This window comes from Ranitomeya imitator, chromosome 5, assembly GCF_032444005.1.
Source record: "Ranitomeya imitator isolate aRanImi1 chromosome 5, aRanImi1.pri, whole genome shotgun sequence".
Classification (NCBI taxonomy): Eukaryota; Metazoa; Chordata; class Amphibia; order Anura; family Dendrobatidae; genus Ranitomeya; species Ranitomeya imitator.
This window is the reverse complement of record NC_091286.1, coordinates 343,147,328-343,435,685: the sequence shown is the minus strand read 5'-3', so window position 1 is coordinate 343,435,685 and position 288,358 is coordinate 343,147,328. Positions and strand designations below refer to the sequence as shown.

The window sequence follows — 288,358 nt, the reverse complement described above, 5'->3', positions numbered from 1 at the left end:
TGTGGGCGGTGTCCACTCAGGGGCTCTCCTGATACTCCTCCTACTGCCGTACATCCAAACAGTAGATTTCCCCCACATATTGGATATCGGCGTAATTCAGGAGAAATTGCACAACCATTTTTAGGGTCCACGGTTCCCTGTTTCCCTTGTGAAAATAAAAAAATTTGGAGATAAAAGAACATTTTTGTGGAAATAATGTGATTTATATTTTTCACGGCTCAATGTTCTAGATTTCTATGAACCAACTGGGGGTTCAAGGTGGTCACCATACATCTAGATAAGTTCCTTGAGGGGTCTAGTTTCCAAATGTGTTCACTTGTGGGGAGTTTCTACTGTTTAGGCACATCTGGGGCTCTCCAAACGCAACATGGCATCCTCTCTTGAGTCCAGCAAATTTTGCGTTCAAAAAGTCAAACAGTGCTCCTTCCCATCCGAGCACTGCCGTGCATCCAAACGGTAGATTTCCTCCATATATGGGCTATTGCCGTGCTCAAAAGAAATTGCTCAATAATTTCTGTGGTCCGTTTTCTACTGTTACCTTTGTGAAAATAAATAAAAATTGAGGGGGATGTAAAGTTTAATTTTTGTGAAAAAGTTAAATGTTTATTTTTTTTTCCACATTGCTTCAGTTCCTGTGAAGCACCTAAAAGGTTAATACATTTCTTGAATGTGGCTTTTGGTTTTTAGCCCCATGAGGAGTGTAGTTTTTAGAATGGAGTCACTTTGGGGTATTTTCTGTCATATAGGCCCCGCAAACTCACTTCAAATGTGATGTGGTCCACAAAAAATTGTTTTGTAAATTTTGTTGGAAAAATGAGAAATTGTTCATCAACTTTTAACCCTTCAAAACTTCTTAAAAGGAAAAAAAAGGTTTTAAAAACTGTACTGATGTAAAGTAGACATGTGTGCAATGTTATTTATTAACTATTTTGTGGGACATAACTCTCTGCTTTAAGGGCATAAACATTTAAAGTTTGAAAATTGTGAAATTTTCTAATTTTTTTCAAAAATAAATGCAAATCATATTAAACAAATTTATGTTGAAGTACAATATGTCATGAAAAAAACAGTTGTAGAATCAGTGGGATCCATTGAAGCATTCCAGAGCTATTACCACATAAAGTAACACTCGTCAGAATTGTAAAATTTGGCCTCCTCATGAAGGTGATAAGGGGCTTGGGGTGAAGGGGTTAATTGCGCAAAATAAATAAATGAATTATCAGTTCACTGAGAAGTCAATCAGCTAGTTTAAAAGAATTCTATACTCATAGTAACATCTTTGTAAACATTGTCTTTCTATATTGTATTAATATTTCAGAAATTTCTAGGAAAACTACATTTTCTATTATTTTCTGACATGTAGACATTGTTAGTTTCTATAGTGTGTACATAGCAGACAGAGTTTGCCTAGTAATTACAAGCTAATGGCTAAATAGTACAAAGCAGACTTGAAAAACAAAGAGAAGGGCAGTTAGCACATTCTTGTCAGCTGTATAATGGGCTTGCTTATTTAATAATGACCTGTACAAGGAGGAGATTCCCATCATAACAAACAACAACCTGACATAAATGTAATGTAAATGGCTTGCAATGATTATGTAAAGAAGGAAGGGAACTCACATACTTATTGTGGAGAATTGAAAGGTTGTCATTGTTGCAGGGTCAGTGTATGAGTATCACAGTAATCTAAAGACTGGTTATGGCCACTGCATTGTTAGATTGGCACACAATTTTAGTGACAGTCTGCAACTGATAAAGAGCATCACAGCAGGTTTGTAATGTAGCACACCCTATTGTATTTATAGTAAATGGGTAAAGGTGAAAAGAAGTCAAAAGATAGTCAGATCCAAAATTCTGGCATACAAATTGTACACGTTTGGATCCATATATTCTGTCTTTATGCTAATGATTTCTTCCAGGCTCCGGGGTGTGCGGTGCCTGGAAGAAATCCAATGAGAGGGGAGAGACATGGAATATGAGGGCGGAGAGACATGGAATATGAGGGTGCAGAGACAAGGAATATGAGGGCGGAGAGACACTGAATATGAGAAGAGACATGGAATATGAAGGGGAAGACACACTGAATATGAGAAGAGACATGGAATATGAGGGGGGAGAGACGAGGAATATGAGGGCGGAGAGACACTGAATATGAGAAGAGACATGGAATATGAGGGGGGAGAAACATGGAATATGAGGGGGGAGAGACATGGAATATGGGGGGAAGAGAGACATGGTATGTGAGGGAGGGGAGACATGAAATGTGAGGGGGGACATGGAATATGAGGGGAAGGAACATGGAATATGAGGGGAGAGATATGGAATATGATGGGGGAGAGACATTGAATATGAAGGGAAAAGACATGGAATATGAGGGGGAAGAGACATAGAATGTGATGGAGGGAGAGATACATGAAATATGAGGGGAAGAGACATGGAATATGTGGGGGGAGAAACATGGAATATGAGGGGGGAGAGACATGGTGTGTGAGGGAGGGGAGACATGGAATGTGAAGGGGGGACATGGAATATGGGGGAAGAGACATGGAATATGAGGGGAGATGTGGAATATGAGGGGGGAGAGACATTGAATATGAGGGGAAAAGAGACATGGAATACAAGGAGGGAGAGACATAGAATGTGATGGAGGGAGAGAGACATGGAATATGAGGGGCGAGATACATGGAACGTGATCAGGAAGAGACATGGAATGTGATGGAGGAGAGACATTGAATGTGATGGGGAGAGATATGGAATATGAGGAGGGTGAGACATGAAATTTGACTGGGGAGACATGGAATATAAGGGAGAAAAGACATGGAATATGAGGGAGAAGAAATATGGAATGTGATGGGGAAAGACATGGAATGTGATGGGAGAGAGACATGGAATATGAGGAAGAAACATGGAATGTGATATGGAGAAAGACATGAAATATGATGTTGGCGAGATATGGCATATGAGGGGAAGAGACTAGTGATGAGCGAGTGTACTCCTTGCTCGGGTTTTCCCAAGCACGCTCGGGTGACCTCCGAGTACTTATGACTGCTCGGAGATTTAGTTTTCATCACGGCAGCTGAATGATTTACAGCTACTAGCCAGGCTGAGTACATGTGGGGTTTGCCTGGTTGCTAGGGAATCCCCACATGTAAGCAAGCAGGCTAATAGCTATAAATCATTCAGCTGCCGAGATGAAAACTAAATCTCCGAGCGATCATAAATACTCGGAGGTCACCTGAGCGTGCTCGGGAAAACCCGAACAACGAGTACAATCGCTCAGCACTAGAAGAGACATGAAATATGATGGGTGGGGACATACTCTCATATTCCATGTTTCTCCCTACAGCAATTTCCAAGTCTCTGCCTCCATCATATTCCATGTCTCCGCCTTCATATCTTTGCCTCTGCACAAAGGCACCATACCTGGCCCTTCACCACCCCAGCCCTGATGTCCACACCACCGCAGCCTTGATACACTGCCGCAGCGCTCATACTTCGCAATGGATGAAGTTATCGCCACATTCGTGTCGTTGTTGTTTTTTCACGCTTTCGTCCACGCTGATCCACCGTCCATGCTGCTCAACTATCCACGTCGTCCACTGCTGCCTCCGGTCTTCATTTAGGTACATGTTGCCTCCCATCAGTGTCACAAGGCCCTGTGACGTCTAGTGGTTTTCCCACCCCTGCGCCCTGCAATTGCGATATTCCGCACTTCTATGGGCATTGGCTTCAGGTTTTTTCTGTGAGGATTTGCCAGTTTCTGAGCTATTGTAAAATGTACAAAAGATATCACTCTTGTAATGTAAGAAGTGAAATCTTTGGCATTGTACTATAAGGGTAAGTTCACACAGGGCGTTTTTGCTGTGTTTTGTTTCTGCAGCAAAAGCTGGATCATCTTCGCATGAAAAAAGTTGCGCAAAAAACGCAGGTTTTGGTGCGTTTTTGGTGCGTTTTTTGCCTTGTTTTTGCTGCGTTCTTGGTGCAATTTTTCATGCGTTTTTTTTCCTCTTTGTGCATGCCAACAAAGCTGACTGCACACAGAGAAAAAAAAAACATCTTCCTGTAGATAGAATGAATAGATAAAATAGATATATTGACAGAATAGATAGAATGAATAGCTAGATTGATAGAATAGATCGATTGATAGAATAGATTGATATAATACATACATTACCTGCAGTTTCCTCTTCCCTGGAATTTTCTCATGGTCCAGAGGTTACCTCAGGTCAGTGTGTGAGGGAGCACAGGCTCGGTGACGTCACTGCTCGTTACTTAGCCTGCGCCCACTCCGTCTCATTCATTCCCCAGTAGCTTACAGCCAGGAGCGGTCGCATTAGCAGCGCTCCCGGCTATAAGCTTTATCTCCCCCAGATACTGCGTGGGACACTCGTTATATTTGACTACGACGGACCAGGGAGTATACTTTTGTTTTTTTATTTTATTTTTATTACAGAAGATCGAGGGCTTCGCTTTGGAATGGCAGAACAATAAAAAGATTGCAAAACTGTGTGGTGTTTTATTTCATTAAAATACTTTTTTCTTACTGTGTGTGCTTATTTAACCCTTTCATTACTATAGGATTAGTAATGGATAGGTGTCTTATTGACACCTCTCCATTACTAAGCTGGCTTAATGTCACCTTACAATAGCAAGGTGACATTAACCCCTCATTACCCAGCTTGCCACCTCTACAGGGCAATTGGGAAGAGCTGGTTAAAGTGCCAGAATTGGTGCATCTAATAGTTTACAGTCTAAGTAAACTATATAAGTAAGTAAACAATAGTTTAGTCTAAGAGTTTACACCTCCGATCACAGCTGAGCACTCCCGCTGTCTTCTGACAGCGGGGAGCCGCAGCTCTCTGTCCGGCAGGGATGATTTCCCCGCCAATCAGAAGCGATGTTTGCGGCGCTGTCATGCATATGACAAGTGAATGGGGTTCGGGTCCGCTCTGCTGGATGACAGGCTGCATTGATGCATCATGCAGCCTGCCATCTAGATGTAGCAGAGCTGAGTGTGACATCACATCCGGCTGTCCTTGACTTTTCTGCAGCAAATAAGCCGCAAGAAAAGTCAACCTTGAGTATTTGCAGCGTTTTTTCACCATCCCCATTCAAGTCAATGAGTGGAAAACGCTGAAAAAACGCTGAAAGAAGTGACATGCCCTATGTCAAAAAAATGCTGCAAAGCACAAAATACTGATCACACAAAAAAACAATGTGTGCATGAGATTTCTGAAATCTCATAGGCTTTGCTGGTACTGTAAAAAGCAGCTGAAAATTAGAATAAAAAAAACACAGCAAAAATGCCCTGTGTGCACTTACCCAAACTGTATTTCTCAACTGTGCATCATGAATCATGGTATGTGTTTAGTGGCCCACGAAGGCTCTTTCTCTGGAGGCTCATGAAAACCTGAAGATAGCTCTGCCAAATCTGAAAGTGAAAAATAAACAATATGATTTTCTGGATTTTTATTTAAGATTCTATCTCTCACAGTTGAAGGGTAAGTTCACACAGGGCTTTTTTGCTGCTTTTTTTTCTGCAGCACAACCTGATCTTCTTGGCAGGAAAGAAGCTACATCAAAAACGCAGGTTTAGGTACGTTTTTGTTGCGATTTTGTTGCGTATTTGGTGTGTTTTTTGCTGCTTTTTTCGGTGTGCTTTTTTTTCTCTTTGTCCATGCTAATGTCCTTGGATTTTCAGCAGCAAAAACGCAGCAAATAATGATACCTGCGTTTTTGCTGAATTTTTTTCAACACCCATTCTAGTCAATTGGTGAAAAAACGCAGCAAAAACGCTGAAAGAAGTGACATGCTCTATGTCCAAAAAACGCAGCAAAGCACAAAATACTGATCACACAAAAAAACAATGTGTGTGCATGAGATTTCTGAAATCTCATAGGCTTTGCTGGTACTGTAAAAAGCAGCTGAAAATTAGCATTAAAAAACACAGCAAAAACGCCCTGTGTGAACTTACCCAAAGTGTACCTGGTGTTCCTTTCATCATAGGCTTTGTTGACCTCTCTCCAAATGTAACATTCATTATGATTTAAAGGGACACTGTCACCTGAATTTGGAGGGAACAATCTTCAGCCATGGAGGCGGGGTTTTGGGGTTTTTGATTCACCCTTTCCTTACCCACTGGCTGCAATATTGGATTGAAGTTCATTCTCTGTCCTCCGTAGTAATCTTGCCTTGCGCAGGCGTGTACTATGGAGGACGGAGAATGAACTTCAATCCAATATTGCAGCCAGCATGCAGCCAGCGGGTAAGGAAAGGGTGAATCAAAAACCCCAAAACCCCGCCTCCATGGCTGAAGATTGTTCCCTCCAAATTCAGGTGACAGTGTCCCTTTAAAAAGAGAAGACACAGTAATTGGACAATAAATGGCTTCACCCAACCTCTAACCATGAGTGGAGAAAAAGTTTTAGTGTTGTCATTCATATTCTCTGATAAAAGGCCAAGAAAGCAAAAATTCGTCTGGGGTATGTAAACTTTTGAGCACAACTGTATATGTCCCTTAGGGCTCTTTTCCACTTGCGAGAAAAACGGACGAGTGCAATCCGATATAAAATCAGATTGCACTCGGACCAATGTTATTCAATGGGTGACATCTCATCTGCTGCGTATTGCTGCGATTCTCGGACGAGACTCGCCAATGTAAGTCAATAGGTGCGAGAAAAAAAATCACACGGCACTCGGACCATGCGAGTGCTGTCCGATTTTTATGCACCCGTGTCCTTTGAAAAGCCGGTAATTCAGTGCGGTGTACAGTAAAATCACACTGACAGGTTAGAATAGAATAGATATACATACGTAGAATAGGTGTATATATACATATACTAGATTGTGGCCCGATTCTAATGCATCGGGTATTCTAGAATATGCATGTCCCCGTAATATATGGACAATGATGATTCCAGAATTCGCGGCAGACTGTGCCCGTCGCTGATTGGTCGAGGCAACCTTTATGACATCATCGTCGCCATGGCAACCATTATGACATCTACGTCGATACTGTGCCCGTCGCTGAATTAGAAACGTGGGATTTCTACGTCCTTTATGACATCATTGTCGCTGTGCCCGTCTCTGATTGGTCGAGGCCGCCAGGCATCTAATGCATCGGGTATTCTAGAATGTGCAAGTCCCCGTAGTATATGGACAATGATGATTCCAGAATTCGCGGCAGACTGTGCCCGTCGCTGATTGGTCGAGGCAACCTTTATGACATCATCGTCGCCATGGCAACCATTATGACATCTACGTCGATACTGTGCCCGTTGCTGATTGTTCGAGGCCTGGCGGCCTCGACCAATCAGACGCGGGATGTCTACGTTGTGAAGAGCAGAACAAAAATGATTACCTCAATGAACAAAAATAAAAAAAAAAAGAATTTGTGATAAACATTGACCTGTCCATTCAAGGACATTTTAGCTATAGTATGAAATCCTGTTTTTCTTGTCTGTGGAATTGCCTTTGTACTGTTTGTTGTGAAACTGCCGCCCACGAAACTGTTTTCTTTTCTTTTCTTTCTTTCCTGTTTTGTCTCTTTGTTTAAACATGCAAAACTTGTATAACCACTAAACCTACTGAAACAACTATATAAAGAAGGGATAGCACCTTGAAGGCAGGCGTGCTTCAGAGACTTCCCAGTGATACACTATACAAGACGTGTCTTGTGTATTATTTCTGGTGATTCCCCACTTCCAAGGGCTGCTCCGACTGAGTGTGATCCCGACAACGTCCTTTATGACATCATCGTCGCTGTGCCGGTCGCTGATCGGCCTCGACCAATCAGAGAGGCGGGATTTCCAGGACAGACAGACAGAAAGACAGACAGACAGACAGACGGAAAAACCATTAGGCAATTATATATATAGATATTTGTCAGTGAGACACCCATATATATATTTATATTTAATGCAGCGCTATATAGCAGAAAAGCCGGTAATTCAATTGCCGGCTTTTGCTATCTCCTTCCCAAACCCGACATGATATGAGACATGGTTTACATACAATAATCCATTTCATATCCCTTATTTTATTACATATTCCTGACTACTAATGTAAGCCGTGTCTTTGTGTGAAATTTGGGGGCTCAAGCTGTTAAAATAAAGTGTTAAATCACGGAAAAAAATTGGCACTGGGTACCACATGCACCGTGCCGGAGACAGCGCTAAAGTTTAGCGCTGTCCCCGGCATCGTGCTGAAGCCCCATTCATATCTTCCCTGCAGCAGCGTTTGCTGTAGAGAAGATATGAATATTAGTGTGTAAAATGCAGATCCAGGTCATCTCCCTATGGGAGGTGGAGCCGCATATTCATGATTGTAATCGGCGGCCCCACGTGACCGCATACAGGAGAAGGTGCGGCCAGGAGAGGAAGCAGCGCCGGCGAGGGAGCGAGCCGGGTGAGTATGTTCAGAACAGCGGGGGGGGGGGGGGTTGACGTCACCGCTGTGCTCACAGCCAGTACAGAGAAGCACAGCGCCGGGGACAGACAGCGGAAGGTAAGTGTGAAGCGTTTGTTTTTTTTACTTTTAGGACGGTAACCAGGGTAAACATCGGGTTACTAAGCGCGGCCCTGCGCTTAGTAACCCGATGTTTACCCTGGTTACCGGCATCATTGGTCGCTGGAGAGCGGTCTGTGTGACAGCTCTCCAGTGACCAAACAGCGACGTTGCAGCGATCTGGATCGTTGTCTGGATCGCTGCAGCGTCGTTTAGTGTGAAGGTACCTTTACTTTTTTTTGTTTTCAATTTCACATCATTTGGAACTTTATTCTCGCTTTCCAGTACACTACATGGCAAAACCAATGGTGTTGTTCAAAAGTACAACTCGTGCCACAAAAAAAAGAAGCCCTCACATGGCCATATTGACTGAAAAATAAAAAAAATATGGCTGTGCGCCGCCATACACTCCAGCTGAAGGCGCGTCCCTGTAGGTAGCCACATACATAATAGACAGACTATATAAATACAGTAATATCAGTAATATATACTGTATCTATACACTGTGTGTACCAGATAGCAGGGTGGTGCAGACCTCTGCAGTCAGGACTCATACATGGCCACAGTTCAGACAGGAAAGTGACCAGTCGGTCGTGTGCACTGAACTGTTTCCCATCCCCAGGGGAGAAACACAGAACTGACGAATCTCTCCCAGCGCCATTTGGGAGAACATTCTTCTCCCCCAGCAGCAGATAACTCCTCTCTTATCTTCCTCAGACACCAAGGAGAGGTGACAAAACGAGAGACACGAGCCTGAGCCCTCATACTTTCCCGCCCAATGTCCCCCGCAGAAGCTCAGTAACTGCCTCACTTAGGACTGAGGCGCTGCCGTACCTGGGCATACCTGCATGCCTGTGTAAGCCGTGTACCGGGCTGTGCAGCCATGTTCTGACATTCCTCAATGTGCCAAATGTGACCTCTGCTCCTCTGTGTAGTGTTATTTACATTGGAACGTCTCCATGTTTATAGACAACAGAAAGGTTATCTGAGAGGGCGAGTGTTCTCCTGTACAGCCATATCTCCATGCATAGTCCCATGTATGTGCCAATGCATATACAGCAAACACTGGACAGAAACATAGTAACTAACAATAATATAACAGTGGACAGAAATAATATGTGCATAGATAATAACAGATAACAGATCAATCTGTAGATAGATAATAGATAAATCTGTAGTTAGGCTAGGTTCACATTGCGTTAGTGCAATCCGTTTAGCGGATACGCTAACGGATTGCGCTAACGCAATGTCCAAAAAGGGATTGCGTTCGGCAATCCCGCTAGTGCAGATGCCCGATCTGCGCTAGCGAGGAACGGACCCTGAACGCTGCAAGCAGCATTCAAGGTCCGTCCGAAACTAACGGCACATCGCAGACGCATGCCAAAAATGGCATACGTTTGCGATGCGTTAGGGATCCGTTAGCACATTGCAGTCAATGGGTGCGCTAACGGATCCGTTACATAGCGTTAATTGCGACAATTGCGCCATGTAACGGAGTCCGTTAGCGGACACCCATTAACGCAATGTGAACCTAGCCTAAAAGCGATAGCTCTGCGTGATAGATTGAAACATATCTATATTATAAACAGATAATACAGATGATGACTCTACTCACACCTACTGTATTCTCACCCATCCCTTGAAGACAGGGTTGGATTAAGGGTAGCCGGGGCCCCGGGCTGTTCAGACACTGTGGGCCCCCCGGTCATGTGACGGGGTCATGCGACGGGGTCATCATATACCTGAACCAGATTCAGGGCCGGCTCCAGGTTTTCGAGGGCCCCGGGCGAAAGAGTCTCAGTGGGCCCCCCCCTTTAACACATACCCCGATTTATGATGCACAGATACGGCAGAGAAATGTATAGTACAATGCCAGATTTCACTTCTTACATGAGTGACAGCTATTGTAGATTCTGCAGTGTATATATACAAGAGGAAAGGTGCTGTGCAGTGTATATATACAGGAGAGGTGCTTTTCTGTTTTGAGTTTTTCTATGAAACAAAGACTTTTCTACATAAACAACGTTGTTTGGTTTTGCGGCCCCAACAGATCTGTGCTACAAAGTAACAGGCGGCTCGGGCATTAATGAGGGACCTGATGCTGAATCCTTTCCACAAACCCTAATGACCCAATTAGTGCCCTGTCATTAGAAGCTCATTTAACGCCTCCCTGTCCCGAGCAGTCATGTACAGTATGGGGGGATCCTGCAGCCCACCCCCTGACTGCTCCATACCATACACTGCCCTCAGTCGCCCTCACTATTATCCTGTGCATTTCTCTGTCATCGTTACCCCATGTTACACTTGTCACCCCCCACTACAGAGTAGCAGGGCAGCCAATGTCATAGGTCACCCCCTCCCGGACCCTAATGGCAGCAGGAAATGTCTGCTCCTCTATTGGGTTGGAACCTGATTTAATTAAGGAATAATGTGGATTTGTTGCCGGTGGCTGCAGTGGAAGGGTTAAGTGATGCCATGTCCTTGGTGGGAGCGGTGGCAGCTGCTGGGACCTGGACAGACACAACCAATGTTGCTGTGACTGCACAGTGTGACCTGGAGGAGAGAAGCTGAGACTCCAGAGCAGAAATCACCCACATGCCAGCACTGGGCAGAGTCCCTCCAGTCACCAGCCTGGGGCCACGGGGCCCCAACGTACAGCCCACAGCTCAGTTTTATCCATGGCAGCAGCTCCCCTTCCTCCTGGCATCTGGTTAACCCCATTTATGCGGGTCGGATTGTTATCTTTAAGGTTCAGCAATAACCTTCATACAGATCGGAAGGGGTTAAGCTTCTTCCTACCCCACTGGTGCAGGTTTGGTGCAGCATGCATGTATTCTGGGAGAGCTGGGTGGCTGCAGGTTGCAGGCTGCACCCCACCAGCTGCTCCTCCAGAGATCACCCACATTTTTAGGCAGCGGAGAAAGACCGCAGCAGACTGAGCCACAATTGCAACCACTGCTGAATACCATAACACTCACTCAGGCACTAGTAGGACGGAGCTCCTCGGAATCTGCCTGATAAACTTCAGCACTGTCTGCAGCCACCCAGGGGGGAGAGCAGAGAATGTGCTCTCTCCGCCCACAATGTCACACTGGCTGCCTTCTGTTAACCCCTATGTGTGCCTGCCTGGCTGCACTGACTGAGTGAGAAGATGCTTGTGTCAGAGCTGGCACATAGGGGTTAACAGAACGCAGTCAGTGTGACTTTGTGGGGGGAGAGAGCATGTTATCTCCTGCTCTGCTCTCCCAGCTGTATCTATGACAGCATGAGTGGGCCCCCCCCTCTCCCCAGGGCCCCGGCATTTGCCCGCTGTGCCGGGTGCTGACGCCGGCCCTGACCAGATTATTCCAGAAAAATAGTTGCTGTGTGAAACTATAACCTGTCAAACATTGATCTAGTCAATTTACCCTTCAGTAAGGAAGAAAAAAAACACAATATGCATGCTAGCGTCCCATAAGCAAAGCGGCACAGAAGATAAGCGTCGTGATACCGCAGTTATTTCATGGCAGTTAGTCAGGGCAGGAGTCAGGTAACCCACACTCTGCTCTCCCTTCTATCCATGTGCTTTATTCCTATCCTCCTATGTTCCCTTGTAATCCACATTCACCGCCCAATCCCCCCTCCATCACGACTCATATACATCAGCTCCTCTCTCCTTCCCTCTCCCATGTATAGCTCCCATGCACTTCTCACCTTCCTGAAAAACCTCAGTCCATCTTACCCAAACAGACTGCATAAAAAAACTTCATACAATCCCAAAAGCTACTTGCTTTTTATCTTCCTACTCCTGCTGATATCAGGAGACATCTCCCCAAACCCCGGTCCACCATCCACCAACCTCAACCCCTACCCTACCTCACATCGAAACATTAATAATCTTACTAATATTAATTGCACTCCTTCATCTCCTCCTTCTTTCAATTGTGCCCTTTGGAATCCACGGTCTGTATGTAACAAGCTTCCTTTCCTACACAATTACTTTCTAAAAAACTCTCTGAATCTGCTGGCCCTCACGGAAACCTGGATTCAGGATTCTGACACTGTCTCTCCTGCTGCCATAACCCATGGTGGCTTACAATTCTCCCATTCCCTGAGACCAACAAACAGACCTGGTGGTGGAGTTGGCATACTCCTGTCCCCACAATGCACTTTCCAGGTCATCCCCTCAGTTCCATCACTATCATTCCCTTCTTTTGAGGTCCACACAATCAGGCTCTTTCGTCCCCTCTCCCTCAGAGTAGCGGTCATATACTGGCCCCCAGGCTCACCCACCCGCTTCCTGGACCATTTCTCTGCCTGGCTGCCGCACTTCATGTCCTCAGAACTACCAACCCTTATCCTGGGAGACTTCAACATCCCCATTAACAGGCCCACTTCCACATATGCATCCCAGCTTCTGTCACTAACCACTTCTCTCGGCCTCTCACAGCTCTCAACCTCTGAAACACACAAAGACGGTAACACCCTGGACCTGGTTTTTGCCCGGCTCTGCTCAACCTCCTACCTAGATAACTCACCGCTTCCCCTCTCTGACCACAACATTCTCTCCTTCACACTCACATATCCTCGCTCACCCCAGCACCCTCCTACACACCATTCAGTCAGAAATCTACAAGCCATTACCCTCTTACACTTTCAGACTCCCTACGCTCATCATTGTCCCCAATCTCTTCCTTTTCCTGTCCTGATCTGGCTGTACATCACTTCAATGACACTCTTAGAAGCACCCTTGACCAAGTAGCTCCCCTCACCCTCAGAACCTCCAAACACAGAGTGAAACAGCCCTGGCTCACATCGCAAACCCGATTTCTCCAGCGATGCTCTAGGTGTGCTGAACGCTTATGGAGGAAAACACGCACACCAGAAGACTTCATACACTTCAAATTTATGTTAAGGACCTATAACTTTGCCCTTCACTTCGCTAAACAGACCTACTTTACCACTCTGATATCCTCACTATCCAACAACCCCAAGAAACTTTTTGACACCTTTCACTCCCTCCTCAGGCCAAAAGCACAAGCCCCTATCACAGATATTTGTGCTGGTGACCTGGCCTCCCACTTTATAGAGAAAATAGACAATATCCGTCAGGAAATCCGCTCCCAACAACTAAGTTCAGTGACTCCCATCCCTCCCCTCATTGCCCCTGGCTCACTCTCCACATTCGATCCCATCACAGAAGAAGAAGTCTCCAAGCTCCTCTCCTCTTCTCGTCCGACTACATGCACTACCGACCCCATTCCCTCACATCTCCTCCAGTCTCTCTCTCCAGTTGTCACAAGTCACCTAACTACAATCTTTAATCTCTCAATCTCCTCTGGCATTTTCCCCTCCTCCTTCAAACACTCTATCATTACTCCATTACTAAAGAAACCCACCCTCGACCCATCCTGCACAAACAACTACAGACCGGTCTCCAATCTCCCCTTCATCTCTAAACTCTTGGAGCGCCTGATATACTCCCGCCTTACCCGTTACCTCTCCACTCACTCCCTTCACAGTCCGGTTTCCGCCCCCTACATTCAACAGAAACTGCACTCATCAAAGTGACCAATGACCTTCTGACAGCAAAACGTAATGGTGACCACTCTCTGCTCATTCTTCTCGATCTCTCTGCAGCTTTCGACACTGTTGACCACCCTCTCCTTCTCTCTAGGCTCCAGTCACTAGGCATTAAGGACACTGCTCTCTCCTGGTTCTCCTCCTACCTTTCTGACCGCTCCTTCAGTGTTCTGTTCTCTGGCTCCACTTCATCTCCTCTTCCTCTCACTGTTGGGGTACTTCAGGGCTCAGTCCTTGGCCCCCTTCTGTTCTCTCTCTACACGGCCCCAATTGGACAGACAATCAGCAGATTTGGCTTTCAGTACCATCTTTATGCCGACGACACACAACTATATACGTCATCCCCTGACCTTACCCCCGCTGTACTACAGAACGCCACTGACTGTCTGTCCGCAGTCTCCAACATCATGTCCGCTCTCTATCTGAAACTCAACCTCTCCAAAACTGAACTTCTTCTGCTCCCACCATCTACTAACCTCCCTAAATCTGACATTTCCCTCTCCGTGGGTGGCACCATAATAACACCCCGGCAGCAGGCGCGCTGTCTGGGTGTTATGTTTGACTCCGATCTCTCCTTCACCTCCCATATACAATCTCTTGCCCGCTCGTGCCGCTTACACCTAAAGAACATCTCCAGAATCCACCCTTTTCTCACCATGGAGACAGCTTAAACCCGCACTGTCGCCCTGATCCACTCCCGCCTGGACTACTGTAACGCTCTATTAATTGGCCTCCCCCTCACTCGACTTTCCCCTCTCCAGTCCATCCTTAATGCAGCAGCCAGGGTCGTCCATCTGGCTAATCGTTACTCGGACGCGTCCGCTCTTCGCCAGTCGTTACACTGGCTACCCATTCATTACAGGATACAATTCAAAGTACTTGTTCTCACCCACAAAGCTCTCCACAGTGCGGCACCCCCTTACATCTCATCCCTCATTTCTGTCTATCAGCCTAACAGACCACTGCGCTCTGCAAATGACTTTCGATTAACCTCTGCACTAATCCGTACCTCCCACTCCCGACTCCAAGACTTTTCCCGTGCTGCGCCAATCCTCTGGAATGCTCTACCCCAAGATATTAGGACCATCCATAATTTGCATAGTTTTAGGCGCTCGCTCAAAACACATTTGTTCAGAGCGGCCTATCACGTTCACTAATCAAAGTTATGTTATGTTTGTGTGTGTGTAGCCCATTCACTATCCCCAACCCCTGAAGATGGCTGGACCATGATTGTAAATACATCATTGTAAATACACACCTGTACTTTGCATCTCCCCCACCTCATTGTAGATTGTAAGCTCTCACGAGCAGGGTCGTCTTATTTTGCTTTAATTATTGTATTGTTAACGTTGTTACTTATGACTTTTGTGTTTGAAACTGTTAAACTGTAAAGCGCTGCGGAATATGTTGGCGCTATATAAATAAAGATTATTATTATTATTATTATCACAAGTGCCAGTATTCACAGGAGGTCTGTACTTAGTATGCAGTGTCTGTGTAGAGGTAATACAGTGATCACTGGTGACATTATACACAGGACCTCTGTATACAGTATACAGTGTATAGTGTCAGTGTATAGGTAACACTGACTCACCAGTGACCTCTCTAGGTGAAGTCCTTCATCTTTCATCCAGTACAGACCGCTATCACTTCATCCAGCCAGGACTCGTATCTGCAGGAAATAACAGTTATCTCGAGCTCTGCTTGCAGAACACATTACTCAATTTTTCCCAACTTCTACATTACACCACATGAAGAAAAATAGGCAACATAGTGTCACTATACACAGTAACAGGACCGCCCCCCCATTTAAAACAGAGTCCTCAAAAAATAAAATAAATACATCACTGCAATAATAATATCCCTTAATTAGCCCCTATAATAATAATAATATCCCCCTTCCTGGCCCCGTGTATCTCATTCCAGGCTCCAGCCACATGTTCTCCCATCCTGCCCTCATGAGTATCCATTCTGCCCCATATGATCTTCCCATCCTGCCCCATCAGTCTCCATCGTATCCATCCTGCCTGTTGTGAATTCTGTTGTTAAGCTCCCTCCTGTGGTCATGAATGGTACTTCGGCTGGTTCTGTCCATGGGCTCCCTCTGGTGGCTGTGAGTGGAGCTGCTGCTTCTGAGGTTCCTTCCACAGGTGACGAGGTTAATTCGTTAGCTGGCTGCTCTATTTAACTCCACCTAGATCATTGCTACATGCCACCTGTCAATGTTCCAGTATTGGTCTAGTTCGCTCCTGGATCGTTCTTGTGACCTGTCTTCTCAGCAGAAGCTAAGTTCCTGCTTGTTTTTCTCTGTTTGCTATTTTTTCTGTCCAGCTTGCTATTTTGATTTTTGTCTTGCTTGCTGGAAGCTCTGGGACGCAGAGGGAGCGCCTGCGCACCGTGAGTCGGTGCGGAGGGTCTTTTTGCGACCTCTGCGTGGTCTTTTTGTAGTTTTTGTGCTGACCGCAAAATTACCTTTCCTATCCTCTGTCTGTTCAGTAAGTCGGGCCTTACTTTGCTAAATCTATTTCATCTCTGTGTTTGTAATTTTCATCTTTACTCACAGTCATTATATGTGGGGGGCTGCCTGTTCCTTTGGGGAATTTCTCTGAGGCAAGGTAGGCTTTATTTTTCTATCTTTAGGGCTAGCTAGTTCCTTAGGCTGTGACGAGGCACCTAGGGAGCGTCAGGAGCGCTCCACGGCTATTTCTAGTGTGTGTGATAGGATTAGGGATTGCGGTCAGCAGAGTTCCCACGTCTCAGAGTTTGTCCTGTATTATTAGTAACTATCAGGTCATTCCGTGTGCTCTTAACCACCAGGTCCATTATTGTCCTCACCACCAGGTCATAACTGTTATGAACAGGTAATTTAGAACCACAATGTACATTGAAGTTCAGAGCACACAAAGTGACCTGACATTTACCAAAAACATAGGACGAGCTCTGAGACGTGGAAACTCTGCTGACCGCAATCCCTAATCCTATCACACCACACTAGAGGTAGCCGTAGATTGCGCCTAACGCTCCCTATGCAACTCGGCACAGCCTGAGAAACTAACTAGCCCTGAAGATAGAAAAATAAGCCTACCTTGCCTCAGAGAAATTCCCCAAAGGAAAAGGCAGCCCCCCACATATAATGACTGTGAGTAAAGATGAAATACAAACACAGAGATGAAATAGATTTAGCAAAGTGAGGCCCGACTTACTGAATAGACCGAGGATAGGAAAGGTAGCTTTGCGGTCAACACAAAAACCTACAAACAACCACGCAGAGCGGCAAAAAGACCCTCCGTACCGACTAACGGTACGGAGGTGCTCCCTCTGCGTCTCAGAGCTTCCAGCAAGCAAGAAAAACCAATATAGCAAGCTGGACAGAAAAAATAGCAAACAAAAATAACACAAGCAGAACTTAGCTTATGCAGGAGAGACAGGCCACAGGAACGATCCAGGAGGAAGCAAGACCAATACTAGAACATAGACTGGAGGGCAGGATCAAAGCACCAGGTGGAGTTAAATGGAGCAGCACCTAACGACTTAACCTCATCACCTGAGGAAGGAAACTCAGAAGCCGCAGTACCACTCTCATCCACCAAAGGAAGCTCATAGACAGAACCAGCCGCAGTACCACTCACGACCACAGGAGGGAGCTTGGCCACAGAATTCACAACAGTACCCCCCCCCCCCCTTGAGGAGGGGTCACCGAACCCTCACCAGAGCCCCCAGGCCGACCAGGATGAGCCACATGAAAGGCACGAACCAGATCGGCAGCATGGACATCAGAGGCAAAGACCCAGGAATTATCTTCCTGACCATAACCTTTCCACTTAACCAGATACTGGAGTTTCCGTCTCGAAACACGAGAATCCAAAATTTTCTCCACAATATACTCCAATTCCCCTTCAACCAAAACCGGAGCAGGAGGATCAATAGATGGAACCACAGGTGCCACGTATCTCCGCAACAATGACCTATGGAACACGTTATGGATGGAAAAAGAAGCTGGAAGAGTCAAACGAAAAGATTAAGAACCTCAGAAATCCTATATGGACCAATGAAACGAGGATTAAATTTAGGAGAGGAAACCTTCATAGGAATATAACGAGATGAAAACCAAACCAAATACCCAACACGAAGTCGGGGACCCACACAGCGCCTGCGGTTAGCGAAACGTTGAGCCTTCTCCTGGGACAAAGTCAGATTGTCCACCACATGAGTCCAAATCTGCTGCAACGTATCCACCACAGTATCCACACCAGGACAGTCCGAAGACTCAACCTGCCCTGAAGAGAAACGAGGGTGGAACCCAGAATTGCAGAAAAACGGCGAAACCAAAGTAGCCGAGCTGGCCCGATTATTAAGGGCGAACTCAGCCAAAGGCAAAAAGGACACCCAATCATCCTGATCAGCAGAAACAAAACATCTCAGATATGTTTCCAAGGTCTGATTGGTTCGTTCAGTCTGGCCATTTGTCTGAGGATGGAAAGCTGAGGAAAAAGACAAATCAATGCCCATCCTAGCACAAAAGGTTCGCCAAAACCTCGAAACAAACTGGGAACCTCTGTCAGAAACGATGTTCTCTGGAATGCCATGTAAACGAACCACATGCTGGAAAAACAATGGCATCAAATCAGAGGAGGAAGGCAATTTAGACAAGGGCACCAAATGGACCATCTTAGAGAAGCGATCACAAACCACCCAAATGACCGACATTCTTTGAGAGACGGGGAGATTCGAAATAAAATCCATAGAGATATGTGTCCAAGGCCTCTTCGGGACCGGCAAGGGCAAAAGCAACCCACTGGCACGAGAACAGCAGGGCTTAGCCCGAGCACAAATCCCACAGGACTGCACAAAAGAACGCACATCCCGCGACAGAGACGGCCACCAAAAGGATCTAGCCACCAAATCTCTGGTACCAAAGATTCCAGAATGACCAGCCAACACCGAACAATGAACCTCAGAGATAACTTTATTCGTCCACCTATCAGGGACAAACAGTTTCTCCGCTGGGCAACGGTCAGGTCTATTAGCCTGAAATTTTTGCAGCACCCACCGCAAATCAGGGGAGATGGCAGACAAAATTACCCCCTCTTTGAGAATACCCGCCGGCTCATGCAAACCCGGAGAATCGGGCACAAAACTCCTAGACAGGGCATCCGCCTTCACATTTTTAGAGCCCGGAAGGTACGAAACCACAAAGTCAAAACGGGAGAAAAACAGCGACCAACGAGCCTGTCTAGGATTCAACCGTTTGGCAGACTCGAGATAAGTCAAGTTTTTGTGATCAGTCAAGACCATCACGCGATGCTTAGCTCCTTCAAGCCAATGACGCCACTCCTCGAATGCCCACTTCATGGCTAGCAACTCTCGATTGCCAACATCATAATTTCGCTCAGCAGGCGAAAATTTTCTGGAAAAGAAGGCGCATGGTTTCATCACCGAGCAATCAGAACTTCTCTGTGACAAAACAGCCCCTGCTCCAATTTCAGAAGCATCAACCTCGACCTGGAACGGAAGCGAAACATCTGGTTGGCACAACACAGGGGCAGAAGAAAAACGACGCTTCAACTCCTGAAAAGCTTCCACAGCAACAGAAGACCAATTTACCACATCAGCACCCTTCTTGGTAAAATCAGTCAACGGTTTAGCAGTACTAGAAAAATTATTGATAAAGCGACGATAAAAATTAGCAAAGCCCAGTAACTTCTGCAGACTCTTCAGGGATGTTGGCTGAGTCCAATCATAAATGGCCTGAACTTTAACAGGGTCCATCTCGATAGTAGAAGGAGAAAAAATGAACCCCAAAAATGAAACCTTCTGAACACCAAAGAGACACTTTGACCCCTTCACAAACAAAGAATTAGCACGCAGGACCTGGAACACCATTCTGACCTGCTTCACATGAGACTCCCAATCATCCGAGAAGACCAAAATATCATCCAAGTATACAATCAGGAATTTATCCAGGTACTCTCGGAAGATGTCATGCATAAAGGACTGAAACACTGATGGAGCATTAGAAAGCCCGAATGGCATAACCAGGTACTCAAAATGGCCTTCGGGCGTATTAAATGCTGTTTTCCATTCATCGCCCCGTTTAATACGCACAAGATTATACGCACCACGAAGATCTATCTTGGTGAACCAACTAGCCCCCTTAATCCGAGCAAACAAATCAGACAGCAGCGGCAAGGGGTACTGAAATTTGACCGTAATTTTTTTTAGAAGGCGGTAATCAATACAAGGTCTCAGCGAACCATCCTTCTTGGCCACAAAAAAGAACCCCGCTCCCAATGGCGACGATGACGGGCGAATATGACCCTTCTCCAAAGACTCCTTCACGTAACTCCGCATAGCGGCGTGCTCAGGTACAGATAAATTAAACAGTCGACCCTTAGGAAACTTACTACCAGGAATCAAATCGATAGCACAATCACAATCCCTATGGGGAGGTAGGGCATTGGACTTGGGCTCATCGAATACATCCCGGTAATCAGACAAGAACTCTGGGACCTCAGAAGGGGTGGATGATGAGATAGACAGAAATGGAACAACACCATGTACCCCCTGACAACCCCAGCTGGACACAGACATTGATTTCCAATCTAATACTGGGTTATGGACTTGTAGCCATGGCAACCCCAACACGACCACATCATGCAGATTATGCAACACCAGAAAGCGCATATCCTCCTGGTGCGCAGGAGCCATGCACATAGTCAGCTGGGTCCAATACTGAGGCTTATTCTTGGCCAAAGGCGTAGCATCAATTCCTCTCAATGGAATAAGACACTGCAAGGGCTCCAAGACAAACCCACAGCGCCTAGCAAACTCCAAGTCCATCAAATTCAGGGCAGCGCCTGAATCCACAAATGCCATGACAGAATAGGAAGACAAAGAGCAGATCAAAGTAACGGACAAAAGAAATTTCGACTGTATCGTACTAATGGTGGCGGACCTAGCGAACCGCTTAGTGCGCTTAGGACAATCGGAGATAGCATGAGTGGAATCACCACAGTAGAAACACAGCCCATTCTGACGTCTGTGTTCTTGCCTTTCAGCTCTGGTCAAAGTCCTATCGCACTGCATAGGCTCAGGTTTATGCTCAGATAATACCGCCAAATGGTGCACAGATTTACGCTCACGCAAGCGTCGACCGATCTGAATGGCCAAAGACATAGACTCATTCAGACCAGCAGGCATAGGAAATCCCACCATAACATCCTTAAGGGCTTCAGAGAGACCCTTTCTGAAAATAGCTGCCAGCGCACATTCATTCCATTGAGTGAGCACGGACCACTTTCGAAACTTCTGACAATAAATCTCTATCTCATCCTGACCCTGACACAGAGCCAGCAAATTTTTCTCTGCCTGATCCACTGAATTAGGTTCGTCGTACAGCAATCCGAGCGCCAGAAAAATCGCATCAATATTACATAATGCAGGATCTCCTGGCGCAAGGGAAAATGCCCAGTCTTGAGGGTCTCCACGTAATAAAGAAATAATGATCTTAACTTGTTGAACTGGGTCACCAGAGGAGCGGGGTTTCAAAGCCAGAAATAGTTTACAATTATTTTTAAAATTCAAAAATTTAGCTCTATCTCCAGAAAATAACTCAGGAATAGGAATTTTAGGTTCTAACATAGGATTCTGAACCACTAAATCTTGAATGTTCTGTACTCTTATAGTGAGATTATCCATCAAAGAGGACAGACCCTGAATGTCCATGTCCACACCTGTGTTCTGAATCACCCTGATGTAAAGGGGAAAATATAGACAGAACGCAGTGCAAAGGAAAAAAAATGGTCTCAGAACTTCTCTTTTCCCTCTATTGAGAAGCATGGGCCTCCAGTACTGTTATGAACAGTGTAATGTATAAGAATTAGATCTGTCTCTTTAAGAAAGCGAGGGCGGGAGTTGAGAGGAGTTTCAGTTTCAGTTCTGACCTGAGGAGGAAATCTTATGCTGCTGTATGTTGTGTGCTGGAGGAAGAAGAGGAGAATAAAATACAGTTAAAGCTTACTCTCTCTTAAATTCCTTACACCGTGTGGACATTACAACTGGCGACGAGGATCGGATAGGATCACCTGCTTCTGTGAGTACTGACCCCTGCTTTACTGCTTCACACGCCAGCGCCACTGAGAGACTCCATCATGGCTGAATACTTGCACATGTTCCCACAGTTTGATATGACTGATGTCACTAATCTCTCTCATAACTGGAGAAAATGGTTAAATCGATTTGAGAATTTCCTGGAAGCAATAGATATAAAAGAGGAGAACAGAAAAAAAGCCGTGTTCCTGCATTGTGCGGGCACAGGAGTCTATGACATATACAGCACATTACCAGCAGCGGAGACAGACATGTACAGCAAATGCTCCAAAGCTCTCACTGACTACTTCAACCCTAAACAAAACATCAGATATGAAAGATACAAGTTCAGGATTGCTAAGCAGCTTCCAGAAGAATCCATAGACACCTATGTCACCCGGCTAAAAGAACTAGCACATGGGTGTGCATTTACTGACGTAGATGATGAAATCCTAACTCAAGTAATTGTCACCTGCTCGTCTAATACCATAAGGCGTAAAGCTCTGCAGCAGGATCTCTCTCTGCATGATTTACTCAAGATGGCCCGTGCTATAGAGATAGCAGATCATCAGGCAAGTGCAATGGAGAGTGGGGATAATTTACATGTGCATAATCTCAAACATAACAGTGCACAAGGCAAGCAAGCCCCGAAACAGAAGAAATGTTATAGATGTGGACAAGATTTCCCTCACCACATGAACAAATGTCCAGCTATAGGACAAACTTGCAGTAAATGTGGAAAAGGGAACCATTTTGCAGTTGTCTGCAAATCAGCGCCCAACAAGTCTCCTCTGCCAATGACAAAGCCTGCAAATATAAAAATGGTAAATCAGGATATAGAAGAAATGTCTGTGGCTGAGAACTATGTGTTCACGACGTCTGCCACTGGCTCAGTGCAGTCTCCATGTATTACACTCACCATCTGCAACACGGATATCACCTTTACAATAGATACAGGAGCTTCAGTGGATATCATAGACAGCAATACTTATGAACAGTTGAAAACAAAGCCAGTCTTACAGCAAGTGCATACTAAAATCTTCCCATATGGATCTAAAACACCTCTAGTTACAATGGGACAATTTGATGCTGAACTTAGCTATAAAGAAAATAGGCAGAAAACCACTTTTCACACATTACAAGGATCAGGAGGCTGTCTTCTCAGCTATCACACTGCCTTGAAGCTAGGACTCATCCAGATTGTTCATACCATAACCGACCCTGCGGACCTGGATGTACAAGCCATGGTGAATAGTTTTCCCTCCCTATTTAGTGGATTAGGAAAATTAAAGGACTCTCAAGTGCATCTTCATGTGGATGACAGTGTCCGTCCAGTAGCCCAGGCTCACAGACGTATTCCATTTCACCTGAGAAAGAAGGTAGAAAAGGAACTCCAATTACTCATGGATGATGATGTCATTGAAACTGTTTCTGGTCCCACTCCGTGGGTCTCTCCACTTGTGGTAGTTCCAAAACCAAAGACTCCAGAGCAGGTAAGACTGTGTGTTGACATGCGCCTGCCCAACACTGCTATTCAAAGGGAAAGACACATCTCACCCACAATTGATGACATTATTAATTTATTAAATGGAGCAACTGTTTTTTCAAAGCTCGACCTCAATAAGGGCTATCATCAATTAGAATTGAGTCCAGAATCCAGATACTTAACAACATTTTCCACCCATGTGGGTCTCAGAAGATACAAAAGATTGACGTTTGGGGTCTGCTCAGCAGCAGAAATTTTTCAAGATACGATAAGGAGTGTCATTCAACATATTCCAAATGCCTTTAATTACAGTGATGACATACTGGTTTTTGGGAAAACTCAAGCTGAACATAATCGTGCTCTATATGCTATCTTTGAATGTCTGCTCTCTGCTGGACTCACTTTAAACAAAGAAAAATGCGAATTTGATAAAAATTCATTGGAGTTCTATGGTCACATTTTCTCGGCGGAAGGAGTACGACCTGATCCCAAGAAAGTGGAATCCATCAGAGCAGCTTCAATTCCACAGGATGCCAGTGAAGTGCGCTCTTTTCTTGGAATGGCAAGTTACTGTGCTAGATATATTCCAAATTTTTCGACAATCAGCACTCCATTAAGGGAACTTACGAAACAAAATTGCGTTTTTCAATGGTCCCAAGACTGTCAGGCCTCTTTTGAAACAATCAAAAAGGAACTCTGCTCAACAACCACCATGGCCTATTTTGATCCAGCTCTTCGAACCGAACTGATTGTGGATGCTAGTCCCGTGGGACTGGGTGCAATTTTAGCACAATACAAGGATGACAATCAAAGTCCCCACATCATTTCTTATGCAAGTAAAAGCTTAACAAGCACTGAAAGAAAGTATTCACAACCTGAAAAAGAAAGCTTGGCAGTCGTCTGGGGATGTGAACACTTTCACTTATTTCTCTATGGCGCTCCCTTCACCATTGTCACAGATCATCAAGCTCTCCTTACAATTTTTGGAAATCCCCGAGCTAAAATGCCAGCACGGATTGAACGATGGGGTCTACGTCTACAGGACTATAATTACAAAATTGTTCACAAACCTGGAAAATACAGCAATCCGGCTGATTATCTCTCAAGACATCCCACGAATGATGATTTACCTGTGCATTCCTCCATTGAAGAATACATCCACTTTGTTGCAGCTCACACCATGCCAAAAGCACTTTCTGTTGATCAGTTTGTGAATACGACAACAAGTGACAAGACACTCTGTGCCTTAATACAAATTATTCAAAATAGAAGGTGGCATGAAATTCAAAAGAAAAAATATCCTGAAGATGGGATTGATCTGAAAGAGTTAAAACTATTTTCAAATGTACGTGAGGAATTATCAGTCACTGAAGATCAACTCATCCTTCGTGGTACCAAACTGGTTGTACCTAAGGCCTTGCGCAACCTAGTCATACAGATAGCACACGAAGGTCATCTAGGAATTGTTGGCACAAAAAAGTTACTCAGAGAAAAAGTGTGGTTCCCAAATATGGATAAATTGGTGGAAGAGAAGATTGGACATTGCTCCACTTGTCAATTAATTACTCCATCATCAACTCTAGAGCCATTACAAATGTCTCCGTTACCCACTGCTGTATGGGAGGAAGTGGCAGTCGACATATATGGACCATTACCAAATGGCCAATACATTCTAGTAACAATTGATGAATATTCTAGATACCCTGTCATTTCATTCATCTCTTCAACGTCTGCTAATAGTGTCATACCAGAACTGGACGACATATTCTCTGCATATGGCATTCCAAGAGTGGTCAAAACAGATAATGGACCTCCATTCAATGGACATGTGTTTGCACAGTTTTCTGAATACTTGGGGTTCGGCCACAGAAAAATCACACCTTGCTGGCCGCAAGCTAATGGAATCGTAGAACGTTTCATGCGCACTATGGGGAAACGAATCAAGGCAGCTAGCCTGGAGCACACCCCACTGAAACAGTCACTATACAAATTCCTGCGCAATTACCGCAACACGCCACATTCCACCACTAATGCTGCGCCATCTCATCTAATGTTCAGCAGAACTCTTCGTACACGGATCCCTGATGTGACCAGTCATCCCTTACCAAATGACTCTTCAGTGCGATCAACGGATTTCTTTAACAAGCAAGCCATGAAACATTATGCAGACAGAAGGCGACGGGCACAGCCATGTGCCATCAAAAGAGGTGATATGGTTGTTGTGCGTCAAAAAACAACCAACAAAACCTCAGCTGTATATAGTCCTGCAAAATATAATGTTACTGAGAGAAAAGGCAGTATGGTCACGGCTGAGCGAGACGGACACTCCATCACTCGAAATTCCTCACATTTTAAAATCATACCGCAGAACAATGGTAATGAACTCCCACCAGTGGAAGATTTGATACCCGACGGTGGAGAGGACCAACAAGAGGTGACTGATCCGTCAGCACTGGACACCCCCAATGAACGCAGACATTACCCTACACGGGAAAGAAGGGCTCCATCGAGACTTATTGAAGAGATATAGTTTAAAAAAAAAGGGGAATAAGACAATACAGACATATGGTTTTTCTTGGACATTTTCGTGTTGTTACATTGTCAATATTTGTTTTAGGTTGTTAATATATGTATATAAAAAAAAAAAAAAAAAAAGGGGATGATGTAATGTATAAGAATTAGATCTGTCTCTTTAAGAAAGCGAGGGCGGGAGTTGAGAGGAGTTTCAGTTTCAGTTCTGTCCTGAGGAGGAAATCTTATGCTGCTGTATGTTGTGTGCTGGAGGAAGAAGAGGAGAATAAAATACAGTTAAAGCTTACTCTCTCTTAAATTCCTTACACCGTGTGGACATTACAAACAGGTAATTTAGAACCACAATGGACATTGAAGTTCAGAGCACACAAAGTGACCTGACATTTACCAAAAACATAGGACGAGCTCTGAGATGTGGAAACTCTGCTGACCGCAATCCCTAATCCTATCACACCACACTAGAGGTAGCCGTGGATTGCGCCTAACGCTCCCTATGCAACTCGGCACAGCCTGAGAAACTAACTAGCCCTGAAGATAGAAAAATAAGCCTACCTTGCCTCAGAGAAATTCCCCAAAGGAAAAGGCAGCCCCCCCACATATAATGACTGTGAGTAAAGATGAAATACAAACACAGAGATGAAATAGATTTAGCAAAGTGAGGCCCGACTTACTGAATAGACCGAGGATAGGAAAGGTAGCTTTGCGGTCAACACAAAAACCTACAAACAACCACGCAGAGGGGCAAAAAGACCCTCCGCACCGACTAACGGTACGGAGGTGCTCCCTCTGCATCTCAGAGCTTCCAGCAAGCAAGAAAAACCAATATAGCAAGCTGGACAGAAAAAATAGCAAACAAAAATAACACAAGCAGAACTTAGCTTATGCAGGAGAGACAGGCCACAGGAACGATCCAGGAGGAAGCAAGACCAATACTAGAACATAGACTAGAGGCCAGGATCAAAGCACCAGGTGGAGTTAAATAGAGCAGCACCTAACGACTTAACCTCATCACCTGAGGAAGGAAACTCAGAAGCCGCAGTACCACTCTCATCCACCAAAGGAAGCTCATAGACAGAACCAGCCGCAGTACCACTCACGACCACAGGAGGGAGCTTAGCCACAGAATTCACAACACATAACACCTGCCCCATGATCCTGCACGATCTGTATCCAATCCTGCCCCATGTCTTTCATTCTGCCCCGTGTCTCCAATCATGCCCCGTATCTACATTCTGCCCATGTCTCCAATCCTGCCCCATCTGTCTACAGTCCTGCCCCCAGTGTGTCCAGCATCTCTGCCCCCAGTGTCCAGCATCTCTGCCCCCAATGTGTCCAGCATCTCTGCCCCCAATGTGTCCAGCATCTCTGCCCTCTGTGTCCAGCATCTCTGCCCCCAGTGTCCAGCATCTCTGACCCCCAGTGTCCAGCATCTCTTCCCCCAGTGTCCAGCATCTCTGCCCCCAATGTGTCCAGCATCTCTGCCCCCAGTGTGTCCAGCATCTCTGCTCCCAATGTCCAGCATCTCTGCCCCCAATGTGTCCAGCATCCTGCCCTCAGTGTGTCCAGCATCCTGCCCCCAGTGTGTCCAGCATATTGCCCCCAGTGTGTCCAGCATATTGCCCCCAGTGTGTCCAGCATATTGCCCCAAGTGTGTCCAGCAATCTGCCCAGTGTCTCCAGCATATTGCCCCCAGTGTGTCCAGCCTTCTGCCCCAGTGTGTCCAGCATATTGCCCGCAGTTTGTCCAGCATCCTGCCCCCAGTGAGTCCAGCATCCTGCCCCCAGTGTGTGCAGCATCCTGCCCCCAGTGTGTCCAGCAGTCAGCCCCCAGTGTGTTCAGCAGTCTGCCCCCAGTGTGTCCAGCATATTGCCCCCAGTGTGTCCAGCATATTTCCCTCAGTGTGCCCAGCATCCTGCCCCCAGTGAGTCCAGCATATTGCCCCCGGTGTGTCCAGCATTCTGGCCCGGGCCCCCCGGATTGCCGTTTGCAATAAAAAAAAACAAAAAAAGAGCTCTCCTCATCTGTCCGCGCTCCTTCGGCGAAGCTCCCTCCGGCAGCACGCACTCTCCAGCAACTTGACAATGACATCAGACGCCGGCGAAGTGCGCGCTGCGGCTGATGTCAGCTGCCAGCCTCCAATTGGCTGGCGGCTGTTAACTATTGACGTGCGGGCGTGTGCCCGCACGTCAATAGCATTAAACTGCCGCATCGCCGGTAGGGGCCCGGTGAGCAGATGAGACGGGCCCGATGTTGGCCTCCTCTGCCCACCAGGCCCATACGCCAGTCAGGGCAGTAATGCCCTCATGGCGGCGGTCAATCTGAGCGGTTGCCCAGGGCCCCCCACACCCACACCACTGGTCCCTGGGCTTCCGCCCAGATTGACCTCATTATAATCCGCCACTGCTTGTAGTTTGTGAGCCCTCATAGGCAGGGTCCTTCTTATGTACCAGTCGTGACTTGTACTGATTAAGATTATTGTACTTTATTGTACAAGAGTCATAGATGCTCATGAGGAGAACATAATTTTACCTCTATACAAGTCACTAGTTCGACCACACTTAGAATACTGTGTACAGTTCTGGTCTCCGGTGTATAAGAAAGACATAGCTGAACTAGAGCGGGTGCAGAGAAGAGCGACCAAGGTTATTAGAGGACTGGGGGGTCTGCAATACCAAGATAGGTTATTACACTTGGGGCTATTTAGTTTGGAAAAACGAAGACTAAGGAGTGATCTTATGTTAATGTATAAATATATGAGTGGACAGTACAAAGACCTTTCTGATGATCTTTTTAATCATAGACCTGAAACAGGGACAAGGGGGCATCCTCTACGTTTGGAGGAAAAAAGGTTTAAGCATAATAACAGACGCGGATTCTTTACTGTAAGAGCATTGAGACTATGGAACCCTCTGCCGTATGATGTAATGAGTGATTCATTACTTAAATTTAAGAGGGGACTGGATACATTTCTGGAAAAGTATAATGTTACAGGGTATATACACTAGATGCCTTGATAGGGCGTTGATCCAGGGAACTAGTCTGATTGCCGTGTGTGGAGTTTTTGCCTTCCTCTGGATCAACATGTTAGGGCATGTTAGGTTAGGCTATGGGTTGAACTAGATGGACTTATAGTCTTCGTTCAACCTTAATAACTCTGTACTTGTCTTTTATTATGTATACCCCTCCTCACATGTAAAGTGCTATGGAATAAATGGCATTATAATAATAAATCAATCTGTATGCAGATGTATAGAAAATAGCTAGATCTGTGTATATAGAGGGATAGATACCTTGGGGTAACTAGAGTCTTGCCGGCCCTGGGATAAATTATGAACTTGCCCACACACACACACGCACACACGCACACACACACACACACAACCCCTTCCTTCTGTATGATTCCAACATAGTATTGATATTCCACTATGTGACCCGTGGCCCCATACATTAACAACATCCTCCATGTGGCCCCCTTAGTGTAATCTATCTCTCATACCTATCTAGCTATCATATCTACAATCTATTATCTACCATATAATTGTCTAAAGGTACCGTCACATTTAGCGACGCTGCAGCGATCTAGACAACGATCCCGATCGCTGCAGCGTCGCTGTGTGGTCGCTGGAGAGCTGTCACACAGACAGCTCTCCAGCGACCAACGATGCCGGTCCCCGGGTAACCAGGGTAAACATCGGGTTACTAAGCGCAGGGCCGCCCTTAGTAACCCGATGTTTACCCTGGTTACCAGCGTAAACGTAAAAAAAAAAAACACTTCATACTTACGTTCCGTTCCGTGTCTGTCCCCCGGCGCTGTGCTTCTCTGCACTGACTGTGAGCGCCAGCCAGAAAGCACAGCGGTGACGTCACCGCTGGGCTCTGCTTACCGGCTGGCCGGCGCTCACAGTGAGGAGAAGCACAGCGCCGGAGGACAGACACCGGAATGTAAGTATGTAGTGTTTGTTTTCTTTACGTTTACACTCTGCGCTTAGTAACCCGATGTTTACCCTGGATAACAGTGAAGACATCGCTGAATCGGTGTCACACACGCCGATTCAGCGATGTCTGCGGGAATCCAGCGATGAAATAAAGTTCTGGACTTTCTGATCCGACCAACGATGGCACAGCAGGATCCTGATCGCTGCTGCCTGTCAAACTGAACGATATCGCTAGCCAGGACGCTGCAACGTCACGGATCGCTAGCGATATTGTTCATTGTGAAGGTACCTTAAGGGGTACTTCCGTCTTTCTGTCTGTCCTTCTGTCACGGTTATTCGTTCGCTGATTGGTCTTGGCAGCTGCCTGTCATGGCTGCCGCGACCAATCAGCGACGCGTACAGTCCGGAAGAAAATGGCCGTTCCTTACTACCCGCACTCACTGCCCGGCGCCCGCATACACCCCTCCAGTCTGCCCTCACACAGGGTTAATGGCAGCAGTAACAGACCGCGTTATGCCGCGGTGTAATGCAGTCCATTACTGCTGCTATTAACCCTGTGTGACCAAGTTTTTTACTATTGACGCAGCCTATGCAGCGCCAATAGTAAAAACATCGAATTTTAAAAATAATAAAAAATGATTATATACTCACCTACGCCGCCTTTCCCGCTCCTCGCGATGCAACCGGCACGTTCCGGTCGCACGGATGGTCTGGCAGAAGGACCTGCCATGACGTCACGGTCATTTGACCGTGACGTCATCACAATTCCTGCGCGGAAAGGACCTGCCGTGATGTTACGTCATGTGACCGCTACACGGTCATGTGACCGCGATGTCATGACAGGTCCTGCACCACAAGGTGAAACGGTCATGTGACCGCGACGTCAGCACACCATGGGACCGGAAGATGCCGCCTGCACCGCACACAGGCGACAGTGCTACAACGTGCCTGCGGAAGGTGAGTATATGTTTATTTTTTATTTTTTTTAACCTGTGTCAGACGTGGCTGGGCAATATACTACATACCTGGGCAATATACTACATGGACTGTGCAATATGCTACGTGGCTCTGTGCTGTATACTATGTGTATACTACGTTATATACAATGTAACTGGGCAATATACTACGTGGCTGGGCAATCTACTACGTGGCTGGGCAATATACTACGTGGACATACTGTACATATTCTAGAATACCCGATGCGTTAGAATCGGGCATCCATCTAGTCCAGGGGTCCCCAACTCCAGGCCTCGAGGGCCGCCAACAGTGCAGGTTTTCAGGATTTCTTTAGTATTGCATCGGTGGTAATGTGATCATCTGCACAGGTGATGATTCTAACCCCTGTGCAATACTAAGGAAGTCCTGAAAACCTGCACTGTTGGCGGCCCTCGAGGCCTGGAGTTGGGGACCACTGATCTAGTCTATCTATAATCTGATAGGTGAAAAGACAGACAGATATATAATTAGACAGATAGATATGAGATAGATAGAACGATAGATGATGGATAGATAAATACTAGATAGATAGATAATACAAAATCTGGCACTCTTTCAGAAATGAAGAATATATTTATTTAGTGAATCAATCCCATTAAAGTGTAACATTTCATTCATAGACATCAACCTTCATCAGACAAATTCCTGGAGAAGATATGTACCAGGAAAAGGCAGCGCAGATAGGTAGATAGATAGAAAGATAGATAGATAGATAGATAGATAGATAGATAGATAGATAGATAATAGATTGACATGGGATAGATAGATAGATAGATAGATAGATAGATAGATAGATAGATAGATAGATAGATAGATAGACATGAGCTATACATATATATATAGATAGATATGAGATAGATAATAGATAGATATGAGATAGATAGATAGAGGTGCCCCAAATACTCCGCAGTGAGGGACACTCACTTCAAGAGGCTGTCTGATCTCCTCCCAGATTTCACCTCCAAGGAGGAGGAAGAGAAACTGCCGATAATACTGGGGGAAGAGGAAAGTGCAGTGGCCGTAGCAGCGGAATATGTCAGTGCCTGCCACAGACTAAGAGGAGCCTGATATGTCATGGACTCCCGTACCCCAACACTGGACATATCCCTATCCCCCGACTAAAGAGCCCGATATGTCATGGACTCCTATACCCCACCCTGGAAACATCCCCTATCCTCTAAAAGGAATTTGATATTCCCTGGACCTCTATATGCCCCCCCTCCCCCACCCCCGTATTTTTACCATATGCTTTGGCAATGCTAACATGTACTTAGTCCTGCCAATAAAGCTCATTTGAATTTGAATTTGAATTTGATAGATAGATAGATAGATAGATAGATAGATATGAGAGATAGATAGTTATGAGATAGACAGATAGATAAATAGATATAAGATAGATTGATAGATAGCTACATATGTATAGATAGACAGATATGAGATATATAATAAATAGATATGAGATAGATGGATAGATAGATAGATAGATAGATAGATAGATAGATATGAGAGATAGATAGATAGTTATGAGATAGATAAATAGATATAAGATAGATAGATAGCTACATATATATAGATAGACAGATATGAGATAGATATGAGAGATGGATAGATAGATAGATAGATAGATAGATAGATAGATAGATAGATAGATAGATAGATAGATAGATAGATATGAGAGATAGATAGATACTGTAGTTATGAGATAGACAGATAGATAAATAAATAGATATAAGATATATAGCTACATATATATAGATAGACAGATATGAGATAGATAGTTATGAGATAGATAGATAGATACATAGATAGATATGAGCTATGCATATATAGATAGATATGAGATAGACAGACAGATAGATAGATAGATAGATAGATAGATATGAGAGATAGATAGTTATGAGATAGACAGATAGATAGATAAATAGATATAAGATAGATAGCTACATATATATAGATAGACAGATATGAGATATAGTTATGAGATAGATAGATAGATAGATAGATAGATAGATAGATAATAGATAGATATGAGATAGATAGATAGATAGATAGATATGAGATATAGATAGATAGTTATGAGATAGACAGATAGATAAATAGATATAAGATAGATAGCTACATATTTATAGATAGACAGATATGAGATAGATAGTTATGAGATAGATAGATAGATAGATAGATAGATAGATAGATAGATAGATAGATAGATAGTTATGAGATAGACAGATAGATAGATAAATAGATATGTCCCCATCGGATACAGGGAATTCTCTGTCTCCGCCCTGAAAAACAAAAACATCAAACAGGGCCGGAGCTCAGGAGGAATATTAGTATGGTACAAAGAAGAGCTCCATGAACATATCAGAGCAGTGAAGAGAGGAGACAGCCATATCTGGATAAGAATAAGCCGCTCCATCCTCACATCCGTGGCCGACATCTACCTCTGTGCAGTGTACGTAGCTCCTCCAGAGTCTCCATACTTCAACCCAGACAGCTTTGAGACCCTAAAGACTGAAGCTGCCCATTTCCAGACTCTTGGGAACGTTCTCATCTACGGAGACCTCAACGCAAGAACGGGAAGAGAAAGAGACTACCTGACCACTGATGGAAACATCTATATACTTGGAGCAGATACCGACTGTGACAACCCAGTGCACACCGACAGGAACAGCTATGATTGCACAGTTAATAAAAGTGGCAGAACGCTGTTGAACCTATGCCGAAGCCTTGGACTTCGTATCCTCAATGGCCGCACCAAGGGAGACTCACTGGGAAGACATACCCTAAACTCCCATGTGGGCAGCAGTGTGATAGACTATGCCATCACAGATATGGACCCTACAAATATTGGCGCCCTTATAGTCACCCCACAAACACATCTGTCAGACCATAACCAACTGCTCCTATACATCAAATCCACAAAGAAATCACCCTCACAAACCCCGCAAAAGACTGGCCTCTTTAGCCTGCCACCATCCTTCAAATGGTCCAAGATGTCGGCCCCAAAATACAAAGATGCCATCAACAGACCAGAGATCAAGGAGAAGCTCCAATGTTTCCATAATAACGTGTATGAACTCAACCCAGAAGGAGTACACCTAGCGGTAAGAGACCTTAACGACATTCTATATGCCATGGCAGAAATGTCTGACCTGAAAAGAATCATCAACAAGAGACCGAGTAAACAAAATCCCAACAACTGGTTTGACAAAGAATGCAAGACCATACGGAAGGCCCTAAGAATGGCCTCAAATAAAAAACACAAAGACCCCAATAACCCAACTCTGAGAGAAGCCTACCACACCGTACAACGAAATTACAAAGCCATCCTCAGAAAGAAAAAGCAAAACGACATCTCTACCAAACTCCTCCAACTCCAAGATGCCCTTGAAGACAACAAATTTTGGGAACTGTGGAATCACCTTGGATCCAACCAGAAAAGCAACAGCCTCCACATCCAGAGCGGCAACATCTGGCTCCAGTACTTCAAGGACCTCTACAATGACATCCCAAGTGAAGACCTGAACCTGGCACAAAAAGAGCTTGTGAAAAAACTGAAAGATATGGAGGAAAAGTTCAAAGATTTCCAAAATCCTCTGGATACACCAATCACACTGACAGAAATAACAGAAAGGATCACACAGATAAAAGGTAAAAAAGCCAGTGGTCCAGATGGGATCCTCCCAGAAATGCTGAAATACAGCCCTCCAGACATCCAGGCTGCGATAACAAAACTATTTAATATTGTACTGCAGGCCGGCTGCTTCCCCAAAAACTGGAACCAAGGCCTCATAACCCCTATACACAAAAATGGGGACAAGTACGACCCAGCAAACTACCGAGGGATATGTGTCAGCAGCAACCTGGGTAAACTCTTCAACTGCATCCTGAACAAGAGGATCCTCACCTTCCTCACCGAGCACAACGTCCTCAGCAAGAGCCAAGCAGGGTTCATGCCAAACCACCGCACCACTGACCACATCTACACTCTGCACAGCCTCATCAAGAGCCACGTCCACAATACAAAGAACGGGAAGATATACGCTTGTTTTGTGGACTTCAAGAAGGCCTTCGACTCAGTGTGGCACCCAGGACTATTCCTAAAATTGCTGGGCAGCGGAATAGGAGGCAAAACATATGATGTCATCCGAAGCTCCTACACAGAGAACAGTTGCAGTGTGAAGGTCAACGGAAGGAGGACAGCCTATTTCCAACAAAGTCGAGGAGTGAGACAGGGCTGCAGCCTCAGTCCAACGCTCTTTAACATCTACATCAACGAGCTGGCAGTGGCCCTAGAGTCCTCCTCAGCACCAGGACTCACCCTCCATGACACCCAGGTGAAATTTCTGCTGTATGCAGATGACCTCGTGCTGTTATCACCAACTGAGAAAGGCCTCCAAGATCATCTGAAAATCCTAGAGACCTTCAGCAGCACATGGGCACTGCCAATCAACGAGAAAAAAACTAATATCATGGTGTTCCAGAAAAGAAAGCAGAAACCCACTGGCAATCCTACCTTTATGATAGACAACCGTCCACTTACTGAAACCAACAGGTACACCTACCTGGGCCTAGAACTCAGCCAGTCAGGGAGCTTCAAGCAAGCCATAGAGTCACTAAAAGACAAGGCATCCAAAGCCTTCTATGCCATCAGAAGGCGTCTGTACCACCTCAAGGCACCAGTAACCGTATGGCTAAAAAATTTTGACTCCATCATTGCCCCAATTCTTCTATACGGTAGTGAGGTCTGGGGCCCAGTCTCATACCCAAACTGGTCAAAGTGGGACGCTGGGCCGACAGAAATATTCCACCTAGAGTTCTGCAAGCATCTTCTCCAAGTCCATCGGAGCACATCAAATAGCGCCTGCCGAGCAGAGCTGGGCAGATTCCCACTACACATCGCAATAAAGAAGAAGGCGCTGTCATTCAAGGCTCATCTACAAAGTAGCAGTCCCAGCTCCTACCATCACAAAGCCTTCCTACACCAGGAAGCCTCAGGAAGCCTCCCAAGGAAAAGTACCCAAAGCCAGTCTGACCAAGCCATCAACCTCCATGGCCTGACAAAAGGTGAAATCCAGAAAATGGTACACAAAGTCAAAGAGGAATATCTCAGCATCTGGAGGAACGACATAAACAAATCCCAGAAACTGACAATATACCGGAATCTACAGAGGGAGTACAAACTGGCCCCATATCTAGAGAAACTAGAAAACCCCAAAGATCGACAGATCCTGAGCCGGTACAGACTGAGCGCCCACAGCCTACTCATCGAATCCGGGCGGCACCGACAGAACTACAAGCCTCGAGAGAACAGACTCTGCCAGCAGTGCCCCCAGGAGGCCGTGGAGGATGAGGCCCACTTCCTGCTGAGGTGCCCCAAATACTCCGCAGTGAGGGACACTCACTTCAAGAGGCTGTCTGATCTCCTCCCAGATTTCACCTCCAAGGAGGAGGAAGAGAAACTGCCGATAATACTGGGGGAAGAGGAAAGTGCAGTGGCCGTAGCAGCGGAATATGTCAGTGCCTGCCACAGACTAAGAGGAGCCTGATATGTCATGGACTCCCGTACCCCAACACTGGACATATCCCTATCCCCCGACTAAAGAGCCCGATATGTCATGGACTCCTATACCCCACCCTGGAAACATCCCCTATCCTCTAAAAGGAATTTGATATTCCCTGGACCTCTATATGCCCCCCCTCCCCCACCCCCGTATTTTTACCATATGCTTTGGCAATGCTAACATGTACTTAGTCCTGCCAATAAAGCTCATTTGAATTTGAATTTGAAATTTGATATAAGATAGATAGATAGCTACATATATATAGATAGACAGATATGAGATAGATAATAAATAGATATGAGATAGATGGATAGATAGATAGATAGATAGATAGATAGATAGATAGATAGATAGATAGATATGAGAGATAGATAGATAGTTATGAGATAGATAAATAGATATAAGATAGATAGCTACATATATATAGATAGACAGATATGAGATAGATATGAGATAGATAGATAGATATGAGAGATAGATAGATACTGTAGTTATGAGATAGACAGATAGATAAATAAATAGATATAAGATATATAGCTACATATATATAGATAGACAGATATGAGATAGATAGTTATGAGGTAGATAGATAGATACATAGATAGATATGAGCTATACATATATATAGATAGATATGAGATAGATAGATAGATATGAGATAGACAGATAGATAAATAGATATAAGATAGATAGATAGATAGCTACATATATATAGACAGATATGAGATAGATAGTTATGAGATAGATAGATAGATAGATAGATAGATAGATATGAGCTATACATATATAGATAGATATGAGATAGATGATAGATAGATAGTTATGAGATAGACAGATAGATAAATAGATATAAGATAGATAGCTACATATATATAGATAGACAGATATGAGATAGATAGTTATGAGATAGATAGACAGATATGAGATAGATATGAGATAGATAGATAGATATGAGAGATAGATAGATACTGTAGTTATGAGATAGACAGATAGATAAATAAATAGATATAAGATATATAGCTACATATATATAGATAGACAGATATGAGATAGATAGTTATGAGGTAGATAGATAGATACATAGATAGATATGAGCTATACATATATATAGATAGATATGAGATAGATAGATAGATATGAGATAGACAGATAGATAAATAGATATAAGATAGATAGATAGATAGCTACATATATATAGACAGATATGAGATAGATAGTTATGAGATAGATAGATAGATAGATAGATAGATAGATAGATAGATAGATAGATATGAGCTATACATATATAGATAGATATGAGATAGATGATAGATAGATAGTTATGAGATAGACAGATAGATAAATAGATATAAGATAGATAGCTACATATATATAGATAGACAGATATGAGATAGATAGTTATGAGATAGATAGATAGATAGATAGATAGATAGATAGATAGATAGTTATGAGATAGATAATTCACTGGGGAACACAATTTTTTAAGAGTTAGGTCAGACAACTGTTCTTAATTAATTTTTGGATGCTGAATGCAGAAATGATCTCAGTTTTTCTCTATCACGTCAAGTTTTTGAACTATAGGATTTTTGTCTTCTCAAAACTATGTAAACAACTGTACCTAAAAAGTGTTTTGTTTTTTTTAAATAGTACAAATATGAACAAAAAATGAAATATATAAGAAGTAGGCATGACAAAGTTGTGACTACTCTTACAAGTTGCCACGTAGCTCTATATGAGTCAAATTGTAATCAGATAACAAGTCTTATTACAGATATCAGTGCAATTGTGCTTCTCTGGCAGGTAAGTTGTGTAGGAAAAACTTGACGTGCTAGAAAAAAACTGACTACATTTTTGGAATCAGCATGCCAATTTTAGTATAAGTCAGCTCAAAAACCTAACTCAACAGAAATTTTTTTTCAAATTGTTCCCCTGTGAATAGTTAATAATAATAATAATCTTTATTTATATAGCGCCAACATATTCCGCAGCGCTTTACAGTTTAACAGTTTCAAACACAAAAGTCATAAGTAACAACGTTAACAATACAATAATTAAAGCAAAATAAGACAACCCTGCTCGTGAGAGCTTACAATCTACAATGAGGTGGGGGAGATACAAAGTACAGGTGTGTATTTACAATGATGTATTTGCAATCATGGTCCAGCCATCTTCAGGGGTTGGGGAATAGATGGGGATAGTGAATGGGCTACACACACACAAACATAACATAACATTAGATAGATAGATAGATAGATAGATAGATGATAGATAGATAGATAGATAGATAGTTATGAGATACATAATAGATATGAGATAGATACTAGATAGATAGATATGAGATACATAATAGATATGAGATAGATAGATAGATAGATAGATAGATAGATATGTAGATATGAGATAGATAGATAGATAGATAGATAGATGATAGATAGATAGTTATGAGATACATAATAGATATGAGATAGATACTAGATAGATAGATATGAGATACATAATAGATATGAGATAGATAGATAGATAGATAGATAGATAGATAGATAGATAGATAGATATGTAGATATGAGATAGATAGATAGATAGATAGATGATAGATAGATAGTTATGAGATACATAATAGATATGAGATAGATACTAGATAGATAGATATGAGATAGATAGATATGTAGATATGAGATAGATAGATAGATAGATAGATATGAGATAGATCTGTAGATAGATGGATCTGTAGATAGGTAGTATAGGAGATGGATAGGTGCAGAATAGAGGGTTGGATCATTATGACAAGGACACAGAATAGCCCAGAGCAGAGCCGAATGTCCTCTCAGTCACCTGTCAATCCTGTATACAGTGGGGTCACTGGGTGGACAAGTGATAAGTGTGCTGTGGATCTCATCATAGCTGTCCTGTCCGTGGACCTGTGGAGGTGTCATTAACATGTCTTTGTCACAACTGTCCCCTCACCATTTGGACTACTGCACGAGTCTATACATGTAGTGGTGATGGGGCTGGCTCTCCCCCCCCCCCCCACCACTGGACAGGCTACATTTCTAAGGTAAATAATGGGCAGTGTGAGACCAGGCCCAGGCTATAAAAGCAGACAGACTGTGCAGGAGAGCTGAGAACATTTTGAGGTGCACTACAGAGATGGAGCAGATCCTGAGAGAGGACTCTGGGACTGAAGACTGCAGGCTATCATCACTTAACTTGGGCTGTCTGAGCTGTAAATGTCTCTGGAGAAGACCTTACCCGGCTGGATATATAGGTGCTACTAAGGGGGCACACAGGAGGGCAGAGCACAGGTAATCGTCATACAAAACCATGATGTGCTGGGGGTAGACAGCATTGGATACTACTTTGTTGCTGGTGTCAGTGGGCAAATACTATTTAATATATTAATATTAAAAATACTATTAATCTTTATTTTATCTGACAATACATCTATGTGTCCCTGGAACTGGAGGCTGTACGCTTGATCATATCACTTCACTGGTTAGATCAGTGACTTGGACCATTGTTTACATACACCCTGAATAATGTAGTAATTATATAGTATAATAGTATCAGAATATGACATACAATAATTCAGAATTCTGATTATCTATCGTACATTGAAACAGTATTTTTACTTTGTTACTTTCACTGACTAACTGCTCATTTATGAGTAAGTTTAGTTTACTTTTCTATAACAGTCCAGGATAACTGATAAAGCAGGACCCATCAAGTCCTGTTCATTCTATTGTAGAGTAGTACATTGGTAATTTACCACTAGCACTATATACACTGATACATGCGCTTGTAGATAAAGCAGCATGGGTATTTCTCCAAACTCCATTTGACCTCGACTTATGGTAAATAAGAAGATAAAAAAATATATATATATATATATATATATATATATATATATACACATATATATATATATATATATATATATATATATACTGTATATATATATATATATATATATAGATATATATATCTATAGATATATATATATACATAGAGTAATATAAATGTTGAAATGTTAAAGTCCATTGGTTATGCTTCTTCTTGATATAGGCTGTATGTGTCTATATTACAATAAATTCATACAAGTAATAAATGTACTTGTAAATTGCAGACCCCGCATTGTATTCTGGAGACCATGGGCTCAAAGTAACTCCAGAAAATTTCTGCCACAAAGCTTGGTAAGTAGAAATACTGTCAGTGAAGCAATGAGCATTAATATGACAGTTCTGAGATAAGCCTTTTTCCATTCAGCAAACCATACTGTGTGCTGGACCACCTCTTGAGCGGTATCCATTAACGAGTATAAAACTTTCTGCAGTGTAACACATATTATTTGGGTATCTCTTTGGAGTGGAATATATTATTACATGGTGGTCATATTAATTAATGGCCATCAGAACCAGATCCTCTTGTACAGAGAAGCTGTTCTTTCTGAGTCATGGGGTAGGGGATGAGTCCTAGAGGCACACTGAGCAACACTTTCAAGATCTGGCTTTGTATTTACAGCCATTTAATCATAGTGCCCGTCACCGATCCTATTAACCTTTATGACCTTCTGCTTTATTGATTTGATTTTCATATGAGTCAATATATGAAATGATTCCCTGGTTCAGTTGTCAGTAATGCATATCTTGGCCTTTCTCACGCCAGGCTAAGAAGTGAACGAGAGGTGCTCTGATGTAAAAAGCAGATTGCACTGATGATTACATGTCCTCTTCTTTTTCTTAGCCATATGCCAACGATCTGTGTGAAAATCCTCAAGCTGGACAGAAGCCTGTAGACTACAGCCACCCTGTGAGGTAAGATGTGTTACTGTGGTTAGGTAATGTAAAAGCTGATACCCAGTTGTAAAAAGCAAACATGTTGAGAACAGGCTCACATTTTACATGTGGTCAGTACCTGGGACTTGGTCTATTCTTAAAGGGAACCTGTCACCTGAATTTGGCGGGACTGGTTTTGGGTCATATGGGTGGAGTTTTTGGGTGTTTGATTCACCCTTTCCTTACCCGCTGGCTGCATGCTGGCTGCAATATTGGATTGAAGTTCATTCTCTGTCTTCCATAGTACACGCCTGCACAAGGCAAGATTGCTTTGCGCAGGCGTGTACTATGGAGGTCAGAGAATGAACTTCAATCCAATGTTGCAGCCAGCATGCAGCCAGCGGGTAAGGAAAGGGTGAATCAAACACCCAAAAACTCCGCCCATATGACCCAAAACCAGTCCCGCCAAATTCAGGTGACAGAGTCCCTTTAACTAACAGAAGTCTTTCTGTGCTTCTAGAAAATCTGCTAATTGTATGGACATTGCTGATGCATGTGTCTCTAGTAACTACAGTTTCTTCTTGTGTAGAGCGCCAATTCGGCATAGGGACACTTTGGGCTTGTTTGCATGATGAGTATTTGTAGCATTTTTTCCTTGCATTTTTCATGCTCAAATAATGCAGTCCGAGCATAGAGAATGTCATTTCCAAAACATTATCCAAATGCCGCGTTTTCATTCTTTGTATTTTTAAACCATCATTGTGTTTTTCAAATCAGCAGCATGTCAATTCTTTCAGGGCCTTTGCAGTGTTTTTCATCCATTCAAATGAATACCTAAAAAAAAAGCAACGGAAAACACAACTAAAAACATGATGTGATGTATGCAATGTTTTTCCTGCCATATCAGGTGTTTTTCATGGGGAAAAAGCTGCAAAAATGGTCTGTGTGAACATACCCTGCTAGTCTACCCTGGGAATTTAAAGGACTCAAAAGAAGTTATCTAATGTGACTGTAGGTGCTAGATATGCAAACTGACTCTTGATAGAGGAAGGGGACTGGAACACTAGTGACACCTTTTGGAGGTAGCACTAGAGTTCCAGTCCTCTTCCTCTCTGTAGAGGCTATTTGTATATTTAAATTCCTAGAGGAGTATTTCCTTGCCTATAAGGGTACCGTCACATAGTGGCACTTTGGTCGCTAGGACGGCACGATCCATGATGTTCCAGCGATATCCTTACGATCTCGCTGTGTCTGACACGCTACTGCGATCAGGGACCCCGCTGAGAATCGTACGTCGTAGCAGATCGTTTGAAACTTTATTTCGTCGCTGGATCTCCCGCTGACATCGCTGAATCGGCGTGTGTGACGCCGATTCAGCGATGTCTTCACTGGTAACCAGGGTAAATATCGGGTTACTAAGCGCAGGGCCGCGCTTAGTAACCCGATATTTACCCTGGTTACCAGTGTAAATGTAAAAAAAACAAACACTACATACTTACATTCCTGGTGTCTGGTCATGTCCCTCGCCTTCAGCTTCCCGCACTGACTGGTGAGCGCAGTCACCGCTGTGCTTTCCGGCTGTCCGGCGCTCACTGTCAGTGCAGAGAAGCACAGCGCCGAGGGACGCGACAGGAATGTAAGCATGTAGTGTTTGTTTTTTTTACGTTTACGCTGGTAACCAGGGTAAACATCGAGTTACTAAGCGCGGCCCTGCACTTAGTGACCCGATGTTTACCCTGGTTACCGGAGACTTCGGGATCGTTGGTCGCTGGAGAGCTGTCTGTGTGACAGCTCTCCAGCAACCAAACAGCGACGCTGCAGCGATCGACATTGTTGTCATATCGCTGCAGCGTCGTTTTAGTGTCACGGTACCCTAAGTCTACGCAGACTTAGTTCTCTCTACAAGGAAAAATTGTACCTCTCAAGGGGCATTTACACTGCAAGGTAATCGTGAACGAACAATGGTAAAACACTTGTTTGACACTTATAATGCCATGCAAACAAGTTGCCTATCATCCAATGTGTAAGCAAAACGCTTGTTAATGAGAATAAATGATTTTATATGCAACTTATAAATCATTGCTTATGGTCGTACATCGTCCTGTGTAAACAGGACTTGTACTGTGGAAAACAATAGCCTTTGTCCATTAGCGATCAAATATAGATCGCTCAGCATGCATTATTTACTATGGACTGCATGTGAAAACAGGCATTCAAACAACAGTAAAAAATCACCAATCAGTGCCGCCTTCTGGTCTGTGTAAATGGACCCTCTGTCAGAGGCCTCTCACCCAGCCAAACTAGATCTCCTACTTGGTCAAGCATTCCAAATTAAGTGACTATAAATGGAGTTTCTGGTTTGGCTTCTTATCCTAAGTTATATGGCAAGGCTCGTTAACCCCTTCATGACATGCGCCATATATGTTCGCCGCTAGTTGGAAGCGGGTGCATGGAATGGGCTCAAGCAGCGAGCCCGCTCCATACCCAGCAGGCGATGACTGTCTATTACAGCCAGGACCTGCCGTTAACAATCGCGGGTGGAGCTGAGCTCCACCCGTGATTGCTAACTTGTTAAATGCTGCGGCCAACTCTGACAGCGGCATTTAACACACCGATGTGTCCGCACGTCATTACTTCCTCCCATTGGCTCGCCTATGACATGATTGTGGGTTGATGTTGGGTTATCATGACAGAGTGGGTCAGCCTGTGGCCGGGCTTCAAAGGAGACCATGATTTCTCTTATCTGCAGTGATGCTACTCAACTCATAACTCCAGTCTTAGCAAATAGGGGGCAAGACCCTTAGTATTCTTTGTACCCACTCATTAAACATATGTTATTCATGGGAAAACCCGATGATTAATTATTTACTTGTGATATGATAGGACCATATCGGTGGCAATGTTTAGTTAATGCTAACCTTCATACTGCTTTTTCATGTTACTGTTTTAACAATCTTCCTTATCTTGTAGATTATTTTGGCCCAGATCTAAACCACTAGATCTCATGTATGTGGAAGCAGATGACTTATTGAGAAATTTTCCAATCCAGGCCACCCTATCCTTTTATGATTCTGAATCAGACACAGACAATGATGAAGAACACAGTGAAGAGGAGCACGATTCTGGATTTGAATCCGAGTGATAACTCTATATACCGTACTTCATAATTACTGCTTCTTGTATGGTTTCTCCAGTTTAAAAACAACATTTAGTTAACCTAGACAGTTCTGGATCCTCACCTCTTGTCTGGAGTGGACAGCAATTACAAAAAGCAGCAATTGGTAACACACACAAAATACCTGTCACTGTATTTCATGGCACAGACTATATACGAGATTGCATAGATCTTATAGGGCTACTGGAGTTGGTGGAATTACCTTAAAAGGAACTTGTTAGTAACTTTACCTCCCTAAAAACATTTATATGACCGCATAGTCCTTTAAAGGTTAAATCATTCAATCTCTTTATGACCCTGAAAAGTCTCAAAGGCATTGGTGTATGGCGCTGCACTTACAGCTCCTCAGTCTCATGCTGCACCTGACGAACACCATCCTCCTCTAGATGATTAACAGGAATTCGGCAGTGTATCAGAGCCAAAGACTTGTCCATCAACCAGAGGGGGATGGCCCTGGACAGGGAATACAGTGTGAGGCTGAGGAGCTGTAAGTGCATCTTCATGCACAATGTCCTTCCAGACTCGTGTATACAGAACTACAAAACATGCTTTATCGCTGCTAGTGCTGTACTTTGTTATTCTGAAAGGATTAATTGATTTATCTTTTGAAGGGTCACAAAGCCATATTAATCTACCGTATGTAAAAAAATGGTTGTACAATCATTTTTTTAAAGTTTTGCATCCTGATATTAAAATTAGCATTTTATGAGTATGGTTATATTAATATCAAGATTATACCACAATTATGACATGGATTTTCAAAGTAAGTATACAAGTCTCATAAGTTAAAATAGTTACTCAATAATGTATACAACTTGTATTGTGAAATCTGGTGACAACTGGCAGGTAAAATCAGGACATTAAGCCCTTAACGCAATATGATGTATATCTGATCACTGCTGTTAATCATTTAGATGTTACTGTAAATCTCTTGACAGCAGTGTTTAATGGATCTCATACAGGTGCTCACTCACATGAGCTCAAATCGACCTTCTAACATGCGATCACTGGACACCGAAGCGGCACCATGGCATCCTGGGGCTTGCTGAAGGCCCAAGTCGCTGCCATCTTTCTACTCCGGTGAACCTGAGCCTGTGACTGAGATTCAAAGGAGACTGAGATTTTGACTGCAGTAATGTGTTATTGTTGTATATAGTATTGGACGATTGCAGATTAAAGTCCCCTAAATACGGTAAATATAAACATTGGGGTCTATCAAAATATAAAATTAATTAACCCAAACTGGAAATATAATACTGAGGAAAAAATCTAAATGTCTGAATCGAGATTTTTGGTCACTACACACCACTCCTCCGTAATAAAAATTCAATAAACACTGATCAAAACATCGCATATACCCAAATTAGTAACATCATTTCGCCACACAAAAAACAAGACCTCACACAGTTCAATGGACAAAAAGTAAAAATGTGATAGGTCTTGGAAAATGGTGACAAATCCATTTTTTTATTATGATTTTTTTTAATACACTTCAGAGGAACTTGCCTCCTTGAAAAACGCTATTTATTTCCAGATATTAATCTGCACGTAAACAATGCAACCTTGCTGCCTTATTGAATGTTCAGCTACCAGGAGAAAATGAATTTATTTCCTCCCGGTAGCCCACTGGTTTTCAGCCATTGGGGCATGCATGGAGGCTTTAGTCAAAGTTCACAGCACTTCTCACTATACTGTAAGCGGCAACTGTAATCTCTCCTTGGCACTTTGATTGACAGCTATCTCTCACAGAAATGCTACAGAGCAAACTGTCAATCCAAGAGTTGTAGTGAGTTTTACAGCCGCTGCTCGCATTAGGCTACTTTCACAATAGCGTCGGCGTCAGCCCGTCACAGTGCGTCGGGCCGACGTACCGACGCATCCTGTCTCAACGCTGCACAATGGTGGCAGCGGATGCATTATTACAACGCACCCGCTGCCCCATTGTGCGTTGCGGGGAGGAGGGGGCGGAGTTCCAGCCACGCATGCACGGTCAGAAATGGCGGACACGAGGCACCAAAAAACGTTACAAGCAACGTTGGCAATACGTCGCAATGCGTCGCTAATACAAGCCTATGGAGAAAAAACGCATCCTGCAGACAACTTTGCAGGATGCGTTTTTTCTGCAAAACGACGCATTGCAACGGAGGCCAAACGACGCTAGTGTGAAAGTAGCCTTACAGTGACTGTAGATGCTCCGTGCACTGCCCCTATGACTAATTGGCTCCAGAGAGGATATAAGGTCATTTTCTCCTGGTAGCTGCACTTTACCTAAGTCAACCAGGCAACACTGTCATGCTATTTACCTGCAAATTAACCCTATATCTGCAAGTAAATAGCGTTCTCTGAAGTGAAGAGAAAATTTGGTAGCACTGTAATTGTACTGCCCAGAAGAATCATGACTCAAACTCATTTTTACCAGTTTTTCTTCACAAATTTCACTGCACTTAGAACAATTTTCCCGTTTTCCAGTATATACAATGTTGAAATGAATTGTGTCAATCAAAACTATGACTCATCTGGCAAAAACGTCCCTCAAGTAGCAATGTCAATGGAAAAATAAAAGGCTCAAAGCAACTTATATTTTTGTATTCTAAAGTAATCTGTTTCATGTAGATGGTATCACAGTAGCAATAAAAGGCAGAGTGTAGCTGAATAGGCAGATGGAATACTGTGAGGGGTAGAAGATTTGCATGATGTAGCAGGGACCTGTGCACACATCCCTGATTCACACACATGTCCCTGCTACATCCTGCATAATTTCTATTCCTCACAGTATTGCATCTGATATGGTAGGGCTGGAAAAAAATGATAAGTGTCATATCTTGAACGTTATATATTGATCACCTCTAGAAAAACTGTTGTCTTTCATGCACCAATGTAATACAATTTTAAAGAATATATTTTCATTAATCGCAGCTTTACAAATTTTCTACTGCCTATCCTTTAGTGCAGGGGTCCCCAACTCCAGTCCTCAAGGCCCACCAACATGTCATGTTTTCAGGATTTCCTTAGTCTTGCCCAGGTAATAATTGCATCACCTGTGCAATGCAAAGGAAATCCTGAAAACATGACCTGTTGGTGGGCCTTGAGGACTGGAGTTGGGGACCCTTCCTTTAGTGCACCCAAACTTTACCAACAAGTTGCTTTACTTAAAGTGTTATTCCTATCTTCATAGAAGGGTATTACCAGTTAGTGCTTGAAAAACACATACTTTACTGTTTGGTAATATTTTCAGCCATTTTAGATTATTATATTTTTGTTTGCAGATCATTGTCTAGCAGGCTGACCAGAACTGCCCTATAGCAGCAGTGGCTAAATATGTGCAGTGCTTACAAGCTTATTTCTTTTAAGCTTGTAAGCGCTGGTTTGAAGCTGACCAGGATCTGTGGCACTGCTAGCTCCTAATCTTGGCCCGTTTTAGTGCATTGCTTACAGAGTCTTGGTCCAGGTTTCCTAAATAATGAAGTGAAAAGAAAAGTCTAAATATTTTAAGCATTACTGTTAACTAAAAAAGTCTATTGCAAAAATGCTTCTTTTTATAAGCATTTTCAAACTATACCGATATATGAAGATTGGAATAACACTTTAAAGGGAACCTGTCGCGTGAAAAAATACTATTATCCTGCAGATACAGGGTTAATCTGCAGGTTAATAGCGTTCTGAACGTGCTCACACTTAGAGCCCCACTGCGGAGAGGAAATTAACTTTATTCCTCCCGGCAGTGTTCATGTTTCAGTCACATGGATCGAGCCAGCTCAGGTTTAGGGAGCGGTGGCTGTTACCACAGCCCCGACAGTGACTGACAACCGGCTCTAATGCTGAGCTGCTGTCAGTTACTGCAGGGGGCACAGTTACAGCCGCCGCTCTCTATACACAGAACAGTGATTGAACCCGTGCCGGTGCCACCCCCATGACTGAGCGCTGAACGCTGCCAGGAGGAGTAAGGTTAATTTCTTCCGGGAAGCAAGGCTCTAAGTTCGGGCGCCGGGCAAGGTCAGACCACTATTAACCTGAAGATTAACCCTATATTTGCAGGTTAATAGTGTTTATTACGTGACAGGTTCCCTTTAAACTAAACAATCACAGCATTTATTATCTAAATCTATACTATCTTAGCATTTTACGTAAAATGTTATATTATGTAACAATATATGTATAAATATTTATTTGTATCAAATTTATATGAATGTATTTGTATAAGCAATAAAATGTGAAGTAAATATCTTATATTCATTTTCAAGTATTAATTTCTGGCTTACTTAAAGAGGACCTTTCACTAGTTTTAACATGTTAAACTGGCCACATCATGAAATTGTGGCTGCATTGCGGAATAAAACAGATTGTTATTTTTCTAATGTCTCATTTCTGTTGCGGATATATTTGCTTGCAAAGTAAGATTCTAATTTTTGCTAAGACCAAGGGGGCGTTAGGAGAAATTTTTCTCTGGGGGCATTTACTTTTTCTCCTGCATATAGTTAGCCAATCATAAGCAGAAGGCATCATGCAGGGAAAAAAAAGAATATGCCCTCGGAGTATGTCAGACCCAGCTTTCTCTGTGTGAGACCATTAATGACATACACCTCTGCTCTCACTGATCATACTGACAGCTTCTACTGTGACTACAAATGTAGGGGGATAGTAGACGAGAGTCTACTCTGCTCTACTCCCTCTCCCCACACTACTGTGAGATGAAAGCTGCAAGGGGTGTGTGCAGTGACATATAGTTCTGTTCTACTTTACACATTAGATGCCAGCAGTGAGGTCAGTAATGAGATCAGGACTGTATGTCATTACATAGCTCACACGAGAAAGTCTATTCTTACCTTATCTGGGGGGGGTTTAACGTCATGCAAGGTAAAAAGTAAAGGCCCCAGCGAAGAATCTTTGCTAATGATCCTTTGATCTTGGCATATATTAGAATATAGACTTTGCAAACTAATATCTCTGCAATAGAGATGTGAAATAAATTACAAAATACATCTTATTATTATTAATAATAATAATAATAATTTTTATTTATATAGCGCCAACATATTCCGCAGTACTTTACAATTAAGTGGGGACATGTACAGACAATAAATTCAATACAAGTTAAGACAATTTAAACAGTGACATTAGGAGTGAGGTCCCTGCTTGCAAGCTTACAATCTACAAGGAAATGGGGGGACACAGTAGGTGAAAAGTGCTTGTTATTTCAGGTCTGGCAATTATAATAAATAGGGATTTTCATATAAAGCTGCATGATCCGGTCATCAGCTCGTGTGTTTAAGTGCAATAGTCAAGTATCAAGTGCAGTTATCGTGTGTATGGAGGGTGTGGAGACAGATGAATAGTAGGGTGCAGATTCAGAGTAATATTTGGAAGGAGGGAACAGGACAAAGTTAGTTTACTGAGTTGTTGATGTGGTAGGCTTGTGTGAAGAGTTGGGTTTTTAAAGCGCGCTTGAATAGGTTGGGGCTAGGTATCAGCCTGATCGTCTGGGGAAGTGCATTCCAGAGAGCTGGCGCAGCACGAGAGATTAGTCTTAAGGTACCGTCACATTAAGCGACGCTGCAGCATAGTAACATAGTAACATAGTAACATAGTTAGTAAGGCCGAAAAAAGACATTTGTCCATCCAGTTCAGCCTATATTCCATCATAATAAATACCCAGATCTACGTCCTTCTACAGAACCTAATAATTGTATGATACAATATTGTTCTGCTCCAGGAAGACATCCAGGCCTCTCTTGAACCCCTCGACTGAGTTCGCCATCACCACCTCCTCAGGCAAGCAATTCCAGATTCTCACTGCCCTAACAGTAAAGAATCCTCTTCTATGTTGGTGGAAAAACCTTCTCTCCTCCAGACGCAAAGAATGCCCCCTTGTGCCCGTCACCTTCCTTGGTATAAACAGATCCTCAGCGAGATATTTGTATTGTCCCCTTATATACTTATACATGGTTATTAGATCGCCCCTCAGTCGTCTTTTTTCTAGACTAAATAATCCTAATTTCGCTAATCTATCTGGGTATTGTAGTTCTCCCATCCCCTTTATTAATTTTGTTGCCCTCCTTTGTACTCTCTCTAGTTCCATTATATCCTTCCTGAGCACCGGTGCCCAAAACTGGACACAGTACTCCATGTGCGGTCTAACTAGGGATTTGTACAGAGGCAGTATAATGCTCTCATCATGTGTATCCAGACCTCTTTTAATGCACCCCATGATCCTGTTTGCCTTGGCAGCTGCTGCCTGGCACTGGCTGCTCCAGGTAAGTTTATCATTAACTAGGATCCCCAAGTCCTTCTCCCTGTCAGATTTACCCAGTGGTTTCCCGTTCAGTGTGTAATGGTGATATTGATTCCCTCTTCCCATGTGTATAACCTTACATTTATCATTGTTAAACCTCATCTGCCACCTTTCAGCCCAAGTTTCCAACTTATCCAGATCCATCTGTAGCAGAATACTATCTTCTCTTGTATTAACTGCTTTACATAGTTTTGTATCATCTGCAAATATCGATATTTTACTGTGTAAACCTTCTACCAGATCATTAATGAATATGTTGAAGAGAACAGGTCCCAATACTGACAACAGTATTGGGCGCTGACACAGTGCAGGGAAGCGGACGCCGGGGGACGCGACAGACACCGGAATGTAAGTATGTAGTGTTTTTTTTTTTTACATTTACAATGGTAACCAGGGTAAACATCGGGTTACTAAGCGCGGCCCTGCGCTTAGTAACCCGATGTTTACCCTGGTTACAAGTGAAGACGTCGCTCAGCGATGTCAGTGGGTGATCCAGCGACGAAATAAAGTTCTGGCCTTCTAGCTCCGACCAGTGATGTCACAGCAGGATCCTGATCGCTGCTGCGTGTCAAACACAACGATATCGCTATCCAGGACGCTGCAACGTCACGGATCGCTATCGTTATCGTTCTAAAGTTGCTCAGTGTGAAGGTACCTTTAGGTCTTTTGTAGAACGGATGGCACGTGTAGGGCAATAGACAGAGATGAGAGAGGAGATATAAGGCGGTGCAGAACTATGGAGAGCTTTGTGGGTCAGCTCTGCAGCCACTATTCCATGATGGAGGCAATTTAGCATGCTAAAACTGGTGAAGGTCCTGTTTATCACTTCCTATTGGGAATTAAAATATATTGAATAGAATCTTAAATGAATTTGTTTAGTTGTAAAAAATAATCTGTGACTTGCCCATATTGTACAATACGAAAGAAACCTTTACTTACCTCTTATATCCCCTGCTGCACCACCAATCTCTTTTGCTAGAGCAGTGATGTGCTGCACATAGGGTCAGTCACATGATAGTACAGCACACCACTGCTGCAGCCATTTGAACTTTGTTGGTTGATTTGTTACTAATGGCTGTAATGGTGATATGATTTTCTATTTAACACTTTTATATTATTATTATTTATTTATATAGCACCATTGATTCCATGGTGCTGTACATGAGAAGGGGTTACATACAAGTTACAGATATCACTTACAGTAAACAAACTAACAATGACAGACTGATATAGAGGGGCGAGGACCCTGCCCTTGCGGGCTTACATTCTACAGGATTATATGATTACTTTAAATAATAAAATGTAGTAATATCACAAATACATTAGATAACCTGTTGAGTCATGTCCTTCATTATAAACAAGAGTTATGAAAAACACCATACAAGCTGAAAAATGGAAGCACATATATAATCCAAATCCTGTTGTAAAAATTCTTGCTGTATGACTAGGCATTACTATCTACACTGAACAATCACAAGGTACATAAGTCTTGAGGCTAAAAGAGCAGGCCGGAGCAAGCCGTCCCCTCCCCCCAGACGGCGTACGTGCAGGCCGTCATGACAGGGGTTTTGGAGAGGGAGGATAGAAGGGGTGGGAACATATTTAGGGGAGGGGGATAGTATGCATTAGGGGGGGTTTATAGGGCTAGGTAGGGGGTGGGGTTGGCCAGTTCCCGCTCTGGAGGCCAATAGTGAGGACCTACCATGTCGGCCGTTGAACAGGTGCTGCAGAGGCTGCGTGCGGCGGCCGCGAACCAGCCTCCTGGCTGGCTGGAAGCCCAGGTGACCGGCATTCTGGGCGGAGGCAGCGGGGATGTCCCGGCGGCGTCGGCAGGCGTGCGGCGCTCCCGGCGAGTCAGGCCACCGGAGCGTTTTTCCCCCGACGTGCCCCAGCCTCAGCGACGGCGTCGGAGCCCCTCCAGGGACCCTCCGGACCGAGCTCCTGCCAGCAAGTGTCCAAGCAGGGCCCGGTCCGGGAGGAATCCATCTGCCGCGTTGGGGCCTGCGGCGGTGGATAGGCCTTCTCCTCCATCGCTGTGGGGGGCGGGGCCTCCACGCGCCGGATCTTCTTCTACTTCCGCTGACGTCACAGCGGGGCGCCGCGGTAATGGCGCTGCCCGGCAGCCTGCTTCACCGGCTCGTCCCGGACAACGTGGGAGAGCTCCTGCGGCTGCAGCGGCAGGCAGCGCCGCCGGACTTGCGGTACTGCCGTGCCCAACCAGGGATCCCGGACCTTCCCCTACGCGGTCAGCGGATTATGTTAGGAGTCCCGGCAGAGGGCCGCCTGCCGCCGGACAACGTGGGAGAGCTCCTGCGGCTGCAGCGGCAGGCAGTGCCGCCGGACTTGCGGTACTGCCGTGCCCAACCAGGGACCCCGGACCTTCCCCTACGCGGTCAGCTGGATATGGAAGGAGTCCCGGCAGAGGGCCGGCTGCCGCCAGCTACAGCGGTGGGCCCCAGGTGCCTCCAGGCAGGGCCGCATTGGGACTATCGACAACAGGCCAGGACGGGGCATCATCACAGGCCGGGCCTCTGATTCCGGACGTGCCACATAGAAGATCGGCGGCGGACGTCAGCTGGATGAGCGGGACGACTGCGGCTGGGGGGACGCCAGCTCCCTTGCAGCTTGGTGAGGATAATTCTGTGTCTGTTTTGTCGCCAGTATTATCGTTTTCCCCGTTAGTTGGGGTTAGTCAAGGGGGTGGGGCCGTGGCCGCGGGGGAGCATCCGAGGGTTCGGCCGGAGTGTGGGAGTGACGGGGTAGGTGAGTTATTGGGTAGCGTTCGGGAGTTGCTGTCACGTTTGGGGGGCGCTAGGTCGGTGCCGTCATCGTTGGCGGCATGGGTGGGTGCATCGGAGTTAGGTCTTGGAGGGTCTTTAGGTGGCTTAGCGGCGCCAAGTAGGTCGTCGGAGCCCGTTTCCGTGTCAGTACAGACGGAGAAGGAGAAGGAGGGCGGTATTCGCTTAGATGATAATGCGCGGGGTGAGGTTTATGTTTGTTTCGAGGGGCCGCTGGGGGCTCATTTGAAAAAGGAAGTGAGGGAGAAGATTTGGAAGGATGAGTATGTGGAGATCTTCTCGCTCCTTCCTTTGGAGAAATTTAATTTAGACAAGAGCAAGAAGGAGGACAGTAAGAAGGAGGATGAGGAGAAGCACAGATGGCGTCTTATTCCTCAGACGTTCGTGAATTGGCTGCAAGCATTTGCGATTTTGGCAAGCGTGGTTGGCGAGAAGGCTCCTGAAAACTGTTCCGCATTGTTTTGTTACATGGACTCGATAGGCGAGGCGCATAGGGCATACGGGGGCCAAGCTTGGCTCCGGTATGACGAGCAGTTTAGACAGAGGAAGGCGGTCCGTCCTTCGATTCGCTGGGATCAGAAGGACATCGGTTTGTGGCTGCGGGTTATGGCGCCGACGAAATTCGGCCATTCCTTTCAAGGCGGGGCCGGGACCGCCGGCCACTCCGCATCGCAGGGAAGTTTTTCAGGGTCGGGGGGTCAGTCCGGACAATCGGGAGGTCAGAAGCACGGTTTGTGCTGGCAGTTTAATGACGGCCAGTGCAAATTCGGAGCTACTTGTAAATTTAAGCACGTGTGCTCGCACTGCAGCGGTTCTTCCCATGGAGCCGCCAAGTGCTTCAAGAAGAAAGGAAAGCCAGAGGGTAATTCAAAAGGGGGAGACGCCAGTGAAGCTGGACGCGATGGTCCCCTATCTAAGTAGGTTTCCGGATAGGGAAAAAGCGGAGTTGTTGTTGCTGGGTTTCAGGGATGGTTTTCGTATACCTGCTCCTACTTTCGGTATCCCTCGGGTTTTGAAGAACTTGAGATCGGCTGAGTTGCACGCGGCGGTGGTATCGGATAAGTTGCATAAGGAGGTTTCGTTGGGAAGAATGTCCGGTCCTTTTCCTGTTCCGCCGCTAGATGATTTGATAGTTTCACCATTGGGTGTGGTGCCGAAGAAGGAACCAAACAAGTTCAGGTTGATTCAGCATTTGTCTTACCCAAAAGGGAGGTCCGTGAACGACGGGATTCACCCGGAGCTTTGCTCCGTGATTTATACGTCTTTTGACGAGGCTGCACGCTGGGTGCGTAGTTGCGGGAGGGGTGCGCTGTTAGCTAAGACTGATATTGAGTCAGCTTTTCGTTTATTGCCCGTCCATCCGGACAGTGTGCGGCTGTTGGGTTGTTATTGGAACGGTGGATTTTACGTGGACAGATGTTTGCCGATGGGTTGCTCGTTGTCTTGTGCATACTTTGAGGCTTTTAGTTCTTTTCTCGAGTGGGTCGTTCGGGAGGTGTCAGGTCTGGATTCGGTCATTCACTATTTGGATGACTTTTTGTGCATCAGGCCGAGTCAGTCCGGAAGTTGTGACATGGTCTTGAGGACGGTGTTATGGGTAGCGGAACGTTTTGGTGTCCCCCTGGCGCCGGAAGAAAACGAGGGGCCTTGCACGAGTCTTTCGTTCCTGGGCATTATGATTGATTCCGTTAACTGGGAATTTCGGTTGCCTGAAGAGAAGATGGTTGGATTGAGAAATGAAGTGGCTCGGGCGCGTCGCTTAAAGAAGTTGCCGTTGCGGGAGGTTCAGTCCCTCCTCGGCAAATTGAATTTTGCCTGCAGGATCATCCCGATGGGGAGGGTTTTTTCAAGGAGGCTGGCCGGTGCCACGGCGGGGGTTAAGGCCCCGCATCACTTTGTTCGCTTGTCTAGCGAGCATAAGGCTGATTTGGAGGTGTGGGACAGTTTTTTGGCACGGTACAATGGCCGTTCATTGTTGATGGAGGACGTAGTCGGTAACGCTGATTTGGACTTGTTTACTGACGCTTCAGGCGGTGTTGGTTTTGGCGCCTTTTTTGGTGGCAGGTGGTGCGCCACTAGGTGGCCGGATGAGTGGTTCGCGTCCGGGTAGGTGAAGAACGTCACTTTGTTGGAAATCTTTCCTATCCTGGTTGCCGTCTACTTGTGGAAGGAAGATTTGCGCAATCGGAGGGTTCGTTTTAATTGTGACAATATGGCGGTTGTCTGTGTCATAAACGGTTTGACGGCCTCTTCTCCTCCGGTGATCAGGGTTCTCCGTCAGTTGGTGTTGTTCTGCATGTCAATCAATGTGTACATTACGGCGTCTCATGTACCTGGAGTGGAGAATTCTGTGGCTGACTCTTTGTCTCGATTTCAGTGGGAACGGTTTCGGTCTCTGGCCCCCAACGCGGAGGAGACGGGTCTGGACTGCCCGCAGGAGCTTTGGAATGTGGTATCCGGGCTGCAGGACCTTTGATTCGCGCGTCTTTGGCGCCCAGCACGTGGTCGGCATATCGGTCGGTATGGTGTGATTGGGAATCTTGGATGTCGTTCTGCGGGGCTACTAATGGGGGTGAGGATCAGCTGGGCGCTTTGTTGTTGTGGTTAAGACGCGGTGCGGAGGAAGGGTGGTCGGCTTCAAAGGTGGATAGAGTTCGGGCGGCTTTGGCTTTCGGTTTTCAGCTTCGAGGATTGCAGGATCTGACGAAGTTGTTTTTGGTACGGCAGGCGATAAAAGGTTTTCGTAGAAAGGCGGGGCGAGGTGATCTTCGGCGCCCAGTCTCCTTTGGTATGTTAGAGCAGGTGGGCATGCGTTTGAGGGATATTTGTTTATCTAATTTTGAGATAGCTCTCTTTTGTTTGGCCTTTTCCCTGGCGTTTTTTGGGGCCTTGAGGGTTGGGGAGTTGGTGTCTCCCACTACGTTTAGGCGAGGGGGGCTCTGGGCCAAGGATGTGGTGCTTATTGGGAGTCGTTTACATTTCTGGATACGTCGGTCTAAGACTGACCAGGCGGGAAAAGGAAAACGGGTGGAGTTGGGCTCGGTCAATGGTTCGCTCATGTGCCCGATTCGTTGTTTTCAGGCGTTTGCTAGCCTGCGGCCGGTTTTGGATGGGCCTTTGTTGTGCCACGAGGATGGTTCCTTTTTATCCAAATTTCAATTTATTGCCGTTTTTCGGAAAGCTTTGTCGGAGTTGGGGTTGGACGCTTCTCGTTTTGCGTCGCACTCATTTCGTATTGGGGCCGCGACTGAAGCCGCTCTGGGGGGTTTGGCCCCTGAAGTGGTTCAGAGGATAGGGAGATGGGAGTCTGGGCGTTACAAGAGCTATGTTAGACCATGAAGGCCTTGTGTTTGTTTTGATCGTACACCTGTATTTTGTCGTGTCATTGTTTTGGATTTTAAGTTGTTTGTATTTTTTAGGTCGAACCCCCATGTTGGTTTGGATCGTCGGCCACTCATTCGTCTATTGGGGCGCAAGGCGAGCGGATGTTCGGCGGGACGGATGTCAGCTCGGGTTTTCAAGGGACGTGGCCGTGATCAGGTGGATGAGTTTCAGGGGTTTGTGTTGGAGTGGCGTTATGCAGGAAGTGCATAAGGGTATTGGGTTGGACAGAACTCCTGACATTTTAGTTCTTCACGTGGGGGGCAACGATTTGGGGGTTCGCCATTGCCGGGAATTGATCCGGGATATAAAACACGATCTGCTGAGACTGTGGGTGTCCTTCCGGGATTTGTTAGTTGTGTGGTCTGATATCGTCCCGAGGAGGTGCTGGCGACACGCCAGATCTGTGGAAAGGATTGATAAAGCCAGAATTAAGGTTAATCGGGCTATATCTAGTTTTGTCGTTAGAAACGGGGGTCTGTTCATTCGTCATTTTGAATTGGAAAAAGGGGGAGATGAATTTCTCCTGGGAGATGGTGTTCATCTGAATGCGGTGGGCATCGATTTGTGGGCTCTCGGTTTGCAGAGCGGTATTGAAAGGGCCATAGCGGTCAAGTTTGGGGGGGCCTCGGGTACTTGAGGTGTTCAAGTACCTCTCGTTGTGGCGGTGGGAGGGGTCCTTGGAGTTGGTACTAAATTGGCCTGGGGGATCCGTCGGGATACGGATTCTTCAGTTGGTGTAAAGTTGGTTTCGGGTCTGGTGGTTTGGGGGGATCTTGGCAACGGTGGGCCGGATTCCCAGGTGTTAGGTGGACAATGGTAGCCCTTCGGGGTATTTTGGTGGTCCCGAGCCAGGTGGTTGCGGCTGGGAGTAAATTATGGTCTGGTTTTTATGTCCACTCTATATATTATGTTTTACCACCAGTTTGGAGCTTCAAGGACCTCCCCACGTTACTTTACCGTTAATGTTTGTATGTTTATAATAAAGGGCCACTGTGGCCAATTATTATCCAAGTTTTGAATCCTGTCTTTATTGGGGTTTATTTGGGTACTTGGGAGGGAGCCTGAAGATGGGAGGATCCGACGGAGCTATCGAACAATACCAATGTCATGAGATAATAGCCATTTTATTGCCTGCAACTTGTTTAAAGCCGAACTTTAGCTAGCCATAGGATAGGTTGGACAAAAGAGGTTCCTCCTTTATACCGCTCCTACCCTTATGATCCAAATTAGGTTTTGGCTTAGAAAAAACAGTTTTAAACTGTTCTTTGTGAATTTAGCCTCAGATGATTCTTCTTGGTCCATAGTAGGTATAATGGTTACGTCGCCTACCTCCCAATATTGGAATATACATTGTACATCCATTATTTCATCACATATTTTGTCATCAATGTCTACAAATGAATTAGTAATATGGTTGAGAATCATATATTTTTCCAAAGGGATTATTTAAGTATATAGCTATGTTTTTTATTAACAACATGAGCTGTGCATTCTGATTGTTTAACACTCGCAAAGTTTGAAGTGACAAATGACCATTTTAACCTTTGGTGTCATGCCCATCTGTTGGCATGTCAGTGTTTACATCTATTTGCTGATAGTCTCAGTTTACATCTATGTACTTGATTCTGTATGGGTGAGAAGCACTGTTCTGCAAAGTGGTCTTAACTTTACACCTATGTTAGGGTTACACTGAAGGTCAATTGCTTTTGCAGATTCTTCTTGAAAGTGTGCTGTTCCATTTTCACAAAGTGTTAATTCAGAGTCTGGGGTTAATAGTTGAATACTCTAGACACACACTGTTCTCAAAAGACATGACATGAATATTAAAATGATCCAGCTTGACGAGTCCACTGTATATGTAAAGTATGGAGAACCACCATACTAATTATACCATTAAGGGTGATAAAATGAAAACATTATTAAATGCTTTATTCTTAATTGTGATGTTCAAAAGCTTATAGAACGTTTTATAGCATGAAACAATATGGTGTTAATAGTTGTTGGTCTTTCGTCATTCAGATAATGATATTGTGCTGTACACAGGCTTGGACTGGCCCACAAGAGAACAGGAGAATCCCTCCGGTAGACCCCTGTGCAAGAGTGGGTCACCACCCTCTTATATGAGCAGTATACTGTATACTTGGCACTATATACTTGAATCACTAAAAACAGACAAAGGCAGCATCTTACTCATTTAACAATCTACCCGGTTCATTGTTACATATTATTTATTATGCTTTGCTTAAATAGCGCTGTCCCTAAAGGGGCTCACAATCTAAATTCCCTATCAGTATGCCTTTGGAGTGTGAGAGGAAACCGGAGAACCCAAAGGAAGCCTTTGCAAACTCCTTGCAGATGTTGTCCTTGGTGAGATTTGAACCCAGGACCCCAGCGCTGCAAGGCTGCAGTGCTAAACACTGAGCCACCGTGCTGCCCTATAATTTGTGATTGAGGATAATGTCACAATTGCATGTATCTGAAAAGTAGAACCCTGGAATTGGTTACTGGTGGGTCCTTGGGACCCCAATCTGAGGCTGGCTGAATATGTGGTATGGTGGTCTCTATAGTGTTGTGACTTTAAACTTAGCTCAGAGGAAGGAATAATAACGTGTATTAGACTTGCCTGTCACACTAGTATAGAGATAAATTACAGTGACTACTGTAATGACTACTTACTAAAGTCACAGCACAGGAATCGTTTGGTGATGTTACCAGGCTGTTTTATAGGTCAGACGGGTCTAATAATTATATGTGGCTGAAAAAGACTGTTTATTTCCTACTGCAGGATAGCAAATTTCCACACCCTGATACCACAGAGCTGGAACTTTAGATGGGACACAGTAGTGATTTGTAATGTTTTATTGTTTTTTTTTGCATACTTGTATTTGGTCATTATAATACCCTTAGAGCTGTGTTCCCTAACTCCGGTCCTCCAGAGCCACCAACATGTCATGTTTTCAGGATTTCCTTAGTATTGCACAGGTGATAATTACATCGCCTGGACAGGCAATAATTCCATCACCTGTGCAATACTAAGGAAATCCTGAAAACATGACCTGTTGGTGGCTCTGGAGGACCGGAGTTGGGGAACACTGCCTTAGAGAATGCATTCTATTTAAGTTATATTTGATGGCTAATCCCTGTACAGTCATCTGGAATTACAGCAGGGCCCTCTGGGTTGAGTTCATGAAGTCAGTGCTGGCTGGAGGAACAAAGATTCAACAGTGATCAGACTCGCCAAGTCAATAAATGGAGTGATAGGAACAGGGACAAAATGAAATGTGACAAACTCAAAGGAATAGCTGGGATCAGATACCGTGAGGGCAGACAAGTCAGGTACTAGAATAAGGGCTCAACACCAAGGATGGCCTAAGAGATTGGGGCTAAATTAAAGGGAATCTGTCATGCCCCTGGGATGTATATGACCTATTAATATGGGCATACAGGTAATAGAAATGTTATACTAGTCCTACCTGTATGCCTCACATTAGTGGTCTTGTTGAGAAATGTTATCATCTTTCCTTATGCTAATAATTTATTCCAGGCTCTGGGGTGTGCGGTGCTTGGGAGATATCCCTGCCTCCTGTCTTCATTGTAATACTACCCCCCGTCCCATGCACATCAGTTATGGCCCCCAGGATCCTGCGCCTGCATCATGCACTCCCTCAAAAATTCATACCTCTTCCTCCCTTCTATGGCCACTGCATTCAACGATCTTCTGCTAAACTTGCAGAGTAGCCCAAATATAAGCTGGTCTGCAGAAATTCACACAATATAGCTAGGTGGCATCACAACACTCAGAAATATCAATATACTTAGCTGGAAAAATCTGCTCAGTATATTGAATACATTTTGGTTAGATGCAGACGACCGTTTTCTGTCCAGCTGAGGAAATCGGTTCAATTTTTTTTTTTTGGTAGCGGCGATCCAGGGGAGTGGGCCCGGGGTAGTATGCTGCACACGGGGGCAGAATGCTGGGCATGCTGGGGCAGAGGAGATGCTGGACACAGGGGCAGAATGCTGGACAAAGGGGCAGAAAGCTGGGCAGAGAAGGTGCTGGACACAGGGGCAAAATGCTGGACAAAGGGGCAGAAAGCTGGGCAGAGGAGATGCTGGACACAGGGGCAGAATGCTGGACAAAGGGGCAGAAAGCTGGACACAGACAGGGGCATTATGCTGGACACAGGGGCATTATGCTGGACACAGGGGCAGAATGCTGGACAAAGGGGCAGTATTCTGGACACAGGGGCATTATGCTGGACAAAGGGGCAGAAAGATGGACACAGGGGCATTATGCTGGACACAGGGGCAGAATGCTGGAACAGGGGCATTATGCTGGACACAGGGGCAGAATGCTTGACAAAGGGGCAGTATTCTGGACACAGGGGCAGAATGCTGGACACAGGGGCATTATGCTGGACAAAGGGGCAGTATTCTGGACAAAGGGGCAGTATTCTGGACACAGGGGCATTATGCTGGACAAAGGGGCAAAAAGCTGGACACGGGCAGAATGCTGGACACAGGGGCAGAATGCTGGACACAGGGGCATTATGCTGGACACAGGGGCAGAATGCTGGACAAAGGGGCAGTATTCTGGACACGGGCAGAATGCTACACGGGCAGAATGCTGGACACAGGGGCATTATGCTGGACAAAGGGGCAGTATGCTGGACAAGGGGCAGAATGCTATACAGGGGCAGAATGCTGGACACGCTGGGGCAGAGATGCTGGACACAGGGGCATTATGCTGGACACAGGGGCATTATGCTGGACAAAGGGGCAGTATTCTGGACACAGGGGCAGAATGCTGGACACAGGGGCAGAATGCTGGACACGCTGGGGCAGAATGCTGGACACGCTGGGGCAGAATGCTGGACACGCTGGGGCAGAATGCTGGACACAGGGGCAGAATGCTGGACAAAGGGCCAGTATGCTGGACAAAGGGCCAGTATGCTGGACACAGGGGCAGTATGCTGGACACAGGGGCAGAATGCTGGACACGGGCAGTATGCTGGACAAAGGGGCAGTATGCTGGACACAGGGGCAGAATGCTGGACACAGGGGCAGAATGCTGGACACAGGGGCAGAATGCTGGACAAAGGGGCAGTATTCTGGACACAGGGGCATTATGCTGGACAAAGGGGCAGAAAGATGGACACAGGGGCATTATGCTGGACACAGGGGCAGAATGCTGGAACAGGGGCATTATGCTGGACACAGGGGCAGAATGCTTGACAAAGGGGCAGTATTCTGGACACAGGGGCAGAATGCTGGACACAGGGGCATTATGCTGGACAAAGGGGCAGTATTCTGGACAAAGGGGCAGTATTCTGGACACAGGGGCATTATGCTGGACAAAGGGGCAAAAAGCTGGACACGGGCAGAATGCTGGACACAGGGGCAGAATGCTGGACACAGGGGCATTATGCTGGACACAGGGGCAGAATGCTGGACAAAGGGGCAGTATTCTGGACACGGGCAGAATGCTACACGGGCAGAATGCTGGACACAGGGGCATTATGCTGGACAAAGGGGCAGTATGCTGGACAAGGGGCAGAATGCTATACAGGGGCAGAATGCTGGACACGCTGGGGCAGAGATGCTGGACACAGGGGCATTATGCTGGACACAGGGGCATTATGCTGGACAAAGGGGCAGTATTCTGGACACAGGGGCAGAATGCTGGACACAGGGGCAGAATGCTGGACACGCTGGGGCAGAATGCTGGACACGCTGGGGCAGAATGCTGGACACGCTGGGGCAGAATGCTGGACACAGGGGCAGAATGCTGGACAAAGGGCCAGTATGCTGGACAAAGGGCCAGTATGCTGGACACAGGGGCAGTATGCTGGACACAGGGGCAGAATGCTGGACACGGGCAGTATGCTGGACAAAGGGGCAGTATGCTGGACACAGGGGCAGAATGCTGGACACAGGGGCAGAATGCTGGACACAGGGGCAGAATGCTGGACAAAGGGGCAGTATTCTGGACACAGGGGCAGAATGCTACACGGGCAGAATGCTGGACACAGGGGCATTATGCTGGACAAAGGGGCAGTATGCTGGACACAGGGGCAGAATGCTATACAGGGGCAGAATGCTGGACACGCTGGGGCAGAGATGCTGGACACAGGAGCATTATGCTGGACACAGGGGCAGAATGCTGTACAAAGGGGCAGTATTCTGGACACAGGGGCATTATGCTGGACAAAGGGGCAGAAAGATGGACACAGGGGCATTATGCTGGAAGCAGGGGCAGAATGCTGGAACAGGGGCATTATGCTGGACACAGGGGCAGAATGCTGGACAAAGGGGCAGTATGCTGGACACAGGGGCAGAATGCTGGACACAGGGGCATTATGCTGGACAATGGGGCAGTATTATGGACACAGGGGCATTATGCTGGACAAAGGGGCAGAAAGCTGGACACAGGGGCAGAATGCTGGACACAGGGGCAGAATGCTGGACACAGGGGCATTATGCTGGATACAGGGGCAGAATGCTGGACAAAGGGGCAGTATTCTGGACACGGGCAGAATGCTGGACACAGGGGCATTTTGCTGGACAAAGGGGCAGTATGCTGGACACGGGCAGAATGCTATACAGGGGCAGAATGCTGGACACGCTGGGGCAGAGATGCTGGACACAGGGGCATTATGCTGGACACAGGGGCATTATGCTGGACAAAGGGGCAGAAAGATGGACACAGGGGCATTATGCTGGACACAGGGGCAGAATGCTGGAACAGGGGCATTATGCTGGACACAGGGGCAGAATGCTGGACAAAGGGGCAGTATGCTGGACACAGGGGCAGAATGCTGGACACAGGGGCATTATGCTGGACAATGGGGCAGTATTATGGACACAGGGGCATTATGCTGGACAAAGGGGCAGAAAGCTGGACACAGGGGCAGAATGCTGGACACAGGGGCAGAATGCTGGACACAGGGGCATTATGCTGGATACAGGGGCAGAATGCTGGACAAAGGGGCAGTATTCTGGACACGGGCAGAATGCTATACAGGGGCAGAATGCTGGACACGCTGGGGCAGAGATGCTGGACACAGGGGCATTATGCTGGACACAGGGGCATTATGCTGGACAAAGGGGCAGTATTCTGGACACAGGGGCAGAATGCTGGACACAGGGGCAGAATGCTGGACACGCTGGGGCAGAATGCTGGACACGCTGGGGCAGAATGCTGGACACAGGGGCAGAATGCTGGACAAAGGGCCAGTATGCTGGACAAAGGGGCAGTATGCTGGACACAGGGGCAGTATGCTCGACACAGGGGCAGAATGCTGGACACAGGGGCAGTATGCTGGACACAGGGGCAGAATGCTGGACACAGGGGCAGAATGCTGGACACAGGGGCAGAATGCTGGACAAAGGGGCAGTATTCTGGACACAGGGGCAGAATTCTACACGGGCAGAATGCTGGACACAGGGGCATTATGCTGGACAAAGGGGCAGTATGCTGGACACAGGGGCAGAATGCTATACAGGGGCAGAATGCTGGACACGCTGGGGCAGAGATGCTGGACACAGGGGCATTATGCTGGACACAGGGGTATTGTGCTGGACAAAGGGGCAGTATTCTGGACACAGGGGCAGAATGCTGGACACGCTGGGGTAGAATGCTGCACACGCTGGGGCAGAATGCTGGACACGCTGGGGCAGAATGCTGGACACGCTGGGGCAGAATGCTGAACATGCTGGGGCAGAATGCTGGACAAAGGGGCAGTATTCTGGACACAGGGGCAGAATGCTGGACACAGGGGCAGAATGCTGGACACGCTGGGGCAGAATGCTGGACACGCTGGGGCAGAATGCTGGACACGCTGGGGCAGAATGCTGGACACAGGGGCAGAATGCTGGACAAAGGGCCAGTATGCTGGACAAAGGGGCAGTATGCTGGACACAGGGGCAGTATGCTCGACACAGGGGCAGAATGCTGGACACAGGGGCAGTATGCTGGACACAGGGGCAGTATGCTGGACACAGGGGCAGAATGCTGGACACAGGGGCAGAATGCTGGACACAGGGGCAGAATGCTGGACAAAGGGGCAGTATTCTGGACACAGGGGCAGAATTCTACACGGGCAGAATGCTGGACACAGGGGCATTATGCTGGACAAAGGGGCAGTATGCTGGACACAGGGGCAGAATTCTACACGGGCAGAATGCTGGACACAGGGGCATTATGCTGGACAAAGGGGCATTATGCTGGACACAGGGGTATTGTGCTGGACAAAGGGGCAGTATTCTGGACACGGGCAGAATGCTGGACACACTGGGGTAGAATGCTGCACACGCTGGGGCAGAATGCTGGACACGCTGGGGCAGAATGCTGGACACGCTGGGGCAGAATGCTGAACATGCTGGGGCAGAATGCTGGACAAAGGGGCAGTATGCTGGACACAGGGGCAGTATGCTGGACACAGGGGCAGAATGCTGGACACAGGGGCAGAATGCTGGACACAGGGGCAGAATGCTGGACACAGGGGCAGTATGCTGGACAAAGGGGCAGCATGCTGGACAAAGGGGCAGTATGCTGGACACAGGGGCAGTATGCTGGACAAGGGGGCAAAGATGCTGGACACAGGGGCAGTATGCTGGACAAAGGGGCAGTATGCTGGACACAGGGGCAGAATGCTGGACACAGGGGCAGAATGCTGGACACAGGGGCAGAATGCTGGACACAGGGGCAGTATGCTGGACAAAGGGGCAGCATGCTGGACAAAGGGGCAGTATGCTGGACACAGGGGCAGTATGCTGGACAAAGGGGCAAAGATGCTGGACACAGGGGCAGAGATGCTGGACACAGGGGCAGAGAAGCTGGACACAGGGGCAGAGATGCTGAACACAGGGGCAGAGATGCTGGACACAGGGGCAGAGATGCTGGACACAGGGGCAGAGATGCTGGACACAGGGGCAGAGATGCTGGACAAAGGGGCAGAATGCTGGACATGGGCAGAATGGAGATACGGGGTATGATGAAAGACATGGGGGCATGACTGGAGACAGATGGGGAAGGATTAGAGACAGATGGGGCAGAATGGAGACAAGTGGCAGGATTGCAGACATGGGGCATGATTGGAGACACTGGGGGCAGAATTGGAGACAGATCTTGCAGGATCATGGGGCAGGATGGATATGATGGAGACAAATGGGTCAGGATGGGGAGATCATATGGGGCAGAATGGATACTCATGAGGGCAGGATGGGAGAACATATGGCTGACGCCAGGAATGAGACACACATTGGCCAGGATGGGGAATATTATTACCATAGTGACTAATTTAGGGATATTATTACTGCAGTGATGTATTTATTTTATTTTTTGAGGATACTGTTTTAAATGAGGGGGCGGTCCTGTTATTGTGTAGAGTGATACTATGTCGCCTCTTTTTCTTCATGTGGTGTAATGTAGAAGTTGGAAAAATTAAGTAATGTATTCTACAAGCAGAGCTCGAGATAACTGTGTTATTTCCTGCAGAAACGAGTCCTGGCTGGATGAAATGATGGCGGACTGTGCTGGATGAAAGATGAAGGACTTCACCTAGAGACGTCACTGGTGAGTCAGTGTGTTACCTATACACTGACACTATACACTGTATACAGAGCTCCTGTGTATAATTTCACTAGTGATCACTGTATTATCTGTACACAGACACTGCATACTAAGTACAGATCTCCTGTGTATAATGGCACTTATGGTGATAGTATGGTGCTTTTTTTTATTACTGATCAGAATTGTAGTATTCAGTCACTATATGGTGGTAATATGCGGTCTGGTCATGGTGTAGCGGTATTTGTTCTTTGTATGTGATATTATTCGATCACTGTGGTGGTAATATGTCATCTGGTCATGGTGTAGCGGTATTTGTTCTTTGTATGTGATATTATTTGATCACTGTGGTGGTAATATGTCATCTGGTCATAGTGCTGTGGTATTTGTTCTTTGTATGTGATATTATTGGTCATTTAAAAAATTGAAAAATAAATTAAAATATACCTAAATTGTATTGCATATTTTAACAAATACTTAATAGGTTACAGTAGAGTAGGGCCCGGCCAAAAGTGTCTACCGTGTTATGGTGGCGGCTTAAAAAAATCTTTTGGCCAAAACAAAAGCTGCCGGCTATATGTGTGATCTGGTGATGGGAACTGTTAATGTGCGATAGGTGAGAAGTATAGTTTTTCCAAGAGAGAGCGGTGGGATTGTGGACAGTTCGAGGGGTGGAGCGTGGAGGCGGGGCTGGGGTGGAGCCTGGGCGGAGTCTCAAGGGGGCCCCGAAAATTTTGCCAGTATGGGGCCCCAAAATTTCTAGTGGCAGCCCTGGCTGCAGCGTCGCTTAGTGTGACGGTACCCTTAGGTTAGTGAGTTGAGGTGATAGGCTTGTCTAAACTTATGTGATATTAAAGCATGCTTAAAAACATGGGGGCTAGGAATCAGTCAGATTGTTTGTGGTCAGGGCTTACACCAGGAATTTCAGGACCCCATACTAGCAAAATTTTCAGGCCCCCATCGAGACTCCACCGAGGCTCCACCCCAGCTCTGCTTCTCCCTATCGAACCTTCCACAGTTCCACTGCCCACTCTCAGAAAAACTGAACTTCTTCACCACATCCTCACCAATCACCTATTAACAGTTCCCATCAAACACCAGATCATATACACAGATATCAGCTTTTGCTTTGGCCCTAAAGATTTTGAAGCCATTCATTTTTTGACTGCCGTGCACTCTCCAGGAAGGCTCCCTGCACAGCACATGATACAGATAAAGAGGAGGGGCCCGAACCCAGGTATTATAAAATACCTGTGTTCGGGCCCCTCCTCTTTATTTCTTTTCACTGGGCCCCATACACCAGTAAGGGCAGTAATTCCCTGATGGCTGCCCTGTTTGAGGTAGTGCATTCCAGTAGACTGGAACAGCACGAGAGAAGTCTTGGAGACGTCTACCATCCTGAGACCATTCTAGTAATAATGTCCCCTGTTTTTCATCGACACATTTAAAAAATAAACAATTCTTTATTAGTGATGAGCGAATATACTCGTTACTCGAGATTTCTCGAGCATGCTTGGGGGTCCTCCGAGTATTTTTTTGTGCTCGGAGTTTTAGTTTTTAGTGCCGCATCTGAATGATTTAATCAGTTAGCCAGCATAAGTACATGTGGGGGTTGCCTGTTTGCTAGGGCATCCCCACATGTACTTATGCTGGCTAACAGATGTAAATCATTCAGCTGCGGCACTAAAAACTAAAACTCCAGCACAGAAAAATACTCGGAGGATCCCCGTGCTTGCTCGAGAAATCTCGAGTAACGAGTATATTCGCTCATCACTATTCTTTATACCTTCCCCCACTCTCACGATGCACTGCGTCCTCTTCAATAGCTGGCACAGGAGCCGGCAGGCTGATGACGATGTGTCTGAATGATGTATGACGTCACTGCTATGTGCTAACTGTGACAGGTACGCAGACATCAGCTGCTAGTTTCTGATTGGACGGCGACGTGTATTGCAGAGCAGAGAGCTGGAGACTCTCTGTGCTGCAATACATGTCTGCTAAATATGTGTTCTTGGAAGCACAGCCAGCTGAAATAGGCACTGGTGTGAACCATGTGTTTGCGGTCAGCTTGGATAGCAACGTAAACTTATAAGTAGAACAGCCACCTGTATAAATAGGTCCTTCAAGCACACAAGCAGCATTTATTCTCAGTGATATAGTGGAATGTAATTTATTGATATGAGATTTACTCTGCAAATTAAGTTGTCACATTGTGTGCACATGAGAAGGTATGCAATAAGAAACTCAGCAGAAATGAGTGGAGGAATTTGAGAGTTTGACCTAGTCAGTAGTGCCTCATTATTCCTAATGATTTTTGACATTCTTAAAACAATACTAGATGCATAGGCAGATTATAATGAGGGCAATCTGGGCTACCACCTGGTTGCCCAAGGCCAGATTGCCCTCATTATAATATTATTTGCACCACTATTTGGCAATAGAAAGATGGAAGTTAACTGCAGCCTGTCGCCTTCTCAATGACTCAGCAGGAGCGATGCCGTCATTGTGCGGCTGCGTCGTTTACCATATAGGCGCTGGCAAGAATAGGAAGGAAGCAGAGCTGCAGGGGTGCAGGGGATCGCCGGGAGAGGGGAGTTATTCTTTTTTTCAATCCAATACCTCCCAGGCTTTTGCAGGATCCATAAGAAAACCAGTGGAAGACAACACATGTCATAGGAAAGGGATCTCCTCAGCTGAGAACATACGCTTCTCGGGTTTGACATATAATTTGTTGTCTCGGAGTATATGTAAGACCTGCCTGACATGTACCTGGTGTGTCTCAAGGTCAGGTGAATAAATTAGTATGTCATCCAGTTAGATCACAACGAATCTGCCTACCAAGTGACTAAAGATGTCATTTATAAAGTGCTGAAAGATGGCAGGCGTGTTCATCAACCCAAAAGGCATCACCAGATTCACCTCATGGTCACTAATGCTGCGCCTGCAGCAGCTCATTCGCCAATGTTTTCAGCCTGGACGGTCGCATTTTGGCACTGTTCAGGTTGAAAACTATTTATTGCAGACATGGATTATAGCGTAGGACAAAATGTTGGGCAGGTGAGGAATATTGTTTTTTATTTTATTACAAGAGATGAGGGCTTCAATGGAATGGGCGGTTGGCGAGAAATACTGTGTTCGTTATTTTTAAATAAAAAATCACACTGACAGGTTAAACTAGAATAGATAAAATAAATGTATACACATAGAACGAGGGCTTCGCTTGGATTGGGAGTGTGATAAGGATGGAAAACCTGTGTGTTTAATTATTTAATTAAAAGACTTTATTCTTAATGTGTGTGTATTTGTTTAACCCTTTCATACTATTGGATTAATAATGTTTAGGTGTCTTATTGACACCTCTGCATTATTAACCGAGCTTAATGTCACCTTGCAATAGCAAGGTGACATTAACCCCTTATTACCCCATATGCCACCACTATACTGCAGTACGATGAGAGAAGCTAAGTGCCAGAATTGGCGCATCTTAAAGTGGTGTCAATATTCATGGCCCCTTTCTAGGCTATGAATATCAGCCTGCAGATGTCTGCATAGCCTTTCCGGCTATAAATTATAGTGGAACCTCACGTCATTTTTTGGGGGGAGTCCCCCTTTTAGAATAGCCAGTAAAGGCTAAATATACAGCTGCGGGCTGATATTCATAGCCTGGGAAGATCTAAGGGTATTAACCCCTTCCCAGGCTAAAAATATCGGCCCTGGCTGTCGGCTTTCCCTCTCTGGTGAAGAAAATTGCGCAGTAAAAAACTGGAAGAAAATAAAAGCGCAATAGGGTCTTATCTGGGTATAAGGAGATAAATTCTATTAAAATTTACTCACCAGATCGAGCCCTTACACAGGAGGTACATTCCGTGTGGTATCCTGATGAAGGAGCCTTGTTGCTCCGAAACGAGTTGAATAAAGCCGCTCTTTCATTGAATTACCTATTTTTGGATTTTCTATCTGTTAAGCGGCACAAAGAAGAATCTACCCTTTCGTCCCATTTTTTTTCACTGAAGAAAATTGCACGGGAGACCACACATTTTTTTCGCTTGTAGGATGGAACTTGTGGAGCCAATAAATAGGCTTCCACATTATTTATTCATGATTTTCTGGGTCGGGATCCATTATATGTCCATTATATGTCCATAAGTCGACGAGAAAATCTCGCCATTCAGATGCCATACGGATGTCACACGGATGCTTAGATGCGAGAAAATCACATCCTCGCACTGAACACAGATGACATACGGACCACTGTTCAGGGACCATTGATGAGATTCTCGTCTGTGAAAAACGGACCGATTTTTTATACGTTATGTGTGACTCCAGTCTTAGGATTATTATTTAAATGCTACACACTTAGGTGGTCAAGCCACATCTCTATTACTTTGGTCTCTACGCACATATTTATCTTTCCTCTTATCGTTATCTGTCCTTTTTTAAGTATTTTTAATTGTAACTTTTTTACTAAATATTTTTTTCAAAATTACCTGTGAAGACCAAATCTTTTCTTAGGACAGACAGATTTCCACATCGTTATTATTATGGGAATAAATGATCTTATGACATCAGGAGAAGAATTTGTTTATGTGCTGCCAGGGGACTCTGTTCATAATTTCTATAATAATAATAATAATAATAATTTTTATTTATATAGCGCCAACATATTCCGCAGCGCTTTACAAATTATAGAGGGGACTTGTACAGACAATAGACATTACAGCATAACAGAAATACAGTTCAAAACAGATACCAGGAGGAATGAGGGCCCTGCTCGCAAGCTTACAAACTATGGGGAAAAGGGGAGACACGAAAGGTGGATGGTAACAATTGCTTTAGTTATTCGGACCAGCTATAGTGTAAGGCTCAGGTGTTCATGTAAAGCTGCATGAACCAGTTAACTGCCTAAGTATGTAGCAGTACAGACACAGAGGGCTAATACTGCATAAAGTGTATGAGAACATGATGCGAGGAACCTTTTTTTTTTTTATTATAAATAGGCCACACAGGGATCGTTAGGTTAATGCATTGAGGCGGTAGACCAGTCTGAACAAATGAGTTTTTAGGGCACGCTTAAAACTGTGGGAATTGGGGATTAATCGTATTAACCTAGGTAGTGCATTCCAAAGAATCGGCGCAGCACGTGTAAAGTCTTGGAGACGGGAGTGGGAGGTTCTGATTATTGAGGATGCTAACCTGAGGTCATTAGCGGAGCGGAGGGCACGGGTAGGGTGGTAGACTGATACCAGGGAGGAGATGTAGGGTGGTGCTGAGCCATGGAGTGCTTTGTGGATGAGGGTAGTAGTTTTGTACTGGATTCTGGAGTGGATGGGTAACCAGTGTAATGACTGGTACAGGGTAGAGGCATCGGTGTAACGGTTGGTGAGGAATATGATCCTGGCTGCAGCATTCAGGACAGATTGGAGCGGGGAGAGTTTTGCAAGAGGGAGGCCGATTAGTAGAGAGTTACAATAGTCCAGACGAGAATGAATAAGTGAAACAGTCAGAGTTTTTGCAGAGTCGAAAGTAAGAAAAGGGCGAATTCTAGAAATGTTTTTGAGATGCAGATAAGAAGAGCGAGCCAGTGATCGGATGTAGGGGGTGAATGAAAGGTCAGAATCAAGGATGACCCCAAGGCAGCGGGCATGTTGCTTTGGAGTAATGGTGGAACCGCACACGGAGATGGCAATGTCAGGCAAAGGTAGGTTAGTAGAGGGAGAGAACACGAGGAGTTCAGTTTTTGACAGGTTTAGTTTCAGATAGAGGGAGGACATGATGTTAGAGACAGCGGTAAGACAATCACTGGTGTTTTCTAAAAAGGTCGGTGTGATATCAGGAGAAGAAGTGTATAATTGGGTGTCGTCAGCATAGAGATGGTACTGGAAACCAAATCTACTGATTGTTTGTCCAATAGGGGCAGTATACAACGAGAAGAGGAGGGGGCCTAGGACTGATCCTTGAGGAACCCCAACAGTAAGGGGAAGGTGAGAGGAGGAGGAACCAACAAAACATACAGTGAAGGATCGGTCAGAGAGATAGGAGGAGAACCAGGAGAGAACGGTGTCCTTGAGGCCGATGGAGCGGAGCATAGTGAGGAGGAGCTGATGATCCACCGTATCGAAAGCTGCGGAGAGATCCAAGAGAATTAGCATGGAGTAGTGACCATTAGATTTAGCTGTTAGTAGGTCATTAGAGACTTTAGTGAGGGCAGTTTCAGTAGAGTGTAAAGAGCGGAAGCCAGATTGAAGAGGGTCGAGAAGAGAGTTATCTGAGAGATAGCGGGTAAGACGGGAGTGGACCAGGCGTTCGAGGAGTTTAGAGATGAAGGGAAGATTAGAGACAGGTCTATAATTAGCGGCACAGTTTTGATCGAGGGATGGTTTTTTAAGTAATGGATGTATGATGGCATGCTTAAATGAGGAGGGAAAAATACCGGAAGTGAGGGAAAGGTTGAATATTTTTGTTAGGTGAGAGGTGACAGCCGGGGAAAGGGACTGGAGGAGATGTGATGGAATGGGGTCACTGGTGCAAGTGGTCGGGCGAGAAGATGCAAGGAGCCTGCTTACTTCTTCTTCTGTAACTGCTTCAAAGTCAGAGAGTGAACTAGATGCAGTGGGGGAGGGAGGACAGTGCATGGTATGAAGAGATTGGGAGATGATTTCCTGTCGAATGTGGTCAATTTTTTCTTTGAAGTAATTGGCCAGATCGTCAGCACGGAGATCCGTGGTTGGGGCCTGCTCTCTTGGGTTGAGTAGGGACTGGAACGTGTCAAAGAGACGTTTAGGGTTATTGGACAGAGAGGTGATGAGGGTGTTGAAGTAGGTTTGTTCTATTGCACTTTATTTTAATTATGGAAGAAATCTTATATATCTGCACAGTATATTGTATTTCCAGCAGGCTAGAGTGAAAACATTCTTACTCATTCACCTCCTTGACAACTTTACATCACTGACAGATCTGGCCAGGCCTTCGAATCATGTGACTGTTCTCCAAGAGACGGAAGAAGAAGAGGAGTAGACTGAAGCTACATATTGTAGCTAGAAGTACGAGGCGTAAGCTGGAAGGAAAAAGTCAGGAAGAATCATGAGCTTTATGCCAAGTCTCTCCCCTGGCAGCTGCATACTGCTGGCAATCCTGTTACTATTGTTTATACTGTGAGTAAAAAAATACGTGTCCATTGTACAGTTACTTATACTATAGTTTTTAATATAATATGGAAAACCTGAGAGTACTCAGTGGTTGATTCTTTTTAATGACTACCTGAAAAGCTAATGACAAATAAGTTTTCCTGACTAATTGCGTCTTTTCATCAGGGAAGAACACTAAATAGTCTAGAAAGCTTGGTGTTTGTCATTAGCCATTAAAAGGTATGAACCGCTGAGGACTCTCATTTTTTTCTATCTACTGGCTAACAGAGTACATATATATTTTTTACTATAACTAAACAGTTTAACACAGAGACTCCCAAATGTGTTTAGTTCAATAGCTATAAGATAAAACGTGGTGGAAATTTAAAAAGAATAAAAGTATATAATAAAACTCGATGGGTCAGGGTGAATATAGTCTATGGCTACATTCACAAGTCCATGTGACATCATAGTCTTGTCCGTTTTGTTCTAGGACAATACACTGACTTATAGAGATTCATTGTTCCATAAACACATCAATTTTAAAAAGAGATCCTTGTCTGCAGTCTGTGAGACTCAGAGCATGTCCTATTCTCACCCATTTTGCGGATCAGGCTCAACCATTAAATTCTATTGATAGCTATATGTAAAAACTGAAGAAACTATGATGACACCTGAGAAAAAAAATGGTCTGTTTCTCTTGGATGGTAAGGCCAGGTGCCCACAATCTGGAACTAGCAGCTCTTTGGACACAACGTATGCTCGCTGCTTCCAAAGCGCTGCCTTCTATTGAACGCAGGTGAATCCGCATATGTTCACTGAGCCATGTGGATTCACCACATCCAATGCATTCTATTGGTGAAATTTCTAGAAATCCCATCCACTATGCTGTCACAGCTGTCAAACCCGCAGCAGTTCCTGATCGTGGGCACATACCCTAAAACTTAAGGTACCGTTACACTAAATGACTTACCAACTATCACGACCAGCGATATGACCTGGCCGTGATCGTTGGTAAGTCGTTGTGTGGTCGCTGGGGAGCTGTCACACAGACAGCTCTCTCCAGCGACCAACGATCAGGGGAACGACTGCGGCATCGTTGAAACTGTCTTCAACGATGCCGAAGTCCCCGGGTAACCAGGGTAAACATCGGGTTACTAAGTGCAGGGCCGCGCTTAGTAACCCGATATTTACCCTGGTTACCATTGTAAAAGTTAAAAAAATAACACTACATACTCACATTCCGATGTCTGTCACGTCCCCCGCCATTAGCTTCCCGCACTGACTGTGTCAGCGCCGGCCGTAAAGCAGAGCACAGCGGTGACATCACCGCTGTGCTCTGCTTCACGGCCGGCGCGGACAGTCAGTGCAGGGAAGCTGACGGCGGGGGACGTGACAGACATCAGAATGTGAGTATGTACTGTTTTTTTTTTATTTTTTACAATGGTAACCAGGGTAAATATCGGGTTACTAAGCTCGGCCCTGCACTTAGTAACCCGATATTTACCCTGGTTACAAGTGAACGTGTGTGACGCCGATCCAGCGATGACAGCGGGTGATCAGCGACTAAAAAAAGGTCCTGATCATTCCCCAACGACCAACGATCTCCCAGCAGGGGCCTGATCGTTGGTCGCTGTCACACAACAAGATCGTTAGCGGGATCGTTGCTACATCACAAAAAGCGTGTTGTTGCAACGATATCGTTAACGAAATCGTTATGTGTGAAGGTACCTTTAGACGAATGTGTGAATACAGCCTTATTGTACTTATACACATGCTGTCTTGATGCAGTTTTTGAAGATAAAGTCAGGAAGAGACAGTATATATAAGAGATTTTGCTTTATTCTACTCATAATTAGCATACAAAAGAGAAAAAGGATTGGCACTAGTAACTATAGCAGACCATTGGCATACAGGAGTTAGTGAGGACATACCTTTAACTGTTTAAGTTCTGTGTCAGCCCTATCTCATTAACCACTGTTGCTCAACAGGTTAAAGTGAATTCCAAAATAAAAAAAAATCTGAAAATTGTGGCAGGCACCACGTAGTTTAAAATAGTCCTTTATTGTATAACCAGACAAGAGATACAGAGCCTGGATGAATTCTGATATATCAAAATATAAAATTAATTAACACGATTGCCTTAAAAAAAATCTAAACTTCAGAACTATGGTTTATCGGCTGCTGCAAGATTGCAGATGATGCCCGGAGAGAAAATGGAAGAAGGTGCAACTTCACTAAAATATAGTAAATCTTTACTGAAAATTATTTATAAAATCAATAAAAATATTTTTCTATTTTGAAGGAAAGGTGACAAAAACTGCCAGGAATTTGGAAGGGTTTAAAGTTACCAGCAATTTCAAAATTTTCCAACAAAATTTACAAAGCCAATTTTTTTAGGGACTGCATCATATTTGAAGTGAGTTTGAGGGGCTTATGTGACAGAAAACATCCAAAAGTGACATGATTTTAAAAATGGCATCCCTCAAACTGCTAAAAACCACATTCATGAAGTTTATTAACCTTTTAGGGGCTTCACCGGAATTTAAGCAATGTGTAAGTAAAAAATGAAAATGTTACTTTTTGCCACAAAAATATTGCTTTAGTCTCAAATTTTGCATATTGTGGAGAAAATGGATGGTACAATTTGTTGTGCAGTTTCTCCTGAGTACACTGATACTCCATATGTGGTGGAAAATTACTGTTTGAGCACACAGCAGGGCTTGGAAGGGAAGGAGGGCAAATTGAATTCTGGAGCGCAATTCTGGATGGGATATATTGCGGATGCCATGTGACATTTGAAGAGCCCCTAATATACCAAAACAGCAGAAACCCCTGTAAGTGACCTCATTTTGGAAACTACACTTCTTGAGGAATCCATGTAGGAGTGTACTGAGCATTTGGAACCCTCAGGCGATTCACGGAATTGTGTATCATAGGGCTGAGTCAAGTTTTCAATTTTCAAAAAGAGTAATAGGAGAAAATGGACCATACAATATATTATGCAATTTCTCCTGTGTGCGCCAATACCCCATATGTGGAGAAAAAACAACTTTTGAGGCACAGTACAAAGCTTAGAATGGAAGATATGCTATATTGGAGTTCAGACTTTGCTGGAATGGTTTGAGGGTGCCATGTCACATTGGCAGAACCCCTGAGGTACAAGAACAGCAGAACCAACATTTGTCACATAATTTCTGCTGAATGTGGAAATACCCCATATGTGGCTGTATATTACTGCAAAGCCACACGTCGAGACTCAGGGGAAAGGAGCGCTATTTGACTCTCAAAGAATAAATTATCATAGAATAGTTTGTGGACTCTATATACAAAGCCCATAAGTGCCAGAAGAGCAGAATCCCTGTTCAAGTGACACCATTTTGGACATTACACCCCTTTGGGAATTTGTCTACAGGTGTAGTGACTATTAAGACTATTCCAGAAATAAGCAACATTGAATGTTGCTAAGTGAAAATTGCCATTGTAGCGCCCATACAGTGCGGTGCCAGTATTTTGTAGTGCCCAGTACATTGTAGTGTACATACATTGTGCCCAGCTCGTGTATCTGGAGAAAAACACCCCATAAATTAATCTGGCTTTCATCGCTACAGAAATGCCAAACATGTGGATGCTATATGAGATTTGGGCACACTGGGACTCAGAAGGTAGGCGAGCATTTGAATTTGAGTGCACAGAATTAGCTGAATTTCTTTTGTGGGGCGAGCAGCCATAGCACTTTTTCAGATGCTACCAATAACATGGAAGCCTTCTATATTAACATTGATGGATGATGCACCTGGTTGGAGAATTCCTTTTTTGTGGATTGAGTTGAAGCTTTCATTAGGAACATTGTACATAACATTTTGGATCACATTTATCCTGCGCTCTACGCTGAGCACTTACATAGTTTTCCAGCTAAATCTCCGAATGACGTGATTCTAATGAAACCCAAGGGGATATATTGCAAGCTAGGGAGCACCACAACTGGGCAATCATCATATTTATAATGAACATATAAAGGGGTGCAACTCAATGCACAGCAAGAGAATCATGAAAAAACAACAAGAAAAGGAGCCGTGCAAATAGAGCGCACACCCAAGAAATTACAAGCTGAATAGCAAAAAATACAAAGACAATTTATTGGGGAAAAAGACAGGAGCACAAAAATAAAAACATATTAAAATACAACAACCACACTACTGGTCCCAGGATGCTCATATACAGACGGCCCAAATGTAAATGGTGTTAAATAACAACAGTAAAAATACACCACAATTGAGTTGTAACAACATAGAGATATATATTTATATATATATATGTATACACATACCCTTCCCAAAGCGGTATATGGGAAAGACCTATAATATGGGGAATAAAACCCCCCTAATAATTAAATAAGTAAGATATAGCTCAATATTTCAAATGGCCAAAATATAACAATAACCACATATACACGAGAACAGAGAGTCTGCGCGTCCCCAGACGACTTTATAATAAATAAAGTGCCCTAATATAGAAAAGGAGGCTAATATCACAAATAGGGCCCCAATAAGCAAGAAGATATACAAGAAAAAGGATAGCCTGGTGGGAAAATCAAACCATCCAGGCTTAGAGAAAATGCCCACAAGAATGGAGGTATGTGGCACAATAATAAATGAGACACAGGGGTTAAGAATAAATCACCCAAAATAGATCATCCAGTCTGTGGCGTAGGTCGTCAGCTGTCAGGAGTCAAAAGTAAGGGAGGGTGATCCCGGGATCCAGAAAGTGTGGGGGGAGCCCCACGCATATCCCCTGACGAAGCTGCGTTCAGCAGCGATACGCGTGGGGCTCCCCCCACACTTTCTGGATCCCGGGATCACCCTCCCTTACTTTTGACTCCTGACAGCTGACGACCTACGCCACAGACTGGATGATCTATTTTGGGTGATTTATTCTTAACCCCTGTGTCTCATTTATTATTGTGCCACATACCTCCATTCTTGTGGGCATTTTCTCTAAGCCTGGATGGTTTCATTTTCCCACCAGGCTATCCTTTCTCTTGTATATCTTCTTGCTTATTGGGGCCCTATTTGTGATATCAGCCTCCTTTTCTATATTAGGGCACTTTATTTATTATAAAGTCGTCTGGGGACGCTCAGACTCTCTGTGCTCGTGTATATGTGGTTATTGTTATATTTTGGCCATTTGAAATATTGAGCTATATCTTACTTATTTAATTATTAGGGGGTTTTTATTCCCCATATTATAGGTCTTTCCCATATACCGCTTTGGGAAGGGTATGTGTATACATGTATATATAAATATATATCTCTATGTTGTTACAACTCAATTGTGGCGTATTTTTACTGTTGTTATTTAACACCATTTACATTTGGGCCGTCTGTATATGAGCATCCTGGGACCAGTAAGGTGGTTGTTGTATTTTAATATGTTTTTATTTTTGTGCACCTGTCTTTTTCCCCAATAAATTGTCTTTGTATTTTTTGCTATTCAGCTTGTAATTTCTTGGGTGTGCGCTCTATTTGCACGGCTCCTTTTCTTGTTGTTTTTTCATGATTCTAATGAAACCCCTGAGAAATCCATTCCCTTTAATGAGGTAGCAGGGTTTCTCTGGACTCCATCTGCCCTCTGTTCAGCGCTGTCCTTTTCAGATGTTCACAAAAGTGTGGCCGATCACACTTTTTCACGCTTAGAAAGACGGACACAGCTGGATCATAGGCCAGACGGCGTCCACAGTGTATGTATCTGCCTCATTACAAGGAATCTTTCAAACCCCTGAGCCATACTGCGATCTTTGGGAGGAAGAATAAACAAACCAACACCTAGTCAAGAATAGGTTTTATTTATTTTTATGTTGTTCCCCGTGCAGTATAAGTGATTAGAGGTCTTTATTTTTCTGGTCAAGGCATACTATCACACACTACAAATTTTTGCATTGCCATATTTTGAAAACTATAATATTTCTATATTTCTGCCGACAGAGTCATGTTAGGGCTTGTTTTTGAGGGATGGCTTGACATTTTTATTAGTACAATTTTTGAGCAAAAAAACCCATTTTTTGATCGCTTTCTATTCCGACTTTTGGGTAGAATGAACAAAAAAACAATTCAGGAATTGTTTTTTGTTATGCTGTTCACCGTATGTAAAAGTGATAATGCAGCTTTATTCTTTGTGTCAGTACAATTACGGCGATAAAACATTTATATAATCTTTTTTATGTTTTGCCGCTTTTACACAATAAAAACTATTTTATAGAAAAAATAATTGTTTTTGCATCGCTATACTCTGAGAGCTATAGCTAAATTTTTTGACCGCTAATTGAACTTTATGGTGCCTTATTTTTTGAGGGACAAGATGTCATTTTTAGAGATACCATTTTTAAGCTTTTTGATCACATTTTATTCCACTTTTCTGTTCGGTGGTATGATGAAAAAATCATAGGTTTTTGTCACATTTCTTATTTATTTTTTTACAGTGTTCACTGAAGGGGCTAACTTGTGTGACGGTTTTATAGGTCGTGTCATTCTGGACATAGCTATACCAACTATGTGTACTTTGTTTTCTTTTTTTTCTTTTACACAAATGTTCCCTTGTTATTGGTATAATATTTTCATTTTTTTATTTTAATTATTTTGTGATTTTTTAAAAATATTTTTATAATTAATTTTTTTACTTTTTTAAAAACTTTTTTTTACTTAGTCCCTCCATGGGACTTTAACTTTTATTACTCTGCTCACTGGTATAATACATTACAATATCCCAGCATTTCAATGCCTTATACATTTCAGTATTACACTGACAGAAGCCTCTTAAGGTACCGTCACACTCAGCGACGCTGCAGCGATATAGACAACGAGCTGATCGCTGGAGCGTCGCTGTTTAGGTCGCTGTAGAGACATCAAACACAGCAGCTCCAGAACGATGCAGGAGCGATCCAGTGACGCAACGGCGACTCACTTATCGTTGTAGCTGGTTGTTAGCTCCATGTAAAACATTGCTGGCATCGTTGCTTTTTATGTCAAACACGATGATACATGCCGACCTGACGACCAAATAAAGTTCTGGACTTCTAGCTCCGACCAGCGACATCACAGCGGGATCCAGATGGCTGCTGCGTGTCAAACACAACGAGATCGCTATCCAGGACGCTGCAACATCAAAGATCGTTGTCGTTCTCGTTGTAAAGTTGCTGAGTGTGAAGGTACCTTTAGACCATACTCTGGGCATGGTCTAACCAGTCTACCATAGCTAGCAGATTCGGAGGTCATCATGACGACCTTGGGTTGGCAACGATCGGGCCCTCTCAATGAAGTTGCTGGGGCTCCGATCAGAAAGGAGAGGGAGACCTCTGCCTCTCCTAGCTTAGAAAATGTGGCAATTGATATTGATTACGGCATTTAGGGGGTTAAAGGGCCAGAACCGATGCGGGCACAACTCCTGGCAGTGATAGCTATCACCTAAGCCAAGCTCCCGGTGACGATAGTGCAGGCAGAGCTCCTGTACCGCCTATGATCTCTATGATGTACACATACATCACACGTCAAGAACTCCCATCCGAGGGGGGCGTGTCCTAGCTGGCCATGTGAGTGGAAGCAGGGAAGAGTGCTCCCGCTGCCAGAAGGACAAAAATCCTGCTTTAACCCCGATTTTCGGGTAAACTCACCTAAATCCGGCTGGCTGAAGGTCCGGAGAGTGCAGCGGTGCGGAGCGGCGGGTCCGGAGTTGGCAGCGATGACGCTGGCACCAGCGATGCAGGAGCCGGCCAAGATGGCGCCGATGCTAGGGAGGACGCCGAGAAGGAGAACGCCGCATGCCAGCGGCGCATGGAGGTAGCCGCAAAGCTGTAGCAGTATGCCAGAGTGGAGGCTGCTGAGGAGGCAGAACCAGGATCTGGAGCTGGAGCTGACCAGGAGGAGGAGGAAGCAAGCACGGCTGAGCAGCATGAGGTACAGAGGGGGAAGGAGAGAGGCAGCATGGCGGGGGCTAGTAGGGGACCTGAAGCCATATCACAGGGAGAGGAGCCGACTCTTAGAGATGTTATCACACTGATCTCTTCATTTCAGCAATCCCTGAACTCCTTGGCTCAGCAGATGCAGGAAGTTAAAGGGGACACGGCACAGATTAATGCGGCTCTGCAGAAAATGGACAAACGTATAGGAGTGGTGGAGGAGAGGGTGAGCACGGCAGAAGATCACATAGTGAAATAACAAAAAGCTGAAAAGAAGTTTGCCCAAGCAATAGCCGAGCTCGCTGCCAAAAATGAGGATCTGGAAAATAGATCCAGAAGGAATAGCATACGTATAGTGGGGCTGCCTGAAAAGACTGAGGGGAGAAATCCCACAGAATTTGTTGAAAACTGGCTGCTGGAGAAGATTGGGAGCACAGTGTTGACAAAAGTTTTTGCTGTTGAACGGGCTCATAGGGTCCCGCCGCAGCCCCCTGCCCCAAGAGCGCATCCCCGTACCATGCTTGCTAAAATACTGAACTACAGGGACAGAGACAATATCCTCAAAAAGGCTAGAGAGATGGAGGATCTGACGGCTGGAGGTCAAAAAAATCGCCATTTATCCGGATTATTCCGCTGCGGTTCAAAAGCAGCGGATGAAGTTTACTGGAGTCAAGCGGCGACTGAGGGAGCTGGGAGTGCAGTATTCAGTGATGTTTCCCGCCAAGCTGAGACTGGTGGCTTTTAATAAGACCCACTTTTTCCTGACACCGGAGGACGCTACCCAGTGGCTTGATACTCATGAGAAAAAACTTAACCAAAAAAGAAAAAGACACTGCATAAATGTGTGCACACCTATGTATCACAAAATGAGTAACAACTTTATTATAAGACAAAAAAGCATACAAAATATAAAAACATTAAAAACATATCCCATAAGGATCAGAAAACGAACACACCATTCTCCTGTTGTAAAAATACACCAAAGAACCACAGCCCAAATAGATGGAAAATGCTCATATATTCATATGTATAAATGTATAGATAAACATGAATACAATCATATAAATATATAAGGGCCGAACATTTATGACCTAGATAAATATAACCACACAGATCCCGATAACATATGGGCGTCCCCAAAGTTATCAAACCCTGAGCCAAACCCAACCATGTAAAATAATCACTATGTGCATGAAACCCAGTGACTAGAGCTAAATATCTATCACAAGGGAAACAAGGGGCCAAAAAAGTATAAAGGCTGAATCAGCAAGGGGGCACATCAAAGCAAGCCACTATGGATATGTGCACAAAACCCCAGCCACAAAATAAAAAGGCTGAGAACAAGGCTGGAAACTAGCACAGCCAGAAAATGCAATAAGAGCTATATAGCTGGCTCACAACAATAAAGAAAGAGCCACAAAGAAATAATTACACATCTGTGGCTGCCATGAAGAGGACCACAATGCTGGCGAATCTGTGGGCAGTAAAGGAGAAGGTGTGGGAGAATCCCACGCGTATCGCTGCGCTGGGCAGCTTCGTCAGGGAGAATGATTCTCCTGATGAATATGACCGCTATATATAGCAGTGTTAATGATCCCATACAATACCGGTGTGTAGCGATCCAGGTGTACAAACCGGAAGTAAAAAGAGGTAGAAGCGCAAGCGCAATAGACAGGGGAGGCCAGAGCGCAATGCGCATGATCCAATATGCGGTGAGATGAACGGCAGGATAAGAGGCCACTGCCTGAGTCTAGCACGCAGGCGCAGATGCCTACCAGGAAAGGAGGCAACTGCGCAGGCGTGAAGACAAACAGGCACAGAGAGTGCATTGTGCGGCCGCACAAAAAGAAAAGGAAAAGACAAAGGCATATATGGAGCGCTAGCTACAGCAGAGCAAGAATATATGAGAGTGAGGGACCACACAGGAATGGAGATAAAGACAAATAGTGCCAAACACCTATAAAAAAAAAAAATATAAACATATATTACGTCTCTATGTCCCACTAGTGCTGGTAAACTGTATATGATAATGTATAACAAATAATGTATAGTAATATGAATGTACCAACTATGGTGCCTGTAAATAATAAATAAACACAACAACAATAAAAATAATAATACCCATTGCACCCAAAAGAAAATATACAACCATACAAAAATATACACACAAAACAAACAAAAAAAAAAAAATATATATATATATATATAATAAATGAAAAAATGAAAAAATAAAAAATGAAGAATACATATGAAAACATATAACCAAATATATACACATGTAAATAAGAAGTTTAGAAGTCAAAAGTCCATGCATAATGATCCCAACTTATGGCAAGGCATAAGCCATCAAATTAAGTCCGTAGGGCCTGTAGTAGGGCAACACACAGGTACTGAGCCAAAGAAGAAATCCATAAGAGTGGTATTCCCATGCCTGATCAATGTCCAAATCCGAAGATTGTTCCATAATGATGACAGACCAAAAGAGGGGTGAATACCTTCAATACTAATAGATGTAAAAAAGTCAATAAGGGCTGTCCAAGGGATCCTAGATGATAACTTGAGAATGGCAGGACCTGCATATTAAGTGCCAGAAAAGCCATGGATAGCCTGATCGAATAACATAGATACCGGGATAGCCATGAACGACTGGACCGGACCGAGTTAACCCAAAAAGCCAGTATAGAGAAGTTCTTCATTCAGACCGAAGGGTGAAGTAGACTTCAAACGAAAAATCCAGCGGGCCTCATGTTGCAATAACCATCTGTGCCGGTCGCCACCTCTTTCATTGAGCAAAATCCTCTGCAGACCAAAAAATTGAGTGTTAAATGATTTGCCTCCATGCACTTTAAGGTAATGAGCTGCAATCGGGGTTAAAACCTTACCCTTCTTAAGGTCAGCATGAGCTAAATGAATTGTGGATAGGTGTTTTTGGGCTCGTTTTCTCAATTCCTGCGACGTCTGACCAATATATACCTTGTGACATGGACAGATGATGGCATAAATCACAAAACTGGTTTTACAATTAATATATTGACAAAGTCTATGGTCTGTATTGTCTAAGGGATTGTGAAAGAGATCTTTAGTGGGCGGCATATAAGGACAAATGGTACAATCACCACAAGGGAAAGAGCCTCTAAGTCGAATACCCCGGTTTAGATTCATAACAGGTCGTGAAAAGTGACTTCTAGTGAGTATGTCACGTAAATTGGATGCTCTCTTGGCCGTCATCAAGGGTCTAGGGCTGACACAGGCAACAGTTTGGGAGTCTGAAGTCAGAATATCCCAATTTTTAGTCAAAATGTGCCTCACCTGATTCCAATTTGTACTGTACTCCGTGATGAATCTGACTGTAGAGTCTTGTAATCGGGGACGTGATACCAACAAAGAGGCCTGATCCGATGATTGGGCTCGCTGAAAGGCTTTAGAGATAACCCTCCGAGGGTATCCACGCTGTTGGAACCTCAAACTAAGGTCTCTTGCTTGTTGCCTGAAACTTTCATCAGTAGTGCAATTCCGGCGAACACGAAGGAACTGTCCTGTTGGAATACCCATCCGGGTATGCTGGGGATGGAAGCTCTGATATTGAAGTAGACTGTTGGTAGCTGTAGGTTTACGAAACAAATCCGTCACCAGTCTATTTCCCTCCGTTGAGATCCGAAGATCAAGAAACACTGCTGAATCCGGGGAACAAGAATGAGTAAGGAAGATATTCAATGAATTATCATTAAGTTCCCTGAGAAATTGTAAGCAAGAAGTTTCACTACCAACCCATATGAAAAAGACATTGTCTATGAAACGATACCAATGTTTGATATGATCACGAAACATCTGAGAACAAAAAACCAGCGTTTCCTCCCACCATCCAAGAAAAATATTGGCATAGGCCGGCGCACACCGTGCGCCCATGGCCACGCCCGAAACCTGTTTGTAATAAGTCCTGTCAAATAAAAAATAATTATGGTGCAGGACAAAATTCAACAAATCCACAATGAAAGAGTCATGAAGGCGATTTGTGCCATTGAGTCGATCTAAAAAGAAGGATAAGGCTTTAATACCATGGGCATGGCTTATATTGGAGTATAGTGATTCAACGTCACATGTTATAAGTAACTCCTGTCCTGTTAGAGTAATGTCACGACAAACACGGATAAAATCAGCCGTATCCTTGATAAAAGATGGTAAAGAAGAAGCTATGGGCTGAATGAAAAAATCAATATAAGTACATGCCCGTTCGCAAATGCTGCCAATACTTGACACAATGGGCCTGCCAGGTGGCTTACAGGCATCTTTGTGTACCTTTGGTAAAAGGTAAAAAGTGGGAATGATGGGATTCTCAACCCACATGAACTTTTTTTCATTGATGGAAATGGTGCCCATGGCTGCGGCCTGATTGATTAATTTTTGGAGTCTATGCGCAAAAATTTTTGTCGGATCCGAAGGTAATCTAACATAGAAGTTAGAATTATTGAGCTGCCTTTTAGCTTCTTCAAGATAAAGGTGGGTGGGCCAAAGCACCACATTCCCACCTTTATCCGCCTCCCTGATGATAAAGGAGTGATTATTTTTCAAGGAACCCAATGCCTTCCTTTCCTGTGGGGAAAGATTGTGGGTATTGCCAATAGATGTAGGTAATTTTAGGATGTCTCTTTTAGTAGACTCAAAAAAGAATTTAACCGCAGGGACTAAAGAAAAGGACGGAGCGGTAGAGGACTTATTCCTAAATGGAAACTGTTTCCTACCTGCTGGCGTCGTATTTTCTACCAATAGATCAAGGAGATCTTGAAGTACTTGCTGATCCCCAATTGATGAGGTTTGGATGACTTCTGATCGTTGATGAATCACCTGCAGCACCAACTTTCTACAAAACAAGTAGAGATCCTTGATAAGATCGAATTTATCTGTAGTCCGAGTGGGAGAAAAGGATAATCCTCTCCGCAATACCGAGTGTTCCGCTGGTGAAAGAACATAATCAGACAGGTTAATTATTTGTAAGGTGGATGGAAGTACCTGTGTGGATCCCATATCCGGATGAGAATGGGGGGAAGCAGTCACCGCCGTCTGTTCCTGAAATTGCGTCGATATGGCGACACTGGGCCCTGTCGATTGGTTGGACGTTTCCTGAGTCTTCTTACGTTTATGTCCACGTCGTGTCTTACGTCGAGGTCGCTGCCTCCCGAAGATAAAAAATCACTTGAGCTAGTAGCATCAAGTGCAGTCTCTGAGGAGGCAGGGGCTTGGCGATTAGAAAATTGCAGATTTGGACGTGGATTACCCAAATGTCTCCAACGAAAAGCCCTTTGGTTGCCGAAATCAGAGCGATCCCTTAGAAACTTTTTTTGTTTCCGATCTATGACTTCTTTTTCAAATTTGTCCAGTGTCTCCTTAAGCTTGGATTTGAAAGGTGCTACCAGTGATACCTCATCAAAGGACACCAATCTGCTTTCCAATTCCTTGATGTTAGATTTAGTAGAGTTAAGGAGTTGTCTATCATGCTCCAACAACATATTTATAATAATCTTGGAGCATTGCAAGAGTCCCTTTTCCCATGTTTGTTGAAATGACGATGATGGTTCCCATGCGGGAAAAATCTGCACCCGTAGTCCCCGTGGTACAATGCCCACCCTAAGGTATTCTTCCAACGTTCTAATATTCCACCACAGTCTTACAGCAGATTTATTGGCGGAAGTAATGTCTAGTGAAAGTTTGGAAAAATCAGAATCATTGACAATGGGCTCAGTATTGGAAAACAGATTAGTAGACTGAGTCCGCCAAGCGGCTTCCCTAGTTTCCCAGTCCATACCGCAAGGATACAAGACACACCAGAAAATAAAACTAAAGAAAACTGATGTATGCAACAACTATAACAATAAAAGAGAAACCAATAATCACAGAATGAGGCCTGAGATGATCCTCAATCTATAACATCTATCTAGTCAAAATTAGACCGTGTGCTGCCTAACGACAAGAAACACACCTCCATGGCCACGGGGTGCTATAAGAAGCAACAAGATAAAGAGATGTGTCGGGAGCACAACCAATATATTAAATATATCCACTAGGGTGCTACACAATGCATGGAGAATGCAAATACTGAACCAAAAAAGAAAAAGACACTGCATAAATGTGTGCACACCTATGTATCACAAAATGAGTAGCAACTTTATTATAAGACAAAAAAGCATACAAAATATAAAAACATTAAAAACATATCCCATAAGGATCAGAAAACGAACACACCATTCTCCTGTTGTAAAAATACACCAAAGAACCACAGCCCAAATAGATGGAAAATGCTCATATATTCATATGTATAAATTTATAGATAAACATGAATACAATCATATAAATATATAAGGGCCGAACATTTATGACCTAGATAAATATAACCACACAGATCCCGATAACATATGGGCGTCCCCAAAGTTATCAAACCCTGAGCCAAACCCAACCATGTAAAATAATCACTATGTGCATCCACTATGGATATGTGCACAAAACCCCAGCCACAAAATAAAAAGGCTGAGAACAAGGCTGGAAACTAGCACAGCCAGAAAATGCAATAAGAGCTATATAGCTGGCTCACAACAATAAAGAAAGAGCCACAGCCTTGTTCTCAGCCTTTTTATTTTGTGGCTGGGGTTTTGTGCACATATCCATAGTGGCTTGCTTTGATGTGCCCCCTTGCTGATTCAGCCTTTATACTTTTTTGGCCCCTTGTTTCCCTTGTGATAGATATTTAGCTCTAGTCACTGGGTTTCATGCACATAGTGATTATTTTACATGGTTGGGTTTGGCTCAGGGTTTGATAACTTTGGGGACGCCCATATGTTATCGGGATCTGTGTGGTTATATTTATCTAGGTCATAAATGTTCGGCCCTTATATATTTATATGATTGTATTCATGTTTATCTATACATTTATACATATGAATATATGAGCATTTTCCATCTATTTGGGCTGTGGTTCTTTGGTGTATTTTTACAACAGGAGAATGGTGTGTTCGTTTTCTGATCCTTATGGGATATGTTTTTAATGTTTTTATATTTTGTATGCTTTTTTGTCTTATAATAAAGTTGTTACTCATTTTGTGATACATAGGTGTGCACACATTTATGCAGTGTCTTTTTCTTTTTTGGTTCAGTATTTGCATTCTCCATGCATTGTGTAGCACCCTAGTGGATATATTTAATATATTGGTTGTGCTCCCGAGAAAAAACTTAAGGGAATGGGCGACTGACATTTCGGCGAGATCCAGTTGGGATTTGTTTTCTCTGTCGATAGAGGAGAGTTCTGCGCTCGTTAGCAATGGTTAAAGAGTTGAGCAACTGTTGGGGGTTTTGCTGGGCCATATTGAAGGAATGGCCGGAGGGGACAGTACCAACTACTAAGTACGGGGTAGGAGGGTTATGCTGGGTACTGTGAACTGGTTTGGTACTTTTTCTATATGTTAATATAAGTTGAAATGTTAGGATACAATAAAGTGAAAGTTGGGGGGGGGGAAATTGTGATTGCTATGGCAGCGGGACGCGAATGGAGAGGGTTAAGTAAGGGAGAGTGTTCGCAGTGGGCAGTGGAGCCCCACTCTTGATGAGAGGAAGAATGCGTTATATTGGGGGGGTAAGGGAGGCAAGTTGGGAGGGGGCAGGGGGGTGGGAGGGTTGGGGCAGCTCATATTTGGGAAATTGGATACTTTAAGAAATGATGAGCCACATGATGGGAGATTGTATTAAAATATTGAGTTGGAATGTGAGAGGTCTGGCGGATAAAACATGGCGGGCGGCAAGTCTGCAGTATGTCCGAGAACAGAAGGTCTCAATGATATGTCTGCTAGAGACACATTTAGTGCGGGAGAGGGTGGATGTATTGAATAGGCGCTGGATACAGAGGGCGTATCATTCTACTTTCTCGACGTACTCTAGGGGTGTGTCTGTGTTAATACCTGCGGGGGTGCAGTATGAGGAGGTAATGGTAAAAGAGGATGTGGATGGTCAGTATGTGGTGGTGAAATGTAAAATAAATGGAGTGTTGATGTGTATAAAACACACCTGAGCGACCCTAAAATATGGTCAACTCAATGAAGCTCACCAAACCAGAAATTATTAATTAAAATATAACATTTATTAAGAAATATTAAAAGAGATCCAAAAAGGCCACATATAAGAACACAAACAATAACCCCATATCAGAGGGAAACATCCATCTACAGGCCAATACACATGTAATCATACACCGGAATAGTCTGTACATATGCAGGAAAGAAAGCATCCGTTTTGGGTAAGCACAGGGCAAAGCACCTATATATATAAGCATACCATGCCCATCGGCACCTTATCCATAATGAGTGCAGAAAACTGTATCTCCATAGTACTGGACCGACAGGGATTATAACATGTGCCTAAACTACGGTGTGCTAAGAGCCCAGGATAACAAATAAAGCCATGTGCATCTTACCAGGAAAGTGCCCGTGTGTTGGATGTTCTCCTCTGGCGCCCCGACGCGCGTTTCGCCCTCTGCTTCTTCCGGGGGCGTGACTATGGAGGTGAGGAGGGTCTATTTAACACAGGTAATAGCCAATGGGAAGTGCCGAGAGTGCGGAGGACAAGAAAAGCGGAAGTCCAAAGAGGTACATCGGCGCATGCGTCAGCCATTCACCGCTGTAAGTAAAGAACACTTCCTGTCCTGCGCCAGGTGGACCGCATGTGGAACACATGCAGGTCCATAGTAGGCGCAGCCGGAAGTATACGGGGCGAGGGCCGACAGCGCATGCGCACCACCTCCGTGGAGAATTGAGGGAATACCTATACCGTGCTAGAAAAACACATAGCGCATGCGTGCCCGCAAAGCAAAAGGGAACTATTATACTATTAGACAAAAACTAATAGTGGCGATAATGAAAAAAAGGAAAAAAGTGTGCATGACTAACAGTCTGTGCTGTGTGAGAGCGTAATAATTACAACGCTAATAAATAAATCCCTAACGTGATGTAAGTGAACTATTACATAAATGAAAAAAAAGGGGGAACAAAAAGGAAACCGACGTGTATAGAAAGAAAGAAATTTTAATACGGAAACTAATATAAACCCCTAACAATCATATATATATATATATATATATACATATATGAAAAACTAAGTACACCTATATGTAATGTGGTATGCACGGACATAATATCATGTATACAAAGAACCCCTAAAAATTTCTAATGCTAGGCATTAGGCATATTATGGCAGGTAACAATGGGCTTTGTGAACTGATTTCTGATGTTGTGGACTATTTTCTCAAGCCACTTGTGGTATCCTTACCATCATATATCAGGGACACCACGTCAGCCTTACAGAGACTTGACCAGATTTACCTGGAGGAGAATATGGTTATTGTCACGGCCGACGTGGAGTCTCTGTACACTTCAATACGTCATCAGGATGGTCTGAAGGCAACTGAATTTTTTTTTACGTTCCAGCTCTCTGGATGGCTCTTTGGTGGAATTAATTCTGTCGCTTTTGGAATTTCTCCTGACTCATAACACTTTTATCTTCAACAGTCATATTTTCCTCCAATTACAGAGCACGGCGATGGGGGCCTCTTGTGCCCCCTCGTACGCGAATTTATTTTTGGGTGCCTGGGATAGGGAGATTTTCCATAATGACGACATCCAGTTGATGAACCATGTTCACAACTGGATGAGGTATATTGATGATGTCCTGTTCTTTTGGGATGGTCCGAGGGAAAATTTGGAGGATCTGATGTCTCATCTTAATAACAATGACCAAAATATTCTATTAACGTTTAAATCTGGCAAGCAAATCGACTTTCTAGATATCAAACTGACAGTTGATTCTGATGGCCGACTAAACACAGATGTGTTTAGAAAAGCCACGGCTACTAATTCATTTTTGGTTGCGGATTCCTCTCACCCTCCGGCCACTATTCGTGGAATTCCTGTTGGCCAGTTTCTTAGAGCAAAGAGGATTTGCTCGAATGAGAGCAACTTTGAGAAACAGGCCATCGACCTTACAAGAAGGTTCACCGAAAGAGGTTACAGTAAAAAAATGATTAGGAAAGGATACCAAAGGGCAAGTGGCATTAGTCGGGATAGGTTGTTATATGGTCCGTTTAATGTTAAGAAACTGGATCAGCAACACCCAATAAGATTCATTTCTACCTATAGCAATCAATGGAACCAGCTGAAAGAAATTATACGAAAACATTGGCAGGTTTTGAAAGTGGACCCGGTTTTGTGTAAAATCTTACCTGAATTGCCATCTTTTGTACCCAAAAGGTCTGCTAATTTAAAGGACATTCTGGTGCAGAGCCATTATGACCCCAAAAACGTTGGTACAAAATCATCATCTGGAGTACCTGGCTTTTTTCCGTGCGGCCTCTGTAAAGGTTGTCTTAACCACGTCAAATCCAAGACTTTCTGCAATCATGATGGGTCCCGTTCCTTCAACATCTGGAAACATCTGAGTTGTAATTCCCAGGGGGTTATCTATCATGCACAATGTCCGTGCGGGAAAGTGTATGTTGGATTGACTACACGAGAATTGAAGGTAAGGACACGGGAACATATCAGAGATATTGAAAAGGCCAAAACCAGTGGGGAAGAGTCAATACTCAAACCCCTTCCCAGACATTTTAAAGCACATCATAATTGTGACGCCAAGGGTCTGGTCGTTAAGGCTATTGACCAAGTTCAATTAGGACCTAGGGGAGGGGACTTGGCCAAGGCTCCGGCCCAAATTAATGCAGATGGATTTACCGATTGGGTACTTTAAGTCCTCACGGTTTAAACGAAACTCTGGGTTTCTCAGCTTTCTTATAAATGGACATTGTTTGTCTAAGGTTTTGCGGTTTTTTTATAGCTTTTTATTGTCTAGCATATCCCTGAGGGGGAATGGGTATCCTTTTAGGGGTGGTGGGGTTATTTTAGTATGATTTCTCTAATCTGTTTTTAATTGTTGTGTCTTATTGTACTAATTATTGTTATTTTCCATCAGTTTCTATTATTTCTAGAGGGTCATGGCCTTGTCATCTATGTGGGTTGCCGTCTGATGTGTGCTATGAATATGTGGAGGAATTGTTTATCCTATCTATGATGAAGAATCAAGAATCGCAGTCGAGGACATCTTCTTGCCACCTCGTCTTTTTGACTAATTTTATCTTTTATATTATATTATTGTTGTTTTGTGGGGGTGTCGTATACATGTATTCTGCACTGCTATTGTATGGAGTTATAATGTTGGGGTAGGGTTCTTTTTAGTAGTTTAGGATACCTCTCTGTATATCAGGGCACCTCTCTGTATATTAGTGTATGTTAGTGTATTTGTTATCTGATGCCTAGCATTAGAAATTTTTAGGGGTTCTTTGTATACATGATATTATGTCCGTGCATACCACATTACATATAGGTGTACTTAGTTTTTCATATATGTGTATATATATATATATGATTGTTAGGGGTTTATATTAGTTTCCGTATTAAAATTTATTTCTTTCTATACACGTCGGTTTCCTTTTTGTTCCCCCTTTTTTTTCATTTATGTAATAGTTCACTTACATCACGTTAGGGATTTATTTATTTGCGTTGTAATTATTACGCTCTCACACAGCACAGACTGTTAGTCATGCACACTTTTTTCCTTTTTTTCATTATCGCCACTATTAGTTTTTGTCTAATAGTATAATAGTTCCCTTTTGCTTTGCGGGCACGCATGCGCTATGTGTTTTTCTAGCACGGTATAGGTATTCCCTCTATTCTCCACGGAGGTGGTGCGCATGCGCTGTCGGCCCTCGCCCCGTATACTTCCGGCTGCGCCTACTATAGACCTGCATGCGTTCCACATGCGGTCCGCCTGGCGCAGGACAGGAAGTGTTCTTTACTTACGGCGGTGAATGGCTGACGCATGCGCTGATGTACCTCTTTGGACTTCCGCTTTTCTTGTCCTCCGCACTCTCGGCACTTCCCATTGGCTATTACCTGTGTTAAATAGACCCTCCTCACCTCCATAGTCACGCCCCCGGAAGAAGCAGAGGGCGAAACGCGCGTCGGGGCGCCAGAGGAGAACATCCAACACACGGGCACTTTCCTGGTAAGATGCACATGGCTTTATTTGTCATCCTGGGCTCTTAGCACACCGTAGTTTAGGCACATGTTATAATCCCTGTCGGTCCAGTATTATGGAGATACAGTTTTCTGCACTCATTATGGATTAGGTGCCGATGGGCATGGTATGCTTATATATATAGGTGCTTCGGCCTGTGCTTACCTAAAACGGATGCTTTTTTTCCAGCATATGTACAGACTATTCCGGTGTATGATTACATGTGTATTGGCCTGTAGATGGATGTTTCCCTCTGATATGGGGTTATTGTTTGTGTTCTTATATGTGGCCTTTTTGGATCTCTTTTAATATTTCTTAATAAATGTTATATTTTAATTAATAATTTCTGGTTTGGTGAGCTTCATTGAGTTGACCATATTTTAGGGTCGCTCAGGTGTGTTTTGTATTGAGAAGTACCAATATCTCTATGTAGTAGGACATTTGTGGTGATTTACATATTTGACGTGTATAGCGGCAATGTATATTCCGCCCCCATACTCAAGTAAGACGATAAGAGAGGTGATGGAGAGGGTAGAGCGTTGGGGACTGTTACCATCTCTAATTATTGGCGATCTTAATAATATCTGTGATGACTTTTGGGACAAAAGCAAAAATCCCCAGAATAGAACAGGGGGACATATCACTATGTTTGGGACCTATGTCCGGGAAGTAGGTATGATTGATTTATGGAGAGTTAGACATATTGGGGAAAGGACGTACTCATGCTACTCGCCAGCTCATGGTACTTTGTCTAGGATTGACTTGGCGCTGGGTAACTGTTTACTGGACACAATGGTAGGGGAGGTGAGATATTTGCCTAGGGCTCTTTCAGACCATAGTCCAGTTGAGGTGGAATTTCGGCCGGTGGGGACACGGATCGGGAGCAGGAAGGAGTGGAAGATTCACCCTAATTGGCTACACAGTATGGACTTGGAAAAGATAAAGAAGGAGTTGGTGGAATTTTTTGAGATCAACGAGGGAAGTGTAGATGTTCTTACTGTGTGGGAAGCCATGAAGGCGTACTTGAGGGGACTGCTGTTCAGGGATATTAGGTGTAAGAGGAAATCGAGAGAGACAGAGAGGTTGGCGGTTGATGGGCTGAGGATAGCCGAGGATGAGATGGTAATAGCGGGTACTCCGGAAGCTGGGAGGAGGCTAAAGGCAGCTCAGAGTCAGTTGGAGGAGGTATTGCTCGGTAAGGCTGAAAGGAAGAGGGAATTCATGAATCTGGCTTTTTACCAGGAGGGCGAATCTGTGGGTCATTTGCTATCGATGGTGGCTTTTGCCCAGAGAAACACTTCCTTTGTTCATTCTTTGGTATCGGGGAGCGGTGTGGCTGTCTCTGAGACTTCAGAGATTTTGGACATTTTTGCGGATTTTTATGCGGACCTATATTCCTCTCAGCCAGATGGGTCGGTGGAGGACACGGTGGCGTTCCTTGAGGAATTGGAGCTCCCAAGGCTGAGTGACATAGATAGAGAAGATTTGGAAGTTCCCATCACGGAGGAGGAGTTGGGTCGGGCACTGCAGTCTATGCCTAATGGGAAGGCACCTGGCGTAGATGGATTTCCTGCTGAAATTTATAAAAACTTTGGGGAAGTGCTGATCCCTAAATTAAGGGTACTTCTGGAGGAGGCTAGGAGTGGCGGTCGTCTACCGGCATCTATGCGGGAGGCCATAATAGTGGTGATTCCTAAGGAGGGGAAGGACCCGACACAGCCGGATTCATATCGGCCAATCTCCTTGCTTACTACAGACGTTAAACTTCTGGCTAAGGTGTTGGCGATGAGGTTGACAACTGTTATTTCCGGCCTGGTGCATTCAGATCAGTCCGGCTTTATGCCTGATCGGTCCACTGCAATCAACTTACGAAGGCTGTATATGAATTTGCAACTCAGATCCGACAACTGTGGCCAGAGAATTATTGCATCTTTAGACGCTCATAAGGCGTTCGATAGTGTGGAGTGGGGATATCTCTGGCAGGTGCTCCGGAGTATGGGGTTTGGACCGCAGTTCATATCCTGGATTCGACTGATGTACTCGATGCCGATGGCTAGGGTTAGGGTAAATGGGGAGTTATCACGGACCATACAACTGGCTAGAGGGACGAGACAGGGGTGTCCGCTCTCTCCTCTTTTGTTTGCTCTGGCTGTGGAACCACTGGCTGCTAAGCTTCGACGGTCTGATGAGGTGACTGGGTTTAAATATGGGATGATTGAAGAAAGGGTGGCGTTGTATGCGGATGACATTCTGCTCTTTCTGGCTGACCCGGGTACGTCCTTGGAGGGAGCCATTGGGATTTTTGAGCGTTTTGGATCGGTGTCGGGACTTAGGATAAACTGGAGTAAGTCTGTCTTGTTTAAGGTGGATGATGATGGTGGGGAGCCACTGGAGGATGGGCGACTGGAGGTGACTAGCCAATTTAAGTACCTTGGAATATGGGTATCTATGCCTGTTACTGACTATATACATAGAAATCTGACTCCAACCTTAGGTGTTCTTAAAGCGAAAGCGGATGCTTGGCTTAAACTGCATTTATCTGTGGTAGGTAGGGTGAATCTTATTAAAATGATTTTGATGCCAAAAATACTGTATATTCTTCATAATGCGCCAGTTTGGATACCACGCGGGAGATTTAGACAGATTAACTCTCTGTTCAGGAATTTGATATGGGGGAGACAGCATCCGCGTATCAAACTGGAGACACTTCAGCGACCCAAGGAAGATCGGGGACTGGCATTGCCTAACCCTGAAATATATTTTCTTGCAGCCCAAAGTCAGCATCTAAAAGGCTGGGCGCATGAAGGGTCATCTGGGGCGGTACAGCGGCTGATGGAAGTGGTGACAAAAAGAAGGCCAGTAGTACAATGTTTGGAGGATGGATCCCTGGGGGCTCTAGGGAAATTATACCCGACTGTGTTGTTGATACGCAGGCTGTGGGGTAGGCTGAGACATATACGGGGGGTCACGGATTTGACTAGATTCTCACCGCTATGGCATAACAGCAACTTACAGGAGTTTGAGGCACTGGGGGTACTGACAGAATGGCAAGTCAAAGGGATTCAATACGTGTATCAAATAATTGAGCGAGGTGAATTGAAATCATTTTCCCAATTACAGGCGGAATTTGGTCTTGGGACTGTGGGGGAATTTCAGTATTTGCGGATGAGGCATGCTTTTGGAGCTCAGAGTAGAAACGGAGGTATTGGAATTCAGAGGGATATAGTACTGAAGTATGTGTGTAATGAAGGAACTACTGGGGGAGTCATATCTACTTTGTATAAAGATCTGTTGCATACTTTCCTATTGGGGTTTCCAATAAGGGCGAGAGCTAAGAGAAAGAGGGATCTGGGTCCAATGGAGAATGAGACTTGGGAGTCGGTGCTAGAATGGGTCCCACGATTGTCACTGAGCGAACCGTATAGACTGTCACAGCTCTATGTGATACACAGGGTTTATAAGTCACCGATGGTGCTATATAAGGCTGGTTTGCGTGATGATTCTGAATGCCCGAGGTGTGAAACTGCAGATGCTGATATACTCCATATGATGTGGACGTGTCCGAGACTGGCTGCTTTTTGGGTGGTAGTTTTGAGTCGTATGGAAGGTGCGTATGGATGCACGGTGCCAAGGGATCCTATAGTGTGCTTGTTGGGATGTGTGGATGAGATTGGAGTGGATAACAACCTAAAGATAGCTATTGCCAGATTGTTATACATGGCTAGGAAGGTAATAGCTCGAAATTGGATTAGGGAAGAACCGCCGTCAAGAGGAGAGTTCCTCCAGTATGTGAAGCAGGGCCTGACACTGGAAAAGGGGTTTTATAAAAAAAGAGGGAAAATCGAAATGTTCAATAAAATGTGGTCTCCGTGGATTGCTATGGGATAGGGGTATTATAGAGGGAGAGTTAATTAAGGTTCCTAATTAATGGTAATGTTAAATGTGGCTTATATTATTGGCCGAGGGATTAGATAGTATATTGGTCTAATGATGGAATTGCTAAGCAAGGTGAGCTGCTTTGTTGGGTGGGGTTGGGGGGTGGTGGGATTGAAGGGGAATGTTTGAAGGGGGGGAAAAAGCTTTGTATTGAAAATGAGAATGTAACATGTCATTTATCTTGTTATTCTTAATAAAAATTTATTTGAATAAAAAAAAAAAGAACTCCCATCCGACCATGACATAATGGTACGTCAAAGGTCATAAAGGGATTAAAACTAGATGTAATTATTTTTTTCTTTCTTAATAATAATAATAATAATAATAATAATAATAATCTTTATTTATATAGCGCCAACATATTCCGAAGCGCTTTACAGTTTAACAGTTTCAAACACAACAGTCATAGGTAACAACGTTAACAATACAATAAAGCAAAATAATTTCTTAGGATGAACCAAAAAAATGTGATTCACAAATATTAACTTTCAGCACAATTTATAGCAACGGTTATTAAGATATAATTCACATTGTGAAAAACATCTATGCTTTACAAGGATCCTATTTCACACTATATAATAAAAAGAGGCTGTAGTTTTGTATCAAAAAGTGCTCCAACAATTGGTAACATTTTATCCTTTTTGGATAATTGGTAACACTTTAAGCTTTTTAACTGCTGCTGGACCACCCACAGACTTTAAACATTGGAGGTGGTCAGTGTTCTACTGTGAAGTGAGATTTTAAAATGTCACTGCATACTAGAGCAATCATGTAGTTGTAAGGTTCGCAGGGTGGTAGCCATGGGCGAGCTGCTGCTCCTGCATGCCCTGGCACATTACAAATGCAGTGTTCCAGTCCATAAGCGTTTTGCAGTGTACATTGCATTGTACTCACTTGCAGGCCAGAAGCCTTTGCTGTCTCCACATCATCAGGTCCAGGGCCATCCACACACGCTTCAGGGGACAAGTTCAACTTTAGTAACACACAGTATTGGGCATAGTACCTACCTCCCGGTTCTAGTTTTATCAACACAGAACATTTCAAACATTCACTTAAGTTCAGCTCGGACTGTCCCTACTTTAACAGCTCCTGACATCCCTAGGGACTCCCCATCTGGCACCGCAGAATTTCTGAAATCTGCTGCGTTTCCCTTACGTGGTCACCATCCAGCTTCCTCTGTATGGAAGGGCTTAAAGCACACTCCTCAGTACCAAGTTTGGGCTGTAGGCCCTGGACACTGCAGGAAGGTCCGCAGGAAATTTGGTATGACCTCATGCTGCAAGAACGATATGTACTTCACGTGCCTTTGGCCCACTGACACTTGAATTCAGCCTTGTCTCTCACTAACTCTTGCTAACTCACTAAACCAGGAAGTGGTTCCCTTTGACTAGCCTGAACCCCTCCCACTGTTGGCTAGACCAATCATTAACTATCTTTTTACTCTGTCTGCCCCAGCAGTCTGTTGCTGGGCAACCTTAACTTTTCACCTACTTTACTACAGTCACTATCTTCTAACAGGATGCACAAAGCATAAACTCTAAACTATATCCTATACTTTCAATACACATGAGCTGTGTGTAGCAGAGCTACCTCAGGCATTGCCTTGCAGTACCCACACAGCAGCATCAGTACTTATCACACTTCATACATTTTACATGTAATAAAAAACACAATAAAGCCGCATTTCAATATTTACACAACATAATTTGTTGCCTTCAGCTGCAGGAACACAACAGTTTTTGTCACTCCCTTACATTCCCCCCTATTTAAATACAGTTGTCCTCAACCAAAACAAAACCTACAAGACAACAATGCACACATAAAATGCATAAAATACACTTTCACATTAAATTCACATAAAATGAACGCTTTGTTCATCCAGTGGCATGAAAGTGTCTTTCTGCCGGACAGTACTGACCCCAGTCCTGGTCAATACTGATCCCAATCCCACTCAGTTTGGACCCTGGAACATAAAGTTAAAGTTCTTTTATAGCAATGGCCCTCAGGCCTGTTATGACCTGGTGGTCAGGACAATAATGGACCTGGTGGTTAAGAGCACACGGAATGACCTGATAGTTACTGATAATATAGGACGAGCTCTGAGACGTGGGAACTCTGCTGACCGCAATCCCTAATCCTATCCCACACACTAGAAATAGCCGTGGATTGCTCCTAACGCTCCCTATGCAACTCGACACAGCCTAAGGAACTAGCTAGCCCTAAAGATAGAGAAATAAAGCCTACCTTGCCTCAGAGAAATTCCCCAAAGGAAAAGGCAGCCCCCCACATATAATGACTGTGAGTAAAGATGAAAATTACAAACACAGAGATGAAATAGATTTAGCAAAGTGAGGCCCGACTTACTGAACAGACAGAGGATAGGAAAGGTAGCTTTGCGGTCAGCACAAAAAACTACAAAAAGACAACGCAGAGGGCGCAAAAAGACCCTCCGCACCGACTCACGGTGCGGAGGCGCTCCCTCTGCGTCCCAGAGCTTCCAGCAAGCAAGACAACAATCAAAATAGCGAGCTGGACAGAAAAATAGCAAACCAGAGAAAAACAAGCAGGAACTTAGCTTCTGCTGGGAAGACAGGTCACAAGAACGATCCAGGAGTGAACTAGACCAATACTGGAACATTGACAGGTGGCATGAAGCAATGATCTAGGTGGAGTTAAATAGAGCAGCCAGCTAACGAATTAACCTCGTCACCTGTGGAAGGAACCTCAGAAGCCGCAGCCCCACTCACCACCACCAGAGGAAGCCCATGGACAGAACCAGCCGAAGTACCATTCATGACCACAGGAGGGAGCTTGACAACAGAATTCACAACACAGGCCCACAACCACAACAATAACTGCCCAACAGTCCATGGGCAACTGCAACCTGACAGGCACATCGGGTTGTCCATTTTTTCCATGAGTCTGCATGACCCTGAGTGTTCAAGTTCCTGTAATAAAGACCTGTTGGCCAACTTAATCACACCTTCCACAGTCCAGGAGCACAGTTCACACAGTCCTGACCTGGCTTAATCATCTGGTCCTTTTCCTCCCCTCCCCTTTGGTGAACAATGGTCCCTTTACATTGCACAATGCTGACCTCGTGTCAGACTCGCAGTCCCTGGGGAAAAATTCTAGGATAGTATTGGGTTGAGTCCATGGGACAAAGTACATGGGGGCAGTTTGCACAGTCCATAAGGGTCACAAGGATTTTGACCCTTTAATAGTACTGCTATCCAGCAAGGGGTTGCAAAAACATGTGCAAAACAAACTTGAAGTGGGGGTGTAAAACACATAAACTTCATCTGTCCTGGCCAATACCAGGGGTTACCGGCATATCTAGGGCCTCCTGCCCTGAGGAATGCGCGATAGTTCCTTGTTTCTCTGTACAAGAGGCAGAAATGCACACGACCATCAGTTTACATCCTGCTGCCATTTTCAATTTACTCCCGCAGCTGTCCTCAGACCCAAGTTACCAGGGCTCTGGTCTTCCCAACATATGTGGCCAACTGTGGGCCCTGGTACACATATTTGGTCATGCCTGTTGCCTCTGCTGGGCCAGATGCTTTGTTGCTACCTGTAGAAGGCTAGAAGGTGTTCCACTGGATGTGGACTCCCTGCTGTTTTTGCAGATCCGCTTTGCTGGTCCTGGAAGTAGAGGACTCAGTGTTGTTGGAGCTGTGGCTGTGGATACCTTGGCTGATGTGAAGCAGCCACTTGAAGGTGCTCCATCTCCTGCCTTGCTGCCTGGGCACTCTCTTCCTCCTGATGGATCAGGGTCACCACCACTGCATACTAGGGTTGAGTGACCTTGACTTTTTTAGGGTCGAGCCGGGTTTCGCGAAACCCGACTATCTCAAAAGTCGAGTCGAGTGAAATCGGCCGATTATGGCGAAAAGTCGAGGATCGACCGAAACACGAAACCCAATGCAAAGCCAATGGGATTTTTTTTTTTTTTCTCTCTCTCTCTCTCTCTCTCTCTCTCTCTCTCTCTCTCTCTCTCTCTCTCCCTCTCTCTCTCTCTCTCTCTCTCTCTCTCCTCCGTCCGTCCCTGAACTGAAAAGCTGGTGTTACACAGTGCAAATCGCTACAGCGCACAAGCGACAACATGGCCCTAAGACCTATGTCATCACTCTGCCCACGCCCCTTCATTGGCTGAAAAAAATGGCGCCAAGCGCGTCATACGAAACGCGACTTTGGCGCGAAAGTCGCGTACTGCATGGCCGACCCCACACAGGGATCGGGTCGGGTTTCATGAAACCCGACTTTGCCAAAAGTCGGCGACTTTTGAAAATGAACGATCCGTTTCGCTCAACCCTACCGCATACCATCCCCATGGCCAGTCTTCCTTCACAAATTGGACCCCGTCACCTTAATGAAAAGTGAGTCCTTAGTGCAGGGGCCGGCATCGACATATACACAGTCGCCGGTCTCTGTCTCCTGTGCAAAACCTTAACCCCTTTTGGAGTCAAAGTGCTTCACAACTCCGTGGGTCACCCAGTTGTCGGGTGCTCCATCCCCGGGATATCTAACTGGCACTGCACCCATTTTTCCCTCCTTTTCTTCTCTTCTACAACTCTTCTAGCCTTGACAAGGGACTTCAAATGTTCGGCCTGGCCCCAGGGCCTTGTCCACACTGACATGGCCGCTTCTGTCTCAGGACCTCTGGTTTGACCTCCATTTTCTTCAATCTCCCGGCCCACATCATCCGACTGCCAAGCTAGCCAGCATATCCATTCTGACCTCCCGAGTCCCACGTGGAGTGCCATGCTGTACCACAGACTGTCTTTCTCTAATGCAGTCCACACTCCATCTCATTCTTTCCAACTCTCTCACCAACAATGGTGTCGGTCCACTTTGCCATGGGTGTCCTTCTACATTATTCCGTCTCTGCTTTTGCCACATTTGGCTCACCTGCCTTTTTTCGTGAGTCGCCGCCCATCCTCCATTGACTTGCTGCAATGGGCAGGGTTTCTTTTTTTTCCACTGAATCCACCGGGGCGGGCAGAGCTCACTATAGACTGACCTATCCAGAAAGAAACCTTCTCATTTTTTGGAGGGGCCAGTTCACCCGGTCACAGTCATTCACTAATCATAAAAACTTGATGTACCTTGAATCTGCTAAATGTCTTAATCCCAGGCAAGCTAGATGGTCTTTGTTTTTCACCAATTTTGTGGTCACTTACCGTCCTGAGATTAAGAACGGCAAAGCAGATGCTTTGTCTCAGAGTTGCCCTGGGGATGGGAATACTGATGATGCTATCAAGAAGGGGTGGTCATCAATGTAGTGTGTTCTGAACTTGAGGGTGAGGTATTTAAGGCTCATGGGGATGCCCCTGCTGGTCCTTCAGAGAAATTGTTTGTACCTGTACATCTGCGCCTTAAAATGTATTGAGGCACATCATAACTTGGCTCTGGCTGGTCACTCAAGGAATAAAGCGACCTTAGATTTCCTTTCTCATTGTTTTTGCTGGCCAAGGTTGTGTAAGGATGTAGTCAACTTTGTGTCCTCATGTAGTGTCTGTGCACATTCCAAGACCCCGCGTACTCATCCCTCTGGGACTCTTTTACCATTAACCATTCCTGACCACCAATGGACTCATTTATCAATGGATTTCATTATGAATCTTTCTTCATCCTTTGATAAAACATTTATGTAAGTTGTGGTGGATAGGTTTAGTAAAATTGCGCACTTTATTGCTTTACCTACTCTCCCTAATGCCAAGACACTGGCTCAGATGTTTGTCACTGAGATAGTGAAGCTTCATAGGGTTCCCTCTAATGTGGTGTCAGACCCAGTTTGTATCTAAATTTTGGGGAGCATTTTGTTACCATTTAGGGATGCATCTATTCTTTCTCTCGGCATTCCATCCTCAAACTAATGTTCAGATTGAAGGCCTAAACCAAAGTTTGGAAACATAGTTCTACTGTTATATGTCAGATAACCAGTAGGATTGGTCTTCTTTTTTACCACTGGCTGAGTTTGCTTTAAACAATTGTTGTACCGAATCCACTGGTAAGTTACCAATTTTTGGCACATATAGTTTCCATCCACAAACTTGTACATTCAGTAAAGATGAGTCTTCAGGGTTTCCTGGGGAGGTACAATTTTTTTCTTCACTTTCATCTGTGTGGGAAGGAGATCAGAAATTAAAACATCATGTGGGACAAATACAAACGTATGGTCAATAGGAAACAGTTAAGAAGACAAATCTTCGGCACAAATGTAATCTAGCTGATAATAATAAAATTTATTGAGACAATATGAGACAGAATTCATACCAACGTTTTGTCCCTCAGGCCTTTATCCAAGTTATATGTATAGAACATAAAATGTAACACAATTTAATATAAATAAAGAAAAAATAAATTCATGCACATGTCTCATAATATGACAAAAACAAAAACACCTATTTTGTGAGATTTTATATAACAATAAAGTGTTTAACAATAATGTATAATAAACGCTGGCTCCTGTCAATAGGAGATTTGCTTGGCATAGTGGTCTTCATTCCCAAGCAAATATTCACTGTATAAAAAGGATATCTAGTGATATAATGTATAATGATGGTATCAATATAAAAGATGTAGATGTACAGTAAATAAGGTCAAGCAGACCCCAGGAATCCCAGACCCGCACTGTGCATAGTGCATAACACACTGAGGGGCTGGGATTCCAAGGTGGGTGGCCGCACTGCCCGCACAGGCGCAGTCTGCAAGCCTGGCTGGGACGTCAGATGGCCAGAGCTTATTGCGCCTGCACGAGACAGTCCAACACAGCGCAGGCGCCAGAATTCAAGCGTAAACAGAGCGGAAGGGGCGGCGCCCAGAGCCCCTGAAGATTTGAGTGGCGGTTCAAGCAGGGGGGTGAGGACCTGCCTCCCTGGATAAAGACAGGTATTTTGGATAAGTTTGAAATGCTTTATTTTGGGAATACATGAACCAAAAACTAAAAGAGCCACCTTGTTAGAATGCAGCATTACTGCTGCACAAGGTGGCTCTTTTAGTTTATAATGGCTGGAGGGGGTGACAGTGGCCCTTTAAGCTGAGTTGCCAAATGAGTTAGGATAGCAATTACCTAATAATGACCAATGCTTGTGAATGGCTTGATGGATAAAATGCACGAAAAAGTGGTATTAACAAAAGTCACTCTAGGGCTATCAATACTTTGTGCAGACCTCAAAGGTGAAAGGATGATAGAAGAGACCTAGGGTATTCCCTATTTCTATATTTCTGTCTAATTTTACCAAGTCAAACATCACGAGGTAATCTGAAACTATATGATCAAATCTGTGAAATTGGGGCCAAGGCAGTGATTTTTTCACATGAAGAGGATGGCAACTGTGTAATGAAGAAGGCTTTTCCTATTGGTGGCCTTAGTATATGCAGTAGATCGGTGGTTAGAGTGCCTTCATTGTCCAAAATGACATTCGTGTCCAGGAAATTGATGTTATGTGGATGTTGATGAAAGATGAAGGTCAAATTTGGAAGCAAAGAAAGTTTCCAATGTACTTACTGTATATCCCTTTGCCATACCAAAAACATGTCATCTCTTCTAGAGTAACAAATGTTTCTGGAAGAGAACATCAGTGTACACGAAAGTGGATTCAAAATGGGCCATGAAGATATTTGCGCAACTGGGTGCAACATTGAAGCCCATAGCAGTCTCAGTTTTTTGTAGAAAAAATTGATACTCAAACAAAGTAATTTTTAGTGTCAATAGGGATATACAGAAATGCCTTTGGTTGGTTGAGAATGTAGTGATTTCATCAAGAAAACTTTTAACTGCCTGAATGCCATTTTTATGTTCAATACTCGTACATAAACTATTGGGTCACCAACAAACTGTCTGGTGGAACTCATACGCTCAAGGAGGATATGCATGATAGAAAATGAGAGGTGTCCCTAAGTTATGAGTGTACAAATTGTACTATTGGCAAGAGGAGGCCACAGAGAATTAGTGGATGCCACTATCGGTTGACCAGATGGATGGTAGTGTTTTTTATGAATCCTAGGCAGAGTGTAAAACACTGGGATTACCTGATGTGAATTGATGAGGAACTCACTCAATTTTGTATCTATAACTCCGAAAAATTTAAAATGATCAACTATGTCCCGTATGTCCCTGGCAATTTAAACATAGGGTCTCTTGGGATAGGGAAGTAGGTATGTTGATTATTTAATTGGGAGTAGATCTCAGAGATATAATATGCCCTGTCCATAACCACAATTGATCTGCCTTTGACGGCGGGTTTGATGATAATCTGCTTGTTGGCACTCAGATCCTTGACAGCCCTTTGTTCGATCTTAGAGAAATTATGTTGAATCTGCACCTGTCCACCATGCATCCATTGCAATTTCTCCACTATGTCCCTCCAGACCAAAGTAATAAAATTTTTGGATGGAATGGAATGATATGACCGAGGTGGATTAAAATTACTGGGTATGTGCAACTTCAATTGTTTAAGTGTAAACACCTAACCCTGTTCCCCAGAGTCAAATATAATGGTACCATTATGAGATCATAATGTTTTAATCTGCCTGAAAAGCTGTTCAGATGTGTCCTCAGAGAAGTTGACCTTGAGTCGTAGTCTTCTAACAAAAGATGTATTTACTGATTCAGTAAGAATTCATTGAAGGGGGGGTGGGGGGGTGGGCAAAAGGAGAGACCTTTTTGCAAAAGAGAAAGTTCAGGTGGAGATAAATTGTATGATGCGATATTATAAACTATCTGTTTAGTCATACCTGCGACTGGGTTGCATTCAGAACGATGATGCCGTCATGGTGTTGTCTCCTCCTTCTCAATATCGACTTCTGGAACCTCTTCCACATCTCTGATCTAAAAAATAAGATATCAAAGTATAATTTTATTCAACATCCTATGAACTGTATACCCATATACTGTAGAGAGCTTAGGAGAGTTTATACTACTACCCAATAACCTTTAGGAAGTCCATACGAGTAGAAGTTTGCCACAAAAACTATCAACCAGAAAAATGTATTAGATTTGATAATTAGATACTATATTTCCATGAGAAATATTTTTTTTTCTGCCAAAAACATGGTTTCAGTGTGAATAAGCTTAGCACAATGCTTTGCTTTATTTCGGTGGTTAAGTGGGAATGTGTCAATAACTAATCATGATTCGTGTATGTTCTACTTTGAAATCAATTGGGTGTTTTTCTCGTTTTATAGCATTGGGTTTTAATCTCATGGCATAAAGGATATAGATTTTTTACTTTTGAAAACAAGTGCCGAAACTTCCTTTACTTCTAAGAGAGCACACCTGCCTAAAAGACATAAATAAACTCATGCTGTATTATTTTTCTATCTGGGTTATACACAAAACAATCTGAATACACCAATTAGGGTATGTTTCCACAATCAGTAAACGCGGGTTGGACATTGTGTACAGCCGCAGCATCCAACCCATAGCAGCCAGATGTTACAGCATAGTGGAGGGGATTTCATGAAATCCCATCTCCACTATGTGTGCAGGGATGCCTTCGGCAACCCTGCATAGATGCACATGTGGCACATCTTTCCAGACCACAGCATACCTATTTATCTTGCGGAGACGCTCCGTCTCCCCAAAATAAATATCACCGTCCAATGTATAGGACGCGGTGATTCCGCATGGTTCAATGAACACAGGCGGAACCACCAGCGTTCAAAAGCCGGCAGCGCTTTGGACAGAGCGGACATGTGCTGCGTCCAAAGCGTTGCTGGTTCCTGACTATGGAAACATACCCTTAGTAATCACAGGCATACAAAGGAACTCTGGACCCATATCAGTGTCTATGAGTGCACCCTTGTACATAACGATTAATGACAATAAATAGACTAATGTAGGAGTCAAACAGAAAAAAAAAATGACAGTTGATGGAGTGTTTTACATTATTATTATTATTTATTATTATAGCGCCATTTATTCCATGGCGCTTTACATGTGAGGAGGGGTATACATAATAAAACAAGTACAATAATCTTGAACAATACAAGTCACAACTGGTACAGGAGGAGAGAGGACCCTGCCCGCGAGGGCTCACAATCTACAAGGGATGGGTGAGGATACAGTAGGCGAGGGTAGAGCTGGTCGTGCAGCGGTATACATCATATAATGTTGATGTGTTTGTAATTTCCAGTGTTCTCTTTTTCTTCTCAGCTATGGAATATTTCCTTATGGTGTGCTCAAGAAGTTAGGAGTTCCTGGACCCAGACCATTGCCATTTATTGGAACATTTCTGGAATACAGAAAAGTATGCACATCATATAAAAAATCCACTGTGTGAACCTGGTGTAAATATAAAGTTACTAGTAGGATTTCTTTTTTTTTCAATCTGTTAATCTTTCTAAACCTTGCATAAGTTTTTGCATGGCTTGACAGATTACATGTTTTTTTTAGAACGTGTGTACAAAATTAAAATATCTTCATAATAGTGATGAATAGTGATGGGTGAGTGTGCTTGGCAATGATTGGCACTCGATCGAGGAGACAAGTGACCCCACACTTGGACACTCTGAGTAGCTCTTTACCTTTTCATTTATGGCTTCTTCTGATCTCTCATCATGCATGTTTAAAGAGGGACATGAATAGATCGTGTGTGATCATGCCCAAATATTTGAGCAGTCATTGTCAGAAGATGCTGACGTTGGGGAAGCACAATTACTGTCTTAAGAGGTGGATGTGAATGAGACACAGCTGCCAACATGTCATGTTAAGTCAACAAGCCAGGAGGAGGACCAGAGAGAGGAAGTGGAAGATGACGTGGTGGATGAAGTCACTTACCCAACCTGGAAGGTGGCATGCAGAGCAAGCACATTAGCACAGAGGGGGAGGGATCCACACCACCACCCCAGTCAGAAAGAGGCAAATGGTGTGGCCATAGGAAGAAGGCAATCAACTGTTCCCTACAGCACCCACATGTGGCCAGATCCCAAGGGTTAGGTGTTCCCCAGTCTTGCGCTTTTTATGGAACGTGCAGAAGACAAGAAAATGGTTATTTGCAACCTGTGCCATACCAAGCTCAGCAGGGGACAGACCACTACCAGCCTTACCAGGCACATGTCATCCAATCGTCCAACTAGGCGGGCCGAATGCCTGGGTCCAGAATCAGTGTCTGTAGGTGATACCACTGACTATTTCCCTGATCTACATGCTTGCCAATCCCCTGTCCATGACGCAGGCACGGATGTTTCCTGCCCTGCACCTGTTGTTGCACATTTGCAAGCACCAACAACAACTCCGTCCACTTCCTTGTCCGACCGCAGCATTCAGTTGTCCCTACTCCAGGTCTTGGAGTGAAAGTATAAATACCCAGCCACCCACTCACAGGCCCAAACACTAAACAAACAGATTTCCAGACTCCTTTCCCTGGAAATGTTGCCTTTTAGGCTTATGCATAGCAAGTAATGGTAAACTGACTGAACAGAGAACTAGTCCGAACTGGTGCATAACCAAAAACAACTTAAATAGCAAATAGATAAATGGCTGCACTCAATTGTACTAAAGCAAATGAATGTGTGATACATGAAATGTGAATAGCATAATGGCTTGTGAAATCTATGAAAAAACACATGAGATGCTTAGCACAAAATGTGGCCAAAAAATGTGAGCCCATCATAGTAACATAGTAACATAGTTAGTAAGGCCGAAAAAAGACATTTGTCCATCCAGTTCAGCCTATATTCCATCATAATAAATCCCCAGATCTACGTCCTTCTACAGAACCTAATAATTGTATGATACAATATTGTTCTGCTCCAGGAAGACATCCAGGCCTCTCTTGAACCCTTCGACTGAGTTCGCCATCACCACCTCCTCAGGCAAGTAATTCCAGATTCTCACCACCCTAACAGTAAAGAATCCTCTTCTATGTTGGTGGAAAAACCTTCTCTCCTCCAGATGCAAAGAATGCCCCCTTGTGCCCGTCACCTTCCTTGGTATAAACAGATCCACCAACGTCAAGGTAATCTCATGAATAGGATGGGTCCCTGACCTAACTGCCTAGTATGAACACTTACCACTGGCTAATGTCATGGTAAAGCCTGCATTTATAGGAAGGTTGGAACCAAATGTGTTTAGATGTAATTAAAGTCACAGCATGGTGAAGGGCAGGGTTTTCAAGTCAGAATAAATAGTACATTGCAAGTAATGGTAAACTGACTGAACAGAGAACTAGTCTGAACTGGTGCATAACCAAAAGCAACTTACATAGCAAATAGATAAATGGCTGCGCTCAATTGTATTAAAGCAAATGAATGTGTGATACTTGAAATGTGAATAGCATAATGGCTTGTGAAATCTATGAAAAAACACATGAGATGCTTAGCACAAAATGTGGCCAAAAATGTGAGCCCATCCACCAACGTCAAGGTAATCTCATGAATAGGATGGGTCCCTGACCTAACTGCCTGGTATGAACACTTACCACTGGCTAATGTCATGGTAAAGCCTGCATTTATAGGAAGGTTGGAACAAAATGTGTTTAGATGTAATTAAAGTCACAGCATGGTGAAGGGCAGGGTTTTCAAGTCAGAAAAAATAGTACATAGCAAGTAATGGTAAACTGACTGAACAGAGAACTAGTCTGAACTGGTGCATAACCAAAAGCAACTTACATAGCAAATAGATAAATGGCTGCGCTCAATTGTATTAAAGCAAATGAATGTGTGATACTTGAAATGTGAATAGCATAATGGCTTGTGAAATCTATGAAAAAACACATGAGATGCTTAGCACAAAATTTGGCCAAAAAATGTGAGCCCATCCACCAACATCAAGGTAATCTCATGATTCGGATGGGTCCCTGACCTAACTGCCTAGTTAGACTTATGGACACTGAGGTTTTCCACAACCTCATGGCGGTGGCTGTCCCACCGTGCTTGGTTTTCAGCCGCCACTATTTTGCTGGAAAGACATCCCCGTCTTACACCAGCACGTGTCCCATAACATCCTTTGTGCTGTCACCAATGCAGTTACTGGGAAGGTCAACTTAACCACTAACACATAGACAAGGGTTTTTGGCCAAGGATGCTACATTTCCCTGACGTCACACTGGGTGAACTTGATGGAGGCCAGAAACCAAGTTGAACCCTGAGACAGAGCATGTGCTACCGATGTCAAGAATTGTGGGCCAAAGTTCCATCAAGGTTTCTCCCACCTTCTACACCAGTTTCTGTACCTGTTTCTGCACCTTCTCCTCATCCTCCATCTTAGAATTACAGTATCATCCATATCTGTTTGAAGTACTGCAGCACTGCCTTGGTGAAGGCTCTGCTTAAACTCATATCTTCAAGTAACATCAGCACACTGCCACAGAGTTGTTGAAAGGTCTAACAGACTAGACAGATCTGTGGCTCTCGCCTCTGAACCTACAACCAGTCATGAGTGATAATGGCTGTAAACTGGTGGTGGCTCTAAAGCTTTGTAACCTCGCACAATACCATGCCTGGCCCATCAGCTCTTTCTAAAAGTCTATCCAGATTTGTCTACTTGTGAAGGTATGACACGTGTACACCCATTTCCGCAAGTCACCTACACCTGACGCCAATCTCACAGGGCTGCAGTATCGCTTTCTTGTGCCAACTCATTGACTGGTATTCGACCTGCCCACGCACTGAAACTCAACATTGCATATGTTGACAAGCTTTTGTGAGATACAAAGAGCAGTAGTTGAATACCAGCTACAACATGGAAGTCGGTATTCCACTCAGACTCCGCAAATAACAACCGACAAGTGGCCATAGATGTCTAACATATCCAACCCTTCGAGGAATTAACCAAGATGGTGAGCATTGATGATGACATGGTTAGAGTAACCATCCCACTTCTGTGTTTACTGAGACACTCGCTGCTCACAATTAAAACCCTGCTGTTCTGTTCGCATTTGCTATACACTTGTTCTGTTCCCGGGTCAATATGACCCGACCTATTAATTCTTGATTTTTAGCTACTCTAAGTGTTTTATTTGAATACTTTTTTCTTTATTATACTGTATGTGAACATCATAAACAAATGAAAAATTTAAATTTAAACTTAATAATTTATTTTTTTTCATAAAAAGGTTACACAGGCTTTTTACAATTATCTTTGATTGTTAATAATAATCTTTATATAGCGCTAACATATTCCGCAGTGCTTTACAGTTTGCACACATTATCATCATCACTGTCCCCGATGGGGCTCACAATATAAGTTCCCTATCTGTATGTCTTTGGAATGTGGGAAGAAACCGGAGTGCCCGGAGGAAACCCATGCAAACACGGAGAGAACATACAAACTCTTTGCAGATGTTGTCCTTGGTGGGGTTTGAACCCAGGACTCCAGCGCTGCAAGGCTGCAGTGCTATCCACTGAGCCACCGTGCCGCCATTGTTGGCATTCTGCACACAAATAACAAAGAAGCTTTACATTACTATTACTAAAACATGAAATTTAACTTTTTGAAAACAATATTTATGAATCAACAAATGAAAAATCATAAAAACTTCAACCTCTTTAGAAAAAAAAAAGAAAAACTGAACATGTTCATGCATTTTTACACTGAACACAATAATAAGACCCATGTCCTTTACACAGATATTTTGAACTTCCAGCACATATCAGATTAGTCTTATTGTCATGGGAAGATGGACAGAAGCTACATCTCTTCCTTTTTTTGCTGGTAGCTGTGCTGCTGGTAGCTGTGCTGGTGGAGGCCGTGGATGTGGAGTCTCTTTCTTGAGCATGCTGGACACTTTTTACAATGGCTGTTGCTCCTTTACTTCTGGGGGTCACTTTTCTGCTCTCAATATATGGCCTAACCAGGGATTTGCCCAATTCCTCAAGAAATAATCTTCTTTTATGCAGCTTATTCCGGTTCCAATCGGGGTCGATTTCTCTCCATAAGACAAATGCATTGTATGCAGAAACGTCCAGTATGTTATAAAATAAAATCATTGGCCACCGATTCGTTTTGTGTTTGCATGTATATGTTGATATTGCTTGGTCTAAAGTATCAACTGCTCCCTTTATGGCATTATAATCCAAAATAATGTCACGCTTTCTGTCTTCTCTATCACGGCATTGTCATGGTGCATTGTGCTCATTAGAATTACCTAAGTTTGGAAAAGAAAAGAATAGTTGTAAAGATATGTATTCACAGCATCAGTCAATAGACATTTTAGAAACATTTTTATCCAAGTTTTGAAAAAAAAAAGAATACCTGTAAAGATGTGTATTCACAGCTCAGTGCTCTCTCTCTCACAGATTCCAGTGTCTCTTTCACAGGACTTAGCTTCAGGGTGTAAGGGTACCGTCACACTATACCATTTCGATCGCTACGACGGTACGATTCGTGACGTTCCAGCGATATCGTTACGATATCGCTGTGTCTGACACGCAGCAGCGATCAGGGATCCTGCTGAGAATCGTACGTCGTAGCAGATCGTTTAGAACTTTCTTTCATCGCTGGATCTCCCGCCGTCATCGCTAGATCGGTGTGTGTGACACCGATCTAGCGATGCGATCCAGCAATGCGTTCGCTTGTAACCAGGGTAAACATCGGGTAACTAAGCGCAGGACCGCGCTTAGTAACCCGATGTTTACCCTGGTTACAAGCGTAAAACTAAAAAAAAACAAACAGCACATACTTACATTCTGGTGTCCATCAGGTTCCTTGCCGTCTGCTTCCCGCACTGTGACTGCCGGCCGTAAAGTGAAAGCAGAGCACAGCGGCTGTGCTTTCACTTTCACTTTACGGCCGGCAGTCAGTGAGTGCGGGAAGCAGATGGCAAGGGACCTGACGGACACCAGAATGTAAGTATGTGCTGTTTTTTTTTTTTTAGTTTTACGCTTGTAACCAGGGTAAACATCGGGTTACTAAGCGCGGTCCTGCGCTTAGTTACCCGATGTTTACCCTGGTTACCCGGGGACCTCGGCATCGTTGGTCGCTGGAGAGCTGTCTGTGTGACAGCTCCCCAGCGACCACACTATGATTTACCTACGATCACGGCCAGGTCATATCACTGGTCGTGATCGTAGGTAAATCGTATAGTGTGACGGTACCCTAAGTCAAATGACTGGTGTCCAATTTATAAGACAACAGTGTCTTCTCTCACAAACTGAAAATGCATTTGACTAAATAAATAATTGATTACTCATGACAGTGAAACCCCCAGCCTTTGAATGATAGACAACCAGTCTCCTCTCTCACAAACGGCAAATGGATAATACTAGATAATTATTTGTTTACTGATAAGAACAGTGAAACCACCACCATTTTGAGATGAAGTACACATAAAAAAACATAACTTTTGCAGTCAGAAATACCATATATACTCGAGTATAAGCCGACCCGAGTATAAGCCGACCCCCCCCTAATTTTGCCACAAAAAACTAGGAAAACTTAATGACTCGAGTATAAGCCTAGGGTGGGAAATGCAGCAGCTACCGGCAAATGTCAAAAGTAAAAATAGATACCAATAAAAGTAAAATTAATTGAGACATCAGTAGGTTAAGTGTTTTTGAATATCCATATTGAATCAGGAGCCCCATATAATGCTCCATACAGTTTATGATGGGCCCCATAAGATGCTCCATATTAAAATATGCCCCATATAATCCTGCATAAAGGCTAATAATGGCCCCATAAGATGCTCCATAGACATATTTGCCCAATATAATGCTGCACAAATGCTGATTATGGCCCAATAAGATGCTTCATAAAGATATTTGCCCCATGTAGTGCTGCACAAACCTTGATTATGGCCCTATATGATGCTCCATACAGACACTTGCCCCATATGCCATAATGCTCCACAAACGTTAATTATGGCCCCATACAGACACTTGCCCCATATAGTGCTGCACAAGCGTTATGGCCGCATATAGTGCTGCACAAATGTTATGGCCCCAAATAGTGCTGCACAAATGTTATGGCCCCATACAGTGCTGCACAAACGTTATGGCCCCTTATATTGCTGCACAAATGTTATGGCCCAATATAGTGCTGCACAAACGTTATGGCCCCATATAGTGCTGCACAAATGTTATGGCCCCATATAGTGCTGCACAAATGTTATGGCCCCATATAATGCTGCACAAATGTTATGGCCCCATATAATGCTGCACACATGTTATGGCCCCATATAGTGCTGCACAAACGTTATGGCCCCATATAGTGCTGCACAAATGTTATGGCTCCATATAATGCTGCACAAATGTTATGGCCCCATATAGTGCTGCACAAATGTTATGGCCCCATATAGTGCTGCACAAATGTTATGGCCCCATATAGTGCTGCACAAATGTTATGGCCCCATATAGTGCTGCACAAATGTTATGGCCCCATATAGTGCTGCACAAATGTTATGGCCCCATATAATGCTGCACAAATGTTATGGCCCCATATAATGCTGCACACATGTTATGGCCCCATATAGTGCTGCACAAACGTTATGGCCCCATATAGTGCTGCACAAATGTTATGGCTCCATATAATGCTGCACAAATGTTATGGCCCCATATAGTGCTGCACAAATGTTATGGCCCCATATAGTGCTGCACAAATGTTATGGCCCCATATAGTGCTGCACAAATGTTATGGCCCCATATAGTGCTGCACAAATGTTATGGCCCCATATAGTGCTGCACAAACCTTATGGCCCCATAGATGCTCCATACAGACATTTGCCCCATTTGTTGTGATAAAAAAATAAATCACATACTCACCTCTCTGTCGCTCAGGCCCCGGGCGCTTTCAATAGTTACCTGCTCCTCGTTCCGGTGCGGCTCCGTCTTCTGCAATGACGTTCAGCAGAGGGCGCGCACTAACTACGTCACCATGCCCTCTGACCTGAGCGTCACTGCTGAAGACAAAGCGACGCCCGGAACGAGGAAAGGTGACTATCGCGCAGCGCAGCACTCACCTCCCCGTATACTCACCTGGTCCTGGCGCTGTGCAGTCCCTGGCTTCCCCGACGCTGCAGCTTAATCCTGTACTGAGCAGTCACCCTTAATGCTCATTATAGTAATGAATATGCGGCTCCACCTTTATGGGAGGTGGAGCCGCATATTCATTACTGTAATGAGCGGTACCATGTGACCGCTCAGTACAGGAAGAATCTGCTGCTGCCGGCGCCGGGGAAGCCAGAGACCTGCAGGGACCGCTCCAGGAGTAGGTGAGTATAATTTCACAGTCCCCGCTCCCCCTCCCCTGCCAACCCCTGCGTATGACTCGAGTATAAGCCGAGAGGGGGACTTTCAGCCCAAAAAAGTGGGCTGAAAATCTCGGCTTATACTCGAGTATATACGGTAATCAGAGATCTGTAGAACAGTATAAAATGCTATCGGGTCATATTGACCCGAACAGTACAAGTGTAACAATCAGCGTGTAGCAAAAAGTAAACAAAAAAATATATATATATAGAGCTCCACAAATGAGGAGAAGTCAAGATTCCACTAGTTTCAAATCCTCATATAAAAAAATCTACAGGGTCTCAAAAATAATTTCGGGTCATATTGACCCGAACAGTACATCAGGGTTGAGGAAGCATTGCATGCGGATCAGGTGGCGATGGAGGAGGAAAGCGCACCGGGTGATGCTACCCAGCCTCATCTCTTCTTCTCAGCCTTGATTGGGTGACAATGAAGAGGAGGAGGAGGAACAGGAGATGGTTGCCTGTGCTACAGAGGGTAATACCAGCACCAGCTTCTCGTCTGTTCAGCGTGGATGGCCTGAAGAGGAGGAGAGGGAAGAGGAGGAGGAGGGGGAAATGGAGAGTTGTTCTCCTGGTGGGGACAGAGAAGTCTTGCCTGTTGGGAGTCTGGCACACATGGCTGACTTTATGTCCCGCTGCCTTTCATGTGACCTTTGCATTATGTGCATTTTGGCCACCACAGATTACTGGTTGTTCACCCTTCTCAACCTATGCTACAAGGAGAACTTCCCAGTCTCTCTCACCCAGATGACATGATTCTCTCGCTTCCCTCCACAATGCCTGGCCATTCACTGCAGCTCATTATCTTATCTTAAGGGATGAATCACAACTCCTGCAGAGCAGCTGACAGCTCCTACTCCTAATGGTGCACTGTTCTTCCTTGATGTCTCTGCTTTTCTGCCAGGCTATTCTCCTGCAGTTTACTACTTTCAGCCCTTAATCTAGGATCTGTTCTGTTGGAAGCAGTACTGCTTATGGTTAGTTAGCAGATCCAAGGGCTCCATGAATATGGCAGCAGAACACTACCACTACTGTGAATTGTGCAGCCCACAGAGGCGTGCCCAGTTCACTGCTAATGCAGCTTGTTGTGAATTCCGCTCTTGGGCTCCCTCCGGTGGTTGTAAGTGGCACTTTTGTGAGTTCTGCTCTTGGGCTCCCTCTTGTGGTTTCTAGTGGTATGGCTGCTCCTTGGAGTTAGCTGTCATCAGCTGCCTCCACTTATCGTCTCTTCTGCTCGGCTATTTTAGTCTGGCTCTATCTTCAGCCAGTGCCACTTGTAAATGGTTCCTGGTTGGATTCACATCTCTTTGGAGTTCCCTGTTATCCTGACCAGTTCAGCTAAGCTAAGTTTTTGCTTGCCCTTTTCTCTCCGTTGATTGTGGACTTATCCATTCTGTGCTTTCTATGTTTGTCCAGCTTATCAGTGTGAATTATTCTGTCTTGCTGGAAGCTCTGGGAGGCAGATTTGCCCTCCACACCTTTAGTCAGGTGTGGAGATTTTTTGTAAACTCTGCGTGGATTTTTGTAGTGGTTTATACTGACCGCACAGTATTCCATCCCGTCCTATCTATTTAGTTAGACTGGCCTCCTGTGCTCATCCTGGTTTCATTCTGTGTATGTCTTTTCCCTCTCCACTCACAGTCATTATTTGTGGGGGGCTAATCTATCCTTTGGGGATTTTCTCTGAGGCAAGATAGCTTTCCTGCTTCTATCTTTAGGGGTAGTTAGCTCTTAGGCTGTGACGAGATGCCTAGGGAGAGTTAGGAGCATTCCACGGCTAGTTCTAGTGTTGTGTTGAGCTTAGGGACTGCGGTCAGTACAGTTACCACTTCCTTCAGAGCTCGTTCCATGTTGCTCCTAGACCACCGTATCATAACAGTACAAGTGGCCAAAAATGAATTAAATGCATCTCAAAAGAAGGAAAAGAAAGTTCTGAACCATTTTTTTTTCTTTTCCTCTTGATATCTGGGTGGTTCAGGATATGTGCTTTGGCATGGATGTTCAGGGTTTGTTTTCTCGTGATCAACTTGCAGCAAGAGTACAGAGTATCCAGGACTATGTTGTCCAGACTCCGGCTTTAGAGCCCAGAATTCCTACTCCTGATTTGTTTTTTGGGGACAGATCCAAGTTTTTGAACTTTAAAAATAACTGCAAATTGTTTTTTGCTTTGAAACCCCGTTCTTCTGGTGATCCCATTCAGCAAGTAAAAATCATCATATCCTTGCTGCGTGGTGACCCTCAAGACTGGGCTTTTTCTCTTGAAACAGGGGATCCGGCATTATTGAATGTAGATGCATTTTTTCAAGCGCTCGGATTATTGTATGACGAACCTAATTCTGTGGATCATGCGGAAAAAACCCTGTTGGCCTTGTGTCAAGGTCAGGAAGCGGCAGAGTTATACTGCCAGAATTTTAGAAAATGGTCTGTGCTCACTAAATGGAATGAAGAGGCTCTGACTGCTATTTTCAGAAAAGGTCTTTCTGAAACCCTTAAAGATGTTATGGTGGGCTTTCCTACGCCTGCCGGTTGAGCGAATCTATGTCTCTAGCCATTCAGATTGATCGGCGTCTGCGCGAGCGCAAAGCTGTGCACCATATGGCAGTATCCTCTGAGCAAAGTCCTGAACCTATGCAATGTGATAGGATTTTGACTAGAATAGAACGGCAGGAATTCAGACGTCAGAATAGGCTGTGTTTTTACTGTGGTGATTCGGCTCATGTTATCTCTGATTGCCCTAAGCGTACTAAGAGAGTCGCTAGGTCTGTTACCATTAGTACTATACAGCCTAAATTTCTCTTATCTGTGACTCTGATTTGCTCATTGTCGTCCTTTTCTGTCATGGCATTTGTGGATTCAGGCGCTGCCCTGAACTTAATGGACTTAGAATTCGCCAGGCGCTGTGGTTTTTCCTTGCAGCCTTTGCAGAGCCCTATTCCTTTGAGGGGCATTGATGCTACACCCTTGCCCAAGGATAAACCTCAGTACTGGACACAGATGACTATGTACATGGCTCCTGCACATCAGGAAGATTGCCGTTTTCTGGTGTTGCATAACCTGCATGATGTTGTTGTACTGGGATTTCCATGGTTACAGGAACATAATCCGGTGCTGGATTGGAAAACTATGTCGGTGACTAGTTGGGGTTGTCGAGGAGTACATAGTGACGTTCCTTTGATGTCAATTTCCTCTTCCCCCTCTTCTGAGGTCCCTGAGTTTTTGTCAGATTTCCAGGATGTATTTGATGAGCCCAAGTCCAGTTCCCTTCCTCCGCACAGGGACTGTGATTGTGCTATTAACTTGATTCCTGGTTGTAAGTTCCCTAAGGGCCGATTTTTCAATCTGTCTGTGCCAGAGCATGCCGCCATGCGGAGCTATGTTAAGGAATCTTTGGAGAAAGGGCATATTCGGCCCTCTTCGTCACCATTGGGAGCGGGTTTCTTTTTTGTTGCTAAGAAGGATGGCTCCTTGAGACCCTGTATTGATTATCGTCTTCTTAATAAGATCACGGTCAAATTCCAATACCCCTTGCCTTTGCTTACTGATTTGTTTGCTCAGATTAAGGGGGCTAGTTGGTTTACTAAGATTGACCTCCGAGGGGCATATAATCTTGTTCGTATTAAACAGGGTGACGAATGGAAAACTGCATTTAATACGCCCGAAGGCCATTTTGAATACCTTGTGATGCCATTTGGGCTCTCTAATGCTCCATCTGTGTTCCAGTCTTTCATGCATGATATTTTCCGCAATTATCTTGATAAATTCATGGTTGTATATTTGGATGATATTTTGATTTTTTCCGATGATTGGGAGTCTCATGTGAAGCAGGTCAGGATGGTGTTCCAGATCCTTCGTGATAATGCTTTATTTGTGAAGGGGTCTAAGTGCCAATTCGGAGTTCAGAAGGTCTCTTTTTTGGGTTTTATTTTTTCTCCCTCGTCTATAGAAATGGATCCTGTTAAGGTCCAAGCTATTCATGACTGGATCCAACCCACATCTGTGAAGGGTCTGCAAAAATTTTTGGGTTTTGCTAATTTCCATCGCCGTTTCATTGCCAACTTTTCCAGTGTGGTTAAGCCCCTTACTGATTTGACGAACAAAGGCGCTGATGTGACGAATTGGTCCTCTGAGGCTGTTGAGGCCTTTCAGGAGCTTAAACGCCGATTTACTTCTGCCCCTGTGTTGCATCAACTGGATGTTTCTCTTCCTTTTCAGGTTGAGGTCGACGCTTCTGAGATTGGGGCAGGGGCCGTTTTGTCTCAGAGGGAGTCTGATGGTTCTTTGATGAAACCGTGTGCTTTTTTTTTCCAGAAAGTTTTCGCCTGCAGAACGCAATTATGATGTCGGCAATCGGGAGTTGTTGGCTATGAAGTGGGCGTTTGAGGAGTGGCGACATTGGCTTGAGGGAGCTAAACACCGTGTTGTGGTCCTGACCGATCATAAGAATCTGATTTACCTCGATTCGGCCAAGCGGCTGAATCCTAGACAGGCTCGATGGTCCCTGTTTTTCTCCCGTTTTGATTTTGTGGTCTTGTATCTTCCGGGATCTAAGAATGTTAAGGCTGATGCCCTCTCTAGGAGTTTTTCGCCTGATTCTCCTGGAGTTCTTGAGCCGGTTGGCATTCTTAAGGAGGGGGTGATTCTTTCTGCTATCTCCCCTGATATGCGGCGGGTGCTTCAGGAATTTCAGGCTGATAGGCCTGACCGCTGTCCAGTGGGGAAGCTGTTTGTTCCTGATAGATGGACAAGTAAGGTAATTTCTGAGGTTCATTGTTCAGTGTTGGCTGGGCATCCTGGGATTTTTGGTACCAGAGATTTGGTTGCTAGGTCCTTTTGGTGGCCTTCCTTGTCGCGCGATGTGCGTGCTTTTGTGCAGTCCTGTGGGACTTGCGCCCGGGCCAAGCCTTGCTGTTCCCGCGCTAGTGGGTTGCTTTTGCCTTTGCCGCTCCCTGAGAGGCCCTGGACGCATATTTCCATGGATTTTATTTCGGATCTTCCTGATTCCCAGAAGATGTCTGTTATCTGGGTTGTTTGTGACCGGTTCTCTAAAATGGTCCATCTGGTACCTTTGCCTAAGTTGCCTTCCTCCTCAGATCTGGTTCCATTATTTTTTCAGCATGTGGTTCGTTTGCATGGTATTCCGGAGAATATTGTGTCTGACAGAGGTTCTCAGTTTGTCTCTAGATTTTGGCGGGCCTTTTGTGCTAGGATGGGCATTGATTTGTCTTTTTCTTCGGCGTTTCATCCTCAGACTAATGGCCAAACTGAGCGAACTAATCAGACCTTGGAGACCTATTTGAGATGCTTTGTGTCTGCTGATCAGGATGATTGGGTGTCTTTCTTGCCATTGGCCGAGTGCCCTTAATAATCGGGCTAGTTTGGCTACTTTGGTTTCGCCTTTCTTTTGTAATTTTGGTTTTCATCCTCGTTTTTCTTCTGGGCAGGTTGAGCCTTCTGATTGTCGTGGTGTTGATTCTGTGGTGGACAGGCTGCAGCAGATTTGGACTCATGTGGTGCACAATTTGACGTTGTCTCAGGAAAGGGCTTAACGTTTTGCCAACCGCCGTCGGTGTGTTGGTCCCCGGCTTTGTGTGGGGGATTTGGTTTGGTTGTCTTCTCGTCATGTTCCTATGAAGGTTTCTTCTCCTAAGTTTAAGCCTCAGTTTATTGGTCCTTATAAAATTTCTGAAATTATTTATCCGGTGTCTTTTCGTTTGGCTCTTCCTGCCTCTTTTGCCATTCATAATGTTTTCCATAGATCTTTGTTGCGGAGATATGTGGTGCCCGTTGTTCCCTCGGTTGACCCTACTGCCCCGGTGTTGGTTGAGTGTTATGACCTGGTGGTTAGGACAATAATGGACCTGGTGGTTAAGAGCACACGGAAAGACCTGATAGTTACAATAATACAGGACAAGCTCTGGGACGTGGGAACTCTGCTGACCGCAATCCCTAATCCTATCACACACACTAGAAATAGCCGTGGATTGCTCCTAACGCTCCCTATGCAACTCGTCACAGCCTAAGAACTAGCTAGCCCTAAAGATAGAAAAATAAAGCCTACCTTGCCTCAGAGAAATTCCCCAAAGGAAAAGGCAGCCCCCCACATATAATGACTGTGAGTTAACATGAAAATCACAAACACAGAGATGAAATAGATTTTAGCAAAGAGAGGCCCGACTTACTGAACAGACAGAGGATAGGAAAGGTAACTTTGCGGTCAGCACAAAAACTACAAAAAACCACGCAGAGTGCGCAAAAGACCCTCTGCACCGACTCACGGTGCGGAGGCGCCCCTCTGCATCCCAGAGCTTCCAGCAAGCAAGACAAAAATCAAAATAGAAAGCTGGACAGAAAGATAGCAAACAAGAGAAAAACAAGCAGGAACTTAGCTTCTGCTGGAGAAGACAGGTCACCAGAACGATCCAGGAGCGGACTTGACCAATACTAGAACATTGACAGGTGGCATGGAGCAAAGATCTACGTGGAGTTAAATAGAGCAGCCAGCTAACGAATTAACCTCGTCACCTGTGGAAGGAAACTCACTCACAACCACCAGAGGAAGCCCATGGACAGAACCAGCCGAAGTACCATTCATGACCACAGGAGGGAGCTTGACAACAGAATTCACAACAGTACCACCCTTGAGGAGGGGTCACCGAACCCTCACCAGAGCCCCCAGGCCGACCAGGACGAGCCAAATGAAAGGCACGAACCAGATCGGCAGCATGAACACCAGAGGCAAAGACCCAGGAATTATCTTCCTGACCATAACCCTTCCACTTGACCAGGTACTGGAGTTTCCGTCTCGAAATACGAGAATCCAAAATCTTCTCCACCACATACTCCAACTCCCCCTCAACCAACACCGGGGCAGGAGGATCAACGGATGGAACCACAGGCGCCACGTATCTCCGCAACAACGACCTATGGAACACATTATGGTTGGCAAAAGAAGCAGGAAGGGTCAAACGAAATGACACAGGATTGAGAACCTCAGAAATCTTATACGGACCAATGAAACGAGGCTTAAACTTAGGAGAGGAAACCTTCATAGGAACATAACGAGACGACAACCAAACCAAATCCCCAACACAAAGTCGGGGACCCACACAGCGCCGGCGGTTAGCGAAACGTTGAGCCTTCTCCTGGGACAATGTCAAATTGTCCACCACCTGAGTCCAAATCTGCTGCAACCTATCCACCACAGTATCTACACCAAGACAGTCCGAAGACTCAACCTGCCCTGAAGAGAAACGAGGATGGAAACCAGAATTGCAGAAAAACGGCGAAACCAAAGTAGCCGAGCTGGCCCGATTATTAAGGGCGAACTCAGCCAAAGGCAAAAAGGACACCCAATCATCCTGATCAGCAGAAACAAAGCATCTCAGATATGTTTCCAAAGTCTGATTAGTTCGTTCGGTTTGGCCATTTGTCTGAGGATGGAAAGCCGAGGAAAAAGACAAATCAATGCCCATCCTAGCACAAAAGGATCGCCAAAACCTCGAAACAAACTGGGAACCTCTGTCTGAAACGATGTTCTCCGGAACGCAATGTAAACGAACCACATGCTGGAAAAACAATGGCACAAAATCAGAAGAGGAAGGCAATTTAGACAAGGGTACCAAATGGACCATCTTAGAGAAGCGATCACAAACCACCCAAATGACTGACATCTTTTGAGAGACAGGGAGATCCGAAATAAAATCCTTGGAAATATGCGTCCAGGGCCTCTTCGGGACCGGCAAGGGCAAAAGCAACCCACTGGCACGAGAACAGCAGGGCTTAGCCCGAGCACAAGTCCCACAGGACTGCACAAAAGAACGCACATCCTGTATCAAAGACGGCCACCAAAAGGATCTAGCCACCAAATCTCTGGTACCAAAGATTCTAGGATGACCAGCCAACACCGAACAATGAACCTCAGAGATAACTTTACTAGTCCATTTATCAGGGACAAACAGTTTCTCCGCTGGGCAACGGTCAGGTCTATCAGCCTGAAATTTTTGCAGCACCCGCCGCAAATCAGGGGAGATGGCAGACAAAATTACCCCCTCTTTGAGAATACCCGCCGGCTCAGAAACACCCGGAGAGTCGGGCACAAAACTCCTTGACAGGGCATCAGCCTTCACATTCTTAGAGCCCGGAAGGTACGAAACCACAAAATCAAAACGGGAGAAAAATAGCAAGCATCGAGCCTGTCTAGGATTCAACCGTTTGGCAGACTCGAGATAAGTCAAATTCTTGTGATCCGTCAAGACCACCACGCGATGCTTGGCTCCTTCAAGCCAATGACGCCACTCCTCGAATGCCCACTTCATGGCCAACAACTCTCGATTGCCAACATCATAATTGCGCTCAGCAGGCGAAAACTTTCTAGAAAAGAAGGCACATGGTTTCATCACCGAGCCATCAGAACTTCTTTGCGACAAAACAGCCCATGCTCCAATCTCAGAAGCATCAACCTCGACCTGAAACGGGAGCGAAACATCTGGCTGGCACAACACAGGGGCAGAAGAAAAATGACGCTTCAACTCCTGAAAAGCTTCCACAGCCGCAGAAGACCAATTGACCACATCAGCACCCTTCTTGGTCAAATCAGTCAACAGTTTAGCAACACTAGAAAAATTACTGATGAAGCGACGATAAAAATTAGCAAAGCCCAGGAACTTTTGCAGGCTCTTCACAGATGTCGGCTGAGTCCAATCATAAATGGCCTGGACTTTAACAGGGTCCATCTCGATAGTAGAAGGGTAAAAAATGAAACCCAAAAATAAAACCTTCTGAACTCCAAAGAGACACTTTGACCCCTTCACAAACAAAGAATTTGCACGAAGGACCTGGAACACCATTCTGACCTGCTTCACGTGAGACTCCCAATCATCCGAAAAGACCAAAATATCATCCAAATATACAATCAGGAATTTATCCAGGTACTGTCGGAAGATGTCATGCATAAAGGACTGAAATACTGATGGAGCATTGGAAAGCCCGAATGGCATAACCAGGTACTCAAAAAGGCCCTCGGGCGTATTAAATGCTGTTTTCCATAAATCGCCTTGTTTAATACGCACAAGATTATACGCCCCTCGAAGATCTATCTTGGTGAACCAACTAGCCCCTTTAATACGAGCAAACAAATCAGACAGCAACGGCAAAGGATACTGAAATTTGACTGTAATTTTATTAAGAAGGCGGTAATCAATACAAGGTCTCAAAGAACAATCCTTCTTGGCCACAAAAAAGAACCCTGCTCCTAACAGTGATGACGACGGGCGAATATGGCCTTTCTCCAAGGATTCCTTTATATAACTCCGCATAGCGGCGTGTTCTGGCACAGATAAATTTAGGAAACTTACTACCAGGAATCAAATTAATCGCAATCCCTATGAGGAGGTAGGGCACTGGCTTTGGGCTTATCAAATACATCCCGATAATCCGACAAAAACTCCGGAACTTCAGAAGGAGTGGAAGACGAAATAGACAAAAATGGAACATCACCATGTACCCCCTGGCAACCCCAGCTGGACACAGACATAGATTTCCAGTACAATACTGGATTATGAACCTGTAGCCATGGCAACCCCAAAACGACCACATCATGCAGATTATGCAACACCAGAAAGCGGATATCCTCCTGATGTGCAGGAGCCATGCACATGGTCAATTGGGTCCAGTACTGAGGCTTATTCTTGGCCAAAGGCGTAGCATCAATTCCCCTCAATGGAATAGGATACTGCAAGGGCTCCAAGAAAAAACCACGGCGCCTAGCATACTCCAAGTCCATCAAATTCAGGGCAGCGCCTGAATCCACAAATGCCATAACAGAATAAGATGACAAAGAGCAAATCAGAGTAACGGACAATAGAAATTTAGACTGTAACGTACCAATGGTGGCAGACCTAGCGAACCGCTTAGTGCGCTTAGGACAATCGGAGATAGCATGAGTGGAATCACCACAGTAAAAACATAGCCCATTCCGATGTCTGTGTTCTTGCCGTTCAGCTCTGGTCAAAGTCCTATCACATTGCATAGGCTCAGGCCCATGCTCAGATAGTACCGCCAAATGGTGCACAGCTTTACGCTCACGCAAGCGTCGATCGATCTGAATGGCCAAGGACATAGACTCATTCAGACCAGCAGGCATGGGAAATCCCACCATGACATCCTTAAGGGCTTCAGAGAGACCCTTTCTGAAGATTGCTGCCAGGGCACATTCATTCCACTGAGTGAGCACAGACCACTTTCTAAACTTCTGACAATATATCTCCGCTTCATCCTGACCCTGACACAGAGCCAGCAAGATTTTCTCTGCCTGATCCACTGAATTAGGTTCGTCATAAAGCAATCCAAGCGCCAGGAAAAACGCATCAACATCACGCAATGCCGGATCTCCTGGCAAGGGAAAATGCCCAGTGTCACGATATGGTATGAAATATCATAAGTAGTTCTCTTGCTAGCCTGCGTGGGCTAAGCCCCCCTTCTTGGAGTGATACTGCCACAGTTTGACCTGCAAATTCCTGGCTTTCCTTCTCTGAGAGTATGGGGGAAGAGAGGTTTTATTGCCGAATGGAATTTACGACTGGCATTTCCTGTGTAAGCTCTTGTTCAGCTATATGTGAAGTAGAAACTTCAAGGATCCATGAAAGATTCTTTGTTTAGTTTTTGTTAGATATTAGGCAAACGATTTAAGCTAGAAATACAAAAATATATAATCTTAGTCTCACTCGGTGTATCTACACATCCCATGACACTCGGGCTTCTAACTCCATCTGGTAAAGAAGTAGGGATTTCTCTGTAAATATGTATCCCAGTTAGGACATATTTGATCTCATTAGAATGCTCACGTTAATCCGAGATGAATGATAGGTTGAGTCTGACTCTGTCATGTTTTGTAGCAAAGTTATAGCAAGTAGATAAATTTAAGATTGAAGTACTCAGAATGTAGAGAGAGGAGGGTCTGGATAAGCCAGCCCTTCTGTGATGTCACAGCCTTGAAAGTATAACTGGCTGCACACATCCCCAGCTGTCTCTCTGCTAGATTTCTTCCTGACTTCTTGTCTTCTCCTGAAGCCAGCAGCATCCCATGGACTGGGATATATGGAAACTGCCCTAGCCTGATTGCCTGCAATGCTTTTAACATGTGAGTGTTATCTTTTCTCTTTTATTCCCTTTATGTTATAATTACCCATGTACATATTTGCAATTGTCTCATTTGTAACTTCTTTATAAAATATTTTTGATAAAGCACTGCCTAATTAATTTTTATGGGATATAATATTATATATTAGTTCGTTCTCCTGTTCTAAACCGTACCCTAAGTCTCTTGAAGGGAAATACGCTACTGTTACTGTTGTGTTGGGTTAGCTTCGGACCCGTTTAATCGAAGCTGGTGGCGGCGATACCGTGTGCAGACTGTTGAGTGATGCTGTAGCGACTGCGGCATTGATAATTATTGTTCCTGCCTGAGTGGGAGTAGTTATCGCGTCGCTGCAGCGTGCCCAATAGCCAGTACATAGCAGGCAGCCTTTCTGGCGACTAATTACCCAGGGTGCAGTACCTAATCTGACCTGAGAGTAAGGGGGGCGCCAGAGAGCTGCAAGTGTTAAGTGGAACTGTAAGCAGGATATACATAAATCCCTGCAGTTCGTGGTATATAGAAAAGCAGTGGGATACCTAGAATAAGCCCCTGCTGTAAACTAAGAGGTCAATAGCCTTGTGTGTGGTTTTTTTCATCACATCGTGGAGTGGAGGGATAACTAAGATAAGCCCCCCTGCACATGTGATAGCCGTCTGTTGGCCTAAAGTCACCTCAATCCGTGACGTAGGGGTGACGGTCACGGTGTGAATCCTGACCCATTGGTGACAGTGGTCAGGGGAATCGTGACAATTGGTGGCAAGGCGGTGGGATATCTTAGAGCATTAGTGATTTGGTTTGAGCAATCATTCCTCTCACTAAAAACTTGCAGAAAGTTCTTGCGAGGACTCTGCGCAAATAAGTTTGGAGAACGAACTCAGTGCTTTTTAGTTGTGAGACAATTGCGTACTGGTAATTATCCCTTCCCTTTCTCTTCGTTTTTCTATCCTATCTTTTATTTGGCAACCATGGCTGCGAAAGGGGAAGCCTGGTACAACCAGCAGAAGAAGGACATTCTTGCTGGGATATGCACGTACCATGGCCTGAACCCCCAGGGTAAGACCAAGACTCAAATGGTCGCTGAACTGGTGCAATTTGAAGCCGACCAAGCCAGGTCACAGAGCCCAGAGGCCGCAGAAGCCAGCACCAGCGAACATGGTGCTGCAGCAGAGGTCCAACCACTGAATGCCGGCCCTGTTAGCAATCTGGGCGAATTGGACCCCCACCTGCAGGCGGCCTTGGAAGAACTCCCCACTGATGACCATGAGGGACGCCTACGGCTGATTCAGCAGTATCGGCAGGAGGCCCGAGCCGAACGAGAGGCCGAGAGAGCCGAGCGCCAAGCCCAGCGAGAACATGAACTGGAGATGCTCCGGCAGGGGGGGATGCCCTCCACTGCCCAGAGACGTGAGCCCAGCAGCACTCAGATACCGAAGCCCCGGCCCGATCACTTCCCTGTTATGGAGAAGGATGGAGACTTGGACACTTTTCTGCGGGCCTTTGAGAAAGCCTGCAGACAGTACCGGCTGCCTACAGATGAATGGGCACGATACCTGACACCAGGGCTGAGAGGTAAAGCTCTGGAGGCGTTTGCTGCCCTCCCTCAAGAACAAGATGGTGACCATGAGGCCATCAAGCAGGCTCTGATAGCCAAGTACCAGCTTACACCCGAGGTGTACCGTAGAAAGTTCCGGACCCTCCAACGTGGCCCACACGACAGTTACAGTGATGTGGTGCATGGACTGGGGACCCACTTTGACCAGTGGACCCAAGGACTGTCAGTGACCACCTTTGCACAGCTGCGAGACCTGATGATCAAAGACCAGTTCTTTCATCTTTGCCCAGCTGAGGTGCGACAGTTCGTGATGGACAGAGAACCCAAAGACGTGACGAAAGCAGCGCAGATTGCCGATGCCTATGAGGCCAACCGTAGATCGGAAGTGCGGAAGCCAGTCACCACCAGCTGGAGAGGGGGTAAGCCTGCAACCAACGCCAGTACCCCTGCCAGCCAACACACCAGAGGTCCTGGCCCTGTGGCCAACAACACCAGACCTACCACCGAACCTCGCAAGTGTTTCACCTGCAATCAGACTGGTCATATCAGTACCTACTGCCCAGCCAAGCAGAAGAACACCCCAGCCAAGGCCCCAGGGCCTAATGCAGCAGTTCTTTTGGTGGGTGGTGTGGTTGGGAGGGTGTGTGACAATGTACAGCACGTCACTGTGGGAGGCCATGTTGCTACAGGCCTCAAGGACACCGGGGCTGAACGAACCCTCATCCAACCCGAACTGGCGGCCCCTGAAGAAATCATTCCGGGGAAAACCCTAACTGTCACTGGGATTGGGGGCATCAGCTGTCCCTTACCGATGGCCCGGGTTTTTATTGATTGGGGTGCCGGGAGCGGGGTGAAAGAAGTGGGGCTGTCTGATAATTTGCCCACTGATGTTTTGTTGGGGACTGATTTGGGGAGGATGGTTGCATACTACGTCCCTGACACCCCTTCCCAATCTACTAATGAGGGTAAAGTTAACCCTGATGATGATGATGATGGGAAATCGCATGTGTTACCTGACCATGCTTTATCTTGTAATGATGCATCTAATAACCATTTTTTCCCTAGGATTGATGGTGAAAATGTTGTACCTGTGCCAGCTGAACCTGATAATGATTTTTCTGTGAAGGTTAATGTGTCCATAGGTACAAGCGTGCCCAGCCACGTCGCTCTGCGGAGTGAGACGGCTGAGGAACCCCTAACAGGGGCAAGTGTCGGTGCTACAGGAAATGGGGAGATGCATGGGAACCGTGAGGAAGGTGATGCCATGAAAGTGACCAGTGCCACCGAGGAAGGTAACTGGCCCATAAGTAGCACTGCCCCTGGAGTGTTGGGGGTGGATGGGGAGGTAGAGCCCATAGCAGCGCCGGCTGATGGGTCTATAGAAACCCCTGGGGAGACAGCCTACGTAGCTGCTGTCACCCGCAGTCAGAGTGCCCAGAACGCAGATAACTGTCTGCCTTCCGGACCCTCCTCAGTCATTACTGTGACTGAACCAGAGGTGGACCCAGAGCAGGTCCAAGAGGGTTCCCGTGGGGAAGGGGCCCTGACGTCGCTTTTGGCTTCCCCTAGCCAGGAGTTTCAGGCCGCTCTGCACACAGATGCGAGCCTAGAGAGTTTGAGACAACTTGCCGGGACGCTCTTCTCCGAGACTGATAAGGAGAAGGTGTTCTGGGAACGAGGAAGGTTGTACCGGGAGACAGTACCCGGAGAATCACAAAAGGAGTGGTTGAGGGAAAGACAGCTGGTCGTCCCGCAGCAATTCCAGGGTGAGTTGTTGCGGATTGCCCATGAGATCCCGCTAGCTGGACACTTGGGGATCAGCAAAACTAAGGCCCGGCTGTCTCAACACTTCTATTGGCCTAAGATGGGGACAGATGTGTCAAACTACTGCTGCTCCTGTATCACTTGTCAAAGAGTGGGGAAGGCGGGGCCTGCTCTTAAGGCTCCCCTGATCCCTTTGCCAGTGATAGAGGAACCTTTCCAGAGGATCGCGGTGGACATTGTGGGACCGCTGGCCGTCCCCAGCAGCTCTGGAAAGCAATACATCCTTACTGTGGTAGACTATGCTACCCGGTACCCAGAGGCAGTAGCTCTGTCGTCAACTAGGGCAGATAAGGTGGCGGATGCCCTGTTGGCCATCTTTTCACGTGTAGGGTTTCCCAGGGAAATGCTTACTGATCAAGGGACCCAATTTATGTCTCGCCTAATGGAGGCTCTCTGTAAGAGAATGCAGGTGAAGCACCTGGTATCGAGTGCGTATCACCCACAGACCAATGGCTTGTGTGAACGCTTCAATGGTACCCTCAAACAGATGCTACGCACGCTGGTTGAGACTCAAGGGTGCGACTGGGAGCGGTACCTCCCACACCTGCTGTTCGCTTACCGAGAGGTTCCGCAGGCCTCGACGGGGTTCTCCCCCTTCGAGCTCCTGTACGACAGGCGAGTCCGGGGACCCCTGGGGTTGGTAAGAAAGTCCTGGGAAGAGGAGCCAAACCCTTCTGAAGTGTCCATAGTGGAGTATGTCATGCGCTTCCGTGACAAGATGCAGACCTTGACGCAGTTGGTGCATGACAACATGACGCAGGCTCAGGCTGATCAGAAGCACTGGTACGACCAGAACGCCCGGGAGCGGACCTACCACGTGGGTCAAAAGGTGTGGGTGCTGGTCCCCGTACCAACGGATAAGCTTCAGGCCGCCTGGGAGGGCCCGTACGTCGTCCACCAACAGCTCAACCCGGTCACTTACGTGGTCACGCTTGACCACGCTCGGGGTAGGCGAAAGGCCTTTCACGTCAACATGATGAAGGCTCATCACGAACGTGAACCTTTCGTCCTACCGGTCTGCAGCTTGCCCGAAGACGGTGAGGAAGACACCCTCCTGGACTTGCTGGCCCAAGCCAAGGCCAATGGGTCCATCGAGGATGTGGAGGTAAGCGCCTCGTTAACTGAACCCCAGCGGGTGCAGTTGCAAACCACACTGGAACCTTTCCGGGTCGTGTTCTCCAACCGACCTGGGAGGACTGAGTTAGCAGTCCACGAGGTGGACACTGGGAATCACGCCCCACTACGGCGAACACCCTATCGAATCTCTGACCAGGTGCAGCAGATTATGCGCCAAGAGATTGATGAGATGTTACAGCTGGGGGTGATTCGACGGTCAAAGAGTGCGTGGGCCTCACCTGTAGTTCTCGTGCCAAAGAAGGACCGGACCACCCGGTTCTGTGTGGACTACAGGGGACTCAACGCCATCACAGCCTCTGACGCGCACCCCATGCCGCGCATCGAGGAGCTGCTTGAGAAGTTAGCTGGCGCAAAATACCTGACAATAATGGATTTGAGTAGAGGATACTGGCAGATTCACCTGAGCCCCGAGGCGCAGGAGAAGTCCGCCTTTATCACGCCCTTCGGACTGTACGAGTCCACGGTCATGCCCTTCGGCATGAAGAATGCCCCTGCCACTTTCCAGCGGATGGTCAACCTCCTGCTTCAGGGACTGGAGACGTACGCCGTGGCGTACTTGGATGACATTGCCATCTTCAGTCCCTCCTGGAAGGAACACCTGCAGCATCTCGAGGAGGTGCTCAGGCGAATTCACCAAGCAGGACTGACTATCAAGCCGGGAAAGTGCCAGATGGGCATGAGGGAGGTTCACTACCTGGGGCACCGGGTAGGCGGGAACACCCTGAAGCCAGAGCCTGACAAAGTTGGAGTGATCGTGAACTGGCCCACTCCCGTGACCAAGAAACAGGTGATGTCCTTCTTGGGCACTGCAGGGTACTATAGGCGCTTTGTAAAGCACTATAGTAGCCTGGCAAAACCTTTGACGGACCTCACCAGGAAGAAGCTACCCCACATCGTCAACTGGACAGATGGCTGTGAGGGGGCCTTCCAGGCATTGAAAACCGCACTGTGCAACGCCCCTGTGTTGAAAGCAGTCGACAGCAGTCGACCGTTCTTGGTGCAGACCGACGCCAGCGAGTTTGGCCTTGGTGCTGTGCTCAGCCAGGTTGACTCGGAGGACCAAGAGCACCCCGTGTTATACCTGAGCCGGAAACTTTTGATGAGGGAAGTGGCCTACTCCACAATCGAGAAGGAGTGCCTGGCCATAGTCTGGGCCCTGCAGCGCTTGCAGCCCTACTTGTACGGTCACACTTTCACTGTGGTGACCGACCACAACCCTCTGCGCTGGCTAAACGCCATGTGTGGAACCAACGGCAGGTTGCTACGCTGGAGCCTTGCCCTTCAGCAGTTTACTTCACCATTGAACACAAAACGGGCAGGGAGCATGGGAATGCAGATGGACTCTCCCGCCAGGGTGAACCTACTGAGGTGCCCATGGAGACATACCGTCGGGTTCTACCTCCCTAGCGCACACCAAAAGGGGGAGGTGTCACAATATGGTATGAAATATCATAGTAGTTCTCTTGCTAGCCTGCGTGGGCTAAGCCCCCCTTCTTGGAGTGATACTGCCACAGTTTGACCTGCAAATTCCTGGCTTTCCTTCTCTGAGAGTATGGGGGAAGAGAGGTTTTATTGCTGAATGGAATTTACGACTGGCATTTCCTGTGTAAGCTCTTGTTCAGCTATACGTGAAGTAGAAACTTCAAGGATCCATGAAAGATTCTTTGTTTAGTTTTTGTTAGATATTAGGCAAACGATTTAAGCTAGAAATACGAAAATATATATTCTTAGTCTCACTCGGTGTATCTACACATCCCATGACACTCGGGCTTCTAACTCCATCTGGTAAAGAAGTAGGGATTTCTCTGTAAATATGTATCCCAGTTAGGACATATTTGATCTCATTAGAATGCTCACGTTAATCCGAGATGAATGATAGGTTGAGTCTGACTCTGTCATGTTTTGTAGCAAAGTTATAGCAAGTAGATAAATTTAAGATTGAAGTACTCAGAATGTAGAGAGAGGAGGGTCTGGATAAGCCAGCCCTTCTGTGATGTCACAGCCTTGAAAGTATAACTGGCTGCACACATCCCCAGCTGTCTCTCTGCTAGATTTCTTCCTGACTTCTTGTCTTCTCCTGAAGCCAGCAGCATCCCATGGACTGGGATATATGGAAACTGCCCTAGCCTGATTGCCTGCAATGCTTTTAACATGTGAGTGTTATCTTTTCTCTTTTATTCCCTTTATGTTATAATTACCCATGTACATATTTGCAATTGTCTCATTTGTAGAGTTGAGCGACCTTGACCTTTTTAGAGTCGAGCCGGGTTTCGCGAAACCCGACTATCTCAAAAGTCGGGTCGAGTGAAATCGGCCGATTATGGCGAAAAGTCGGGATCGACCGAAACACGAAACCCAATGCAAGTCAATGGGGCAGCATAGTCGGCAGTGAGTGGGGGCCAGGAAAACACCTAGAGTGCCCATTTTAATGTCAAAACCATCCATTCTTCTTAATGAAGCTTGTCAAGCGTAATTTACCTTATAATAATTGGAAGGCATTTGAAATTGGGGGTCATTTGGCTAAAGTTGTGTGGGGTAGGGCTGGTTCAAGTAATTAGTGGGCCCAGGAAATCCCACGTGGGCCCACGTCACGGCAGTGGAGCAGGGAGAGGTAAGTATTTCAACTTTGCAAGTGCTGTGATCCTGAGCAAGCAGGGGGGGCCCACTTGTTGGCATTGGCACTGGCACAGGGCCCCTCAAAGTACAGCGGTGTGTTTGCACGGCGGGGGCGCCTCCCACCGGCAGCAACACTTTTGCGTACTATGAGAGGCCCTGTGCCAGTGACGTCGCCAACTAGTATTCCTCCCCCCACCTGATGAAGGAACCTGCACTTTCATCTGCACCTTCCTCTTTGTCCCCGTGTAAGGTGGTATGGTATGCGGGAAGAGCAACCTGACTTTCAGCAGGGTCACAATGTTGTTGTGTAGCATGCACGGGGAATGTTGCGTTATGGGTCAATGTACCAGCAGACTCATCTATCACTGGCTGGGCAATGGGCACGATGAAGTGGAAACACAGATATAGGCCCAAAGAATAAAGTGGGCTAAATGCAGTTCAAAATTGGTAACACAGGAATAACCAGGGGGCATTGCAGTGGAGGACAACTGGAATGAGAGGCTGACACAGAGAGTAGGGCCAAATCAGTAAGTAGTCGAAATGCAGTTCAAAATTGGCAACCGTAGTAAACAGGCGGCACAGCTTTGTTCAGTGGAGGAGAACAGCAAGGAGTGGCAGACACCGATAGTAGGCCCCAACCCAACTAGTAGGCCAAATGCAGTCTAACATTAACAACTACTTAACGAGAGCCTGAAAATGGAATTTCAGGACAGGAAACCAGGAGAACAGCAAGGAGTGGCAGACACCGATAGTAGGCCCCAAACCAACTAGTACGCCAAATGCAGTTGTTCCATTTAACCACAATTTAATGAGAGCCTGAAGATAGAAGCTCAGGAAAGGCAACCTGGGGAACACCTTGGAGTGTAACACACCCTCTCTCTACACCCCATACCCAATTTGAAGGCCTAATGCAGTGTAGTTTCCAAGAACTACTAAACGAGAGCCGGAAGATCGAAGCTCAGGAAAGGCAACCTGGGGAACACCTTGGAGTGTAACACACCCTCTCTCTACACCCCATACCCAATTTGAAGGCCTAATGCAGCGTAGTTTCCAACAACTACTAAACGAGAGCCGGAAGATCGAAGCTCAGGAAAGGCAACCTGGGGAACACCTTGGAGTGTAACAAACCCTCTCTCTACACCCCATACCCAATTTGTAGGCCTAATGCAGCGTAGTTTCCGACAACTACTAAACGAGAGCATGAAGATCGAAGCTCAGGAAAGGCAACCTGGGGAACACCTTGGAGTGTAACACACCCTCTCTCTACACCCCATACCCAATTTGAAGGCCTAATGCAGTGTAGTTTCCAAGAACTACTAAACGAGAGCCGGAAGATCGAAGCTCAGGAAAGGCAACCTGGGGAACACCTTGGAGTGTAACACACCCTCTCTCTACACCCCATACCCAATTTGAAGGCCTAATGCAGCGTAGTTTCCAACAACTACTAAACGAGAGCCGGAAGATCGAAGCTCAGGAAAGGCAACCTGGGGAACACCTTGGAGTGTAACACACCCTCTCTCTACACCCCATACCCAATTTGAAGGCCTAATGCAGTGTAGTTTCCAAGAACTACTAAACGAGAGCCGGAAGATCGAAGCTCAGGAAAGACAACCTGGGGAACACCTTGAAGTGTAACACAACGTCTCTCTACACCACGGAAGGGCTGATTCTTAGGAAGGAAGGCTGTTGGAAATAAGCATTGCGCGTCCGAGGGTGATTATATTCTTATTAGGTATATACTCACCCTCGGACGCGCCCTGCTTCTTTATTTGGAATGAATGTTTATTTGCAATGTGGTGTTGACTTTCTCTATTATTTTGGTAATTAATGATTTTATTATTTTCATTGTTTTGCATCTTCTCGGCAATAATATAAAGAAGACGCGACAGGACAACACTCGGTGGATGCCATATCTGTGTTTTCAATTTAAAAAACCTTTCAGTTAAATACTTGCAGGATAAAGTAATTGCAGCTGGTGGCCATTTTTAGTACTGTACCAGATTTTAGTTGTGTGTTTGTTTTTAATGTTAAAATGTCTGCATTTGATATCTCACCAGTATTTTCTTTTTTATAAGCAAAATACTTTTTTTTTATTTTATGATGTTGGTTCAAGGGGTACACGGGCAGCAGTAGACAGGTCAGTGGAGGCCTAGTGGAAGGAGGGACCGCAGACAGGCTTCGAAGCCCTAACATAATAAATTGGGCTGCCTGTAGGCAGTTTAAAATTGGTTCCAGGGGAACACGGGCAGCAGTAGACAGGTCAGTGGAGGCCTAGTGGAAGGAGGGACAGCAGACAGGCTTCGAAGCCCTAACATAATAAATTGGGCTGCCTGTAGGCAATTTAAAATTGGTTCCAGGGGAACACGGGCAGCAGTAGACAGGTAAGTGGAGGCCTAGTGGAAGGAGGGACCGCAGACAGGCTTCGAAGGCCTAACATAATAAAATGGGCTGGCTGTAGGCAATTTAAAATTGGTTCCAGGGGAACACGGGCAGCAGTAGACAGGTCAGTGGAGGCCTAGTGGAAGGAGGGACCGCAGACAGGCTTCGAAGGCCTAACATAATAAAATGGGCTGGCTGTAGGCAATTTAAAATTGGTTCCAGGGGAACACGGGCAGCAGTAGACAGGTAAGTGGAGGCCTAGTGGAAGGAGGGACCGCAGACAGGCTTCGAAGGCCTAACATAATAAATTGGGCTGCCTGTAGGCAATTTAAAATTGGTTCCAGGAGAACACGGGCAGCAGTAGACAGGTAAGTGGAGGCCTAGTGGAAGGAGGGACCGCAGACAGGCTTCGAAGGCCTAACGTAATAAAATGGGCTGGCTGTAGGCAATTTACAATTGGTTCCATGGGAACACGGGCAGCAGTAGACAGGTCAGTGGAGGCCTAGTGGAAGGAGTGACGGCAGACAGGCATCAAAGGCCTAACATCATAACATTGGGCTGTTGGCAATTTAAAATTGGTTCCAGGGGTACACGGGCAACAGTGGTCTGGTCAGTGGAAGTCTAGTGGAAGGAGTGACGGCAGACAGGCATCAAAGGCCTAACATAATAACATTTGGCTGTTGGCAATTTAAAATTGGTTCCAGGGGTACACGGGCAACAGTGGTCTGGTCAGTGGAAGTCTAGTGGAAGAAGTGACGGCAGACAGGCTAAGAAGGCCTAACATAACAAAATTGGGCTGGCTGTAGGCAAGTTTAAATTGGTTCCAGGGGAACACGGCCAGCAGTGGCCTGGTCAGTGTAGTAGTTGTAGAAAGAACGGACCGCAGACAGGCTTCGAAGGCCTAACATAACAAAAATGTCAAAACAATGGTATTGTCAGTGCCAGGCATTGAAGGATGTCAGCGCATAGACTAAACATTGGTGAAGCTGTGAGAGATAATTTTGCTAGTGGTAGAGCACTGTTTGAGCTGGGGGGGGAACTGTCTTGTGGCCGGCGGTACAGGCCCAGGGCCCCTCATATTACAATGGTGTGTCTGACGTTGGGTGCGCACCACCACCGCCAGAGACACTTTATTGTACTATGAGGGACCCAGTGGCAGTGCCGTCGACCAAAAGCGGGCACACCCACCTCTTCAGACAAACAGCACTCTCACGGGTGCTGGCGCAAAGTGGCGATACCACGGCCCCGTGTGGGGAGTTTGGCCATTTTGTTAGGAGTAAACATGTCGTATGCTGGACAATCAGGTGCAGAAAATTACGAGATTGGAAAAGTCATTCAGAAGAGTCCACAGGCAAGACCTTTTCATAGGAAAGTTAGGTGTCAGCCGGGCAAGGTGGGGCAAAAGATTTCGAAATCCAGTTGTGGTTCATTTTAATGAAGGTTAGATCATCTACATTTTGGGTAGCCAGACGAGTCCTTTTTTCAGTTAGTATTGAACCTGCAGCACTGAATACTCTTTCTGATAGGACACTAGCTGCCGGGCAAGCAAGCTCCTGCAATGCATATTCTGCCAATTCTGGCCAGGTGTCTAATTTGGATGCCCAGTAATCAAATGGGAATGATGGTTGAGGGAGAACGTCGATAAGGGATGAAAAATAGTTTGTAACCATACTGGACAAATGTTGTCTCCTGTCACTTTGAATTGATGCTGCAGTACCTGTCCTGTCTGCGGTCATAGCAAAATCACTCCACAACCTGGTCAGAAAACCCCTCTGGCCAACGCCACTTCTGATTTCTGCCCCTCTAACACCTCTGGTCTGCTGGTCCCTGGAGCTCGTGTGAGAACGATCACGGGCGCTGTGTGCAGGGAATGCCAGAAGCAAACGGTCAACAAGAGTTGATTGTTTTGTTGCTAATATTAGTTCCAAGTTCTCATGTGGCATAATATTTTGCAATTTGCCTTTATAGCGAGGATCAAGGAGGCAGGCCAACCAGTAATCGTCATCGTTCATCATTTTTGTAATGCGTGTGTCCCTTTTGAGGATACGCAAGGCATAATCCGCCATGTGGGCCAAAGTTCCAGTTGTCAAATCTGCGGTTGTGCTTGGTTGAGGGGCAGTTGCAGGCAAATCTACGTCACTTGTGTCCCTCAAAAAACCAGAACCCGCCCTTGCCACGCCACCAATTTCCAATGACCCCGGGAAAGCTTCCTCATTAAAAATATACTCATCCCCATCATCCTCCTCATCCTCCACCTCCTCTTCGCCCGCTACCTCGTCCTGTACACTGCCCTGACCAGACAATGGCTGACTGTCATCAAGGCTTTCCTCTTCCTCTGGTGCAGACGCCTGATCCTTTATGTGCGTCAAACTTTGCATCAGCAGACACATTAGGGGGATGCTCATGCTTATTATGGCGTTGTCTGCACTAACCAGCCATGTGCATTCCTCAAAACACTGAAGGACTTGACACATGTCTTGAATCTTCGACCACTGCACACCTGACAACTCCATGTCTGCCATCCTACTGCCTGCCCGTGTATGTGTATCCTCCCACAAAAACATAACAGCCCGCCTCTGTTCGCACAGTCTCTGAAGCATGTGCAGTGTTGAGTTCCACCTTGTAACAACGTCTAAGATTAGGCGATGCTGGGGAAGGTTCAAAGAACGCTGATAGGTCTGCATACGGCTGGAGTGTACAGGCGAACGGCGGATATGTGCGCAAAGTCCACGCACTTTGAGGAGCAGGTCGGATAACCCCGGATAACTTTTCAGGAAGCACTGCACCACCAGGTTTAAGGTGTGAGCCAGGCAAGGAATGTGTTTCAGTTGGGAAAGGGAGATGGCAGCCATGAAATTCCTTCCGTTATCACTCACTACCTTGCCTGCCTCAAGATCTACAGTGCCCAGCCACGACTGCGTTTCTTGCTGCAAGAACTCGGACAGAACTTCCGCGGTGTGTCTGTTGTCGCCCAAACACTTCATAGCCAATACAGCCTGCTGACGTTTGCCAGTAGCTGCCCCATAATGGGAGACCTGGTGTGCAACAGTGGCAGCTGCGGATGGAGTGGTTGTGCGACTGCGGTCTGTGGACGAGCTCTCGCTTCTGCAGGAGGACGAGGAGGAGGAGGAGGAGGAGGGGGTGCGAACGGCTACAGCCAACTGTTTCCTAGACCGTGGGCTAGGCAGAACTGTCCCAAACTTGCTGTCCCCTGTGGACCCTGAATCCACCACATTTACCCAGTGTGCCGTGATGGACACGTAACGTCCCCGGCCATGCCTACTGGTCCATGCATCTGTTGTCAGGTGCACCTTTGTGCTCACAGATTGCCTGAGTGCATGGACGATGCGCTCTTTAACATGCTGGTGGAGGGCTGGGATGGCTTTTCTGGAAAAAAAGTGTCGACTGGGTAGCTCGTAGCGTGGTACAGCGTAGTCCATCAGGTCTTTGAAAGCTTCGCTTTCAACTAACCGGTAGGGCATCATCTCTAACGAGATTAGTCTAGCTATGTGGGCGTTCAAACCCTGTGTACGCGGATGCGAGGCTAAGTACTTCCTTTTTCTAACCATAGTCTCATGTAGGGTGAGCTGGACTGGAGAGCTGGAGATCGTGGAACTAGCGGGGGTGCCGGTGGACATGGCAGACTGAGAGACGGTGGGAGATGGTATTGTTGCCGCCGGTGCCCTAGATGCAGTGTTTCCTACTACGAAACTGGAGATTCCCTGACCCTGACTGCTTTGGCCTGGCAAAGAAACCTGCACAGATACTGCAGGTGGTGCAGAAAATGGTGGCCCTACACTGCCGGAAGGGATGTTGCGTTGATGAGTAGCTTCATTGGCCGAGGGTGCTACAACCTTAAGGGACGTTTGGTAGTTAGTCCAAGCTTGCAAATGCATGGTGGTTAAATGTCTATGCATGCAACTTGTATTGAGACTTTTCAGATTCTGCCCTCTGCTTAAGGTAGTTGAACATTTTTGACAGATTACTTTGTGCTGATCAATTGGATGTTGTTTAAAAAAATGCCAGACTGCACTCTTTCTAGCATCGGATACCTTTTCAGGCATTGCAGACTGAGCTTTAACCGGATGGCCACGCTGTCCTCCAACAGGTTTTGACTTTGCCACGCGTTTTGGCCAAGATACGGGCCCGGCAGATGGAACCTGTTGCGATGTTGATGCCTGCTGCGGCCTCTCCTCCTCCGCTTCAGAACTGCTGCCGCCTGCACCCTGTTCCCCCAATGGCTGCCAATCGGGGTCAAGAACTGGGTCATCTATTACCTCTTCTTGTAGCTCGTGTGCAACTTCGTCTGTGTCACCGTGTCGGTCGGTGGTATAGCGTTCGTGATGGGGCAACATAGTCTCATCAGGGTCTGATTCTTGATCAGCACCCTGCGAGGGCAATGTTGTGGTCTGAGTCAAAGGACCAGCATAGTAGTCTGGCTGTGGCTGTGCATCAGTGCACTCCATGTCAGATTCAACTTGTAATGGGCATGGACTGTTAACTGCTTCACTTTCTAAGCCAGGGACGGTATGTGTAAAGAGCTCCATGGAGTAACCCGTTGTGTCGCCTGCTGCATTCTTCTCTGTTGTTGTTTTTGCTGAAGAGGACAAGGAAGCGACTTGTCCCTGACCGTGAACATCCACTAACGACGCGCTGCTTTTACTTTTACCAGTTTCACGAGAGGAGGCAAAAGAGCTAGAGGCTGAGTCAGCAAGATAAGCCAAAACTTGCTCTTGATGCTCCGGCTTTAAAAGCGGTTTTCCTACTCCCAGAAAAGGGAGGGTTCGAGGCCTTGTGTAGCCAGACGACGAACCTGGCTCCACAGCTCCAGACTTAGGTGCAATATTTTTTTTCCCACGACCACCTGATGCTCCACCACTACCACTACCCTCATTACCAGCTGACAATGAACGCCCCCGGCCACGACCTCTTCCACCAGACTTCCTCATTGTTTTAAAAACGTTACCAAACGAACGGTATTTGTTGCTGTCACCCAACTTACACGGTGAGCTATAACTTCAGTATGATTTAGCTACCCCTTTACAGGTGGGTGAGACCACAACGAAAATCAGCCACAATGTTACACACTCTGTTGTTGTTGGCAACAAATGAGATGGCACACACGCAGGACTGTCACTGAAGCGCAAATGTAAATTTTTATCTCCCACTGATTTGTGTTTGTTTTTTTTAAAAGGGAGACTTCAGAAAAACAAAAAATTAAAAAAAAATTATTTTTTACAGAAGAATTTATAAAACAAATAAAATGAAATGATTGTTTCAGGGAGAATTTAGGAAAAAAAAAAAAAAAAAAGGCTTTGTAGGGCCCACTGAGTGAGAGAGGACGCACACAGGAGTCAGGAGTGGCACACAAGCCCAGAGGCCAATATTAATCTCCCACCGATTGATTTAGTTATTTTTTTTGGTAGATTTTGGAACCCAAATCAAGCAAAAAAATTAATAGGCTTTCTATGGCCCACAATTGGGGAGAGAGAGAGAGATGGCACACCCAGGAGTCAAGACTGGCACACAAGCAGAAGGGGCAATATGAATCTCCCACAGATTTTTTTTTTTTTTTTTTTTTTTCAGGGAGACTTGAGAGAAAAAAAAATACAAAAAAAATGATTTTTTTCAGGAATAATTTAGAAACCAAAGAAAATAAAATGATTGTTTCAGGGAGAATTTAGAAAACAAATAAAACAAAAAATAGGCTTTCTAGGGCCCACTGAGTGACAGATGACGCACACAGGAGTCAGGAGTGGCACACAAGCCCAGAGGCCAATATTAATCTCCCACTGATTGATTTAGTTATTTTTTTTTGGTAGATTTTGGAACCCAAATCAAGCAAAAAAATTAATAGGCTTTCTATGGCCCACAATTGGGGAGAGAGAGAGAGATGGCACACCCAGGAGTCAAGACTGGCACACAAGCAGAAGGGGCAATATGAATCTCCCACAGATTTTTTTTTTTTTTTTTTTTTCAGGGAGACTTGAGAGAAAAAAAAATACAAAAAAAATGATTTTTTTCAGGAATAATTTAGAAACCAAAGAAAATAAAATGATTGTTTCAGGGAGAATTTAGAAAACAAATAAAACAAAAAATAGGCTTTCTAGGGCCCACTGAGTGACAGATGACGCACACAGGAGTCAGGAGTGGCACACAAGCCCAGAGGCCAATATTAATCTCCCACTGATTGATTTAGTGATTTTTTTTGGTAGATTTTGGAACCCAAATCAAGCAAAAAAATTAATAGGCTTTCTATGGCCCACAATTGGGGAGAGAGAGAGAGATGGCACACCCAGGAGTCAAGACTGGCACACAAGCAGAAGGGGCAATATGAATCTCCCACAGATTTTTTTTTTTTTTTTTTTTTTCAGGGAGATTTGAGAGAAAAAAAAATACAAAAAAAAATGATTTTTTTCAGGAATAATTTAGAAACCAAAGAAAATAAAATGATTGTTTCAGGGAGAATTTAGAAAACAAATAAAACAAAAAATAGGCTTTCTAGGGCCCACTGAGTGACAGATGACGCACACAGGAGTCAGGAGTGGCACACAAGCCCAGAGGCCAATATTAATCTCCCACTGATTGATTTAGTTATTTTTTTTGGTAGATTTTGGAACCCAAATCAAGCAAAAAAATTAATAGGCTTTCTATGGCCCACAATTGGGGAGAGAGAGAGAGATGGCACACCCAGGAGTCAAGACTGGCACACAAGCAGAAGGGGCAATATGAATCTCCCACAGATTTTTTTTTTTTTTTTTTTTTCAGGGAGACTTTAGAGAAAAAAAAATACAAAAAAAATGATTTTTTTCAGGAATAATTTAGAAACCAAAGAAAATAAAATGATTTTTTCAGGGAGAATTTAGAAAACAAATAAAACAAAAAATAGGCTTTCTAGGGCCCACTGAGTGACAGATGACGCACACAGGAGTCAGGAGTGGCAGACAAGCCCAGAGGCCAATATTAATCTCCCACTGATTGATTTAGTGATTTTTTTTGGTAGATTTTGGAACCCAAATCAAGCAAAAAAATTAATAGGCTTTCTATGGCCCACAATTGGGGAGAGAGAGAGAGATGGCACACCCAGGAGTCAAGACTGGCACACAAGCAGAAGGGGCAATATGAATCTCCCACAGATTTTTTTTTTTTTTTTTTTTTTTCAGGGAGATTTGAGAGAAAAAAAAATACAAAAAAAAATGATTTTTTTCAGGAATAATTTAGAAACCAAAGAAAATAAAATGATTGTTTCAGGGAGAATTTAGAAAACAAATAAAACAAAAAATAGGCTTTCTAGGGCCCACTGAGTGACAGATGACGCACACAGGAGTCAGGAGTGGCACACAAGCCCAGAGGCCAATATTAATCTCCCACTGATTGATTTAGTTATTTTTTTTGGTAGATTTTGGAACCCAAATCAAGCAAAAAAATTAATAGGCTTTCTATGGCCCACAATTGGGGAGAGAGAGAGAGATGGCACACCCAGGAGTCAAGACTGGCACACAAGCAGAAGGGGCAATATGAATCTCCCACAGATTTTTTTTTTGTTTGTTTTTTTCAGGGAGACTTTAGAGAAAAAAAAATACAAAAAAAATGATTTTTTTCAGGAATAATTTAGAAACCAAAGAAAATAAAATGATTTTTTCAGGGAGAATTTAGAAAACAAATAAAACAAAAAATAGGCTTTCTAGGGCCCACTGAGTGACAGATGACGCACACAGGAGTCAGGAGTGGCAGACAAGCCCAGAGGCCAATATTAATATCCCACTGATTGATTTAGTGATTATTTTTGGTAGATTTTGGAACCCAAATCAAGCAAAAAAATTAATAGGCTTTCTATGGCCCACAATTGGGGAGAGAGAGAGAGATGGCACACCCAGGAGTCAAGACTGGCACACAAGCAGAAGGGGCAATATGAATCTCCCACAGATTTTTTTTTTTTTTTCAGGGAGACTTTAGAGAAAAAAAAATACAAAAAAAATGATTTTTTTCAGGAATAATTTAGAAACCAAAGAAAATAAAATGATTTTTTCAGGGAGAATTTAGAAAACAAATAAAACAAAAAATAGGCTTCCTAGGGCCCACTGAGTGACAGATGATGCTCACAGGAGTCAGGAGTGGCACACAAGCCCAGAGGCCAATATTAATCTCCCACTGATTGATTTAGTGATTTTTTTTGGTAGATTTTGGAACCCAAATCAAGCAAAAAAATTAATAGGCTTTCTATGGCCCACTATTTGTGAGAGAGATGGCACGCTCAGGACTGGCACACAAGCCCAGAGGCCAATATTAATCTCCCACTTTTTTTTTTTCCAGGGAAAATTTATAAACCCAATAAAATAATAAAAAAATAGGCTTTCTATGGCCCACTATCTGAGAGAGAGAGAGATGGCACGCTTAGGACTGGCACACAAGCCCAGAGGCCAATATTAATCTCCCACTGATTGATTTAATGATTTTTTCAGGTAGAATTTAGAACCCAAATCAAGCAAAAAAATTAATAGGCTTTCTATGGCCCACTGAGTGAGAGATGGCACACACAGGAGTAAGGAGTGGCACACAAGCCCTGAGGCCAATATTTTTCTCCCACTGATTGATTGATTGATTTTTTCAGGTAGAATTATGAACCCAAATCAACCAAAAAAATAAATAGGCTTTCTATGGCCCACTATTTGTGAGAGAGATGGCACGCTCAGGACTGGCACACAAGCCCAGAGGCCAATATTAATCTCCCATTTTTTTTTTTTCCAGGGAAAATTTATAAACCCAATAAAAAAAAAATAAATAAATAGGCTTTCTATGGCCCACTATCTGAGAGAGAGAGATGGCATGCTTAGGACTGGCACACAAGCCCAAAGGCCAATATTAATCTCCCACTGATTGATTGATTGATTTTTTCAGGTAGAATTATGAACCCAAATCAACCAAAAAAATAAATAGGCTTTCTATGGCCCACTATTTGTGAGAGAGATGGCACGCTCAGGACTGGCACACAAGCCCAGAGGCCAATATTAATCTCCCACTTTTTTTTTTTTCCAGGGAAAATTTATAAACCCAATAAAATAATAAAAAAATAGGCTTTCTATGGCCCACTATCTGAGAGAGAGAGAGAGATGGCACGCTTAGGACTGGCACACAAGCCCAGAGGCCAATATTAATCTCCCACTGATTGATTTAGTGATTTTTTTTGGTAGATTTTGGAACCCAAATCAAGCAAAAAAATTAATAGGCTTTCTATGGCCCACAATTGGGGAGAGAGAGAGAGATGGCACACCCAGGAGTCAAGACTGGCACACAAGCAGAAGGGGCAATATGAATCTCCCACAGATTTTTTTTTTTTTTTTTTTTTTTTCAGGGAGATTTGAGAGAAAAAAAAATACAAAAAAAAATGATTTTTTTCAGGAATAATTTAGAAACCAAAGAAAATAAAATGATTGTTTCAGGGAGAATTTAGAAAACAAATAAAACAAAAAATAGGCTTTCTAGGGCCCACTGAGTGACAGATGACGCACACAGGAGTCAGGAGTGGCACACAAGCCCAGAGGCCAATATTAATCTCCCACTGATTGATTTAGTTATTTTTTTTGGTAGATTTTGGAACCCAAATCAAGCAAAAAAATTAATAGGCTTTCTATGGCCCACAATTGGGGAGAGAGAGAGAGATGGCACACCCAGGAGTCAAGACTGGCACACAAGCAGAAGGGGCAATATGAATCTCCCACAGATTTTTTTTTTTTTTTTTTTTTCAGGGAGACTTTAGAGAAAAAAAAATACAAAAAAAATGATTTTTTTCAGGAATAATTTAGAAACCAAAGAAAATAAAATGATTTTTTCAGGGAGAATTTAGAAAACAAATAAAACAAAAAATAGGCTTTCTAGGGCCCACTGAGTGACAGATGACGCACACAGGAGTCAGGAGTGGCAGACAAGCCCAGAGGCCAATATTAATCTCCCACTGATTGATTTAGTGATTTTTTTTGGTAGATTTTGGAACCCAAATCAAGCAAAAAAATTAATAGGCTTTCTATGGCCCACAATTGGGGAGAGAGAGAGAGATGGCACACCCAGGAGTCAAGACTGGCACACAAGCAGAAGGGGCAATATGAATCTCCCACAGATTTTTTTTTTTTTTTTTTTCAGGGAGATTTGAGAGAAAAAAAAATACAAAAAAAAATGATTTTTTTCAGGAATAATTTAGAAACCAAAGAAAATAAAATGATTGTTTCAGGGAGAATTTAGAAAACAAATAAAACAAAAAATAGGCTTTCTAGGGCCCACTGAGTGACAGATGACGCACACAGGAGTCAGGAGTGGCACACAAGCCCAGAGGCCAATATTAATCTCCCACTGATTGATTTAGTTATTTTTTTTGGTAGATTTTGGAACCCAAATCAAGCAAAAAAATTAATAGGCTTTCTATGGCCCACAATTGGGGAGAGAGAGAGAGATGGCACACCCAGGAGTCAAGACTGGCACACAAGCAGAAGGGGCAATATGAATCTCCCACAGATTTTTTTTTTTTTTTTTTTTTCAGGGAGACTTTAGAGAAAAAAAAATACAAAAAAAATGATTTTTTTCAGGAATAATTTAGAAACCAAAGAAAATAAAATGATTTTTTCAGGGAGAATTTAGAAAACAAATAAAACAAAAAATAGGCTTTCTAGGGCCCACTGAGTGACAGATGACGCACACAGGAGTCAGGAGTGGCAGACAAGCCCAGAGGCCAATATTAATATCCCACTGATTGATTTAGTGATTATTTTTGGTAGATTTTGGAACCCAAATCAAGCAAAAAAATTAATAGGCTTTCTATGGCCCACAATTGGGGAGAGAGAGAGAGATGGCACACCCAGGAGTCAAGACTGGCACACAAGCAGAAGGGGCAATATGAATCTCCCACAGATTTTTTTTTTTTTTTTCAGGGAGACTTTAGAGAAAAAAAAATACAAAAAAAATGATTTTTTTCAGGAATAATTTAGAAACCAAAGAAAATAAAATGATTTTTTCAGGGAGAATTTAGAAAACAAATAAAACAAAAAATAGGCTTCCTAGGGCCCACTGAGTGACAGATGATGCTCACAGGAGTCAGGAGTGGCACACAAGCCCAGAGGCCAATATTAATCTCCCACTGATTGATTTAGTGATTTTTTTTGGTAGATTTTGGAACCCAAATCAAGCAAAAAAATTAATAGGCTTTCTATGGCCCACTATTTGTGAGAGAGATGGCACGCTCAGGACTGGCACACAAGCCCAGAGGCCAATATTAATCTCCCACTTTTTTTTTTTCCAGGGAAAATTTATAAACCCAATAAAATAATAAAAAAATAGGCTTTCTATGGCCCACTATCTGAGAGAGAGAGAGATGGCACGCTTAGGACTGGCACACAAGCCCAGAGGCCAATATTAATCTCCCACTGATTGATTTAATGATTTTTTCAGGTAGAATTTAGAACCCAAATCAAGCAAAAAAATTAATAGGCTTTCTATGGCCCACTGAGTGAGAGATGGCACACACAGGAGTAAGGAGTGGCACACAAGCCCTGAGGCCAATATTTTTCTCCCACTGATTGATTGATTGATTTTTTCAGGTAGAATTATGAACCCAAATCAACCAAAAAAATAAATAGGCTTTCTATGGCCCACTATTTGTGAGAGAGATGGCACGCTCAGGACTGGCACACAAGCCCAGAGGCCAATATTAATCTCCCATTTTTTTTTTTTCCAGGGAAAATTTATAAACCCAATAAAAAAAAAAAAAAATAAATAGGCTTTCTATGGCCCACTATCTGAGAGAGAGAGATGGCATGCTTAGGACTGGCACACAAGCCCAAAGGCCAATATTAATCTCCCACTGATTGATTGATTGATTTTTTCAGGTAGAATTATGAACCCAAATCAACCAAAAAAATAAATAGGCTTTCTATGGCCCACTATTTGTGAGAGAGATGGCACGCTCAGGACTGGCACACAAGCCCAGAGGCCAATATTAATCTCCCACTTTTTTTTTTTTCCAGGGAAAATTTATAAACCCAATAAAATAATAAAAAAATAGGCTTTCTATGGCCCACTATCTGAGAGAGAGAGAGAGATGGCACGCTTAGGACTGGCACACAAGCCCAAAGGCCAATATTAATCTCCCACTGATTGATTTATTGATTTTTTCAGGTAGAATTTAGAACCCAAATCAAGCAAAAAAATTAATAGGCTTTCTATGGCCCACTGAGTGAGAGATGGCACACACAGGAGTAAGGAGTGGCACACAAGCCCTGAGGCCAATATTTTTCTCCCACTGATTGATGTTGTGATTTTTTCTGGTAGATTTTGGAACCCAAATCAAGCAAAAAAATAAATAGGCTTTCTATGGCCCACTGAGTGAGAGATGACACAGACAGAGATGGCACTCTAGCAGAAATGTCAATCTTAATCTCCCACAAAAAAAAAAAAAAAAAAAAAGGAACTGTCCTTCAATTACTATCTCCCTGCAGTAATCTCAGCCAGGTATGGCAGGCAGCAATAAGGAGTGGACTGATGCACAAATTAAATAAAAAGTGTGGACAAACAAACAAGATAGCTGTGCAGAAAGGAAGGAACAAGAGGATTTGTGCTTTGAAAAAAGCAGTTGGTTTGCACAGCGGCGTACACACAGCAATGCAGCTATCAGGGAGCCTTCTAGGGCAGCCCAATGAGCTACAGCGCTGAGGAAAAAAAAAAAAAAGGAGCTTCCACTGTCCCTGCACACCGAAGGTGGTGTTGGGCAGTGGAAATCGCTACAGCACAAGCGGTTTTGTGGTTAATGGACCCTGCCTAACGCTATCCCTGCTTCTGACAAAGCGGCAGCAACCTCTCCCTAAGCTCAGATCAGCAGCAGTAACATGGCGGTCGGCGGGAACTCCCCTTTATAGCCCCTGTGACGCCGCAGACAGCAAGCCAATCACTGCAATGCCCTTCTCTAAGATGGTGGGGACCAGGACCTATGTCATCACGCTGCCCACACTCTGCGTTTACCTTCATTGGCTGAGAAATGGCGCTTTTCGCGTCATTGAAACGCGACTTTGGCACGAAAGTCGCGTACCGCATGGCCGACCACGCACAGGGGTCGGATCGGGTTTCATGAAACTCGACTTCGCCAAAAGTCGGCGACTTTTGAAAATGTTCGACCCGTTTCACTCAACCCTACTCATTTGTAACTTCTTTATAAAATATTTTTGATAAAGCACTGCCTAATTAATTTCTATGGGATATAATATTATATATTAGTCCGTTCTCCTGTTCTAAATCGTACCCTAAGTCTCTTGAAGGGAAATACGCTACTGTTACTGTTGTGTTGGGTTAGCTTCGGACCCGTTTAATCGAAGCTGGTGGCGGCGATACCGTGTGCAGACTGTTGAGTGATGCTGTAGCGACTGCGGCATTGATAATTATTGTTCCTGCCTGAGTGGGAGTAGTTATCGCGTCGCTGCAGCGTGCCCAATAGCCAGTACATAGCAGGCAGTTTTTCTGGCGACTAATTACCCAGGGTGCAGTACCTAATCTGACCTGAGAGTAAGGGGGGTGCCAGAGAGCTGCAAGTGTTAAGTGGAACTGTAAGCAGGATATACATAAATCCCTGCAGTTCGTTGTATATAGAAAAGCAGTGGGATACCTAGAATAAGCCCCTGCTGTAAACTAAGAGGTCAATAGCCTTGTGTGTGGTTTTTTTCATCACATCGTGGAGTGGAGGGATAACTAAGATAAGCCCCCCTGCACATGTGATAGCCGTCTGTTGGCCTAAAGTCACCTCAATCCGTGACGTAGGGGTGACGGTCACGGTGTGAATCCTGACCCATTGGTGATAGCGGTCAGGGGAATCGTGACACCCAGTCTTTAGGGTCACCACGTAACAAAGAAATAATGATCTTTACTTGTTGAACAGGGTCACCTGAGGAGCGAGGTTTCAAGGCAAGAAACAATTTACAATTATTTTTGAAATTCAAGAACTTAAATCTATCACCAAAAAACAAATCAGGAATTGGAATCCTAGGCTCTGACATCGGATTCTGAACCACAAAATCTTGAATGTTTTGTACCCTTGTAGTGAGATTATCCATCCAAGAGGACAGACCTTGAATGACCATGTTTACACCTGTGTGCTGAACCACCCAGAGGTAAAGAGGAAAAGAGAGAAATAGCCGTGGATTGCGCCTAACGCTCCCTATGCAACTCGGCACAGCCTAAGGAACTAGCTAGCCCTGAAGATAGAAAAATAAAGCCTACCTTGCCTCAGAGAAATTCCCCAAAGGAAAAGGCAGCCCCCCACATATAATGACTGTGAGTAAAGACGAAAATACAAACACAGAGATGAAATAGATTTAGCAAAGTGAGGCCCGACTTACTGAACAGACCGAGGATAGGAAAGGTTACTTTGCGGTCAGCACAAAAACCTACAAAAAGACCACGCAGAGGGCGCAAAAAAGACCCTCCGCACCGACTCACGGTGCGGAGGCGCTCCCTCTGCGTCCCAGAGCTTCCAGCAAGCAAGACAAAAATAAAAATAGCAAGCTGGACAGAAAAATAGCAAACCAAAGAAATACAAGCTGGAACTTAGCTTCTGCTGGGAAGACAGGTCACAAGAACGATCCAGGAGTGAACTAGACCAATACTGGAACATTGGCAGGTGGCATGGAGTAAAGATCTAAGTGGAGTTAAATAGAGCAGCCAGCTAACGAATCAACCTCGTCACCTGTGGAAGGAAACTCAGAAACACCCACCAGAGGAAGTCCATGGACAGAACCAGCCGAAGTACCATTCATGACCACAGGAATGAATGGGCAGCACGGTGGCGCAGTGGTTAGCACAGCAGCCTTGCAGCGCTGGGGTCCTGGGTTCAAACCCCACCAAGGACAACATCTGCAAAGAGTTTGTATGTTCTCTCCGTGTTTGCGTGGGTTTCCTCCGGGCACTCCGGTTTCCTCCCACATTCCAAAGACATACTGATAGGGAATTTAGATTGTGAGCCCCATCGGGGACAGTGATGATAATATGTGCAAAATGTAAAGCGCTGCGGAATATGTTAGCGCTATATAAAAATAAAGATTATTATTAAAAAAGGAGGGAGCCCGACAACAGAATTCACAACAGGCATCGCCGACCACGTCACATGATCCGGGGTCAGCAATGCATCAGGATAGTAACCATAGAGGTCCTTGAGACCTCTATGGTTACTGATCCCGGCTTGCTGTGAGCACCACCCTGTGGTCAGCGCTCATAGCAGGCCTGTAATTAAGCTACATAGGAGCGATCTGATGATCGCTGCTATGTAGCAGAGTCAATCAGGCTATGCCAGCTTCTAGCCTCCCATGGAGGCTATTGAAGCATGGCAAAAATAAAAAAAATGTTTAAAAAAAATATGAAATAAATAAAATATAAAAGTTTAAATCACCCCCCATTCACTCCATTCAAAATAAAACAATAAAAATAAAATCAAATATATGCATATTTGGTATCGCCGCGTTCAGAATCTCCCAATCTATCAATATAAAAAGGATTAACCTGATCGCTAAACGGTATAGCGAGAAAAAAATTCGAAATGCCAAAATAAGGTTTTTTTTTTGGTTGCTGCAACATTGCATTGAAATGCAATAACGGATGATCAAAAGAACGTATCTGCACCAAAATGGTATCACTAAAAACATCAGCTTGGCATGCAAAAAATAAGCCCTCTCCCGACCCCAGATCATGAAAAATGGAGACGCTACGGGTATCGGAAAATGGCGCAATTTATTTTTTTTTAGCAAAGTTTGGAATTTTTTTTCACCACTTAGATAAAAAATAACCTAGACATGTTTGGTGTCTATGAACTCGTAATGACCTGGAGAATCATAGTGGCAGGTCAGTTTTAGTGAAGCTAGCAAAAACCCAAACAAAGAAGCCGCATGGGATTGCACTTTTTTTGCAATTTCACCGCACTTGGAATTTTTTTCCCATTTTCTAGTACATGACATGGTAAAACCAATTATGTCGTTCAAAAGTATGACTCGTCCCGCAAAAAATAAGCCCTCTCATGGCCGTATTGACGGAAAAATAGAAAAGTTATGGCTCTGGGAAGAAGGGGAGCGAAAAACAAACACGGAAAAATGGAAAATCCCAAGGTCATGAAGGGTTTAAAGTAGCTTGAGGTGCAGCCAGCGATTCTTCTTCCTCAAGAAAAATATGTTTTTTCACTGTTAGATCTCTGACAAATTTATTAATGTATTTTAAAGTGGAAAAAACATTAAGATCAGTGTTGGTTGGAACAAAATTTAGACCACGTGGTAATAATTTGACTTCTGCATCAGAAAGAACAATGGAGGATAAATTTATTACATCTAACGAGATGTCTTGTTGTAACTTCTCAATTGATTCTTGAAGATAAGAGGAGCATTTGCGGTATTTCTGCCGCGTCTCCTGATGCGTTTTTTTATATGTTTTTTGAATGGCCATTATTGCGGTTTCTTGGCTTGCGGTAATAACTTGTTTGAGACTTGTTTACATTAATTATTTGACGTGCATTACCATCATAAGTATTAAATGAAGCAGCAGAAACATCTGAAAATTCCAAATCTGAGGAGGAAAAAGTTACTTGATTGCAATGAGCATCAGAAAAAAAGTGCGAGTGCATTTTTTAGGATTGATTTCAGTGGAGTGAATGATCTTTCCCATCTTCCCCATTCATAGACTTGCTAATGGGCAAGTTGAGAAGGTCAATCACGTTCCCAAGAACTACTATCGCCACTTTATCTTTGAATGATTGAGCACAGGTGCTTACCTGGGCAGAGTTTTCCTACGACAACCACGTAGAGAAGTTTTCCGGAGCATCTCCATTTTTCGTTGTATACTCCCAGCATCCTCAGGTGTCCTCTCCCATGTCTGCTTCCTCTAAAGTACCCGTAGCTGATTCCTCATATGGCAAGTTCTTTCACCTTTGGGAGAAGACTCCGGCCTCCCTCTGTAAAGCTGTGTCCTGAATGAAGTTTCATGCAGACAAGAAGAGAAGTCTTTCACCTATCTAACGACCCCGAGATAAAGTCTGGTTGTCTTCAGGAATCATTTATACTTTCCTACAAGTTTGCCCTTCGGTACCTTGGACCATTCAAAATCCTCAACTAATCAATTCAGCGACCTTCAGTCTTCAGCTCCCGGTGAATCTACAGATTCCGAATTCATTCCATGTCTCGCTCCTGAAGCTGGTGGTCTTGAATTGCTTTTCTAGACTCCTTACTCCTGTCTCTACTTCTGTTCCTGACAGTCCCTGAGATGTGTTTGAGGTAAAGGGCATTCTAGGTTCTAAAATGATTTTGGGGAGGACCTTCTACTTGATTGATTGGAAGGGCTTTGGTCCTGAGGAGTGGTCTTGAGAGACTGCTGAAAGCATCTGCATCCCTACCATACTTGAGAGGTTACTCTGTCAATCTGGCCAAAAAAGGAGGGGGCTTAAGTACTGTCACGCCAGTAACTCGCATGCCCTCTCAAAGCCTTACTACTTACTTTGGTCACCGCTCTGCTTCTCCTCATGTCAGGCTGTTTCCCTCCCTGAGTTTACCTCTTTCAGCACTTCCCAGCACTGCTGCATCTTCCTGCTGTTTCCACCTGGCTATAGGAAGATGTGATTAGTCTCTGCAGGAATTTAGCCCTGTCCTGCAGAAATTAGCTTCACTGACCAATTCGCTGCCAGCAGGGAATATATTAGGCAGGTCCTCCCTCCACTCCTTGTCTGTGCTTAAAGGGAACCTGTCACCTGAATTTGGCGGACCGGTTTTCGGTCATATGGGCGGAGTTTTCAGGTGTTTGATTCACCCTTTCCTTACCCGCTGGCTGCATGCTGGCCGCAATATTGGATTGAAGTTCATTCTCTGTCTTCCGTAGTACACGCCTGCGCAAGGCAAAAAACTTAGTATGATTTATTTTCCTTTCAAGATTCTCATGTTTTTTAGAAAAATCATGGGATTGCACACATTATTACAGAATTTAGGAATCCAAATTTGTTTACAAAACAATTTATCATTGATTTTGTAATGAAATTTGTAATGACAGTACAACCTTTCAAATTTGTACATGAATGTAAAAGTACATTCTTTCCGGCCAATCCTTAATTTTAGAAGAATATCTATACCTAGATCATTTTCTTTTAATCCACAGAATATCAGAATTTTTAATCTTTCTATATCGGTGAACTCTTCGTATAATTCATTATCATTCTGCATTTTTAATGAGAACCGCCTGGAAAAAGTTACTGGAAGCCACATTTTAAACAACTGATTTTTCTCATTAGTTAAATCAAACTTATTAGCAAAACTCTCAAATATCTCTGAATTTCTGCACACATGGATTTTGTTATAATATGCAGGAATGATTTTGCATAATTTTAACAAGTTTTTCCTAGATTTAGTTTGGAGGAGTTGGGCCTCTGCCTTGTCTTCTATTTTTAGTGGTCTTTGTACATCTGTCCCTTGTACGTCATCTTCGTCAGTTCTCATGTCTCCTTCTACGTTTTCTCCATCTTGTTTTTCATCATGAGACACAAGGTCACCTTTAGTGGCCATTACAGACACGTGTCTCACATCTTGTTCACTCTACACATTACAGTCAATCTTGGGAACATCATTAGTATCATCTGATACTATTTTTACACGGTCATTTTTGGATTTCTCTGACACAAACATGTGAAATACGTCAACCAAATGTAAAATATTTTTCAATTTTTCTTTTTCTTCATTGTAAATTAGCTTAGAATCTATCTTTAGATTTGCTATCTTGCATTCTGCATATAAACTCAGCCAAAAGACTTCTACATTTTTAAACTCGCTTAAAGATAAAAATTTCAGCTGACTTGACTTAGAATATGAATTAATTGAATTCATTTTTCTTATCTTGAAATATATCAGCTTGTACTTTCTTTGTTGGACAATGCTGGGCTCTGGTCATCAGCATGTCTGGCACTTATAATGCTTCTAGTACTTGTCAAACCATCTGGCACCTGTTAGTCCTCACTCATAGGTTCTGTGTGATCCTTGTGACTTGAAATGTCGTAGTGGAATTCCTGAAAACTTGCACAATTGACGTTTAGCGAAGCTCTTCTCTTACCCCGTATGCAAGTAGAAAGAAATCCATGAAAAAATAGCACAAAAAATCTGATTTGGCTGGCTTGGCTAAATGTTAAATAAAAAACCAAATCACAAATAATACTGAATCTCAGAAAAATATATAAACCAAAACAACAAACAGAGATCCCTAAAAAATAACCTTTAATAGTATCATTAAAAAAGACTATATTTATCCAAAATATTATTAATAAAACAGTATTAAATGTACCTAGTGGACCCTAGAACGAACTACAATGAGTCCTACCTGGCAGTGGAGGTTGGCACCCTACTTTTCTGCTGTTGGCGCCCCCACTCCTAGACGACTTACCCTTTCAGGCCCTATTAAGGACCTATAATAAAGGAAAGGCTAAATAGGCCCTATTGTCAACACCTAGACTAGTACCCTGCCTACCAGTGGAGGTTGGCACCCTAATTTACTGCGGTAGGCGCCCCCACTCAACGGCGGCTAGCCCTAGGATCCCTAATAATCCCTATAGTTCGGGATAGACAAAAAGATTTTGTCCCAAAAACACCACCGATACCCGTGAAAAAAAGGAAAAAACCAAAAAAAACAATATAAAGTGTTGAACTCAAAAAATAATGAAAAGAAAATTTATAAATGTACCAAAGAGGGTAAGATGGAAGCAATGTATCTCCCTCCAAATAACTATTAATATAGTGTGCAAATACGGGTATACTGGGTGCAATAGTATTAATGTCCACAGACAATAACCCAGCACTTAAATGGAATCCACTCTTGTGACACTACATAATGCTCAATATAGAATAACAAGTAGTGTGTGTCCATAGATATGGCACAGCCACCATGACAAAGAGTGGACAAAAAGACAGCCGCTGGAATCCCATTAACCACTTGGTAATAAGGTGGCGAAAACTCTTCAGAGTATAAAGCATGAGACAGCCAGGACACAATCGTCCCGATTATGCAAAAATAGACAGTCAGGATTAGACATAACCAGTGTACTCATCTATTTGCTGTATTCTCATGAATAGGATCCAGCTGCTGCCACAAAATCCAGAGCGGTTAAGTATAGATGGACATCACCAGCATCTGTTAGACGGTCCCCAAACAATGCCCGACGCGTTTCCCCCCCATAGGGAATGGCGGGGGTTCATCAGGGGTAATATATTCATGCAACAGTACTTTCATCTTGTGCATGAATATATTACCCCTGATGAACTAGAATTATTTACTAGAAGCATTTTATTTAAAATAATGTACACTAATAAGCTATCATTATGTAAATTAAACCCAACAGATAATTGTGACTCGTATTTTGATTTAGGGAGTGGTCCAATTTGATATGGAATGCTTCAATAAATATGGAAAATTGTGGGGGTAAGTTCAAATTTTAAAATGTTTTGTTTTGCTACATTGGGGTTTATACAGTTATATGAAAAAGTTTGGGCACCCCTATTAATCTTAAGCTTAATGTTTTATAAAAATTGTTTTTTTTTGCAACAGCTATTTCAGTTTCATATATCTAATTACTGTTGGACACAGTAATGTTTCTGCCTTGAAATGAGGTTTATTGTACTAACAGAAAATGTGCAATCTGCATTCATACAAAATTTGACAGGTGCATAAGTATAGGCACCCTTATCATTTTCTTGTTTTAAATACTCCTACCTACTTTTTACTGACTTACTAAAGCACTTTGTTTGGTTTTCTAACCTTATTGAGCTTTGAACTTCATAGCCAGGTGTATGCAATCATGAGAAAAGCTACTTAAAGTGGCCACTTGCAAGTTGTTCTCCTGTTTGAATCTCCTCTGAAGAGTGGCATCATGGGCTCCTCAAAACAACTGTCTAATGATCTGAAAACAAAGATTATTCAACATAGTTGTTCAGGGGAAGGATACAAAAAGCTGTCTCAGAGATTTAACCTGTCAATTTCCACTGTGAGGAACATAGTAAGGAAATGGAAGAACACAGGTACAGTTCTTGTTAAGGCCTGAAGTGGCAGGCCAAGAAAAACATCAGAAAAGCAGAGAAGAAGAATGGTGAGATCAGTCAAGGACAATCCTCAGACCACCTCCAGAGAGCTGCAGCATCAACTTGCTGCAGATGGTGTCAGTGTGCATCGATCAACTATACAGCGCACTTTGCACAAGGAGAAGCTGTATGGGAGAGTGATGCCAAAGAAGCCGTTTCTGCAAGCACGCCACAAACAGAGTCGGCTGAGGTATGCAAAAGCACATTTGGAGAAGCCAATTTATTTTTGGAAGAAGGGCCTTTGGACTGATGAAACCAAGATTGAGTTGTTTGGTCATACAAAAAGGCGTTATGCATGGCGGCAAAAAAACACAGCATTCCAAGAAAAACACTTGCTACCCACAGTAAAATTTGGTGGAGGTTCCATCATGCTTTGGGGCTGTGTGGCCAATGCCGGCACCGGGAATCTTGTTAAAGCTGAGGGACTCATGGATTCCTTTCAGTATCAGCAGATTTTTGACAATAATGTTCATGAATCAGTGACAAAGTTGAAGTTACGCAGGGGATGGATCTTTCAGCAAGACAATGATCCAAAACACCGCTTCAAATCTACTCAGGCATTCATGCTCTCATGTTCTGCAATGGCCATCCCAGTCCCCAAACCTGAATATCATTGAACATCTGTGGGATCATTTGAAGAGGGCTGTCCATGCTCGGCGACCATCAAACTTAACTGAACTGGAATTGTTTGTAAAGAGGAATGGTCAAAAATACCTTCATCCAGGATCCAGGAACTCATTAAAAGCTACAGGAAGCGACTAGAGGCTGTTATTTTTGCAAATGGAGGATCTACTAAATATTAATGTCACTTTTCTGGTGGGGTGCCCATACTTATGCACCTGTCAAATTTTGTTTGAATGCAGATTGCACATTTTCTGTTAGTACAATAAACCTCATTTCAAGGCAGAAACATTACTGTGTCCAACAGTTATTAGATATATGAAACTGAAATAGCTGTTGCAAAAAAAACAATTTTTATAAAACATCAAGCTTAAGATTAATAGGGGTGCCCAAACTTTTTCATATAACTGTACATACATTCATTTTATAGTTCTGTATAATCTGCGAGTTCTGTTGATCCATAATGTAATAAGAGCTTACTGTGCCTCCAAAGTCATGTTGTGTTAAAGGCATTGCATTGAGGGGAAAATATCTTAATAATATACTACAATACTACAGTAGAAAAAAGTTTTCAACTGGGCTGTAGCGGCTCCACCGTGCATGAGTAGTAACTGTTTCTTCAGTTCCAGTAAAGATTTGGTTTACTTTTATATAGATTTTAGCGCAACAAAAAATTGCTTCCAAAACAATAAGTATTTGCTCATGCACACTGCTGTAAAATTGGCTTACACATGCCATGTGTATGAGCCTTTAATATTTAATATTTTAGTATTTATACTTCCTATTAAAAACTGCAGGAAATCTGAATAAAATGTAAATGATATACACCAAAAATTTACTGAACAAGTGTTGTGACCAAAAGAACTTGAATATTTCTGGATCTCTATATTTGTCTAACACAATTATTTTACATGTTAAAACCAAATGTAAAACAAGACAAGACGAACCTTAGTATGTTCGGATTTAAAAAAAATAATAATTTAATTTTCTAGCCCTGTAATGCACATTACTACAATGTGTATCTCTTTATTAGTTCTAACCTGTGTTTGATGTTTTGCAGGCTGTACGATGGAAGGCAACCAGTAATTGCAGTTTTAGATCCAGCTATTATTAAAACAGTTTTAGTGAAAGAGTGCTACACTAACTTCACTAACAGACGGGTAAGTTTACAGCAGAGACATTTAAAAAAAATATGCTTCTGATGTTTTTTTACAAGCGTTTTTGGAGTCTTTTTTTATTATTATTATTTTTCATTTTAAATATGGACTTTTCCTGCTATTTTTCATGTTTTCTATAGAACCTTATAGGAACATGTCAGAAAACAATGATTAGCCAGCACATGCTGGTGATGGGCAAGCATCAGTCTACTTTTTGTATCTGTCAGCTTTGTAATTCTGTATGAGCCAAGGGTGTTGTCTCCTGTGAGACTCACCAAGCAAGTTAGTAAAGTAGCTGAACTGACCTTTGTGTATGCTTGCACCCCTTCTGTCATCTCTGATAGATAGATAACTCTACCACTATATACTATATAATGTACAGTATACACATCTTCATGATCTACAAACTAAGCAACCACCTTCCTCACGTAATTATTGTTAATACATCATTATTTACTAATTCTACTTTAATTGTATCAGTAGGTATGGTATGTCGGAAAATTAGCACTAGCAGATACCAGTAACAATATTTTTTAGATTTATGCACAAAAAATGTGTGCATTTAAAGAGAACCTGTCATGTAATTTGTAGCATGTAAAGAGTCCCCAGTGCGTTGTTAGTGATGCAAGCTGCATCACTAACACACTTTTTCCATTAAAATCGCGTCTGTAATTCTTATAAAACAGCACTTTGTATAGTTATATCTTACCTGTTGGTTTAGTCACAGGGGCGTACTTCACTGCAGTCAGGGTTGTCCACGTCCACGCAATTTGACCTATGTTCCTGGGCTTGAGCTGATGTCACTGTAAATCCCCCGCTTGCACGGTGTTTATTGTTTTGCAGCCCTTGTGCAGTGTCTATTGAGGGAGCCTATGGGTGCGAGTGAGACAACGCACATCACTCGGATATCATCCGAGTGCTGTGCAAGATACGCTGACTCCGGCCATGGAGGAGATGGAGAAATTAATTTCTCTGCCTCCTCCGCAGCTGTGCTCCGATCCTCTCTGTGTGAGAGACTCGGAGCACAGACGCATGACACTCGGCTCCCACTCACAGCAGAGCAGGAGCCGAGGGTAATGAGCATATCGCATCCGGTGCTCTCTGTTGTGAATTCTGTGGCAGAGCTCCCTCCTGTGGTCACAAGTGGTACTTCGGCTGATTCTCTCTGTGAGCTTCCGTTGGTGGAGGAAAGTGGTACTGCGGCTTCTGAGTTTCCTTCCTCAGGTGATGTGGTGAAGTCGTTAGGTGCTGCTCTATTTAACTCCACCTAGTGCTTTGATCCTGGCCTCCAGTCAATGTTCTAGTATTGGACCTGTTTCCTCCTGGATCGTTCCTGTGGCCTGCTGCTCTGCATAGCTAAGTTCCGCTTTGCTATTTTGTTTGCTGTTTTTTTCTGTCCAGCTTGTCTATTTGTTTTTTCCTGCTTGCTGGAAGCTCTGGGGCGCAGAGGGTGTACCTCCGTGCCGTTAGTTCGGTACGGAGGGTCTTTTTGCCCCCTTTGCGTGGTTTTTGTAGGGTTTTGTGTTGACCGCAAAGTTACCTTTCCTATCCTCGCTCTGTTCAGAAAGTCGGGCCTTTGCTAAATCTATTTCATCTCTACGTTTGTCTTTTCATCTTAACTTACAGTCATTATATGTGGGGGCTGCCTTTTCCTTTGGGGTATTTCTCTGAGGCAAGGTAGGCTTATTTTCTATCTTCAGGCTAGCTGGTTTCTCAGGCTGTGCCGATTTGCATAGGGAGCGTTAGGCGCAATCCACGGCTGCCTCTAGTGTGGTTGGAGAGGATTAGGGATTGCGGTCAGCAGAGTTCCCACGTTCCCATGGAGGACAGAGAATGAACTTCAATCCAATATTGCAGCCAGCATGCAGCCAGCAGGTAAGGAAAGGGTGAATCAAAAACCCAAAAACCCCGCCTCCATGGCTGAAGATTGTTCCCTCCAAATTCAGGTGACAGTGTCCCTTTAAAGGAAAGTTTTATATGTCTCCCCATTTTTTTGATTTGTGCTTGGTTTTGGCTTTCCAAATAATGCACCAAATATTCACTATGAACAAAGCTAAAACTTGTACTCTGTTTATTTAATGTAGAATTTGGGACCCAAAGGCCCCATGGATTCTGCAATAACAATTGCTGCAGATGAACAATGGAAGAGGACTCGCACAGTTCTCTCACCTACTTTCACCAGTGGGAAACTCAAAGAGGTAATCAACAATTTTTCTGAACGGCCTACTTTTTCATTTCCAAATTAAAGGGAACCTGTCAGCTGATTCATGCTGCCCATACCATGAGCTGCATGAATCAGAGCACCGCTGCACAGTTACAGCCAGGTAGGTTTTTCTCTGAAATGCTATGAGAGAAACCTGTCAATCATCTTGAGCAGCATTGGGTAAAAAAATATATCTTGCTGAAAGCTTGCAGCTAGACTCTGAGTCATGAAGCATGTGACTTGGGCAGCATGAATCAACTGACAGCTTTCCTTTAAATGGTTATTCCCATCTTCATAGATTACATCAGATAGTGCTTGCACAAACGAGTGCTTTGTTAATTTGCTGTAAAATTTGCAGAAATCATTGAGCTATTAAATAAATGTCATCCCCTTTGCTAATAGGATTAGTTACTTTAAAAGAAAAAAAACTGGACTTCAATTACCCTCCCTGGGATCAGCACTGTATCTATATTGCTGCTCGGTCATTGTTATATGGCTACAGCTTAAGAACACTCGCACACGATAATCTTTCAGTGTAAGTGGAGGGTAAGGTGTAAAGAGCGCCTGGAAAAAAAAGACTTGTTCCAGCTCCATTTTCATAAAATTTAGGCTTGATACTTTATTATGCCGATTTGAAAGCAGTGGATATAAGCTCTCCAAAAGCACAACGGGAAAAGAGCGACGCATTTCGATAACTAAAGATCTTTGTCAAAGCTATATACAAACAGTCCAATACACAATATATGGACACCATTGACCAATGAAAAACAGAAAAACAGATCACGTGATTAGTCAAAGGTCCTTCAAATACAAAAACCGTAATAATTAACATGTTAACAAAAATAAATACAAATATTCAAACATAATTCCAATTGAAAAAATAAAAAACATGCTGGAATTTAAAAACATGATATGCAAATACATTTGACACTAATAGTAAAGAGCGCCTGTCAGATGGCTTACATATGCCATACTAAACCTCAAGCACCGCATTATTCTACATGTCAATAGCTTTAGTATTATGCTTTTAGTAGTAAGCTTCATGAAATCACATTGTGGAAAATATGCTGCATGAAAACATTTATATTTAGATGTTTCAGATCATGAACCACTATTCTAATACACTTGTACGAAATATCCAGGCTTATGTGGACAAGGATGAGTCATGTGCGATAAAAGAGTAAGTCTGGTTTTGAAAATTATATCTTTTTTTACTTACAATTAAAAGGGTATTCAGCTGAATAAGAACAGATAACAAATGGTTGTTGGATGCCAACCACTCATATTGATGACCTATTGATGACTTTAGGATAGGCTACCAATATAAAAATGGTGAACATTTCCTAAAATGCTGTAAATAGAAAGTGTTAATAGTTTATTTTTATCAATTAACACAGTGCAAAGTGAATGAACACAAGAGAAATCTGAATCAAATCAATATTTGGTGTGATTTTTCTTCAAAACAGCATCAAAGCATCTATTCTTCTACATACCTGCACATGGTATTTGAAGAAACTCGGCAGAGAGGTTGTTCCAGATATCGTGGAGAACTAACCACAGGTCTTCACTGGATGCAGGCTTGTCCATATCCTTCTGTCTCTTCATGTAATCATCCCAGATTGACTCAGTGGTGTTGAATTTATGGCACTATGGGGGCCATATCATAACATCCAGAACTTCTTGTTCTGCTGCAGAATAAATTTAAAGCCAGACACCTCCCTGATGATAGATACAGGTGCTTCTCACAAAATTAAAATATAATCAAAAAGTTAATTTGTTTCAGTTCTTCCATACAAAAAGAGAAACTCATATATTATATAGATTCATTACAAACAATGGGATCTATTTCAAGTGTTTATTTCTGTTAATGTTAATGATTATGGCTTACAGCCAATGAAAACCCAAAATACATTATCTCAGTTAATTAGAATAATTAACAAAAACATCTGCAAAGGCTTCCTAAGCATTCCTTAGTCTGTTTCAGTAGGCTCCACAATCATGGAGAATACTGCTGACTTGACAGATGTCCATAAGGCAGTCATTGACACACTCCACAAGGAGGGTAAGCCACAAAATTGCTAAAGAAGCTGGTTGTTCACAGTGTGCTATATCCAAGCATATTAATGGAAAGTTGAGTGGAAGGACAAAGTGTGGAGGAAAAAGGTGCACAAGCAACCGGGATAACCGCAGCCTTGAAAGGATTGTTAAGAAAAGGCCATTCAAAAATTCGGGGAAGATTCACAAAAAGTGGACTGCTGCTGGAGTCTTTGCTTCAAGAGCCACCACACACAGACGTATCCAGGACATGGACTACAAGTGTCGCATTCCTTGTGTCTAGCCACTTATGACCAATAGACAACGCCAGAAGCGTCTTACCTGTGCCGACAATCAAAAGAACTGGACTGTTGCTCAGTGGTCCAAGGTGTTGTTTTCAGATGAAAGGAAATTTTGCATTTCATTTGGAAATCAAGGTTCCAGAGTCTGGAGGATGAGTGGAGAGGCACAGAATCCAAGCTGCTTGAGTTCTAGTATGGATTGGGGAGCCATATTATCTGTTGGTATAGGTCCACTGTGCTTTATCAAGACCAAAGTCAGCGCTGCCGTCTACCAGAAAATTTTAGAGCACTTCATGCTTCCCTCTGCCGACAAGTTTTTTTTTAGATGGAAATTTAATTCTCCAGCAGGACTTGGCACCTCTCCACACTGTCAAAAGTATCAATACCTGGTTTAAAACCAACAGTATCACTGTGCTTGATTGGCAAGCAAACTCACCTGACCTTAACCCCATAGATTCTCAGACACACCTCAGACCTTAACCCATAGATTAGACACACCAAACCCAACAATGTAGACGAGCTGAAGGCTGCTATTAAAGCAACCTGGGATTCCATAACACTACAGCAGTGCCATAGGCTGATCGGCTTCATTCCACATCGCATTTATGCAGTAATTGATGCAAAAGGAGCCCCGACCAAGTATTGAGTGCATTTACTGAACATACAGTGCCTTGCGAAAGTATTCGGCCTCCCTGGAACTTTTCAACCTTTTCCCACATATCATGCTTCAAACATAAAGATACAAATGTAAGTTTTTGGTGAAGAATCAACAACAAGTGGAACACAATTGCGAAGTTGAACGAAATTTATTGTTTATTTTAAATTTTTGTGGAAATTCAAAAACTGAAAAGTGGGGCGTGCAATATTATTCATCCTCTTTACTTTCAGTGCAGCAAACTCACTCCAGAAGTTCATTGTGGATCTCTGAATGATCCAATGATGTCCTAAATGCCTAATGATGATAAATATAATCCACCTGTGTGTATTCAAGTCTCCGTATAAATGCACCTTCTCTGTGATAGTCTCAGGGTTCTGTTTGGAGCACAGATAGCATCATGAAGACCAAGGAACACACCAGGCAGGTCCGTGATACTGTTGTGGAGAAGTTTAAAGCTGGATTTGGATACAAAATGATTTCTAAAACTTTAAACATTCCAAGGAGCACTGTGCAAGCGATCATATTGAAATGGAAGGATTATCATACCACTGCAAATCTACCAAGACCCGGCCGTCCCTCTAAACTTTAATCTCAAACAAGGAAAAGACTGATCAGAGATGCAGCCAAGAGGCCCATTATCACTCTGGATGAACTGCAGAGATCTACAGCTGAGGTGGGACAGTCTGTCCATAGGACAACAATCAGTCGTACCCTGCACAAATCTGGCCTTTATGGAAGAGTGGCAAGAAGAAAGCCATTTCTTAACCCCTTTACCCCCAAGAGTGGTTTGCACGTTAATGACCAGGCCAATTTTTACAATTCTGACCACTGTCCCTTTATGAGGTTATAACTCCGAAACGCTTCAACGGATCCTGGTGATTCTGACATTGTTTTCTCGTGACATATTGTACTTCATGATAGTGGTAAAATTTCTTTGATAGTACCTGCGTTTATTTGTGAAAAAAACGGAAATTTGGCGAAAATTTTGAAAATTTCGCAATTTTCAAACTTTGAATTTTTATGCAATTAAATCACAGAGATATGTCACACAAAATACTTAATAAGTAACATTTCCCACATGTCTCCTTTACATCAGCATAATTTTGGAACCAATTTTTTTTTTTGTTAGGGAGTTATAAGGGTTAAAAGTTGACCAGCAATTTCTCATTTTTACAACACCATTTTTTTTAGGGACCACGTCTCATTTGAAGTCATTTTGAGGGGTCTATATGATAGAAAATGCCCAAGTGTGACACCATTCTAAAAACTGCACCCCTCAAGGTGCTCAAAACCACATTCAAGAAGTTTATTAACCCTTCAGGTGTTTAATAGGAATTTTTGGAATGTTTAAATAAAAATGAACATTTAACTTTTTTACACAAAAAATTTACTTCAGCTCCAATTTGTTTTATTTTACCAAGGGTAACAGGAGAAATTGGACCCAAAAAGTTGTTGTCCAATTTGTCCTGAGTACGCTGATACCCCATATGTGGCAGTAAACCATTGTTTGGGCGCATGGCAGAGCTCGGAAGGGAAGGAGCGCTATTTGACTTTTCAATGCAAAATTGACAGGAATTGAGATGGGACGCCATGTTGCGTTTGGAGAGCCACTGATGTGCCTAAACATTGAAACCCCCCACAAGTGACACCATTTTGGAAAGTAGACCCCCTAAGGAACTTATCTGGATGTGTGGTGAGCACTTTGACCCACCAAGTGCTTCACAGAAGTTTATAATGCAGAACCGTAAAAATAAAACAAAATTTTTTTCCCACAAAAATTATTTTTTAGCCCCCAGTTTTGTATTTTCCCTAGGGTAACAGGAGAAATTGGACCCCAAAAGTTGTTGTCCAATTTGTCCTGAGTACGCTGATACCCCATATGTGGGGGGGAACCACCGTTTGGGCGCATGGGAGGGTTCGGAAGGGAAGGAGCGCCATTTGGAATGCAGACTTAGATGGAATGGTCTGCAGGCGTCACATTGCGTTTGCAGAGCCCCTAATGTACCTAAACAGTAGAAACCCCCCACAAGTGACACCATTTTGGAAAGTAGACCCCCTAAGGAACTCATCTTGATGTGTTGTGAGAGCTTTGAACCCCCAAGTATTTCACTACAGTTTATAACGCAGAGCCATGCAAATAAAAAATATTTTTTTTTCCACAAATATTATATTTTAGCCCCCAGTTTTGTATTTTTCCAAGGTTAGCAGGAGAAATTGGACCCTAAATGTTGTTGTCCAATTTGTCCTGAGTACGCTGATACCCGATATGTGGGGGGGAACCACCGTTTGGGCGCATGGGAGGGCTCGGAAGGGAAGGAGCATCATTTGGAATGCAGACTTAGATGGATTGGTCTGCAGGCGTCACATTGCGTTTGCAGAGCCCCTAATGTACCTAAACAGTAGAAACCCCCCACAAGTGACCCCATATTGGAAACTAGACCTCTCAATGAACTTATCTAGATGTGTTGTGAGAACTTTGAACCCCCAAGTGTGTCACTACAGTTTATAACGCAGAGCCGTGAAAATAAAAAATCTTTTTGTTTTCCCACAAAAATTATTTTTTAGCCCCCAGTTTTGTATTTTCCCAAGGGTAACAGGAGAAATTGGTCCACAAAAGTTGTTGTCCAATTTGTCCTGAGTACGCTGATACCCCATATGTTGGGGTAAACCACTGTTTGGGCACACAGGAGAGCTCGGAAGGGAAGGAGCACTGTTTTACTTTTTCAACGCAGAATTGGCTGGAATTGAGATCGGACGCCATGTCGTGTTTGGAGAGCCCCTGATGTGCCGAAACAGTGGAAACCCCCCAATTATAACTGAAACCCTAATCTAAACACACCCCTAACCCTAATTCCAACGGTAACCCTAACCACACCTCTAACCCTGACACACCCCTAACTGTTGTGAATTCTGTGGTCACAAGTGGTATTGCAGTCTCTGGGCGTCCTCCCTCAGGTGTTTTGGTGAGCTCGTTGGCTGCCTTGCTATTTAGCTCCACCTGAGTCTGTCTTCCTTGCTCCTTGTCAATGTTCCAGTGTTGGATCTGAGCTACTGCATCTTTCCTTGGGCCTGCTGCTCTGCTAGATAAGTGCTTCTAGTTTGTTTTCTGTTTTTTCTGTCCAGCTTGTTATTATCTTTTGCTGGAAGCTCTGAGAAGCAAAGGGGTGCACCGCCGTGCTGTTAGTTCGGCACGGTGGGTCTTTTTTGCCCCTTTGCGTGGTTTTCGTTTTAGGGTTTTTTGTAGACTGCATAGTTCTCTTTGCTATCCTCGCTCTGTCTAGAATATCGGGCCTCACTTTGCTGAATCTATTTCATTCCTACGTTTGTCTTTTCATCTTGCTAACAGTCATTATATGTGGGGGCTGCCTATTCCTTTGGGGTATTTCTCTGAGGTAAGTCAGGCTTGTATTTCTATCTTCAGGCTAGTCAGCTCCTCAGGCAGTGCCGAGTTGCATAGGTAGTGATAGGCGCAATCCACTGCTGCTTCCAGTTGTGTGAGGACAGTTCAGGTACTGCAGTCTACAGAGATTCCACGTCTCAGAGCTCGTCCTATTGTTTTGGGTTTTTGCCAGATCTCTGTATGTGCGCTGATTACTGCACGCTGTGTTGCCTGATTGCCAGCCACAACAGTACAAGGAGCCATTTCAATGATTTCCAATAGAGGGAAAAAAGAAATCCTGACATCATTTTTTTTTCTTAGCTCTGTCTTCAGTCTTTTTTTTCCCCTAGACATTAGAGTGCTTCAGGACACAGCTGTGGACATGGATATTCAGGCTCTGTGCTCCTCAATGGATAATCTCGTTGTAAATGTACAAAAGATTCAAGATACTATTGATCAGAAATCGATGCTAGAACCAAGAATTCCGATTCCTGATTTGTTTTTTGGTGACAGAACTAAGTTCCTGAGCTTCAGAAATAATTGTAAGCTATTTTTGGCCTTGAAACCTCATTCTTCTGGTAATCCTATTCAACAGGTTTTGATTATTATTTCTTTTTTGCGCGGCGACCCACAGGACTGGGCGTTTTCTCTTGCACCAGGAGATTCTGCATTGAGTAATATTGATGCATTTTTCCAGGCGCTGGGATTGCTTTACGATGAGCCTAATTCAGTGGATCAAGCTGAGAAAAATCTGCTGGCTTTATGCCAGGGTCAGGATGATGTAGAACTATATTGTCAGAAATTTAGAAAATGGTCAGTACTCACTCTGTGGAATGAATCTGCACTAGCGGCTTTGTTCAGAAAGGGTCTCTCTGAAGCTCTTAAGGATGTAATGGTGGGATTTCCTATGCCTGCTGGTTTGAATGAGTCTATGTCCTTGGCCATTCAGATCGGTCGTCGCTTGCGCGAGCGTAAATCTGTGCACCATCTGGCGGTATTGTCTGAGAGTAAGCCTGAGCCTATGCAGTGCAACAGGACTATGACTAAAGTAGAACGGCACGAACACAGACGTCTGAACAGACTGTGTTTCTATTGTGGTGATTCTACTCATGCTATTTCTAATTGTCCTAAACGCACTAGGCGGTTCGATAGCTCTGCCGTTATTGGTACTGTACAGTCCAAATTCCTTTTGTCCATTACCTTAATGTGCTCTTTGTCATCATATTCTGTCATGGCGTTTGTGGATTCAGGCGCTGCCCTGAATCTGATGGATTTGGATTATGCTAAACGTTGTGGATTTTTCTTGGAGCCTTTGCGGTGTCCTATTCCGTTGAGAGGAATTGATGCTACACCTCTGGCCAAGAATAAGCCTCAGTACTGGGCCCAGCTGACCATGTGCATGGCTCCTGCACATCAGGAAGTTATTCGCTTTTTGGTACTGCATAATTTGCATGATGTGGTCGTGTTGGGGTTGCCATGGCTACAAACCCATAATCCAGTATTGGATTGGAACTCTATGTCGGTAACCAGCTGGGGTTGTCAGGGAGTACATGGTGATGTTCCATTTTTGTCTATTTCGTCATCCATTCCTTCTGACATCCCAGAGTTCTTGTCGGACTTTCAGGATGTATTTGAAGAGTCCAAGTCTGATGCCCTTCCTCCGCATAGGAATTGTGATTGTGCTATCGATTTGATTCCTGGTAGTAAATTCCCTAAGGGTCGTTTATTTAATTTGTCCGTACCTGAACACACCGCTATGCGCAGTTATGTGAAGGAGTCCCTGGAGAAGGGACATATTCGCCCATCGTCGTCACCATTGGGAGCAGGGTTCTTTTTTGTAGCCAAGAAGGATGGTTCGCTAAGACCGTGTATTGATTACCGCCTTCTTAATAAGATCACTGTTAAGTTTCAGTATCCCTTGCCATTGATTTCTGACTTGTTTGCTCGGATTAAGGGGGCTAGTTGGTTTACTAAGATTGATCTTCGTGGTGCGTATAATCTGGTGAGAATCAGGCAGGGAGATGAATGGAAAACGGCATTTAATACGCCCGAGGGTCATTTTGAGTATCTGGTGATGCCGTTCGGACTTGCCAATGCTCCATCTGTTTTTCAGTCTTTTATGCATGACATTTTTCGTGAGTATCTGGATAAATTCTTGATTGTTTACTTGGATGACATTTTGATCTTCTCAGATGATTGGGAGTCTCATGTAAAGCAAGTCAGAATGGTTTTCCAGGTACTGCGTGCTAATTCCTTGTTTGTGAAGGGATCAAAGTGTCTCTTCGGTGTGCAGAAAGTTTCATTTTTGGGGTTCATCTTTTCCCCTTCTACTATCGAGATGGATCCGGTTAAGGTTCAGGCCATCCAGGATTGGACTCAGCCGACATCTCTAAAAAGTTTGCAGAAATTCCTGGGCTTTGCTAATTTTTATCGTCGCTTCATCTGTAATTTTTCTAGCATTGCCAGACCATTGACCGATTTGACCAAGAAGGGTGCTGATTTGGTTAATTGGTCTTCTGCTGCCGTGGAAGCTTTTCAGGAGTTGAAGCGTCGTTTTTGCTGTGCCCCTGTGTTGTGTCAACCTGATGTTTCTCTTCCGTTCCAGGTCGAGGTTGATGCTTCTGAGATTGGTGCAGGGGCGGTTTTGTCACAGAGAGGTTCTGGTTGCTCAGTGTTCAAACCATGTGCTTTCTTTTCCAGGAAATTTTCTGCTGCTGAGCGTAATTATGATGTGGGCAACCGAGAGTTGCTGGCCATGAAGTGGGCATTCGAGGAGTGGCGTCATTGGCTTGAGGGTGCTAAGCATCGCGTGGTGGTTTTGACTGATCATAAGAACCTTACTTATCTTGAGTCTGCCAAGCGCTTGAATCCTAGACAGGCCCGTTGGTCGTTATTTTTTGCTCGTTTTGATTTTGTGATTTCATACCTTCCGGGCTCTAAAAATGTGAAGGCGGATGCTCTGTCTAGGAGTTTTGTGCCCGACTCTCCGGGGTTATCTGAGCCGGCGAGTATCCTCAAGGAAGGAGTCATTGTGTCTGCCATCTCCCCTGATTTGCGGAGAGTGTTGCAGAAATTTCAGGCTAATAAACCTGATCGTTGTCCGGCCGAGAAACTGTTCGTCCCTGATAGGTGGACTAGTAAAGTTATCTCTGAACTTCATTGTTCGGTGCTGGCCGGTCATCCAGGAATCTTTGGTACCAGGGAGTTGGTTGCTAGATCCTTTTGGTGGCCGTCTCTGTCGCGGGATGTGCGTGCTTTTGTGCAGTCCTGTGGAATTTGTGCTAGGGCTAAGCCCTGCTGTTCACGTGCCAGTGGGTTGCTTTTGCCCTTGCCGGTCCCGAAGAGGCCTTGGACACATATTTCGATGGATTTCATTTCTGACCTTCCCGTTTCTCAAAAGATGTCTGTCATTTGGGTGGTCTGTGATCGCTTTTCTAAGATGGTCCATTTGGTGCCTTTGTTCTTCCAGCATGTGGTTCGTTTGCATGGCATTCCTGAGAATATTGTTTCTGACAGAGGTTCCCAGTTTGTTTCAAGGTTCTGGCGAGCCTTTTGTGGTAGGATGGGCATTGACCTATCTTTTTCCTCGGCCTTCCATCCTCAGACTAATGGCCAGACCGAACGAACCAATCAGACCTTGGAAACATATCTGAGATGTTTTGTTTCCGCTGACCAGGATGATTGGGTGTCATTTTTGCCGTTGGCTGAGTTCGCCCTTAATAATCGGGCCAGCTCGGCTACCTTGGTCTCTCCATTTTTCTGCAATTCTGGGTTCCATCCTCGTTTCTCTTCAGGACAGGTTGAGTCTTCGGACTGTCCTGGTGTGGATTATGTGGTGGACAGGTTGCAGCAGATCTGGACTCAGGTAGTGGACAATTTGACCTTGTCCCAGGAGAAGGCTCAGCTTTTCGCTAATCGCAGACGCCGTGTGGGACCCCGACTTCGTGTTGGGGATCTGGTTTGGTTATCTTCTCGTCATATACCTATGAAGGTTTCCTCTCCTAAATTTAAACCTCGTTTTATTGGTCCGTATAGGATTTCTGAGATTCTCAATCCGGTGTCTTTTCGTCTGACCCTCCCAGACTCCTTTTCCATACATAATGTATTCCATAGGTCGTTGTTGAGGAGATACGTGGCACCTATGGTTCCATCTGTGGAGCCTCCTGCCCCTGTTTTGGTGGAGGGGGAATTGGAGTATATTGTGGAGAAGATTTTGGATTCTCGTGTCTCTAGACGGAAACTCCAGTATCTGGTCAAATGGAAGGGTTATGCTCAGGAAGATAATTCCTGGGTTTTTGCCTCTGATGTCCATGCCCCAGATCTTGTTCGTGCCTTTCATGTGGCTCATCCTGGTCGGCCTGGGGGTTCTGGTGAGGGTTCGGTGACCCCTCCTCAAGGGGGGGGTACTGTTGTGAATTCTGTGGTCACAAGTGGTATTGCAGTCTCTGGGCGTCCTCCCTCAGGTGTTTTGGTGAGCTCGTTGGCTGCCTTGCTATTTAGCTCCACCTGAGTCTGTCTTCCTTGCTCCTTGTCAATGTTCCAGTGTTGGATCTGAGCTACTGCATCTTTCCTTGGGCCTGCTGCTCTGCTAGATAAGTGCTTCTAGTTTGTTTTCTGTTTTTTCTGTCCAGCTTGTTATTATCTTTTGCTGGAAGCTCTGAGAAGCAAAGGGGTGCACCGCCGTGCTGTTAGTTCGGCACGGTGGGTCTTTTTTGCCCCTTTGCGTGGTTTTCGTTTTAGGGTTTTTTGTAGACTGCATAGTTCTCTTTGCTATCCTCGCTCTGTCTAGAATATCGGGCCTCACTTTGCTGAATCTATTTCATTCCTACGTTTGTCTTTTCATCTTGCTAACAGTCATTATATGTGGGGGCTGCCTATTCCTTTGGGGTATTTCTCTGAGGTAAGTCAGGCTTGTATTTCTATCTTCAGGCTAGTCAGCTCCTCAGGCAGTGCCGAGTTGCATAGGTAGTGATAGGCGCAATCCACTGCTGCTTCCAGTTGTGTGAGGACAGTTCAGGTACTGCAGTCTACAGAGATTCCACGTCTCAGAGCTCGTCCTATTGTTTTGGGTTTTTGCCAGATCTCTGTATGTGCGCTGATTACTGCACGCTGTGTTGCCTGATTGCCAGCCACAACACCTAACCCTAATCCCAACCCTATTCCCAACTGTAAATGTAATCTAAACCCTAACCCTAACTTTAGCCCCAACCCTAACTGTAGCCCCAACCCTAACCCTAACCCTAACCCTAGCCCTAACCCTAGCCCTAGCCCTAACCCTAACCCTAGCCCTAACCCTAGCCCTAACCCTAGCCCTAACCCTAACCCTAGCCCTAACCCTAGCCCTAACCCTAACCCTAACCCTAACCCTAGCCCTAACCCTAGCCCTAGCCCTAACCCTAGCCCTAACCCTAGCCCTAGCCCTAACCCTAGCCCTAACCCTAACCCTAACCCTAATCCTAGCCCTAACCCTAGCCCTAATGGGAAAATGGAAATAAATACATTTTTTTTTATTTTTCCCTAACTAAGGGGGTGATGAAGGGGGGTTTGATTTACTTTTATAGCGAGTTTTTTAGCGGATTTTTATGATTGGCAGCCGTCACACACTGAAAGACCCTTTTTATTGCAAAAAATATTTTTTGCAATACCACATTTTGAGAGCTATAATTTTTCCATATTTTGGTCCACAGAGTCATGTGAGGTCTTGTTTTTTGCGGGACGAGTTGACGTTTTTACTGAAAACATTTTTGGGCACGTGACATTTTTTTATCGCTTTTTATTCCGATTTTTGTGAGGAAGAATGACCAAAAGCCAGCTATTCATGAATTTCTATTGGGGGAGGCGTTTATACCGTTCCGCGTTTGGTAAAATTGATAAATCAGTTTTATTCTTCGGGTCAGTACGATTACAGCGATACCTCATTTATATCATTTTTTTATGTTTTGGCGCTTTTATACGATAAAAACTATTTTACAGAAAAAATAATTATTTTTGCATCGCTTTATTCTCAGGACTATAACTTTTTTATTTTTTTGCTGATGATGCTGTATGGCGGCTCTTTTTTTGCGGGACAATATGACGCTTTCAGCGGTATCATGGTTATTTATATCTGTCCTTTTGATCGTGTGTTATTCCACTTTTTGTTCAGCGGTATGATAATAAAGCGTTGTTTTTTGCCTCGTTTTTTTTTTTTTTTTCTTACGGTGTTTACTGAAGGGGTTAACTAGTGGGACAGTTTTATAGGTCGGGTCGTTACGGACGCGGCGATACTAAATATGTGTACTTTTATTGGTTTTTTTTTTTTATTTAGATGAAGAAATGTATTTATGGGAATAATATTTTTTTTTTTTTTCATTATTTTGGAATATTTTTTTTTATTTTTTTTACACATTTGGAAAATTTTTTTTTTACTTTTTTACTTTGTCCCAGGGGGGGACATCACAGATCAGTGATCTGACAGTTTGCACAGCACTCTGTCAGATCACTGATCTGACATGCAGCGCTGCAGCCTTCACAGTGCCTGCTCTAAGCAGGCTCTGTGAAGCCACCTCCCTCCCTGCAGGACCCGGATCCGCGGCCATCTTGGATCCGGGGCTCGAGCAGGGAGGGAGGTGAGGAGACCCTCGCAGCAATGCGATCACATCGCGTTGCTGCGGGGGGCTCAGGGAAGCCCGCAGGGAGCCCCCTCCCTGCGCGATGCTTCCCTGCACCGCCGGCACATCGCGATCATGTTTGATCGCGGTGTGCCAGGGGTTAATGTGCCGGGGGCGGTCCGTGACCGCTCCTGGCACATAGTGCCGGATGTCAGCTGCGATAAGCAGCTGACACCCGGCCGCGATCGGCCGCGCTCCCCCCGTGAGCGCGGCCGATCGGCTATGACGTACTATCCCGTCCAGGGTCAGATAAGCCCAGGGCACCTCGACGGGATAGTACGTCTAAGGTCACAGAGGGGTTAAAGATATCCATAAAAAGTATTGTTTAAAGTTTGCAACAAGCCACCTGGGAGACATACCAAACATGTGGAAGAAGGTGCTCTGGTCAGATGAAACCAAAATCGAACTTTTTGGCAACAATGCCAAATGATATGTTTGGCATAAAGGCAATACAACTCATCACCCTGACCACATCATCCCCACTGTCAAACTTGGTGGTGGAAGCATCATGGTTTGGGCCTGCTTTTCTTCAGCAGGGACAGGGAAGATGGTTAAAATTGATGGGAAGATGGATGGAGCCAAATACAGGACCATTCTTGAAGAAAACCTGTTGGAGTCTGCAAAAGACCTGAGACTGGGATGGAGATTTGTCTTCCAACAAAACAATGATCCCAAACATAAAGCAAAATCTAAAATGGAATGGTTCACAAATAAACACATCCAGGTGTTAGGCTACGTTCACATTTGCGTTGTTGGGCGCAGCGTCGTCGACGCAACCAACAACGCAAAACACAATGCTGCGTTTTTTGACGCATGCGTTGCCATAAACTAGTTATGTTCTTGAATTTTGGCGCAGGGAAAACGCTACAAGTAGCGTCTTCCGCGCCCGGTCTGGTGCGTCAAATTGACGTGCAGCGCCCCAGAGTCCTGGTCGTTGCAGTAATGTCGATCTGCCACTTAGGGGATTGATGGTATTTCTGATTGCACTAAAGGAGTTCACCTGACCAGGTATCACAGTCACACATTACACTTCACACTCCGACCACCAGGGGGAGCAAAAGGCACTATGTATTAGGCCACTCCTCACACTCTGGTAAAACTGGGGGTTGGATAGGAAGTTAGGTGAGAAAGCAACCTGGGAGAGCTCCAGGGAGGACCTGTCAGGGGTGGGTTCCTGGCAGGTACCTAGCAGAAAGGACAGAACGTGACGGAGCCGCGCCTGCACTACCCTGCGGCAGCATCCTAAGAAAGGACACGAAGCGAAGTATATTGTGGAGAAGTGAGAAACGAGATGACAGCACAAGGAGATATAACCAGTAGGAGATCGGCAACATCCTACTGAGGCGCGTAGCCTGTGGCCGGAACGCCGAGGAAGTAACTGACTCCAAGCATTACTTCAAACAGCGGCAGGACAGTTGATTACAGGTTGGCTGTCTACCTTAAATCACCTAAGCAGACATAGGAGGTAAACGTGGAGAGGGGCGTCTCTAGGGTCCCAGAATAGCTCCGAGCCTACCCGTCATACGGGTGCATCCTAGCCAGATAAACTTGGGGGACGGAGAAGAGAAAGAACTGATGTGAGAGTTGTGAGGACTATCCCGTGCTGCTCAGCAGGGAAGGACAACAACACACAGGCGCTAGTTGGTAGGCAACGATTTCCACCTGCAAAGGGAACTCTGGATGTGCCTTCGGACCGGCCGGTCTCAGCCAGCCCTGTTAACAGTGCTCTGGATTGTGGATCCCGAAGCCTGCAGTAAAAAGGTAAAGAGACTGCAACCCTGTGTTCTCGTTATTAACCGCACCTCGCATCATCACCACCTACACTACTGGGAAGCCCTGGGGAAGCACTTCACCTGTGGGAAGGTATACCATCTAGCTGCCATAACACCACCCCACTGGGCCCCAAGCAGCGTTGGTCACCGTGACCGAATACCACAGGTGGTGTCACGAAACCTTGACAAACTTGCATCACCTTTCATTGGACGCCCCTTAGCAGGGTCACGGACCGGGTCCAGCCACCGTGACAACCCCAGAACCGGGACAGAGAGGACCGGTACCGAGTACCCCGCAGCCCTGCGTCTGGGGGCGCTCCAGACGCATGCGTCGTAAAACGCAATACAACGCATACCGGCGCATGTCCATGCGCCCCCCATGTTAAAGATAGGGGCGTATGACGCATGAGTCAGTATGCGTTGACGACGCTGCGCCCAACAACGCAAATGTGAACGTAGCCTTAGAATGGCCAAGTCAAAGTCCAGACCTCATTCCAATCGAGAATCTGTGGAAAGTGCTGAAAACTGCTGTTCACAAACGATCTCCATCAAACCTCACTGAGCTCGAGCTGTTTGCCAAGGAAGAATGGGCAAGAATTTCAGTCTCTCGATATCCAAAACTGATAGAGACATACCCCAAGTGACTTGCAGCTGTAATCGCAGCAAAAGGTAGCACAACAAAGTATTAAGTTAAAGGGGCCAAATAATGTTGCACTCCCCACTTTTCATTTTTGGAATTTCCACAATAATTTAAAATTTCCAATAAATTTCGTTCAACTTCACAATTGTGTTCCATTTGTTGTTGATTCTTCACCAAAAATTTACATTTGATATCTTTATGTTTGAAGCATGATATGTGGGAAAAGGTTGAAAAGTTCTAGGAGGCCGAATACTTTCACAAGTCACTGTACATTTCAGTAGGCCAACATTTTGGATTTTAAAATCATTTTTCAACCTGGTGTTATAAAGTATTCTAGTTTACTGACATAATGACTTTTGGCTTTTCATTGGCTATAAGCCATAATCATCACCATTAACAGAAATAAACACTGGAAATAGATCACTCTATTTGTAGTGACTCTATACTGTATAATATATGAGTTTCACTTTTTTGCATTGAAGAACTGAAATAAATTAACTTTTTGATGATATTCTAATTTTGTGAGAAGCACCTATATCTATATGTATGTCCCAATGTGAACAGTGCCGATAATATCTATAAAGCGATGTGGAATTAATGGTGCTATATAAGTGAGTAAAATAAATAAATACAAATTGATATATATATAAGTGTGTAATATAACCACATATACTTAAGGGGCAGACATACCTCATGTGCAGCTGGTGCGGCTGCATCAGGGCCTGGAAGTGGAGGGGGGCCCCTGCAGGGTGGCTAACACTGAGGGCAATCTGGCCTGTTTATCTGGCCCCGAGGCTCCGGGGGGGGGGGCACCTGGCAAGATTGCCCTCATGTACAGTGGGCAGGGAGCAGTCCTTGCAGCTGTACTGCCTACATGAGAAAATGGCAGCAGATCCATCCTGCCCGCGCTTCCTGTCTGACACAGCAGTGCGTCTAGATGATGTCAGCATTCAGCACGTGTCTGTGTCAAATAGAAAGCTGCCGGAGATGAAGATGCTGTGGCTGCCGGGGAACGTGTGGAGAGGTGAGTGGCGCTGTGTGTGTGTGTGTGAGTGTGTGTGGCTGCGGGGAATGTGCGGGGAGGTGAATGGTGCTGTGTCTGTGTGTCTGTCTGTCTGTGTGTGAGTAGGTGGTGGAGATGGCAATGATGGGGTGATGGAGAGGGCAATGATGGGGGTGATGGGGAGAAAGGAGTGATAGAGGTGTAAAGGAAAATGATGGGGGGGTGGGGGAGAAGGCAATGATGGAGGTGGTGGAAATGGGATTGATGGGGTGGTGGGGGAGAAGGCAATGATGGAGGTGATGGAGAGGGCAATGATGGAGGTGGTGAGGGAGCAGGCAATGATGATGTGGTTGAGGAGAAAGCAATGATGGGGTATAAAGGGCAATGATGGGGTGGGTGGGGGAGCAGAAAATGATGGAGGTGGTGGAAATGGCAATGATGGGGTGGTGGGGGAGAAGGCAATGATGGAGGTGATGGAGAGGGCAATGATGGGGGTGATGGGAGAGAAGGCAATGATGGAGCTGGTGGAAAGGGCAATGATGGGTGTGGTGGGGGAAAGGCAATGGTGGAGGTGATGGAGAGGGCAATGATGTGGTGATGGGGAAGAAATTAATGATAGAGGTGGTGGAAAGGGCAATGATGGGAGTGGAGGGGGAGAAGGCAATGATAGAGGTGATGGAGAGGGCAATGATGGGGTGGTGGGGGAGAAAGCAATGATAGAGGTGGTGGAAAGGGCAATGATGGGGGTGGTGGGGAGAAGGCAATAATGGTCTTGGTGGAGAGGGCAATGATGGGGTGATGCAGAGGGTAATGATGGAGGTGGTGGAGAGGGCAATGATGGGGGTGATGGGGAGGGCAATGATTGGGGGAGGGCAATGATTGTGGTGGAGAAGGCATTGATGGATGTAGTGGAGAGGGCAATAATGGGGTGGTGGAGAGGGCAATGATTGAGGTGGGGAGAAGGCAATGATAGGGGTGGTTGGGAGCTAAATGATGGGGGTGGTGGAGACAGCAATGATGAAGGTGGTGGAGAGGGCAATGATGGGGGTGGTGGAGAGGGCATTGATGGGGTGGTAGAGAGGACAATGAATGGGGTGGTGGAGAAGGCAATGATGGAGGTGGTGGAGAGGGCGATGATGGAGGTGGGGGAGAGGATGATGATGGGATGCAAGGGGGAGGAGGACAAAAGACTTCTTCATCAGGAAAGACCACAAGATGTCTTTTGTACTTTGAAACACGTAGAATAAACCACTATCCATTTGAAAATCTGGAATATACGTCTCATCATTGATCAGCAAGTGCAGAAATCATACATAAACCTCTCCTTTCTTTCCTGGTTACTCTACATTCTCACATTTGTGTGAAATGTTTGTGTGCTTCCAGGTTTTTTTATCGGATGGTACATGGACTCATAGAGTTTTATAGGTCCATTGACACATAAATGAAAATCACGGATCTGAGAATGAGATCTGTGAGGGTCAGAGAATGTTTTGTTCTGATCCGATTTTGAGGATCAGAATATGACATGCTCAATGCGTCTATAAAAGCTGGCAGCACACTGACACTGCACACGGATACAGGGAACTAGCCTTATTATGTATAGCACAGTCCCTTAGTATATAGTGTATTCACTTATTATGTATAGCACAGTCCCATAATATATAGTGCACTCACTTATTATATATAGCAGAGTCCCTTAGTATATAGTGTACTCACATATAATGTATTGCACAGTCCCTTAGTATATAGTTTACTCACTTATTATATATAACAATGTCCCTTATTCCGTACCATCCTCTCTAGTTATATATGGTGCCGTCCCTTATTACATAGCTTCCTCTGCTGTTATGTACAGTGCATAGTGTATATTTGTTATTTTTGTTATTCACAGCGCCCTCTTTAATTATATAGTCCCCTCTCTTGTTAGATATAAAATGACAGCTGATGGAGCAGCTGGTGACCAAATGACCAGTCCATCGGGTCCTCGATTAGGAAATAAGCTTTCCCATGCTCCATCAGCCATCATAGCTTTATATATCTAACAAGACTGGACGATATGTAATAAAGACAGGGCTCTATATAATCCGATATGTAAGGGACGGTGCTGTACATAACAAGAGAGGGCACTGTGTAATAAGGAACGGCAATATACATAATAGAGGAGACTATGTAATATATGTACATGTATGTGTGTGGCTATATATACAGCTCTGGAAAAAACTAAGAGACCACCACATCAAAACCCTGTCGTGGGCATTCCAATCTCCAGACCGTAACCCCACTGAAAACCTCTGGAATGTAATCAAGAGGATGATGTATAGTCACAAGCCATTAAGCAAAGAAGAACTGCTTAAATTTTTGTGCCAGAAGCAGTGTGAAAAGACTGGTGGAAAGCATGCCAAGACGCCAGAAAGCTGTGATTAAAAATCATGGTTATTCGACAAAATATTGATTTCTGAACTCTTCCTGAGTTAAAACATTAGTATTGTTGTTTCTAAATGATTATTAACTTGTTTTCTTTGCATTATTTGAGGTCTGAAAGCACTGTTTTTATTTTGACCATTTTTCTTTGTCAGAAAAAAAAAATACAAAATTTATTGCTTGGAAATTTGGAGATATGTTGTCAGAAGTTTATAGACTGAAAGAACAATTTACATTTTACCCCAAAATGTACTTATAAAGAGAAAAATCAGACAAACTGAGCATTTTGCAGTGGTCTCTTAATTTTTGCCAGAGATGTATATATATACAGTATATAGCCTGTGTATATAAATATGTATATATATAGCTTTGTCGCTATAAAAGGAAGGGGGCCCAGACACATTTCTTGCACAGGGGCCCCCCAAGCTGTCAGTGTATGCCCCTATATACTTATTCTTTTGAAGTTCTGCATTTATATATGCTCTTTTTAATCAACTGCTTAACATGAATATTGCTGAGACTGCAATTAATCTAATAAAGATGTTATTGTGCAAGGCAGACAGTTAAAGGGGTATTCAAATTTAAGAAATTCATGGCTTATCCACTGGATATTCATGCATATCTTTTATCACTACATACGGTACTTCCTTGGAATTGTTTGTGCATTGAGGGATCACTGCATACAGACATCAGCAGCGTAAACCATTGAAAACATACACCTGTCAACCACACAAATATTGCATGTAAATGGATAGATAATTAATTCTTATGAGCCATGTACCGTAAATAGATCGGCAAACACCTGATGGGTGAGCAAAACTCTTGTCTGTTGAGTGGTTTGTTGGGTGGTTTTGAGATGAGATTTATGCGCAAAGAATGAATGGCATAGAATTGTGGCTGTCCTTTTTAGACAGGCCAACAAGTGTCCGCTGATTACCGAGCATGTAGTCAGTCAGAGGTCATTTAATGACAACTGTCAGCATTCATAAACCCAGCTTTAGCCCACGTTCACACATTCAGTATTTGGTGAGTTTTGTACCTCAGTATCTGTAAGTCAAAACCAGGAGTGGGTGATAAATGGTGACGTGTTTCTATTATACTTTTCCTATGATTGTTCCACTCCTAGTTTTGGATTATAAACACTGAGGTAAAATACGGACCAAATACTGAATGCGTGAATGTGGCCTTACTCAACTACAGTGCTACAGACACTGGACAAAGAGAGCAACATGGCAGGCGGAATAAAAAAAAATTCAGTAACTTGAACATTATGTGCAGTGCTGTGTTTCATTTATATTTAATTTCTTCATATAATTTATTTTTTACACAATAAGAATGTAATTGATACTTTTCTATGTGTTCTGTGTTAGTGTGTTAGGTGCATACAGTATGGATGTTGTCACCAGTAGTTCATTCAGTGTGAACATTGACTCGCTAAACAACCCTAACGATCCTTTTGTTACCAAGACCAAGAAACTGCTGAAACTTGGATTATTCAGTCCTGTTCTCATACTTGTGGGTAAGGCTTTTTTACTGAGCTATGCTTATTAAAGCCACACTATCTGGAACAAAGTGTTAGGCAATATATAATATTGTTCTGTCAGGACTTCCATTTTTCTGTTTAGATAATGGACCAGAAAAGCAAAATGATGGTTTATACTGTACTGTAAGATGTAATTGCATTTAGCAAGATTATTTAATTGTAATGCTTTTACAGAGCTAGCACATTGTGTAAACTCCACAAATACTTGACCCTTTAAATTATATTAACTTCATCTACAGAAAACTTAATTCTATTAAATAGAACGAGGTAGCAAAAAAAAAAAACACGCCATTTACCTGCAGGAATACTCCCATATACCATTTAAGGCCTCATTCACATGTCCACGAAAAAAATGGTACTTACAACAATCAGTGTTCTGCTTCAGTGTGTGACCCGTGTGTCTGTTTTTACCATCAGCGTGTCATCAGTGTACAGTCCATGTGTCCATTTTAACCATCAGTGTGCCATCCGTGTGCCCATTTTTACCATCAATGTCATTAGTGTGTCATCCATGTGTCTGTTTTTTACCATCAGTGTGTCATCCATGTGCCCATTTTTACTATCAGTGTCATTAGTGTGTCATCCATGTGTCTGTTTTTACCATCAGTGTGTCATCTGTTGTGAATTCAGCTTTTGGGCTCCCTCCGGTGGTTGTAGAGGGTAATGCAGTTGTGCCTGGATTGCAGGAGTGGACATGTGTATCTACTAATTGCAGGACTGATTGGGGTATATAGCTTTGCAGGATCCTTTAGTCAGTGCCAGTTGTCCATTGTTCTTGAAGGATTCACTTCCCTGCTGGTCTCTCCAGTTTGCTGTGTTTTTCTACAAAGATAAGTCCTGGCTTTGTTTTTGCTGTCCACCTGCAGTGGACCTTATAGTTTTGTGCATTTTCATGTTTTTGTCTTGTCCAGCTTGGTCTGTGAAGGATTTTTTGCAGCCTAGCTATTTCTCTGGAGATGCAGATATACCCCCCATGTCTTTAGTCAGATGTAGTGATCCGTATTTTCTGCGGTGGATATTTTCTAGTGTTTTTATACTGACCGCATAGTACTCTGTTCTATTCTTTCTTTTTAGCTAGTATGTGTTAGGTCTCGAGTTCCCGCTTCTGCACAGGGGGAATCTCGAGCCATCTCCGCTGCGGTCTCCCATTCGTATCCAGCCAGCCGCAGTGGAGTCTGCTCAGCAGGGACGTCGGTCCCAGCGTCTTGCTCAGTCTCACTCTGTACAGAGAGTTACTGCTGCTTCTTCAGCTTCTGCCATTAAAGCCAGTGCTGGTCAGCAGCGAGCGGACTTCTCTGGGACTAAGTCCTTGTCTGCACACACTGAGCATGCCCAGGGCAAGATCTCCCGTTGGAGATCGAGGGTCATGTGCTCAGGCTCTGCAGCACATTCCATTGGTCCTCTTGGCAGGTCTTGGAAGGGCAAAGTTTCTGTGGCCACTTCCTGTGCTGCAACTATATAAACTGCGCATGACCGCACGGCCATGCGCTAGTGTACAATTGTTAATGTGTGTATGTTGTGAGTGCAAGTCGTCCTTGGATACCCCTACCCTATTGAATGTCTGTTCGCGGAAGGTGTATGGTTGCTATCTAGCGCCCGACTTATCCTACAGCACTAATCACACATTACAGCGTCCAGTTGCTGTGACCGCCAGTACGGCGCCGTGCACTTCCTCTGTGCTTTCCTTACCCAAGCCTGGGTGGTTAGTGGCATTCGTCAGTGCGGCACCGCATGCACTCTTGTGCCTTAATATTGTTATTTAGTTTCCTTACACACCCAGTTGCGGTGTTGTGCCAGCAAGGGTCTAATCGGACTTAAATCCTAGTTGAGGTTGAGTTCGCTGACTACTTGCTCGCGCTCTATGTGCGGTACCGCGGTCCTGTGACGCAACAGGATCGCTTCCTTCACGCTGGGTGAAGTTTAACCCACGTGTGTATACTTATGAGTACCGCCATATAGTCCATCATTACTTGGCAGCAGGTTCCATCTCTGCACGGTGGACCCCGGGCTGCGAACGCAGCATACTCTATCTGTCTTAGTATTTGGTGCGTTCCGCTAGCCCTAACATTACACTAGCGCCAGGGTCTGGCTAGTAATGACGGACAAACAGCAATCCTTGTGGTATATCCAGCAGCTGGAGGGTAGGTTGGCGGCTCTTGAGAGCGCAACCTCAGCTGTGGATGTTACCGCAGTTGCTGTACAGGCTGCTAGCGTGGCTGCAGCAACCCTGTCCATTGCCACCCCTGCTCCGACATTTTCTCGCCTCCCGCTGCCAGAAAAATTTTTTGGTGATAGCAAATTTTGTAGGGGATTTGTGAGTCAGTGCTCTATTCACCTCGAGCTCCTGGCTGCACGTTTTCCCACAGAGCGGGCTAAGGTGGAATTTATAGTGTCCCTCTTGTCGGACAGGGTGTTGGAATGGGCTACGCCGCTGTGGGAGCGTGGCGATCATGTGGTGCAGAGTGCTCCGCTGTTTCTGAGCACTCTGAAACAGGTCTTTTTTGGACCTCAAGTCACCCATGATACTGCGCTCCAACTGCTGGCATTAACTCAGGGTGAGTCCTTGGTCAGTCATTTTGCCGTCCAATTCCGCACTTTAGCTTCTGAGCTGGATTGGTCGGATAAAGCTCTTATCCCCATATTTTGGAGGGGCCTGGCTGACCACGTTAAGGAGGCTCTGGCCACTAGTGAGGTTCCTGCCACACTGGAGGAGTTAATAATTGTCTCCACTCGAATTGACCTCCGTTTTAACGAGCGGAAGTTAGAGCGAGCCCAGGGTAGGCAGAGGTTTCGGCTGGCTCCTACCTTCGCCAAACCTCTGGAATCTCCGGTCCTGGTTCCTGAGTCACATGAGGCCAGGGAAGTGTCATAAGCGGGATCTAAGTCCCGGACCGCTTGTGCACTCAAGGTCTGTCATGTTTGCCAGCAGTCAGGACATCTAGCCACCAGATGTTCTCAGCGGTCGAGGAAACGTCAGCGTCTAGTAGTAGTAGGTGGAGGTACACTAGACATGGCGACGTTTGCCTCTAAATTGTCCTTTAAGGGGACAATTACTATAGGCTCATTCTCCCACTCGGTAGAGCTCTGCGTGGATTCTGGGGCGGAGGGCAATTTTATGTCTTCTGCCTTCGCCCAACGTCACGCAATACCCCTGGTTATGCTAGCTCAACCAGTAACGGTACGAGTGGTGAATGGGTCGACACTGCCCTCACAGATAACACACCAGACCATCCCTTTTACTCTGTCCATGTCGCCATCTCATCAGGAGATTATATCTCTGCTCATCATTCCTGAGGGAATTGATGAGGTCCTGTTGGGAATACCTTGGCTACGGTACCACTCTCCTCATATCGAGTGGTCCTCTGGCAGAATCCTGGGATGGGGCGAATCTTGTGGGGGTAGGTGTCAGAGGGAGTGCGTTCAGGTTGCTACTACCGAGGTACCCGCAGATCTTTCCTCTCTTCCCAAGCAGTATTGGTCTTATGCAGACGTGTTCTCCAAAAAGGCGGCGGAGATCCTTCCGCCCCATCGCCCCTATGACTGTCCTATTGATCTCTTGCCTGGTGCTGAGCCTCCCCGGGGTCGAGTCTATCCGCTATCTCTCCCAGAGACGGAGGCAATGTCACAGTACATCCAGGAAAATCTGGCAAGAGGATTCATTAGGAAGTCAGTGTCACCTGCTGGGGCAGGGTTCTTCTTCGTGCAGAAGAAGAATGGGGAATTGCGTCCATGCATAGACTACAGGGGTCTTAATGCCATCACCGTTAAAAATAAGTATCCTTTGCCCTTGATATCTGAGCTCTTCAATAGGCTTCAGGGAGCAAGGGTATTTACTAAACTAGATCTGCGGGGTGCTTACAACCTGATTTGCATCCGTGAGGGGGACGAATGGAAGACGGCTTTTAACACCAGGGATGGGCACTATGAATATCTGGTGATGCCCTTCGGGCTCTGTAATGCCCCAGCCGTTTTCCAAGACTTTGTGAACGATATCTTCCGGGATATGCTTTCCACCTCGGTCGTAGTCTATCTGGATGATATTCTCATCTACTCTCCAGATATTGACTCCCACCGGAGAGATGTTTGCAAAGTCTTCGACCTCCTACGGGCAAACTCCCTCTATATCAAGTTGGAGAAGTGTATGTTTGAGCAGGAGTCCTTACCTTTCCTGGGCTACATCATCTCTGCCCAGGGATTGGCTATGGATCCTGCCAAACTACAGGCTGTGATGGACTGGCAGGAACCCCATTCTCTTAAAGCGGTGCAGCGCTTTATGGGGTTCATTAATTATTATCGCCAGTTCATTCCGCATTTCTCAACTTTGGTAGCTCCCTTGGTTGCCCTCACCAAGAAGGGGGCGAATCCCAAATTGTGGTCTGAGGAGGTCTCCAAGGCCTTTAACTCTATAAAGTCACACTTCGCTAGCGCTCCCATCCTACATCGCCCCGATGTTAATAAGCCATTTATCATGGAGGTGGATGCCTCTTCTGTTGGTGCTGGAGCAGTCCTCTTCCAAAAGGATGCTTAAGGTCGGAAGCATCCTTGCTTCTTTTTCTCCAAGACCTTCTCACCAGCAGAGAGGAATTATTCCATCGGGGACAGGGAGTTGCTAGCCATGAAGTTGGCTTTCTCAGAGTGGAGACATCTCTTGGAGGGAGCACGTTTTCCCTTCCAAGTCTTCACAGACCATAAAAATTTGGTGTACCTGCAGACAGCCCAGCGGTTGAATTCTCGCCAGGCCAGATGGTCCTTATTCTTCTCCCGGTTTCATTTCACCCTCCATTTTCTTTCTGGGGAGAAGAACATTTGGGCCGACGCTCTCTCTCGCTCCGTTGTGTCATCTGCGGAGGAGGAGGAGGAGCATCGGCTTATTGTCCCCACCGAGAGCTTGAGAACTGTGGCCCCGGTTTCGCTAGAGTCTGTGCCCCCGGGCAAGACTTTTGTTCCATCCAGTTTGCGACCGGAGGTTCTCTCTTGGGCACACTCGTCCAGGGTGGGTGGACATTTTGGTTCCAAAAGGACATCTGAGTTACTGGCGAGGACATACTGGTGGCCGCATATGGCTCGTGATGTCGCAGAGTATGTTCGGGCATGTGTCTGTTGCACCAAGAACAAGACTCCTCGGCAACGGCCAGCTGGTTTGCTTTATCCTCTGCCGGTGGCGGACAGGCCCTGGGAGATGGTCGGGATGGACTTTGTGGTGGGCTTACCCAAGTCTCGTAACTGCACCATTATCTGGGTGATCACCGACCATTTTTCCAAAATGGTGCACTTGGTGCCTCTTCCACGGCTACCTTCTGCACGGGCTTTGGCTGTCTTGTTCGTCAAACATATCTTTCGCCTACACGGTATGCCAGACAAAATTGTTAGTGACCGGGGTCCCCAGTTTGTGTCTCGATTCTGGAGAGAGCTTTGTCGTCTACTCAGTATTGAGTTGAATCTCTCTTCGGCATATCATCCCGAGATGAATGGGTTGGTAGAGAGGGCCAACCAGACCTTGGTCACATATTTACGACATTTTGTTTCTGCCAGGCAGGATGACTGGGCATCCTTGCTACCGTGGGCAGAGTTTGCACTTAACAATGCCGTAGCCGACTCCACCGGTCAGACTCCATTCCTCCTAAATTACGGCCAGCATCCGCGTGTTCCTGTGCCCATGCCTGTGTCTTCTGCTGACTCCAGGGTGGCAGACTGGGCTGTGGAGGCACGGGACATTTGGGACCGCACGCAGGATGCCATTCGGGCCTCCAAGGAGAGAATGAGGTCCTCCGCCGATGTTCATCGGTGCCCCGCTCCGACCTTTGCTCCTGGCGACTTGGTGTGGCTCTCCGCCCCTAACATCAGGCTGCGAGTTGAGTCCACTAAGTTTGCTCCTCGCTACTTGGGTCCCTTCAAGGTTCTCGAACGGGTTAATCCTGTGGTCTACCATTTGGCTCTTCCTCCACGCTTGGGTATCACCGACACCTTTCATGTGTCCCTCTTGAAACCCGTATACATGTCCCGGTACGCGGCAAAAAGTTCTATCTGGTGGATTGGAAGGGTTATGGCCCAGAGGACAGGTCATGGGAGCCTGCTGAAAACATTCGGGCCCCACAGCTCATTGCTGCCTTCGAGCGTAGCGAGGCCCAAGGAGGGGGGGGCCCTAGGAGGGGGGGTAATGTTAGGTCTCGAGTTCCCGCTTCTGCACAGGGGGAATCTCGAGCCATCTCCGCTGCGGTCTCCCATTCTTATCCAGCCGCAGTGGAGTCTGCTCAGCAGGGACGTCGGTCCCAGCGTCTTGCTCAGTCTCACTCTGTACAGAGAGTTACTGCTGCTTCTTCAGCTTCTGCCATTGTTGAGGGAGGATCTAAAGTGATCCTTCACGGTTGACTCAGTGATTTCCAAATTAATCTAAAGGGCGTTGCCGGCAACTGAAAATGACCAGACGGAGACTCGTGCCTCTGTGTGGGGGATCGAGCAGATCTCTGAGCCCTCGTTTATTGCGTATCATATTTCATAATCATAAAAAATTATACTTCAACCAACCAGCATAAGAACACGTTCACAGTTCTTAGCCTATAAGAATACAGGAACAGTCTGGACGTCAAAGTCTCGTAGAACAATGCACCCTCAGTCTCATGTTCTGCCCAGGTTGCAACAATCAAGGTCTCATCAAGGTCTCATAACATCTGTAAACTTTAGTCTACTAACAAAATTTATATTCAAAACAACAAAATGGAGTCGAAAAGCACAAAATGGAGAATCCTTCTTAATTTGTTCCTTCACATTCCCCCCCAGATAAATTTTGTGAACCAATATGCAGCATCAGAGGTACTATCCCGAACTATAAGCTCGAGGGGTACGGTCTTCACATGACTGGTGCCAGGTTACCAGCATGGCTATTACGGCGCACCCGTCCCCCCTGTATGCTACAATTTACGAATAACAATTTTTGATGACGGTGGAGGAGGTCTTTTGAAGGTAGCCATACGCTTGGTTTCAACATCTTCATCAGATAACTTTGTGAAATCGGTGTAGAGAAGAGCAGGGGTGGCAACGCTTTTGGTTTCATCATTAGTTGTCTTAGTGCAGAATTTCCTAATACATACAGAAATACACCAAAGAACAAGTTTTAGTATTACATACATGACAAGGATAATGGCAGCGATGTGTAACAAACTTTGCAAGATTCCAGCTATCCAGCCCCCAAATCCCTTAAACCAATTGGCTGGATTAAGGCTACGTTCACATTAGCGTTGCGCGCCGCTGCGTTGGTGACGCAACGCACGACGCACAAAAAAACGCACGCAAACGCACGCAAAAACGCTGTGTTTTGCGACACGTGCGTCGTTTTTTGACGAAAATCGGACGCACGAAAAATGCAACTTGTTGCATTTTCTTGCGTCCGACGCTAGCGTCGGAAACGACGCACGTGTCGGAAAACGCAACAAAAAAAACGCACGCGTCCCCCATGTTAAACATAGGGGCGCGGCGCCGCTGCGTCGCCGCTGCGTCGCCGACGCAACAGCGACGCACATTAGCGGAACGCTAATGTGAACGTAGCCTAAGAAAGGAGAAGGTGTCTGCCCACCAACTGTCCTTATTACGATCAATGTCTTTATCATATTGATCTCTGAGTCTTTAAATATCTTCTAACTTTAACTTTAACTTTAAAGTACTATTGGGATCTATATAATGACAGCAAGCAGGTCCAATAACCTGACACATACCACCCTGTGCTGCTGTTAAGTAATCCAGTACTACAGTGTGTTGGTTAGTGACTATGATAAGTTGGTTTTGGACAGCAACAGTAGTATTAAGTATATCCAATATATCCCAAATTTGATCATCTAGATAGTCTGTGGCCCTAACCAATTTATCCCACATTTGTGTAATCATAGGGTAAATGAAAATAGAACTGACAATTTTAATGGCTATACCCATCTGTACTACATGTGGTCTCCCTGAAGGGCGGGGTGAGTTGTCTGCAGCTCTTTTATACAATGTATGTTTGGGTATAGTCTGTGTATCCAACTGTTTACTTGAGAGGACAAAGGTGGCCGGGGTCAATCGACCTAGAGTACAAGTGCCCTTTATCCCTACTGGCAACCATTTATAAGCATTGTCTCCACACACCCAGAACATATCAACAGGTAAATCCCATAAGGCTGAATGTTGCAGTACCAATCTATGAACTAAGTCTATGAAGGCTGAGACATTCTGGAGCATACACCAAGATGGAAATTGTCCTAGAGGACTACAATAACCTACATCAGGATTCCCACAAGTGGGGGTCCCCGGCACATATCCAGAGAACTCCTTACAGGGTATATTGCCAGGAATGCTAGCACAGATATCTTTAGAACCCTGTAAAAACAGACTAGAAAATTTCCATGACATATTATGTATCATCCTTTCTAACAATATTGGTTTGAAAGCATCAGTAGAATATGAAGTCACATCAAAACTAATTTGTAAACCATACGTTGGAACTTGCCCTAGATTGGTTAGGCTAGTCTTATTCATAGGTACCCAAGCCCCTCCTTCATAGGCTAGATATTGAAGGTGTATATCTCTTCCTGAAAGGTTACCTTGCCACCAGGGGTACCCAACCCATCCCACAATAGGTATACCGACAGTAGTATTCCATAATTTAACATTATTTGTAGCATTGTTAGCGAATGTGTCAGAACAGTTAGTCCAAGCAAATAACTCCTCAGGCGGGACAGGAATAGCCAAAAAGGGGATACTTGTGGCTGACACTGGTGAATGTGTGCAAATCCAGCAATCTGCCAGAGACTGGGAATTATCCAACAAATCTCTCAGTAATCTTTCATGATGTTGTACAAACTTATTGTTCAAGGATGTTGGGGAATTTAGACTGTCCCATGCGGTTACCAATGTTATTAAAGAAAATACGAAAAACCAAAACATTATGTTCTCTTATTTGCTACTAGTCTGTTTGACCAGCTTGCAGTGCGATGCGTGGATCCACGTTGTCCTTCCTTCCAGCTTTACTGATGTAGGAGTGATGAGGAGGACTTGGTAGGGACCGTCATACAAGGGTTCTAGTCCGTGTTTTCTGACATGCCTTTTCACGACCACAAAATCACCAGGCTTCAAGTTGTGACAAGTGTCGGTCTCTGCTGAATCTGGAAGGGAAGAAGAAACTAGAGCATGGGTGTTAGCTAGATTTTTACTAAGCTGAATAACATATTGAACAGTACAGTCAGTTTCCTCTGATAACTGCTGAGGCTGGAAATTTGCAACTGGGGGCCTAGCACCAAACAATATCTCATATGGGGACAGGCCATGTTTTGCAATAGGGGTAGTACGAATGTGGTACAGTACAATGGGTAGGAGCTCTGGCCATGGAGCCGTAGTCTCCTGCATCATTTTGGTCAATTGTCCCTTCAGTGTGCCGTTCAACCTCTCAACTTTCCCACTAGATTGTGGATGGTAAGGAGTATGGAGGGCTACAGTAGATCCAAGCATTGTCAGAACCTCCTGATACACACAAGAAGAGAAGGCCGGACCTTGGTCACTTTCAACAACTTCCAGAACACCATATCTGCATATAACTTCCATCACAAGTTTCTTTGCTGTAGTTTTTGCAGTCATGTTGGTAACCGGGAATGCTTCCGGCCAACTGGAGAACATGTCGACAACCACCAGACAATATTCATACCTTCCAGACTTAGGCAACGTGATGTGGCCCACTTGGAGCCTTTGGAAAGGATAGTCAGGCTTAGCAAGGTGCTTCAGGGGTACACGTTGAAGTTGACCAGGATTGCAGGTCTGACAGATATTACATGCACGATTGAGTGCTGTCAGAACTGTGGAAATACCTGGAGCCCAGTAGAATTTTTGTACCAGGGCTAGGGCCTGGTTTTTTCCTCGATGTGTGGGCCCATGTGCCCACGTGGCAATAGCAGGATACATCCGCTTAGGGAGGCACACAAGTTGGTCCTTTTTCCAGAGACCATTGTCCATACGTGCTCCATCAGCCTTCCACTGCTTCACTTCTTCCTTTGGGGACATTCTCTGCATCGTCATTAAGCGGTCTCGCGGGGTCCGGCAGAAGACCTCAGTCTGTTGTGGATCATCAGGTTCCTGTAGAGTCAGTGTTTCTTGTAACTGTTTACGCTGAGAGCGTGTGGTCACCATAGCTGGTATGGTCGGTTCAACGGGTAGGAGAGCAGCAGCTTTTGCTTGCATATCCGCAAAGGCGTTACCAACAGTCTGTGGACTGTTCCTAGGACCGTGCGCCTTAATTTTGATAATGGCCACCTGAGTAGGTAATCTGATTGAGTCCATGAGGGTTTTAACAGCTTCAGCATTCTTCACCGGAGTCCCGGCGGTAGTAATAAACCCTCGATTGGCCCATAGGGCTCCGAAATCATGAGCAATACCAAATGCATACTGTGAGTCCGTGTATATATTAGCCCGCCTGTCTTTGGCCAGAACACATGCAGTAGACAGAGCCTGAAGCTCTGCTTCTTGTGCTGACTGTGATGGCGGGAGTGCAGCTGCGTGCACTACAGTGTCTTCCGTAGTAACAGCGTATCCGGTGTGGAATCTGCCAAACTCATCAGCATATCTTGAACCATCCGTATATAACACCAGATCAGGATTTGGAAGTGGATTCTCACTGACATTTGGCGGAGTAGCTGTTTCTTCAGTCAGGAGTTGGGAACAGTCATGTTGCAGGTAATCCTCATCACTGCCATCCTTCTTGGGGACCGGCAGTAAAGTAGCGGGGTTGATTGTAGTACAGCGATGCAACTTGACGTAGTCAGGCAAAAGGAGTGAACACTGCAGCCGCAAGTGTCGCTGTACAGTCAGATGTCTTGGCTGTTGGAGTGTCAGTATTGCCGCAATATCATGCGGGGCAAAAATGTGCGTTTCATGTCCAAGAATTATGTCTGCAGTCTTGTCAAGCAATGAGTGAGTGGCGTGAACTGCCCTCATGCAACTTGGTGATGCCCGGGCCACGGGGTCGAGGTGGGCCGAATAATAGCCCACTGGTCGTTGCCTATTGCCATGCAACTGTGTGAGGACCCCTGCTGCGTGTCCTTCATTCTCAGACACATACAAATGGAACGGTTGAGTATAGTCCGGGATGCCCAAAGCAGGGGCGGAAGCAATAAGCCGCTTTAATTCAGAGAAAGCACGATGAAGGTTTTCCATACAAACCGGTGATCTTTCCTTATAGCTCATTATACCGTCTTTCAGGGCATTGTAGAGAGGTTGCATTATACGGGATGCGTCCGGTATCCACTGACGACAATAAGTACATAGTCCAAGAAAACGCTGGAGTGCAGTCTCATCTTTCGGAAAAGGAAGGGAGCTGACGGCTATTTTTCTTTCTTCTGTGAGGTGTCTGACACCCTGAAGGAGACAGTGACCCAAAAGTATCACTTGACCAAGGCAGAACTGAAGTTTCGAGGCCGAAACCCGACAGTTCAGATCTGCCAGATACTTGAGGAGACTAACAGTGGCAGCAATGGCTTCCTGCTCCGATCGTGCACACAACAAAAGATCATCCACATACTGAAGCAGCGTGACATAGGGGTGTTCTAACTGCCAGGGTAAAAGACACTCGCCCATATTTTTTGCAAACTGATTGGGACTGTTTTGGGCCCCTTGAGGCATAACTGTCCACGTCAATTGTCGTCCCTGATAAGTGAATGCAAACAGAAACTGGCAATCTGGGTGTAATGGAATGCTGAAGAAGGCATTGGCGAGGTCGATGACTGTGAACCAAGCGGCATCCTGAGGTATCTGGGACAAAAGAGTATGTGGATTAGGCACCACTGGAGTTTCTAGAACAGTAACTGCATTAACTGCCCGTAGGTCTTGTACCAGCCGGTACACAGGGGGTTGGCCGGGTGGGGTCTTTTTCTTAACAGGAAACAAGGGCGTGTTACATGGGGAAACACAGGGTACCAGGGCACCATTATCGAGTAACGTTTGTATTTGCCCCTTGAGACCCCGCTCCTGATCATGTTTCAAAGGGTATTGATGGACTTTGGGAAAAGGGGCACCAGGTTTGAGAAACACTTTTACTGGTTCTACGGGCATTTTCCCTATATCATCTGGCCCTTTTGACCAAAGTTTGGGTGGTATTTCTGAGAGATATGGGGTGAGTCGCTGATCCTCAGGCATTATTAGGGGAGGATCTGGGCCTATCAGGGCCATCATAACTGTGGGAAGGGCGCGTAGGATACAGATCTCCTCATGGTGTTCATCTGCATAGGGGTTATATAATGTGAGGACCATCTGACCATCATCTTGGAATTGTATCCAGGAGCGGAACAGTGATAATAAATCTGCCCCCAGTAAATTTACCGGACATGTAGGAGAGATTACGAACTGAGCAGTAACTTCAGGGAAAGGTCCCACAGGGATGGGTTTTGTAAGAGTATGTTTATTGGGCCTGCCATCTACTCCAATTAAAACAAGCTCTTGGTCTGAGAATTGAATAGGGATATCCGTAGGTACATCTGATGACTTGATTATGGAATTGGCCGCCCCAGTGTCTACCATAAACTTGACAAGGGTGTCCCCGACAGGAAGCATGACGGATGAGCATGCCCCAGGCTTGGTGGAGGACATTGTGATGGCAGACCCTGGTTGGCCACCCCGTCAGTATGGGCGATTATCAGAATTTTGAGACTGTCTGTAACCAGAGTATCCCTCAGAGTTACCAGTATTCAGATTACGGGTAGAAGGGGGAACTTGAGGGTAGCATCTGTCAGCAGGGGTATGACAATCTCTCTGAAAGTGACCGGGCCGGCCACAGCGCCAACACTGCAAGCGAGAACTGGCAGGGCAGGGCTGGAGAGTGAGATTCCCGGACATAGGGTTAAAAGGAATACTGGAGTAGAGAGCTGAATTCATGTATGGTGGGAGGACTGGAGCTGAAGTCTGTTGTGTGTGCCACTGATAAGGAACCAGCTGCGACCTTGTTCCTGGGGTGGGGGCTAGAGTTGGAGTGGAAATTGCTGTGGCTACTGGTTTAACCTTTGTCTTTCCTGCTGATGCAGAACGGGCTAAGTTCTTTTGAAAACTCTTTACTATTTTTAATGCATCATCTGGAGTGGAAGTCTCAATGTCGGGTCTAACTGACATTATTGCCTCTTTCAATTCAGATTTAAGGCCGGACATTAAAGCTGCCACAAAAAGGTGTGAATGGGCTTTATTATACAATGAGAATCCCAAATCTTTAAACACTACCATAAGACGCCCATAAAACTTCTCGGCAGTCTCCGCCTTGTCCTGTGTGACATCTGTGAGGGAGGTAGCTTGGTCCGCTAATCTATCTTGTGCCCAAACTTTTAAAGCATTACAGAAATCAACACCACTCTCATAGGTTCCCCCGTCCAAATTCACATTATAGGTTATGCCACCCTCAATAATTGGAAAATATCCCTCCCCAGCCTTCACCTGGAGTAAATGTAACAGATCTCTCCGGGGAGTGGAATAAATCTCTCGATTCACTGCTATTTGTCTATAGAAAGCCATGGGGAGGTTTCTGGGTCTGGTAACTGATTACAAAGGGTGTCTATCTGGGATGGAGAAAAGGGGGTATACTTTGGCCTCTCAGGAGTAGGTTTCACATCATCTTCTTCAAACTCTGATATCACTGACTCAGGGGTGGGAGGAGGTGGCGGTAGTACGGGCACAAAAGACATCTGCTGCAGAAGCGGGGCAGCAGGCTCTGTTACAGTTACAAATTGTATTGCCTGATGGGCCGTTAGGTGGCTATCGAGAACAAATCGGACCTCCTCCAATTTTATGGGGTTTTCCTGTATACAGCGCTCTATTGTTGATACTATGACCATAGCGGCATCCTTCCTGGGATATTGAAAGATACCGGCAGAGATTAATGGTATGGCCATTGTACGCTGAGGCATCGTACTGGGGGGAACAGAGGAGGCATACAGGATTGCGTTCTGGACATCCTCAGTAAGCAACTGTTGGGACCTGGGAATGTTGGTAGGATTATATTGTGGTCCCACTGCATGTATCACATATTGGCACGGCAGCTGTCCTGCTCTGGTTGCTGCGACCTGTCCTGTTTCTACCTGACCATAAGTTTGTATATACGAATTAGATTCTTCCTGTATCATGGGTCCGCCTTTCTGTGAAATCATTGCAGCCAGTCCTCCAGCATGGTGGAGTTGATTGTTTGCGGCATTTACTATGGCCCCAACATATTGTCTTGTGAGATCCCCTGTCCCTATCCTAAAGAGCACATCATGGCCGTGGGGTCCAGGAATAACATTAGAATACATTTCCTGGAAATCTTCTATCTCCTCTGTGTAGCCCGTCTCTGAGCGGGTGACTAAGGTAGGTGGGGGCGGATACTCATAACCACTCGCAATACTAGGCATAACAGGAGCTGGTGCTGGCGGTGGCCGATAATAGGTGCCGTCAGCGTTTAGCAAGGGAAAGGTGGGGGCTACGACCCCGGGTCTCCTCGCTCCACAATTGTAACAGACCTGTCTCCACTGAGAATTAGTAACTCCGCATACATCACAAATCCACCCGACAGGATCATAGGGTGGGGGCGCACTGAGTTTTGGCAACCCAGAATATATTGGTGCTTTGGGATTGAGGGGCACGGACTTTACAGTCGGGAGGAGAGGCTTGATTTCCTGGGGAGGGACCTCATCATCTAACAGGGAGCCCCCCTGTTTCAGATTATTATTTTTAATTATTTGTCTTTCTAACACATTACCCTCAATCACTTTCTCAATTCCTTCCTGCACCACAAAACATTCAGCCACTTTCTCAGTTTTTGTCATAGTAGTAGACAGCTTTCCTTTTTCAACTTAACGGTAACAAAAACAACTAGAATTCATTTCCTCTTCCACTTCCACATAATCTTCATCACACAATTCATGTGCCAGACCACGGAATTCCTCAGCGTCTTTAAGCAAACCATTATCAGTTAACCTTCCCTTGTTCTTTCTGATACCTTCATCCCATAATGTAGGCTGTAGCCTCCCGCCCTTAGGAAAACCCATGATTGAGAATTTTTTTCCTGCATTCCTGACAGATTTCTTTCCCCGTCTTTGAATCATGAGACTAATAGTATCAGTTCCATCACACAAATTCAAATTCTTATTTTTCTTCCATAATGAAAACATGATTCTCCTTTAGAGCTAAATATCCTTACTTAGTCGTGCACAATACCAGAGCAGCTGTATTAGTTTTGTTCCACTAGGTTTACCTGTCCCCCTCTGGGACAACCCAAAAATGCGGTACTCAGCGAAAGGAGGAGGGCGTTTCAAACTAACCCTCCGGATACCTCTAGAAATACATACTGTATACTTCTATATATTCCTGAGTTACGTATCCTACCCAATCTTCGATCACCTCACCGCGCCTGATTCTAACAATGATCAGGAATTCAGGATATTTTGACTATAAAGAGAATTACATCACTGGTCAATCCGGGGTGTCCGTCCTTTATGAGGTACGGTTCGAGCACTGGGCTCCCAACGGAACTACACCTCTATATGATTCCACCCAAAAATCACCCCACCATCGGGAACAAACCTCAGATCCTCTTTGCAGCACAAACACAGGAAAACCACACCAAACGGTCAGTCTGGACAGTATAACTGCCAACTTACCGTAGTTGTTGTGGGGGATGATCAGTCCCAATTTTCCAGTGCCCGTGTCCGGTCCAAGGGTCCTTTGTCTGGTTGTCCTCCGGGGGGCAGAGGCGTTCCTGTTTGGGGCCCCACGTTGGGCGCCAAGCTGTTGAGGGAGGATCTAAAGTGATCCTTCACGGTTGACTCAGTGATTTCCAAATTAATCTAAAGGGCGTTGCCGGCAACTGAAAATGACCAGACGGAGACTCGTGCCTCTGTGTGGGGGATCGAGCAGATCTCTGAGCCCTCGTTTATTGCGTATCATATTTTATAATCATAAAAAATTATACTTCAACCAACCAGCATAAGAACACGTTCACAGTTCTTAGCCTATAAGAATACAGGAACAGTCTGGACGTCAAAGTCTCGTAGAACAATGCACCCTCAGTCTCATGTTCTGCCCAGGTTGCAACAATCAAGGTCTCATCAAGGTCTCATAACATCTGTAAACTTTAGTCTACTAACAAAATTTATATTCAAAACAACAAAATGGAGTCGAAAAGCACAAAATGGAGAATCCTTCTTAATTTGTTCCTTCACACCAATAAAGCCAGTGCTGGTCAGCAGCGAGCGGACTTCTCTGGGACTAAGTCCTTGTCTGCACACACTGAGCATGCCCAGGGCAAGATCTCCCATTGGAGATCGAGGGTCATGTGCTCAGGCTCTGCAGCACATTCCATTGGTCCTCTTGGCAGGTCTTGGAAGGGCAAAGTTTCTGTGGCCACTTCCTGTGCTGCAACTATATAAACTGCGCATGACCGCACGGCCATGCGCTAGTGTACAATTGTTAATGTGTGTATGTTGTGAGTGCAAGTCGTCCTTGGATACCCCTACCCTATTGAATGTCTGTTCGCGGAAGGTGTATGGTTGCTATCTAGCGCCCGACTTATCCTACAGCACTAATCACACATTACAGCGTCCAGTTGCTGTGACCGCCAGTACGGCGCCGTGCACTTCCTCTGTGCTTTCCTTACCCAAGCCTGGGTGGTTAGTGGCGTTCGTCAGTGCGGCACCGCATGCACTCTTGTGCCTTAATATTGTTATTTAGTTTCCTTACACACCCAGTTGCGGTGTTGTGCCAGCAAGGGTTTAATCGGACTTCAATCCTAGTTGAGGTTGAGTTCGCTGACTACTTGCTCACGCTCTATGTGCGGTACCGCGGTCCTGTGACGCAACAGGATCGCTTCCTTCATGCTGGGTGAAGTTTAACCCACGTGTGTATACTTATGAGTACCGCCATATAGTCCGTCATTACTTGGCAGCAGGTTCCATCTCTGCACGGTGGACCCCGGGCTGCGAACGCACCATACTCTATCTGTCTTAGTATTTGGTGCGTTCCGCTAGCCCTAACAGTATGGCCTCCTATGCTAAAATCTGATTTCATATCTGCGTATGTTTTTTCCCTCTCCTCTCACAGTCAATATTTGTGGAGGGCTATCTATCCTTTGGGGATTTTCTCTGAGGCAAGATAGGTTTCCTGTTTCTGTCTTTAGGGGTAGTTAGATCTTAGGCTGTGCCGAGGGGTCTAGGGAGTGTTAGGTACCCCCCACGGCTACTTCTATTTGCGCTGCTAGGTTCAGGGTTTGCGGTCAGTACAGGGACCACCTTCTCCAGAGTACGTCTCATGCTGCTCCAAGGCCACCAGAACATAACAGTCATCCATGTGTTTTACCCCAGGTTCCTGGTTGTCACAGTGGCAGTGCTTTCCTGACGGGGAGAGTGATGTCACGCTTGGAAGCGAGGGGAGGATCTTCTCTATCAGGAACACACAAACATGCAACATGTTCACACTCCAGACCAGAAAGGGAAGCTCCCCCATATATTCTGGTCTGGAGGGAAAGCCAGCCAGTCTGAGAGGGAGTTCCCGTCAGAGAGACAGAGGAGAAGGGAGCAGAGGGGCCGTGCAGCCACGAGAAGTGCTGCAGCTCCTAGAAAGAGAAAAAGATAAAGCCGAATGGATTCTAGAGAGTGTGTAGGAGAAGTGAAGTGCAGAAGAGTGAGAACTGGTGAGAATAGCTGCGACTGGGTTACCTCCTTGGAGAGCGCAGACACCGGTAGCCAGAAGACTGAGGTTGTGAGGAACACCACGGCTCACAGCAGAAACCAGCAGGACAGCTGGATTATGAGTCACATGTCCGCCCTGACACCTGGAGTCACAGTGGTGCATAGAGCTGGGTCATGATAGAGACCCTGTTAAAAGGCTCGAGCCGCCTGTCATACGGGTTAGTGTCCTACCTACAAGGAGGACAGAGAGAACACATGAGGACCTTGTGAGAGGCCTAGAGCAGGAAGGAACTACACCACAGCACTAGAGGGAAGGCTTCTAACTCCACCTCATAAAGGGGACTCTCAGCTCGCTTCCAAGCCGGCTGGACCCTACCTGTACCTGTGATCTGGTGCCCTGGAATGTGGCTGCCTGAATTCATCAGTAAACCAGGTAAAGAGACTGCAAACTTGTGTCCTCCGTTTCTTGCTGCACTACCCACCATCTTCATCTATACACCGGGAGCCCTGGGGACCCAGCTTCACCTGTGGGAAGCTATACTATCTTAACATCACTCCAGTAGACCCCTTTAAGCAGCGTCGGTCATCTCTGACCAAGAACCACAGGTGGCGTTACGAACACAAACTTTATTCAAAACCCCTTTAAGGACATTCCCTTTTACTTGAGCACCCAGGGCAATGGACTGGGTCGCCGCCACCATGACATCCCCTTTAAGTACCGGATTCACATGTGCGATTCACATGTGCCCATTTTTACCATCAGTGTGTCATTAGGATTTTTCATGGATAGATAGAGAAACAAATGACAAAGCTTTTCCTATACTTTCTTATGTTAAATATGGACAGCACACGGATGCCATCTGTGTGCTGTATGCATTTTTTCATGGACCAGCAGATTTATATTGGCTCTTTTCATCCATTATACCAGAAAAAAATGGACATGTCCGTGAGCTTTGTACAGACACATGGTCGTTGTAAGAACACGGACATGTGAATAGCAGCACAGATTAAAATGCAAAAACACGCAAGTGGTCAGCTCACCTGAGGATCTGCTACCTCTCATCTGCTCCTGCACGGAAGGTGGAGCACACAGTCCATAGAAAAAGATACAAAACAATCCAGCAGGAATTTGAAGTAAAAATTTTTGGTTTATTTCTTCATTTTAAAAATAATTATTATGGTAATCCACTCAAAGAAAATACAAGATAAAACTTATCTTACAGCTTCATGCACAAAGAGTTCATGGAGTAGCAGCGATATTCCGACGCGTTTCGACTTGATGTCTTAATCATGGCTATGATTAAGGCATCAAGTCGAATTCCTCAAGTCGAATTCCTGCTGGATTTTTTCGTATCTTTTTCTATAGATTAAAATGGGTACATGTTCTATCAGTGAAAAATATAAAAAAATATGTGGTGAGTGAAAGAGGCCTAATACATGTCCGGCAGTGTAGATAGAAATCAAGCTACAGGGAGAAAATAAGGTTATATTTTCCCAACAGCCCCTCGATTTCTGTCATCGGGGTGGCGCTGGAGCAGTTAACAGTCAACGCCCACTCCATGACTGACATCCTATTCTGCAGCGCTTGTGTGCAGAGCAAGATGTCAGTCAAGATACTGTGTTGTGATCACTGACTGTTCATTGCACCCAGCACATCCACAGTGACTGGAAGCAAATGGCTGCAGGGAGAATGTAACTTTATTTTCTCCCTGCAGCCACACTTCCAGTTAGATTGTCAAACATGTTTAAAATGGTATTTACTTGTAGATTACCATGCAATGTATTTGTACTGTATAACGGGTAGGTAAATATTTTACTTTTTGCTGTAAATGATTTTACACAATGTTTGAAATATACCCTTTTGCTATTTTATCACATTGAGAATATTTTCTCTTACTTTCAGTGCTATTTCCATTCCTCCGTCCTATTCTTGATGGGCTAAAGGTCAATTTCTTTCCGAAAGACATCCTGAATTTCTATATGAATGCTGTTACTAGTTTTAAAGAGAAGAGAATGAAAGGAGATAGCTCAGTAAGTATTCTATCATTTTAACTGTGTGATGAAGTATAATTGATATATCAAATAGCTGACATACAGTATTTAATATATACAAAAAAAGGTTGCACTCTATCGTGCCAAAGCGTGTCCAATATGAAATATATGAAATATGAATAGCAAAATGGCTTTTTGAGAGAGGTGTCCACATTCACCCATGCATACAGACATTAGCCTTAGGTAGGTGTTCACATTTGGACAGGGAGGTCAGGGACCCATCAGATTAATGAGACCACCTTGATGATGGTTGATGGGCTCACACTATTTGGCCAAATTCTGTGCAAAGCGTCTCACAAATATTTTTCCTAATGTTCAAAAAGCCATTTTGCTATTCATATTTCATGTATTTCACATTACACATGCTTTGGCACGATAGAGTGCAACCTTTTATTGTATATTGTATATGGAGGTAGCTGCTCCTGGTATGCACCTATTCACACTAGTTTGGATGTGCCAGTCGTTTTTCTGTCATTCATACAGTATTTACTAGGCTGTATATTTTTTATACTGAAAAATTAAAAACATTTGGCCACATAATTGCCAGATATTCTCATCCTTTTGAGTGGATAGGAAAAAATCTCATCAATCCTTTTTAAAATTAAACTTATTCTCTTTTTTATCTAATGAAAGATAGAGACAATACCAAAACAATGTAGCTTGGTGTTATTAATTCAATTTTTGCCACATTTTTAATAACCGAGAAAAATTCCCCTTAGTTTAATTTTTGACCATCTAACCATACTTGTTTTGAGACCAAAGCTCCCCAATTGTCCACTGTAGACTTTATTTGAGAACTAATATTTTGCAATTCATTTTCTTGTTACAAATAAAAATAAAAAAAAAAATCGCTAGAAATTAGAACGGTTGGAAATTGCTATCAAAGATCTTATTCAGATCTAGAAAAACTTTATGCCAATAATAATCTTTATTTTTATATAGCGCTAATATATTCCGCAGCGCTTTACAGTTTGTACACATTATATCATTACTGTCCCTGATGGGGCTCACAATCTAAATTATAAATTAAATACCTAGTACATAGGACAAAGTACATAGATGATGCATACTGTATGTATAACATACAGTGGGAATTCCATGTTACATGTTATACTTTATTTTACATAAAGAGCTTTAAGGAATCTTGGAAACAAGAAACATGATTGAAATTCCTTAGTCATCCTAGTTTTTCACTTGTAACTAAGGGTCGTGTGGATTTCCTGCAGCTTATGTTGGATTCTAGAGTAGAAGATGCCAGTGGCTTAAACAAGGAGCAAAAAGGTATATGAAATTTCATGGCTTAGGCCAGTTTCACACAAATGTTTTTCAGTCTTTTTTCAGACAGCAATACCAGGCCTGATCACAGGTCTCTGGACCCAAGCTTAAAAGATCATATGTATCTACGAAGATCGAGAAAACCAATGCTAGACTGAGCATCACGACCCATATACAGATCATAAAATATGCTGATATGAACCCCGCTTAAGATGAGCATAGATGGAAAGCAAGGCATTAACATTTATAAATTATGTGCATAGACTGTGAGGAACATTTATTATAGTGAAGGGACACCAGCAATGATTGAGATTGTACTTTACAGTGAGAGGCCAATATCTGACCTGGTCCATATACTTTACAGCAAGAGGCCAATATTTAACCTGGTCCATGTACTTTAGAGCAAAAGGCCAATATCTGACCTGGTCCATATACTTTAAAGCAAGAGGTAAATTTCTGACCTGGTCTGTGTACTTTACAGTGAAGGCGCCAATATCTGACATTGTCCATTTACTTTACTGCGAGAGGCCAATATCTGACTTGGCACAAGTACTTTACAGCGAGGGGCTAATGCCGCGCCCCCACGTAAGGGCAGTGGGGTACTCGGTACTGGGTCCTTAAGTTCCCTCAGCTGGGATGTCACGGTGACCCGACCCGGACCATGGCTCTATGAGGGGCGCCCAAATTAAATAGAGTTCAAATAGTTTGTAGATGATGGTAGTGTTCGTGACGCCACCTGTGGTATTCGGTCAGGGTGACCGACGCTGCTTAGGGGTCCACTGGGGTGATGGAATGGCAGCTAGATGGTATACCTTCCCACAGGTGAAGTATATCCCCAGGGCTTCCCAGAAGTGATGGTGAATGGTGCAAGGTGCGGTGAATAACGAGGACACAATGGGTGCAGTCTCTTTAGCTTTACTGAAGGTTTCAGCATCCACAGTCCACGGTGCCGGATGACAGGGCAGGCAGAGTCTGGCCGGTCTGATGGCAATTCAGAGTCCCCTTATCCAGGTGGAAATCTGTAGCCTTCCCCTTGCGTACAGTAACATAGTAGGTCCCTACGTGCATTAGCTCCCATAGGATCCTCACTCTTGTTACTCTTCTCTCGTTCCCCCAGATGGATAGGACCAACCCGTATGACGGTGGTGGTCTGAGGCTATTTTATAGGAATCCTAGCGTCGCCCCTCCTCCACGTTGCCACCTTGTCTGCTTAGGTTCTTAGGTCGGGCAGCCAACTTGGAATCGACTGTCCTGCCGGTCTCTGAAGTAAAGCGTATAGTCTATTACTCCCTCAGTGTTCCAGCTACCGGATCTGCGCTCAGTGGGAGGCAGCCTGCTTCTAGCTGGTCTCCCACTGGTGTTTTACTCCTGTTGCTACAACTTCTGTGCTCACTCACTGCAGCACACTTCCTTTCTTGCCCTTTCTTAGGAGTCTGCCGCATGGGTTGCAGGTACAGCTCCGTGTCCTTCTTTCCTTCCTGGGCCGAGCCCAGTCTGCTCCTCTCCTCTCCTACTGACTATCTCCTTCTCCCTCCAGTCAGCTTCTCCTCCAACTCCAACTGACCTCACTTCCTAACCAAACCCCCAGTCTTACCCAAGTGTGAGGAGTGGCCTAGTAGATAGAACCCATAGCTCCCCCTGGTGGCCGGCGTGTGAAGTGGGTGTGTGGCTGTGATACCTGGCAGGGTGAACTCCTTTGGTGCCATCAGACGTAACATCGCTCCCCCTTGTGGGAGAACGACATTACTGCAATGACCAGGACTCTGGGGCGCTGCTTTTCCCCCTTCCCCCCCCCCCCGTTAAATCCTGCACTCCCGGGCTGGGAGGCGAACACAACAATTACAGGTTAGCAAAAGACATGCAAAATTTTTTAAATGCTTTAAACAAATAAATTAACAGTGCTTCCCTTTATGGGAGGTGAGAACACTTATACAAGAGAACAATTACTAACTTACTATGAAATACAATTACCCATACAGGTATTCTATCTACTAAGTGCAAGTACCCTTTAAGGGTATACTATCATTAACCCTTAATGTGCAATTTAACATTTTCTTTACTCTTCTTCTTCACATGCAGGACTATCTGTCTACCCCTACGGGCCTACTGCATTTTTCTTCCTAAAACCTTACTTCTATCTAAAGTACATCGTTAACATTCTATCACTATCTAGATACATATTATCAGCTATGTAAACATTATTAATGTGCAACAACCAAACATTCCCTTTAACAGAGAAACTAGTCTTTTCTGAGGTAGTGCAAACAATCACCAAGTCGGTAAAAAACTTTAAAACTATAGAAACTTTCACGTCATCATCAGGAACAGTTTCTTCGCAAAGTCTTCTTGCTTGTAAAACCAGTAGAGAGCACCCTTAAGAAGGTGCAAACTATTTACAGAGGACAGTTCGGGAACCATTCACTGTCCATGATCCAATGTTCCTTTAAAACCATGATGAACTTTTGTGCAAACTGGAACAAAATAGGGATCCCGGGTAAACTAAGGGATCCCTTTAAGAATTAACCCTGAACGGGTTTAAAGCAGCAAAGAAAGAACAGTTACCTATGTACAGTTTCTCAGGTTTTCGAGGTTTACTCGAGTTCTGGGGGTAGTAAAGGTCAAGGTAGCCCACCCGGATATTGGTGGCTACCAGGTGCCCCATAAGGGGCTCCCTCACTCCATACAGGGGTCTGCGTACCCACAGTTCTCTGTTTAGGCACAGCTGGTGTGCAAACCATCATTGCAGGCAATTCTTTGGCAACCACCATGGTAGTGGTAGCTACCGTACAGGTAGTAGTCCTGACGATAGTGCTCGTCGGAGTAGCAATTGTAGTCTTCGTGACGGCGGATGCCTGAACACAAGGGGGCACTGTTGCCATTGGAGTCGATTGAGCGGAGGCTTTAGTTTGGTGCCTGACGGGGTCCCTCTGTTTATGCACGTTGAGGGCGAACCAGCCCTTCTCACCGAAGTGCCTGGTATACGTCACAGTGTCACCCGGGTATAGGTCCCGATCAGGGTGTCCCTCCCGGAGATGCGACTCCACGTCCCGGCAGTTCACGAATATCTCCGCGTACAACCCAGGCTCCTTTATAAAGCCCCAACCTCCACTGAGTCTAAAAGTCACGACTCTGCCCTGCCTCTGCGGGGCCTGGTGGGTGCTGCAGTCCTTGCGGGCCTTGGCCTTGACTGCAAGGTCCTTTAGGTGGGAGGCCTGACGCTTGGCCTGGTATTCTGCCTCCTGCGCCTCCCACTTCTGGTCAAGTTGGGCCTGGTAATCCTCCCAGCTGAGGACATCCACCGTCTCACCCTCTTGCTGCTGGGCCCCGGGAAACCCCATAGAATTTGGCCCGGGGTTCACCCAGCGGCATACAGTCCGCTCCGCGTAAACCTCACCTGGCAGGGAGGTGGGCGCGATCGGGGCCTTTAGGAGTGGCTCCATACCCGTGGCCTGGTCCCAGGGCTCTATGCGCTGGAGGCGATGAGTACCGTGGGGAGGTGGCGCTGCGACAGGGCCCACAAGCAGGCCTTCAGTCACCGGGGCAGGATCAGCGTCCTTACCTTCCACCTCGGTGTCCTGGGTCCTAGCTGGCTCCACTGGCGACGGCGTCGGTAGCGGCTCCAGCGGCGGTGCAGGGAATGGCGGCAGTGTCCGTAGTGCTTCCCCAGGCACCACCTGGTACGAGGATTTAGTCTTCACCTGCAGCTGCAGGAGCTGATCGATTAGGTCCTCCATTCCAAGCTGCAGGGATTCAGCATCAGCAGTGAGGACTTGGCTGCGGTACCCTTCCGGGTAGCTGGGAGAGTCTCCTGCTCCGACCCCACGCTCTGGCTCCGGGTGACTTGCCATGGCGTCCTCCACGTGGCTGCTATCTTCCTCGTCCTTTTCCCGCTCTTTTCTTCTGGGGCGGTTTCGTTTTCTTTGTCTCCGCCCGCCATTGAGGATCAGGAGGCGGATCTCGGCTGCTGACAGACACGTCCTCAAGGTACAGAGGTATTTAGACTGGGCGGCCATTGTTTTTCGCGCTTCTCAGTTCGTTCACACCCACAACTCCACGCCCGACTTCTCCAGCGCTCCTCGTGGCACGATAATGGCGGCGATTTTGGCAGGAATCTTTGCGGTAACCAGCAATACACAGTCTTTAAGCAATTCACGGTTCCAATGCAATTCTGACACAATTTCTAGGCGCACATGACCCGAATTCTCAGGCTTAAGTAGATCCTGTTCGTGACACCAAGATTTGTGCCGTGCCCCCACGTAAGGGCAGTGGAGTACTCGGTATCGGATCCTTCAGTTCCCTCAGCTGGGATGTCACGGTGGCCCGACCCGGACCGTGGCCCTATGAGAGGCGCCCAAATTAAAGAGTTCAAATAGTTTGTAGATGATGGTAGTGTTCGTGACGCCACCTGTGGTATTTGGTCAGGGTGACCGACGCTGCTTAGGGGTCCGCTGGGGTGATGGAATGGCAGCTAGATGGTATACCTTCCCACAGGTGAAGTATATCCCCAGGGCTTCCCAGAAGTGTAGATGGTGATGGTGAATGGAGCAAGGCGCGGTGAATAACGAGGACACAATGGGTGCAGTCTCTTTACCTATACTGAAGGCTTCAGCATCTACAGTCCAGGGTGCCGGATGACAGGGCAGGCAGAGTCCGGCCGGTCTGATGGCAATTCAGAGTCCCCTTATCCAGGTGGAAATCTGTAGCCTTCCCCTTGCGCACAGTAACGCATTAGGTCCCTACGTGCATTAGCTCCCATAGGGTCCTCACTCTTGTTACTCTTCTCTCGTTCCCCCAGATGGATAGGACCAACCCGTATGACGGTGGTGGTCTGAGGCTATTTTATAGGGACCCTAGCGTCGCCCCTCCTCCGCGTTGCCACCTTGTCTGCTTAGGTTCTTAGGTCGGGCAGCCAACTTGGAATCGACTGTCCTGCTGGTCTCTGAAGTAAAGCGTAGAATCTAATACTCCCTCGGTGTTCTGGCTACCGGATCTGCGCTCAGTGGGAGGCAGCCTGCTTTTAGCTGGTCTCCCACTGGTGTTTTACTCCTGTTGCTACGACTTCTGTGCTCACTCACTACGGCACACTTCCTTTCTTGCCCTTTCTTAGGAGTCTGCCGTATGGGTTGCAGGTGCAGCACCGTGTCCTTCTTTCCTTCCTGGGCCGAGCCCAGTCTGCTCCTCTCCTCTCCTACTGACTATCTCCTTCTCCCTCCAGTCAGCTTCTCCTCCAACTCCAACTGACCTCACTTCCTAACCAAACCCCCAATTTTACCTGTTGTGAATTCTGTTATCGGGCTCCCTCCTGTGGTCGTGAATGGTACTTCGGCGAGTTCTGTCCGTGGACTCCCTCTGGTGGCTCTGAGTGGAGTTGCTGGATCTGAGGTTCCTTCCACAGGTGACCTAGGTTATTCTTAGGCTGGCTTCTCTATTTAACTCCACTCAGATCGTTACTCCATGCCAGCTGTCAATGTTCCTGTGCTGGTTCATTTCACTCTTGGATCTTTCTGGAGACCTGTCTCTTCCTGCAAGAAGCTAAGTCCCCAATTGTTTTTTTCTGTTCATGGTTTTCTAGTCCAGCTTGCTTTCATGATTTTGTCTTGCTAGCTGGAAGCTCTGGGATGCAGGGTGGCGCCTCCGCACCGTGAGTCGGTGCGGGGGTCTTTTTGCACACTCTGCGTGGTCTTTTGTAGTTGTTGTGCTGACCGCAAAGATACCTTTCCTATCCTCTGTCTATTTAGTTAGTCTGGCCTCCCTTTGCTAAAACCTGTTTCATTTCTGTGTTTGTGACTTTCATCTTAACTCACAGTTAATATTTGTGGGGGGCTGCCTTTTCCTTTGGGGAAATTTCTCTGAGGCAAGGTAGGCTTTATTTTCTATCTCTAGGGCTAGCTAGTTCTTAGGCTGTGCCGAGGCGTCTAGGCCATGTCAGGTACGCTCCACGGCTATTTCTAGTGTGTGTGATAGGATTAGGGGTTGCGGTCAGCAGAGTTCCCACTTCCCAGAGCTTGTCCTGTATCGGTTTAACCATCAGGTCTTTCCAGGTGCTCCTAACCACCAGGTCATAACAGTACAGCTGGCCCAAAGTGTTAATGCATCTCAATAGAGGGATAAGAGAAGTTCTGAGACCATTTTTTTTTTCTCTGCAGTGTGTTTTGTCTTTCTTTTCCCCTTGATCTCTGGGTGGTTCAGGACACAGGTGTAGATATGGACATTTAAGGTCTGTCCTCTTGTGTGGATAATCTCACTGCAAGGGTACAAAGCATTCAAAATTTTGTAGTTCAGAATCCGATGTTAGAGACTAGAATTCCAATTCCTGATTTGTTTTCTGGGGATAGATCTAGGTTTCTGAATTTCAAAAATTATTGTAAACTGTTTCTTGCTTTGAAACCCCGCTCCTCTGGTGATTCTGTTCAACAAGTGAAAATTATTATTTCTTTCTTGCATGGCGACCCTCAAGACTGGGCATTTTCCCTTGCACCAGGAGATCCTGCATTGCGTGATGTTGATGCGTTTTTTCTGGCACTTGGATTGCTTTATGATGAACCAAATTCAGTGGATCAGGCAGAGAAAATCTTGCTGGCTTTGTGTCAGGGTCAGGATGAAGCGGAGGTATATTGTCAGAAGTTTAGAAAGTGGTCTGTGCTTACTCAGTGGAATGAGTGTGCCCTGGCGGCAATTTTCAGAAAGGGTCTTTCGGAAACCCTTAAGGATACTATGGTGGGATTTCCCACTCCTGCTGGTCTGAATGAGTCTATGTCCTTGGCCATTCAGATCGATCGGCGTTTGCGTGAGCGCAAAGCTGTGCACCATTTGGCGGTACTCTCTGAGCATGGGCCTGAGCCCATGCAATGCGATAGGACTTTGACCAGAGCTGAACGGCAGGAACACAGACGTCAGAATGGGCTGTGTTTTTACTGTGGTGACTCCACTCATGCTATTTCCAATTGTCCTAAGCGCACTAAGCGGTTCGCTAGGTCTGCCACCATTGGTACTGTACAGTCTAAATTTCTTTTGTCCGTTACTCTGATTTGCTCTTTGTCGTCCTATTCGGTTATGGCATTTGTGGATTCAGGCGCTGCCCTGAATTTGATGGACTTGGAGTTTGCCAGGCGCTGTGGTTTTTTCTTGGAGCCCTTGCAGTATCCTATTCCTTTAAGAGGGATTGATGCTACGCCTTTGGCCAAGAATAAGCCTCAGTACTGGACTCATTTGACCATGTGCATGGCTCCTGCACATCAGGAGGATATTCGCTTTTTGGTGTTGCATAATCTGCATGATGTGGTCGTTTTGGGGTTACCATGGCTACAGGTCCACAACCCAGTATTGGATTGGAAATCAATGTCTGTGTCCAGCTGGGGTTGTCAAGGGGTACATGGTGATGTTCCATTGCTGTCAATTTCGTCTTCCACTCCTTCTGAAGTCCCTGAGTTTTTGTCGGATTACCGGGATGTATTTGATGAGCCCAAATCCGGTGCCCTACCTCCTCATAGGGATTGTGATTGTGCTATTGATTTGATTCCTGGTAGTAAGTTTCCTAAGGGTCGACTGTTCAATTTATCGGTGCCAGAACACGCCGCTATGCGGAGTTATATAAAGGAGTCCTTGGAGAAAGGGCATATTCGCCCGTCGTCATCACCGTTGGGAGCAGGGTTCTTTTTTGTGGCCAAGAAGGATGGTTCTTTGAGACCTTGTATTGATTACCGCCTTCTTAATAAGATCACGGTCAAATTTCAGTACCCTTTGCCGCTACTGTCTGATTTGTTTGCTCGGATTAAGGGGGCTAGTTGCTTCACCAAGATAGATCTCCGAGGGGGGTATAATCTTGTGCGTATTAAACAGGGCGATGAATGGAAAACAGCATTTAATACGCCCGAGGGCCATTTTGAGTACCTGGTGATGCCATTCGGGCTTTCTAATGCTCCATCTGTGTTTCAGTCCTTTATGCATGACATCTTCCGAAAGTACCTGGATAAATTCATGATTGTATATTTGGATGATATTTTGGTCTTTTCGGATGATTGGGAGTCTCATGTGAAGCAGGTCAGAATGGTGTTCCAGGTCCTTCGTGCGAATTCCTTGTTTGTGAAGGGGTCTAAATGTCTCTTTGGGGTTCAGAAGGTTTCATTTTTGGGTTTCATTTTTTCCCCTTCTACTATCGAGATGGACCCTGTTAAAGTTCAGGCCATTTATGATTGGACTCAGCCTACATCTGTGAAGAGTCTGCAGAAGTTCCTGGGCTTTGCTAATTTTTACTGTCGCTTCATCGCTAATTTTTCTAGTGTTGTTAAACCGTTGACTGATTTGACCAAGAAATGTGCTGATGTGGTCAATTGGTCCTCTGCGGACGTTGAGGCTTTTCAGGAGTTGAAGCGTCGTTTTTCTACTGCCCCTGTTTTGTGTCAGCCAGGTGTTTCGCTCCCGTTTCAGGTCGAGGTTGATGCTTCTGAGATTGGAGCAGGGGCTGTTTTGTCTCAAAGAAGTTCGGATGGCTCGGTGATGAAACCATGTGCTTTCTTTTCTAGAAAGTTCTCGCCTGCTGAGCGCAATTATGATGTTGGCAATCGAGAGTTGTTGGCTATGAAGTGGGCATTCGAAGAGTGGCGACATTGGCTTGAAGGAGCCAAGCATCGCGTGGTGGTCTTGACGGATCACAAGAATTTGACTTATCTCGAATCTGCCAAACGGTTGAATCCTAGACAGGCTCGATGGTCGCTGTTTTTCTCCCGTTTCGATTTTGTGGTTTCGTACCTTCCGGGCTCTAAGAATGTGAAGGCTGATGCCCTTTCAAGGAGCTTTGTGCCTGACTCTCCGGATGTTCCTGAGCCGGCTGATATTCTCAAAGAGGGGGTAATTTTGTCTGCCATCTCCCCTGATTTGCGGCGGGTGCTGCAGAAGTTTCAGGCTGATAGACCTGACCGTTGTCCAGCGGAGAAACTGTTTGTCCCTGATAGATGGACTAGTAGAGTTATCTCTGAGGTTCATTGTTCGGTGTTAGCTGGTCATCCTGGAATCTTTGGTACCAGAGATTTGGTGGCTAGATCCTTTTGGTGGCCTTCCTTGTCACGGGATGTGCGTTCTTTTGTGCAGTCCTGTGGGATTTGTGCTCGGGCTAAGCCCTGCTGTTCTCGTGCCAGTGGGTTGCTTTTGCCCTTGCCGGTCCCGAAGAGGCCCTGGACGCATATTTCCATGGATGTTATTTCAGATCTCCCAGTCTCTCAAAGGATGTCGGTCATCTGGGTGGTTTGTGATCGCTTCTCTAAGATGGTCCATTTGGTACCCTTGTCTAAATTGCCTTCCTCCTCCGATTTGGTGCCATTGTTTTTCCAGCATGTGGTTCGTTTGCATGGCATTCCGGAGAACATCGTCTCGGACAGAGGTTCCCAGTTTGTTTCAAGGTTTTGGCGGTCCTTTTGTGCTAAGATGGGCATTGATTTGTCTTTTTCTTCGGCCTTCCATCCTCAGACAAATGGCCAAACCGAACGAACCAATCAGACTTTGGAAACATATCTGAGATGTTTTGTTTCTGCTGATCAGGATGGTTGGGTGTCCTTCTTGCCTTTGGCTGAGTTCGCCCTTAATAATCGGGCCAGCTCGGCTACTTTGGTTTCACCTTTTTTCTGTAATTCTGGTTTCCATCCTCGTTTTTCTTCAGGGCAGGTTGAGCCTTCGGACTGTCCTGGTGTAGATTCTGTGGTGGACAGGTTGCAGCAAATTTGGACTCACGTAGTGGACAATTTGACATTGTCCCAGGAGAAGGCTCAACGTTTCGCTAACCGCCGTCACTGTGTTGGTCCCCGACTTCGTGCTGGGGATTTGGTTTGGTTGTCGTCTCGTTATGTTCCTATGAAGGTTTCCTCTCCTAAATTTAAGCCTCGTTTCATTGGTCCTTATAAGATTTCTGAAGTTCTCAATCCTGTGTCATTTCGTTTGGACCTCCCAGCTTCTTTTGCCATCCATAATGTGTTCCATAGGTCGTTGTTGCGGAGATATGTGGCGCCTATAGTTCCCTCCGTTGACCCTCCTGCCCCAGTGTTGGTCGAGGGGGAGTTGGAGTATGTGGTGGAGAAGATTTTGGATTCTCGTGTTTCGAGACGGAAACTCCAGTACCTGGTCAAGTGGAAGGGTTATGGTCAGGAAGATAATTCCTGGGTTGTTGCCTCTGATGTTCATGCTGCCGATCTGGTTCATGCCTTTCATTTGGTTCGTCCTGATCGGCCTGGGGGTTCTGGTGAGGGTTCAGTGACCCCTCCTCAAGGGGGGGTACTGTTGTGAATTCTGTTATCGGGCTCCCTCCTGTGGTCGTGAATGGTACTTCGGCGAGTTCTGTCCGTGGACTCCCTCTGGTGGCTGTGAGTGGAGTTGCTGGATCTGAGGTTCCTTCCACAGGTGACCTAGGTTATTCTTAGGCTGGCTTCTCTATTTAACTCCACTCAGATCGTTACTCCATGCCAGCTGTCAATGTTCCTGTGCTGGTTCAGTTCGCTCTTGGATCTTTCTGGAGACCTGTCTCTTCCTGCAAGAAGCTAAGTCCCCGATTGTTTTTTTCTGTTCATGGTTTTCTAGTCCAGCTTGCTTTCATGATTTTGTCTTGCTAGCTGGAAGCTCTGGGATGCAGGGTGGCGCCTCCGCACCGTGAGTCGGTGCGGGGGTCTTTTTGCACACTCTGCGTGGTCTTTTGTAGTTGTTGTGCTGACCGCAAAGATACCTTTCCTATCCTCTGTCTATTTAGTTAGTCTGGCCTCCCTTTGCTAAAACCTGTTTCATTTCTGTGTTTGTGACTTTCATCTTAACTCACAGTTAATATTTGTGGGGGGCTGCCTTTTCCTTTGGGGAAATTTCTCTGAGGCAAGGTAGGCTTTATTTTCTATCTCTAGGGCTAGCTAGTTCTTAGGCTGTGCCGAGGCGTCTAGGCCATGTCAGGTACGCTCCACGGCTATTTCTAGTGTGTGTGATAGGATTAGGGGTTGCGGTCAACAGAGTTCCCACTTCCCAGAGCTTGTCCTGTATCGGTTTAACCATCAGGTCTTTCCAGGTGCTCCTAACCACCAGGTCATAACATTTACCCAAGTGTGAGGAGTGGCCTAGTAGATAGAACCCTTTGCTCCCCCTGGTGGCCGGCGTGTGATGTGTGTGTGTTGCTGTGATACCTGGCAGGGTGAACTCCTTTGGTGCCATCAGACGTAACATCGCTCCCCCTGGTAGGAGAACGACATTACTGAAACGAAAAGGACTCTGGGGCGCTGCACTAATATCTGACTTGGTCCATGTACTTTACAGCGAGAGGCCAATATCTGACCTGGTCCATGTACTTTACAGCGAGAGGCCAGTATCTGACCTCGTCCATGCGTAAAGTATCCAAGGGAGGTAGCCGTGGACAAGCTGCTGCTCCATGTCGCCCTGGCATTTTACCAGAAAATCTTGTCCCCATCCCAATGTGCTCTCAGATGTGGGCTGTGTCACACTCACTTGTGGGCCACAGGACTCCGCTGGCTCAAGGACTCCATCTACAAGATCCAATGCACATAACCCAGGGTACACCCAATTTGATTCAATACACAATGGTTTACTGGATATGTCAAGCTCGTCCGACTGTAACACCAAGTATCAGACACAACACTTCTCATTTCTTGTTTCTATTATACAGCACATTTTCAGAATTATTATCCGTTCCTCCTGGACTAACCCCACATTTACTGGTTCTGTCAGCTGCAGGGATTTCCCGTCCAGTTCTGCAGTACACCTGGGAGCCGGTACCTTCCCTTCACACAATTCCACGTCCATTGTTCACTGTACGCCAGAGGATAAAGCACTCTTTGCATTACCTGTATTGAGCCTTGAGCTCCAGACATTGCAGGAATGTCAGCAAGAGATCCCTGTAAGGCCTCCCACTGCTCTGAACAATAGATCCATACTTCCACCATCAGCTCACTGCAGCTTGAACTTGTCCTTGGTTAAAAAACTTCATTATCTCACTCCTATCAGGAAGCAATCCCTATTTACTGAGGCTTGCACCTCCCACTATGGGCTAGTCCCAAACTTTAAACTAAACTATGTCCCTACGTCTGAAGCATCTCCTTCACAAACGTTATACAATACATTTACATACATTAAACATTTTATACCTATAATACTTACCAAAGTCTATCTTACCCTATTGTCACTTCTTTTTGTCCTGTAACCTACCTTAAGTCTTACGCTATACTTTATACATTACCATATCACAATACACACTAAAAACTGCAGGACATAACTCACACAACGCAATTCATGTCTTCAGGTGTAGGAATGCGACAGCATAGTCCACCATTCTTACACATGTACTTTACAACAAGAGGCCAATATCTGACTAGGTCCACGTAATTTACAGTGAGACGCCAATATCTGACCTGGTTCATACTTCGGGCCATCAACTATATATAGCATTGCTTACCTGCACATGTCTAACAACTTTCCTTTAATCTCTAGAATATAATAGCCATATACCAACACACAAATTGTAAATATGTTCACACCAGTAGTTTGCAGAGCTGTTGTTATGAAATGTTCAAAGTTACTAAGATGACATTGTTCATCACTATAAAGTTAACCATGCTGGGAGTAACTAAGTGCTACTTATAAATAATAAACTGAACTATCTGTGGATGTGACATGTTTGTCAATTAATGACATGGAAACCATCAAATTAAAAACGCCTGTGTGCTTTTCTTCACAGCTCTGACGGATTCAGAGATTCTGGCACAGTCGGTTATTTTTATATTGGCTGGATTTGAGACCACAAGTATGACATTAACTTACCTGTTTTATAATCTGGCCACTCACCCCGATGTTCAGAAGAAACTACAGGAAGAGGTGGACTCATATCTTCCTGATAAGGTGAAAATACTAGTTATATCTATCATTTTTTCACGGATAGAACTCTTACCCATTATAGTATATGAGTCCTGTTCAAAAGTCAGTATTTTTATTCTGTGGACCAAGTCATCCGCACTAAAACACAGAGACATGTCACATTTTGAATCAAGTCACGGATCAAACTAATGCAAGTCTATGAGCCCAGAAAAAAAAAAAAAGCCAGACAACACTCGGATGCAATCTCTGTACAATTTTCATGTTTATTTATTAATTTATTACCAGAAACTTGAAAAAACTTCTTGAAAGCAAAACATAAACCTGAGTACACTCCTGGGCTCTGGAGTCAGTAAGCCAAACCTCCGACTCCAACTCCTCAATTTCCCTGACTCTGACTCTCAACTTTGACTCCTCAGCACTGGCTAACTGCTGAGCATGTACATAAAGTGCAGCACAGATTCATCTCCAGTACGACTGCACAGCACTGCCTCACTACTGAGCATGTGCATAAAGTGCAGCACAGATTCATCTCCACTAAAAGCAGAGATCCTTAGATCAGGAATAGAACAGACACTTGTAGGATATTTTATGACTTTCCCAAATTGTTATGAAAAAAATTATTGCACATCCTGCATTGTACTACTGTACCCAATTTATTATATATTTTGGTCCATTTTATATGGACTCTAACTCCGATTTCACTAAAATGGACACCGACTCCAACTCCACAATTCTCACTCCACAGCCCTGGGAACCTCTAAATACGTATGGAAATCAGTCAGTTTTTTTGTAGACAAGAAAAATCACTGATATCTTTTCTGAATCCAGTTAGAACTTTGCATCTTCTGAAAACTGAATATATTTTTCAAAAAAAGCCCTCCCATTAAGTTTTTAAAAAAATATATCTGTGTATGTGTGTGTGTGTATTAATATTCTCACCTTCTGCAGTCTTCTCCATTGTCCAGCGCCGTTCTTCTCCTCTTCTCTGTAACGTAACTGTTCTGTAGACTCTCCAGGTAACATTGCGCTCTGTGTCTGAGTAGATTTTTACAATATAAACATATGGAGCATCAGAAAAAGGACTCATAGACTTGTATGGTAAAAGCTGGGTAGTCTGTATTGCGGTTACGTCACTGAGAAGAGGCACAGAACAACATTGGATCCCGTAGAAGGCCGTGGTAGGTGAATATATTAAAGGGGTTATCAAGATAAATCACAGAAGTCTGCAGTCATATAGAGTGACTGCAGACTTTCATGATAAATTTGGACAACCCCTTTAACACACACTCTGCAGATGTAAAGACTTAGTTAAAAAAAAAAAGCTAAATGGAAGAGTTTTTTAATACAAATCAACATTAATGAAAATAACTAGAATGTGCTGCATGACAACTCATCAATTTGTGTTGCATTCAGAGAATTATATTAAGGCTGGGGTCACACTACCGTAGAATACGGACAAGTGCTATGCGAGAAAACATCGCACAGCACTCGGACCAGTGTTAATTAGTGATGAGTGAGTATACTTGTTGCTCGAGTTTTCCCGAGAATGCTCAGGTGACCTCCGAGTATTTGGTATTGTTCGGAGATATAGTTTTCATCGCCTCAGTTGCATGATTTATGGCTTCCAGATACGCTGAATACATGTGGGAATTCCCTAACAAACAGGCATTCCCCACATGTATTCACCGTATCTGGAAGCTGTAAATCATGCAACTGAGGAGATGAAAACTATATCTCCGAGCAATAACAAATACTCGGAGGTCACCCGAGCAACGAGTACACTCGCTCATCACTAGTGTTAATTAGTGATGAGCGAATATACTCGTTACTCGAGATTTCCCGAGCACGTTCGGGGGTCCTCAGAGTATTTTTTAGTGCTCGGAGATTTAATTTCCATCGCCTCAGCTGAATGATTTACAGCTATTAGCCAGGCTAAGTACATGTGGGGGTTGCCTGGTTGCTAGGGAATCCCCACATGTAATCAAGCAGTCTAGTAGCTGTTAATCATTCAGCTGCGGCAAAGAAAACTAAATCTCCGAGCACTAAAAAATACTCGGAGGACACCCGAGTGTGCTCGTGAAATCTCGAGTAATGAGTATATTCGCTCATCACTAGTGTTAATCTATGGGGCAGCTCACATCACCGTATTTTTTATCAGGCGTATTCAATGTGCACGCAAAATTGCAGCATGCTGTGATTTTACGCGTATATCGTCTGATTCTCGCCAATGCAAGTCTATGGGAGCGAGAAAAAAAATCGGACACCACACGGACCATCGCTGTGACTTGCAAGAAATACACATGCAAATTGCCTCTTCTGAGAAAAAGAGGACTTAAACTCTATAGCGCCCCCTGTTGGAAGTAGTGATCCTACAAGTCACAATCAACCCTTTAACGAGTCGTGCAATATGACTTAGGATAAAAGCCAAATCAATATCTCAATTCGCAGACACGGTGTTTTGGGCTGTTGGCCCTCGTCAGTGCGAAGCATGAGAACTGATTTGGCTAGGTGAGAGGCTCTGGACTGGGGTCTAAGGGGTATCGTTTCTCCTTATGGAGAGTGACATACCATCTCTGGCTTGTCAGGTGGCGCTATAGAGTTTAAGTCCTCTTTTTCTCAGAAGAGGCAATTTGCATATTATATTTCCCAGAGGAGCATTGCAGGGCGAATAAACCTCCTTACCTTGAGAAGCCAGAGATGGTATGTCACTCTCCATAAGGAGAAACTATACCCCTTAGACCCCAGTCCAGAGCCTCTCACCTAGCCAAATCAGTTCTCATGCTTCGCACTGACGAGGGCCAACAGCCCGAAACACCATGTCTGCGAATTGAGATATTGATTTGGCTTTTATCCTAAGTCATATTGCACGACTCGTTAAAGGGTTGATTGTGACTTGTAGGATCGCTACTTCCAACAGGTGGCGCTATAGAGTTTAAATCCTCTTTTTCTCAGAAAAGGCAATTTGCATATTATATTTCCCAGAGGAGCATTGCATGGCGAATAAGCCTCTTTACCTTGACAAGCCAGAGATGGTATGTCACTCTCCATAAGGAGAAACGATACCCCTTAGACCCAAGAAATACACACACATTTTCCTAATTTCAGCCCATTGAGCCATTAAATTCAATGGGGAAAATCAGTGAGAAATGTAAAGCCATATGCATGTCATATGGATGTCATACGGATGCCATACGGATACATAGGTGCGAGAAAATCGCATCATCGCATTGCAAACTCGTTACACACGGATGACCATAAGGAGAACACTTGTGCAACTCTCGACAGGGAGACTTGGACCAATTTTCCATACGTTTAGTGTGACGCCGGCCTAAGACTATTGCTTTGGTTTAGATTTAATAGGATTTGAAATGTAGCGTTATGAAGAAAGTCCACAAGATTATCTCAAACTTTGCAGTGTATTGTAATATAATTCAGAACAACATTATGGACATCATGGCTTGTTTTATTGATATATTTTTAGATCTTTATAACATAAAACTAATTAATCTGTCCACAGGCTAGCTCTACATATGACATATTGATGCAGATGGAATTCTTAGATATGGTGATTCAGGAGACTCTTCCCATGTACCCTCCAGCAGGAAGACTAGAGAAGGTTTCAAAGCAAACTGTTGAGATTAATGGTGTTACTATTCCAAAAGGTGCAGTCTGTATGATTCCGGCATATGTGTTGCACTATGTCCCTGAATTCTGGCCTGAACCCGAAGAATTTCGTCCTGAGAGGTAATGGACGCCACCTACCAATACTTTGAAATACCTTTTTGTCCTGAAACTATTTAAACTAAAGGTACCTTCACACTCAGCGACGCTGCAGCGATACCGACAACGACGTCGATCGCTGCAGCATCGCTGTTTGGTCGCTGGAGAGCTGTCACACAGACAGCTCTCCAGCGACCAAAGATCCCGAAGTCCCCGGGTAACCAGGGTAAACATCGGGTTACTAAGCACAGGGCCGCGCTTAGTAACCCGATGTTTACCCTGGTTACCAGTGTAAAAGTAAAAAAAACAAGCACTACATACTTACCTACCGCTGTCTGTCCCCGGCGCTCTGCTTCTCTGCACTCCTCCTGCACTGGCTGTGAGCACAGCGGCCGGAAAGCAGAGCGGTGACGTCACCGCTCTGCTTTCCGGCTGACCGGCGCTCACAGCCAGTGCAGGAGGAGTGCAGAGAAGCAGAGCGCCGGGGACAGACAGCGGTAGGTAAGTATGTAGTGTTTGTTTTTTTTACTTTTACGCTGGTAACCAGGGTAAACATCGGGTTACTAAGCGCGGCCCTGCGCTTAGTAACCTGATGTTTACCCTGGTTACCAGTGAAGACATCGCTGGATCGGTGTCACACACGCCGATCTAGCGATGTCTGCAGGGAGTCCAGCGACGAAATAAAGTTCTGGACTTTCCTCAGTGACCAACGATCTCCCAGCAGGGGCCTGATCGTTGGTCGCTGTCACACAGAACGATTTCCTTAACGATATCGTTGCTACGTCACAAAAAGCAACGATATCGTTAACGATATCGTTATGTGTGAAGGTACCTTTAGTCTATATTCTATCATTGTTTTACAAAGTGATGTATGGTACTGTGCCAAAGTTTTAGGCAGGTGTGGAAAAAATCCTGCAAAGTAAGAATGGTTTAAAAAATAGAGGTGCTAATAGTTTATTTTTATCAATTAACAAAATGCAAAGTGAATGAGCAAAAGAGAAATCTAAATCAAATCAAGGTTTGGTGTGAACGCACTTTGCCTTCAAAACAGCATAAAAGTGTAATAGTGATGGACTGTACTGTCATGCGTCAACCCCTGAGGACATCAATCACATTATGTCAATAGTGTTGTTGTGTAATGTATTGGGTGTGATAAGCATTTAAAGTGTAGTATGCATAATGTATAGTAAAAATGTAGGCTGTGATGTGATAGAGTAAGGTATAGTATAAGTATTGTTAATGCATAGTGTGTAAGGTAAGGGAGTTCTGCCCAGCAACAGACAGCAGCATCAGAAGTAGTTAAGTGTTGGGACTAGCCCACAGGGGGGGGGGCTTAATGATAGGGAAAGGACCGTGTTTCCTGGTTAGAGTCAGATAGGAATTAGAGTCTAAAGAAGTAGCAAGTGTGCGGTGCTGCCAAGGAGAGATCCCCAACACAAAGAGATGTACAGACAGGGATATTGAAATCATGAAGAAAATTACTGACAAGATAGATTAGCCTTCCACCTCAATGGAGTACTTGGATAGGATGACATATCACAAGAAGCCTGAGAGCTTGCAAGGGCTGAAGGTAACAGACCTAAAGAGGACTGAGAGCATGAGATAATGGGGCGGGGAGGGGTTCTCTCTTCAACAAAACAGCAATTTTTTTGGATAAAGTATTGCGCACGTATGCCACATCTGCTAAATCTTACATTCGTGACACCAATGACTTCCTTAACAAACTTGAAGGCATCACTGTGTCTGAGACTACCCTGCTTGCATCGTTCGACGTTGTATCTTTATACACGTCGATCGAGCATGATAAAGGGCTCGACGCGGTTTCATGTGCGCTATCCGGCTCTGACGTGGCCCCAGAGAGTGCACGACTTGTCCTCACACTGTTGGAGCTCATCCTCAGGAGGAATTATTTTCTCTTTGGGGATGAGTTCTTTTTGCAGTTGAGGGGTACCGCCATGGGGTCCAATGTGGCCCCCACTTATGCCAACATCTACATGGCGGTATTCGAGGACAGGTTCGTGTACTGTTCTACCCTCTGGCGCCACGTCAGAGCTTGGTGGCGTTACATTGATGATATTTTTCTAATATGGGATGGCAATGAGACAGAGCTTAATGAATTCCATCAATATCTTAATGGAGTATACGTGGAATTACAATTTACCTTGACATTCTCTACTTCTCAGCTTCAGTTCTTGGATACCCTTGTGTATAAAGAGGGGGATAGACTTAAGACAGACATCTTTGTGAAAGAGACTGACAGGAATGGCCTGTTGCTTTTCGATAGCAACCATCCTCGGAGAATGGTTAACTCCTTACCATGGAGCCAACTCCTGAGGGTGCGGAGAATTGTGTCGGATGACACTGTGGTTGATCGGAGGCTGGATGAGATGTGTCTTAAATTCTCTAACAGGGGTTATCCCAAGAAGGAGCTGAGCAGATTTAATCATAAGGTCCGTAACTTACCACGGGAATCTACTCGTGAGTCAGGTTCTTCTAAGCAGACTGGGGAACGTATCCCTTTTGTATCTACGTACACTTCAGCTAGAGGTCAAATTGACAGGATTTTGAGAAAACATTGGTTGGGCCTACAACGCGGTTTACCATCAATACCGGCGTTTAACAATTATCCAATGATGTCTTACAGAAGGGTACGCAATCTGGGTGATAGTCTAGTAAGATCTGATATTGGGTCCTTTAAGTGTTCCTCAATTCAAACGACTCTGAGCACACCCAAACTTGGAAATTTTCCATGCCTGGGTTGTGCAAGCTGTAACAACATGCTTAAAGGAGAGTTTTTCTATCACCCCCATACGGGGAAGAAAATTTATTTAAAAGAACGCTATACTTGCTCTTCGAGCTTTGTTATTTACATGATTACGTGTCCGTGTGGGTTAGCCTACGTGGGGGAGACCACGATGGAGGTTCGGACGCGAATCAGTAAGCATAAAAGCACGATACGCACAGGACTTACAGATTTGCCTGTCCCCAAACACTTTTTGGATAATAAGCATTCGGTCAATCAATTACGCTTTAGAGTAATAGACAGTGTGCCGGCTTTGAGGAGAGGAGGGGATAGACTATCATTGCTCAGGAAAAAGGAAATGAGATGGATTTACTCTTTGGGGACTTTACAACCTGGAGGTCTTAATTTAGATTACAATTTACAGGTTTGTATTCCTAAATAGTTCTCTCTTCTCCCAATTATGGCTTCTTTATCAGTATTTTGTTTTTAAGGTGTTTTCACTTTTTAATGTTTTTTATTCTTTAGGATTGAATATACAATGTCGTTTTTGCTGTCCTCCATTAGTGGTACTCTATAGATTTGTATAACCAGTAGGGATGCTTGTTTGTATTATGTATTTGAGTTGTACTGCCTTGAGCTGGTTTATCCAATCTATTTCTGTTTTTTAGGTTACCGTGACAACCCACTGTGGCCATGGCTACCTAGATCCTGTGACGATGTGGGCGCCTGCGCATTGACATCTAGCTTGCCGGCTCCGTGACGTCGGGTTTGGGGCGTTCTGGCTGTGACGCATTGGAGTCCTCCCTGGGTGGGGGGAGTCGGGGGTGTGGCATGCGCGGTGCCGCTGGGCCGGTTTGCATCGAGTATAGCGGTGCTGCGGTCTTCAGCGATATCGCGCCTGCGCGCGCCCGCGGCTTCTCCTTTACTGGGGGAGGGAGTTTTTGCGTCGCGGCGGGGCGGGCCGTGCTCTGCGGTCATGTGAGATGGGCGGGCTGTTGCCATGGCGCGCAGCTACAGCCATCCGGGCGCTTCTAAGCCTGCTGCGGTCCTGTGGCTTGCCGGGATAGGACGCGGGATTGTGATGTAACTATTATGTAAGTTGTAAGTGGCTGCCTGATTTGTTATTTAGGGCTCTCTGGAAGCGTGATGAACTCGGATAGGCTGGCTGAATTTTGGCGCCAAACATAGAGAGGACCTGGATTGGATATGAGGATTGGGATAGCTATTGGACATTTGTAGCCCTGGTTACGGGCATGCCGGAGCCTAATTGGTTGGAGGATATGTAAACACTGCAGCAATGTTATATGATATAAGCTCTTTTTCTTTGATTTTTTCTTCTTTTCTGTGCTTTTCATGCCGCTGATATTGTATATATCCATTTTAATGGGTGGGATATTATTTGATTGATGTTATTTGTTGTATGTATTTATGTAATTAGTGGCTAACTGGTGATTGGTGCCCTGTGTGGTATCCACACCATTTAAGCCGACACCTTGTACTGTGTTACATGCTTGAAAAAGACCAGGATACTGGTCGAAACGTCGCTTTTACATGGATTAATAAAGACCTTTTTGTTACCACGACACCCGGCTGGAGCGCTGTTCATCCTTTTTTGGACTATTTGACATATCCAGGTTGGTTCCCTGGACAAGGAACGAGCGCCCGTTTGTGTGAGTGCTGTCAGTCCCTCTCTTTTTCTTCACATGGACTGAACCTGGACTGATGTGCACCCCAACCATAAATATGGATGCAAATATTAATCTAGAGGTGGGTGACCTAGATAATGCCATGATTTTTTCGTATACTGATGAAGATGCCATACGGATTCTTTCTGGCTCTAATGCGGATATGTCATTTTTGAGTAAACCCACGGCAGATATGCTTAAGAAGAAGTGGGAGAATGATAGGAGGAGATATATCTCCTTGGAACTCCATGTGGTGACTCTGATGGAATATTTCAGAGCAAGGAGGATTCCACGTGGGCTACGGCCACATCTGAGGCCCACCCTCTTGCCAGATAATGAACAATTTTGCTCTAAGTTTGAGTCAATTACCAATAAGTTTGCATTTGATATCATGCTATTAAATATTGAATTTATAAAGAAGGAAATGGAGGTGCTGAAGAAAGGAACTATGGAATTGGAAGAACAACTCAAGTCACAGCTGACAGCACAGGATTGGGGCTCTTTACTGAATAAAATCGAGTCGAATTTGGAGAAATTCCGAGCAGATATTGAATCCACTAAACGGGTAAAGTGGTTCCGTGACATGGAGGACTATAAGGCGGGCCGGGTCTTCTCATGGCACATGGGACCTAATCATCTCCCCTATAAGGGTAGGGGTAAACCCGGGTTGCCAAGGAAGCGCAGGAGGCCACAGGTGAGAAAACATTCAAATTTTGGCTTCACCTCTGCCGAGTCCGACTCCACAGAGAATTCCAACATGGAGGGCGATAGGCGTTTGCTTTTTTTAGAGAGAGAAAAAATGGACAAAGCAGATCCAGGAGAAGGGGCCGCAGAGGCGGCCGGAAGCACAGAAAATCGGAGTATGTACAGAGAACAGCGAGCAACGAGGAAGAACACGATGAAAATGAGGAACACGAAAGACAGTTAATTGACAATAGGAGCTTGGTGGTAAATATTTCTTCTGTTGAGCTATCTGATATTGAACTTAAAGTATTGTCTAAAGGTCTGTCATTTTGCCCGTCCAGTAACCCTGATTGGTTTTCGTTGGAAGTTGATTTACATGCCTATTTTAGGAGGTTGAGACTATCTGCATTTTTTGCTGATAAATGTAATGATATGTCGTGTAACATGAATATACCATCACAGGGCTTTGCCCTGCGTGAATTGGGGTTGTATACTAAAAGTAATTTCCAGCCGCCCAACAGGGATCATTTTGTGGAATCTTATATTGATTTGGTACAGAGAGATGTTGATAAATTGAAAAAGACATTCAAATCTCCGGGCCGTCATAATATGACATCAGTTGAGAAGAAGGTTTTGTGGGCCTTGGCAGACAATGCTTTGATAACCGTTAAACAGGCCGATAAGGGTGGGGCGGTTGTCGTGATGGATAGTGTAAAATACAAAGCAGAGATTTTGCGGCAACTGGGAGACCAGTGTGTCTATGAGAAACTACCAAGTAATCCCACTAATCGTTTTCAGAAGGAATTACAACTTGTGGTCAGTGACTCCCTAGCCATGGGACTCATTGACCACAAGTTGTCAGAATATTTGATTGTTGATGCACCGGTAATACCGGTTATTTACATACTACCGAAAATTCATAAGGACTTGCTAAACCCCCCCGGAAGACCTATTGTGTCGGGGAGGGGTTCTCTCTTCAACAAAACAGCAATTTTTTTTTGGATAAAGTATTGCGCACGTATGCCACATCTGCTAAATCTTACATTCGTGACACCAATGACTTCCTTAACAAACTTGAAGGCATCACTGTGTCTGAGACTACCCTGCTTGCATCGTTCGACGTTGTATCTTTATACAGGTCGATCGAGCATGATAAAGGGCTCGACGCGGTTTCATGTGCGCTATCCGGCTCTGACGTGGCCCCAGAGAGTGCACGACTTGTCCTCACACTGTTGGAGCTCATCCTCAGGAGGAATTATTTTCTCTTTGGGGATGAGTTCTTTTTGCAGTTGAGGGGTACCGCCATGGGGTCCAATGTGGCCCCCACTTATGCCAACATCTACATGGCGGTATTCGAGGACAGGTTCGTGTACTGTTCTACCCTCTGGCGCCACGTCAGAGCTTGGTGGCGTTACATTGATGATATTTTTCTAATATGGGATGGCAATGAGACAGAGCTTAATGAATTCCATCCATATCTTAATGGAGTATACGTGGAATTACAATTTACCTTGACATTCTCTACTTCTCAGCTCCAGTTCTTGGATACCCTTGTGTATAAAGAGGGGGATAGACTAAAGACAGACATCTTTGTGAAAGAGACTGACAGGAATGGCCTGTTGCTTTTCGATAGCAACCATCCTCGGAGAATGGTTAACTCCTTACCATGGAGCCAACTCCTGAGGGTGCGGAGAATTGTGTCGGATGACACTGTGGTTGATCGGAGGCTGGATGAGATGTGTCTTAAATTCTCTAACAGGGGTTATCCCAAGAAGGAGCTGAGCAGATTTAATCATAAGGTCCGTAACTTACCACGGGAATCTACTCGTGAGTCAGGTTCTTCTAAGCAGACTGGGGAACGTATCCCTTTTGTATCTACGTACACTTCAGCTAGTGGTCAAATTGACAGGATTTTGAGAAAACATTGGTTGGGCCTACAACGCGGTTTACCATCAATACCGGCGTTTAACAATTATCCAATGATGTCTTACAGAAGGGGACGCAATCTGGGTGATAGTCTAGTAAGATCTGATATTGGGTCCTTTAAGTGTTCCTCAATTCAAACGACTCTGAGCACACCCAAACTTGGAAATTTTCCATGCCTGGGTTGTGCAAGCTGTAACAACATGCTTAAAGGAGAGTTTTTCTATCACCCCCATACGGGGAAGAAAATTTATTTAAAAGAACGCTATACTTGCTCTTCGAGCTTTGTTATTTACATGATTACGTGTCCGTGTGGGTTAGCCTACGTGGGGGAGACCACGATGGAGGTTCGGACGCGAATCAGTAAGCATAAAAGCACGATACGCACAGGACTTACAGATTTGCCTGTCCCCAAACACTTTTTGGATAATAAGCATTCGGTCAATCAATTACGCTTTAGAGTAATAGACAGTGTGCCGGCTTTGAGGAGAGGAGGGGATAGACTATCATTGCTCAGGAAAAAGGAAATGAGATGGATTTACTCTTTGGGGACTTTACAACCTGGAGGTCTTAATTTAGATTTCAATTTACAGGTTTGTATTCCTAAATAGTTCTCTCTTCTCCCAATTATGGCTTCTTTATCAGTATTTTGTTTTTAAGGTGTTTTCACTTTTTAATGTTTTTTATTCTTTAGGATTGAATATACAATGTCGTTTTTGCTGTCCTCCATTAGTGGTACTCTATAGATTTGTATAACCAGTAGGGATGCTTGTTTGTATTATGTATTTGAGCTGTACTGCCTTGAGCTGGTTTATCCAATCTATTTGTTTTTTAGGTTACCGTGACAACCCACTGTGGCCATGGCTACCTAGATCCTGTGACGATGTGGGCGCCTGCGCATTGACATCTAGCTTGCCGGCTCCGTGACATCGGGTTTGGGGCGTTCTGGCTGTGACGCATTGGAGTCCTCCCTGTGTGGGGGGAGTCGGGGGTGTGGCATGCGCGGTGCCGCTGGGCCGGTTTGCATCGAGTATAGCGGTGCTGCGGTCTTCAGCGATATCGCGCCTGCGCGCGCCCGCGGCTTCTCCTTTACTGGGGGAGGGAGTTTTTGCGTCGCGGCGGGGCGGGCCGTGCTCTGCGGTCATGTGAGATGGGCGGGCTGTTGCCATGGCGCGCAGCTACAGCCATCCGGGCGCTTCTAAGCCTGCTGCGGTCCTGTGGCTTGCCGGGATAGGACGCGGGATTGTGATGTAACTATTATGTAAGTTGTAAGTGGCTGCCTGATTTGTTATTTAGGGCTCTCTGGAAGCGTGATGAACTCGGATAGGCTGGCTGAATTTTGGCGCCAAACATAGAGAGGACCTGGATTGGATATGAGGATTGGGATAGCTATTGGACATTTGTAGCCCTGGTTACGGGCATGCCGGAGCCTAATTGGTTGGAGGATATGTAAACACTGCAGCAATGTTATATGATATAAGCTCTTTTTCTTTGATTTTTTCTTCTTTTCTGTGCTTTTCATGCCGCTGATATTGTATATATCCATTTTAATGGGTGGGATATTATTTGATTGATGTTATTTGTTGTATGTATTTATGTAATTAGTGGCTAACTGGTGATTGGTGCCCTGTGTGGTATCCACACCATTTAAGCCGACACCTTGTACTGTGTTACATGCTTGAAAAAGACCAGGATACTGGTCGAAACGTCGCTTTTACATGGATTAATAAAGACCTTTTTGTTACCACGACACCCGGCTGGAGCGCTGTTCATCCTTTTTTGGACTATTTGACATATCCAGGTTGGTTCCCTGGACAAGGAACGAGCGCCCGTTTGTGTGAGTGCTGTCAGTCCCTCTCTTTTTCTTCACATGAGATAATGGGGATCCCAATCGGTAGATCCAGGGTGTCCATAGTTGTAGGAAGTGGAACCGCTGAGCAAGTAGAGAGAAACTTGCTGATCAGGACTCTGGCCTACAAGCTACAAGTAGGGTGAAACAATGTGCTTCACTGACCCTGGAGTAGACTACAGTGGAAGGAAGAGATGTGTGTGAAAATGCTTTTCATTGTGAAGGAAACTTGCTTTAGACTGTGTACCCGCTATTCCTTGAACATAATCCTCATCAAGTTCAGTAAAGTCCTCAAGTTTGAACGGAAGTCTCCTTCATTAATCTGTGGAATTCATGGTCCTGGACTTCCAATACATCAGCTAAAGTCAAGGTGATCTGCATGGGCACAAAACCCTCACATTACCAAAACCCCATGAGGACCTATCTTTTCCTATAAAGTGCCAGGGTGTTATGAAGCAGCAGATTGGTCATGGCTACAGCCCGCTGTCACTTTAAAGGAAGCATCAATTCTTCTAGGTATACTTGCACAGTTTTTGAAAGAGATCAGCAGAGAGGTTGTTCCAAACATCTTGAAGAACTAACCACAGGTTTTATGTGGATGTAGGCTTGTGCAAATCCTTCTGTTGCTTCATATAATCCCAGATGGACTTGATGAAGTTAAGATCAATTTTCTGTGGAGGGCATAAAATCACTTCCAGGACTCTTTCCTGAAGATAGTTCTTAATGACATTGGCACCATGTTTAGGGTTGCTGACTAGTTGAATAATGAATTTGGAGGTAATTTAATACTTTCTTGATAGTATTGCATATTGGATACGTTTCTGTCTGTATTTCTGTGCAGGAACAAGGATCAAAAACAGATGAAAAACAGTTACAGCACACTGATGAAAAAACAGTCTGTTTATCACGTATAAGAACAAAATAGATATACTGTATGAATGACACCTAAAAAATAACCAGCAAAATACAGTAGACAGCCACATGTAGATGTCCACATACAGATATTTACACATCATAATAAGGCCGTATTCAGATGTCCATGCATCATGGTCATAGTATGGACTGCAATGCACGGACTGCCTGCTGGTCTGCTGACCTGAGCATAGCCTCATATATGCCATGCGCACAGTGAACAAGCCTGTAGGGACATGTTCACACTCATGTGTTCCTGCTTTAAATGTTTTCTTGTTTCTACAAGACTAGGGAGTTCTCCACCACTCCTTGTGAGCCATGCGCATAACAGCTGTTCTACTCAGTGTGTGTCCACATTGGACATTTCCTTTCTGAATCCTGCTCATATAGGTATTTTAAATTCATCAGATAGGGATTACATAGATTAGTTAGGACTGCTCCAATACGGGTATACCTTGACGTTTGGGTAGAGCGGCTTAATATACATTTTTGCAAAAAACGTATCAACCAAATACCCTGTGTTTTTCCATCTTTTTACTAGCACTTGCTGTTTTCTGTGATTTTTTTTACAACTGAGTATTTTTTGGGAAAAATTTGATTTTCTTTATATGGCTCCACATTATAAACTTTTTCAGTGAAGCACCCGGGGGTTCAAGGTGCTCATCACATATCTAGTTAAGTTCCCTGAGGGGTCTAGTTTCCAAAATGGCATGATTTTGGGGGAGTTTCCACTGTTTAGGCACATCAAGTGCTCTCCAAATGCAAAATCTTGTCCGCTTATGATTACAGCCATATTTTGCACTCAAATGGTGCTCCTTTCCTTCCAAAATCTGCCATGCATCCAAACAGTATTTCCCCCCACACACATGGGATATTGATATGCTCAGGAGAAATTTCACAACAAATGTTGGGATCCATTTTCTCTTGTTACCCTTGAAAATAAAAAATATTGGGGCTAAAATACATTTTTGTAAAAGAATGTGACTTTTTTTTTTATTTCACGGCTCAACGTTATACAATTCTGTGACGCACCGAGGAGTTCAAGGTGCTCACCACACATCTAAGTTCCTTGAGAGGTCTACTTCCCAAAATTGGGTCTCTTGTGGGGGTTTCCTCTGTTTAGGCACATCAGGAGGTCTCCAAAAGCGACATGGGGTCCGCTCTCAATTCCAGCCAATTTTGCATTCGAAAAGTGAAACAGTGCTACTTCCCTTCTGAGCCCTGTCGTGCGTTCAAAAGTATTTTCCCCCCACATACAGTGGGGCAAAAAAGAATTTAGTCAGTCAGCAATAGTGCAAGTTCCACCACTTAAAAAGATGAGAGGCGTCTGTAATTTACATCATAGGTAGACCTCAACTATGGGAGACAAACTGAGAAAAAAAAATCCAGAAAATCACATTGTCTGTTTTTTTAACATTTTATTTGCATATTATGGTGGAAAATAAGTATTTGGTCAGAAACAAACAATCAAGATTTCTGGCTCTCACAGACCTGTAACTTCTTCTTTAAGAGTCTCCTCTTTCCTCCACTCATTACCTGTAGTAATGGCACCTGTTTAAACTTGTTATCAGTATAAAAAGACACCTGTGCACACCCTCAAACAGTCTGACTCCAAACTCCACTATGGTGAAGACCAAAGAGCTGTCAAAGGACACCAGAAACAAAATTGTAGCCCTGCACCAGGCTGGGAAGACTGAATCTGCAATAGCCAACCAGCTTGGAGTGAAGAAATCAACAGTGGGAGCAATAATTAGAAAATGGAAGACATACAAGACCACTGATAATCTCCCTTGATCTGGGGCTCCACGCAAAATCCCACCCCGTGGGGTCAGAATGATCACAAGAACGGTGAGCAAAAATCCCAGAACCACGCGGGGGGACCTAGTGAATGAACTGCAGAGAGCTGGGACCAATGTAACAAGGCCTACCATAAGTAACACACTACGCCACCATGGACTCAGATCCTGCAGTGCCAGACGTGTCCCACTGCTTAAGCCAGTACATGTCCGGGCCCGCCTGAAGTTTGCTAGAGAGCATTTGGATGATCCAGAGGAGTTTTGGGAGAATGTCCTATGGTCTGATGAAACCAAACTGGAACTGTTTGGTAGAAACACAACTTGTCGTGTTTGGAGGAAAAAAAATACTGAGTTGCATCCATCAAACACCATACCTACTGTAAAGCATGGTGGTGGAAACATCATGCTTTGGGGCTGTTTCTCTGCAAAGGGGCCAGGACGACTGATCCGGGTACATGAAAGAATGAATGGGGCCATGTATCGTGAGATTTTGAGTGCAAACTTCCTTCCATCAGCAAGGGCATTGAAGATGAAACGTGGCTGGGTCTTTCAACATGACAATGATCCAAAGCACACCACCAGGGCAACGAAGGAGTGGCTACGTAAGAAGCATTTCAAGGTCCTGGAGTGGCCTAGCCAGTCTCCAGATCTCAACCCTATAGAAAACCTTTGGAGGGAGTTGAAAGTCCGTGTTGCCAAGCGAAAAGCCAAAAACATCACTGCTCTAGAGGAGATCTGCATGGAGGAATGGGCCAACATACCAACAACAGTGTGTGGCAACCTTGTGAAGACTTACAGAAAACGTTTGACCTCTGTCATTGCTAACAAAGGATATATTACAAAGTATTGAGATGAAATTTTGTTTCTGACCAAATACTTATTTTCCACCATAATATGCAAATAAAATGTTAAAAAAAACAGACAATGTGATTTTCTGGATTTTTTTTCTCAGTTTGTCTCCCATAGTTGAGGTCTACCTATGATGTAAATTACAGACGCCTCTCATCTTTTTAAGTGGTGGAACTTGCACTATTGCTGACTGACTAAATACTTTTTTGCCCCACTGTATGGGGTATCACCATTCGGCCCTACACCCAGGAGGCACGGTGGCAACCTATGAAGGCCGGGGCGTGCTAGAGTCCTTATAAACCGCCTCAAGCCACCAGTCATACGGGTTTGTCCTATCCTATATGGGGGACAGAGAGAAAGACACCACATCTGTGAGACCCTTATGTGAAGCCATAGGCAGTAAGGAACTACAACACTGCAGCGCAAGGAAAGGCTACTGATTTCCACCTGGACAAGGGGACTCTGGACTTACCTCCAAACCGGCCGGACTCTGCCTGCCCTGTGACCTGGTGCCCTGGATTGTGGATGCTGAAGTCTTCAGTAAAAGTAAAGAGACTGCAACCTTGTGTCCTTGTTCTTCACTGCACCATTCATCATTCACAATCTACACACCGGGAAGCCCTGGGGATACACTTCACCTGTGGGAAGATATGCCGTCTAGCTGCCATAACATCACCCCAGCGGACCTCTTAAAGCAGCGTAGGTCACCCTGACCAAATACCACAGGTGACGTCATGAACAATCCCCTTAAGGACCTTTCCCTTTTACACGGATGTCCCAGGGCCACGGACCAGGTCAGCCACCGTGACATCCCGCTGAGAACCGCAGGACCTGGTACCGAGTATCCCACGGCCCCATGGGGGCGCTCCACTCCCACCTCCTATATAATCTGGGTCCTGGCTAGCACTCATTGTCAGAGTAGCTTATGCTGCATGGCTGGTGGAGATGTTAGTGGTTATTATTGGAGAAAGGCATTCGGTGGATTTATCTGTGACTGTTGCTAGGTTTTGAGTGTGTGATAATTCCTTTTCTTCTCCTACTTTGGTTTAACCCCATCCTCTACTTCCTGGTGCATTCCTCTGTTATGTGTGTGAGTATATTTGTAGGTTTGGCATTCTTCATTAGCCCTGTTCCTATTATCTTGCTAGTCTGATTGGGGTGCTACAGTTTACTACTACTCCCCTCTTCCCTGGGTGGGGAAAGGTACAAACTGAGGGTGGGTTCAGGAGCTAAGGCAAGGAACATGGCCCTGGCATCTTCAACTTCAGAAGTAATCTGGGGAGCAGGACGAGCTAGGGAGCCCCCTAGCATTAGGGACAAGGAAGGCGCCCCAGGACACTTGACAACAGAGTCATGACATTACCCTTGTAAAAATAAAAAAATAGGTCTAAAGTAAACTTTTTGCGAATAAAAGTTAAATGTTATTTTTTTTTCTTCCACAGTCCATTCATTCCTGTGAAGCACCTGAAGGGTTAATAAAATTCTTGAATGTGGTTTTGAGGGGTACAGTTTTTAGAATGGTGTCACTTTTGGGTACTTTCTGTCATATAGGACCCTCAGAGTCACTTCAAATGTGATATGATCCGATCCCTAAAAAATGGGTTTTGTTGGAAAAATTAATTGCTGGTCAACTTTTAACCTTTCTAACTTCCTAACAAAAAAAATTATGTTTCAAAAATTCTGCTGATGTAGACATGTGGGAAATGTTTTTTTATTAACTATTTTGTATGACATATCTCTCTGGTTTAACCCCTTCGCGCCATGCGCCGTACTAGTACTGCGCTGCCGGCACTGCATAAGTGCCAGCCGCAGTACTAGTACGGCGCCGCCATTTTCCGGTCACCGCGCGGCATCGCGCGGTGATCGGGTTCCGGTGTCTGCTGTTCCTGACAGCAGACAATCCCTGCACGCAGCCCCGGGTGCCTGCACCGCCCCCCCGCATCAGCGATCGCTGTGATTGGCTGGTCAATTCTGACCAGCCAATCACAGCGATGTGACAATAAAGTTTCAAAAAAAAAAAAAAAAAGCATGTGACAGGCTGTGATTGATGCTGTGTGACGTCGCACCAATCACAGCCGTCACTGTAGGTGGGGTGATCGCCACGTCACCTCACCTGATTAACCCCTATGGCGCTGATTGGCTGAACAATAGCTTCTAGCCAATCAGCGCCAAAGGGGTTAATTTAAAATACCGATCACCGCCCTGCACGCCATCTTTCTCTCAGATTTGGCGTGCAGAGCGGTGGTCTAAGCCCCTCTGTGTCACCTTAGTGAAGGAATCCATTGGTGGCCAGTGCGATCCTCCCTGGGATCTCCTGCCTCCAGCTTGTGCTCCTGCTTCAGCTTGTGCTCCGTGCTGTGTGCTCTCTGCTGCCATCTGCCTGCTGTGTGACTCCTGTGATCACAGCAGCAGCAGCACCTCCCCCACCCCTTTCCCATCCCCCCATCCCTGTTCCAGTACCCCCTCCCTCCCCCACCCTCCAATTGAAATTTTTTGCGCACTTTTTTTGCGCTTTTTTTCCTGTGCGCGGCGTCCCGCGCAGAGCATTCGTGCTCTTCCTGTGTCCGCAGCGCTCTGATCAGTATCGCTGCTGATCAGAGACTGCGCCACAGGACTTTTTTTTTTAGGTTAGTTAGTGTAGCGGACATTGCAGTCTAAGCGACGTCCGTTTTTTTTTTTTTTTTTAGAAAAAAAATTGTAGTTAGTACAGTGTAGTTTTAGACGTAACAAGGTAGCGTAGCCGGCGTCAGTGTTTGGTGACGTCCCTCCATCCCTGTTCAAGTACCCCCCTCCAATTCAATTTTTTGCGCACTTTTTTGCGCTTTTTTTCCTGTGCGCGGCGTCCCGCGCAGAGCATTCGTGCTCTTCCTGTGTCCGCAGCTCTTTGATCAGTATCGCTGCTGATCAGAGACTGCGCTACAGGACTTTTTTTTTTTTAGTTAGTGTAGCGGACATTGCAGTCTAAGCAACGTCCGATTTTTTTTTTTTCTTTTACAAAAATATAATAGTAGTTAGCACAGTGTAGTCTTAGACGTAGATTAGCTGGTGTCACAGCGTTCGTGACGACGGGTCTTTTTTTTTTTTTTGGAGAAAAAAAAAATTGTACAGAGTAGTTTAGTGGTAGCGTGTTAGTGTAGCCAGCGTCACAGCGTTAGTGACGACCGATCATCTTTTAGAAGAAAAAAAAATCGTACTGAGTTTTATAGGTAGGGAGGTAGCGTCTTGTGCATAAAAAAAATCTGCTATCGCCGGATTATCTCTAGTGCATTAGGGGAGCGTACGTCACAGTGTTAGTGGCGTTCGCTTTTCTTTTGTAAAAAAAATATTTAGTTGCGTAGGGTAAATTTATACTTTTTTTTTTATACAAACTTATTTTTTTACATTGATTTTTCTTTTCATCTTTTTTTCTTGTTTCTTCTACATTTTTTCTCACTACTTGTTTTTTCTCTCTGATTGGTTTTAATAAAGAGTACCCTATACACAAGCCCCACACATTACACGTGTAAAAGCACCACTTACACACACACCCAGGGTTTGGGAAAAAAAAAATGGCCCATTCGTCAACAAGGCGCTATTCACCAGAGGAGGCTTACGCCATCCTTGCGTCCGACACGGATTCAGCCAGTGAGGAAGATCCCACATTCCTCTATTCCTCCTCCTCCTCCTCATCTGGTGAGGAAAGACCCCTAACACGGCGCCGTAGGACCCAGGCAACTCCTGCAGCAATCGATCCCGTATGGATTGCACCCCCGGAAAATTTTCAGCCCGTCATTCCGGATTTCAGCAGCAGCTCAGGAATCCAGTTTGACACGACTGGCCTCACTGAAATTGACTTCTTCAAATTCTTTTTCAGTGATGAAATAATAAATATTATGGTGGCCCAGACGAACCTGTATGCCCAACAATTTTTTACCCAAAATCCCACGTCATCTTATGCCAGATGGACCCCCGTAAATGCAGCAGAGATGATGACATTTTGGAGAATTGTGCTGCATATGGGCCTAATCAAAAAGCCAAAGCTTCGGCAATACTGGAGTACTGACATTCTCTACAGTACACCGGTATTCCGCATGGCCATGAAAAGGACACGATTTGAAGCGATCCAAAAATTTTTGCTTTTCAGTGATAATGCGCAGTGTCCTCCCCGAGACGATCCAAACTTTGATCGTCTATATAAAATTCGTCCAGTGGTTGAACTCTTCAGCAGAAAATTTGCTGAGGCGTACACACCCCAGAGGGACATCGCTATTGATGAATCTCTCGTTCATTTCAAAGGGAGGCTAAAATTCCGACAGTACCTGCCCAGTAAGAGGTCCAGGTACGGAATAAAGCTGTACAAACTGTGCGAGAGTACCTCAGGGTACACCCACAGATTTAGGGTCTACGAGGGTAAGGACACCCAGATTAACCCCCCTGAATGCCCCCCCATCCTGGGGGTGAGTGGGAAAATTGTGTGGGAATTGCTGCACCCACTGCTGGATAAGGGTTATCACCTTTATATTGACAACTTTTACACCAGCATCCCACTCTTCAAGGCCCTCTCTGCCAGAGGTACAGCTGCATGTGGCACCGTGCGAAAAAATCAGCGAGGCCTCCCTAAGCCGCTAATTGGGCAAACGCTGAGAAAAGGGGAAAGCAGAGCCAAATGCAGCGACAACATGCTGGTGGTCAAGTATAAGGACAAAAGGGATGTCCTTATCCTGACCACCATACACCGTGACAACAGCACCCTTGTCACTGTTCGTGGGACCACAACACAAGTCCCAAAGCCAGATTGTATCCTGGATTACAATCGGTACATGGGGGGTGTGGATCTCTCAGATCAGGTCCTCCAACCATACAGTGCCATGCGAAAAGCTTACGTATGGTACAAAAAATTGGCCGTGCACATTGTACAGATGGCACTGTACAATGCTTTTGTGCTGTCCCGATCTGCAGGCAATACGGGGACCTTCCTTCAGTTTCAGGAGGTAGTCATCAAGGCCCTAATGTTTGGCACTCAGGGAGGTGAGGGTCCCAGTACTTCTGAATCTGATAGTGCCCGTAATGTCCAAGGTCAACATTTCCCAGGACAGGTTCCCCAAACAGCGAGGACAGGACGATCACAAAAACGGTGTAGAGTATGTTCCAAGAGGGGAATCCGAAAGGACACAATTTACCATTGTGAAACCTGCCCTGAGAAACCTGGCCTTTGCATTAAGGATTGCTTCAAAGCATACCACACGTCCACAAATTAATAAAAATTAGTTTATACCCTGTTGACACAACACACTGTGTAGTTTCCAACATGGGGTCACTTGTGGAGTGAGGCACTTGGAGGTTTACGGTGCTCACCACATATCTAAATAAATTCCTTGGGAGGTCCAGTTTTCAAAATGGTGTCACTTGTGGAGTGAGGCACTTGGAGGTTTACGGTGCTCACCACATATCTAAATAAATTCCTTGGGAGGTCCAGTTTTCAAAATGGTGTCACTTGTGGAGTGAGGCACTTGGAGGTTTACGGTGCTCACCACATATCTAAATAAATTCCTTGGGAGGTCCAGTTTTCAAAATGGGGTCACTTGTGGAGTGAGGCACTTGGAGGTTTACGGTGCTCACCACATATCTAAATAAATTCCTTGGGAGGTCCAGTTTTCAAAATGGGGTCACTTGTGGAGGATTTCCACTGTTTAGGTACATCAGGGGCTCTGCAAATGCAACGTGACGCCTGCAGACCAATCCATCTAAGTCTGCATTCCAAATGGTGCTCCTTCCCTTCCGAGCTCTGCCATGCGCACAAACAGTGGTTTTTCCCCACATATGGGGTATCGGCGTACTCGTGAAAAATTGCACAACATTTTTTTCTTTCTATTTTGTCCTATAACCCTTGGGAAAACAAAAAAAACCTTGCTAAAGATCATTTTTGTGGAAAAAATGTGTTCTATTTTTTTTTTACGACTCATCATTATAATTTTTGGTGAGGCACTTGGAGGTTCACGGTGCTCATCACATAGCTAGATAAGTTCCTTGAAGGGTCTAGTTTCCAAAATGGGGTCACTTGTGGCGGTTTTCCACTGTTTAGGCACATCAGGGGCTCTCCAAACGGGACATGGTGTCCGATCTCAATTCCAGCCAATTTTGGTTTGTAAAAGTCAAAAGGTGCTCCTTCCCTTCCGAGCCCTGCCGTGTGCCCAAACAGTGGTTTTCCCCCACATATGGGGTATCAGTATATTCAGGATAAATTGGTCAACAACTTTAGTGGTCCATTTTCTCCTTTTACACTTGTGAAGATAAAAAAGTTGTTGTTAAAAGATCATTTTTGGGGAAAAAATGTGAATTTTTATTTTCACGCCTCTACGTTCTAAACTTCTGTGAAGCACCTGGGGGTTCAAAGTGCTCACCACATAGCTAGATAAGTTCCTTGAAGGGTCTAGTTTCCAAAATGGGGTCACTTGTGGCGGTTTTCCACTGTTTAGGCACATCAGGGGCTCTCCAAACGGGACATGGTGTCCGATCTCAATTCCAGCCAATTTTGGTTTGTAAAAGTCAAAAGGCGCTCCTTCCCTTCCGAGCCCTGCCGTGTGCCCAAACAGTGGTTTTCCCCCACATATGGGGTATCAGTGTATTCAGGATGAATTGGTCAACAACTTTAGTGGTCCATTTTCTCCTTTTACACTTGTGAAGATAAAAAAAGTGTTGTTAAAATATCATTTTTGGGGAAAAAATGTGAATTTTTATTTTCACGCCTCTACGTTCTAAACTTCTGTGAAGCACCTGGGTGTTCAATGTGCTCACCACATAGCTAGATAAGTTCCTTGAAGGGTCTAGTTTCCAAAATGGGGTCACTTGTGGCGGTTTTCCACTGTTTAGGCACATCAGAGGCTCTCCAAACGGGACATGGTGTCCGATCTCAATTCCAGCCAATTTTGGTTTGAAATAGTCAAACGGCGCTCCTTCCCTTCCGAGCCCTGCCGTGCGCCCAGACAGTGGTTTTCTCCCACATATGGGGTATCAGTGTATTCAGAAGGAATTGCACAACAACTTTCGTGGTCCATTTTCTTCTTTTACCCTTGTGAAAATAAAAAAAATGTTGCTAAAAGATCATTATGTGGAAAAAAAAGTTAAATGTTATTTTTTTCCTTCCACAGTCCGTTAATTCCTGTGAAGCACCTGAAGGGTTAATAAACTTCTTGAATGTGGTTTTGAGTACCTCGGGGGGAATAGTTTTTAGAATGGTGTCACTTTTGGGTATTTTAAATCCTATAAGCCTCTCAAAGTGACTTCAAATATGATGTGGTCCCTACAAAAAATGGTTTTATAAAAGTTGTTGAAAAAATGAGAAATCGCTGTTTAACTTTTAACCCTTATAACTCCCTAAGGAAAAAAAAATTGGTTCCAAAATGTTGCTGATGTAAAGTAGACATGTGGGAAATGTTATTTATTAACTAATTTGTGCGATATGAGTCTCTAATGCAAGGGTATAAAAATTCAAAGTTTGAAAATTGCAAAATTTTCAAAATTTTCACCAAATTTCCGTTTTTTTCACAAAGAAACGAAGGTAATATCAAATAAATTTTACCACTATCATGAAGTACAATATGTCACGAGAAAACAATGTCAGAATCGCCAGGATCCGTTGAAGCATTTCAGAGTTATTACCTCATAAAGTGACAGTGGTCAGAATTGTAAAAATTGGCCCTGTCACTTAGGTGAAAACAGGCTTCGGGGTGAAGGGGTTAAGGGCATAAAAGTTAAAAGAAAAAACTTTTACCACTATCAGGAAGTACTAGTGTCACTAGAAAACAGTTTCAGAATCAGTGAGATCCATTGAAGCGTTCCAGAGTTATTATCACATACAGTGACACTGGTCAGAATTGTAAAATCTTGATTGGTTATAAAGGTGAAAACAGGATGGGAAGTCGGGGTTAAACTGACGAAACACATTGGCCAGTTAAATAATGTTAATGAGAAAGAATATGTGACATCATTACTTAATACAAAGTCTAATAGATAATAATAAAGTAAACAAAGGTAAATCATAAGATAATTAAATTTGAACAAAGTACTGTAAGCATTTCTTTAAATGGGAAACAATGATGAATAGTGTTGAGCGATACCGTCCGATACTTGAAAGTATCGGTATCGGATAGTATCGGCCGATACCCGAAAAGTATCGGATATCGCCGATACCGATATCCGATACCAATACAAGTCAATGGGACACCAAGTATCGGAAGGTATCCTGATGGATCCCAGGGTCTGAAGGAGAGGAAACTCTCCTTCAGGCCCTGGGATCCATAGTGAGGTGTAAAATAAAGAATTAAAATAAAAAATATTGTTATATTCACCTCTCCGGTGGCCCCTGGAACATCACCGCGAGGAACCGGCGTCCGGCAGGCTTCTTTGTTCAAAATGAGCGCCTTTAGGACCTGCGGAATGACGTCGCGGCTTCTGATTGGTCGTGTGCCGCCCATGTGACCGCCACGCGACCAATCAGAAGCCGCGACGTCATTCCACAGGTCCTAAAGGCGTTCATTCTAGGAATTTATCTGAGGAATGATGTCGCGGCTTCTGATTGGATTCAACTCTCATGATGTTAATCGACAACTTCCTTTCTCCTGACTTATTGTGCTCTAATACTACAAGTTCCATGATGCACTGGCTTCTAAGCCCGAACCTAGCACACCCACTCCAAAACACATCCAAACTCCTCCCCCTTCTATCTTCAAAAAGATTTGTGATGTCATTTCTTGTCCAACCTCCTCTTTTACATTTGTCCAACCCACATTCCATTACACACAGATAGCTAGATAGATAGATAGATAGATAGATAGATAGATAGATAGATATATCTACATATATTTCCATAGATATGTCCATATCCATGTTTCTAAACCCCTTCATCCCTGGAGCTTTTTTCGCTTTCGTTTATCGCTCCCCTTCTTTCCAGAGCCATAATTTTTCCATCAATATAGCCATGTGAGGGGTTGTCTTTTGCAGGACAAGTTACACTTTTGAAGGACATCATTGGTTTTACCATGTCGTGTAACCTGTTATGAACTGGTGGTTTAGGAGCAACATGGGACGAGCTCTGAAGGAGGTGGTACCTGTACTGACCGCAGTCCCTAAGCTCAACACAACACTAGAAGTAGCCGTGGGATGCTCCTGTCACTCCCTAGGCACCTCGTCACAGCCTGAGAACTAACTATCCCTAAAGATAGAAACAGGAAAACTATCTTGCCTCAGAGAAAATCCCCAAAGGATAGATAGCCCCCCACAAGTAATGACTGTGAGTGGAGAGGAAAAAGACATACACAGAATGAAACCAGGATGTAGCACAGGAGGCCAGTCTAGCTAAATAGATAGGACAGGATAGAATACTGTGCGGTCAGTATTAAAAACTACAAAAATCCACACAGAGTTTACAAAAATCTCCACACCTGACTAAAGGTGTGGAGGGTAAATCTGCTTCCCAGAGCTTCCAGCTTAACTGAATTAATCCATACTGACAAGCTGGACAAAACATAGAAAGCACAGAACGAATAAGTCCACAACCTGTGGACTGAAAAGAGCAAGCAAGGACTTAACTTTGCTGAACTGGTCAGGATATCAGGGAAATCCAAGAGAGATGTGAATCCAACCAGGAACCATTGACAAGTGGCACTGCTGAAGGGAAGAGCCAGGCATAAATAGCCGAGCAGAAAGACAATCAGTGGAAGCAGCTGCAGACTGCTAAATCCAAGGAGCAGCCATACCACTTAAAACCACCGGAGGGAGCCCAAAAGCAGAACTCACAAAAGTGCCACTTACAACCACCGGAGGGAGCCCAAGAGCGGAATTCACAACAGTAACCCCACACTTGTTTTTTGCTTGGCTTTTTTGCTAGGTTCACTAAATGCTAAGGCTGTGTGCACACGTTGCGGATTTGATTGCAGATCCGCAGTGTTTTTTGCTGCACGGAATTGCATCAAATCCGCAGTGTAGTGCACAACCAATGTAAGTCTATGGGAGCTGCAGACTTGTTGTGCATATGCTGCGGAAAAAGCCGCACCGAAACGCAGCTTTTTTTTCTGCAGCATGTAACTTCTTTTGTGCGGAACTGCAGCGTTTCTGCATCCATAGACTTGCATTGAGTCGGGCACATCCGCAGCAAAACCCCAGATGTAAAAAAGATCTGCACTTTTGCTGCAGATGTGAGTCCGAGAAATGCTGCAGTACGGGAGGAGGGAAGTGTGTGGGCGGTGACTGTGTGCGTGTGTGTGTGCGGGGTCTGCGGGCTGTTTGGATGTGTGTGGGGCTGTTCAGGTGTGTGCGGAACTGTTCGGGTGTGTGCGGGAATTTTCGGGTGTGTGCGGGACTGTTTGGGTATGTTCAGGCGGGGTCTGCGGGCTGTTCGAATGTGTGCGGTGCTGTGCGGGACTGTTTGGGTGTGTGCGGGGCTGTTCGGATGTGTGCGGCGCTGTGCAGTACTGTTCGGGTGTGTGCGGGGCTGTTCGGGTGTGTGCGGGACTGTTCAGGTGTGTGCGGGACTGTCAGGGTGTGTGCGGGACTGTCAGGGTGTGTGCTGGACTGTTTGGGTGTGTGCAGGCGGGGTCTGCGGGCTGTTCGGATGTGTGCAGCGCTATGCGGGACTGTTCGGGTGTGTGCGGGACTGTTCGGGTGTGTGCAGGGCTGTTTGGATGTGTGCGGCACTGTTCGAGTGTGTGCGGGGCTCTTCGGGTGTGTGTGGGGCTGTTCGGATGTGTGCGGCACTGTGCGGGACTGTTCGGGTGTGTGCGGGACTGTTCGGGTGTGTGCGGGACTGTTCAGGTGTGTGTGGGACTGTCAGGGTGTGTGCGGGACTGTTTGGGTGTGTGCAGGTGGGGTCTGCGGGCTGTTCGGATGTGTGCAGCGCTATGCGGGACTGTTCGGGTGTGTGCGGGACTGTTCGGGTGTGTGCGGGGCTGTTTGGATGTGTGCGGCACTGTTCGAGTGTGTGCGGGGCTCTTCGGGTGTGTGTGGAGCTGTTCGGATGTGTGCGGCACTGTGCGGGACTGTTCGGGTGTGTGCAGGACTGTTCGGGTGTGTGCAGGACTGTTCGAGTGTGTGCGTGACTGTTCGGGTGTGTGCGGGGCTGTTTGGATGTGTGCGGGACTGTTCGAGTGTGTGCGGGACTGTTCGGGTGTGTGCAGGTGGGGTCTGCGGGCTGTTCGGATGTGTGCGGCGCTGTGCGGTACTGTTCGGGTGTGTGTGGGGCTGTTCGGGTGTGTGCGGGACTGTTCGGATGTGTGCGGGACTGTTTGGGTGTGTGCAAGACTGTTCGGGTGTGTACGGGACTGTTCGGGTGTGTGCGGGAATGTCAGGGTGTGTGCGGGAATGTCAGGGTGTGTGCGGGACTGTTCGGGTGTGTGTGGGCGGGGTCTGCGGGCTGTTCGGATGTGTGCGGCGCTGTGCGGGACTGTTCGGGTGTGTGCGGGGCTGTTCGGGTGTGTGCGGGGCTGTGCGGGGGGTCTTTGGGTGTGTGTATGTGCAGGCATCATCTGATGGGACTACAAGTATGCAGCATCCAATCTGCAGCTAATCCGGATGTAATCTGGACAGTGGACACGCACCCTACACTGTTATGACCTGGTGGTTAGGAGCACCCGGAATGACCTGATAATTAAACCTCATACAGGACGAGCTCTGGGATGTGGGAGCTCTGCTGACCGCAAGCCCTAATCCTATCACACACACTAGAAATAGCCGTGGAGCGCTCCTGACCAGACCTAGGCACCTCGTCACAGCCTAAGAACTATCTAGCCCTAGAGATAGAAAATAAAGCCTACCTTGCCTCAGAGAAATTCCCCAAAGGTAAGGAAGCCCCCCACATATATTGACTGTGAGTAAAGATGAAAGTCACAAACGCAGAAATGAAACAGGTTTCAGCAAAGGGAGGCCAGACTTACTAAATAGACAGAGGATAGGAAAGGTAACTTTGTGATCTGCACAAAAACCTACAAAAGACCACGCAGAGTGTGCAAAAAAGACCTCCGCACCGACTCACGGTGCGGAGGGGCCACTCTGCATCCCAGAGCTTCCAGCTAGCAAGACAAAATCATGAAAACCAGCTGGACAAGAAAACAGAGAACAAAATAAGACAATAAGGAACTTAGCTTCTATAGGAGAAGGCAGGTCACCAGAGAGATCCAGGAGCGAACTGAACGAATGCAAAAACATTGACAGCTGGCATGGAGTAACGATCTGAGAGGAGTTAAATAGAGCAGCCAACTAAAGGATAGACCACGTCACCTGTGTAAGGAACCTCAGAAGTAGCAGCTTCACTCATAGCCACCAGAGGGAGCCCATAGATAGAACTCGCCGAAGTACCATTCACGACCACAGGAGGGAGTTCAACAACAGAATTCACAACACTACACTATACATACATCTATCAATAGATATATCTATCCATATATATATATATATATCCAGATATATGTATAGATAGATATATGAATAGATAGATGTATGCATCTATAGATCTATCTATATGTAGATCTGTCTATCCATCTCATCTATCATCTATCTGTCTATCTGTGTGTGTAATGGAGTGTGGGTTGAACAAATGTAAAAGAGGAGGTTAAACAATAATGACATCACAAATCTTTTTTTTAATTTTTCAATAATACATCTTTATTTAGCTTTCAAAAACGCTTACAAAAACGCATAAAAACTGCGCAAAAAACGCACCATAAACAAATAAAAAATTGCATCGAAACCGCGCAAAAACCGCACTAAAAACTATATCAAAACCGCACCAAAACCTGCATAAAAAACGCATCAAAGCTGCATCAAAACTGCACCAAAAACTGCATCAATACTGCTCCAAAACTGCATCAAAAACCGCACCAAAACTGCATAAAAAACTGCATCAAAAACCGCACCAAAACTGCACCTAAAACTGCATCAGGGTATGTGCACACATAAGAATGGTCCACTGCGGATTTTTCCGCAGCGGATTTAAGAAATCCGCAGGACAAAAACACTGCAATTTTCCTGCTGATTTATCGCATTTTTCGTGCGGATTCCACTGCAGTTTTACACCTGCGGTTTTCTATTATGAAGCAGGTGTAAAACCGCTGCGGATTCCGCACAAAGAATTGACATGCTGCGGAATGTAAACCACTGCGTTTCCGCATATTTTTTTCCGCAGCATGTGCACTGCGGATTGCGTTTCCAATAGGTTTACATTGTACTGTAAACGCATGGGAAACTGCTGCAGACCCGCACCTGTGGAAACGCTGCGCAGCAAAATCCGCAGCGTGTGAACATAGCCTCAAAACTGCACCAAAACTGCATCAAAAACTGCATCAAAACTGCATAAAAACCTGCATAAATAAAACACATCAAAAACTGAATCTGCAATCTGCAACGTGTGCACACAGCCTAAGGCTATGTGCACACGTTGCGGAATGGGGTGCAGAATTCCGTCAGGCAGGATCCGGCGAATTTTTTTAAAAAACGGATCCGTTGCAAATAGTGAAAAATTGATGCAACTGATCCGTTTGTTTTCTTAGAGAGAGAAAGCGAGAGAGAATGGAAAATGTGCATGATTTCAATGGAAAAATGCATGAAAAACCGGATTCGGAGGCCGGATTCATCATGTCACATCTGAGTTTCATACATTTTTCGCCGGATCCGTCGCTGCGCGTTTTTTCGCCGGACAGAAAAAAAAGTTTTTCTGTACGTTTTCTCCGTCCACTGGAAACAGCTGTTCTGACGGATCCGACAAAAAAAAACGGATGAAACGTGAGGCCATCAGACGCAATCCGACGCTAATACAACTCTATGAGAAAAAAAACGGATCCGGCGGAAAAAAAACCAAGGATCTGTTTTTTCAAATCTCGCCGGATTGTGCCTGACAGCAAAAACCTAATGTGTGAAAGTAGCCAGATAGATATATGGATTGAAATATCTATGTATCTATAGATATAACTATCTATAAATATATCTATAGATCGATATATCCATAGATATATAATAGCGAGGCCTATGTTTCTTACTGAACGTTTAATTAAAAAAAATGGAAAAAAATGGCGCAATTTTCTGTGCCAGAGGGGGAAAGCCGACGGCCGGGGGCCAATATTTGTAGCCTGGGAAGGGGGTAATATCCATGGTCCCCTCCCAGGCTATGAATATCAGCCCGCAGCTGTCTGGATAGCCTTTACTGGCTATTAAATTAGGGGGACCCCCCAAAAAATGACGTGGGGTCCCCCTATATTTTATAGCCAGAAAGGCTATGCAGACAGCTGCGGGCTAATATTCATAGCCTACAGAGGGGCCATGGATATTGGCCCCCCGGCTACAAATACCAGCCCCCAGCCGCTCCAGAAATAGCGCATCGGTGAGATGCATCAATTCCGGCACTTACCCCCTCTCTTCCCACTCCTGAGTAGCGGTGGGATATGGGGTAATAAGGGGTTAATGTCACCTTGCTATTGTAAGGTGACATTAAGCCAGGTTAATAATGGAGAGGCGTCAATAAGAGGCCTATCCATTATTAATCCTAGAGTAGTGAAAGAGTTAAAAAAATAAAGACACAGCCAGAAAAAAGTATTTTAATATTCTTAATTTAACCATACTTACCATACTCGATCGCCTGCAAAAAAATTAACATAATAAACCGTATACTCCCTGCCCACCGCAGTCCAATTAATAACGAGTGTCCCATGATGATCTCCCCTATAGAACAGTGACATCGTGTGATGTCACTGCTCTACAGGACCTACAGTGATACACTGACAGGAGACAATGGCTCCAACTGTGTATCACTGAGGTTACCTCAATTCAGGGTCTCACTTTATGGCATTGCTGCGTGGGAACTTCCTCACACAGCAGTGCCAGAAGTGAGACTACGGACTGTTTTCTCACAGGGGTGTAGGAATACATTGTGGGGAATACATGGTGAAAGGATACCTTCCATCATTGTATTCCTGGAGCCCCTGGAGAGCCGTCGCATCAGCTGATGCTGCTGTTCTCCACAGGAGATTCGTGGGACACTCATTTTAATTGGATATCTGCGGATCAGGGAGTATAGTGTTTGTTTATTATTTTAATATTTTTTACAGGTGACATTGGCTTCGGGGATCAAAGTGACAAGTGATGGTGAGTATGTACTCTGTGTTGTATGTACTGTATGTCTATATGTTGTATGTATGTTGTATGTAATATGTCGTATGTATGTCGTATGTTGCATGTATGTAGTATGTTGCATGTATGCAGTATGTTGCATGTATGTAGTATGTTGTATGCATCTAGTATGTTGCATGTTGTATGTATGTTGTATGTATGTTGCATGTTGCATGTTGCATGTATGTCGCATGTCGCATGCCACACGTTGCATGTCGCATGTCGTATGGTGCATGGTGCATGCTGTATGTCGCATGCTGCATCTTGCATGTCGCATGGTGCTTGTTGTATGTTGCATGTCGCATGTTGTATGTCACATGTTCCATGTCACATATCACATGTCGCATATTGTATGTTGCATGTCACATGTTGCACGTCGCATGTTGTATGTCACATGTCGCATGTTGTATGTCACATGTTGCATGTCACATTTCGCATGGTGCATGTCCCATGGTGTATGTCACATGGTGCATGTGGTATGTCGCATGGTGCATGCTGTATGTCGCATTATGCATGTGGTATGTCGCATGTTGTATGTCACATGTCGCATGTTGTATGTCACATGTTGCATGCCGCATGTTGTATGTCGCATGGTGCATGTTGTATGTCGCATGTCACATGTTGTATGTCGCATGGTGCATGTGGTATGTCGCATGGTGCATGTTGTATGTCGCATGGTGCATGTGGTATGTCGCATGTGTGTAATGTATGTTGTATGTATGTACTGTATATGTGTATGTGTTTTTTAAATTCAACACATTAGCCGGATGATGGGACTACTACTGTCCCATCATTGGCTAATGTGTCACTCACTGTCACTGTAGCAGGCATAGCCCGATGGGACTTGTAGTCCCATCGGATGATGCCTGCATGCAGAGACACACACACCAATGACCCCCCCACACAGCCCGCAGACCCCCCAGGCCCGCCCACATATCCCAGCACCGCCAGGAGATCCCAGCGCCGGCCGCAGACCCACCGTGCAGACCCCCCCCCCACTGCATGTAGATCCCGGCACCGGCCGCATATTCCAGCACAGCCAGCAGAGCAGACCACCCCACCCCCAGCACAGCCCCGCAGTCTGACCCCAGCACCGCCCACAGCCCAGTCACTCTTGATGAGTGACCGCTGTCTGTGGAGGCTGGATCACGCCTGCTGCTGACGTCAATTCAATTTCCAGAGTCTGGAAATTGACATGACGTCGGGGGAAATTAGCGGCGGCTGCAGCCTGGGGGTCACGTGACCCAGACTCAGCCGCCGGCATAGCGCCGCTCACAGGTGAAAACGGCAACAGAAGGTATTTGCAAAAATTCATTAGGGGCCCCGGGGGGATACATTGGGGGGGTTAATCGAAAGTTGTGGACAACCCCTTTAAGGAAATATTCCAAGGGAAAAAATAAGCAAAGTTCCGGTATGTGCACATAAAGTCTTTAGATGCCAGAGCAACTGCTGAGGCTTTCCAAGACGAAGTCAGCTCAGGGACAAAACTAGGTTTTTTTCTTGAAACAGGTTCCCAGGTTGTTTGGCCATCATTTTTGCAGCTACCCTGACATTATCTTCAAACTCTAACTAGCAGGAAGAATACTAGCGGAAGGCACCTGAAGAGTGAACATGTTGCTTCTTTTAATCAGTTTGCAGTTTTTGAACCCTAAATTGGTTATAAGAAGTAGCAAAAGACTAAACATGGCCTCAGTCATGTTGTTCTGACATTGTTGTTCATTATATTCACTTTATGAGGCGATTTTGCTGGGCTTTTCGAGCAGCTTTCTAGGGTTTTTTTAACGATTACATAGTAAATCAAGATATTTATAATTTTTACATTATCCCCTTCCCGACCCATGACGCCACGTAGGCGTCATGAAAGTCGGTGCCAATCCGACCCATGACGCCTATGTGGCGTCATGGAAAGATCGCGTCCCTGCAGGCCGGGTGAAAGGGTTAACTCCCATTTCACCCGATCTGCAGGGACAGGGGGAGTGGTAGTTTAGCCCAGGGGGGGGTGGCTTCACCCCCTCGTGGCTACGATCGCTCTGATTGGCTGTTGAAAGTGAAACTGCCAATCAGAGCGATTTGTAATATTTCACCTATTATAACGGGTGAAATATTACAATCCAGCCATGGCCGATGCTGAAATATCATCGGCCATGGCTGGAAATACTAGTGTGCCCCCACCCCACCCCACCGATCGCCCCCCCAGCCCTCCGATCTGGCCGGTACACTGCTCCGGCTCCCCTCCGTCCAGTGCTCCGCTCCCCCCCGTGCTCTTGTCCGCTCCCCCCGTGCTCCAATCACCCCCCCGTGCTCCAATCACCCCCCCTGCACTCCGATCCACCCCCCCCGGTGCTCCGTTCCACCCCCCCGTGCTCCGTTCCAGCCCCCCCGTGCTCCGTTCCACGCCCCCCGTGCTCCGTTCCACCCCTCCCGCACTCCGATTCCCCCCCCCGTGCTCCGATCCCCCCCCCGTGGTCCCCCCCCACCCCATCATACTTACCGATCCAGCCGGGGTCCCGTCCGTCTTCTCCCTGGGCGCCGCCATCTTCCAAAATGGCGGGCGCATGCGCAGTGCGCCCGCCGAATCTGCCGGCCGGCAGATTCGTTCCAAAGTGCATTTTGATCACTGAGATAGATTATATCTCAGTGATCAAAATAAAAAAAATAATAAATGACCCCCCCCCTTTGTCACCCCCATAGGTAGGGACAATAAAAAAATAAAGAAATTTTTTTTTCCACTAATGTTAGAATAGGGTTAGGGTTAGGGGTAGGGTTAGGGGTAGGGTTAGGGCTAGGGTTAGGGGTAGGGTTAGGGTTAGGGTTAGGGTTAGGGGTAGGGTTAGGGTTAGGGTTACGGTATGTGCACACGTATTCTGGTCCTCTGCGGATTTTTCCGCAGAGGATTTGATAAATCCACAGGGCTAAACCGCTGTGGATTTATCGCGGATTTACTGCGGTTTTTCTGCGCATTTCACTGCGGTTTTACAACTGCGATTTTCTATTGGAGCAGTTGTAAAACCGCTGCGGAATCCGCAGAAAGAAGTGACATGCTGCGGAATGTAAACCGCTGCGTTTCTGTGCAGTTTTTCCGCAGCATGTGCACAGCGATTTTTGTTTTCCATAGGTTTACATTGAACTGTAAACTCATGGGAAACTGCTGCGGATCCGCAGCGTTTTCCGCAGCGTGTGCACATACCTTTAGAATTAGGCTATGTGCACACGGTGCGGATTTGGCTGCGGATTCGCAGCAGTGTTCCATCAGGTTTACAGTACCATGTAAACATATGGAAACCAAATCCGCTGTGCCCATGGTGCGGAAAATACCGCGCGGAAACGCTGCGTTGTATTATCCGCAGCATGTCAATTCTTTGTGCGGATTCCGCAGCGTTTTACACCTGTTCCTCAATAGGAATCCGCAGGTGAAATCCGCACAAAAAACACTGGCAATCCGCGGTAAATCCGCAGGTAAAACGCAGTGCCTTTTACCCGCGGATTTTTCAAAAACGGTGCTGAAAAATCTCATACGAATCCGCAACGTTGGCACATAGCCTTAGGGTTAGGGTTGGAATTAGGGTTGTGGTTAGGGGTGTGTTGGGGTTAGGGTTGTGATTAGGGTTACGGCTACAGTTGGGATTAGGGTTAGGGGTGTGTTGGGGTTAGTGTTGGAGGTAGAATTGAGGGGTTTCCACTGTTTAGGCACATCAGGGGGTCTCCAAACGCAACATGGCGCCACCATTGATTCCAGCCAATCTTGTATTCAAAAGGTCAAATGGTGCTCCCTCACTTCCGAGCCCCGACGTGCGCCCAAACAGTGGTTTACCCCCACATGTGGGGTACCAGCATACTCAGGACAAACTGCGCAACAATTATTGGGGTCCAATTTCTCCTGTTACCCTTGAGAAAATAAAAAATTGCTTGCTAAAACATCATTTTTGAGGAAAGAAAAATGATTTTTTATTTTCACGGCTATGCGTTGTAAACGTCTGTGAAGCACTTGGGGGTTCAAAGTGCTCACCAAATATCTAGATAAGTTCCTTGGGGGGTCTAGTTTCCAAAATGGGGTCACTTGTGGGGGGTTTCTACTGTTTAGGCACACCAGGGGCTCTGTAAACGCAACGTGACGTCCGCAGACCATTCCATCAAAGTCTGCATTTCAAAAGTGACTACTTCCCTTCTGAGCCCCGACGTGTACCCAAACAGTGGTTTACCCCCACACATGGGGTATCAGCGTACTCAGGAGAAACTGGACAACAACTTTTGGGGTCCAATTTCTCCTGTTACCCTTGGGAAAATAAAAAATTCTGGGCTAAAAAATTATTTTTGAGGAATGAAAACGTATTTATTATTTTCACGGCTCTGCGTTATAAACTTCTGTGAAGCACTTGGGGGTTCAAAGTGCTCACCTCACATCTAGATAAGTTCCTTGGGGGGTCTAGTTTCCAAAATGGGGTCACTTGTGGGGGGTTTCTACTGTTTAGCCACATCAGGGGCTCTACAAACGCAACGTGACGCCCGCAGAGCATTCCATCAAAGTCTGCATTTCAAAACGTCACTACTTCACTTCCGAGCCCCAGCATGTGCCTAAACAGTGGTTTACCCCCACATATGGGGTATCAGCGTACTCAGGAGAAACTGGACAACAACTTTTAGGGTGAAATTTCTCCTGTTACCCTTGGGAAAATAAAAAATTGCGGGCTAAAAAATCATTTTTGAGAAAAGAATTTTTTTTTTTTTTTTTCATGGCTCTGCGTTATAAACTTCTGTGAAGCACTTGAGGGTTCAAAGTGCTCACCACACATCTAGATTAGTTCCTTTGGGGGTCTAGTTTCCAAAATGGGGTCATTTGTGGGGGATCTCCAATGTTTAGGCACACAGGGGCTCTCCAAACGCGACATGGTGTCCGCTAATGATTGGAGCCAATTTTCCATTTAAAAAGCCAAATGGCGTGCCTTCCCTTCTGAGCCCTGCCGTGCGCCTAAACAGTGGTTTACCCCCACATATGGGGTATCTGCGTACTCAGGACAAACTGGACAACAACATTTGTAGTCCAATTTCTCCTATTACCATTGGCAAAATAGGAAATTTCAGGCTAAAAAATCATTTTTGAGAAAAGAAAAATTATTTTTGATTTTCATGGCTCTGCATTATAAACTTCTGTGAAGCACCTGGGGGTTTAAAGTGCTCAGTATGCATCTAGATAAGTTCCTTGGGGGGTCTAGTTTCCAAAATGGGGTCACTTGTGGGGGAGCTCCAATGTTTAGGCACACAGGGGCTCTCCAAATGCGACATGGTGTCCGCTAACAATTGGAGCTAATTTTCCATTCAAAAAGTAAAAAGGCGCGCCTTCCCTTCCGAGCCCTGCCGTGTGCCCAAACAGTGGTTTACCCCCACATATGAGGTATCGGCGTACTCGGGAGAAACTGCTCAACAAATTTTAGGATCCTATTGCCCATGTGAAAATGAAAAAATTGAGGCGAAAAGAAATTTTTTGTGAAAAAAAAGTACTTTTTCATTTTTACGGATCAATTTGTGAAGCACCTGGGGGTTTAAAGGGCTCACTAGGCATCTAGATAAGTTCCTTGGGGGGTCCAGTTTCCAAAATGGGGTCACTTGTGGGGGAGCTCCAATGTTTAGGCACACAGGGTCTCTCCAAACGCGACATGGTGTCCGCTAACGATGGAGATAATTTTTCATTCAAAAAGTCAAATGGCGCTCCTTCCCTTCCGAGCCTTACCATGTGCCCAAACAGTGGTTTACCCCCACATGTGAGGTATCGGTGTACTCAGGAGAAATTGCCCAACAAATTTTAGGATCCATTTTATCCTGTTGTCCATGTGAAAATGAAAAAATTGAGGCTAAAAGAATTTTTTTGTGAAAAAAAAGTACTTTTTCATTTTTACGGATCAATTTGTGAAGCACCTGGGGGTTTAAAGGGCTCACTATGCATCTATATAAGTTCCTTGGGGCGTCTAGTTTCCAAAATGGGGTCACTTGTGGGGGAGCTCCAATGTTTAGGCACACCGGGTCTCTCCAAACGTGACATGGTGTCCGCTAAAGAGTGCAGCCAATTTTTCATTCAAAAAGTCAAATGGCGCTCCTTCCCTTCCAAGCCCTGCCGTGCGCCCAAACAGTGGTTTACCCCCACATATGAGGTATCAGCGTACTCAGAACAAATAGGACAACAACTTTCGTTGTTCAGTTTCTCTTTTTACCATTGGGAAAATAAAAAAATTGTTGCTGAAAAATCATTTTTGTGACTAAAAAGTTAAATGTTCATTTTTTCCTTCCATGTTGCTTCTGCTGCTGTGAAGCACCTGAAGGGTTAATAAACTTCTTGAATGTGGTTTTGTGCACCTTGAGGGGTGCAGTTTTTAGAATGGTGTCACTTTTGGGTATTTTCAGCCATATAGACCCCTCAAACTGACTTCAAATGTGAGGTGGTCCCTCAAAAAAAATGGTTTTGTAAATTTCGTTGTAAAAATCAGAAATCGCTGGTCAAATTTTAACCCTTATAACTTCCTAGCAAAAAAAAATTTTGTTTCCAAAATTGTGCTGATGTAAAGTAGACGTGTGGGAAATGTTATTTATTAACTATTTTGTGTCACATAACTCTCTGGTTTAACAGAATAAAAATTCAAAACGTGAAAATTGCTAAATTTTCAAAATTTTTGCCAAATTTCCGTTTTTATCACAAATAAACACAGAATTTATTGACCTAAATTTACCACTAACACGAAGCCCAATATGTCACGAAAAAACAATCTCAGAACCGCTAGGATCCATTGAAGCGTTCCTGAGTTATTACCTCATAAAGGGACACTGGTCAGAATTGCAAAAAACGGCAAGGTCTTTAAGGTCAAAATAGGCTGGGTCATGAAGGGGTTAATCATGCAGGTAGATTTCTTGTTGGCACTACATATAGTAAATAAATATCTCCATTAATTACAATATGTATGTGTCTATATCAGTCATTAAAGGGACACTGTCACCTGCATTTGGAGGGAACAATCTTCAGCCATGGAGGCGGGGTTTTGGGGTTTTTGATTCACCCTTTCCTTACCCACTGGCTGCATGCTGGCTGCAATATTGGATTGAAGTTCATTCTCTGTCCTCCTTAGTGCATGCCTGCACAACGCAAGATTGCCTTGTGCAGGCGTGTACTATGGAAGACAGAGAATGAACTTCAATCCAATATTGCAGCCAGCATGCAGCCAGCGGGTAAGGAAAGGGTGAATCAAAAACCCCCAAACCCCGCCTCCATGGCTGAAAATTGTTCCCTCCAAATTCAGGTGACAGTGTCCCTTTAAAGTTTCAGATAGAATATCAGTAGTATATTATCAGAGTTTTGTTTTGCTGATATCTTGTACGGTATTATGTTTAACAGGTACCAATGGAGTTCAGCACTCAAGGTTTCATGCAGCCGAAGAAACCAATTGTTCTAAAATTTGTGTCCCGAACTAAAGTTGACGAGTGAGCAACAGATACAAAGGATCTCACATAGCTCATGTAGTCCGGACTACATTTAGAATTTTTTTGTGATTTCATCATCAAATAAAATTTAAATAAAAAGCTGGTAAACGTATTTTATATAAAAAAAATGATTGAAGAGCACATATTGTGTACTGTGTGTTGTATATCAGATCATGCATCAGTGTACCAGCAGTACCATGTTTCAAATAGTGCTGAAAGATTACAATATTTAGATGGTGTATTATCTTACACATATTTGGGAAATATTTATTTTCTATAGAAATAGAGAACAGCTTTAATCAGTCACCACAAACTGCATTATACTCGGGTAGAGGAATGGTTTTTTATTTTCTCAAACATATGGATAACATCAACCAAAGGACACCTTAATCATGTACTTTTTTTTTAAAAAATCACATAATTTTTATTGTAGAAAATGAAGAGAATGACATTACATACATAAGCATGCACAAGTAAACAAACAATATTACTTTTATTTTCTGAGAATATAACAACAAAAAGAAAAGGGAAGGGAAACTCCTTCCCCCCCCCCCCCCCCCAAAAAAAAAAAGGGAACCCTTAGGGTTTAGGGGATTAGAAAGCTGCAATCTATCAAAGATATAATTTTTCACTGAAATACCACACTGTGGGCTCTTAATAAAAATAATATGCTCTTGTATAGGCCTGGGTTCCATATTTTAATTCATATATACTGCGTTGTTTGCCAGTTTGATTCCGACTTTTCCTCTTAGGGCTCTTACTCACTTGTGAGAAACTCTGATGAGTCTCGCACCTCAATACCCTGCACTGCACCCGGCACTCAGATCGGAGCGTGCGGCCGCATAGCAATACATGCAGCCGCACGCTCGGCTCCTGAGTGCCGGGTATTGACTTGCGAGACTCATCCGAGTTTCTCACAAGTGAGTTTGAGCCCTTATAATGGCACCCATAATGCTGACTAAGTTTACAATGATGCCTTTGGATTTGCGGAGGGGGTGGAGTCGCATCACATTTCCTAATTTGTTTATCATTAACATGTCTATTGATCCTGCGATTTTCATAATTTCATGACTTTTACTTCTTTACTATTTTAAAGTAAAGGAGAGTACATGTACAGCATATATATGTAAACATACTGTATATATGCAGTGGCTATAAAAAGTCTACATGCCACTGTTAAAATGCTAGGTATTTGTTATCTATAATCATACCAAGATGAATCATTTCAGAACTTTTCCCACCTTTAAAGTCACTTATAATCCAAACAAATCCATTAAGAAAATAACAAATGATTTTGAGGGAGGAAATAAAAACAACAAAACTAAAATACTGTGGTTGTGTAAGTGTGAACACCCTCTTATAATTGGGCATGTGGTATGTTCAGAATTAGCCAGTCACATTTAACTCATATTAAATATTAGTCAGTACAAAGCTGCCATCAATTAAAGTGATTCTGTTAAACTGTGGTAGATTGGCTCACTTGGCTGCACACGGAGGTAGACACGTGAACACTGCGTCTTTAAGGATGCACTTGGTTTATGAGATGCAGCATAAACCAAGTTTTAAGCACAAAATAAACACAGTCCTCTGGGCAAAAGAATAAAACAAAATGGTAGCACTACGTGCAGTCCTTGCATTAGTGGGGGCACCCACTCAGGGTTAGCAATGTTCTTTGACAAGCACCACATGCACAGACACTTTCCTGGAGTCCTCCTCTCCAGACACTCAACAGCCCAGACTGCCCCTGGAGTTCAGCTATTTAAGCCCAGACCACGTGACTCCTCACCCATGTGACTGATCACATGACTGCTAAGAAAAACCGTATGCACTACCAGGGGTGGTGCCAAAGTAGGGTCCAAAACCAAATATTGAGAGATAAAGTAAGGCACTCAACTTTATATGTAGTTTTTGCAATTTATTGTAGTCATCAAATAAACGTTTCAGCCCAAATACACGGCCTTCTTCAGTAACTACATGAGAAAGAATGTGTATATACAAATAAACAAACAGTTGGTCATCCAACAATAAGCGGTGTACAGAAAAAAAAAAGAATAAAAAAAGAATAAACATAAAAATCATTAAAAAAAAACATAAGAAAACAGGGTATATACATACAAAATAGTAGACAATGGCCTTTGAATAAATCTCATATCCTTTTAGCAGGGAGAGTTTGTATATTGCTCAGAAAATTCAGTACATAATATAAGCCACATATAAGAGCCTAAAAATAACTATTGTGTTTAGAACTATAGCTGCAAATAAGACTGTGTGCGGATGAAGGTTTCTGTGAAAAAAAACCTACCAATAACTTCAGGGACAAAGGAGCATTTTCATGAATGCAATGGAGTATCAGCAGCACAATAGCTACGTTGGTGGAAGAAAAAGCCGTATAAGTGCCGGTATATATATGCTATGGTGCAGGTGTTGTGACGCTGCTGAGGGAGATGGATAGTGCGGTCCAAGATCCAAGTGCTTGCGTTTCGGCGGCCATATTGTAGGTGTAAATCAGATTTATAGGCTCTGGCTTTAGGTGGTGAATCATATTAATGCGGAAAGGGTGGAAGCGGTAGAGAGATGTGCAGTGAGAGGAACCCAGAACAAATCTCTAAGGGTCCTGTGTGAGTTGTAGAAGACTCAATATAAACGACTCTGCAAGATAGGATACATATATTAGTATCACATAAAGTAGCACAGTACAGCATAACAACATACATCGAAAGTAAGTATATGGCAGAGGAATGCTTAGTGTTCCTGTCATTGTACCTGTAAAGCTAATCTGTAGACACTCTGGATTTAACCCTTAGGGGAGGATCATATGGTATTGGTATCTTAGTACCTGCAGGGGATATATAGGCGGTGAACTCCATATTGTTAGTTTGTACTAGAAGTTGATGTTGTCACAATCTGGACAGAGAGCAATTGGTTTCAAATAAAAGACATAAGATTATAGTCTCTGTTTAAACCACGAGGGAACAGGGTATTCAAAGTATGTATCCAATATGCCTCCCTTTGTTTTAGTAACTTAATACTGGGAGTGAAGACCTGTTCGATGACTTGGAACCGTAATTAAGAACCTTTATGGTTATGGTCAGCAAAGTGTTTTGTAATGGGTAATAAAAGATTTCTACACCTGATTGTGGACTTGTGCTTCGATATACATTACTAGCTATTGAACCCGTTCTATGCCCGGGTGGCGAGCATTTATATTGGTATATGGTCTCCATCCTGGTATGTGCTGCTCCATCCTGCGTCCCCATCCTGTCATGTGCTGCTCCCATCCTGCGCCCCATTCTGTCATGTGCTGCTGCCATCCTGCACCCCCATTCTGACATGTGTTGCTCCATCCTGCGCCCCCATTCTGTCATGTGCTGTTCCCATCCTGCTCCCCCATTCTGTCATGTGCTGCTCCCATCCTGCGCCTCCATTCTGTCATTTGCTGCTCCCATCCTGTGCCCCGGTTCTGTCATGTGCTGCTCCCATCCTGCGCCCCCATCCTGTCATGTGCTGCTCCCATCCTGCGCCCCCATCCTGTCATGTGCTGCTCCCATCCTGCGCCCCGGTTCTGTCATGTGCTGCTCCCATCCTGCGCCACCATTCTGTCATGTGCTGCTTCTATCCTGCGCCCCCGTTCTCTCATGTGCTGCTTCCATCTTGCACCCCCGTTCTGTCATGTGCTGCTCCATCCTGCGCACCCATTCTGTCATGTGCTGTTCCCATCCTGCGCCCCCGTTCTGTCATGTGCTGTTCCCATCCTGCGCCCCCATTCTGTCATGTGCTGCTCCCATCCTGCGCCCCCGTTCTGTCATGTGCTGCTCCCATCCTGCGCCTCCATCCTGTCATGTGCTGCTCCCATCCTGCACCCCGATTCTGTCATGTGCTGCTCCCATCCTGCGCCCCCATTCTGTCATGTGCTGCTCCCATCCTGCGCCTCCGTTCTGTCATGTGCTGCTTCCATCTTGCACCCCCGTTCTGTCATGTGCTGCTCCCATCCTGCGCCACCGTTCTTTAACTTGCTGCTCCCATCCATATGCCAACAATAATAGCAATTGGATACAATAAAAATTGACTTTTATTAAGTTATGTTAAAAAATACTAAAGTAATGCGACATATGCACCAACACAAAAAATATGTACACGGAGGAAAGGGACCATAGTGAGGAAGTGCCCTATACCCTAACACAGAAGGAAAGACAAACACAGACACAAATATAAAATGACAGTACTGATTCTAAGTTGAACTGGTGATATACCAGCAACAAAGGTAATGCAAAAAATCTACACTACAAAAGTGCAGAGAGGAAGCACTATTCCTCCTAAGCCCTATGGAGAGAATGCAAATTTAAAACAAAAAAGATGTTGCATCACAAAACCATCTACCATGGGGGGCAACCAGATATGGACTGATATCTACTTATTCCATTTATGCAAACTGTAGCATGGCTAAAGGGTTTGAGGTCGATGGGAGGTATGTGCCACATAAGTGCCTGATTGCTGTAATGTAGCCCGGAGTATTCCTTTCTGGCACATAATCTTGTATATGTGTTTCAGGACCTGTGGTAATGTCAGACCACATGGCTAATCATGTGATGGGTTACTGGGTGGGGTTAGCTCTTTATAAGACTGGCTAATCCTTTACACAGCAGAGATGTGTGGAGGTGAAACCCTCCTGAGTGTGTTACGGCTTCAGGACTGAGCCGGATGAACTGGACACTTACTTTTCTTTGCCTGAACCAAAGGCCCATTTTGCTTTCTGTTATTTGCCACATGGTTTATGAAGCAATAAACCCAGTGAACTTTAAAGGAACACGTCTCCTGAGTGTCAGCCGTCGCAGCTGAGTGAGTGAAATCCTTACAATTGGTGGTAGACGTGCGAGCAGCGTTCCCAGCGGAGACATGAGTTTATTTTTGAATGTCCTGGGTCAAGGCTGTTGCAAGCCAGCAAGCATTGCCGGAGAAAATGGAGGACCTGCTGAAACACTTGGTCCAGATGCAGTCACAGCAGGAGAAAAGGCAGAGCCAGCAGGAGCAAAGGCAGCAAGAGACCAACAGGCTGTTGATGCAGCAGATACAACAGAACCAGCAGGAGCAACGGCAGAGTCAGCAGGAGCAACGGCAGAGTCAGCAGGAGCAACGGCAGCAGATGCAGCAGAGCCAGCAGGAGCATCAGCAGCAGATGCAGCTTCTGGCAACCGCCATCCAGGGCAAGGCGAGCGCCCCAACCCCAGGTTTGGCTGATGACACCCACGTCCGGAAGACGGTAAGACGCGCATTGCAGAAAATGACTCCCGGGGATGATGTTGAGGCCTTCCTGACGGTGTTTGAGAGGGTCGCTGAGAGGGAAAAACTTCCGCCAGAGCAGTGGGCAGAGGTACTTGCGCCATACCTGACGGGAGAACCCCAGAAGGCGTACTATGATTTGACCTTGCAGGATGCCAAAGAGTATCACAAATTGAAAGCCGAGATTCTCGCACGTTTGGGGGTGACACTGACTGTCAGGGCACAGCGAGTTCACTCCTGGGGCTATCACCGGGACAAACCACCTCGTTCCCAAATGTTTGATCTGTTGCACCTGGTCCAGAAATGGCTGCAGCCAGAATCCTCTGCGCCTGCACAGATGGTAGAACGGGTGATGATGGATTGGTTTGTCCATTCCCTCCCGAGGCTTATACAGTCTTGGGTTGCCCAGGGTGATCCCCAGAATGCCGACGAGCTGATCGGACTGGTTGAGAGATACCAAGGGTTGGAAGGCTCCTTCGGGAGGCAGCCCATGCCGTACTGGGGGTCCCAGAAGGTAGCTGAGTCCCAAAAAGGGGTGGTGCGTCCAAGGTCACAAAGGGCGGGGGAGGTGGTGCCCAAGGTCCCCACGGGTGATATTATTTGTTGGAGGTGCCACAAGCCAGGACATATAGCTGCCCGTTGTTCCCAAACCACTGAGCAGATGGACTGCAGCATGGGACGCCGTTGTTCATACTATGCGTATCCAGCCTGTAGTGTGAACTCTCCATCCAACGAGGGACCTCAAGCGTGTCCCGTAAAGGTGAACGGTCGAGCAGTAACGGCACTGTTAGACTCGGGGAGCCTAGTGACCCTGGTGAGGGCCACTTTTCCTCTCCACCTGCTCCCAGGAAAGAAGGTCGGAGTGCGGTGCATACATGGTGATGCAAAGGACTACCCTATGGCCAGGGTGGACATTGAAACGGCATGTGGCACTGAGTCCCACATAGTCGGCGTGGTTCAGGACTTGTTGCACCCTATAATTATTGGCCAGGATTTCTGTTTGTTTTGGGATTTGTGGGGAAATGGTTCTGAGCTCCCTGGCAGGGAACCAGTGAACCCTGGAAGGGTATCGCCACACCCAGAGGCAGACAGTTTTCCTTTTTGTGTTCTGGTTGGGGATGAGGAGGAAGTATCCCCTACATCTGACATTCTGGAGTTAGAAGTTACCGGTGAAAATTTTGGGACTGCCCAACATAGGGACCCCAATCTGAGGGAAGCCTTTAATAATGTCACAGTTATTGACGGGGTGGTACAGGAGCCGGGGGCAGACACAAGATTTCCCCATTTTCTGTTGAGGGGGGAGTTGTTGTACCGTGTCACGAAAATACGGGAGGAGTTGGTAGAGCAGTTGATAGTGCCGGGTCCGTATAGACGGAAAGTGTTGGACATGGCCCATTCACACATCTTGGGTGGACACCTGGGGGTGTGTTGTGAATTCTGTGGCTGAGTTCACTTCTGTGGTCACAAGTGGTATTGCAGTCTCTGGGCTTCCTCCCTCAGGTGTTTTGGTGAGCTCGTTGGCTGCCTTGCTATTTAGCTCCACCTGAGTCTGTCTTCCTTGCTCCTTGTCAATGTTCCAGTGTTGGATCTGAGCTACTGCATCTTTCCTTGGGCCTGCTGCTCTGCTAGATAAGTGCTTCTAGTTTGTTTTCTGTTTTTTCTGTCCAGCTTGCTATTAACTTTTGCTGGAAGCTCTGAGAAGCAAAGGGGTGCACCGCCGTGCTGTTAGTTCGGCGCGGTGGGTCTTTTTGCCCCTTTGCGTGGTTTTCGTTTTAGGGTTTTTTGTAGACTGCATAGTTCTCTTTGCTATCCTCGCTCTGTCTAGAATATCGGGCCTCACTTTGCTGAATCTATTTCATTCCTACGTTTGTCTTTTCATCTTGCTAACAGTCATTATATGTGGGGGGCTGCCTATTCCTTTGGGGTATTTCTCTGAGGTAAGTCAGGCTTGTATTTCTATCTTCAGGCTAGTCAGCTCCTCAGGCAGTGCCGAGTTGCATAGGTAGTGATAGGCGCAATCCACTGCTGCTTATAGTTGTGTGAGGATAGATCAGGTACTGCAGTCTACAGAGATTCCACGTCTCAGAGCTCGTCCTATTGTTTTTGGTTATTGCCAGATCTCTGTATGTGCGCTGATTACTGCACGCTGTGTTGCCTGATTGCCAGCCATAACAGTACAAGGAGCCACACCAATGATTCCCAATAGAGGGAAAAAAGAAATCCTGACATCATTTTTTTTTCTTAGCTCTGTCTTCAGTCTTTTTTTTCCCCTAGACATTAGAGTGCTTGAGGACACAGCTGTGGACATGGATATTCAGGCTCTGTGCTCCTCAATGGATAATCTCGTTGTAAATGTACAAAAGATTCAAGATACTATTGATCAGAAATCGATGCTAGAACCAAGAATTCCGATTCCTGATTTGTTTTTTGGTGACAGAACTAAGTTGCTGAGCTTCAGAAATAATTGTAAGCTATTTTTGGCCTTGAAACCTCATTCTTCGGGTAATCCTATTCAACAGGTTTTGATTATTATTTCTTTTTTGCGCGGCGACCCACAGGACTGGGCGTTTTCTCTTGCACCAGGAGATTCTGCATTGAGTAATGTTGATGCATTTTTCCAGGCGCTGGGATTGCTTTACGATGAGCCTAATTCAGTGGATCAGGCTGAGAAAAATCTGCTGGCTTTATGCCAGGGTCAGGATGATGTAGAAGTATATTGTCAGAAATTTAGGAAGTGGTCAGTACTCACTCTGTGGAATGAATCTGCACTAGCGGCTTTGTTCAGAAAGGGTCTCTCTGAAGCTCTTAAGGATGTAATGGTGGGATTTCCTATGCCTGCTGGTTTGAATGAGTCTATGTCCTTGGCCATTCAGATCGGTCGTCGCTTGCGCGAGCGTAAATCTGTGCACCATCTGGCGGTATTGTCTGAGAGTAAACCTGAGCCTATGCAGTGCGACAGGACTATGACTAAAGTAGAACGGCAAGAACACAGACGTCTGAACAGACTGTGTTTCTATTGTGGTGATTCTACTCATGCTATTTCTAATTGTCCTAAACGCACTAGGCGGTTCGATAGCTCTGCCGTTATTGGTACTGTACAGTCCAAATTCCTTTTGTCCATTACCTTAATGTGCTCTTTGTCATCGTATTCTGTCATGGCGTTTGTGGATTCAGGCGCTGCCCTGAATCTGATGGATTTGGATTATGCTAAACGTTGTGGATTTTTCTTGGAGCCTTTGCGGTGTCCTATTCCGTTGAGAGGAATTGATGCTACACCTTTGGCCAAGAATAAGCCTCAGTACTGGGCCCAGCTGACCATGTGCATGGCTCCTGCACATCAGGAAGTTATTCGCTTTCTGGTACTGCATAATTTGCATGATGTGGTCGTGTTGGGGTTGCCATGGCTACAAACCCATAATCCAGTATTGGATTGGAACTCTATGTCGGTAACCAGCTGGGGTTGTCAGGGAGTACATGGTGATGTTCCATTTTTGTCTATTTCGTCATCCATTCCTTCTGACATCCCAGAGTTCTTGTCGGACTTTCAGGATGTATTTGAAGAGTCCAAGTCTGATGCCCTACCTCCGCATAGGAATTGTGATTGTGCTATCGATTTGATTCCTGGTAGTAAATTCCCTAAGGGTCGTTTATTTAATTTGTCCGTACCTGAACACACCGCTATGCGCAGTTATGTGAAGGAGTCCCTGGAGAAGGGACATATTCGCCCATCGTCGTCACCATTGGGAGCAGGGTTCTTTTTTGTAGCCAAGAAGGATGGTTCGCTAAGACCGTGTATTGATTACCGCCTTCTTAATAAGATCACTGTTAAGTTTCAGTATCCCTTGCCATTGATTTCTGACTTGTTTGCTCGGATTAAGGGGGCTAGTTGGTTTACTAAGATTGATCTTCGTGGTGCGTATAATCTGGTGAGAATCAGGCAGGGAGATGAATGGAAAACGGCATTTAATACGCCCGAGGGTCATATTGAGTATCTGGTGATGCCGTTCGGACTTGCCAATGCTCCATCTGTTTTTCAGTCTTTTATGCATGACATTTTCCGTGAGTATCTGGATAAATTCTTGATTGTTTACTTGGATGACATTTTGATCTTCTCAGATGATTGGGAGTCTCATGTGAAGCAAGTCAGAATGGTTTTCCAGGTACTGCGTGCTAATTCCTTGTTCGTGAAGGGATCAAAGTGTCTCTTCGGTGTGCAGAAAGTTTCATTTTTGGGGTTCATCTTTTCGCCTTCTACTATCGAGATGGATCCGGTTAAGGTTCAGGCCATCCAGGATTGGACTCAGCCGACATCTCTAAAAAGTCTGCAGAAATTCCTGGGCTTTGCTAATTTTTATCGTCGCTTCATCTGTAATTTTTCTAGCATTGCCAGACCATTGACCGATTTGACCAAGAAGGGTGCTGATTTGGTTAATTGGTCTTCTGCTGCCGTGGAAGCTTTTCAGGAGTTGAAGCGTCGTTTTTGCTGTGCCCCTGTGTTGTGTCAACCTGATGTTTCTCTTCCGTTCCAGGTCGAGGTTGATGCTTCTGAGATTGGTGCAGGGGCGGTTTTGTCACAGAGAGGTTCTGGTTGCTCAGTGTTCAAACCATGTGCTTTCTTTTCCAGGAAATTTTCTGCTGCTGAGCGTAATTATGATGTGGGCAACCGAGAGTTGCTGGCCATGAAGTGGGCATTCGAGGAGTGGCGTCATTGGCTTGAGGGTGCTAAGCATCGCGTGGTGGTATTGACTGATCATAAGAACCTTACTTATCTTGAGTCTGCCAAGCGCTTGAATCCTAGACAGGCCCGTTGGTCGTTATTTTTTGCTCGTTTTGATTTTGTGATTTCATACCTTCCGGGCTCTAAAAATGTGAAGGCGGATGCTCTGTCTAGGAGTTTTGTGCCCGACTCTCCGGGGTTATCTGAGCCGGCGAGTATCCTCAAGGAAGGAGTCATTGTGTCTGCCATCTCCCCTGATTTGCGGAGAGTGTTGCAGAAATTTCAGGCTAATAAACCTGATCGTTGTCCGGCCGAGAAACTGTTCGTCCCTGATAGGTGGACTAGTAAAGTTATCTCTGAACTTCATTGTTCGGTGCTGGCCGGTCATCCAGGAATCTTTGGTACCAGGGAGTTGGTTGCTAGATCCTTCTGGTGGCCATCTCTGTCACGGGATGTGCGTGCTTTTGTGCAGTCCTGTGGAATTTGTGCTAGGGCTAAGCCCTGCTGTTCACGTGCCAGTGGGTTGCTTTTGCCCTTGCCGGTCCCGAAGAGGCCTTGGACACATATTTCGATGGATTTCATTTCTGACCTTCCCGTTTCTCAAAAGATGTCGGTCATTTGGGTGGTCTGTGATCGCTTTTCTAAAATGGTCCATCTGGTGCCCTTGGTTAAATTGCCTTCCTCCTCTGATTTGGTGCCTTTGTTCTTCCAGCATGTGGTTCGTTTACATGGCATTCCTGAGAATATTGTTTCTGACAGGGGTTCCCAGTTTGTCTCGAGGTTCTGGCGAGCCTTTTGTGGTAGGATGGGCATTGACCTATCTTTCTCCTCGGCCTTCCATCCTCAGACTAATGGCCAGACCGAACGAACCAATCAGACCTTAGAAACATATCTGAGATGTTTTGTTTCCGCTGACCAGGATGATTGGGTGTCATTTTTGCCGTTGGCTGAGTTCGCCCTTAATAATCGGGCCAGCTCGGCTACCTTGGTCTCTCCATTTTTCTGCAATTCTGGGTTCCATCCTCGTTTCTCTTCAGGACAGGTTGAGTCTTCGGACTGTCCTGGTGTGGATTCTGTGGTGGACAGGTTGCAGCAGATCTGGACTCAGGTAGTGGACAATTTGACCTTGTCCCAGGAGAAGGCTCAGCTTTTCGCTAATCGCAGACGCCGTGTGGGACCCCGACTTCGTGTTGGGGATCTGGTTTGGTTATCTTCTCGTCATATTCCTATGAAGGTTTCCTCTCCTAAATTTAAACCTCGTTTTATTGGTCCGTATAGGATTTCTGAGATTCTCAATCCGGTGTCTTTTCGTCTGACCCTCCCAGACTCCTTTTCCATACATAATGTATTCCATAGGTCGTTGTTGAGGAGATACGTGGCACCTATGGTTCCATCTGTGGAGCCTCCTGCCCCTGTTTTGGTGGAGGGGGAATTGGAGTATATTGTGGAGAAGATTTTGGATTCTCGTGTCTCTAGACGGAAACTCCAGTATCTGGTCAAATGGAAGGGTTATGCTCAGGAAGATAATTCCTGGGTTTTTGCCTCTGATGTCCATGCCCCAGAGCTTGTTCGTGCCTTTCATGTGGCTCATCCTGGTCGGCCTGGGGGTTCTGGTGAGGGTTCGGTGACCCCTCCTCAAGGGGGGGGTACTGTTGTGAATTCTGTGGCTGAGTTCACTTCTGTGGTCACAAGTGGTATTGCAGTCTCTGGGCTTCCTCCCTCAGGTGTTTTGGTGAGCTCGTTGGCTGCCTTGCTATTTAGCTCCACCTGAGTCTGTCTTCCTTGCTCCTTGTCAATGTTCCAGTGTTGGATCTGAGCTACTGCATCTTTCCTTGGGCCTGCTGCTCTGCTAGATAAGTGCTTCTAGTTTGTTTTCTGTTTTTTCTGTCCAGCTTGCTATTAACTTTTGCTGGAAGCTCTGAGAAGCAAAGGGGTGCACCGCCGTGCTGTTAGTTCGGCACGGTGGGTCTTTTTGCCCCTTTGCGTGGTTTTCGTTTTAGGGTTTTTTGTAGACTGCATAGTTCTCTTTGCTATCCTCGCTCTGTCTAGAATATCGGGCCTCACTTTGCTGAATCTATTTCATTCCTACGTTTGTCTTTTCATCTTGCTAACAGTCATTATATGTGGGGGGCTGCCTATTCCTTTGGGGTATTTCTCTGAGGTAAGTCAGGCTTGTATTTCTATCTTCAGGCTAGTCAGCTCCTCAGGCAGTGCCGAGTTGCATAGGTAGTGATAGGCGCAATCCACTGCTGCTTATAGTTGTGTGAGGATAGATCAGGTACTGCAGTCTACAGAGATTCCACGTCTCAGAGCTCGTCCTATTGTTTTTGGTTATTGCCAGATCTCTGTATGTGCGCTGATTACTGCACGCTGTGTTGCCTGATTGCCAGCCATAACAGGGGTGGAAAAAACGCAGGAACGGGTTGTGCAGAGGTTCTATTGGCCTGGGTGTCACCGGGAAATAGTGAACTATTGCAGGTCCTGCCCTACATGTCAGCTAACTGCTCCTACTCCTCATTTCCGGAACCCCCTTGTGCCACTGCCCATTATTGAGGTACCGTTCGAGAGAATTGCCATGGACTTGGTCGGTCCCTTAGTTAAATCAGCTCGGGGCCATCAGTATATATTAGTCATCCTGGACTATGCCACACACTATCCTGAGGCAATTCCCTTGAGAAATTCTTCCTCAAAAAGCATAGCCCGCGAGTTGGTCCATGTCTTTTCCCGGACAGGTCTGCCAAAGGAGATCCTGACTGACCAGGGTACACCTTTCATGAGCAAGGTGATGAGGGAGTTATGCAAAGCCCTGAAGATCTCCCAGTTGAGGACCTCGGTGTACCATCCCCAGTCAGATGGCCTTGTTGAGAGGTTTAACAAGACCCTAAAGAGCATGCTGAGAAAAGCTATAGAGAAAGACGGTAGAGACTGGGATTGTCTCTTACCCTATCTGATGTTTTCCATTCGTGAAGTTCCACAGGCCTCCACAGGGTTCTCACCGTTTGAGCTTCTATATGGCCGACATCCACGAGGACTCCTGGATATAGCCAAGGAAACCTGGGAGGCCGAAGTCACACCCCACAGAAGCGTCATTGAGCATGTGGCCCTGATGCAGCAGAGGATTGCAAAGGTGATGCCTATCGTGAAAGAACACCTTCTCCAAGCACAAGAAGCTCAAGCCAGGGTCTACAACCGGTCTGCAAGAGTGAGGCAGTTCAATCCGGGAGACCGAGTTCTTGTGTTATTTCCAACGGTGGAAAGCAAGTTCTTGGCCAAATGGCAAGGGCCATATGAGGTTGTCGAGAAACTTGGTGAGGTAAATTATAAAATTCACCAACCAGGAAGACGGAAACCATTCCAAGTTTACCATGTCAACCTCATCAAGCCATGGCAAGATAGAGAGCCGACAGCAACTCCATCATTGTTAAGCAACCCAGAAGGTGAGGTTGGAGCGGTTACTATAGCAGAGACGCTATCAAAGACCCAGAAACAGCAGTGCCGGGAGTTACTCCAGAAAAACAGGGACCTGTTTTCAGAATTGCCAGGATACACGAAGGTCATAGAGCACGAGGTCCTAACAGAGCCACATGTGCGGGTGAATGTGAAACCTTATCGTATTCCTGAGGCTCGTCGAGACGTTATCTCCAAGGAAGTGGAGCGTATGTTGAGGCTTGGGGTCATTGAGGAATCCAAGAGCGGTTGGTCGAGCCCAATTGTCCTGGTCCCAAAACCTGATGGAGAGTGGAGGTTTTGCAACGACTATCGGAAGTTGAATGAAGTCTCCAAGTTCGACGCTTATCCCATGCCCCGTATTGATGAGCTCATCGAAAGGCTTGGGCACGCCAGATATATATCCACCTTGGATTTGACAAAGGGGTATTGGCAGATCCCCATGGCACAGGAAGCCAAGGAGAAGACGGCCTTTTCGACACCTGATGGATGCTTCCAATATGCCCGGATGCCGTTTGGCCTACAGGGAGCTCCGGCAACCTTCCAGAGGGCTATGGATAGAGTCCTTGCACCCCATAAGGCCTACGCTGCTGCGTACCTAGATGATATCGTCATCTTTAGCCCGGACTGGGAGAGTCATCTGGAGAAAGTCCAAGCGGTGTTGGATGCTATAAGAGAGGCCGGATTTACTATAAACCCGAAGAAGTGCGCCTTGGGTAAAGAAGAAGCTAAGTACCTTGGATACATAGTGGGTCATGGAGAAATAAAACCCCAAATCAATAAAGTGGAGGCAATCCAAACATGGGCAAAACCAGTTTCCAAGAAACAAGTTAAAGCCTTCCTGGGAATCGTGGGATATTACAGGAGGTTCATCCCAAACTTCGCCACGATGGCTGCGCCTCTGACTGACCTGCTAAAAGGGACAAAATCAGTAATGGTTAAGTGGTCCGAAGAAACAGAGTCAGCCTTCCAAGAAATGAAAAACGCTTTGTGTAAGCAACCCGTTCTGATGGCCCCAAACTTCAAGAAAGAGTTTATTCTTCAGACAGATGCCTCAGATGTTGGGGTGGGAGCAGTCCTTTCCCAAGAACTACATGGGGAGGAGCATCCTGTTCTCTATCTGAGTAGGAAGCTGTCCTCATCTGAAAAGAACTACTCAGTCGTTGAGAAGGAGTGCTTGGCCATAAAATGGACAGTGGACACATTGCGGTACTATCTGCTGGGACGTAAATTTAGACTGGTATCTGACCATGCCCCGCTTAGGTGGATGAGAGAAACGAAAGGAAGAAATGCTAGAGTCACCCGTTGGTTCTTAGCCCTGCAGGACTTCAGTTTCCATGTGGAACAAAGGGCCGGAAAGCTGCACGGTAATGCGGATGCCCTATCGAGAATCCCTTGTTTAGTGGGGGAAAGTGCCAAGCCCCACGGCTTTAGGCAGAGGGGGGAGGTATGTAGCATGTCTAAAGGGTTTGTGGTCGATGGGAGGTATGTGCCACATAAGTGCCTGATTGCTGTAATGTAGCCCGGAGTATTCCTTTCTGGCACATAATCTTGTATATGTGTTTCAGGACCTGTGGTAATGTCAGACCACATGGCTAATCATGTGATGGGTTACTGGGTGGGGTTAGCTCTTTATAAGACTGGCTAATCCTTTACACAGCAGAGATGTGTGGAGGTGAAACCCTCCTGAGTGTGTTACGGCTTCAGGACTGAGCCGGATGAACTGGACACTTGCTTTTCTTTGCCTGAACCAAAGGCCCATTTTGCTTTCTGTTATTTGCCACATGGTTTATGAAGCAATAAACCCAGTGAACTTTAAAGGAACACGTCTCCTGAGTGTCAGCCGTCGCAGCTGAGTGAGTGAAATCCTTACAAAACTAATGTCAAGACATGCATGTATCAGAACCAATCGGAGGATACTTGATTGAAATCAAGTTACAGCCCACAGTGTTATATCAGGAGGCTTTTATAAGCAAAATATGATGAGGACTTGCGTTAGACACTCATGCGGGTCCATAGCCTGTAATGTTACACCTGGGGGCTGAACCACTGTATTGTGCTTGTGTGCATCCCAATTATTAAACCATACAACTTGTAAATATGGAACCATCTTGCCCCCTATAATATTAATGGGCGTTCCCTTACAGTAGATCTACAGATGCTAGAGTTAGCTTAAATGTATGTAAGTCATTGACGTTGGTCTAAACATACAACCAGCGTATACACAAAAAATATCCCCAAGTTATGGGTAGATCTCACCAAAGATATTGGAGAAATTCCTCACTATCTGGAATTCTCCCATGATGGTGAAGCAGAACTAGAAGCCCCGGCTATGGACAGCGTCTCCCGACGCGTTTCTTCCTTACGGAGTCATCAGGGGAGTAAAAAGACCTGAACTTGCCGCTATCGTCGGTCTCCCTCCTTCTGTGCCGCTTTATGCCTTCAGATTTCTGGCGCGTCTAAGAAGCACCGCCCCTGGCGTGTGACGCATGCCTCGTTCAAAGAAGTACTTCAGGTATGCTTGGAACATTTGTCCGAATGAAGGAACGCAAATATCCCAGGGAGGTGGAACGCAAGCGGTCGCCTCCGCCGGGTACTGGCGCTCATGAGGGTCATTTTCTTAACCCTCTCCACACCGAGAAGCCTGGGTATGCATAGTGCGCTGCTGGACAGATCAGCGCGCACTGCAAACCGATAGTGAGGCGCATGCAAAGACAGAAATGTCTGAATGTATATAACAGACATTTTTTCATGGGCCCAGCACTCAAGTAAAAGACGAATACTATTCATATTTACTTCGTCCTTTATTTATCACCTATGGCATGATACAGCTTTAACTCAGCCACCATATTCTAGACACCAAAAGAAAGCCCCCATTGGCGTGAGTATGCTGTTCCAATTATGAAAGAAAAAGTAAACGAGGCATATGGAGTGATGGCTCAGAATTTTAGAGAGAGAAGTATGTTTTTATGTGTATAAGGAGCCATACACTAATAGGCACATGGGATATAAAAAGAAATCCTATGCCTAGCCCTAACATGTACGGGACACCACTAGATGAATCAAAAGATGAAAAGTGAATAAAGAATTGTAGCCTACAAGGCCCTAAAATGAGCTTACCCTAAACTTACTGCTCCCTACCTGACAGCGGAGGTTGGCACCCTAAGAGACCCTGCGCAGATGGCGCCCCCACTCAACGAAGGCTGTCCCAAACTATTGAGCCCTACAAAAACCCTCCTCATAAAGAAGAAAAAAGGAAAGTAGGAACAACATCGGAGGTAACACAATTGTGTAAACCAAGGGGGAAATGAAAATACACGATGGGGATATATTATATTATAACATCCCTAAAGCTGGGTCCTGCCTACCGCGGGGGTTGGCACCCTAAGTTCCTGCGCAAGTGGCGCCCCCACTCGACGAAGACTGACCCTAGATCTTAGTGCTTGTATAATAACGAACGGGTGCTAGAGGAATGGGAAATGTAGGGGTAACTAATATAAAAGGGCTTGTCCAAAAGAAAAGAAAAAAACAAAAGTAATAAGGCTACAAAAAGCAGTTATACGGCTGTATCTCATTCATGCCCAAAGGTTGAACCGTTCTGAGAGTGAATATTCATCTACTCTCTTTTTGGAGAATGAGTTTGTCCCAATCACCCCCTCTTGTTGGCGGTAAAATTTTGTCTATCCCGACAAAGGAAATTTTTTGAGGTTTCCCCTGGTGGACCCAGTTCATATGGGTTGCCACAGGGGTTTCTCTTTTGTTGGCAATGTCACGAAGATGCTCACCAACTCTCCTTCGGAACTCTCTTTTGGTTTTGCCGATGTACTCCAAACCGCATTCACAGGTGGCTTTGTATACCACTCCTTTCGAGCGACAATTAATTAAATGCCGGATGGAGTAAGTGGTGCCTGTGACATTGCCACGAAAGACTTTCGTGTTCGTGATTGAGGCACATGCCTTACAATCCCCACACTTGAAGCAACCTTTCACCTGGTTCATAAAAGTGGGTGTGCATGTGGGCTGGTAGTGGCTGTGAACCAATCTATCCGATAAGGATTTCCCTTTTTTATAGGTAATTTGAGGAAAGGATGAAATGTGTTTCTTTATGTCATTGTCCATTAGGAGAATGGGCCAATGTTTGAGCAGAACATCCCTGATGTCGCTGGCCCCGTTAGAAAAACGAGTAATAAAACGAATAAAATTGTCATCATCGGGTCTCTCTCGGGGTGTTAACAAGTGTTTTCTCTCCTTTTTTATCGATTCCTTGTTACCTTTTTTGAGAACCCCTTCCGGATAGCCTCTTTCTAGAAACCTATTTTTAAGGTCTGCCGCTTGTTCATGAAAGGTATCAATGTTGGAACAATTTCTGCGGATTCTCAAATATTGCCCCTTTGGAATCCCTCTTTTCAGGGACACAGGATGATTGCTTTCCCAGCGGAGGAGAGAATTAGTGGCTGTATCTTTCCTATGAGTTTTTGTTTCTATTTCTCCATCTTCTTTCCTTTCTATACATATGTCTAGAAACGCTAATTTGGTTGCACTGGCTTCATAGGTGAAACGTAGGCCTATATTGTTATTATTTAGGCTCTCTATATAGTTGCCAAATTCCGTAGCATTTCCTCTCCAAATTACCAGCACATCATCAATATATCTTAACCACAAGACGATTCTCTCGTCTGGATAGGACATAGAGTCCCCAAAGACCACTGTTTCCTCCCACCAGCCCAGGAGCAAATTAGCGTATGAAGGCGCACAAGGGCTGCCCATAGCGGTGCCCCTGAGCTGGTGGAAGTACTTGCGGTCAAAAAGAAACACATTTCTGGTCAAACAAAATTCCAAAGCCTCCAAAACAAATTTGTTGTGCTTGTCAAATTGTACACCTCTGGTGCTTAGATAGTGGTTCACAGCCATGAGACCCTTATCATGAGGGATGGATGAGTATAGAGCAGTGGTTCTCAAGCTTTCTAATGCCGTGACCCCGCAATACAGTTCCTCATGTTGCGGTGACCCCCAACCCAAAAAATAATTTTGGTGGCTACTTTAAAACTGTAATTTTATTAGTTATGATTCGGAATGTAAATATCTGATATGCATTATGTATTGTATTCTCATTTAAAACAGTATACTCAAAAAATAAAATAAATACATCACTGCAGTAATAATATCCCTTAATTAGCCCCTATGGTAACACTATTCCCCACCCTGGCCCCGTTTATTTCATTCCTGGCTCCAGCCATATGTTCTCGCATCCTGCCCTCATGAGTATCCATTCTACCCCATATGATATCCCCATCCTGCCCCACCAGCCTCCATCGTATCCGTCCTGCCCCATGATCCAATCCTGCCCCGTGTCTCCAATCATGCCCCGTATCTACATTCTGCCCATGCCTCAAGTCCTGCCCCCAGTGTGTCCAGCATATTACCCCCATGTTGTCCAGCAATCTGCCCCAGTGTGTCCAGCATATTACCCCCAGTGTGTCCAGCATATTACCCCCAGTATGTCCAGCACTGCCCCCAGTGTGTCCAGCAATCTGCCCCAGTGTCCAGCATTGCCCCAGTGTGTCCAGCAATCTGCCCCAGTGTGTCCAGCATATTACCCCCATGTTGTCCAGCAATCTGCCCCAGTGTGTCCAGCATATTACCCCCATGTTGTCCAGCAATCTGCCCCAGTGTGTCCAGCATATTACCCCCAGTGTGTCCAGCAATCTGCCCCAGTGTCCAGCATTGCCCCAGTGTGTCCAGCAGTCTGCCCCAGTGTGTCCAGCATATTACCCCCAGTGTCCAGCATTGCCCCAGTGTTTCCAGCATATTACCCCCAGTGTGTCCAGCAATCTGCCCCAGTGTCCAGCATTGCCCCAGTGTGTCCAGAAGTCTGCCCCAGGGTCTCCAGCATTGCCTCAATGTGTCCAGAAATCTGCCCCAGGGTCTCCAGTATTGCCCCAGTGTGTCCAGCAATCTGCCCCATGGTCTCCTGTATTGCCCCAGTGTGTCCAGCATTCTGCCCCATGGTCTCCAGTATTGCCCCGGTGTGTCCAGCAATCTGCCCCATGGTCTCCAGTATTGCCCCAGTATGTCCAGAAGTCTGCCCCAGGGTCTCCAGCATTGCCTCAATGTGTCCTGAAATCTGCCCCATGGTCTCCAGTATTCAGTGTGTCCAGCAATCTGCCCCATAGTCTCCTGTATTGCCCCAGTGTGTCCAGCATTCTGCCCCATGGTCTCCAGTATTGCCCCAATGTGTCCAGCAATCTGCCCCATGGTCTCCAGTATTGCCCCAGTGTGTCCAGCAATCTGCCCCATAGTCTCCTGTATTGCCCCAGTGTGTCCAGCATTCTGCCCCATGGTCTCCAGTATTGCCCCAGTGTGTCCAGCAATCTGCCCCATAGTCTCCTGTATTGCCCCAGTGTGTCCAGCAATCTGCCCCATGGTCTCCAGTATTGCCCCAGTGTGTCCAGCAATCTGCCCCATAGTCTCCTGTATTGCCCCAGTGTGTCCAGCAATCTGCCCCATGGTCTTCAGTATTGCCCCAGTGTGTCCAGCATTCTGCCCCATGGTCTCCAGTATTGCCCCAGTGTATCCAGAAATCTGCCCCATAGTCTCCTGTATTGCCCCAGTGTGTCCAGCAATCTGCCCCATAGTCTCCTGTATTGCCCCAGTGTGTCCAGCAATCTGCCCCATAGTCTCCTGTATTGCCCCAGTGTGTCCAGCAATCTGCCCCATAGTCTCCTGTATTGCCCCAGTGTGTCCAGCATTGCCCCCAGACAGTCAGACATAAAGAAAAAAAAACAAAAAAACAGTAAAATCCTCACCTCTCCCGTTCCTAGCGCAGGTCCGGTGCAGTCAGCGTCTCTCCGGCTCTGCGACGCTCAGGACAGAGAGGCTGAGCGGCGCGCACAGTAGTGACGTCATCGCGCCCTCTGCTCTGAGACGTCGCAGAGTCAGAGGACGCTGAAGCCGCAGGAACCAGGAGAGGTGAGTATTAGAGCGGGGGGCGGGGGCGGGGGGGAGCCTGGTCGTGGCCGCGGACGGCGCCACCCGAAGATTTAAAGGGGCGTCTTTTTTTTTTTTTCTCCTCCTGCAGCGCCGGCCGCCCCCCGCATTGTGCCGCCCGGGGCGGACCGCCCCCCCGCACCTCATTCCGCACCCCCCTTCCTACGCCACTGGGTGGCGACCCCTGTGTTTTGGTCGTTCGACCCCCCTCGGGGTCGCGACCCCCAGGTTGAGAACCGCTGGTATAGAGCCTCGACATCTATACTCCCCAAAATCATGTCTGGATCCAAACAAATACCATCCAGTTTGCCCAGAAGATCTGTGGTGTCCCGTACAAAAGAATTCAAAGAGCTAACAAAAGGTTTCAAAATTTTGTCTATATAGATACCCAGTCTCTCAGTCAGGCTGTTGTTGCCGGAGACAATGGGTCTGCCATTTAAGGGATTAGTGCCCTTATGAATCTTGGGAAGGCAGTAAAACGTTGGAACCACTGGATTCTTTGGTACCAAAAACTCTCTCTCATGCTTGCCCACCACTCCATTACCATATCCTTTTTCAACGATAGATTTTAATTAATCCGTGTGCTCGCTGAGGGTTTTTTTTGAGGATCTTATAGTCCTCTTTACTATCCAGCAAAGAGAGGCATAGAGTGTGATAATCTGTTGTGTCCATGACCACAACATTTCCTCCTTTATCAGAGGGTTTTATGGTGATGTTCTGATCTTTTTCCAAATCACACAAGCATGCCATTTCACTCTTGGATAGGTTATGTGAGGTCCTGCGTTGCTTACCAGGTAATTTCATAATGTCCTCAGTAACTAGGTTCAAGAAGATGTCAATGGAACTCAAATCGCCCATGGGTGGTGGCATTTTCGAGCTCTTGTTTTTTAAGCAAGTGAAAGGTCCTCTCCCATCTGATATGGGATCAGGATCCCCTAGATGGTATAACATACGCACATCTTGTAATAGGTCATCTGTAATTCCTAATTCAGTACATTGTCTCTTGTCTTCTTTAAGGAAGAACTTCTTCCACTTGAGACGTCTTACAAATAAATTAAGGTCCTTAATTACCTCAAAAGTATCCATATCAGAAGTTGGTGCGAATGAGAGGCCTTTGCTTAATAGTCTAAGTTCGTTTTCACTAAGTGATCTTGAGGACAAATTTATTACCTGTGTGCTCAGGTGGGTGGGTTGGAGCGGCTTCTGAGGGGGTAACTTAGGTCTAAAAAACCGTTCCCAGCGGGAGACCTCTTGTTGTTACCTCGACCCCAGTTGCCTCCTCTTCCTTTGCCTCTACCTCTCCCTCTTTGCCCACTCGGTCTAGCGTCACTGTCAGAGACTTCTGCTTCTGAGGAGGAAATATCTGTCTCAGTTCTTCGTGGAAATGTACTTGTTGAGAACGAATAAGCTTTATTTTCTTTGAACTCTTGTAGGTCTCTTATAAAGAACTTGTGTTTTTTGTCCTTTAAATGATATTGGAACCTTTCTATAGAGTTCTGTAGTTGTGTCTCTTTTTTTGAAAAGTCAGGTTCTGAAGAGAACTTTTTAGTCACTTCAATTTGTTCCTTTAGAGATTCGTTTAATACAATCAAGTTTTGTTTTTCTTCCTCTTCGAGCTATATGTAGCTTCTTTTTCCCATTTTGCTAATAAACCGGGGTTCTTATAGGGATATCCTGGTGCCAGAGTAATTCTCAGATGTCTAGGGACAATACCAGATTTTATATAATTGTCTAAACTCTGCACTTCCCACCAGGAGGCTATCTGATCTTTATACACCCTAGTAAGTTCTTTAAAAGCTGCATTAAATGTGGGTACATACTTTTTCTGTGTAAATGTCCTATCGCAGAACACATACCTGGCCTCTGAGAACCATTGATTAGTGTCAATGCCCGTGGTGAGAAAACCTGCCATACCACGTATGTTTATGTATCAGCGGGGTGAATAATCCAAAAAGTAAAAAAAAAAAAAGTTTCCTTCATAATTGGAACAGCATACTCACGCCAATGGGGGCTTTCTTTTGGTGTCTAGAATATGGTGGCTGAGTTAAAGCTGTATCATGCCATAGGTGATAAATAAAGGACGAAGTAAATATGAATAGTATTCGTCTTTTACTTGAGTGCTGGGCCCATGAAAAAATGTCTGTTATATACATTCAGACATTTCTGTCTTTGCATGCGCCTCACTATCGGTTTGCAGTGCGCGCTGATCTGTCCAGCAGCGCACTATGCATACCCAGTCTTCTCGGTGTGGAGAGGGTTAAGAAAATGACCCTCATGAGCGCCAGTACCCGGCGGAGGCGAGCACTTGCGTTCCACCTCCCTGGGATATTTGCGTTCCTTCATTCGGACAAATGTTCCAAGCATACCTGAAGTACTTCTTTGAACGAGGCATGCGTCACACGCCAGGGGCGGTGCCTCTTAGACGCGCCAGAAATCTGAAGGCATAAAGCGGCACAGAAGGGGGGAGACCGACGATAGCGGCAAGTACAGGTCTTTTTACTCCCCTGTTCTCTTCAGAACCTAACTTTTCAAAAAAAGAGACACAACTACAGAACTCTATAGAAAGGTTCCAATATCATTTAAAGGACAAAAAACACAAGTTCTTTATAAGAGACCTACAAGAGTTCAAAGAAAATAAAGCTTATTCGTTCTCAACAAGTACATTTCCACGAAGAACTGAGACAGATATTTCCTCCTCAGAAGCAGAAGTCTCTGACAGTGACGCTAGACCGAGTGGGCAAAGAGGGAGAGGTAGAGGCAAAGGAAGAGGAGGCAACTGGGGTCGAGGTAACAACAAGAGGTCTCCCGCTGGGAACGGTTTTTTAGACCTAAGTTACCCCCTCAGAAGCCGCTCCAACCCACCCACCTGAGCACACAGGTAATAAATTTGTCCTCAAGATCACTTAGTGAAAACGAACTCAGACTATTAAGCAAAGGCCTCTCATTCGTACCAACTTCTGATATGGATACTTTTGAGGTAATTAAGGACCTTAATTTATTTGTAAGACGTCTCAAGTGGAAGAAGTTCTTCCTTAAAGAAGACAAGAGACAATGTGCTGAATTAGGAATTACAGATGACCTATTACAAGATGTACATATGTTATACCATCTAGGGGATCCTGATCCCATATCAGATGGGAGAGGACCTTTCACTTGCTTAAAAAAACAAGAGCTCGAAAATGCCACCACCCATGGGCGATTTGAGTTCCATTGACATCTTCTTGAACCTAGTTACTGAGGACATTATGAAATTACCTGGTAAGCAACTCAGGACCTCACATAACCTATCCAAGAGTGAAATGGCATGCTTGTGTGATTTGGAAAAAGATCAGAACATCACCATAAAACCCTCTGATAAAGGGGGAAATGTTGTGGTCATGGACACAACAGATTATCACACTCTATGCCTCTCTTTGCTGGATAGTAAAGAGGACTAGAAGATTCTCAAAAAAAAAACCCTCAGCGAGCACACGGAGGAATTAAAATCTATCGTTGAAAAAGGATATGGTAATGGAGTGGTGGGCAAGCATGAGAGAGAGTTTTTGGTACCAAAGAATCCAGTGGTTCCAACGTTTTACTGCCTTCCCAAGATTCATAAAAGGCAGACCCATTGTCTCCGGCAACAACAGCCTGACTGAGAGACTGGGTATCTATACAGACAAAATTTTGAAACCTTTTGTTAGCTCTTTGAATTCTTTTGTACGGGACACCACAGATCTTCTGGGCAAACTGGATGGTATTTGTTTGGATCCAGACATGATTTTGGGGAGTATAGATGTCGAGGCTCTATACTCATCCATCCCTCATGATAAGGGTCTCATGGCTGTGAACCACTATCTAAGCACCAGAGTGTTGTGAATTCTGTGGCTGAATTCACTCCTGTGGTCACAAGTGGTACTGCAGCTTCTGAGCTTCCTCCCTCAGGTGTTCTGGTGAGCTCGTTAACTGCTTCATTACTTAACTCCGCCTGATGCTGCTATCCTTGCTCCTTGTCAATGTTTCAGTGTTGGATCTGAGCTTCTCCTGATTGTTCCTGTGACCTGATGCTCTGTATAGCTAAGTGCTTTTTGCTTTTTTGTTGCTTTTTTTCTGTCCAGCTTGTCTTTTGTTTTGCTGGAAGCTCTGAGACGCAAAGGGTGTACCGCCGTGCCGTTAGTTCGGCACGGTGGGTTTTTTTTTGCCCCCTTTGCGTGGTTTTGCTTTAGGGTTTTTTGTAGACTGCAAAGTTCGCTTTACTGTCCTCGCTCTGTCCTAGAATATCGGGCCCCACTTTGCTGAATCTATTTCATCCCTACGTTTTGTCTTTTCATCTTACTCACAGTCATTATATGTGGGGGGCTGCCTTTTCCTTTGGGGAATTTCTCTGGGGCAAGTCAGGCCTATTTTTCTATCTTCAGGCTAGCTAGTTTCTTAGGCTGTGCCGAGTTGCCTAGGTAGTTGTTAGGCGCAATCCACAGCCGCTTTTAGTTGTGTTTAGGATAGGATCAGGTGTGCAGTCTACAGAGTTTCCACGTCTCAGAGCTCGTTCTTGTATTTTTGGGTATTTGTCAGATCACTGTGTGCGCTCTGATCGCTAAGCACACTGTGTTTCTGGATTGCCTTCATAACACCTGTCATTAGCAAACATAACAGTACAAGGAGCCTAACTAATGATTCTCAATAGAGGGAAAGAAAAAGTTCTGACATCATTTTTTTTTTTTTTTTTTTTTTCTGCTCTGTGTTCACTTTTTTTTTTTCCCCTAGACATTTGGGTGATTCTGGACACAGGTGTGGACATGGATATTCAGGGTCTGTGCTCTTCAATGGATAATCTCGTTATAAATGTACAAAAAATTCAAGATACTATTGATCAGAAATCTATGTTAGAACCAAGAATTCCAATTCCTGATTTGTTTTTTGGAGATAGAACTAAGTTTCTAAGTTTCAAAAATAATTGTAAGCTATTTCTGGCCTTGAAACCTCATTCTTCTGGTAATCCAATTCAACAGGTTTTGATTATTATTTCTTTTTTGCGCGGCGACCCTCAAGACTGGGCATTTTCTCTTGCGCCAGGAGACCCTGCATTGAGTAGTGTCGATGCGTTTTTCCTGGCGCTCGGATTGCTGTACGATGAGCCTAATTCAGTGGATCAGGCTGAGAAAAATTTGCTGGCTTTGTGCCAGGGTCAGGATGATATAGAAGTATATTGTCAGAAATTTAGGAAATGGTCAGTACTCACTCAGTGGAATGAATCTGCGCTGGCAGCTTTGTTCAGAAAGGGCCTCTCTGAGGCTCTTAAGGATGTCATGGTGGGATTTCCTATGCCTGCTGGTTTGAATGAGTCTTTGTCTTTGGCCATTCAGATCGGTCGACGCTTGCGCGAGCGTAAATCTGTGCACCATTTGGCGGTACTGCCTGAGGTTAAACCTGAGCCTATGCAGTGCGATAGAACTATGACTAGAGTTGAACGGCAGGAATACAGACGTCTGAATGGTCTGTGTTTCTACTGTGGTGATTCCACTCATGCTATTTCTGATTGCCCTAAGCGCACTAAGCGGTCCGCTAGGTCTGCCGTCATTGGTACTGTACAGTCCAAATTCCTGCTGTCCATTACCTTGATATGCTCTTTGTCGTCGTTTTCTGTCATGGCGTTTGTGGATTCGGGCGCTGCCCTGAATCTGATGGATTTGGATTATGCTAAACGTTGTGGGTTTTTCTTGGAGCCTTTGCGGTGTCCTATTCCATTGAGAGGAATTGATGCTACACCTTTGGCCAAGAATAAACCTCAATACTGGGCCCAGCTGACCATGTGCATGGCTCCTGCACATCAGGAAGTTATTCGCTTTCTGGTGTTGCATAATCTGCATGATGTGGTCGTGTTGGGGTTGCCATGGCTACAAACCCATAATCCAGTATTGGATTGGAATTCCATGTCGGTATCCAGCTGGGGTTGTCAGGGGGTACATGGTGATGTTCCATTTTTGTCGATTTCGTCATCCACCCCTTCTGAGGTCCCAGAGTTCTTGTCTGATTATCAGGATGTATTTGAAGAGCCCAAGTCCGATGCTCTACCTCCGCATAGGGATTGTGATTGTGCTATCAATTTGATTCCTGGTAGTAAATTCCCTAAAGGTCGATTATTTAATTTATCCGTGCCCGAACACGCCGCTATGCGCAGTTATGTGAAGGAATCCCTGGAGAAGGGACATATTCGCCCATCGTCATCACCACTGGGAGCAGGGTTCTTCTTTGTAGCCAAGAAGGATGGTTCGCTGAGACCGTGTATTGATTACCGCCTTCTTAATAAGATCACTGTTAAATTTCAGTATCCCTTGCCATTGTTATCTGACTTGTTTGCTCGGATTAAGGGGGCTAGTTGGTTCACTAAGATAGATCTTCGTGGTGCGTATAATCTGGTGAGAATCAGGCAAGGAGATGAATGGAAAACTGCATTCAATACGCCCGAGGGTCATTTTGAGTATCTAGTGATGCCGTTCGGACTTGCCAATGCTCCATCTGTGTTTCAGTCTTTTATGCATGACATCTTCCGTGAGTATCTGGATAAATTCCTGATTGTTTACTTGGATGACATTTTGATCTTCTCAGATGATTGGGAGTCTCATGTGAAGCAGGTCAGAATGGTTTTTCAGGTCCTGCGTGCTAACTCTTTGTTTGTGAAGGGATCAAAGTGTCTCTTCGGTGTGCAGAAAGTTTCATTTTTGGGGTTCATCTTTACCCCTTCTACTATCGAGATGGATCCAGTTAAGGTCCAAGCCATCCAGGATTGGATTCAGCCGACATCTCTGAAAAGTCTGCAAAAGTTCCTGGGCTTTGCTAATTTTTATCGTCGCTTCATCTGTAATTTTTCTAGCATTGCCAAACCATTGACCGATTTGACCAAGAAGGGTGCTGATTTGGTTAATTGGTCTTCTGCTGCTGTGGAAGCTTTTCAGGAGTTGAAGCGTCGTTTTTGTTCTGCCCCTGTGTTGTGTCAGCCAGATGTTTCTCTTCCGTTCCAGTTCGAGGTTGATGCTTCTGAGATTGGAGCAGGGGCGGTTTTGTCACAGAGAGGTTCTGATTGCTCAGTGATGAAACCATGTGCTTTCTTTTCCAGGAAGTTTTCGCCCGCTGAGCGTAATTATGATGTGGGCAATCGAGAGTTGCTGGCCATGAAGTGGGCATTCGAGGAGTGGCGTCATTGGCTTGAAGGAGCTAAGCATCGCGTGGTGGTATTGACTGATCATAAGAACTTGACTTATCTCGAGTCTGCCAAGCGCTTGAATCCTAGATAGGCCCGTTGGTCGTTATTTTTTGCCCGCTTCGACTTTGTGATTTCGTACCTTCCGAGCTCTAAAAATGTGAAGGCGGATGCTCTGTCTAGGAGTTTTGTGCCCGACTCTCCGGGTTTATCTGAGCCAGCGGGTATCCTCAAGGAAGGAGTCATTGTGTCTGCCATCTCCCCTGATTTGCGGCGGGTGCTGCAAAAATTTCAGGCGAATAAACCTGATCGTTGTCCAGCAGAGAAACTGTTCGTCCCTGATAGGTGGACTAATAAACTTATCTCTGAACTTCATTGTTCGGTGTTGGCTGGTCATCCTGGAATCTTTGGTACCAGAGAGTTAGTGGCTAGATCCTTCTGGTGGCCATCTCTGTCACGGGATGTACGTACTTTTGTGCAGTCCTGTGGGATTTGTGCTAGGGCTAAGCCCTGCTGTTCTCGTGCCAGTGGGTTGCTTTTGCCCTTGCCGGTCCCAAAGAGGCCTTGGACACATATTTCGATGGATTTCATTTCTGACCTTCCCGTTTCTCAAAAGATGTCAGTCATTTGGGTGGTCTGTGATCGCTTTTCTAAAATGGTCCATCTGGTGCCCTTGGCTAAATTGCCTTCCTCCTCTGATTTGGTACCTTTGTTCTTTCAGCATGTGGTTCGGTTGCATGGCATTCCTGAGAATATTGTTTCTGACAGAGGTTCCCAGTTTGTTTCAAGGTTTTGGCGAGCCTTTTGTGGTAGGATGGGCATTGACCTATCCTTTTCCTCGGCTTTCCATCCTCAGACTAATGGCCAGACCGAACGAACCAATCAGACCTTGGAAACATATCTGAGATGTTTTGTTTCTGCAGACCAGGATGATTGGGTGTCCTTTTTGCCGTTGGCTGAGTTCGCCCTTAATAATCGGGCCAGCTCGGCTACCTTGGTTTCTCCATTTTTTTGCAATTCTGGGTTCCATCCTCGTTTCTCTTCAGGACAGGTTGAGTCTTCGGACTGTCCTGGTGTGGATTCTGTGGTGGATAGGTTGCAGCAGATCTGGACTCAGGTAGTGGACAATTTGATCTTGTCTCAGGAGAAAGCTCAACTTTTCGCTAATCGCAGACGCCATGTGGGTCCCCGACTTCGTGTTGGGGATCTGGTTTGGTTATCTTCTCGTCATATTCCTATGAAGGTTTCCTCTCCTAAATTTAAACCTCGTTTTATTGGTCCGTATAGGATTTCTGAGGTTCTCAATCCTGTGTCTTTTCGTTTGACCCTCCCAGACTCCTTTTCCATACATAATGTATTCCATAGGTCGTTGTTGCGGAGATACGTGGCACCTATGGTTCCATCTGTTGAGCCTCCTGCCCCGGTTTTGGTGGAGGGGGAATTGGAGTATATTGTGGAGAAGATTTTGGATTCTCGTGTTTCTAGACGGAAACTCCAGTATCTGGTTAAATGGAAGGGTTATGCTCAGGAAGATAATTCCTGGGTTTTTGCCTCTGATGTTCATGCTTCCGATCTTGTTCGTGCCTTTCATGCGGCTCATCCTGGTCGGCCTGGGGGCTCTGGTGAGGGTTCGGTGACCCCTCCTCAAGGGGGGGGTACTGTTGTGAATTCTGTGGCTGAATTCACTCCTGTGGTCACAAGTGGTACTGCAGCTTCTGAGCTTCCTCCCTCAGGTGTTCTGGTGAGCTCGTTAACTGCTTCATTACTTAACTCCGCCTGATGCTGCTATCCTTGCTCCTTGTCAATGTTTCAGTGTTGGATCTGAGCTTCTCCTGATTGTTCCTGTGACCTGCTGCTCTGTATAGCTAAGTGCTTTTTGCTTTTTTGTTGCTTTTTTTCTGTCCAGCTTGTCTTTTGTTTTGCTGGAAGCTCTGAGACGCAAAGGGTGTACCGCCGTGCCGTTAGTTCGGCACGGTGGGTTTTTTTTTGCCCCCTTTGCGTGGTTTTGCTTTAGGGTTTTTTGTAGACTGCAAAGTTCGCTTTACTGTCCTCGCTCTGTCCTAGAATATCGGGCCCCACTTTGCTGAATCTATTTCATCCCTACGTTTTGTCTTTTCATCTTACTCACAGTCATTATATGTGGGGGGCTGCCTTTTCCTTTGGGGAATTTCTCTGGGGCAAGTCAGGCCTATTTTTCTATCTTCAGGCTAGCTAGTTTCTTAGGCTGTGCCGAGTTGCCTAGGTAGTTGTTAGGCGCAATCCACAGCCGCTTTTAGTTGTGTTTAGGATAGGATCAGGTGTGCAGTCTACAGAGTTTCCACGTCTCAGAGCTCGTTCTTGTATTTTTGGGTATTTGTCAGATCACTGTGTGCGCTCTGATCGCTAAGCACACTGTGTTTCTGGATTGCCTTCATAACACCTGTCATTAGCAAACATAACAGTACAAGGAGCCTAACTAATGATTCTCAATAGAGGGAAAGAAAAAGTTCTGACATCATTTTTTTTTTTTTTTTTTTTTTCTGCTCTGTGTTCACTTTTTTTTTTTCCCCTAGACATTTGGGTGATTCTGGACACAGGTGTGGACATGGATATTCAGGGTCTGTGCTCTTCAATGGATAATCTCGTTATAAATGTACAAAAAATTCAAGATACTATTGATCAGAAATCTATGTTAGAACCAAGAATTCCAATTCCTGATTTGTTTTTTGGAGATAGAACTAAGTTTCTAAGTTTCAAAAATAATTGTAAGCTATTTCTGGCCTTGAAACCTCATTCTTCTGGTAATCCAATTCAACAGGTTTTGATTATTATTTCTTTTTTGCGCGGCGACCCTCAAGACTGGGCATTTTCTCTTGCGCCAGGAGACCCTGCATTGAGTAGTGTCGATGCGTTTTTCCTGGCGCTCGGATTGCTGTACGATGAGCCTAATTCAGTGGATCAGGCTGAGAAAAATTTGCTGGCTTTGTGCCAGGGTCAGGATGATATAGAAGTATATTGTCAGAAATTTAGGAAATGGTCAGTACTCACTCAGTGGAATGAATCTGCGCTGGCAGCTTTGTTCAGAAAGGGCCTCTCTGAGGCTCTTAAGGATGTCATGGTGGGATTTCCTATGCCTGCTGGTTTGAATGAGTCTTTGTCTTTGGCCATTCAGATCGGTCGACGCTTGCGCGAGCGTAAATCTGTGCACCATTTGGCGGTACTGCCTGAGGTTAAACCTGAGCCTATGCAGTGCGATAGAACTATGACTAGAGTTGAACGGCAGGAATACAGACGTCTGAATGGTCTGTGTTTCTACTGTGGTGATTCCACTCATGCTATTTCTGATTGCCCTAAGCGCACTAAGCGGTCCGCTAGGTCTGCCGTCATTGGTACTGTACAGTCCAAATTCCTGCTGTCCATTACCTTGATATGCTCTTTGTCGTCGTTTTCTGTCATGGCGTTTGTGGATTCGGGCGCTGCCCTGAATCTGATGGATTTGGATTATGCTAAACGTTGTGGGTTTTTCTTGGAGCCTTTGCGGTGTCCTATTCCATTGAGAGGAATTGATGCTACACCTTTGGCCAAGAATAAACCTCAATACTGGGCCCAGCTGACCATGTGCATGGCTCCTGCACATCAGGAAGTTATTCGCTTTCTGGTGTTGCATAATCTGCATGATGTGGTCGTGTTGGGGTTGCCATGGCTACAAACCCATAATCCAGTATTGGATTGGAATTCCATGTCGGTATCCAGCTGGGGTTGTCAGGGGGTACATGGTGATGTTCCATTTTTGTCGATTTCGTCATCCACCCCTTCTGAGGTCCCAGAGTTCTTGTCTGATTATCAGGATGTATTTGAAGAGCCCAAGTCCGATGCTCTACCTCCGCATAGGGATTGTGATTGTGCTATCAATTTGATTCCTGGTAGTAAATTCCCTAAAGGTCGATTATTTAATTTATCCGTGCCCGAACACGCCGCTATGCGCAGTTATGTGAAGGAATCCCTGGAGAAGGGACATATTCGCCCATCGTCATCACCACTGGGAGCAGGGTTCTTCTTTGTAGCCAAGAAGGATGGTTCGCTGAGACCGTGTATTGATTACCGCCTTCTTAATAAGATCACTGTTAAATTTCAGTATCCCTTGCCATTGTTATCTGACTTGTTTGCTCGGATTAAGGGGGCTAGTTGGTTCACTAAGATAGATCTTCGTGGTGCGTATAATCTGGTGAGAATCAGGCAAGGAGATGAATGGAAAACTGCATTCAATACGCCCGAGGGTCATTTTGAGTATCTAGTGATGCTGTTCGGACTTGCCAATGCTCCATCTGTGTTTCAGTTTTTTATGCATGACATCTTCCGTGAGTATCTGGATAAATTCCTGATTGTTTACTTGGATGACATTTTGATCTTCTCAGATGACTGGGAGTCTCATGTGAAGCAGGTCAGAATGGTTTTTCAGGTCCTGCGTGCTAACTCTTTGTTTGTGAAGGGATCAAAGTGTCTCTTCGGTGTGCAGAAAGTTTCATTTTTGGGGTTCATCTTTACCCCTTCTACTATCGAGATGGATCCAGTTAAGGTCCAAGCCATCCAGGATTGGATTCAGCCGACATCTCTGAAAAGTCTGCAAAAGTTCCTGGGCTTTGCTAATTTTTATCGTCGCTTCATCTGTAATTTTTCTAGCATTGCCAAACCATTGACCGATTTGACCAAGAAGGGTGCTGATTTGGTTAATTGGTCTTCTGCTGCTGTGGAAGCTTTTCAGGAGTTGAAGCGTCGTTTTTGTTCTGCCCCTGTGTTGTGTCAGCCAGATGTTTCTCTTCCGTTCCAGTTCGAGGTTGATGCTTCTGAGATTGGAGCAGGGGCGGTTTTGTCACAGAGAGGTTCTGATTGCTCAGTGATGAAACCATGTGCTTTCTTTTCCAGGAAGTTTTCGCCCGCTGAGCGTAATTATGATGTGGGCAATCGAGAGTTGCTGGCCATGAAGTGGGCATTCGAGGAGTGGCGTCATTGGCTTGAAGGAGCTAAGCATCGCGTGGTGGTATTGACTGATCATAAGAACTTGACTTATCTCGAGTCTGCCAAGCGCTTGAATCCTAGACAGGCCCGTTGGTCGTTATTTTTTGCCCGCTTCGACTTTGTGATTTCGTACCTTCCGAGCTCTAAAAATGTGAAGGCGGATGCTCTGTCTAGGAGTTTTGTGCCCGACTCTCCGGGTTTATCTGAGCCAGCGGGTATCCTCAAGGAAGGAGTCATTGTGTCTGCCATCTCCCCTGATTTGCGGCGGGTGCTGCAAAAATTTCAGGCGAATAAACCTGATCGTTGTCCAGCAGAGAAACTGTTCGTCCCTGATAGGTGGACTAATAAACTTATCTCTGAACTTCATTGTTCGGTGTTGGCTGGTCATCCTGGAATCTTTGGTACCAGAGAGTTAGTGGCTAGATCCTTCTGGTGGCCATCTCTGTCACGGGATGTACGTACTTTTGTGCAGTCCTGTGGGATTTGTGCTAGGGCTAAGCCCTGCTGTTCTCGTGCCAGTGGGTTGCTTTTGCCCTTGCCGGTCCCAAAGAGGCCTTGGACACATATTTCGATGGATTTCATTTCTGACCTTCCCGTTTCTCAAAAGATGTCAGTCATTTGGGTGGTCTGTGATCGCTTTTCTAAAATGGTCCATCTGGTGCCCTTGGCTAAATTGCCTTCCTCCTCTGATTTGGTACCTTTGTTCTTTCAGCATGTGGTTCGGTTGCATGGCATTCCTGAGAATATTGTTTCTGACAGAGGTTCCCAGTTTGTTTCAAGGTTTTGGCGAGCCTTTTGTGGTAGGATGGGCATTGACCTATCCTTTTCCTCGGCTTTCCATCCTCAGACTAATGGCCAGACCGAACGAACCAATCAGACCTTGGAAACATATCTGAGATGTTTTGTTTCTGCAGACCAGGATGATTGGGTGTCCTTTTTGCCGTTGGCTGAGTTCGCCCTTAATAATCGGGCCAGCTCGGCTACCTTGGTTTCTCCATTTTTTTGCAATTCTGGGTTCCATCCTCGTTTCTCTTCAGGACAGGTTGAGTCTTCGGACTGTCCTGGTGTGGATTCTGTG

At 45.0% G+C, this 288,358-nt stretch overlaps 2 protein-coding genes across 5 annotated transcripts; one reads left to right on the top strand and one right to left on the bottom strand.

The window, feature by feature from the left end:
• Positions 1–83,945: 83,945 nt before the first annotated feature.
• LOC138637605 (uncharacterized) lies at positions 83,946–87,857 on the bottom strand. 4 transcript variants are annotated; one of them, XR_011312416.1, is made up of 5 exons: positions 86,740–87,857; positions 86,472–86,590; positions 85,042–85,406; positions 84,615–84,705; positions 83,950–84,531 (listed from the first exon to the last, which is right to left on the bottom strand). XR_011312416.1 is itself a non-coding variant. In XM_069726427.1 (4 exons), the coding sequence occupies exons 1-4, from the start codon at positions 86,752–86,754 to the stop codon at positions 84,515–84,517; spliced, it is 756 nt and encodes a 251-aa protein (XP_069582528.1). In that variant the 5' UTR covers positions 86,755–87,857; the 3' UTR covers positions 83,949–84,514. The 4 variants fall into 4 exon arrangements, 3 of the variants coding, with proteins under 3 accessions (XP_069582525.1, XP_069582527.1, XP_069582528.1); XM_069726427.1 differs by having other exon boundaries at positions 83,949–84,531; positions 86,472–87,857; XM_069726424.1 differs by having other exon boundaries at positions 83,946–84,705; positions 85,042–85,403; positions 86,472–87,857.
• Positions 87,858–90,266: 2,409 nt separating this feature from the next.
• Positions 90,267–219,677, top strand: LOC138637753 (cytochrome P450 3A2-like). The gene is made up of 13 exons (XM_069726671.1): positions 90,267–90,356; positions 91,017–91,166; positions 91,297–92,283; positions 107,913–108,026; positions 157,011–157,063; positions 159,401–159,500; positions 161,582–161,695; positions 162,792–162,880; positions 181,930–182,078; positions 201,657–201,784; positions 203,011–203,086; positions 215,793–215,953; positions 219,447–219,677. The coding sequence occupies exons 1-13, from the start codon at positions 90,267–90,269 to the stop codon at positions 219,675–219,677; spliced, it is 2,442 nt and encodes an 813-aa protein (XP_069582772.1).
• The last annotated feature ends 68,681 nt before the right edge of the window (positions 219,678–288,358 follow it).

What these genes read in the sequence shown, in the direction of transcription:
- LOC138637605 (XM_069726424.1), bottom strand. Translation starts at nt 86,754, where the DNA reads ATGGGATCCACACAGGTACTTCCATCCACCTTACAAATAATTAACCTG. An exon ending in AGAAAATACGACGCCAGCAG is followed by an intron (nt 85,404 to 86,471) that starts GTAGGAAACAGT and finishes CGGATTCAGCAG; the next exon opens with TGTTTCTTGATCTTCGGATC. An exon ending in ACAGTACAAATTGGAATCAG is followed by an intron (nt 84,706 to 85,041) that starts GTGAGGCACATT and finishes CCATGTCACAAG; the next exon opens with GTATATATTGGTCAGACGTC.
- LOC138637753 (XM_069726671.1), top strand. Translation starts at nt 90,267, where the DNA reads ATGGAGGTGAGGAGGGTCTATTTAACACAGGTAATAGCCAATGGGAAG. An exon ending in AAAAGCGGAAGTCCAAAGAG is followed by an intron (nt 90,357 to 91,016) that starts GTACATCGGCGC and finishes TATTTTCTCAAG; the next exon opens with CCACTTGTGGTATCCTTACC. An exon ending in TGACTACACGAGAATTGAAG is followed by an intron (nt 92,284 to 107,912) that starts GTAAGGACACGG and finishes TGTAATTTCCAG; the next exon opens with TGTTCTCTTTTTCTTCTCAG.